This window comes from Drosophila ficusphila, unplaced genomic scaffold, assembly GCF_018152265.1.
Source record: "Drosophila ficusphila isolate 14025-0441.05 unplaced genomic scaffold, ASM1815226v1 contig_414, whole genome shotgun sequence".
Lineage (NCBI taxonomy): Eukaryota > Metazoa > Arthropoda > Insecta > Diptera > Drosophilidae > Drosophila > Drosophila ficusphila.
This window is the reverse complement of record NW_025064328.1, coordinates 8110340-8374990: the sequence shown is the minus strand read 5'-3', so window position 1 is coordinate 8374990 and position 264651 is coordinate 8110340. Positions and strand designations below refer to the sequence as shown.

Here is a 264651-nt window from a genome sequence, read left to right as displayed (position 1 = left end):
ACGGTTAAACAGAACCGCGACGACTATCAGATGCCCTTGAAGATTCTGTCCTACGAGGAGCTCTACGGCTGGACTATGGACCGCATTGTCGGGCAAATCGGTCGTTCCAACAACTGCACCTTTTGCGGGGTCTTCCGTCGACAGGCCTTGGATCGTGGGGCCAAATTGCTAGGCGTGGACAGCATAGCCACTGGCCACAATGCCGATGATATTGCGGAGACGGTACTAATGAACGTGCTCCGAGGAGACACGGCTCGTCTGCGTCGCTGCACAGATATCCGGACTGGCGGGGGTGAAGACTCTATCCCACGTGTGAAACCCCTAAAATACAGCTACGAGAAGGAGATCGTCATGTATGCGCACTACAAAAAGCTTGTTTACTTCTCCACGGAGTGCGTATTCGCTCCCAATGCATATCGCGGACATGCCCGAGCCTTTCTTAAGGATCTGGAGAAGGTGCGGCCCTCAGTTATCATGGACATCATCTACTCTGGCGAGCAGCTACGTTTCAAGGACACCGTAAAGAAACCTGTGCGCGGCATATGCACTCGCTGCGGCTTCGTCTCCTCACAACAACCCTGCAAGGCATGCGTCCTCCTTGAAGGATTGAATAGAGGATTGCCTAAGCTGGGGATAGGCAAAAAGTCCAAGGGCGAACGAATGATTGCCAAGCAAGACCAGGAACTGGCCCTTCGGGAGCGTGCAAATTTAGTAAAAAACGATTTTTAACATTTCAAAAGGCTCTTTTTATTCATTGTAAGGCTTTACAAATATTTTATCGGGTTTCCGCAGAGGCTGCATGCTGCAACGATAAGAAGAGTCAACATTAGTTATAGCTCGTAGGTGGCACTGACAAATTTTAAAAAAATTGTAAAATTCAGTGCCAATTTTTTAACCAGGGCCCATAACCAGCCAAGCAAGACTCCCTATCTCCAAAAAAATATTGGAAAAGCTTGTCACCGCCCGACCTTTATATGTTGTCTGTGAATGGTTTAAGTGATCATCATCTAAGTCCTAATATTATTTAAAGTGGCTCTCAACTAACCTTAGATGGCTTTTCAAAAATTTGGTGCTTCCATTGGAGTAAGCGTCTCTGTTTGGTATCCTGTAAAATAAATCAGAAAATAGTTTAGTAAAAAAAAAAATCGCATGCAAATAATGCACATGTTTGAAAACTATCAGTAATTAAAAAAAAAATTTTGAATCACAATGGTTCATTAGAGATGTCAGAAAATGTAAAAGCATCATATAATTTTATTTGGGTTTTATAAGATAATTTAAGTTTACCTTAAAGCATCAATTTTTTGTTAGTCATCACGTCAGAAGTCCAGTGCCTTTCTGCAATGCAAAATAAAAGAAAAGGAATAGATTTATAATAGAAGCTGGAATCTTTTTTTTGTTTAAAAAAATGTTATTTTAATATGAAATCAGTGATAACTTGTATAGCATCAATACATTTTCAGTCGAAAGATGGTGTAAGTTTCATTCATCACAATATTAAATGTTATTACAGACTATTTTATAACTCGAAGACTCTATGAGCCAAACTAGTTTTCTTATTGTAAGATAAAGTTAAAGCCAATAATAAATACATATACATATATCAAATTAATTACGACAGGAAATGGTGACTCGATTTTTTAAAGCTTGTCTGAGATTATGAAGAATACCCATTTAGATTTTGGATTGTTCAATATAAATTACCTTTTCCAAAATTTTTTTGACATTAATATGTTTTTTATCACACGCCTAAGTCCATGATATAAACCTTCTGCAAGTAAACAATAAAAATAATATTAATAAAAAAACCTCATTTTACAAATATTAAAATTTTTAATGAGTGCGAAAGTCAGTGAAAACTTGTATAGCATCAATACGTTTTTCAGTCGAAAGATGGTGTAAGTTTCATTCATCAGGAATTTATGTGAATGATAAAAAATCAAAATGAAAGTTCATAATTACCATTTCAGCATGTGAACATAGGACCCCAAGATGACGGCTGTCAAAATCAACCTGAAGATTACTGCAGAAATCTGTAAAAAAAAAAGGAAACTCTTTCAATAACTGTGGCTTTATGACAATAAATAAAATTTTTATCAAAAACTTCAGAGTAAGTTATAACTGATTTGAATCACAACGGTTCATAAGAGATGTCAGAAAATAAAATAATAAATCATCATAGACATTCGATTATTTAAGAGTTACATATTTTACATATGTATAATTACCTGCCATTTTGATTTTTTCACCAGAAAACACGTGTTGATGGAAAAATGTATTGTTTCTGAAAAAAAAAAACAAATCACACAATTAGTAACATGGAACATACACTACAGATGAAGAGTCAAAATATAGGTAATTTAGGGGGAGGGAAGTGTCGGCTTTACGAAAAAAATATGCACCGCAAATTCAGGTAACACAAATTTGGGTTATGCTTGGGCAAAGCAGTTTTATTCTACGAACAAGTAAAAAGCACTAGCTAAAGTTGAAATTCTTTACACCAGCGACTCATGTTCGCAATAAAGTGTTTGAGGAAAACTGTTAAAGGTACATTTTAACTTACCAATTTAATTAGCCAGCGTTAAAACGCAGCTATCCAAAGTTGGTTGATCACCTGGAATCAAACAAAATCCGGGTTATAATTCAGTTTCTTTTTGTTTTAATGTTTGTTGAGACTGCAAAGAATCCTTGACCACGTGACTGCATTTTGACAAGCAATCGGAAAAGTGCATTTCCCTGCATATCCCAAAATAATCTTGCAACATTGAGTTCTGCAAACAAGTCAGTCAAACTCTATCCGCAGTTATATTCGCTGCAATCTCAGGTTATTTAATTTATCTTTATTACTCACATTTTAATAGGTGTTGCTCCTTCCACGTTCTTTGAAAAAGTGAAGTGGTTGAAGTTGGCTGCGATAGAACTGCAAAATCATCGGGCCTGAGAACGATAGTATCAATGCTTCGATATTTTCCAGCTTAAATTTTTCAATTTTGAAATCGATGTTTGGCCGGTGGGCCAAATTGGTGCTTAATAAATATTTGGCGCCACACACAATTACTTTAAAAATGATTATCGATATATAAATATTTGATATGTGTTAACAACCCTAGCTTCTAACTGTTTTATTTGCAGACCGACGCGGCGCTAAACGTTTCGTGCTAATATTTTTCTACGTATTTTTCAGATTCAATCTGGGGTTAAAAAAACCAAAATGACGAGCTTCAATGCGTCCTCGGCCTTGTTACCTTTGGGTGGGTATAAATTGTTACCCATACCCCTTTTTCTTTTTAAAAACTTTTATTTTTGATTCTACAGATGAGTACTACGAACAGTGCGTAGTGCCGAAGCCTGTTGTACCTGCCCGGTACTCAAGCAACCCGATCCCGTATAAGGCCAAACGTCAGGCAGGGCGCTTGCGATCCTACAAGGAGCAGGGTCAAGAGGATGACGATAATAATGATGATGAGGATGAGGACTTTAAGGGTATTGAGGAGAAGAGGTTTTGCCAGGAAAAATCAACAGAGGGGTTCGACACCACTTTAAGCTTTGAGCTGAACGACTTCAACCAGATATACGGGGAGGAGGAGGCTTCTTCAAACTCGGAACTTCCTCGCACTTCTGCCCAGTGGCGAATCTACGGCAACAACATGAACCGACCCCCGGGAGCAGCTCCATTTGTGCCCAATACTTCGACACGTGGAAATGTCAAGTCGCGTCTTGACCTCAGAAGCGGCTCTCGTTTCCAAAATAACAAGAATCAAAGGCAATATAACAACAATTTTGAAAACCGAAACAATTTCTATCGCGGCCAACAGCACGCACAGAATGCCATCGAGCAGCGCATGCGCACCTCTTATAATGCGTTTGGCAACCAAGCAAGCCAAGGGAACCAATCAACAGATGTACTAATGAACCTAAACAATAATTTCCAGTATTCTCACCAGGATCCCAGTGACCTGCTTAGCAACACCAACGTGATGGGAATCGATCAACAGGACTTTGCTAGCTCCAGTACTATCACCTCTTTAATCAATTCAGTGTCCAATATTCCGGAGAATCGGGTTAAGAACCGTTTTCCATGTGAAACCGTATTACATACGCCGACCTCCTCAGTGAATGATACATTCGCTAGAAGAGCCCATGATTTCCCTTTTCCGGTGCCGGACCTGGATGACGCGAATACTCCCGAGAGTGTAAAAGTCAGTAAAATTGCAAAAAATGTGCTGCTGTTGCTAATGGGTGTCGCGCAGAAGAATGGCCAAGGACCATCCTCCGACTTAAGTCAGGTAGTGGCCAAATTCCTAATCATTTAATATTAGCAAGGGGAAACAAGCATCACTGAGCTGTTAATAACTTCTTTTTGGGTAAAGCATGTGTGTATTTAAATTGCTATTCAAAACAATACAGTTTTAAATTGACAAATGGGAGCTTAAGAAAAATTGTAGAATTATCTTATTATTAAAATTAAAACTTTCTTAGCTAAATAGTATATAAAGGATTGTACAAAAGATGATATCAAACTTATTCAATTCATACTTTTAGTTAATAACCCATTTTATTAATGTTTGATTTCTTGTTCTAGAACATCGACTGGATGAACGGATTAGCAGAGAAGCCACAAAGTGACGCCATGCCAGGGCTGGACGGACACTTTTAGCAGTTTAACTAGACAACAGACAGCAAGTTAGACAGAGAAGGCCAAGCTATACTAAGTTAAATTTAAGACCGAACACTTGATGTTAAGTTTAAATTAATAGGATTGGCGGGCCTTTTCCGTGTGAATTGTGACCAGAGCAGATTAAGAAGAAGACTAAGTGAGGGCCTGTGAATGGCAGGGAGTGAATAGTCGCCGACGAGATTTTTTTTATATACAATACATATTTTGGCTGATAAGAACAGGCTGGGCCGCTTATCAGCAATGCACAACAAGAAGTACACACGGACGGGCGAGATGTGAGAAGCGAAAGCAGACGAAAATAGAAACAAACGGCGATAAATTTACAGCGAAGGCGAATTTTCATACATAAGCGATGTGCCGAGGAGGAATAGAGTAATAATCAATCAGTTAATCTACCAAACAGCCGGAAAGTGGACGTGAAAATGATCAGCGGGAACGGATAGCGGGATAGTGAGCAGTGATCGTTACTCCGGATAGTGTTAAACGTTAACCTCAACATATGTATTGTGTTTTGCCGAATGAAAAACGGCACCTTAGTTATATTGTGTTTTGGTCAAATGGTGCCAGACTCAGCGCATGGAACAAAGAGCGCTAATTTTTTTCATTTAAAATTTGGTAGAGCGTAGTTTTTGCAGCATTACTGAAGTCGGCTACACCATATTTTCCCAAGAATTTGAAATAAAGTTAAATCAGTACCCTAAATGTTCGTTGTTCGTTCTCTTCAAAGCCCAGTATGTTGAAATCGAAGCAGTTGCTCCAGCAGTTTTCCAAAGGTAAGGATCACCCCGAATTTGGAGCTAAAATGGCGCAATTTTACTTATAATATTACACACATCAGCTACTTATCTGTATTTTCGTTGCTGCTTTTATTATCAGCGTTCGGCATGTGCTGAAATAAACATAATACTATATTATCGACTCGTAGGCTCGCCTTGACAGGCATTAATCGCATATAACTTTGACCAAGCCGAAGATTATCAGTAAACACCTTATTGCTAAATTCATTGCCATGGCAAACTTTCCCTTCGTAAACTGATGGGCGGATTATTTAAATTAAATTATTTGGATTAACTCTAAATATTCGTACTCAAAAACCTTCCTGTTTTATCAAATAATAAAAATGTATATTATTAACACGATTCTTTACAATTCCTATATTGGTAGTTATAATCCGGAACTAAAGATACATATCACAAATATAAAATGAATGAACTTTTTTATGATAAGCAATGGTACTCCATATACCCTTCAAATATAAAATGAATAAATATTTTTATGATAATCTTGATCAACATACATACTTACGTACATACACAAATTAAACATTTTTTGTTACAAATCTAAAGTAGAACATAAATACACTTTCGCAACCCACTGTCCGTTGGGCTAATCAGCTGTTCTGAGACATTCCAATCGAAATCGAATTTTTGGATTTTGGGTTGTGGGCTTGCGATGCTCGCGGGTGCCAAGAAGATTGTACCAGAGGGGTTGAGTAAATTATCAATTACCGACCAATGATAAAAAAGGAATTACAAGTCACCATTTTGCTGCTGCCCACTTTTCAGAGTACGCCAAGTTCACGCCGGCTAACTTTAAGCTGAAACGGGCCCTGGTGGTCACGAAGCTATCGCGTTATGAGTTTGAGCAACTACGTCACCCGGAACTCTCACCGGATCAGCTGCAGCAGAAGCTCCGGGACCGGGGAACCGACGTGGAGATGGTTCTTTATTTGCATAAGGTACACAAGGATTTCGAACGCAAGGTCGTGCAGAGCTTCCAGGATGTGGGTTGCGAGGTGAAGCTGTCCAGCAGGTGCGTACATCCAGTCCCACTTTGTCCTTCTAATAAGTGATTGGAATGTTTTTTTTTGGGTAAAGTGCCAGATACATGTCAACCCATGTTAAAATATATATATTTTTTTCATATATGTACATCAGGGGTGCTCAAGATCGTCTTATGGCAGTGCGTTTACTAACACATCCACAAGAAAACGTGTACATATGTAGCGGCGCGTTTGTGTTGGGGCGCAGCTGTGCACTGAGAGAAAAAAAAAGTTTTAAATATTTATTTTTGGCTTTTTTTTATTTATTACGCATTGTATTTCGCATTTAAAGTTTATGTTAAAAAAACTGCTCTCTAATTCATCACTCATTTTGATCCGCCAAAAAATTTAACATAACACATACGATGGTCCACCACGAAATAAATCAAAAGCCAACGCAGACAGAAAAATAAGTTTCAGTGCATGTGCTCGAGGAAAAAACAAAAACAAAATACATTGCGATCAGATAAGCGTGACGACGGATAGAGATGTAATGAAGAAACAAGCAAAATTGTTTTTGTTTCGCATGCAAATCGAAGCCCATATGCACGGTGCTTATGGGCGCACTATCCATAAGCACAGAGCTCTACAAAAACAAAAGTGCACTCGGTGCATAGGCGTTGAGCACCCCTGATGTACATAATGCATACTTTTGTTTTTGTTTAGAGATTGGTCCTTAACACAATTTTGAATTAATTTATGGGTAATTTTTAATTGCCGATAAACAAAGTTATTATAGATTATTGAATATCTACCTACATTTTTTAACTTTTCTTTTTGGTAGACTGTAAAATGTTCAGTCCCCGGTATAATTGATATGTACCTAAAGTATATTTGCCTCCAATCACTGCTCCCAATGTTGTCCTATGTGTCTCGTCACCTCGTCATACTCTACTTTATATGTATCTTTGATTCGTGACTACTATCCACTACAATTGATCTCCATCCACACACTTCGTGTCTCCCATGCGGCCCCTCGACTTGTGTGTTGACTTTACTAAACGAGCAGACTTGAATTTAGAAGCTCGTTGAGCAAGGATGTCATGAGCTGGGCAGACGTCATCGTGCCGGTGGGTGGCGATGGAACCTTCCTTCTCTCCGCTGGCCGCGCCAGTCCACTTTTCGCACTCAGCCAGCAGAAGACTCCCATCGTGGGCTTTAACTCGGATCCGCTCCGCTCGGAGGGTCGACTTATGCTGCCCAAGCATTACTCGGACAATCCAGCCGATGCCGTTGGTCGCATCAAAAGCGTAAGTCTTGGAATAAGCAGGATCGTTTGCCTATCTTAAAAAGTATTCTTATTCTTAAAAGGGCGACTTCAAGTGGATGCATCGCTCGAGGGTTAGAACCACGCTGCTGGGCAGCAACGGTAAGATCCCGGAGTCGACGGACCTCTTCCGGCACACAGAGGTCAAGATGGAGCAGGTGACGACGGCACCCGAATTGCTTGACAAGGATATGGCTTGCAAGTATAAGGCCAAAATGAAACGCATTCTTCCTTATTTGGCTCTCAATGAGGTGTGGAAAATGATATTTTAGTTAGTGACATAGAATTCCATTTAAAAATGTTGTTCCGCTACAGGTATTTATCGGCGAACACCTCTCAGCCCGAGTGTCCCACTTGCAGCTGGTGCTGGACCATCAGGATGTGGTGAACAAGACGAAGTGCTCAGGACTGTGTGTCAGCACGGGCACCGGCTCAACATCTTGGCACACCAGCATTAATCGCATCACCAGCCGGGATGTCGATGACCTGTTGCGCTCGTTACCAAATAGCAGTTCAAAGGAGGTAATGGTGTTGCGCCAGAATGCGGAAGAGATCGCCCAAAGGTACAACCAGGGATTACTCTTTGCCCCAGATGACCCGCGTCTTTGCTACTCCATCCGTGAGCAGATCTGCGTGGGCGTGTGGCCCTCGCCAAAAACCTTCAAGGAGCGGGACTTTGTGCAGACTGTGTTTGTGAAGTCCCATTGCATCGATGCCAGTAAGTAGTTAGAAGTCCAGATACGAAAAAAGTCACAAGCTTATAATGATAATTTACTCCCTACAGACTTGGTTATAGACGGAAGCATTTCGTTCCCGTTTAACGATGGGGCCAAGGCTTTGCTGGAGGTCCATCCCGAGGATGCTCTCCTGACAATAGCTTTAGACTGAACCCAGTGATGCGACCCAAGTGCCTGGTTATCTAGCCGTAGCATGTCTGAATTTTGAAATTATTTAAGTATGCATTTTGCAACTACTTAGCAGTGTAAGCTCAAAAGTTATTTGTTATTGAATAAACATATATTTAAACATCACTATTTAGCCTTCTTTTGAATTTTTTGATTCTTTGTTTTTCCCTTTTGATGAGCAGCCGGCTTGGCATTTTTAAGCCTTTTTAAAGGTTTTTGGCTGGTGCCCTCTTTGGGACCCTGAAGACGTCCTTTTCCTTTTTTTTCAAATCGAGCACTGTCTACAGATTTGAAGCGTTCATCATGAAGAAGAGCTTTGCCCTCTTCGCTAGCAGCCGATTCTTCCTGCTGTAGTTTCCTCTTACGACGTATTTCCTTTAATTTATCCTTTTGCTTTTTGCGATAGCTGCATTTGGAAGTAAAAAAATCTGGTATACTTTGTGCCATAAAATATGTTTATAGCTTACAGCGCTTCCATTTGATCTGGATCCTTGCCCTCCATTATCCATGTTTTACGCCTGTAATTTTGGGCTCTTTCATCAAAATCGTTGTTATCCAATTGCATCTCTGATTCCCGGCGGGTAACATTAACTTGCATGAAAATGCGTTCCACCATGCGCTCTGAAATGATGGTTATATCAAAAGTTGGCTTAATAACTAAATTCAATTAATAGCATACGATCGATGGGATGCTCGGTCATTTTGGTGTTGATCTCTTCTTCTATGGCGCCCAACAGCTCCAAGTCGCGGGGAAAACGGAATATGGAGATAGACATGCCTTTGCGTCCCGCTCTCGCTGTTCTGCCCACTCGATGTATGTACTCCTTCGGTGTCCGGGGAAGCATATGATTCATGACCAACTGGACACTGGGTATGTCCAGACCTCTGGCAGCGACATCTGTAGCAATTAGTGTGCGAATGTGGTTGGATTTAAAGCGACTAAGGGCAGCTACCCGCTCCTTTTGCCGCATGAATCCATGTAGGCAAACATTGTCGATATCCATATTTTTTAGGGTCATCGAGAGAAGCTGGCAGTACCTGAAATTAATCTATTTAATAGCTCAATGTTTTGAACTTATTTTTTCTTACTTTTTCGTATTAGTAAAAATCATGACATTGGCGTTTTCGTTCTCCTCGCGGTACTTCCTCAGTGCCTCGATTAAAACCATGTCTCGATCGTAGTCGGCGCACAGCAGATACCTCTGGTCTAGAGTGTCCACAGTGGCAACGTCAGAGTCTTGCGACCACTCGAAGCACTAAAAAAAAGAACAAAGCCATATAACAAAACGACTCCACCGTATTATTAACAAACTCACATTGCTGGAAATAGGAAATATGCTAGACTCCTTCATGAAATCCTTCATGGTGGCAGAGAAAAAGAGGTTCTGCCTGGTCTTCGGTAGGCACCTTTCGATGATGGCCAGGCTCTCGTCAAAATCACCGTTTAACATGCGATCCGCCTCGTCCACTACCAGGTACTTAAGATTGTCGAAGGAGAAGGTATCACAGCCGGTGAGGTGATCTGCCAAGCGACCGGGCATGGCAACCACGATGTGCGGCCGCTGCATCAGCTTTTGGCTCTCGATCATTTGGTCGGTGCCGCCGGACACGACGCATACGCGAACGCCCATCGCTTGACCGGCCACCAGGAACTGCTCGGATATCTGGTAGGCCAGCTCGTGGGTGGGTGTCAGTACCAGGGCAAAATGGCTCACTGGCTCTTCGCTCAGCCGCTCTAGGATAGGCAAAGCAAAGGCGAAGGTCTTGCCTGATCCCGTCTTAGCTGCACCGATGCAATCCTGCCCCGACAATATCGCCGGAATGCAGTTTTGTTGGATGGGTGTTGCTCCTTTGAGACCTAAAAATCTTCAAGGCTTAATTACTAGTTTAAAGCCTTGACGGTTTTGACATTACCCAATTTGGTTAGTTGCTTTACCAACCAAGGACGAAGGCCCAGCACCTGGAAGGGATTCGCCTCCTTCCGTTGCATTTTGGTAAATAAAAGTACAACGAAATGAAAAACGAAAACAACGTGCGCGAGTATTAGTGATGGAAAAAGGCTTACAATCGTCTCGAAAACTATCGGTGGATGTGAATTTTGGGACATGGTTTTCGGACTTGTCCTTTTAAAATAATAAAAATAATTGTTGTGTGTAAAAGAAGCAATGCTTTGATAACTACTGACGATTGGCATTAAAAGTCAAATTTTTGGTAGCAAAATCTGATCTGCAGAGATATTGCAAAAAATATTTGACTAAATAAATACAAGCTATCGATAAGTTTATATTCACATCTCTATTACTCTTTTGTATTGGCGCGAGCGTTTTGTAAACATACAGATATTTGGATTTGGGTTCTACCTCAACACAAAATGTCCGGGGAATCTGAGAATTTGGTTATAACTCCAACATATAGCGAACTGCAAGCAATAGACCAGGAAGATATCATATTGTTAATCGACGTGGAGTCGGCAGTAAATGTATGTAATGAGTGTATCACAGAGAAATCCGCGAATCCTTCAGATGTCTTGACATTGTGGTTCAGTAAATTATTGAGGGCATACATAAGTGAATCGGTTGACTGCGTCAAGGCAGTGAAGGAAATGTGCAAATGGTTCCAACTTGTAAGTTATCTAATATATTTTTCTGGTTCAGTAAAGTCAGTTTTATTCATAGGAATGTGACTCTTGCAAGGAAATCTGCAGCGCTCATATTAAACTTTTCAAAGAGGCCCTAGCTTTTATAACCGCATACAGGGATAATTTGCTAAAAGCAGGCGAGCGTCTGGTTCAAATCTTTACCTATCTTCAATTATCATTGATTGATTTATTTGTGAAAACAAGGTAATACCTTTACAGGGTTATTTCTTTAAATAATTTAACATCGTTTATCCAGCAACAGAACAGAAGATCATCAGCTTCTTAAAGATCTTCAGTTTTCTGTGCTTTTCCTGCTGAAAGAGATTACCTCTAAATCAAAAAAAGTTCACCCTCGAAACATTCTCTGTAAGTTAGAACAGCTTAACAAATAAAGTTGAAAATTTGCTTAACCTTGTTTAATTATTCTTTAATTTTAGTGATGCAAAAGGTAATGGAAATTGCAGATCACGAAAGAGAAAAATTTAGGGATTTCGAGTTACCTGCAAAGACAAGCGAGACCATTACTCAAATGTGCGTGCATTACATGTCATGCGTTGATCTCAATGAAGAACCAATACCTGAATGGCTTAAGGAAACGGTATCTCATCTTTGCGAAATGGTACTCAGTTATTTGGAGGATCTTAACAAAAGGCTTAATTTCACCGCAAATGAATTAGAAGAGCTCTTTAAGGTTTTGCCAAGTTACTTGTTAATGTTGAAACAGATTTTTAAAAATGGTGTAATAAAAATTGATCAAGAAGTAGCTGCTTACCTTATGGATTTAATCATGTGTCAAGAAACGTAAGTTGTATAAAATCTATTAATATTGTTGTAAACCATTTTTTCTTTTAGGAGGCCATCACATTATTCTATCAAAAATCTTCAAAATCTCATTACTACATATGTAAGACCAAATATAATGAAACTTTTTCAGTTGGCTTACTGTTTCTGCGAATGTCAAAAGGCAAGATAAAGCAGACATATATAATAATTTTTGTTAAAGAAGTTTTTATTTCAGTATTTTTTAACTTGCGTTTTGGTTCAACAAGAAGGAGATTATTTTGACGCCTGTATTGATTTTGTAAGTGTTGTGTCTACAGACGATTCGGATATCCTTCCTTTTACCTGTCGAACTCTGCAAAAAGTATTTGAATATTTTTTTAAAGGTAATCCATAATCCATAACAAGATTAATTTAATTGCTAATTGTTTGAAGCGCAGATGTCAACATATTTGTGAATGATGAGCGCTATGAGCAAGTAATAGATGCCTTTGGTTCTCTATTGTACATGGTGGCTAAGAAGGAACTACATAGCTATTTCCTTGCTGGTTTATTTCAAAAGGATATTATAAAATCTCAAGTGTGTGCTGACATACTTATGCTGTGCTTTCGGTATGAACTTGGATTACGTAAACCTTTTAAATTAATAAACTAATTTATATTTTAGTCTTAAAGAGGTTAATAATTTTTGGACACCCAACACTGTAGAACAGGCTATTAATTTTTGGCAAAGGTGCAACAATCTATATGCCATGTTCTCACAAAATCCTAGTCAATTGCATGTGCAGCGTTTTCTAAAGTATTTTCAAAGTTTGGGAAGACAAGGAATCCCTGCCTTGAGCATTCAAAACTTCCGTCAACTCTCGACCGTATTAACTGCTGATGCTCAAATCGGAATTAAACTATTGAAACGCTTAGATGAAATCACATCTGCGTTGCCCACACAAGTTAATGTGTACTACGAGATAGTAAGTTAAATTTATTTATTTACAAATTTTACGTTGTTATCACATGTTCACTTTCAGGCTAGTCTTCTAGAATTATTGGTGAGTCAAGACACAGATTGTTCTCAGTGGTTTCAGCGAACATCCGAAATGTCCAAGGATTTGATGAGCATTGCAAGTTGTAATTCTTTTACAAGTGCCTATTTCAAGTTGCTAGTTCGTGCCAATAAGGCCACACAGTTGCTGGTATTACGAGGACTGGCCCCAACCAATGGATGCACAAACTGGCACCAACAAAAATTCATCGAGGCTTGCAAGATCAGCGATGATGCCCAACTCAGAGCCTTTAGTGTCCACCACACTATACCGTCAGATTTTCAGCAACTTTTACAGGTTTTGCGACAGAAACCCGAAGATCTGGATTCATCAGTAGATGTTTCGCTTGATGATTTCAGCATGATCAGTCAATGGGTCTACACACGTGACTCGGAACACAAGTGCCAAGGTTCTAGTTTGAAGCGAAAGCGCGAGGAAGTTTCACACAAGCAGATCCTTCACGACATCTATGAGGGAACGCTTCAGTTGAGCAAGCTCAGTGGGAACTTTGATGCCGCCGATTGGGATCTGCATAAAAGAGTGCTGACACATTTAGGTAGTATTTTACCAGGACTCTGATTTTGTCTCACATCGCCGAAATGGTAAATATTATAATGAAATTTGGGTTCAAACTGGCTTAAATATTCAACATAACGTGATCTACATGTTGCTCAACATCCTGTAACATTAGAAGTTTTTCGATATCAGGCCGGCCCATATAGTGGTCCTGTATAAGAATACCTAGTAAAGTCCAAATTTTTTTTTTAAATCGTAGTCAGACACATATATGTAAATATACAAACTTACCCGCAAGAGAAGCAGATGTGAAACTAACAAAACTGCCAGCAAAAAAGGCCCGAGAAGCCACTCCGGTGATGTCTTGTCTTCGGGATGGGGCCATTGCACTTAACGCTGCGATCATGATGCCAAGAGATCCTGGGTTGGCAAATCCACAGAGCGCAAACGTGGCAATGGCACTACTCCGAGCCTATAAATATGCAAGTAATAAAAACTTTAAAATTTGCTGAAGCTACCAACTTTTTTTTACCCGAATTAAAGAAAAACAAGTGTATTTTGTTTCTATGCTCTATCTTATAAAAAGTGTATTTAAAGGAAAGATTCTTACCGTTTGCGCCTAATTATTAACTTAAAAAAATGTGTGGATAAAAAAGTTAATGTAAAAAGCTTTTGAGAAGCTTTAACTTTATCTCACAAAATAGTAAATGTATTTATACGTACGTCGATCTTGTCCTCTTTCACTAACGTGCCCAGATGCTTATAGGCTACAAACTCGTTAATAATCGTCTTTTCGGCTACAACTAGTCCAACCTCTTGACAGTCATACCACGGAACTCCCATCACAAACACCACCGGGACAAAAGCCTGAGAGAGCAGGAAGGTCAGTGTGATATTATTCAGTCCAATTAGCTCGAAAAGCCACTCGGTCACGGCGTTAAGAAAGAACACAATGGCCAGAAAGGCAATAATGTTGGCCACGATTCCAAGTACAATCAACATTGCCGCTGCGGCTCCATTGGCTGCTGCATCCAAAATCGATGTGTCCGGCCTGTAACAGGTAGTTTTTTTTTATAGATGAAATGGGAAAAGCTACGTAAAGGATACATACGATTTTTCCAACTCAATGTTGTCGGATCGGGTGAGCGATTCTTCGGTCTCTGGGTAGAACAGCTTGGAGAAGGCCAAGGCGCCTGGTGCAGCCATCACGCTGGCCGTGATCAGGAAGGCGGGAGAGGCACCAAAGGACACGTAAGCCCCCAGCACGGTTCCCGCCACCGTTGCGTAGCCAGAGGTGCAGATTGTGTGCAACTCGCTGGAGGTCAAGATCTCGATGTAGGGCCGTATGAGCAGAGGACTCTCGGACATGCCCAGAAAAATGTTGCCCGCCGCGTTCACGCTTTCGCAGACCGTGGTGCCCACCGTGGCCTGGAGCAGAAACCCCAAGCCCTGCAGGATGAACTGCATCCAGCCCAGGTAGTACATAATGCTAGTGACTACGCTAAAGAAGAACACCGTTGCCAGAATGGCAAAGGCGAAGACAAACTCGTCGCAGATGCGATCTCCGTAGACGAAGCGTGCTCCGTACTGAGCGTAGCCCAGGAACATGGTCACCTTCTCCCCGAGACAGTCGAAGATGGAGCGGCCCAAGGGTATGCGCAGGCAGATGATGGCCATTAGCAACTGGCCAAGGAGGCCGTGCGTTACGATCCGCCACGGAACTCTTTTGTGGTGCTTGGACATGGCAAACCCCAGCAGGATGAAGCTTAAGGGTCCCAGCAGTCCGATCGCCTTGTTCATATCCGATCGGCACTCGTATCCGAGGTAGGCCACCACCACTGCGAGCACAATCGCCAGCATTATTCCGGACACTATCCTAATTTAGGGAAAACCTTGTCAATTACTTATTATTTGAAACAAGATGGTGTTAGAATTATGTTTTGCTTCCATAACTAATTAAATACTATTTGCTCTTAATCATTGATTTATATTGCATAGTTAACATACTACCTCAGCAACCCATCACAAGAAAACATAAAAATAATAATTGAATTCCTTAAAATTACCAAACTACATATATAACATCATATAACACTTAAATAAAAAAAAATTGTAAAATGTAAAATAACGATGTAAACAATAATGTAAATGTAATTGTAATTGTAAATTGTAAACCATTATATCACATAATATAAGTACAGACAGTCGATGGCCTCAGCAGCTAGTACTGCAACTTTCATTAGTTAGTTTTAGTTTTTATAAGCTATTCTAACTACAATATAAATAAAAAAACAAAATATTGCATAGTTGTGAAATAAAAACCTGATAATTTTTCACAATAAAAACATATTGAAATCGGATTTTGATCATCTGGAATTGATTTAGAGCAACAGCGCAATGCAAAATTTATTATACCCTTGCAGAGCAAAGGGTATTATAATTTCAGTCAGAAGTTTGCAACGCAGTGAAGGAGACACCTCAGACCCCATAAAGTATATATATTCTTGATCAGCATCACGATCTGAATCGAAATCCGTCTGTACGTCTGTCCGTCTGTCCGTCTGTCCGTCTGTCCGTCTGTCTGTCTGTCCGTCTGTCCTCCTGTCGGTTTCTATGTAAACTAGTCTCTCAGTTTTAAAGCTATCCCGCTGAAACTTTCCCAAAAGTTGTGTAGTTGTTGCACGCAGTATATATGTCGGAACGAGCCGGATCGGGCGACTATATCGGATAGCTCCCATACAAGAGAATAAAATACAAAATTTTTACACCGTTGTTTTTGATCGGATCGACTTGATTCCTTCCAGATGGCGTTTTCTAACTGCTTTTGAATTTCGGATTAAATTTTATCAAAATCGGATAACTCTATCATATAGCTGCCATAGGAGAGATCAAAATATATATACATAAATAATGGAAAAAAAATTATAATGTCGTTGTTTTTAATGCCACGAGCATGATTTTTGGAACATAAAGTTTTTTAAATACTCTTAAGTTGAGAAAAAAATTTCATAAAAATCGGAGTACTTTATCATTTAGCTGCCATAGGAAAGATCGAAAAATCTATATAGAAATAACGGAAATATAATTATAACCTCGTTGTTTTTCATCAGACAATAATGATTTTTGGAATATAGAGTTTTCTAATGAGTCTTGAGTTACAAATTAAATTTCATTAAAATCGGACGACTATATCATATAGCTGTCATATGAACAATATGGAAAATGAATAGAAAAATCGTCATAGCTTCGATGCTTTTTAGCTTTTATGTATTTTGTTCGACATATTTAGTAACTGCAAGGGTATATAAGCTTCGGCTTGCCGAAGCTAGCTTCCTTTCTTGTTTTTAGATTATTTTAGCAAAAAAAGAAACCAAATCTTTTTCTTAGACTACGATGGTTTAAGGGTAAATAATTTAAATTCGGGAATCAACAAAATAGACTGCATAATGAAATAAACGAAGATTTCTTTCTTCCAAGTTTTCACTCACAACTTGCGACTGAATTCCATCCATTTGTCGATTGCAGGCTCAAGGTAATTGTTATAGAGCTTGATTCCAAGAAATGGTTTGAACACCCAGTAGTACAGCCAAAATATATAAAATATGACAAACAAGATGATAAGAAAGCCGTATCCATGGCACCAGTTGATGCTGCATAGAATAAATGGCTTAACCTCCGACTCCTTTTTCCCAGGAGTACTTTCGGTGGTGGCTTCACTAGTGGTTGTGTTTGTAAGGTTTCCTATCGGTTCCGCTATTTCTTCGGCTTCGTTACGCGGAAAACATTTAGCCGAATTTTTGTCTAAATTCGTTTTTAGCTCATTTTATTTGATTTTTTATTCAGACGTTGAATACTTACCATAAAGTATGTAACTGACGGTTGCTGCAACGAAGTACAATATAAACAAAAAGTGAAACAGTACGTGGAGGATTAAGTAGACTATTCGCCTCGCCTTCGATCGAGGAGGCTTTTCCTCAGGATTTTGTTGTTCTGGCGCCAGATTGTCCATCATCAAAAGTTTACGAGTGTTTTGACAAATAAACTTAAAAAAATAAAAATTTGATTCACATTCCAAAGCCTTCTTATACTTGGTTACACTCTTAGCAACAACATTTATTTAATAAATAAGAACTATGTTTATTTTTCTTAATTTGATCAGCTAATTATCACGATCGAAAACGGGAAGGAACTAAAACTGTGTGGCATTTCTCCGTCCCAATTTCTGGAATATCCTGCTGTAGTTGGCCCTCTCGTCGGCCTCTTGTATAAGGATGCCTGGAAAAATAAATAAATAATTGTCAATATTTCGATTAGATTGGAATAAGGATAAGGCACGAACCTGCAAAGCTGGCTGAAATGAAGCAGACGATGCTGCCCACCACAAAGGCTCGGAAAGCCACCGCTGTGATGGTGGAGCGGCGATGGGGAGCCATGGCACTGAGGGATCCGATGAGGATGCCCAGAGAACTGGGATTGGCGAAGCCGCAGATCGCAAAAGTGGCAATTCCTGCACTTCGGGCCTGTGGTAATTCAATGGGTTTACTTTCCAGATATTAGGTTCTATCTAAACCAAAGCAGAACTTACAGTGATATCGTCATTTTCAATATATTGACCCAGACGCTCGTAGGCCACAAACTCGTTGATAATGGTTTTGGTGGCCACCACCTTGGCAATGATGTCGCAGTCCTCCCACGGCACTCCCATCGCCCAGACCAGTGGGATGAACAGCTTGGAAAAGATCCACTCAAAGTCGATTTGGTCCAGACCCACTAAAAATCCAAACCAGTTAACGACGCCGTTCAGGAAGGTGATGAAGGCCACAAAGGCCACTATGTTGGCAATTATTCCGAGGACAATCGGCACGGCGTTGGTGGCTCCACTAGCCGCTGCATCCAGAATGGAAGAGTCCTGCCTATAAGAAGAAAAATTAAGGCATATTTTACTTTTTCTTGATATTTTTAATTTGTTTTTTAACTGAAGCCAATATACAATTGTTCTATGTCAAAGTAAAATGTACTAAAGAAATTCCTACCTTATGGAGGGAAAAATTTCTAAAACCATTCATCTCAAAACTATAAAAATACAAAAAAAAAATGTGTTTAAATTTCATTCGGAATATGGAAATGTCATTAGGTCCTTCGGTACATTTGTACCTTCTTGAAGTATTCAAACTACGTTGAATTTTTACGATGGTTTTGATAGTTTTAATCTTTAAGTACTGACGCTATCACTCGCGATAATAAACTTCAAACGTCTTTTTTAACCATAAATCTGGGCAATACTTTACCGCAAATTATTTAAAGGTATTTAAAAGTTTAATGATTTAGCTTAAAAAATAGTGCAATGATTTTTGTTAAAAAAAAAACATTTTTAAAACTGATTTTGCATATGAATTGCTGAAAGTTTTGTTAATATTATTCCTTGGCTTAAGGTAATTAATGCATAAATAAATGTTTGTTCTTCTGTAAGACTTACGATTTCTCCAGCGCGATGGAGTCCGAGGAGGTCTGGCTCACCTCGGTCTCCGGCATGTAGAGCTTCGAGATGGCCAGCGTGGCGGGGGCTGCCATCACCGAGGAGCTGATCAAGTGGGCGGCGGAGGCACCAAAGGAGAGGTAGGCCGCCAGGACCGATCCGGATACCGTTGCAAAGCCTGAGACCATGATGCTGTGGATCTCGCTCTTGGTCAGCTTGTTGATGTACGGCCGGATGAGCAGCGGGCTCTCGGACATGCCGAGGAATATGTTGGCCGCCGCCGTCACGCTCTCGCAGACCGTGGTGCCCAGGAGCGACTGCAGGATCCAGCCCAGCTTGATCACCACCCACTGCATCGTGCCCATGTAGTACAGGATAGAGATGAAGAAGCTGAAGAAGAAGATCACCGGCAGGACAGCGAAGGCGAACACATTGTTCTCCACTAGGAAGTCGCCGAACACGAAGACGGCTCCGTCGGTGGCGTAGCCCAGGAAGGTGGCCACCTTGTTGCCCAAGCACTCGAAGATTTTCCGGCCCACCTCCCAGCGGATGCAGAAGATGCCGAGCAGGAACTGGCACGTGATCCCGGTGATCACGATCCTCCACTTGATGGCACTGCGCTTCGTGGAGAACACGTAGCCGCACAGGATGAAGAAGCACGGAGCCACCAGGGAAGCCAGCTTTTGCGGATCGTCCCGCGTCTCGAAGTACACGAAGATGGCCAAAAGGGCCAGCAGCACTGCGATGGTCGACAGCGACACAATCCTTAATTTAAAAAATAATAAATGAGAATTACAAGAAATGTTATATTTGACTAAATAATAGAAAAATTATCGGTGCCCTTACGGATATTCATAATATATATTTATATGATATATGTACATATATTCATAAATAAAAAAATGATCTTTGATTTATACCCTGAATAGCATCGCTTTCCATTAAATATTTTCCTGATAAGTAATTATAATAAATAATTTTTGAAGTGGTTGGGAACATACAATTTGGGAAAAATATTGTGTTTTTTTCTGGCATAGAAACTGAAGTAAATGTTTAATGACTCACAATTTTCTTGATAAAAAGTAAAGTAATTTCGTGCAATTTTCAGTTAAGTTTGAATTATGAATATATAACAAGAATATATATAAACAAAAGTCTTACTTTGTTCTGGTGATTCTGTGCCATTTCTTGGACCAGGGCCTTATGAAGTTCCTGTGCAGGCTGTGTCCTACGAATGGCTTGAAAATGTAGAAGTAAAATAGACCAATATAGATGAAGCCCAAGAGCAGCAGAAGCATTCCATAGCCGGTGCAGAAGTTGATTCCACACAGCTTGTTTGTGCTTGACCAGGTGCACTCATAATTGGCTAAAAGTAGGTTCAAATTATCTTCTGAATAGATATTCTTCAGTTGAATACTCACAAATATCGTGATAGTGGTAGGTGGCATATGAAAAGTAGCCCACAACAACGAGATGCAGGAGAATATAAAGCGAGATCCTCACTAAACGAGCAACTTTCGGATTGTCATCGAAATATCCCCCTTTCTTTGACACCTCCTTAATGTTTTCCAGCGGAAGTTCCTTGAATTCCTCAGAATCGTGAATTTCCAGCTGTTTCTGAAAAATGTGTCATGTTGGAATCCCTTTTCATCATGATTAGTGTTTTTTAAACTCACATGATCCAGTTCGTAGCCATTGTTAATAGCTCCCTTTGAAGAGTCCTCTGACATCTACAACGAAAAATTCCAATCGATAAGCAAATGGCAATCTGGCATAATCTGTATCAAATTATTTGAGCCATCGAGTGGGCAGATTGCCAAGTGTCCGTTGACAGAAGATAAGTTTCTTTTGGCCATCTAAATCAAGACCCGACAAGTTGGAGGACTCATGCCCACTCAAAAGAAAGCGATAACTCCTACAAAGCCGATTTCTAAAGTCGCTCGTGGGCAGAAACTCTTTCAATTCCCTCGGCACTTGCTTTCCCAAAGTCAATGGCTTTACTGCAGCACGTGGATCGGCACTCATATAACTTCCGCTGATTAATAGCAAAAGCACGAGGGCGGGAATTGTTAGTACACACAGCTCAGGTTCTAAATAAGCCACTTTAACTTGTATTCGTGATATATGCCGGTTGTAAATCCCATTCAATATAGTATATATACCCGTTAGGAGGTCTTTCGTTACGATTTTCCGTTGAAACTAATCGCGTTGATAGCATTATCTGAGTGGAATTTGGCAAACTCGTAAAGTTAATACACCACTCAATTATAATCACGCCTATGAAAACATGACAATTTATCCTATGTTTTATGCACTTTGATAACTTGCCACCATTGCACACTTGATTGCGTCGAATAATGTTTTATTTAAACAAAAGTAAATTATACTGATATACACTTGTGTAAATACCACAATTATTCACTTTATTTATAAATTCTAAAAAATTGCAACGCCTTCATTTCGTGCAACGCCAGTTAATTCACCTTTAGTACTATTTGTTTTCGTTTTGTATCTAGTGAGTGATATCGGTTTGTTGTTCCCAAAACGGGTTTTCAATGTCGTTACTCTCGAAGCGTGCTGGCCGAATACTAATGACTGATTAGTTCATCTGCTTAGCGGCACTAAAACCTCTGGCTAACTGCCATCGTTGCTCGTTGAAACTCGCGGCAAGACTAAATTCGAATAACTCCGTCAGGGCGACTTTAATACGATCGCCAGTACACGGTATTTGATAAGGGAATATATGGTTCGGCTAAGTGAGGTTTTTACTTTCGTATCAACTGATTTATAATATCTCGGTGGCATTCGGCCTTGCCAATAAAAAAATATACAACTTGAAAGGCCTGCCTTAGGCTTAAATTTAAAAAAGAAAAATATTTATTCTGCCTCGTAATAATTTTAAAAAGGTTTTCTCAATTATAAGTTTCAATGGGAACTATATAGCCTAATTTACTTTTGCTAATTTTTGAAGTCCAACACACTTTTTGGTAGGCTCTAATTCGTTTTAAATACACAGAGAAATTATCAAACAAATATCAGTTTGATTGTGCCAACTAGTTTTCACAAATTAAGTTTTAAATTTAGGAAAGGAATAGAAGGTGTGTGAATTTAATTGAAAGATTAATTTAGATATATGTATATAAAATAAATGATTCTCAATTTGACTCATTCATATTAATTTCTTACCAAGCAGTATAAAAATTTGTTTCCACCTCACCTCATTTAGGGGAAATATAATTATTTCAGTTATTTTCTTACCATGCATCTTACAATTTTGTTTCCACCTCACCTCAGTTAAACGGAATACACCTGCAAAGCAGTGCTGTAGCAAATAGCCAATTGGGATGACATGTTTACTGTTTTATCAGCTGGTTGTTAAAATCGAGAGGTGCCCGGTGAGCGTTCTGTGCTGATATTGCGAGATAACTTCCAGGGGGCCATAAACTTCCCCGTAGATTGCCGGTGATAGCGATGACGTTTGAGGAATCTGATTGCGATAGAGGGGGTTTCAACCTAGTATGAGCCGCACTCCCGCCCATTGATAGAGGTCTGGGGCATCGTTACTGGTGGTCAAGTCAAACGCGATTAAATAAAAGGCACAATTGATTGGCCAATCGGTGGTTATCGTAAATAAGTGCCAAGTGCAAAGTTGAAGCGATTTCTAATCGTAAACCCGGTGGTTTTTATTAGGAAAAATAAACATATCTTATCGCCGAGCCCCTCGTGTGACAATCTGATCAAAATACGGATAACCCAAGAAATCGGTAGTCAACTGGCTTCTTACTTGATTCGCAACTTGACACGCTTGCGATTTATGTTTATTAATATAATCATTTTCCATATGTTATTCATACTTGCAATCGACTTACAAATTCACTTAGTTAGGATGGAGGTGAGGGGTTAAGCATCGATAGCTGTTTGAATTAATGAAAATGTGGTTGTTATAAAATCTTAAAAACAAAACAGAACATTGGGCCACAAACTGGGGAATTTCGAGATTAAGGGATGCACTTGGTGCTCTCTTTCTAGCAGGCAGAAAGACACTTTAACCTAGTGACTTACTTATATAACAAAACTGTGTTCCGGGACAGTAATCGCTTATCAATTAAATCGAAAATGCTTGATTTGGTTCGTCCTTGGCTTGCTGGTTTTCGAGTGGATTGTGCAGAAGTCTGGGATTGTAATGCTCGATAAGGCATTGATTAATTTAGTTTACCACCTAAAATATATTACTTAAATTCGTATTAAATGTTTTCCGCGTTGGCTTTCCTTCGTGAGGTTCTTACAAATTTAGTTAGCAAAAAGAGTGCGAATTCGACCACATCTAAATCACAGGCTTCTAATATAAGAGAGATTTTAAAATTAAAATCGAAATTTGACCAAAAACTGGCTCAGCTTACAACGAAATTTAAAGTATAATTTAAATAAAGTATGCGGTAGAGGACACCGATCAACTAAAAACTAATTAAGTCAACTGGCCCTAAAGTTACAAATACAAAACAAGAAATAATCGTAAGACCAGCATGAGTGGTGGTGAGAGAGGATGGTGGTTGGATGGGCGGTTGGGTGGTTTGGTGGTGTGGTGGTCGCGACGCCTACTCCTGCTTATGGGTCGAAATCCTATGGTGCTTGGGGTGGTGGCGCTGGTGGTGGTGGTGCTGGTGCAGCTGGTGCGGATGGTGGTGTCCAGTCCTATGTCGATGGTGGTTCGAGACGGGCTCCACCTGCTGTTCGCTGTTGCTGTTGCTGGCTGAGGACAGCAGCTCCTCCGCCTCGATTTCTGCCTCGACCTGGGCGGACTCCGAGTCCAATTGGTGGCTGTGGTGGTGGCGAAGGTGGTGCAGGTGGCTCTTTTCCCGCTGCTGGCTCTCGTAATCGCCGCTATCGTCCAGCTGGTTGTCGATCGTGGGTGAGTTGGATGTGGTGGATTCGATGTAAGCTTTGCTCTTGGGTGTGTTGTAGATGTCCTTCATGGAGTTAGCGCCGTTGAAGAGAATGTCTAACCTTGGTTTTCTGCGGAAATGGAAAATAGAAATATAAATAAATTAACTTGAAAATACACCTGAAACACAGAAAAAAAAGATTCTTTTGTTTTTTATGTTTACAGCATCATAAACATTTTCTTAAAACATTTAGTTTCATTATTATTTTAGATTCTTTTTTTGTAAACAACATATTTATAATCGCTTACAAATATAATCAAAGTATCTTATAAAATAAATTATAAAGTAGTATAAAATTTATGAACCCGAAGAAGTTCATGTCTTTGATAAGTATTAAAGCTTTTAAGCAGTCAACAAGCAGTGCTCACTTCCAAAGTTGATCAGGTTTTTAAAGCAGTGCTCGAAACGATTTCAAAGGTTCGAAAGAAAAACAAAAATATAAAGTTTAATACGACTGTCGACACTTACCTTGGCAATGTCCAACTCGCCAGATGAGACTTAAACGGTTCTGTTCGGTAAACGCTCCATGGGACAGCAATCTCTGCAAAATACACGCAGCCAAAGAAACCATTAAAACCTGCATAAAACATATCGTAGGTCATGCAGTGCGAATTGGAAATGGCGCAAATGAAGGGCATGCAAAATAACAACAGCAACAAGAACAACGACAAACACTTCGCGCAGCAAAAAGCGCTTAAACTGAACAACAAACAAAGCCGAGCAATGCGCACAACGGTGCGTATGAGCAACATCGGTTAGTAGCACCTTGAGCTGAATTCGCGTCTGCGGTTTTGTATCTTACCAATCCAGGGCGGTAACTTTCAATGAATGAATTCCAAACGAATCTCTAGACTTTCGTTACTTCCGCTCCACTTTGGGCAACCATCCCAACCTCATGAATTTTTAAAAAATACGGACGGAAGCATTTTTGTGAGGGAAAACGTGCTGGGTACAAATTGTAAATTGAGCCTTAGAATCTGCTGACTTGGCTTTACAATCAGACGACTAGGAATTCTTTTTTTCGAATTACGTCTACCGCTATTCGAATTCGGTCTGGAATTAATTATTTCAGTTTTTTTCGTCTTTTTTTTCTTCGGTTGGCTCAATTTACGCTGTCGTGTCTGGTCTGCCTGCTGTCCGGCCCCCGAAATTGCCTGAGTAATGACCTTTTCGGCAATGTAAATACATTCGAGTCCCCGCGATGGTGGGAAAGGGGCCTGTCGCTACCGAGATGAATGGTATATGTACTTGGGGGGAGTGAGAGATGGAGATAGAGAGTGACTGGTGGGAGGACTGAGGCGTCTCCGCTCCGTTCCGCGGGGCAGTTAGTTAGCCATGGCAAACAACACGCTTACCTGCCTGATCGCAAGTGGGCGGCCCGAAAAAGAGCCCAGGCTTCAGCGGGTTCTCCTCGTCGTCGTGCACCTCGATCATCAGGATCCCCACCACGCTGGAGGTCAGCTGCGGCTGCAGTGGCTGCTGCTGGCGGAGCTGCTGGCGGTGCTGCTGCTCCCAGTAGGCCAAAGCGCACTTCACGTCGATCTCCACCCAGCCGGTGGCGGAGCTGCTCAGCATGGCAGTGTTGCAGGTGCGCTTCTTGCGCTCTGTAAACGGAAAATTGTTTTGCACGGTTAGTCTCCCCATTTACTGTCTATTTCTTATTATCGGAGAATTGTATTTAGGGCGAAAAACAACAAAAAGCTGACTGTCACTTTTAATATTTTATGTAATATATGTATTCATATTTGTAACTGAAAAATAATTGCTTATGGAGCGTAAAGTTGTTATTTTAGTACGAAATAAACATTTAGTACGAATTCAAACATAACAACAAAATAAAACTACGAAAATAATATATCATTATATTGTAATAAATTTAATTATTATAAAAAATAAAATTTTAAAGTAAACTGCAATATTGTTAAAATATGTATTATAAAAATAAACTAAATAACAGTCCCTCTTTTTATATTCTGCGTTCATCAAATTATTTTTGGATATTAAATTTCTTTTCATCTGTGTATTTATAAAACTGTCTTGAGGTGTATTTAAATAATTTAAAGAAACGCTTATATTTCCACTTCATCCTACCTAACTTACGTTTCTTCCTCTGCTGGTGGACGATGGAGACGGTGACCCGAATCTGGGGACCCACTGGCGGCTGCTCTGCGCAGTTTGGAGACGTGTTGCCCGGGGTCTCGGTGCTCACCGGTTGAGCGGTTATTTGGCCGGGATTTTGCTCGCGATTCTGGCCGGGATTGATCTTATAGAGGCGGAGCAGGGCGCTGCTCAAACGGTCGTCGCTGTTGGACATGAAAACGCTGCTGGCAAACTGGAGAGTCACGTTGTCGCCCTGCTGCCAATCTTCCGGACTTGTAGTCTCCGCATTGCAGATGGGAAATCCGGCCTTTTCCTTGGAAACACCGCCATTGGGCTCGTTTGAAATGGCCTTTTGGAGATGCTTGAAAATGTCGTTGAGACTGAAAAAAATATATATCAAAATATTTGATTAGACTATAATATACCCCATAAAAGCAACATTATTTCAATTATTGTAAAAATAATCAATTTAATATGTTAAAAGTTAACTTTAAATACTTTGTTTTAAAGTAAAGTAAAGTAACTAACATACAATAATTCAATTCATTTATTTTTTTAACCTACAAAATATTCCAATATACCCTGGTAGCTCCTGGTTGCTGGGAACTGAAAACTGCCATCATTTCTTGGCTCATCTCACAACTATTTGTATGCCCAAGTCGTCCCACCCAGCAAATTTAGTTCAAGTGTTTATGTAAGGCTCACTTAATTGACATTAGAGCGCGGTCGTGGTTACAGACACTCACAATAGAAAAGTCAGGAGATGGGCCGCGTGGAAATCGTGCTCGCATCCATTTGGCGAGATTTTATAAGTTTGATTCAATTTAGGCGGACAACAGTCGCAGCAAATAAACTAGTTCTTATCGCCGGACTGGTAAAACAGTCGTCTAACGGAGGGCAAAGTATTTGGGAAGCACTCAGAATGAAGATAACTATTTTTATTGCGTAATAGTCAGAGTTCAGTGCACTGCTTTGCCATAAAACTAATCCCCGATACCGATTATGATTTATTTTAGGCTTTAATCTATTGATAGGGAGCAAGTAAAGATTTGAGATTGCAGGAGCTCTTGAAATAGTTAGTTTTTCGCTTTCGAGGGCAATTATGCTTGTTAAGTGAACTTAGGTTCTTGCTATTAAAAAACAACTTGAAAAACGAGTTGGTCACGCAGATTAGTGGCCAGCTAACTACCAGCGGCAGATAGTTGCAATCACTAAACTATTTTTCTTCCTTATAGTAAACAGACTGGCCAAACTGACTTGCGCTGATTAAATGCCTTCACATGATTTTCGTTCGAGACATTTCCAAAACTTTATTATGAGCTAAGTGCGCATAGTAGTGGAGCGAGTGACAGACCCGTGTCACTTAAAAACCCATTCAGATCGAGACAGATCTTTGTGTGTAAGTGTGTCAGTACACAGAGAAAAATGACTGGCATTCAGAATTGTATTTTAATACGGATTATTAGCTTATTACCAAAATATTTCAGATATTAGTAATTGACAATATAGGACTGATTATAATCGAAGATGTTAATAGAACCACTTCAGATAGCCCTAAGTATTTAAATTTGAGAAGTGATTTGATTGAAGGGTTTAATAAGTGGTAATCAGTTATTAAGCAACTCAATAAAAACTGTTTAAAGAAATGTACATGTTTAAAGTATAATACATTTTTATTTACATGAATTAAGAGATTTACTTAAAAAAACGTCCATAACTAAATATGGAAACGATCGATTCGCATGACATTTCTCCAAGTGCACTATCATCGGGAGCCGGACAGACAACAATAGTTAGTTAGCTATGATCTAATCTGGACACACTCACTCGCTACAAAATTGGACAATTGTATGCGTCTGGATCGGTAATTGAGACATGCTTGACGTCTCGTCTTATTTCCCCTCGCACGAAATGCACAAAAAGATCAAGAAAATAACTGATTAATTGTTTTGGCTTTTGGTGTGGCCCGCGGCGCAGTTTGTCTAGCCAAAAAATAATTATGAAACACGGTCGTCGGCTGTCTGTCTGTTAGTCAGTAAGTCCTCCAGACTCTGGGTATTTTGGTCTGTTTGGTCTCTGTTCCGAAAGTGAGACAACTCGAGTCGCGAATCGAGACGAACTGAATCGCCCGTGGCTGAATATCGGCTCTTGTTTATGTTTATGTTTACGTTGTGATCGCATCGAATCGAATCGAATCTGTCTGGCTAGCTGGCTGAATGGCTAAATGGCTGAATGGCTAAATAGCTAAACGGCTAACTGGCCAACTGGCTAGCTGGGCCGGCCAAGGAATGCCAGAATGCGGAGTCGTCTGGAGTTGGCTGATGGCTGATGGCTGTTGGCTGTTGGCTGTGCGGCATGAACTTGAAAACTCGTTGAGTCGGGCCGTCTGTCTGGCCACCGTCTAGACGGATTGGATTGTCAGTCTGTCAGACAGACGGTCTTTCCGTCCGCGCCTTGTTTGCTCGCTCTGCTCGCTCTGCTCGTTCTCTGCCTGGTCTGTCTGCCGGCCTAGATGCTGCACCGAAAAAAATCACACGGAATCGAGGTCAATCGGCTCTGATCTGCTACGCATTCGAGCTGGACGAACCTAAAGGGCTGCCGTTGTAATTTAAATTCATTTTCATCCGGTTTTGTTTTATAAACATACCATACCTACGTATGTATGCGTTATAATTAAAAAGTTGCCTTTAAGTTCCTTTTTTTGATTGCTGTAGGGCTTAAGACTGTTTTTGTTTAGCGTTCGTGCATCTGAATATTAACTTTTAGAATTCCCTCCTTTTTCGAGCTTTAGGCTATGTTTTGGTAATGCTACATCAGAATCAGTTAGTTAGAATTTATTCTTCTAATATTAAAAACCATGTATGCTTTAAATGATATGGTGTTTAGTTTTCCCAAAGACTGAAAGAGGAAAAGACTTGCTGTTTTAGTTAAATAAAGACCTCTAACTGACGGAGAAAGGCAATCCTAATATTAATTTTGAAAGAATTTTGGTACAGGCAACCAGCCTAGTACAAGTGTTTTTTTCTCGGTGCGTTGTGGATGCTACCGGACACATTCTGTTCGCTGCAAATAGTATTTCTCGTCATGCGTGAGTCACGCATGCGCAGAGGAGCACATGCGACCCTTTTTGGGGGCAGGTGCCTTGGGGGCTGGCGGAAATTTGCATTGGCCTCCATTTGCTCGGGGCAGACATCTCTGAATGCATCGCCTCAGTGTCTGCGTCTGCGGTTTCGCCGACCCGTCCTTTGCCTCTGGCCACAGCAGCAGCAGCAGCAACACCGACAGCAACGGCAACACTAGTAGCAACAGCAACAGCAACAGTGGCAACAACAGCAACAGTGGCAACAACGGCTAGACAGTGTCTCGCCGGTTGCACTTCATTATCATGCAACCAACAGCAACAGCAACACCGACAGCAACACCGACAGCAACAGCAACAGCAAAAGCAACAGCAAACTGCAGTCGGTGGAAATGCACACGCCTACAACTGTTTGCATTGCACCATTGCGCCAGTTGCTGGGGGCAGACATGTCTGGCGTCCCGATATTACTCATACGTCATAAGTTTTGCCTTTTCGCCTTTTTGTGTGTTTTGTTTTTTGTTTCATCTTGTTTTTTTTTTTTTTTTTTTGCACAGTCTGTGCGGAACTCTGCCAAAGCAATCAAATAAGATGAAACAATTTAGATATCAGCTGTTGGCCCCCACGAGTGCCCGCCGACTCGCATAGCAACGACCTACAAAAAGTTCATTACCGGAGAGCCGGAGTCGGAGTCGGAGCCGGATAGCTAGACGTGGCCCAGACTGTTCCCAGACATTTGCCAGACATCCGCGGGCACACCGACGGACACACTGAGATACAAAGCTTCAAAGCTACCAAGATACAGAGGTCGCCGCCGCCGCTGCCGCCAATGGAATTCGATGCAGCCTGCAGTTCAGTTCTGTGCGAGTGTGTCTGCCGCATTGTGCAGCGCGTCGCGACAGTTGCAGCACAGTACGTATATCTGATGGATACAACAGACTCCATTGACGGATCTGGGCTGCCGGGCCCTTGTCTCTTTGATCCATCTGATGTTGTGCGGTCGAAAGTTGGTTAAAAGGCTCTTTAAGTCTTCATTTGGGATCACTGCATTTTTGAATAAATCTCAATGCAATCAAGTAAGTCAGATTGACTTCTGGCCCATATCCCTATGAGCCGATTCATTTCGTGCAGTCATAGGATTGATTTAAAGGTTTTTGATCTGGGATCTAGTAAATTTATAAGTTATTTGGTAGGTATAATAATAAGAGAGCATCTGCTACCAAGGTAGGCTAAAGTATTAGAGAAAGTAATTATCTGGTAAAAAGTAGAATCAATTTTTTTTATAAAATTAGAACATTATTTAGCGCAAGGGATCACAACAAATTAAAAATAATTTGTATTGGCTTTAAAAAAACAATGGAATATTTACTTATTGAAAGGCAAGTTAAAGAAAGTTATTAATAAACGTTTCTTATCTATGCTTTATTAAAAATAGTTATATCCGTACTCAACATTTTTAAACTGTGCCTCTAATCATTCTAGTTTCTCCATAATCACAAACAAAAGACGCAATTTGTAGGCACGCTTTTCATGTATCGCTAAAATAATTTATTGGCCACAAGTTTCGGTCTGCTGAGCGAGGCCATTACATTTATGACTTTTTGTAAGAACGTCATGCATTTAGCGAAGCATTCAATCAATAAATAAATAATAATCGTGTGCACATGTGGAAAATCTCTTGGGAACATATTAATTTCCATAACTTATTTTTATTAATTCGCCGAATCGGTTTGCATGGGAGGAACTCGTGTTGAAGATTAACCAAAGCAAAGCATGTACAATGTACTTTTGAAAATAAACCCAAATAAGTACGGCGCTATAGATTTTTTTTCGGGGTGCTTGGCCACAATTGCGAGTTGCACAAATGTGTTTAGCCTTGAGTGGAATTGGCCGTGTTTGGACAAATCTCTCACTCAGCAAAAGTCGAATATTTTAAAAATTTGGCAGCGGTAATTTGTGTTTATATACAAAGTATTCTCGAAACTGATTGAGCGTTTTATTGCAGGGAGCACAGTTTAAAATGTATATAAACAATCAAGCAACTTTTTATTCTTTCTGGTTAAACATTTTCTTAGTCGGTCATTTGCACGCGTAGAATTCTTTTGTTTCTAATTATATTTCAGGAACGAGAAATCTATTCTAGTATTCTGGTGAACGACAGTGATTGACAGAAATTGTTGTGACAATTTGAACATGCTTGACACTTACCGGTGAGTAGCAACTTGCTGAAGGTATTGTTGATTGGAAGACTGGGCGGTGGTGTTCCTCATATTCGGATTGCTCCGGTTCTGGATGCTTATGATTTGCTCCTCGGTCAGATTGAAGCGGTTCAGGATGGTGCGGTTGAATGGGTTCACCACCTCCGATTGCACGCCCTCCATGAAGAAGGAAGGATCAAAAGGAGCGGCCCTCGACTCATCGGCCATGATGACCAATAAAAGGATCAGAATTAGCTCCCTGATGCGACTCCTCCCGCACTTCTCACTACGCACAGCACTTGCCATAATTCTGTTCTGTTTTTCTTGGCTAAAACCAAACTAAATGTTTTCACTGGGAAATATGTGTCTTTTCTTATTTAGCGCGCTCAGTAGATCGTTGGAGAAAGCGTTTGTGTTTATTTTGTGCACATTGTTCACTGCATCTCTGCCGCCACTTAAAATGTTTTTTTTTCCCACTTCAGCTGGAGACCGGCAGGCGAATTTGTATATATTTTTATAGCTGATTTGACTTTTGTTTCTGGCCTCAGTCTGTTTTTCAGCTTCTCGATGTGTTCGCTCTAAGAACCAAGTATGAAGTGATTTGCGCCAGTCGGTTTTTTAGTCTTAAATAAGAAAAAATTTGGTTGTGCCGGGCATATCTACTTTGTTATGGTCGTAAACGCTGCGTTGCTGCTGGCACTGCAAGAAAATGTAAACATCGAAGTCCCCCACGAATGCCTTTGCGTTCTTGTTTTCCCTTTTTAATATCATCATAAAATCATCATACTATTTTTTTTATTTGTATCTTGTTCTTAATTCGATTATATCTATTAAGTTTTAATATAAAATGAACTTATTTTTGACACTTTTATTAAATATTATTAGCCACTATTTTGAAATATGTAATACACTATGTATAATTATCACGACTTTAGAACAAATCATTTTTTGGGGTTTAAAAAATTCCAAATAAATAAAACAAATAAAAAAACAAATAGATTTTATTTTATAAATTTATAATTTTTGATAATTACAAGACTTTGACTTATTATAATAAAAAATATATACAACAAAAAATAAAAGATTTGATCAACTTAAGTTAATTTAATTGTTTATCTTTAATAAATTTATTAAATTAAATTGCGTTGACTAATAAAACATATTTATTATACAGCAAAGGCGAAAAAGTGCTGTATACTATTGGTATTTGTTTTGTATTTTAAATAATGAGTAACTTTATTCCCAACTTAATTTTGGTGCATAACCACTTTACGCTCGACCCAATTTCGCAGTGTAGCGTTCGGGCAATCGGATGGCGGTTCGGCTGGCGCTCGGCTCCGTCGCAGCCGACCAATCACCGCCGCCTGAGGATCTGCCGGCGCAGCTGACGTCGGCATAGGCATAGTGGCTGTGCGTGAAGTGCGGAATGCACTTGTGGCTGTGTGTTTGTGTGTCTGTGTGGGCGACGCGTGTGTGGGTGCATCTACGTCTGCGGCTGTGTGTGTGTGACTGCTTGCCCGAGATAGAGCTTATCTTACTGTCGCTTTGGGCCCGAAACCGACTCCTCTGTTCGAAACCCATGTTTGTTTGGGGACTCCTTCGAGCAAACGGCCATCCGATACAACTATCCGGTTGAAACGTGCTTATCTATCTATATATCTATCTATCCATCTCCGCACTTCAAACACTCCTCGAGTTGGGCAAACAGCCCGAGTTTCTGTCAATCTTTTGAATGACTTTGCACCCATCGAAGCCTGCGAGTGTCCGCAAACAGTAGTACTCGTAATTCCTATTAATACGTGCGTGGGCGATTAGATTTATTTGAAGTGAATTTCTCCATGTGACCGCACAATTAGCGTGACTTAATAGGATTGTTTTGATAGAGCAGTTCTGCCTGCTATCAGTTGGGGTTTTTCTGTTTTTTTTTTTTTTTGGCCCGAGATTCCAGATGCCTGCGCTCTTGACTTTCAGTTGTCGCCGGGATTTGTGCGTGTGAATTAATCAAATGACAACGAGATAGGCCCGAAAGTGCGTAGTCCGTCAATTGAAAGGTGAATTGGGCGGATATATCCTATTAGAGGTGCGTGCGGTGCCTGGTACGGAATTAACCCCAGAAAGCCCATCCTTTTGCCTGTTTTATCTCCGCATTTTACGCTCGACGAATACCAAACAGCTTTGGCGTTATCCCGTATTATTCATTCCATCCGCATACGGAAATCCAAACAGCCAGACTCCAAGGACGTTCTTGATTTATTTATTTATTTTCAGCATCTAAGCATCTTTCCCAGCATTTCGTCTGGACCAAAATTGAATTTCAAAACGATTGTATAATTCGCAGCACTTTATAAAGTCTGGATTCGACTAGGACCCGCTGTCCATTCATGCGATGATATGTCTACACACCGTTTAAGTTTTGAATAGAGTGACGGCGAGCGGGGGGAGCTGTCCAGACGTCGAGTGTTATGTAAAATTGCAATCGCATCAAATAATCATAATGCCAGTCGTGGATAAGGGGGAAAAATGAAAACAAGATATATGTAGAGCGCAATCAGCGCCTCTTGTCCCGAAGTTTATATAATAATGTTTGTTTATTTGAGCGCTCGCATAGAATTTGTCCCACTTTGTGGACAATGGGATGTCAGCAAGAATAACAACAACAAAAACAAGAGTAGAAAACGAGCCAGACATGTAGATATATCTAGACAATTGGAATGCCAAATGAGTCAAGTCAAGTCTCAGTTTTTGATTTTTCATTAACTTTTCAAGGCTGCTCAGTCGCGTGGACCTAAAATTGGCTAAGTTCTAAATACAATATCTAGATACTTCTGGGTTTCTTTTGATCTTGCGGGAAGTATTTGTTGTGCGGCATTTCAGCGCGGTTATTTTTGAAAGCAATTTTCTGACAAATCCGTATATGCCTCACGCTCGTGCCAATTTGTGCGGCTTAATTTTAAACGGTAGCCGGCAATTGCCGCCAATGAGCAACAATTCCGCAAAGTTGGGCATGGGCACGTATGTAAGAGCTTCTAAAGACCAGTAGCACCACCGGCACCACTATCACCACTTTATGGCCCGATGTAGTGCCACCTGGCTAAAAACATCTGGGCCCCTTTAGTGATTGGCCATTGCCTTTGAAGTGATTTTCTAGATGGTTACAAGTGCCAAACTCTGTTCTACATTTATTTGATTAAACCAGTCCGAAAAATAATTGGGCACAATAAACTGATATGGCCACGTTGTAGGTCCCAAAAACTTATCGTTTCAGCTTCAAAAACTATAATCTATAGATTAAATATGATCTAAAAACAGACTAGTAAAGCACAAACTAAAGAATCATATACCAATTTGATTCTGTTGTTGGAATAAAAACAATTGGCTTATCGAATTGATATGACGTTTTGAGAATTTACGAGTATAGTTCTCAGTGGTAATTTCCTATCGTACATCTGCTTTGGCGGTTGTAAGACTCCAACATAAACTTTATTGAGCAGTCTTTGCTAAACTAATCAGACTCTAAATACTTTCAGGGTGGTGCGTGATTTGACCTTCGAAACACGAAGACACTAAATGGATCGATAATTTCCTTCAGTATACTTAGATCGAAAATGTTAACATTATGGTACAATGATTGATTAGGCTTTTATGTGAATTTCCAGGCATATTAAATATGCAGGTACCGAGACGAAATTATTTAACCATCAACACGTAATTAACATAATTACCCCTTGCTCCAACATTAAGCGATGCAAGAGGAGGAGGCAATCTCCAAAGCGAAGAAGGCACTGAGCGAAATAGTATTACTTCTTATTACAAATTATATTTTGGCGAACAAACTAACATTTTAAATTAATTTTTGGTAAAGCGAAATCTTATATTACAAATAAATCCTTTTTGGCAATAAAAATGTTTTTGTTCGTTGAGTCAAAACAAAATCCTTGTTATATTAAAGTATTCCATTTCAAATTGTGCATATGTCATTATAATACACTTAATCCTAATACCTCTCGCTGATCAAACAATTTTTTTCAGTTTGAGCATATGCTAATGAGAAGAGCACTCAGTGGACGCGGGGCGGGAACAGCCTGCGGTGAGGTCCGGTGGGCTGGTGCAAGTCTATTAAAAATGCCCGATGTTCGTCAGCCGGCGAACCAGACGTGTCAAGTCACCACGGAGTGAGTCCGTCCAGTCCAGTCGCCGATCAAGAAGAAGCGTTTCCAGGCCCAGACTTGTGGCAAGGGTGCCAGTTAGTTGGCCGGGAGCTGGATGGTTGGACGGGCAGGCACCGAGGGTGTTACCATCTCTGGCTGACTGGCCGACTGGCTGACTGTCGATCTCGGCCAGCGGCTTTTGGCCACGGCCAGTGATGGCGACTCGAGACTGGCGACTGGCGACTGGTGCCGGTTGTCGAGTGCCGAGTGCTGAGTGCTGAGTGCAGGGTACAGATTGCCGGGTTGCCGGTGCAACCGCCGAATGCAGTTGTCGTGATTGCTGTCTCAGATTGCATGTGGAATGCAAAGACCAGAAGCCAATTTGTTATTGTGTTGTTTTCTGCCCTGCAGGCCGCTGCTACCGTTTATTTCCAGCCGCTTCTTGTGCTTCTGTTTCGGAAATACCCTTTTCTTAAGGTTTGGCTAACACTCATACGCCATGTATTTCAATCACTTCTTCTTATGGTAATTATTATTTTATTTTGGCTATATTGATAGTGCAAATGAATAGGAAAATTAATAACAATAATCTGCCTTTATAATCTATTTAATTTGAATGTTATTTACCTTAGTCTCATAAGTTTTTAGAAACAAGCTGAAATCTTGATCAATAGTTTTTGGAAGTGTCAACGAACTCTTTTCTCGTATTTATTAAAAATAAAGTGTATTTCGTGCTCACTATGAAGTCTTTACCTCCGGGCCTGATTGTTATTAATTTTTGCGCATTTTCATTTTCGGTTTTTAGGACTTTCGCGTGCCGTCGTTTGGCTTCTGTTGGTGTTTTGTATTTTGTTTGGGCCCAGCCCCTTCCAGCCATATCCAGATCTCGGCAGACGAAGATGCCGACCGAGACCGAGACCCCGAAAGCCAGACAGCCCGTCGCAGAGACGACTACTGGAAGTGATACACCGCAAAAAAAGCAAGTTCTACAAACGGTCGTATGGTTCGGAATTATATATGCAAGAACGTTTCAGTTATTTAAAGCTTAACGAGGTTAAATGTATAACATTTGAATATATTTGAGTCTTTGAAACTCACTTTAATTTTCTTAAGGCTTGTATTATTTCGATATTTTTGGGTTCTCTATAAATATCAGTTTTAATGCAACGAAATGTTTTCATTTTAAGAGTGTTTAAAATGGATTTTATTATATTAACAAAGATTCTTTTTGCTTCAAACGGAAGTAGCTACAATTTAAATTATTCGACTGTGTTGCTACTTGTAAGCAACATTTAATACGTTTGTATTAAAATAATGTATTTATTTGGAACAAGAAGCAAATCTAAGTTAAACTATATAATTAAATAACTATAAGAAACCCTAAAATAATATTATGTACTCCTCGAGCTGAAGGCCCATGTCGCCATTGCTCAACACCATTGCTAGCTCATAATTTAAATTATCTGCTAGCTCCTTAAAAATAAATAAATAAATAAGAAGCAAATTTTTTTTGCCTAGTGTACCAATGCTGTTGATGCAGGGGCATTTAGGCAGGCGTGTGTGTAGCCGCGTCTTGTTGATTGTCAAAATTGACAATGAATGCGTTCCCCGGAGGACGGTGCGAGGTGCTTGGGGGATGGGGAAGAGGAACGGGGATCGGGGTCGCAGAGGAACGAGGGGGAGGTGGAGTTGGAGGCTGACCCAGCCAGCCGGAGACAAGTGCATGTGTCTCGCGTCTGCAGTTTGTCTGGAGGCCGTAGCAGACACTCGCTGCTGCTGCTGCTGCTGCTTCTGTTACTTCTGTTGCTGCTGCTGCTGCTGCTGCTGCTGCTGCTGCTGCTGTCGAATGCTGTCCTTAAGTGATGCAGATGCGTCGCCGTTGTTGCATCCAAATATGGACCATGAGCTGGACTGGCAGATGCATGGACGGACGGCTGGACCGACTGATGGAGATGGTCGGCTCTGTTTCTCTGGAGCTCTGGAGCTCCTCGACGGCGGAGCAGGTGAGCCGGCGGCGGATAGTGGCTGCAGTTTCACACTTGTGCTACGCAGCGGAAAGTTATTTAAATGATATGCACATTGCAGTGCTCCTCCGTCGCGTCGCGTTGTCTGGTAGCTGTAAACTGAGACTTCGACTGATTCTCCGTCGTCTGCGATTTTGCCTGGGCCTCTGCTTCTGCCTCTGCCTCTGCCTCTGCCTCTGCCTCTGGTTTTCCCTCCACTTTTGCCACTGCCTTTGCCTTCGCCACTGCCAGCAATTATGAGCGTCTGGCCGTCTGGCATTTTACAATATTTTTAATTATCGCGTTTTTTCTAAGCAGAGATAAGCATCTGAGTGCTTGGAGCTGCTCTTCTTCCACTTTTCCACTGCTGCCACTACTGCCACTCTTCGAATTTCAATTTGAGGCCCCGATGGCGATGGCAGGCCGAATTGTCGCCGCTGTTAATTGCCTTTCCTTTGGTCAGCAGCATTGGCAGCCATCTTGATGACTAAGCGAGGGGCCCGTCTTGGACTCCCTGCTCTTGGACTCCCAACTCTTGGGCTCCCGGCTGTCTGCTGTCTTCTGTCTTCTGTCTGGTGTCTTCTGTCTGCTGTCTGCTGTCTTCTGTCTACTGTCTTCTGTCTTCTGTCTGCTTGCTGGCCGTCTGACCATCGCAGGCCGTAAATTAATGCAGATGCGAGCAGCTCCATGGCCAAAAGCGGAATCGGCAATCTTGGGGCCATGGCCAGGTAGTAAAAGTGAAAAATAACTCCCAGCCATTGGCTGTCGGTCGTCATTTGGTCTATTGATTGGGCACCTGTCGTCGCCCTTAGATGAGCAGCCCATTCAGACGCAGACGAAGCCATTGGGTTCGCTTTTGGCAGTGATGTTAAGAATAACTCATTTTGAAGCAGTTTGACATACCATCTCTTACCAACTTTCCCTATACATTAATCTCAATAATCATATTAATATTTTTTTTATTAATTTTAATACTGATACAAACTGTTTTTACTTTAACCCACTTTTTTTACTTCTTTCTTAAAATTTGTATTTGTAATACTCTTATAATAAATGACAAGTTAATTTATTCCAAAATAAATTAGAATAGTGTTTTAATTTATAGTATTTTAATAAAAACTTTTATATATTGTGTCAGTCTTAGATTAATTTATCAACAATTAAAACCAATAAATTAATAATGATTAATGAATACATTGTTTGGCAAACACCATTTTTTAAAGGGGAAAAGATAAGGTGTTGTATTTTTAAATTACCTTTAGATTATGGCTATTTTAACAGTTCACTAAGATTTCTGAATTTCTTACTACAAAATAGCTAAGTCGGCAACACTGTCCTTGAGTGATGCGTTCTTCAGTGCTAAAACTCGGCAAGGCAATCAAATAAATGAAGATGCAACCTGACCATAAATGACGCAAATACCACTCATACTCCTGCATTCCCCACTGGCTACGTGCAGCTCCTGTCCGATGTCAATATACAGAGATATGTCTACGAGTATATAGCTATATCGGTTTTGGGTTGCAGCTTATTTATAGGACAGGGACGACGCGTGCCGGCACGCCAGGATGCCAGTTCTTGGAGACCACGTGGTCGACAATGAGTTCCCATTGTGGAATAGGATACATAAATGAATGAAATGGCGTTTATGGTAATTCGCCTCGGCCAAGTTTGTGCCGTCAGTTCCCCACAAACTATGCTAATGAGACCGTGGATGCCTGCTGCTCCAAAAGTGGATTTCTTGCCAAGCTGCTCGCAGGAATATGACGAAAATGAGGAAGCATTCCGCTCTATTTAAGGTGGCCACACTTTAGACGTTCCCAAGAACTGCAAACAGACTTTTGATTATTTTTAATCGTGACCAAAAGTCTATAATGGCTATTTATAAAACTTATCAGAATTTACAACAACGTTTTTTATGAACTATTTTGGTTTCGGGACTCCATTGTGCCGTGCCAATAAAACTTTTTACCACGGTCTTTGATTACGACATTGTTAATTTAGTTATTGGCAGACGTTGGAAGCAGGCTTTAGTGTTCTCCAAGTCTTTGTCTGGGAATATAGGTTAGCGAAATAAATTACCAGAATATTCGTATATATATACTTCAAAACCTAGTAAAAACATATGTTTAAGTTCAATTTAAATCGAATAAAAATTATGTTGGCTTTGACCACATATGTATTAATATATTTTTACACAACCATAATAATAATTTTTAAAGCATATTTTTACACAACCCTAACAGTAATGTTTTAAAACTGTCAAATGTGTGTTTTATGTGTTTTGCTAAAAGATAACCTTTATTTTTAAAGTTTTAAGTTTTTTACACAAAAGCAATATAATATATAGGTAATATAAATATAATTCACAATAATATATTATATTTTAGCAAGAAAGTCAAACAAAAGCATCAATGCCGATTTTAGGTATACTCGTATACCTCATATTCCGGTTCAAAACATAAGTTTGACTATAGGCAATTAATATATATGAAATCAAAAAATTACTCTTTTGTTGTAACTTTGAAAATTTACTTTAAAGTAAATTACCAAGTGAAATACCATTCATTCCTAATGTAGTAATGAAGCTCGGTTTTTTACACGCTCCTTTTGTGCTCTCTGCTAAAAAGTATGCAGTAATTAGTTCCTAAAGGCAATTGATTCGTTCGCAATTTGCATCGACTAACCTGTCAAAAATTAACAATATTATTATAAATTACTTAACATTCAATTATTCTTACACTTACCATTTCAGGATGGACGACGAGGTCTTCCCATGCGAATACGATCCGAAGGCGTGTCCGAGTCCTCCGCCGCAGAAGAGCCGCCTGTTCACGATCCTGCTCCTTTACTGCTGGCAGCGGGAGTACGACAAGCGACCCTACAGGGCGTTCCAGTTCAGCCGGCTGAAGTTCGAGGAGCGGATGGGTCGGAAGTTCCACTGCATCCGCGACTTCCGGATCATCGTCAACTACCTCCTGCGACGCCCCCAGCTGTCGGTGAGCATTACTGGTGTGGTGGTCAGCAACTGGGATCCCGGCTTGCTGAAGGACTTTGTCCGCGCCCTAATTCCCGTGTGGTACGTCGAGCTGAAACTGATGCGTTTCCCCAATGAGTTCTTCGTGATGCTTTGTCTTAATGCGGCCAAAATGAATGTCAGCCATCTGAGCCTTGAAGGTAAGAATGTTTTTGGATTTAATCAATTTCAACTCAATTTAGGTGTTAAAATGGGGTAATAACATGATTTGCCATTGAAAAAACTAAAAGAACTAGTACGCATCGAGTGAAATAGATTTGTTGATAGATTCCTTTTCATTGAATCAACAATGTTCCTTGCTGTGGTAAATAATTCAGCAAAATCATACAGAAACGGCTAGAAATTAAAAGCAAATCTTAATGCACTCAACCAAGTTTACATACTGGCTGATTGCAGAATTGGAAGTCAAATGAATACTAGTAATTTAAATAGAGTAGTTTCAAAATTCGAAGTGAAAATCAAATAAAATAAAATTTATAAGCTTGTCTATATAGTTAGTAAATCAAATATAAACAAAACGTTCTAAATATAAATAAATAAAATATAGAGTAAATAGAGTTCAATTATGTTTAAAGGGACTATCTCCTCCTCGTTTTTTTTTAGGAACACCATTAACCGACGAGGATGTGCGGATCTTGCGGGAGTTCCTGCTGGTCAGCAAGACGCTCCGCCGGCTAAACGTGTCCAGCTGCAGCGTGACCCAGTACAACTTTGCCCTGATCGCCGACGGGGTCCACAAGTCGGCGGGAGTGCGGCGCCTATGCGCCTCCCGTTTGCTGGGAGGAGGTCTGACCTTGGACACGGAGAAGATCACCTCGGTGCTGGGATCGCTGCTGATGCAGAACTCGCTCTGGGGCCTGGCGCTAGAGCAATGCGAGCTGACCGCCCAGGACATGATTCCCATTGCCGACCACCTGGCCCTGACCAATTCGAATTTGAAACGTCTGCGGATCGCCTGCAACAAGATCGGTCCAGATGGAGCCTTTTTCCTGCTGCGCGGAATGTCCATTGGCGGTCGTCTGGAGCTGCTGGACATCAGCTGCAACTCCATCGGCACCCATGGTGGCGAGTGGGTGGCCAAGTTCCTAACCTCGTGCCGCAAACTGCAAAAACTCCATCTCAACTACAATGAAATGCAGCCGGAGGCGGTGAACCTCATCCTGCTGGCCATGAAAAAGCAGTGCAAGCTGGAGCGACTGACTTTGTATGGCAACACGTTCGACTCGCGAACCGCGATGATTGTGCGCCGCTTGCTGGACGCCCAGGTGGTCCTCCACTCCGAGATGGACATCAGTTACACCTACGACGAGCACCTGCAGGATTACCGGGTGGTGCCATGGAGATAGCATTGGGCTCTTAAATTGTTAGTTCTGTTTACGAGTGAATAAATAAACTTCCGTCATTATGAAATCAACATCTTATATGCATTCCATTTGTTCTAGCCTTGTTATTATTTAATTTAGTATTTTAAACTCTGTTTACTGTCTAGAAAATCTTCAGTTCTTAATTCAAGACCTGTATTGAGATAAGTACTTCATTTCATAGTATATCAAATAGTTTCACAAATCAGTTTTGTTAGTTCCTAGTCCTATCTACGCTTCAAAGTAGGCAACATATTTTTTCTTTATATTTAAATTCTGATAAAAACCAATTGACTTGGCCCACTGTGCAGTGGGAGCTTTGCAACCACGTGCTCGCTCTCCATTTCTTTCTCCCACTTTTCCGATGAATGAAGAGCCAGTGCTGCCAGACGGTCAGTGAGTGGGAGGCGAAGCTCGGCTTGAGAGCGAGCTTTCAGGGCCAAACAGCTGACCCGACAGTGTGGCAACTTTCGCTTTCGTTTCCGGCTTCTGTTTTGTTATTGTGAGAGCCCTGTTCGTGTGTGAGTGTGTGGGTGTGCTGGCGTATGTGTGGCGATTTCAAAGTCAGACAGCAACAACAACGAGAGCATAATGAGGGAAAGAGAAAACAGCTGCGACGCGCGGAGAGAGAGCACAGCGGGAGCAGAACTTCGGCAGCGAGGCGACGCGACAGGACAGCGCTAACGGTATCCTTGTTGAGAGTTTCGCAATATATTTTTATTGCAGCAGTCTCATCGAAAGCGTCGAAGCAACCAAATCGCATCGAACACCCGATAAATCGGTTAGACAATGCAAAACTCCATTGAAAAACACACAGCCCCCAAAACAACCTTCATAAATTCTAACAGCAAATACTGAAAAAGAAATCACGCAAAATAAGATAACAAGTTTGTTTATTGTTCGGTGACAGTGCTGAGATTTGTGCGCCAGTTCTTGTATAACTCTTCATAATTAACAAGAAAACTAAAACTGTGTTGAGCCTGCGGCCAAGTTGTGTTCTCCCCGTTGTTTTATCTTATTTCAGTTGAAAATTTGTTTGTTTGCTTGCAGGCGGCTGCTCGAAAAAATATATCCAGCTACTTCATATAGGCCAGCCAACTACCCACCTTAAACTAAACCGAAACTAAACTAAAGCTAAACTCGACTAAGTAAACGAAATAACTGAAACTGAGGCCAGAGGCTGTTACAACTTTTACTATTAGCCAAGTTAGACCAACAAAAATAGAGGGGCAAACCCAACCAGACCAAGCAAAATGAACGACAGTCGACGCAACACGGCCACGGAATTCAGCTACATACTGCAGCGCCAGGTGAGTCGCTTCGTAATTACATGCACTTAGTTCAGTTTGAGACGCGCCTGTTTTTCGAGTACCACCCCTAGCCTCCACCCCCCACCTACACCCCCTCCACTGCCCCCTGAAATCACTGAAAGCACCCGCCACTCGAGCACTTCCTCCGCGGAAACCTAATTGCACCCATCTCAGCCGCAGAACTCCGACTAATTGCACCCACGCCAACTGACTGATTGGCCAACTGGCCAACTGCAGAGTGCATAATGGCCGAGCATATGGCAAAAGTCGGGCTTCTCGGCACTAGCATTGTTGCCCCACAGCGAAGTAGTTCCGTTCTGAAGAATGCAGTAGCGCACCTGTTTCCGACTACCAAAATTACACTTCTGGCAAATGGCCCACTTTAGCATCACTTTCAATAATTGAAACTCATGGTAATGGTTAAACCTTTCCCAGCTTAGGTTGTATTTATCATAGAAAATAAGTTTTCGATTAACTATTTACCAATCCGATCATTGAATATCATACTGTATATTCTCATAAAAAAATCACAATTTTGGAACTTACTTTGTAATTGCGCCACATTTAAATTAAAAAAAGTTGTATTGCCTGATGAAAAGTCTTTATATTCATAATAGTCTCTGGCAAAAAAAAAAACAAAATGTCACAGTCAATTTGACATAATTCTGTAAAGTTTCCTCTTGTTGAATATAAAAAAGAGACTTTTATGCACCTTCGTTGATTAAAAGTTTTTCCTTCACTTCGCGTAGCTATTTCAAGGATTTCAAAAAATCCTTGTTAAATAATACCCACTGCAGATAGCCATTCACAAAAATAGTTTTAGGAATGTGATTCTTCTTGTTCGTTTTTTATTTCGTTTTGTACTTTACCTTATTGCAATTTTGAAATTTACATTTTTATAAATCCTCTGCTTTCCGTCAAAGAATATGCAATTATGCACTCTTCTCTCCCCTTCAATAAAACATTTTCACAATCACAATTTTTGTGTGCTAACATTTTTTGATTTTTGAAATTATTCTGCTAAGAGAAACACGTACCCGTCAAAAATGCTCTGGGAAATAATCAATTTCGAGCTTTGTCAACTTTGCTGGTAAAACAAATTAAATTTGCGAGCGGAAAGTCACAATAGATAAACGCATCCTGGGCTGCCCAATGAATTGTTAATAAACAAAATGCCCGTCGATCAATCATGGCTTAATAAATGCCCCGTCGACATTTGCATATGAATCTGGCCAAGGGGATTTGGCCTGGGATTTCGGTGGCCGGAGCTGCCGACGGGTTATGCCCGATAATCCCTTAAGCTCGTTATGAATTCCATTTCGCTCGACTGCTGGAATTGGCTTGCGTGTCTTGCTGCTCAGTCCGCACAAACGCAGGCACACACACTCGAAATCCATTGCCAACAGCCAACAGCCAACAGCCAGCAGCGAACAACCCACAACTCACAACCCGTAACCCGTAACTCGTACTGTGGGAAAAGACTGTTAAATCAATTTGTTTTCAGCACCCCGTGGCACTGAGGTTCCCGGGAATTTCCCAGCCCCAAAAACGAGAGCGAGACAATGACACATTAGAAGCATCGAATCGTGTCCTGATTGAGTGATTATCCAAAACACAATTCTCAACATGCTATGATTGATGACGGGCAATCGAATCAATCGAGTTTGGTGGGAAGGGGAAGGGGAAGGGGATGCCCCCAAGGATTCAGCTATTTATTGTCTAACCGATGACCTTTGACGGGCGTGAAAATTTGTCCGAGATCCTTCAAGATTTAATTAAGCTCTCCCAAGGGGGCGGTCGCCGAAAGTGCTTGAGATAACAAAATCAATAAGCGGCCGCTTCGACCTTTAATTACACAACACCAACGCAAGGATTTATGGGACCTGCTCCAAGTCTCTACATCTATATCTATTGTGTGTATATATCTGCCACATAGCCACAGCCACATCCACTTAATCGTCGCTTAGTATGCATGGCATGCGGTGGCATCGCCGCGCATCTGCTGTCTGGCCTTGGTCCTGCGGCTCCTCCTCCCGGTCCTTGGGCTCCCCCAGCGCCATTCCCCCCTGCCACCAAGTTGCAGCTGTGCCAGCTGAGGCATCAAATGGGAATGTCGACGGCAGCAGAACAGCCCCCCTCTGAGATAACAGAAATCAATGTCAACTGCAGCCTGAGCTCTTGGCCCTGGGGAAAGTAGTTCTCCGACACTCCGTGCCGACAATTAAGTTCGCATCGGAATTTCAAATGGCCCGCAAGCCAGTCTCTTCAATTGACCCAATTAAATCAAACATTGTTCGGGGGAAATGGCAAGTCGTAGACCGGAAAACCCAATTTAAATATAGAGTATTTCCAAAGGCACTCACTATCGATGGTGTTCAACAGAGTCCTGGAACAGCAGACGGAGTCCGTTCCACGTGGCGTATGGGTAACGGGCATCACGCATACGCCACCGCTAGCGTTATGCAATAACTGTTGCACGGCCCAGTGCTGCTCAGCCATTCCGATTCCGATTCCGACTCGCAGGCAATCAAGGTGAATCGCCAAATCCCTTTCGGCAGCCGGCTAAGTCCTTCCACTCCTGGTCCTCCAGTCGGAGGGTTCCTCCAGTTGGTAAGGGGAGGTGTCTGAAATCGTTTCGATTTCGGCGCCTCACGGATTCCGCCGCCGCCACTTCCCACTTTTCCCGCTTTTCCCACTTTTGTGGCAGCAGAACAATAAAGCCAAACACTGTTCGCGTCCGTATCTCGGAAATTGACGGCCAAAGCGATAAAAAAAGAAGGAAAACACAGAGAAGCACTGAACTCGCGAGCGCATTTCCCACAGCGAAATATAAAAACACGTGTTCCATAAAGATATGTGCACACCCCACTATATATATATATATATATATATATTTATATATATTATACGTATACCATGTACAGATAGAGCTCATGTATTCGGCATGCGAATAAATTGGAATTTTTTGCGGAATGATTCGCATGTGCATGCGATTTTGATTTGATATGTACTTTACGTTTATGTTTTAAGCGAATCATTCAACGCGCACTCGATTGTTGTGGAGTGAACTCGATTTAATGGCTTACCATTTGATTTTCATCAGGGCAGCGATGTGTCGGTCGCCGAGGCTTATGCATTCGATGACTTCAACAACATAATGAAGGTAAACTTTGACCCACATTCCCCTGCACCACATTCACTTGCACTGCGAACCGTGGTCGTCGTGTTCACATTCTAGTCCCCTTCACATTCATTAAATTCCGGCTAACGCCTACACTTCATGTAAGGTGGTTGGGGGGGTGAAAAACATGGCCAAAATGGAAGGATAATGGCGAGGAGGGGAGGGCGGGACATATCTGGCATTCTGGCCGCGACCTTCTCCGGGCCCTTTCGGGCGGTACAAATTGCTTTTGGTCTCTGGACATCAAAGGAATTTTCTTATTAAGAAATACTTCCTTGCCTACTTCGCGAGCGCCTTATTAAATATTGCATCGAGCAAAGTCATGTGCGAGTTGATAATGAAGATATATTACATCTGAAATTGTTTACTTTTATTGCATACTTTTCGACAGACTTGGTGGGGGAAAGATGGGGAACTTAATGATAAGTTATTGTGCGGAGCATGGGAATGAAAAAAGAACAGGAGCAGTGAAAAATTTTATAACTAGTTTTCCTTTTTATCCTTAAGCTTAATAGTTAAAATTTAAGTTGTCGCTTAAACAGGAGAGTAAACACAAGACTTAAGTATTTTTTTATAGCTACTGCACTTGCAATAAACTCTTTAGGAATATTTAAAATTCTTAGTTGACAAGTTATATTAAAGTGAGAATTATAGCTTCGTGTTTGTTCAAACATTCACGGAGATAATGAGATTACGCTAAGTGTAAAGTCATGTTGAGGAAGGCGGCTCGTCCGATGGCGAATAAGTCATCCATCTAGCTTACTGCTTATTAAATGCCACCAAAAGACGAACCAAGACCAGTGCAAGCTGGATTGGCTTTAAGCCGAACCTAATCCGGACAACTAATACCAGAGAACGCCTGTCGCAAAAAGCAGGAAAGGCTTTTCCCTACACACGCCCGAACATAGTTGGCTTTTCCGGGGAGGAAGGAGGAGGGAAAGAGGGGGAAAAGCGGGGGAAATACGACCCAGAACTTGAAGGGAACATTGTGTAATATTTGATGCATTACCATGCATAAGTAAGGAATGGCAGTGAGTGAGTGTGCCGGCCCTTTGTTGTTTTCTAAGGCCTCGCACCGAAACTTTTGCTGTTGGCGAAGCCATTAGGCAGCCAAGGCTGGCCAAAAAAATGCCAGCATTAACGAGTGGGAGAGGGTGCGAATAAAAGAAGCCAAAAAGCCCTGATTGTTTGCACAACTAATGGCCGCGCCGGCTCAAAGGCAAATTGCCAATAGTTGAGACACTCAGCCGGCTGTTTCTCAATTAGGTTAGTTCCAGCAAAAACTGGAACAGATGTTGGACTTGGACGGCCACAAAGACTGCTCATTAATTGCAACGAAAGGGAGCTGAAAAAATTGAATTAAACACTTAAATTGCAGAGCACAATGTGGCTGAAAAATGTGGGAAAACTATGCATTTCTTTACATTCCAGTTATAAAAGCAATTATGAAATGCTAGTTAGTTTATTTAGTGCATACTGCTTTAATGCAAATGCTGAAAAAAAAATACGAAATTCATGTTCGCTTTTCTAGTTGAGCATAATTCAATTAAATCGCTTGGGAACACTTTAAAAAGTTATTTAACTTTGAAACTCGTTGATTGCGAATTGAGCCGAGCATTATTGAATTAAAGCGAAACTTTCCGGCTCGCTGAAATTCGAACAAAACTCGACTGTGTCACCATTTTCCTATTATTTTTCTGTGCTGTGCAGCGGCGAAAGGTCAAACCCTTTTCCATTTCCCCGGGAAAACGCCGCCCAAACCAGAGACAAAACTTAAACCGAGGACCATTTGGCTGCCGTGCATGTTTGTGTTTACTTTTGCACTATATAGTGAGCGGAGATCGGGGTATCCGGGGGGATATAGACGGCAGTAGGCTCTGTTTGTCTATTGCAAGGGGGAAGGGAAAGGGGGAAGGGAAAGGGGTGGGGAAAGGGGGAGGGGCAGTGTGGAAAACCCGGGCAACGGCTGAAACTGAAAGGACAACAATGCCGACACGGCTGTGTCAATAGTTCAGCGGGACACGAATTGCAGTGCAAAAACGGTGCATTTTTAGTGCCAGCCGGCAGGTTTTACTAGCATTGTGCCGTTTTGGCATGTGCATAATTTCAGCTCTCTGGTTAATTGTTTGGCCAGTCCCAGAGGACCACCAACTGGCCCGAACCCTCCAAATCTGGGCGGTGAACGTGTGTTTGCCGTCGACTGGAACGCTTTCATTAAAGTGCAAATTGTTGCTCCCATTGTGCCGACGTCGTTCTCTAATTTCATTAGGCCAGCCAAATATGTGTCCAAAGTTTTGGCCAAACAGCATGTTTGTTCATTTGTATTGGGTCCGGCGAATGTTTGCCTGCCAGCAGTATTTGTCACACAAGTATTGCTGTCACCTTGCCAACTTAAATCTCGAACAAATTAGTTTTAAACTTTCGTGGGGAATTTATAATTGTGTTCAAAAGTGATTATGAGAAGGATATTTAAATGGTAACTCAAAAAATTCAAGTGTCCAATTAATTTGTCTGCAACTTGTTTAAATGAATTTACCTTTAGCAAGCTAAACATAAAAAAAAACCTTGAGTTACAGAATACAGAATTTGAACTACAAAGTGGAAAGTTTCTTTTTTATTGCAATGCAAAGTTCTGTTGAAAATTATTGAGCTCCCTGCAAGAACAAAATAATTTTGAAATTTTAATTTAGTTTGAAACAAAAGTCTGTAGTCGGTTTCATATTTGTTTTTTTCGACTTAAATAAATGAGTTTTCTTTTTCCTTTTCAAACGTTGCGAAAAGTCGACATGTGTTTGGTACTTGTTTTTGTGGCTTGCAAAGGTTATTTTACGTTTTGCCACATTATTTATGTATTATTATTATGTGCTTCTATCATCCCCTGCAATTAATTAAAATTTCAATTACTTTTCCATTTTCTTCTTTGAAAGCCTTCCTTTGCTTGAATAGGAAAAGGGTATTTTTAATTCCATTATCCAGGAACATGGGTTCAACTTTATTCAGCTGGTGAACAGGAAATGTTCGTTGGAAGTGAGAAAGTGGGAAATTGTTACAGGTCCAAAGACATGAGTGTTATTAATTAAAATCGTGCAGTGCATAAAATGGTTTGTTTGCCATTAGGACGGAGAGCCCAGAACATTTTCAGAATATTTCCAGGACCCACCAGGTGAATCCCCATTCCAAAATCCAGATTCCAGATTGGCTTTCGGCATTCGTGTGCGGCGTTGCTACCATATTTGTGTTTGAGTTTGTATTTGCCTTCGACAATGTTTGTCTTTTATTAGAATCGTTCTGTCGGACAGGTTTTTCTCTCAGGTGGAAAGGTGGAAAGCGTGTGAGCACGTGCGTGTATGGGTGAGCACCTGTACCCGAGTACGCGAGGATCCAGCAAACAGTTTTCATCTCTTGTTTCCTTTTTTTTTTGCCAGCTTTCCCCGGTTCACACGCTTTTGACTCAATTGAGTTTCGACTACGATTTTTGTTACCGCTTCGCTTTCCTTTTTCCCCTGCTAAATTAATTGGATTGTAAGGTTTAATTGCTGACAGGGGAACGCAGGGAAATTATTTATGAGAATTCAGCCGAATGTTAATGCTGGCATTTGGAGACCCAACTTCGGATTTGACCCGAAAATTCGCTCGATCGAACAGCGGAAACAGATTTATTCATTCATTGATATTATTTATTCAGGCAATTATTTATGATTCCTGATGCGCCTCGTTTGCTTCGGTGATGGAACTTTCACCCGCCCAAGGACAAGTGGCCATAACAATTTAATGGCGGGGTAATGTTCTATATGATAAACTAATCAGGCCAGCTGGCTATAAATTATCCTGTTGAGAGTGTCTGCTTCTCCTCCCAGCCTCCCAGCCTTCGAGGTTTCGAGTTTTTCCTCCGCCGGCTCAAGATTAACGTTGGCCCATTCGCCTTCGACGGCGCAATTTGTTTTCCTTTTTTGTTGTTGCTTGTTTGTTTTCCCATGCTTTTCCCTTGTTTTTGAAGGACGAAGGACTGCGGGCCACTGACAACGGACACTCTGTAATTTCATTGGGCCTCGGCTGCTGGGCGGGCAACCTTGTCCTGTTGGCCCAGCCTTGGCACTGAGACCGTTAGTTTGACTTTGGCCGGGTTTCCCGTGCCTCGTAATTAGCCATTTTCTTTGATACTCGACGGCACTTTCAGCGGTGGCTCAACACCAACCTTCAACCTTCAACCCCAACTCACAACCCCCAACTCCCAGCCCCAAAAAACACCTCGTTGCGACCTTTGACGGCACTTAATTGAATTGAAAAGTCGACTCAACAGGCGCGTAATTTGCCTTTGGAAATGTTCATTAGCCGAACACCTCCAGAAACCATTTTAAAGTAGTTCTGGAAAATGTTTACTCTACCCTCGCTCCACACTCTACTCGCTTTTAAAATGGGGCGTTGGGGGCAAGGCTGCCGAAGTGTAAACTTTTCCGTTGTTTGTTTGCCGTTTTCCCCCCCGAAGTTCAGTTGCGAGAACTTCTTTAATTGCCAGCTGGCCAAAGTTTTTCTCCAATTTGGCCTTATCCCTTCGGCTTTTATTATTCTGCTGCTGCTGTTTTATTTTTTAGTTGCCATGCTGTAAATGTGCGCTCCAACATTGGCCCGCTCTTCGTGACTTTATGACGTGGCTGAGGAATTTTATTTATGTTTATGCGGGAGCTCTTGATATAAAATTGTCTTTTATGGCAGGCGGCTGGAGCCGGGGATCTGCGAAACTCGTTCTAGCGAAACACGTACATAAACAGGTAGCAAAAAAATGGGGTATCAGATTTCAACTTAAATTGTTTACTATTAAAACATATTTTAAAAGTTAAAGTTGATATTTAATACACTAAAATAGAATTGAAACCTATTAAAACAGTTTTATTTCTAACCGAAAACCAATTAATTGATACAACATATATTTTATGAAATATATTTGTTATTAAAGTAGCTGAAATTGTGTTTAAATATTTTATGCTTTTATTATTCTTACATTCAAAAACTATTTAAAATCAAAAAATTAATCCTTCACCCAATATTATGTTTCACTTCATTTTGTATTTGATGATTTATAATTTGTCAATTTTTAGTTTAATTATGTAATCGTATCCCTACAAGTTGAAGTTTCTTTTGCAAGACTTCCCCTTTATTAAGTGGTTTTTTCTCAGTGCACTCATAGCAGATGGGGGAAGGGTTTTGGCACAACCGCAATTTACGATACGGATACGAGCTGCCTTTGTCTTTAGCTCCACCTGAACGTTGCGTATACGCAACATTGGCCAGCGGGGGGTGATTGGGAAGGGGGTTGGAGTGACACGGGGGTGGTAAGAGTGGGTCCTGTTGGTTTTGCTTTTGATGTAAAGAGCCACTCGAGGCAATTTTGCGCTCTTATCCCAATCAACGTGCAGTAATGGAGGACACGAGGGAGACCGCTTGCTAACCTTTGTTGTACGTTACGTTACGTCCTCCTAGAACAACCATCAGACACATCAGCAACAGGGCCAGCCGCAACAGCAACAGCAGCAACAGCTACAGCAACATCAGCAGCAGCAGCAGCAACAGCAACAGCAGCAGCAGCAACAACAACAACAGCAAGCACAGCAGGATGCCGGACTGGGGGACACGCTGTCCTCGCTGCCACAGGCATCGTTCAACTACATCAACTCCATCGTGGGCAGCGGAGTCATCGGCATACCCTACGCCCTCCACAGGGCCGGGTTCGGACTTGGCCTCGCCCTGCTCATCCTGGTGGCCTACATCACCGACTACTCGCTCATCCTGATGGTGAGTGGCAAGCCCTAAATCGACGCCTTCTTTAGATCGACTTAGAGCGCCAATCAGCCGAATCAGGCGAATCCAACTTGCATTTCCGCTTAACGTTGGGCCCATGTGCCATTTTCTGGATAATTAACGAGTGCACTTTGCATTTGCGAGGGCGTGTGTGCAGCCGTTCAAGCCTCATTTCATTTGCAGGTCAGATGCGGCCACATCTGCGGCAGGTTCAGCTACCCGGGCATCATGGAGGCGGCCTACGGCAAGTACGGCTACTACTTGCTCTCCCTCCTGCAGTTCATGTATCCCTTCCTGGGTGAGTCCATCGGTCAGCCCCTCTTTTTCGGGGGGATAAATATAACGCTGCATGGGGAACCTTACACTACCTTACACTATATATAGCTATTTGTTTCATTACGTGATCGATTAACAAAACAAAATTGTTTTTGCCTGCTATTTATTATTGTACTGCATCGTTTTATTTGTATGATTGCTTCAGGGGAAAGCTTTTGCTTTTTAAAAAAGAACGTGGTTTTCAGTTATAACTTGTAAAACAATATTTATACGTTTTATAATTATTTTATTGTTTTTTTAAGGGCATTATACGTTTTGTGCTTGGTATGAAACTTCTAATTCTTATTTCAGAAATTCAAATTCAGTGACCAATTCTTTTAAAGTAACTTATATTAAATATATTAAAGGCCTAATGATTAGTATTTAAGGTTGAAGCTCGACTGTATACTATATAACTCAAACAGAATAAGAGGAAGAATTAAAGGAAAGAGTTCATAAATAATTCTACTTTAATCAGGCTGACTTATATTTTTGCTCATTCATAAATAAGGAATTTCCAACTTAGAAGCATGTTTCTGTTATTACGCTATATTAATTATAAACTTTTTTATCTTGTACATAAAAAAACCTATATTTAATTTATTATCATGTTTCCTGAAAATCGAAGCTAAGCCTTGAATTGATAATATTTTCCAATTATCCCAGGATTAGACATGAACTTTTTCATTATGAGCATAAAAAATCTGTTTTCTTGTTAAATTTTAATTTGGTATTCTACGTTTGGCACTCAGACATTTTTTATGGGGCAGTATAAATTTGATGAGCCATTTTTTGTGATCGAAATTCTGTGATATGATAACCCTCCCCTTCTTTTTTCAGCCATGATATCCTACAATGTGGTGGTGGGGGATACGCTGTCGAAAGTGCTGGTCCGCTTCTTTCCCTCCTGGGGCGGTTCGATGGGGGCGGTGCGGCTGGGCGTGGTCTTCTTCGTCAACGTGGGCGTGGTGATGCCCCTTTGCCTCTATAAAAACGTCTCCCGACTCGCCAGAGCCAGCTTCATTAGCCTGGCCTGCGTGGTCTTCATCCTGTTTGCGGTCATCATCAAGCTCATGTCGGGCGATTATAAAGTGTAAGTATGTCAGCACTTTCCTTCATTATGTCTCCCCAAGAAATTCGCACATAAAAAGGGTTAAATCTCAGTTCGATTAAAATACAACCCTTTACTCTGTGTTACATTTAATGTGGCTTACCTTTTTCCAAAGCCTTTTTCCAGTTGAATTCATCAAATCAATTATCCCTAAATGCAGTCGACTTTCGCACGTTTCTAACCCAAATGCTTGGCGTGTGAATTTAATTGAATACTGTTTTGCTGAAATGCCAACGCCTATTGATTGAGCCAATTAACGCTTGAATTCAGCTTACAAATTACGATTGTGCTACTAACTGACGGCTGACCTGCATAATTGATTCAGTAGCAAAGTTCAATCAGCGGGGAAATATTACAAATGGAATTTTGAAAATTAGTCCGTGTTCATAGGAGCCTCACGATTTCAATTACTGATAATTATAAAATTAGATTAAATAATCGTATGCAAAAGCGTTGAAATTTTGGTGGTTTTAACAAAAGATGCTAATTTCCATTTCATAGTGATTTTCCTTCCTTTTATTAAACGTAGATTTCTTGCCTTTTTTTTGCCAAAGCAATTTATAAAAGTTATAAAAGAAGCTATAATTTATTTGCAATTTATGGCACAATTTGTTTTAATAAATTTGTAAAAGAAAGCAATATTTTTTCTTGGTTTTGTTTAGACCTTAAAGTAAAAGCGTTTTAACATTTAAGATGGCAAACCAATTTATATAAATTACCATAAATATTATAAGTATTAAAAATTGTACTTTTTCTGTTATTAAAGTTATTAGCGATTGGATATGATTTCAAAAAGGTGTTTGCTTCTAATCCTTTTTAAAACTTTCACTTTTTAAAGTTATTCCAAAAAAACCTTGAACATTGAGGTTGGCTAAAGCACTTTAACTTGGCCCTTAACTTTCTGGCTGCCAAAGCAATTTATAAAAATTAGCACAAAAAAAAAAAAAACGTAAATAGCGTCGGTTAAACGCGTAAAGATTTATTTACATTTTAATTACAAATTGTGTACTTTTGCTCGATTTTGCCCTAACCGCCGACAAAGTTGCAACCAGTTGGACCTTAGCTGGGGAATAGGGCTTTGGCTGCGGGTGGTTGGATGCCCCTCCCCCCATTTGTGGGTGCTGGTGGTTTGGGCGGGTGCACAAGTGGTGGTGCTGGGGTGGTGCTAGGGTGGCTCTGGGCTTTAGTGCTAAGTGGCGCTTTAGTGTTTTCAAATCTGTGGCAACTGCCCGGGGCGGTGGTGCTCCTCCTCCTGCTCCTGCTCCTCCTGCTGCTCCTCATCCCGCTCCACCAATAGCTGCCCCGCCCACTCCTTGTCCCGCTGGTGGTGCAGAAGCTGCTGGGGGAGCGCAGAGCAGAGCTCATAAAATTTAGTGTGCCACTTGTTTGCCTTTTATGGCTTTTCATTAGGCGAGTCGAGTTGAGTCTGTTGCAGTGGCAACTAAGTTGTATGCATACATACGTCTATGCACTGCAAAGCCAGAGGACGCGCAACACTTTCTCCCCTGCACTTTCAAGGTCACTTGGGAGGGGAGGGGGAGGAATTGGGGGGTTGAAGCTCCCCTTTCGGTTGAGGCAAACCTTGGCGAACCTTGAATGCTGCGTCTGCGTCTGCGGTGGGCATAAAATTTAAATAAATTTCCAATTTGCGGCTGGCTGGCTTTCACCCTTCTTATCTTTCGGTGCGCACCTTTTGTTTTCCCACTCATTTTTTATGCGAATAATTCACATTTCCGGGGGCCGTGAAATGTTAATTTGGTGTTAACTTTTGTGTAATGTAATGTTTCCTGGGAAAAACCTTTTTCCCTTGTCCTTTTCCTTTTCTTCTCTTTAGAACGGACACGGCGGAGTCGTGGCGCTTTGCCAACTCGGATCTTATCCCGGCCACGGGCATCATGGTCTTCGGTGAGTTACGGCCTGGTTTGCCACTCGAGCGTCTGTCTAACCATCCATCCATCCATCCATCTATCGAACGGACAGCCTTCATGTGCCACCACAACACCTTCCTCGTCTACCAATCGATGCGCGACGCGACCCTGGAGCGCTGGGAGAAGGTCACCCACATTTCGATCGGATTCGCCTGGACGGTGGCGGCCCTCTTCGGCATCGCCGGCTACTCCACCTTCCGCGCCCTGTCCCAAGGTGAGGGATTGGCCCAAATTGCATTTAATTGACGGGACAGCTAATTTGGTAATCCACTGCCTGCTTGTCTGTCTGCCGACGGGATTTGTTTCACTTTCGCAGGCGATTTGCTGGAGAACTACTGCTGGGATGACGACCTGATGAACTTCTCGCGTGTCCTCTTCTCCATTTCGATACTGCTGACCTTCCCCATCGAGTGCTTCGTCTCCCGCGAGGTTTGTCCCAAGAATACTCCAATAAAGTATCGATGTCTCTGAAACTCACGTGTTCATTTCTCTGTAAATTCCCAACAGATTGTGCGCGCCCTAGTCCATCGGTTCGTGCTGAAGGAGCCCATCAGCGAGTTCACCCAGGACAAGGACCCCAGCCTGGAGAAGGGGGCCATCATCGATGAGTACTCGAAAGCCATTACCATGGCCATCGTGTTCAGCGCCTTCGTCATCTCGCCCATGACCGACTGCCTCGGCTCGGTGCTGGAGCTCAATGTGAGTGCGATTCTCCCGTGTCCTCAATCCTTGATTTTCCCTCCATATCTGCTGCTCCAAGAACATACAAAATGGGCGGGTTACCCTTGACCAGAAGAAGTGCTTAAGGGGGGAAGAAGAGAAAACGTATCTAAGTTTAAAACTAGCGTACATTAATCCAATTAAATCAGCAGATTTCTCAGACTCTCAAGATCCTGCAAGACTGAAAAATATTAGGTTTTTAAGTGTATGTTCCTATCTTTATTTATATTTCCATCTAAGCTAAAATCTATACATTTTTGTTGGGTCATTAATAACTGCAAACTTTCGTAAGAAACTATTTTAACTTTGTGCAGAGATAAAAGCAGCTTTCTTATCACATTTTATGTTTATTCCGGGTTATGTTTTTCTGTGGTAATATTCACGATAAAAAAAGCCAGCTGCTTAACCGCAAAAAGTGAGAGTTTCGCTTAAATTAATCTATGGTTCTTTTAAAAACTGACTCAGATAAGAGGACCTACCAAATGCAAAACCCAAAAACCTAAACTACCTTCAATCGATATTCTGTTTTGTATGAATTATTTAACAAACATTTATATTTTCAACTTGCTTATCATATTCAACTCAATATCTGGCTCTCATAAGTATTGAAGCTGTTTGAATTTAAAGCTTATTTATGACTTTTTGGTTTTCTGCATAAATGCAAGCTGAGCCCATTTTATATTCCTTTTTAAGTTTTCAAAAGACGAGGCAGCCAATATTTTAACGTGGCCTGTTCAACAAAGAATCTGTATATTGCCCCGGCTTCATCAAATACATCTGAGACTAATTCGAACATCAGCATTCACATTGGGGCAGCAGCAGCCTCATGGCCAAGTTTATTATCATCAGTAGGTCGTTTGGCCCCTGCATTCTGGTCACGGGTATTGGCCACATTGCCGATCCCAAATGGCGCTCACAAATTGTGGCCCGAACCGGGTTCTTGTATTTGCCATGCAAATTTATGCCCCGACTGGTGCTTTTCTCTTTTTCTCCTTCTCCTTCCTTTCAGGGTCTCCTGGCGGCCATTCCCTTGGCCTACATCCTGCCCGGGCTGGCCTACATCCAGATGGAGCCGCACGCCCTCCTCAGCCGCGAGAAGCTGCCCGCTCTGGGCCTGGTCGTCTTCGGAGCACTGGTGACCATCCTGGGGGCGGCCGTCCTCCTGCCGGGACTGATGGGCGGCGACTGCCGGTCGGATATTGTGATGGGCTACTGCCGGCAGGAGTTCCAGAACGCCACCGCCTCGAATTAAGTGGAATGAGTACGGGAAGGGAACGGAACAAAAGCGGAAACGGAAGTCAACTCACGAGTTTACGGGGTGCGGGTTGGGATCGTATTTATTGGGTTTAGTTTTCGATTTCGGTTTGAAACCCCTGAGTTCCCCTGAGTTCGGATAACACAGCTGCACCAGTCGCATCGAAAGAAACTTGTACCTGAGTCCCCCAGACGTTCAAAGTATCTGCGTAAGTAGAGTAAAGTAGGCAAAGAGTTGAGTTGTAATGGCCACTTGGCCAACGGATTGGTGATACGGGCGAACCTCAGTACAAAGGCCAGGCATTCTCTGCGATCGAGCAAACCCTGCATAGTTGCACCGGATATACATACATATATAAATTTACTGTGTACATTTCGTTGGATCCCCGTTGTTGATGTCGATATTGTTGAAAGTAGCGAAAGTTCCTCGATATATATGAGCGTGTATTTTGAAGCCACAAGGCTGGGAAGGCAAAGAATTGAGAGAGCGAAAGTGAAGCAAACTAAACCAAACTAGAACTAGATGTTATCCGTAGCTTTAGCGTAGTCTGAAACTATTTGGGCACCAATATACACATGCAATCCTTAACGACAACCGACTCCCCAGTTGAGAAGCAAATCAAAATCGAACAAGTATTATACCGACAACTATTTGTAACTATGTATGTAAACTATATACTATATCTATGCCCCGACGTTACTACGTTTTATATATGTATATGTGTACAAGGAGTAGACAACAGCGCTTTAAACCAAAACCAAATCAAAATCAAAAACAAATCAAACTATACTCTTTCCATTAAAAACACATCGATTCGAACAACAGTTTTGAGTTGTTAACGGCACTGAATTCTGTTTTGAATTGCGTATATACATACACACACAACAAACACGATCGAAGATTATATATACACATAGATATATTTTTCTACAACTCTTGGTTTATACTGCACGATATTTTGTAAATACATGTGTATGCATTTTGGATGTGATTAAAGTCAGTTTACACCGACACAAGCCAACACACCTTACTTACTTTCTCTTCGGGCTGAGAGATCGGAACCAAGCTGAAGACCCATCCACTCTGTATTCTGTACTCTAAGAGCTTAACACTACATATCATGGCCAAGGGACACGGGCTTTTCGAGGATACTTTTTACAAGACCTAACCAACTGAAACTAAAGCTATCGCCTAAACACAACGAAAATGGAAACTGAAAACCGGAAGCCGGAAACTGAAAACCGGAAACTGATAACTGAAAAACGGACGACAGCAGGAGACAATTTCCACAGACCTCTTGTATATACACGCTATATAGATCCGCTTGTATCGTATATAGCAGTACGATATTCCACATGTTCTCATTCGCCAAATATCTCGTTGTATCTCTCTTTAGCGCAACGCTACTCAAAAATGTATATCAAAGTTGTAGTTGGGAATTAGGGAGGTGTTCAGCGATTATAGCCGAGTTGTAATTATTATTGCCGCATTATGCATGTAGCGACATATATATACATATAACTAATTGTTTAGATGGGATGCGAGCCGGGAGTCTTGATTTACAACGCAGGCATAACCCAGAGATAACCAAATCCGATTTCATTCCAATAGAACATATGTTTAGATAAGCTACAGCAAACCAAAAAACCAACTTGAAATATTCTTAAAATAATAAAAAATGCATTTTAGAAATATGCTAAACACTGCGGTTTCCTTATCTCCGCAGACCGAGCTAATTTTCTCAGGCCCTCTGCGGTTTTACTGGTGATAATGTAGTTCCGTATCTTCAGAATTTCGTATAAAAGGGGAAGCTATTTCTCTGGATAGTCACAGTTGTGAAGTGCCAGCGCTTCCAGTGACATTCGTTCTCCTAGTTTCCTTTTGGGTTTCAGCAGTAACACTCCAATTCTTCCATCAACAATGGCTGACAAGAAGAATCTCCTCCTGCTCTTCGACCATCCCACCGAGCCTGTGTTCATGGACAAGGGCAAGCAGGTGACGGTCTTCGATGTGCCGGACTCCTTCCTCACCGATCGCTATCGCCCGATCAGCAACGAGGTGCAGAGCCGCGTCGGCGAGAAGGTGGAGCAGCGCATCCCAGTGAGGGATATCTCCATTCCGGATCTCAGGATCCCCATGTCCCTGGGCCGCGATGAGTCGTTCTCGCTCTTCCTGCCGAAGCACCGCAGGATCGCCGGTCGCCTGATCGACATCTTCATGAACATGCGCTCCGTGGACGATCTCCAGAGTGTGGCTGTCTACGCCAGGGACCGCCTCAATCCGGTGCTCTTCAACTACGCCTTGTCGGTTGCCCTTCTCCATCGACCGGACACGCAGGGCTTGGATCTGCCCTCCTTCTCGCAGACCTTCCCCGATCGCTTCATCGACTCGCAGGTGATCCGCCAGATGCGGGAGGAGTCCTTTGTGGTGCAGCCCGGCTCCCGGATGCCCATCACCATTCCGCGGGACTACACCGCCTCCGACTTGGATCCCGAGCACAGGCTGTGGTACTTCCGCGAGGACTTGGGCGTCAACCTGCACCACTGGCACTGGCATCTGGTCTATCCCTTCGAGGCCACCGACCGCAGCATCGTGAACAAGGACCGACGAGGAGAGCTCTTCTACTACATGCACCAGCAGGTGATCGCCCGCTACAACGCCGAGCGGTTCAGCAACAACCTGGCCAGGGTGCTGCCCTTCAACAACCTCAGGGAGCCCATCGCCGAGGGCTACTTCCCCAAGATGGACTCCCTGGTGGCCAGCCGTGCCTGGCCGCCGCGCTTCGAGAACACCAAGTTGAACGATCTCAACCGGGAGGCCGACCAGCTGAACGTGGAGATCGGCGACCTGGAGCGCTGGCGCGATCGCATCTACGAGGCCATCCACCAGGGATTCGTCCTGGATGTGAGTATTGGATGGGTTTTTTTTCAATGTATATGTGGTATTATATGGTATTTTAATTGGCAGGAGCGTGGCAACCGAGTGCCTTTGGATGAAGCAACTGGTATCGATACTCTGGGCAACATGATCGAGTCCTCTATTCTGTCGCCCAACCGAACTCTGGTAAGATTACAAACAATATGTATAACTATTTATGCGGAAAAAAAAAAAATTAGATTTGAACAGAAAGATAAAAGAAAGAAAATTTTGTATTTTAAAATCCTTGTTTCAGTTATCTCCATATTTCTTATTTTGTATTCCTTTGCCAGGCAATTAAACATTTATTCCTTCTCTAATTGATTGAAAAGTTTTTAAGTTTAAAAAGATTGAACAGTATCACGATTATATTTTAATAATTTTTAGAGCTTTTTGATCAGTTCAACGTTGATGTAAATCTTAAAGGTACTATTTGAAGTGTTAGAATAGTTTGACAAACGATTAATCAGATAACCATTTTTATGAAGACAGTTTTCGAAACATATTAAGCCTGAGGAATACCAACAGATCATTCTTTACCTCATTTTGCTTATGTTCCTTGTTCAAAAACCTAATAATTTCCTCTCTTGCAGTACGGTGACCTGCACAACAACGGGCACACGTTCATCTCGTACGCCCACGACCCGACTGGCAAGCACCTCGAGTCCTTCGGAGTGATGGGCGATGTGTCCACCGCGATGCGCGACCCGGTGTTCTACAAGTGGCACTCGTACATCGACCGCATCTTCCAGGAGCACAAGTCCCGCCTGCCGGCCTACTCGGACACCCAGCTGAACTACTCGGGCATCTCGATCTCGGGCATCGAGGTGGCGGTCAACGGCAGTCAGCCCAACCAGCTGACCACCTTCTGGCAGCAGTCGGACGTGGACATGTCCCGCGGCTTCGACTTCCTGCCCCGCGGCAACGTCTTCGCCCGGTTCACCCATCTGCAGCACCTGCCCTTCACCTACACCATCAATGTGAACAACGACAGCGGAGCCCAGCGGTTCGGCTACGTGAGGATCTTCCTGGCCCCCAAGAACGACGAGCGCGGCCAGCCCATGTTGATGCGGGAGCAGCGCCTCATGATGATCGAGCTGGACAAGTTCGTGGCGGCCCTGAACCCGGGACCCAACACCATTCGTCGCCGATCCACGGAGTCCAGCGTCACCATTCCCTTCGAGCGAACCTACCGCAATCTGGATGCCAATCGTCCGGCTGCTGGATCTGCGGAGGAGCTGGAGTTCAACTTCTGCGGCTGCGGCTGGCCCAACAACATGCTGATCCCCAAGGGTCTGCCCGAGGGTCTGCCCTGCCAGCTGTTCATCATGGTTTCTAACTACGAGAATGATAGGGTGGGTATTACAAACAATAGATAACCATTACTCCTTCTTAATTTAAAATGATTTCTTTCTCCCAGGTTGACCAGCAATTGGTGGGTCTGTGCAGCGATGCTGCATCCTATTGCGGAGTCCGCGATCGCCTCTATCCCGATCGCCAGTCCATGGGCTATCCCTTCGACAGGTTGCCACGCAGCGGAGTCGACCGCCTGGTGAACTTCCTCACGCCGAACATGAGCATCGTGGACGTGACCATTCGCCACGACAACCGCACCGTTCAGCGCCAGAACTAGGAATGATGATCCGCTCCTGACCAGATGATGACCACCTGATCCCAACGATCCCAACGCCCTGACCCGATTCGATGGCCTCGCCCCTTCTAGATACACAACTCTTAGCAATCTACTGCATCTTTATTGAGCCGCTTAATAAACAAGACATCATGGCATTCCACGCAGCCACTTTTGTGCTCAATTATTGGGGGTCGGCCTCCGACGAGAATCGACGGGAATCTCTCGCCGATTATCAGCGCTTATCAGTCGCCTCTGGGAGGCTTTAAATGCCCGCTCCTCGGCGGAGGAGCTCAGTTCGAGAAGATCCGGTGTCGAGTGCGAAAGTGAAACCGCTTCCCGAGGAGATGGGCCCCCTTCTACTGCTGCTGCTGATAGCGGGCACTGCCGTAAGCAATATTAAGATTGAATAATCTATGGGATCCCACCAAAAATAATAGATTCAGTACATTCGAACTCACCTAATTGCGTAAAGAATTGAATTTCGTTGTGTGAAAAAGTGGGTAAAGAAGTCATAAGTCTTAGTTTTCTTACTGATTTTGTAGATGCCACCAGTTAATAACAATAAAAATTAAAAATGTGAAAAATAATGTATAACAATTACAAACGGCAGAGCAACAAAGTTCAGATTATTTAGTTTTAAAGGAGCTTAAACATGACTTCGAATTTACCTTATCAACGGTCTTGAAAATGATGGGGATTTGCACAAAGTATGTCATTCTAGTCTTCTATTAATTAATTTATGCACATTTTTTTAATAACGAATTTGCTATCAAAGGTTAAGTTCCTTTTTCCGAATTGTAGTTCTAAAATAAAACAAGCTAAATTTGAAAACAAAAAAGTAATAATAATATGACAAGAACAACTCGAAACCATTTTGGTGAATTTAATCAAATATGACTGCTAATTTAAAAGTACCTTATCAATCATTCTTAGTTTCTAGTGATTTATTTGCCCACACTTTTTTTTGATAACGATTCGACGAAGCGTGGACCTTCTATTATTGGTTTAATGGCTTTTCCCAAATTGTAGTGGTTGAATATAAATAAAAAACAAATTTTGCAAACAGAAGTAGTATTATAAATAGGTCAAGAAAATATGAAACCACATTGGTTTCCTTATCAACCAACGGCCTTAAACATCATATTGAATAAAAGATCTTCTAACTTTTGAAAGACTTATTTGCACACACTGTTTTTGATAACGATCCGACGAAGCGTGGACCTTCCTTAATTGGTTTAATGGCTTTTCCCGAATTGTAGTGCGCAAATGCAGCTGCCAACGCTGACCTGGAGGCCAGGACGTTTGCGAATCAGTCGAGTGAGCGGTACTACAGGTTCTACAACCAGATTGCCGCCGAAACCTACTCGGCCAACAACGAGGAGGACTTCGATGCGCTCTTCTCCAAGCTGAACAACGTGAAGCGCATTGCCGAGGAGCTGGTGAGCATCTCCCGCCAGGCAGCTGGATTCGATCTGGACAGGATTCGGGATCCGAAGACCAAACACGCCCTGCAGGAACTTCGCACTGCGGGAGATTTGTTCGTTTTAGGAGATGACTACTTTTCCGCGGTGCAGATGAACCTGGCCGCCCTGCAAACGCTCTCCACGGATAAGGACATTGAACCGTATTTAGGAGGAGCTAATATGCCCAACGAGGACGACAGTCCCCTGGCCTACTTCCCGGACATCCAGAAGATCGTGCAGAGCAGCCGGGATGCCGACGAACTGAAGTACTACTGGGAGGCTTGGAGGGAAAAGAACCAGCTGTGGGCCTCCCTCAACTTCTACACGATTGTGCAGTCGTACCAGCGGGCGGCCAAGATCCTGGAGGTGCCGGTGCACAAGCTGTGGTACCGCTACGACAGCCAGGAGATGCTCCAGCAAATGGAGCAGGCGATGGTGGAGCTGCGACCCGCCTACCAGCAACTCCACGCCTTTGTTCGCCAGGAGCTGCACCAGAAGTACGGTGGCGAGGTGGTCTCCTTGGACGGTCCCATTCCGGATCACCTGTTCCAGCAGGTCCTGGAGCAGGCTTGGGCTGGTGGCAGCATCCTGGAGCAGTACTACCCGCGTGCCCAGTTGCCCGAGTTCGATGAGTTCGTGAAGCACTTGAGTGCCAAGGCCATGGTGAACGAATCGGAGAGATTCTACACCTCGCTGGGATTCGAGCCTCTCTCTGAGGAGTTCCACAAGAACCAGCTGAAGGAGCCCAACCAGGACAGTCCCAATGACGACTGCAGGCCCTCCATCTTCGACCTGACACCCCATGTGTACCTCATGTACTGCGAGAAGGTAAGCTTCCGTAAGCTGATGCAGTATCACAGCCACATGGCCAGGGTCTACTACGCCCGGCAGAAGAGCCACCTGCCCTCCTACTTCTTCAAGGCCTACAACCTGGAGTTCGCCGTGGGAGAGGCGGTGGTCCTCTCCGCCTCCTCACCCGCCCACCTCACTGGACGCCGCCTGGCCAAGGAAGCCCTCGGCGAAACGGCCCTCATGAGCCGCCTATTCCGAATGGTAAGTAGTCTGTTTTTAAGAAAAATAACCATTGCATATAACCATTACAAAACTTACGGATAAACAAATCACAACTTAGCAACTTACAATATTTAAAGTTTAATATAATTATGATATTCGGCGAAATAAATATTTTTATTAACACATTCTTCGAAACATTTAGAAAAATTAGCAAAAACCAACATATTGGATTTTGCCCAAAGGTTGTAATGCTGTTCTTTCGGATTCATCTTCGGAAAATTTAAATAGAATATAAATTTCGTTCTATACTTTACCATTATTTAATTTTAATAAAATATAGTGTTTGGGTTCTTTTTTTCTACGTTTTCACAAATTTTTTTTTTATTTATTTAAGATATATCTCCTAATTATTATTTTTTTCAGGCAATCCACACGATCCTTACCATCCCACTGTACTACGTGCACACCAAGGTGATGCATGACCTTCTGAACGATACTGTGGATATGGATACAGTGAACAAGCACTACTGGCGACTGATGGAGCAGCATGCAGGAATCGAACCGCCTTCAGATCGATCTGAGGGAGCCATTGATTTTCCCTACAAGTTCTACGTCAACATTGACCAGAGTTTCCAGACTCAGTGAGTTTAATGTTCAGAACAAGCTTTTATAAAAGAGTTTACAAATATTGCAAATATTATATTCTAGGAAATTTATTTCCGAAATTCTGGGCTACCAGTTCTACCGCGAGTTCTGCAAGAAGAGTTTCAACAGAGGACCACTGCACAACTGCGATTTCTTTGGAAGTATGGCAGTGGGCAACAGTTTAAAGTGAGTTGCTCAAATTCTCCCCAAGACCTAATTACTTAAAAATTTAATTTAGGTCCATGATGTCCTTGGGTTCGACCAAACCCTGGAAAGAAGTCGTTTCCAGAATTCTGCCCAATAACACTGGACTTAGTAGCTTGGCTTTGCTGGAATACTATCAACCTGTTTTGGGTTGGCTAAACAAATATAATAAGGATGCTAATTCCAAAATTGGATGGACTGCCACAAAGAAAAGTGAGTTTAACTACCACAATATATTTATAATTTACTAATTGCGTTTATTATTGCAGAAATTGTTTAAGACTTCATAGTGTAGCTTTCAAAGAGCCCAATTCTGTTTGTTTACAAATATAAATAAAGTTATTTCTCTACTCTGAGAAACTTTTCCATTTTCAAATGACGTTTTTATCTTTCAAATTTTGATTTGAACTTGTAACCGCTTTATAACAGGCACTAAGCAACACTGATGGGAACCGGGTATATGACTGAAACGGTTCACTCTAACTAGTTATTTCACTCGCACCTACTTGCACATAGCTGAAGATGTTAAATTGACATACAGTGTGTGCTAGAGCGAGATGGGATTAGTACTTTTTGGGCGCGAATAAAAATACGATTTAAAATTCAAACACAAGTACTTCGAATTAAGTAATTCAGAACAAAGGTTAAGACATTTTAAGCTAAATTTTAACGCATAGTTTTAACACAAAATTAAAAATAAATATTACTACGAGGTTTCCTAAAAATAACTGTGTTTCGGTAAATGACAATAAATTTTCTTTAATGATTTGTTGTTAAAGAGGTCTTCCCCAAACTATGTAAGTTAAGTTTTGCTTAGAGTTTAAGTGTCCGAAAACAGAATTAGATGGATATAGCTAAATCGGAAGCATAATAATCGAGTGTAGATAAATACAGTTATATTCAATAACAAATTCCTCTTTACATATTCGACATATTTTATTGTTAACTAGATGTCTTGAATGTAGGCTTAAGGATAAGAAGGTATGCTGAAGCTGTGTGCTGTTGACCTCGGTGCTCTGAAACTGACCGGTTTCCGACAAACCAAATCTCACCCTATTGCAAGGTGCAGCAGCTTATTATAAAGCCACGGCTGACAGCGGTACGCCTCTAGAAACTCGGTGAGTGTCACTTGAGTGAAAATGCTATGGTAGCGTGTGTTTGCCAGTGACCTATAAACCTTCCTTTGGAGGTGCTCTATCACACACAAAAAAATACCGCATTAAAATCGGTTAGTGCGTTCTGAAGTTATAGCTTTATAGCGGAAGGAAAACCTGACTTTTAGAAAACGTTTTGTATGGGAAAAAATAGAAATATCTGTTTTTAGGGCCCTCCCGGAAATTATTCGATTTTTTCTCGCCTTTTAAACCTTCCCTAGACCTCCACGAACATTTCAAGACTAGGATAAGATAAATCCGTTCAGCTGTTCTCGAGTTTTAGAGAGACTAACGAACAGCAACTCATTTTCATATAATGTTTTTCTTGCTAAATGAATCTACTCTTACACAATATATTCCTAAGATTGTTAAAGAATTTCCCAACTGTCCATCAGTCAGCCGGAAAATCGGTTCCGGCTGTGGGCAGGTTGACTTTTCCTTTTAGTTTCCACCGTGTCTGACCACAAATAGCCGGTGACGACTGCGTTGCAACCTCCAAGAGTCGAAGAGCCCTCGAAATGTGGCTTTGGCTGCGTTAAAGTGTCGCAATCCGATGTCGAGAGTCTGTCCTCCGGTTTGAAGTCCATCCAAGCGCACCGCAGCTCGTTGTGCGTTCGCCGCTTGATTGCATCCACCAGCCACATCCACATCCACATCCACATCGAAGACCATGTCCACGTCCACATCCGACCGAGACACTCTTGCGGTGGTTGTCACCAGACATGATGACGATCTGCCTGTTGCCCACGTCACAGATACACTCACCCTACACTCTGTTGGTTATAGTGATGGAATATGTAACTTGGTTTTGTTTAACAATATATAATAAAAAACATTAAAAATTTTCGTTATTAAAAATGAAAACAACTTATCGTATTTACAAGGAATCAAAGAAATTAACATTTAATAACCTAGGAACTCTTTTTTTTGGGCGGTATACAAATTTTATTAGTAAAATAGTATAAACTAATTTAGTAAATTATTAATCTACTTAAAAATTTTTGAGAATTTTCAATTTTGTTTGATATAGTATTAACAAGTTAGGTTATAGTTGATTTTGTTAAAATATCACAATTTTAATTTATTAATCAATGTTTAATAAACATGGTCTTATTTCTGTTATTAGTTTATGTACTATACAATGTAATTATTCAGATTAAACATTAGCAAACAATTTTAGCCTACTTATTACTTTACATAATTTTGTTTTTATAGGCCTAACTTAACACATGGGGTACTTTAAAGGGTTTCTTCGTTTTAAGTGGTATTAGGGTAACACCAATTCGGTTGCAGACTGAAGTGCCGGACTTGGCGACTTGCAGCTGCCACGCTTCACTTGCTCGGCGACTGGCGAAAGGTCAGCGGTTCTGCCTGCGTCCGTTCGCTGTTCGGTCATTAGCCAAGACAAAGTCCAAGCCCGTCAAATTGTGGAGCAGTTGCGGGCGGCAAGGTCGGTGGAATGCCATTCCCCCTCCCCCTGGGAACTCCTCCCTGGACAAATGGACAACCCGTCAGCGGGCGTTCCCCATTTAGCTGGACGACTGCTTTTCCCCAACTGGATTTCCTTTTCGCTTTTCAGCGCGGGGGCGTTCGCGGCAAATGGGCGAGTGCTCTGCGTGCCGCCTTCTTCGTGGTTATGTGGCAGCTGCAGTTGCAGTTGAAGTTGCAGTTGCAGTTGAAGTTGGCGATCTGCAACTCTGCCTGCTGCTAATTGCGCCAAATTGCGGTGGCCGCGGAATGAATGGCCGTGAAATTGAATCATTTCCAGCTGCAGCAGAAGCAGGCACTCTACACTCCACACTGCACACTCGACTCGAATCCAACTTTGACATGGCCCGCCGTCTGTCCATCCGGACTTCGGTCCGTCCCGAAATGGAGTTGAGTGAAAGGCACCCACGCCGTCATCCAGGTATTTCTCCTGCCTTTATGCAAGCTTTTAACCGAATCAAAAAGAACGAACATTCCAAACTCTATATGCTCTGCAAAAAAATATTTAACTGTGTGCAGCATAATTAGTATAATTTGTACAATATTACATGACTTGCAATCGTTTACTATTTCGGAATGACCAACTACAATCACAGAAGTCTTTGATATGCAAATAAACTAAACTTGCTTAACTGAAAATACCTTTAATAAAGGTAATTAAACTGCCGTAATTGAAAGTATTATCGAAGTTCGTGCACGAAATTATTAAGAAATAGGATAAAAATGTAATAACACATTTTTGGTCGAAAAAAGTTTTTCATTTTCATTTCACAGTTCATTTCGGTGAGGTAAAAATACAAACTTCAATATTTATGACCAAAGTCAAACGAAACTACATTTGTAAAAGAAATTTATAATGATTCCTCGCCTTAAAAAATGTAAGCTCATTTAATTACAGCATCTTGCCATTTTGCGTTGCAAATTACTCGCCGAAATTGGCACAGCCCCTCTGGGAGAGTATAAAGACTTAAGTGTCCAAATTATGCATAGATATACGGGTATGGGAATGCTGTGTGGTTGGAGAAAAGATTCGACTTGACTCGACTCGACTCGACTCGAACTCGAAACGGAAACCGCAAAGGGAAAACAAGTTAAATGAAATTTGCATGTCGATGTCAGACAATTTGGTGAACTTTTTTAAATTGCCCATCAGCAGATGCATTCGCATCCACATTAACCCAGAAAGTAAATCCCCATATATGAGCACTCGTTAACAAGTTGGGAACATGTGTGGGGGTACGAGAGTGTTATATGCGAATTTTGTTTACATACTCATCAGGCACGTTGGCGGCAAATATTTGAACAAACGAACGAGTGAGCAAACACAGGCGAATTTCGGCTTAAGTCCAGCACAATGGGGCGGAATCGGAGGTGAATAGTTTAGGGGGATTGGGAATAGGAGAGCAGGGAATAAGACCCCAAATGGCTTTGTTACGTGAGACCATTGTCAAGTTCACATTTGCAAAAGACAAAACAATAGAGAGCTTAAGTGAGTTGATGAAAAGATTTGGAGAAATCGCTCGGGTCAAGGAAGGTTTGGGTTTCAACTTAATTTACAAATATAACAATATAACTAATATGTTAACTAAAAGTTTGAGCTTAGAAATTTAGTTATTATAAACTTACAATTTACATTAAAAAATCAATATTTAAGAGAGTGCTTTCTGTATGTATATAAATATTAAGTATTTGTGTTTATTGTTTCTTTTAGCCAAATGACCTTCGAAAACTTTAACTTTCCCATAAAAAAACAACAGATTAAAACTACTTTTTGTGCTTAATAGTTGATTTAGGCAGTCATAAATGCTAATAAAAAACATATTTTAAAATTGCCATTTACGTCTCAAAAGAAATTTCTACAAAAATGGATTAATGTTTTTAAGCCAAAATTGTCCAAAAACTCGTTAACTTAGTCTGCTATAAGGCTTTGCTCATCGGTTACTTGTGTCCTGCTGCATGGTAATTATAATTCGGCTCCAACTTTCATAACGATTGCGGCGAACGATGAGTTGAAATAGCAGGCTGTTGCAGAAAGATCAGCTCGGTAGAAACTGCAGATCATCGTAAACGTCACGCGCTCGCGCAAAAATTATGATTATTTGACGAAATCCCATGCTGGGTCGCCATTGGGATACCGCTGCCGCAGCGTGGCGCCCCAAAAAGATGGAAAACGAAGGAAAGAAAAGGGGGAAAACAGAAAATCATAAAAACAGAAGAAGCAATCAGCCATAACACAGCGAGCGAACATCCATCCATCTATCCATCCATACCATATATCCATCCATCTACCCAAGAGCTGACCCCAAGCAATTAAGAAATTATGTATATTATGACGCGCGCTGTGATGATGGCAGCGCAGTCGAATAAAAAGCAATAAAATGTTACAGCAACAAATGCGAATGTCGGCTGAGCATTATGTATACGCACCGCTGGACGGGGGGCCCTGCAGGCGGTTCGCTTTGCCCTTTTCACCGCCTTAACCTTTCTTCGGTGCGACTACAATACTAAATACTAATACCAATACCAAAACCAAAACCAAAATGATATGGCGCGCCATAATTATCATTTGTTGCATCTCTTTTTTTAGGGTTGGGGGATCATTATCCGCGCCGCGCGCCGAATATTGTTCAGAATGTACGAGTATTTATCATGGAAATGAGGGAGCTGCGCTTCCTGCAAAAACAAAAGACTGAAGACACGAACTCGATGCCGGGGTCGTTTCGGCCGGGTTTTCTCTTACGTAAGCGCGTGCTCGCCTTAAATTAAAGTCCACAATCACGCAGCGACGACAGGGGTCAAAAAGAAAGAGAAAGAGTGAAAGAGAGATCAAGAGAAGGAGGGAGAAAGAAAGAGAGAGTGCGATGGAAGGCCTGCTGTGTAGGTGGAGAAATTATGTTGACATCATCGCCAAAAAATTGCCAAGAAGCGAGAGGCGATCAGGCAGCGGGTGCCTCTTGAAAAGCCGAAGAAAAAAATTAATTTTACTTTCATTTTCGATGAGGCGAGCGCTGGCCTCTCTTACTTTTTAATGAATATTTTTTTTTATTTTTTTGGCCAACATCTCCGCTGCTATTTTGGTGTTTCGTCTTTTGGCTTGTGCCACTTCAACGAGCTGATTGCACTTTGATGGCACGCAGATGGATGGGTTCCGTTTGGCCTCCGGCCGGATTAATTTTCCAATTGCAACCTGCAACTGGAGTTGGCCGTTAAGTGGAGGCATTAGCGGGCTAACTGATCGATTGATCGATCGAAGTGAGTGGCAGTTGCAATAAGGAAACCCCTGTTTATGAAAAGCTCGTCGAATGAAAGTCACCAGCGCTTGCCGCTTTGAATTGTATTTTAATAGGCCAAAAGTCAATTTCCTGGCCCGCTGCCAAAAACGGTTGTTCGCTCCACGATTGCCGTAAACGGTGCAATCTTATTGCCAATTTTGGCTGCGCCTTATGAAATGTCGCGCACTGTCAGCGGCAATGGGCCAATTTTCTAGGTCGCGTATGTGGATAAATGCAGGCTTACGAAACATCGAATCTCTCCCACGCACTAATGTGCAAATTAAACGCATTTCCAAATGGCTTTGCATACATCATCTGCCGGGCAATTACATTTACCCAACATAATTTCTTGCACTTAACTTTTATGGGCCTTTTAGCCTGCTCAGCCAGTATGGAGAGTGTGGAAGGGGATTTGGTTGTGGATGTGGATGTGGTTGTGGATGGTCCCGCATTCGTCACGAGGTATTTCTTGTCATATTTCAAAAGGAAAATACAGCGAAACACCCTCGGTTACGCATGCTCCCCATCGAAGTCTGCGTGTTGGTTGTATAAGCCTCGCTCTTCCCGCATATGACACAAAAATGTGAAAAAGCTCGGCCGAGACAATTGTGTAATTAGCGAAAAGAAAGAAACCAGAAAGCCAGAAAGAAAAAAAGAAGTCGGGAAGCGGAGAGCCACCAGGTGGCAGACAAAAAGATCTAAGCGCCTATTCATAACATGGCACATTTTGAACTCTGCGATCTCGTTCAATTGTCTCCAGATTCGGTATTCGGTAATCCCAATCGAGGAAAGCCGCAGATGTCGATCTTCTTCTGCTTCCTCCACAATTTTTTGTAGCCAGCTACAGCTAAAATTGATTTATGGCATTTAGGCGCTTAAAAATCTGACTGCTCTTCAGAAAGAGGTGTTATTCAACTGGGGGATTTGTTGAAAGCATATTGTGCCGTTGGTAATACCTTTTGTTTAACAGTCTTAAAAGATTAAAGTATACATTTTATTTATTTAGACTTCCCGTTTTTTATATGTTATATATTTTGTATGGTTTATCACTTGATGGTATTAGGGAGCGTTTGGTGGATATCAATTTACTGGTATTTCAATCTCTCAACTTTGACTTTCCCAAAAAAAGGGCATAAATAATAGCACAATTTTTCGGGGTTAGAATATAAGTAAGTTTATAAAGATTAATGGTTGTGTCCCTAGTTTTTATGGTAAAGAGTATCCCACATTCGATAATTTCTATGTTGAATTAATTTCCTTTCTGGCTTTTTACACCGCAGCCCACTAATTGCCGCGAATTTCGCGATCAAGTTTGGCTCGTGGCACAGACCCTACAACCATTGACTTTATGGCTGCCTGACACTGGGGTTCACACACGAGTGTGTGTATATAAGATTGACGGATCGGATCTGTTTTCGACAGATCGAGACGGGCATGGAAAGTTTTTAGCATCCTAGCCACGCGTCCCTGGTCTTCTCCCTCTTAGCTGCATTCAATTCGATTCGGTTGCTCGGCGGTTCTTATATTTATTATTTGTCTCAACTGAACCGCCATCTGCTAATTGGCTAACTAAATATTGGCAATTTATCACGCCCTGCTAATCGAATTAGAAGGTGCTACTGATAATCGTTAGCAACGATCGAGTTCTAGTGCTAAATTCGCATAAACAAAAGACAAATTAGATCAGCCAGGGCTCAATTGTTCTTGGGAACGGGATGATATGGTATCAGTTTGGAGGTGCTAAACTTGATCACGTGGTTTGGGAAAACCAAAAAACAAACGAAAAAAAAAAAACTAGTATATAAAAAGAATTTAATTTGGTTATTTATGCCAATTTTCTTTACTTTACTAAGCCTTTTTTAAATGCTTTTGATTAAATTAGTCCCTTTAAAAAATATTCCTGCAAATAAATTGATTAATCAAAGTACATACTAAGTACTTAGTTGTCAATGAAAAATATTGATTGGACAAAGCTTTTATACCCGTACATTTACCATTTCGTAATGCAAAATGTTTTGATCATCTTTAAATCATATTTGTATTTCCTATTTTAAGAAAAAAAGTAATGTCTTGCCTAATTAGTTATGTAAATTGGTAAGCCCGTTTAAGTTGATCTTTAACCAACAAAACTCCGCGTGGATTGATTTAACAGTTTTAAAGCTCGAGTGGCTCGATGGCAATCAAATGACTTTGTTACCCGTGCAACCGTTGGCTGCAGTAAAAATTTGTTTTCCGCACAACAGCTCTTTCAATTTGACATTAACGACGTTCGACGATTGGGAGTTGAAGGAAGAGCCGCAGATTAGTGGCCGTATCTCAGTTAATGTCTCAGGAAGAGGTACTGTGTGCCTCTGTGCATCTGTGGCACTGGTGACGTAGTCGGGCACCGCTGGGCTGCGTCCATTATATCACCTCTGGGTGAAAGTGATGATGGCATACGGCGAGATGTGGATACCCGTTTGCGGATATTTTCCTGTATGTGGCACACAGGGTGTGCTCGCACCTCGCACCTCGCGGGTACGCCCCGTCGACACCCTGTTGGGGCAAATGTATGCTAATGCCGCCGCCTTGCATTTTGCATCTTGCCTGCAAATATTTCTTTTCAATTATCGATTTTCGTTTGCCTTTTTCTCCAGAGGTGTGTGGAAAAGCGCTCCGACTTCCTCGTTGCCGTCGCCGTTGCCTGTTTTCTGTTTTCTGTTGTTTTTTTTTGCGATGCCTCAGTTGCCGCTGATTTTTGCCAGGCACTGTGGGTAGAGAAATCGCAACGGCAAATTCCAAGCGCCAAACAGCAAACTCCGAACCAAATGCCTGTCATCGATTAATGAATATTCATAATTGCGGACAGGCCAGAAATTCGAGAGCAGCAGCTGCCCCTTGGAAATTGTGCCACACGAAATTAAGAGCAACTGCTACTCGAATTTGCGGTTGCCTTTTTTCTCGCCACAAGCAGCAGCCGCAACTGCGGAGGTGACGGAGTGTATGCAAATATTTGCCCTGGCCGCAAAAAATTAAAGCGCGAATGGAAAAGGCAAGCCGGCAAACACTTTCCAACTGTCGCAAGCATCCGCCAGCCACCAGCTGCCGTTGGATTTGGAGTTCAAGCTATAGCTGAAGCTAAAGCTGAAGTTGAGGCGTTCACGCGGGGCAGCAGCACCCGCACCAATCCAAAAACAAATCCAAGTCCCAATCCCAGGCCCCAACTTCAGCCCAATCCCAATCCCAATGCCATTGCCGATGCCGATGCCGATGCCTCGCAGCAAATTCACACAGCAAACTTTATTGGCATTTGTAATATTTCACATTTGCTATTTCATTGCAAAGCTACAAATATTTATTTCAAAATTAATTGTTATTAAATGGTATAAAATATAAAATTATTTAGTTTTGTTTAGTTTTAAATTTATATTTTCACTTTAAGTACTCACATGGCTTTAAAATACTTCCTAAACATTTTTATTAACGCTTGGAATCTGCCATTAAAAAACATATTATTATACATTAAATGTGTATCTGAAGTAACACATTTAATTTAAATCCCCAAGATTGTTCAACCTTTTTGAAAACATGAAAGAAAACAGACTTAGATATACATATATTAAAATGCATTGATATGCATTTCCATTGAGCTCTTGAGTACTTCCTTTCATAAAATTATTTTTTTTTTTTACACATCGTAGTAAATTTTTAATGATCGAATTTACGTTTATTGATTTTGATGTTGTACTGCGCAATCTTATTTTTTTCTGTGCTTCAGACTCATGAAGCTAAAAGCAACTGCAGATACAGATGAAGAAATGCTGCCGCTGCTCCTTTCACTTTCAATTCGTGTGCGAATCGAGAGCAAAACGGACTTTTAGCTTCGCCAAATAGCAAGGGGCAGCCATCAAAAGTAAATAGAAGAAATCCACATAGTAAAAAGCTGATGCCGGATGAATCATCCGAAAGCAACAGCGGATGTTGTGTTGACCGCCTCGCGGTTTTCCAAAGGCCATTCCGCCACCATGGGCGACACAGAAGTCATCAAATGCCATCCGCCGATGTTTTTCGGTGCCGGGTAAAACCCGTACCACCCCGTTTTAAGATCAAGGCTTCCCATTTCTAGCCTTGACGTTGAATTGTTAAGTATTCACTGTAAGACTTGAACGTTCGAGAGGTCCAAACAGATAACAGATGAGCCATTGTGGATAGCGATACGCTCGGGTCTTAAATAAGTTGTCACAAGTTTGCTATTGAACTCAGGTCGGGTAATTGTGGGCAGCTGGAGAAGGTCTGGGTTATTGGAATTGGATTAGCAGTAAAGATTCATTAATAGTTAGGAATAGCTTATACACTCATTCAGTTTCTCTGGTTTACCAGATTACCTACGCAATTTAATATATTTTTACTCAATAAAATTGAACATATGAGTTTTAACATAAGAGTTTCATTTCCTTTTCCTTTTTACATTTCAGCGATATTTCTACTATTCTAACCCAATCTTTCCAGTAAACCAAGGCCTTCGCCTACCCCCTTGCGTTACGGTTAACCCCAAATTTGATCTGCTCTTTATTGGAAGTAAGTCGGTGTCAGTTGGACAAGGCGCACACGCTGCTTTATGTACATTTCAATCAAATCAACTGCAATTAGCTGTCACAGCCGAGTCACAGCCTGTCGCAGTCTGTCAAAAGGCATTAAATGTTGCGACGCTTTCGTGAATTGCGGGTTCTGTTTTTCTGTTTTCAGTTTTCTGTTTTCTGGTTATCTGGCCAAAGGCATTGGGAAAATATGAACTGAAAATGTTTAATTGGCGGCTGTCATGTTTGGCCGGCAACAAAAACTGAAATAAAACGATGGTGCTTACTATTGGCCATGGCGGCCAATGATGCTTTACGACTTCATATCATAATTGCAGCTTACGAAAAGGTGACTAGGGGAGAGTCGATGGCTGGCAGACGAGGGTATGATTACACCGAAAGAAATGATAGTTAATCAGGGTCAATTGTATCATTTGTGTAAATCGATAGAAATCAAAGTTCCTTGCAATTTAAAATCGCATTTAAAATAGCTCCAAAAAGAAAGAGCTGATGAAAGAAATTGAAAAGAAGTTGACAATAAAAAGTGCTTGAAAATATATTACTTTGTGTAATGTGTTATTACAAAAGAGGATATAGAAATGTATTACACATTTATTAAACAATCTATCTTTCAAAAATATTTTAATTTTGTGCATTGTATTTAACCCAAGAGGCACTCGGTATATAAAAAGTATTATCCAAAAAACGATAAGTCCAATTGAGTAGTAGAGAGTTAAAACTAACTCATTGCATTTTAACTTTATGAGTTACAAACTGAAACGCAGCTTTTAATATTTTGTTTTTGTTTTTTTTTTTAATATTATGTACTCTATTGCAAAGTTTAAATATGTTCGAACAGTCTTCATAGATTTAAGGTCACCTAATATTAATTTTCATAACTTTAGTTTCGGTGTACGTTCGTCTGCCGGCATTAAGCAATAATTTGTATTATTTGTACAATGCGGTGGCTGTTACAGTGCTCCAGCTCCCCCCTCCCCCCTCCCCTTTCCTCTCTCCCCGCTCCCCGCTCGATTGGCCCCCGCTCGCCCAACCCCTTCGTATATATCTTTTACGCTTGTCTGTGCATTTATTGTTGCCTAATCGACGCAGGGTGAGGGGAGAGGGGAAGGGGGAGCGGCGGCGGGATGGCGGACAGCTGATTTTCCGAGTACCGCTTTGGCGCTGCTTCGTAGGAAGAGCAGCGGCGTCGCTGCGACTGCGCAGCCGGTCGAAAAGCTCGCGCTCAGCTTCGCTCAGCTTTTGCGCCTGCGCAGACCGTTCAGACTTCTTTGAGACTCCGCTCAAGAAGGTCGTGTTCGCGCTTCGCTTAACTTCACTTCGCCTCGCCAAAAAATAGTTCGTGGAACCTCGGCTCGCGTTGAACACTATACTACTATAGTATATAGTCTCGTGATCGCGATCGCTGTAAGTGCCACTGTGTGAGTGCAGGATTAAGATAAAGATAAAGCCCAGGACTCGAGGCGAAATATGGCCAGAAACTGCAATTAAAGTGGCACCCAATGATAGCTTGAAATTCGAAAGAGAGAGAGAAGCAGTGAGTGAGTGCTACGGATTGGATTTGGCTGCAGTCGCCTGCAATTTGAGGCAACCCCCCGCCAAGCCCCCCGGCACCTCCTCCCCCTCTCGCCCAACAATCTCCGGCTGACAGTGAAAGTGATTTGATTTTGCAATTGGAGTCGCAATCGCCGCTGTTGTTGCGAGCGACTTTGAACAATATTTCAGCTTGTTTGCTGATCCGATCAGCCGCCAGCAGCAAAAAGCAAAATAAAGGCATTTCTGTTTTTATTATTACTCTCGCTCCGGCCAAACCAAACCAAACGAAACAAAACACGGCAAAACAATAAAGAAAAGTGCAAAGAAAACAGCCACATAAATTGCAAGCAATTTGTAATCGGGACCCTAATACAATTTCTTTCTCTCGTTTCGTCCAGTACTGCCACTGTGCCCCTAAATCAACACACAAAATTGGATTAATTCTCGGGAGACTAACTCCAAAAAGCGCCCAAGGTAAGATAACTAAATTAGGTAGTTAACTCGGTTTAATTCGGTATGTAAATGAGTCTTAATCGATTCCTTACTCTGCCGGCGATTAAATCATTTGAACGTTGCAACATTCGCACGGCTCACGAACCGCAAAAAAGAAACTCCTCAGTTATTGTGCAAAAATAAAGCGTCATTATCTAATAAATCTTACCATATATATGTGCCCACTCTGCGAAATGCATAAAACGCAAACCTCATGGCGTGGTCGTGGTCTCTTGCAAAATGTGGAAAGTATTTACACTCAAGTGCTTGCAAAATGCCTGGACACATAATCCACCGCAGCCGATCCATCAGGGTGTCCCGTTAGGGGAGTGGTTGTGGTTTGGGTATAACACCTGCGATTGGTATATATATCACTTGCTCGGGTTTGGTAGAATCCGGCGGACCACTGCCATTAATTGCCGTTCGTGCAGACACATCTTAAATGGGGCACAGCTGGATTCCAAAAACCAGAAATTATATTTGAGTTATTAAAAGTCAGTTAGCACCAACGCTTTCGCAAATATTTTTTACCATCGTCAAGATGAATATGGGTAAACAAATGACAAATAAACATTAGTCTCTAGTTAATTCCATTTAAAAATATTTTTAATAAATAAATTCTCTCCTTATTTTATAATCAGTCGAATAGAAGTCAAATAGAAAATGTTTGAAAATTAAGGATTTTAAAGGTGAATTCTCACCATCTTCAATCTTCACTTAACTCAGTAGTGGCTTTAAATATAAGTTGTTATAAATTATACAACCAATTAGCCAGTGAACTTCAAAAGCCATCAGCTGGTGACCCAATAGTATGTCAAAGCAATAAAACAATGCCAAAATTCGGTCGATTATTCAATGTGTTTCCACATTAACAGCTTGATAATTATTATATAACTGGCACAGACTCGGAATAATAAATAGGTTGGCCCGAAAGGGCTGAAACAAAAAACCATGTCAAGTCGCCAATAAAACAAATAAGAGCCAGCGACGAAATGCAAAAAGGAAAGAAAAGAAAAGAAACAACAAACCGGAAAACATAAATACTGAGCCACACACAAAAGTGCGTAAAAGAAGGGCAGTCGAAATGTGAAATGAGTCAAAGCCAAAAGCCACAAAGTGGCAAGTGGGAAGTGGGAAAGAGAGGCGCATCGCGGCGGCGTCTTAGCCTCAATTTGGTTAACTGCAGCTTGAGCCACAAATTATTTGGCAACGTTTTTATGGCTCCGTCGATGTCTTGTGTCGACTACACAATATACTTTCGTGCGAGTAGCTGTGTGTATAAGTATGACATGAACTTCATTATCGGCAAGACGCCGACGCCGTCTTTTTATTTTGTTTTTTTTTTTTTTCTTTTCGGTTTTTGGTAACATCTCTTTACTTTTTTTCCGTTTTCCTGAAGTGGTTTTATTTTATTTTGCTTTTTCAATTTAGGGCTGGCTTATTGCATAAGCGGAGAAACTCGTATTGCTCGCCCTGCTCTCTGGAGCATGCTATATATACGATATATACGAGTATACCTTTAGGTGCCATATTTATATACACATATGTATATACTTTACTGGTTGCGGCTGAGAACTTTCTTTCCAGCAGCCCCGACACAAATTACTTAATTTTAGGAGCTGCTGCTACTGCAGCTGTTGTGTGTTGTGGCCTTAAATCCGGTTCGGGATTTGGGACCCTTTTTCATCGAGCAATAAAATCCGAAAAATACGAGGCGAGCGTTGGAAAACAAGTTCCGCCAAATTGTGACCGTGGCCATGGATTTGTTGGCTCCATTCGCCTTGCTTTTATTTTCTTTTTGATGCTTTATGTAAATATTTTCCTCTCTTTTACCTTCTTTGTGCATTGCGGTGCTGTGCTGCGCTGTGCTTACATAAGCCAATCGAAATGCTCGAAAATGGTTGTTTTGGTTGGCTTTATGCAAATGATTTCTCAATTTTTGTTTTCATCATTTTTCTTTCTTCGCTTCGAGTCCAATTGATTATGCATTCGGGTTGTTTGCTTATCGGCTTGTTGTTGTTAATTGGTCGCTCCGCTTCTTTTTTTGTTGAGGGGGAGTTGACCGCAGTAGCTACTGGCTTTGGGTCGGCTAATTATTCCTATTTGACTGAGCTTCACCTTATATTTTGTTTTTGGTGTGGGTGGGTGCCCTAAGACATTGGTTTTTCGTTTTCAGGGGAATTTCCCTTACTGTTTCCGGGTTTGAAACCTCTTGCTGCACCTTTGAACTCAGCTGGATTTTGGGTTTTCCCCTTTGGTGCTCTTATCTGTGCAAGTTCGTTGCCTAAGTCTTTTGTTTTGGTTCAAGGTGAGAGGGGGGTATTTTCCCCCAAAAAGGTATTGACTTACAGCACGCCACGAGTCATTAGCACGAGATTCTTCAGGAGTTTATTGCTCTTATCTAATCGAACGGACTAAGGCTCACACAATCTATCGGCTAATATTACCCATACGCCGTGTGTTCCTGCCGCTGTGTGAGTGGCGCTAATTGCATAATCATCGCCATCGCTATAACCTGTGCGATTTGCATGCAATGCTACACACACACACACACACTTATCAGTTTTCATTGTTGCTGTTGCCATGTTCCACTCTTGGCCACTTCTTAACACTCCGTTTGCTGCCGGTGTTGACTTAACACATTCGTAACAATTGCGCAGCAGCCGCGCGTATTGAATATTAATTAACACCTCCTACTCTAGATGTGTGTTAGTGTGCGTGTGTGTGTGTGTGTGACGTCACAGGTGTCATCAGTTGGCTTAAGCCATCGATTGATTGGGCGTGTTGAAACGCTCTTGGCTGCGGTTTACAACGGCACTTACCTTACCCAACTCTCGTGGCTCTAAAATGTATGGTAGATTTCGTCTGTTTTTGGCTGGACAAAATGTGCCAATGGCATGACACCGATTTCCACTTTATTTCGCTTTTGGCCGGGCCAAGACGAGCGCAGCTGTTGACCCACTTGAGCGTTGGGTGGTGGTTTTGGTGGTGCTGGCGGTGGGAAAGTCAAATGGGTTTAACCTTTCGGCTTGTGCAAACAATTCGTAATTGCAAATGGTAGCAATTCAAAATAATTGGGCAAATCTATTTTAATTCCACTTCGCCAAGACGACAACCACCGAAAGTGGGTGTGGGAGCGGTGGATCGGTGGTTTGGTGGATTGCTGCTTCGCCGGTCAGATGGGGCCATCAATTTTGTGGTTGCCGAGATTGTCTTTTGATTGCCTGCTTAAATAAATGTAAGTGGTTAGGAAAAGCTGGAAAAACAAGACAATTATCTTTGAGATCTTTCAATGAAAACACAGTAAATAATTGATGCAACATTTAACTAAAATATTTAATATTTAAGTAATGAAATAGATAATGGAGGTAAAAATGCAAGCTTTTATCTAACATTTTTTTAAGAAAGCACTCAAATCAGAAAAAATTAATTTAGGAAGGGAGTCAAACTATTTACTGGAAATGCATTATTTTAATGTACAAGAATACATTTGAGTTGAATAATGAGTGGAATATATTTTCAAGGTGCATAAATAAATAATTTAGTTAACTGTTTTAATAATTGGACTGTCTGAAAACCTAAAAAATTAGATACAATTAATTGCTTCAAAATCTGTGCCAAAAGAAGAAGAAATTCTAAAACAAATGTTCACTCATCTATTCGAAACATCTTTATTTATAAGACTTCTCTTTTAAGTAGTCATTAATTATGCGTAATAATTTCTTGTAAGGTAACAGCCATAAAGCTTTGTTTACAATTTGTTCAAAGGCATTGTTAGCAGTTGGTTTTCACAGCTTGTTTTTTAAGGAGCCGCTAACTTGGATCTCTCGCATGAAAGCTGCATTTTCAGCCGTCTTCTTTGGGTTTTCCTAATTTATTAGCCAAGCGGTGCTCTCCCTCCTCCATAATTTAGGCATTTTCCACCAATTCAACAAAATGCATAAAATTTCCTTGCTTGTCTTGCATTTATTTTATGCGCAACTCATCAGCCGGCGACAAACGGCGGACAACTAAAATGACAACTTTTGGCTGAGCTCTTGTGTTGCTGCCATTGTTGCAGTTGCAGATGTTGCTCGTAGCTATTGCCATTGTCATGCGGCGCATTAGCCATTGTGTTCGTCGGCGGCGGGGAGAATTCATTTGTCGTGAATTATGCGTGGCCAGATGGAAGAAAAGTCTTCGGGATTTGTGACGCACAATCGGATCCCCAAATGCATCTGCATACGCAACTGTTGCAACCAGTTGCTGATTGCTGTTGCAGTTGCTGTTGCAGTTGCTGCTGCAGCTGCTGCTGCGGTGGCGCATTTAAAATGCATTTATCTCAATTACGAGCAGAAAAGCAACAAAATCGCTTGTTTACAACGAAATGGAAACGAAACGAAATGTACGACGCATTGTTTGCGGCAGAAAAAAACTTTCACTGCCAGCGCAAAACTAAAACAAAAGTAATGAGGTTGCGGGCGGGGGATCTCAATGGGAATCCGGGGAGGGGGAGATCTGCATCGCATCGAAAACCCTTACAGAAAATCCCCATAAAGTATTGTTAATTAAAACAAATAAACCGAAAGCGGGCAGAGCAACAAAGCGATTGTGAGTTGTTGTGCGTAAGAGCCGGAGAAAAAGAAAGAGAAAGAGTAGGAGAAAGAGAAAGAGAAAGAGCCGCAGAAAGCCAGTTTCCGGCGTCCTTCACTCAAGGCCGTTTCCATATGGCAACTTGCGGCACGCATGCGCATTGTTGCTGTCCAATAATGATTACTATAATAACGATGATGACGAGGGGGCAGCTGTCAGTGGAGTGCAGGCTTACGTAACATGATCCAGGGAGCGGCTTGGATTAGCCCGGACTTAGCCTGCACTGGCTGATAATGTAAATTGTGTTTTGCATCGTGGTTGCATCACGGTGCGTCAGCAGGGAAAAAGCCGAAAACCGAAAACAAAAAACACCAGCTGGAAAACCAGTTGAGTCGCCAAAAATATATTTCATAACCACAGCTACACAAAGTGTCCGCCAAATGTGTTAACCATTATGCAAAGCTGTCGATGCTCAAAGTCACGTTTTCGGAACGCCAGCTTCCCAGGTTTCCTTTCTTTCCAGGCTTCTCTGGCTTTCCTGGCTTCCCGCTTCCTGGTGCATTGGCAAATCGCTGGCCGGCACACCGCAAATCAAGTTCAAAGTGTCAAGTTTGGCCAAGTTAAAGGAAGCGCTCGCCAGAGCGGCAAACAAGCAAACGAGCAAAAACAATCCACAGAGCGAGCAGCTGCTCTCCTCGTGGTGCTTGAACTCGAAATGAAAGTGAAAAGACGCCGACTTTGACTTCGAGCAGAGCGAAAAAGCTGGCGAACTCTTACTTTCAAGCCAATCCAATGAAGCTCGGCTAACCAGGCAGTAAAGCCAATGCCAGCAATTAGTTCTGGGTACTGAGCGTACTCAGATTAATTAAATTAACCAGAACACAACCCCATCAATATTTGACAATAAATCAGAATAAATTAAAAACTTAAACTTTAATGCAATTTTGATTGCATTAGTTTGGGACCCTAAATAGACTAGAATAATTTAAAGTTTTAGCTGATTGGCATGTGGCATAATAATTATGTTCATTAAAATTATGAAATTGAGAAAATTCTTTTCTTTAAAACAAATTCAGAATATATTTGTAATATATTTGTAATAAGCTTAAATTCACTTATTACCCATCCTGTGCAAATGATTTTGTGTTTCTAATCCTCACATCATAAAATCCGATCGTGCATGTTTATTAAATATATATTTAACAAGAAAGGAAGCTAGCTTCAGCAAGCCGAAGCTTATATACCCTTGCAGTCATCAAATATGTCGAACAAAACTCATAAAGGCTAGACAACATCGAAGCTAAGACGATTTTTCTATTCATTTTCCATATTTTTGACTATAGATCATATGGGAGCTATACGATATAGTTGTCCGATTTCGATCAAATTTAATTCCTAATTCAAGAGTCGTAAGAAAACTCTATATTCCAAAAATCATACTTGTCTGATGAAAAACAACGATGTTATAATTTTATTTCCATTATTTCTATATAGATTTTTCGATCTTTCCTATGGCAGCTAAAAGATATAGATGACCGATTTTTATGAAACTTTTTTCTCAATATAAACGTTGTTAAAAAACTTTATATTCAAAAAATCATGCTCGTGGGATAAAAAACAACGATGTTATCAATTTATTTCCATTAATTCTATATATAATTTTCGATCTCTCCTATGGCAGCTATATGATAGAGTTATTCGATTTTGATCAAATTTAATCCGAAATTCAATAACAGTTAGAAAACGCCATCTTGAAGAATTCAAGTCGATCTGATCAAAAACAACGGAGTAAGAATTTTTTACTTCATTCTCTCGTATGGGAGCTATCCGATATAGTCGGCCGATCCGGCCCGTTCCGACTTATATACTGCGTGCAATAACTACACACATTTTGGGAAAGTTTCAGCGAGATAGCTTTAAAACTGAGAGACTAGTTTAGGCAGAAACGGACAGACGGACAGACGGACAGACGGACAGACGGACAGACGGACAGACGTACAGACGTATTCCGATTCTACTCGTGATGCTGATCAAGAATATATATACTTTATGGGGTCTGAGGTGTCTCCTTCACTGCGTTGCAAACTTCTGGCCAAAATTATAATACCCTTTGCTCTGCAAGGGTATAAAAATAAAATAAATAGTATTTTTCTGGCACTTTAAAGTCACAATTTACCCACGTGAAGCTAATCTCAATCATTAATGGGCAATCCTAATTGAACGATTAGGAGCGATGGCTAATTAATCCATCCCTAATTAAGTTGTTCCGTAAGACTGAATTCACACAACTAATATGCCTCTTTCAGGCCTCCATTCCACAGGGTAGTGAACTACACCTCGTATGTGCTTTTATTGCGCTTTTCATTACGCTCATTCATTTCCTTCTATCGTTAAGCGTAAAATGTAAAAACAAGGCAGGTGAAAAAAGCAAAAAATTAAACAAAAAGTGCGCAAAAAGTAGAAAAGTAAAAAGTAAAAAGTAAAAAGTAAAAAAGGGAAATTAAATAAAAACAGTGAGCGCTGCCAGCTGCCGACGATGGTTTTTCCAGTTTTCCCAGATGCTTTTATCGCGGCGACAGGTTTCCAAAAACTCAGCTGTGGCTTGTGACCGAGGAAACGCGTGTGGCAGTGGCAACTAGCAAGTGGCAAGCGGCAAGTGCAGCTCTGCTCTGCCACAACGGGTTCCCGGCGCAAATTGATGATTTAAAATTAATTTGCCACGGGATTAATGGGAATTTAATGCGCAAAGCGTAGATTATGCCAGTGCATTTGGGCATTTATGAGTCTTTCAATCCGCAAACACACACCCACTCTATCCATCGAAAATGCCGAACCACAAAAACCGGTCGTTCGCTAATTTCTGTTTATCCGTTGCAGGCAATTAAGGAAGTGATTCGTGGCCACATCGAGAAAGATACTCCTCGTGGACGTCGTCGCGATGCGGTGCAGCATGCAACATATCGAAGAAACCGCCTGAAACGCCGCTGTTAAAGCGTCAACAGCAATTGCCATAATTGCCATTGGAGCACCGCTCGGCGCAGACCAATAACCGCTGGACCCGCCATCCCATCAACCCACCATCGCACCACCATTGCAGCACCAATCGGACCAATTCAGCCGTCGAAACTGGCAACGAAACTTGCCACACGAGCTGAGCGATCGGCGGCAGGCACACAGATTGCCGCGTATCCCACTGAATTGTAACAGAGCCGCCGCAGTGCGCCGGAAAAATCGGAAAATCCCCAAGAGCCAATACAGCACACCGATACCGCGATACCGAGATACCGAGATACCGAGAGCAGGCCGAAAAACCAGTGGCGACGAGGGATCAATGAACGCGGCACGCAGCTGACGCCATTCGGTATCCAATTTTTCCAGCAGCCAGCGGAGCGTACGAAAAAAAAAAAAATAGAAGAAAAACTAACAAAATATAAAAACGTAAAGCTGAGAAAAGCGAAACGGACTTGGGCGTTCAAGTTCAGGCGGCGCTAAGCAGGAAGTTGTGCGGCTGCACCTTAATTGGAGCCAGTGTCATTACCACCAGGCAACCACACAACCAAACAACCACACAACCAAACAACCAAACAACCGAACAACCAAGCAGCTAGACAACCACACACAGCCACTCATCCTGCTCGATGTAAGATGTTACTGGCCGGCGGCAAAAGCATTAGCATTAGCACACGGAGCACATGGAGCACATGCAATCTCGCCTGGACGAGATGGAGCCGACTGGCGTTGGCCGTTAGTCTCGTTGCCTACTGCTGCTGCTCCTCCTCCCTGGCGGTGGCCACGCCCACCACGGCGGTGACCACGGCCGCCCTCCTAACGGGTCATCAACTGCTGCCCTGGCAGACGGCGGCTGCAACGTCATCCTTGGCCACCACGCCATCCACCGCCCGGAATCTGTACGCTCCCTACCAGAGGTTTAGTCGGCAGGACGACATCAGCTTCAAGGATGTGCGGCAGCGCAGCGATGGCACGGTGGTGCAGTCCTTCGGCTCCTACCGCACCGCTCGCCAAATGGGAGCTCCGGTGGCCCAGCGTCGCTCCGATTCGGCGGCGGTGGAGATCATTCCCGCTCCTTCGGTCGAGTTGCCGCAGAGCGAGTTGATCACGGTGCCCAAGCAGCTGGTGCCCACGATGCCGGAGAATGTGACCCGCCAAGGTCGTCGGAGGAACTACATGTACATCCCACTCCAGGGGGAGGGGGAGAATGGAGGTGGCGCCAGTCTCCTGCAACTGCGACCCAGCAGGAATGCCACTCTATCCGCATTGGGACCTCCGGCCGATGGAGTGGCTGCGGTGGCCCACGAATTCGGAGCCGAACTGGCCACCCAGGGAAGTCCGGAGCAGCAACCCCTGGAACTGGAACTCGGACCGGAGAGAACTGAGAGAAGTGATCTCCTGGCCGCCGCCAGTTCCACGGACAAGCTGGAGTACGCCGAGCCGGAGAACACCAGTCGGCGAGTGGGCTTCCAGTTCCCCAGCTACAGTTTGAAGCCCGCCAGTCCCTTCCATCCGCAGGCCTATCGGGAGGATAACCCCATCTTCGGGGAGACCAGCGGCTACGAACCGCAGCCCTTCAGCGAGGATGGGGCACCTGCTCCTCCGCCCACGCAATATGAGCAGCACGAGACGCGCCACACCCGCCAGCTCTACTTCGACTCGGATGCCGCCTCCTCCAGCTTTGAGTTTCCCGGCCTGGTCAGCAACTCCAAGCCACATGGCCTCAAGCTCTACCGCGATGATGTGACCAAGTTCGGGGACATCAATGGACCGATCACCGCCTTGCCGCAGCAGCGACCACAAAGGGGCTTCTACTTCGGCGACACCGAGTTCAGGACAGGACCGCCTGCTCCAGTTCGCCAGTTTGGGCCGCAGAAGAACTTCCAGGAGTACGTGGGACCCAGCGAGTACCAGGGGTCGCGGAAGAGCCGCTACTACCCCTTCAAGTCGTCGAGGAGTCCGCGGGTGGTCTTCCCCACCAACGACAACGTGGGCACCACCGGACCCAGCGGCCCCGCCGGCAGCAGCGGACCCTCCGGCAACGGAGTCTACTTCAGCGACAACATTGCTTTCAGGTGAGTGGTTTGGGGAAGGGTAAGAAAACTTAGGAAGGGTATCTATAGTTTCAGGAACATTTATTTGGTTAGAAAGGGAAAACTCATTGAGGAACATTGTAATTAATTGATAAAAGAGTATGTTTGCCTTTTACAAATTCTGAATTTCATGAAAAAGAATTTACACTTTTCATTGCCGAACATATTATTTTAAAATGGTAAAGCAATTAATTAAATAGATGTTCACTACTACTAAATTTAACGATTATTAATAACATTAATAACATTGTGGAGATGGTGACACAATGCAAATTCATTTATAATATATAAATACATACAAATAATATTTGTAAATATCAGCTCTTAATGGTTGTGCATACAACTTAATGATTTGTTGAAACTGAATAAATTAGTTCAAGGAAAGGTTCAGTTAAAATGCTTTGAAATTAGTTTTATATTTGGTACTACATTCTGACATTACTGTCGTGGTCTTCATTTTTTAGTTACTTCTGGTAAAGAATCTAAATCGTACCCTACCCTTTATGAACTGCTTATGCTTGAATATATTGGCTTTTTATTTCTAACTAAACTTCTATCCAATCTCAACCTTTTAGGGACCAGAACTTCGGCATCAACGAGCTGGCCGCCGTGCAGGACGTGCGTAACGACTACAGCCTGCAGGAGCTGGACAGCGCCTCGGAGGCGACCAGCAGTCCGCAGTCGGCGAGCACGTTCAAGGAGAAAGGTAAGTGCCCGTCCATCCGCTCCACCTCGTCCTCGATCCCGCCCTGCTCCCCCGCATTCGGTAGGGCTTAGGAAGAAGGGGCTTTGGCTTAAGCTTCGGCTGCAGCCAGTTAGCTGCTGGGAAACTGCTTGCACTGGGCGAAACCCACGCCACGTAACCCCAAAACCAAAACCAGTAAAGAGCGTAAAGAGAGCACACAACCAATCCCCGAAAGAACCCCACACAGCAAGAAACACTAGAACATAGCATACCATAGCATACCATAGCAAAGCATAGCATACCGATTGCAACTCCGATGTATATCCCCCTTCGACAGTCGACATCACAACGGACGAGGAGTGCCAGCACCGGGGCGGCACGTGCGAGTTCTTCCTGGGCTGCTGGCTCTCCGGCGGCCTCATTCAGGGCACCTGCGACGGACTGCTGCGCGGCTGTTGCCACCGCACGGCCAAGTCGGCCAACCTGGGCAGCTCGGACTTCGTCGGCAATGCCGTAGACCTGACCGATCTGCCGCAAAAGAACTTCGGACCGGTCAACAACGAACCCAGTGAGTGTGCTCACCATCCAGCCATCCAGCTCGAATGCAATCCAATCAAAAACAAAAACAAAACCTAAATCCAAAACAAAACCAATACAACTCCAAGCACGTGCACACTAAACCCAAACCAAACCCAAATAGCAACGAAATGTTGAGAAATAATTTGCATGCCACCTCTAACAATTTACGTATGTTTTGTAGTTCGTTTTGTTATGTAGTTATGCACTCGTAATTCGCATTTGTTATTTGTTATTTGTTATTGTTACACTCTTGGGTAGTTTTCAGTGCCTAATTAAGCCGCAATCCGCGCAACTATTTGGCTTTATTGGATGTTTCAGAGGCACATACACGTATATATCTAAGCCTATAACACACGCCACTAAAACCGAAAAGCCACCCGCGAAGGAGTCGCAACCAGCAAGCAGCAACCAGCAACTTGGGAGAAACAAAACAAAAATAAAACAAAATATATAAGTTTAATTGCCCGGCATGAGCATGTTAATTACCACAGCACGCTAATGATAATTAAGCCATATATTACACATAGCTTAACGGCATTACGCTCCATGTCCAGACCCCGATAAACCCGAAACGAAAACCAAGACCCCGAATCTCATCAAGACGACTCGACTCGCGACTCTAGAAAGCTGATTTGAACCCGGCAGCTGCTCCTCGCAAATGCCCGCTTGTTTGCCTAATTGCTTGTTTTTTGGTGGTCGCCCCGTTGGTAAACGCTTCACTAATCCAATCCCGAGAATCCCTTTAGCCTAAGAGCTCCTGGTACGCGGTTCCACCTGATTTCACCTCACCTTCTTCTTGGCTTTCAGGCTGCGGCATTTCGCTGGCCAAACAGACCGCCCAGCGGAGGATCGTGGGTGGCGATGATGCCGGCTTCGGATCCTTTCCCTGGCAGGCCTACATTCGCATCGGTTCCTCCAGGTGAGCGTCTCAAGGGGTTACCTACTCCTTCATAAACTTATGGGCTCTTCATCTTAACCCTCTAGATGTGGAGGTTCGTTGATCTCGAGGAGACACGTGGTCACGGCTGGACATTGTGTGGCGAGGGCTACTCCTCGCCAGGTGCACGTCACCCTGGGCGACTACGTGATCAACTCGGCCGTGGAGCCCCTGCCTGCCTACACATTCGGAGTCCGCCGGATCGACGTGCATCCGTACTTCAAGTTCACTCCGCAGGCGGATCGATTCGACATCTCCGTTCTGACGCTGGAACGCACCGTGCACTTCATGCCACATATAGGTGAGTTTGCCAAGAGTTATTGGGGAGCAAGAATATGTTTTATAAATAATAAACTTAATGGAGTCCTTAGTACACGATTTCAAGGATTAAGGATTAAGGATTTAAGGAATCCGTTTTTAACCTTTTCATAGCCTGAGCTCAGAAGTCAGAGTGTGTAACCTGAGATGCACGGTCTCTATGAAATTAAATCTCTATAAATTAAAATTAACTTAGTATAACATCATGTTGATAAATCTAGACTAACAGCTTAATATGTTAAGCCAAAAAATATTTTTTTTTTTAAATAAATATAAATTATAGTCAAATTTGTATTATATGCGCTCCAGATTCAAACAGGTTCCTTAATTTCTTTACTAAATTGATATTTACAATATTCAATGATTTGTTTATTTTTAATTTTGACTTGTGGAAAAATAGTTTTAAGTGTATGCAAATTTGCGCTCAAGGTAAAACAATTTGACAACCAATTATTTAAAGTCACCTTTGTTTCAAGGCTTATACTTGAAGATGGAAAAATAAAGCGTGATAATTGAATTGACGTTATTAATTGACGTAATTTTATTAAAGGAGTAAATAAGAGAAGCGCTCAAAAGTTATTTATAAACTTCAAAGTACTGACGTCCTTCCACCATATTATTTTTAGCTCCCATTTGCCTGCCGGAGAAGAACGAAGATTTCCTGGGCAAGTTCGGCTGGGCCGCCGGATGGGGAGCGCTCAATCCGGGCTCTCGATTGCGACCGAAGACCCTCCAGGCGGTGGACGTTCCGGTGATCGAGAACCGGATCTGCGAACGCTGGCACCGGCAGAACGGGATCAACGTGGTCATCTACCAGGAGATGCTGTGCGCAGGATACAGGAACGGGGGCAAGGACTCGTGCCAAGGTGATTCGGGAGGACCCCTGATGCACGACAAGAACGGGCGATGGTACTTGATAGGTGGGTTTCAAATAAGAGTTTTATCCACATATACTTTATAACCAATCTCTGTTGGCTTTCTATAGGTGTGGTATCCGCTGGCTACTCCTGCGCATCCCGTGGCCAGCCAGGAATCTATCACAGTGTCAGCAAAACGGTGGACTGGGTATCCTACGTCGTCGGACTCACGATGAACATCTAACTTATTCTCATCGCAATCACAATCGCAATCGCAATCGCATTCGGATTCGGATTCGCATTCGCACCTGCCTGCTAAGTGGGCCACAGATTGTTTTGTACATAACTCACTTCATTCTGCTCCTGACTCCGCTCCGGCTCCAAGGCGCCCTAATTTATGGTTACACAAGAGAATATATATAAATAATAATTTAACGAACAAATTAGCGCAGTACAATTTAGCAGTTAGGATAAGGCTGTGTGTATCTGCAAGATACACACGTGTGCGATATATAATATTATTTTGTATATTTGCAAGCGCCCTAAAACCTTTAAATTAATTATAACTGATAATTACGGTTTAATTTACTTAGTCATATGCGCTGTTATGTAATTTTAAAACTATTTATGAACTTCATTTCGTGTGTAAATAAATTATACAGATGTTGATATGAATTCGCACCCGTGAACCATTTATTAATCGTACAAACGAAGTCCAAAAGCAATTTAGATGTTTTTTCTCTTTTCGTTGCTGTTGATGTTGAAGTCGAGATGTTGCTACAGTGGATGTTACTTTTGGATTGGCATGCGGGGCAGGTAGAACTGCTGATAGGGAGCCCCGGCCGAGGTCCATCCGTGCTCGGCATCCTGGTAGTAGAATCCCCCACTCATCCCGCCCATCCCCTCCTTCGACTGCTGCTCCATCACGCGGAATAGGGTGAAGACCTCGTGGTAGATCTTGTAAAAAATAACTTGAGAGGAATACATATTAGGAGCGAACTGAATGGTATCAGAATGCTACTCACCCAGCACAAGGGTGAATACTAGAAGACACATTAGAAAGCTCGACAGGTCAATGAACAGACCTGCCGTCGCATAGAAAACCCCCAAATAAAGACCAAAGCCGAATATAACGCCATTATAGATTAACCAGGGATACATTAGGCAACTTGAGTCCTGTGGAAGATCAGTAAAATTATGCAATTTTCATAAAAGAAAATTTGTTCAAGCAAATAACCAAATTCCTCGAATGTTCTTCACAAAATGTGATACATTTCTTTTGTTATCAACTAAGCAAGCTCTTGATAAACAAAACTCTAAAACTTTAATGCAAAAATAAATAAACCTTAAAGAGGGGATTTAAAAATCTAAGTGCCAAACATACTACGTAATATTTTACATTTCCACACTCTGAAGGAAAAGATATCTACAAAATGAAGTTATACTATTTCCTTCTTAACTCCTTATTTTAATGATGTTTCAAAAACGGAATTTATATTTGATATGTAACATTCTTTATATTTTACTTACCCGGGCGATACCTATCAGCAACAGCAAACTGACTCCCAAGTTGATCAACGACAGTCCGTATGCAATGGTACTAAAGATGGTCAACACTAAACCAAAAATGTTGGGATTATTATAAAATATTTTGTGTTTTATTTAAGAAACCACCATACAACTTTCATTTAAGAATCTAAGTGGTGCAACTTGAGATTGTTTTAATGCCCTTTGTATAAATACTTTGTAAAGAGCTTACACTCACGCACTACTTGAAAAAACAAGGCAGTGTACTTTTGGGTACCTAAATACACAAGGCAGGATATTTTGAAAAGAGAACCAGGAAGTACTCACAATTGATCAGTAGCTGCTGATCTGCGACCGGGACCAAGTTGAAGGGCCACTGCTTGAGGAGCAGCTCGATGTCCTGCTGCAGGTGAATGGTGAGCACGGAGCTGCCCAGGATGACGGTGGAGATGATCACGCCCAGCCAGCCGAGGATGAGGACGTTGTACTTGAGGTTCTGGCACTGCACATACGAGATGGAGTGGTTGGCGGTGACCACCGCCACGGCGGAGGACTTGCTGCCAGGATGCGATGGATCATTGGGGGCCATTGTCACCGTTTGTTGGGAGCCAACTCAACGTACTTTTTGCCGGATTCTGAGGACTTTGGGATCCGTCGTGGGGATTGGTTGTGTTGCTGTTTATGTGTTGGCGACCGAACAAACAACGATGAACTGAGAACCAGGAAACCTGCTGAAAGGTGACAGGAAAGCTGGAGATCATGGCCTACTCACCAATTTATATTATTACCAAACTTCTTTCATATCAGAACTGGTAAAAACTATGTATTCTAACACCACATTTTATTAATTAAATATACAAATCTTTATTATTGATAAAGCGAAAGTGATAAATGCCTGTCAATTAGTCAAAAGCAACAGCTTTTATTTTCAGGGAACCAATTTAAATAAAACCAACAAAGATTGGAAAGGCATAACAATGGTGTTCCTCTTTTGTTTCGTAAGTCTTAAGTCTTCAGTCTCACTTTTCTCACCCGAGAACCTATTTAATATGCCCATTCCCTCCCAGCTGGCGACAAATTAGAAAGTTACATAAATAGACGTGTGGCCCCCATTTCCAGTTAGTGGTTCTCCTTTGTCTAGATGGCCTAACCCAAAAAGACTCCGATTGCCGCCAGAGAATCGTTCCCATTCCGCGGAGAGATGCCAGCGGTTGTTGCAATTATGTCGCATAAAATAATTATAACAGACGGGGAGAACATTTCCTGCGCCTCTGGCCTCGTCATCAGCATTTCGTAATAATTAGCGGAGATGAAGAAGATCACTGGCAGCAGCAACTGAAGCGGCAGCAACTCCACGCAGCAGCAGCAACATCAAATGGCGACAGCAGCAACAACAACAACAACAACAACAACAACAAATACAAAAACAAAAACAAAAAACAAGAACCAAGATCAACCTGTTGCTGCCTCTTTGTTAATGGCGTGAAGTTAGTTTGCGTTTGGCCAGCGGCGCGTGCGGTTGTGGCTTATAAAACTCCATATTTTTCAAAACGAAGAACAGTTTTCAGAATCGAAATCGGAAAATGTGTGAGACTCGGGTGCGTGGCTGCTGGGAAAAGGAAATCTGACGGAAAACTGTGCCATCAAGTTAGTCACTTAGCGAATTGGCACAGGTACCATTATGATTGTTATATAAAAGTCCATTTGCCACAATCGGAACCGACCCATTTGCAAGCGACCCCGAAACTCGTTCGCCTATCAAGGACACCGATCTCTTTCACTCGAGAAGCTCTTTGGTCTTCGGTTGTGAGTCACCCAGACTGAGACAAGCCCATAAAAAGCGGCGTCTTCTAGTAAAAGTGGAGCAGCAATAATAGGAAGCGCAAGAAGAAAACGGCAGAAGCCAGCTTAAAAGTGAATAGGAAATTGTCATGCTTTCATTGCCAACAAAAGTGTCATCGAGTGCTTAAAAGTCTGGAGTGAAGTGCGAATTGGGAACTCATAAGATAACTTTTAAGATGCAACTGGTGCTGTGTTTGTGCCTGCTCCTCCTGCTCCTCTGCCACCTGAGCTCCAGCCAGGCTAGTGAGTATTTAATTGGATATTATTGCAGAGGATATAACCCCGATCCCCTACAGATATCCTGAACACTCTGCTGGGTGTTCCCGCGGAGTGTGTCCACCAGAGCGGCGTGTTCCCCTGCAAGCTGAGCTTCTCCTGCTGGCTGCAAGGCGGCAAGCACGCCAAGGGCTGTGGCAGCAACAAGTGGCTCTTCAGCTGCTGCATCGCCGAGCCGCAGCACCACCACCAGCAGCACCACCCGCCCACCTCCCCGCTGGCGAACCTCGTGGACTACGGCAAGCTGAAGCTGGGACTCACCAGCCTGCCCAAGCGCATCATGCTGCGCAGGCGCGACGACAACGAGCTCCTCAACCTCAAGGTGGGTAAGCAGCCTTAATTGAGCCGTGGCCAGAGCGCCTGCTTGGAGAGGTCTAATTGAGCCATTCCACTTGACAGACAACCAACTGACAGGCGGGATTCTCCTAATTAGAGGTAGAATAGGAACGGGGGTACAGCAATTTGAGCATTCTTTTAGCAGCAGCTACTATTAGGTACATCTTCTAAAACATAAGTAAATAGAGAAAAGGCTTGCCAAAGCATTCTTTCAAAACGTTTCCGGAAATAAATAAAGAGACAACACAACTAAAAATGGGAACAAATGACGAGTTCCCTAACAAATTATGAAAGGGAGTACATTGTAAATTAAATTATAATATAATATAGTATATTACACAGCATACGCAGGCTGTCTAGTTCAAAGGAAAGTTATGAATGAATAGATAGATAGATAGTTGAAGGTTTTGATTTAAGTGCTCATACGAATACTTTGACGTTTTTCCATAAAATGAATGTGCATTGACGCCACTTCACATATTCGATAACAATCTAACGCCAGAAGAATTGAGTTAAATGGTGGATAACAAAGAACTTTTTTGTTTATCATTTCAACGTAAACGTTTTACCGCTCTTTAAACATAATTTCATGAATTCGTGGTTCGTTCGCATAAGCAGTAACTAATTAAATTTAACGCTTTCAAATATATGGTTACCTTAAATCAGTATATTTTCCGTATAATATTATTCCTCAATAACTTGCAGCCCGAATGTGGGTTACCTCGGACGGCGCAGAACACTCTGCAGAAGCGGATAATCGGCGGTCGACCGGCGCAGTTCGCGGAGTATCCGTGGCAGGCGCACATCCGCATCGCGGAGTACCAGTGCGGCGGGGTGCTGATCTCGGCGAACATGGTGGCCACCGCGGCGCACTGCATCCAGCAGGCGCAGCTGGCGGACATCACCGTGTACCTGGGCGAACTGGACACCCAGGATCTGGGGCACATCCACGAACCGCTGCCCGTGGAGAAGCACAGCGTGCTGCAGAAGATCATCCATCCGCGCTTCAACTTCCGCATGACCCAGCCGGATAGGTACGACCTGGCCCTGCTCAAGTTGGCCCAGCCCACCGCCTTCACGGAGCACATCCTGCCCATCTGCCTGCCGCAGTACCCCATTCGCCTGATTGGCAGGAAGGGACTCATCGCCGGTTGGGGCAAGACGGAGGCGCACATGGGCCACGCGGGCACCAACATGCTCCAGGTGGCCAGTGTTCCCATCATAAGTGAGTATCGCTTCGATACCATTGGGTGCTCTGAATTGCCAATACCCGTTTTAGCCACCTTGGACTGCGTTCGCTGGCACGAGAGCAAGCAGATCAACGTGGAGATCAAGGCGGAGATGTTCTGCGCCGGCCACTCCGATGGCCACATGGATGCCTGTTTGGGTGAGTGCAGCTGATAAAACCGTTTTGGAAAGGAAGTCATAGGTTAGATAGTCAAGTTATTTGACAAAATAATTCATTTAAATAATATATAACAAGTAATATAAATAATAAATAATATAATTATTCAGAACATAAAGCAAACAAAATTTTACTTTTTTAGAAACATACATTTAACACAATCGAAACTTCGTATTCGTGTTTAAGACTAAAAGGAATAACGATTAAAGTCATCTTAATAAATAACAAAAGATGACACAGCATACTTTTGGGCTTAGCGATATAATTTTTTTAAAATAATGAGAGTAAGTTGCAAGTTACATAAAAGAGTTTATGCTAATAAAATTGCGATTTCTTCAACAGTATTAAAATAATTAAGCCATTTAGTGTGTTCTTTAAGTATTACCATCTTAATTAAAAGTCCATTGAAGAACATTATTTAAACTATTTTTATAACTATTGTTCGTAGGGCAATAGCGTATACTTTATTGTATACAAAGTATGTAACAGGTTCAAGGTAGCACTTTTGAGGCCATTAAGAATATATACTTTATCAGGATTTTTACTACTCTTATTGTAAATATTATTATTCCACTCGTAAGACTTTTGGAATTTATTTGAAACCCCTATTTCGCTTTATCGTATGCGTATCATTTGGCGTCATTTAAAAAATAAAGAATAAAATTAAAATGAACAAAAAAACTAGTTAAAAAATAAGACCAGTTTGTTTTCTTTTCTTTTTCTTTTGAAATAAGCGGCTGCAATCTGTCTAACAAATACATGATAATTTGATTTGTTGTCAACCATTACCTTATCCTTAATTGAATTAGTGTTTACCTAAAATTGTATTATTATTTTCCAGGAGATTCAGGAGGTCCGCTGGTGATAAAGGAGCGCGGACGCTTTGTGCTCGTGGGAATAACCAGTGCAGGATTTGGCTGCGGAGTGGATCATCAGCCAGGTGGGATGTGAATAAAGTGCATCATGAACCAATAGTTATAAAGTGAATATCCTACAGGCATCTACCACAACGTTCAGAAGACTGTGAGGTGGATCCAGGAGGTGGTGACGCGCAACGAGTTGTAGGTGCAGGAGGCCCTTGACCCGGCAACATGGACCCTGAAAATCCCCTCCGAACCTTTGGCAATGCAATGCAACCCATCTCATTAGTTTACGGCCCGTAGCATTAGGCAATGGAAACGTGCAATCCGCCGCCAGAGACGCAATATTTATTAGATTTAATAAACAATACAATTAGCTAATTGTAATTGCGCCTTTGCTTGCCATTTTGCGATGGGGGAAGTGGGTTGCACAGCGACCTTGAACGAAGTGAAAACCCGGTGGCCCAAACAAACGAGCCGCTTGTTCGGTTATGTCACTGGTTTCTGGCCTATTTGGTGGAGTGCCACAAATGGCACAATCCCTAACTGCCTGGCGGTAATTTGTACATTAGGCACATTAAGCCCAGCCAGCCTGCGTTGCCCAATTGCTGTTGCTGTTGCTGTTGCTGTTGCTGCAATTGCTGTTACTGTTGCTGTTGCTGCTGTTCGAATTGCTGCACCGCAGCAACATCTGTCGGTGGGCGGTGGCAATGAAATTGAAAATGTGTGTCATTGAATGGTCAATAATTATCAGTAAGTAATCATTAATCTCCAGTTGCAAGCTTCTCTGTCCCGAAATGTCACGCATGAAAGAAAACGCCTTTCTGCTGAGTGGGATTTTCCGGCTGCAATTTGTTCGGCAATTGTTGGTTTTGCTAAAGCACCAATTTGTGTGTTTGGGGGAAAACGCGACTTCCTCTTCGAAATGGTGAAGGTAGAGAGGTAAAGAAATTGGAGATTAGTCATGGTGACAACGACAACGACAACGACAACAGCAGCGGCAACTGGCAACTGGCAACATGCAATTGCCAGTTGAGCGGCAAAACTCGTTGCCTTGGCCACTTTCGTTTTCAACGCAAGTCTCTCGACGACTCGTCTTATATTGTATTGTATATTGTATTGACTTGGCTTTTCTCTCCGCTGCGCTCTTTGGTGACTATTACTCAATAGTCGCAGCTCGGATCGCGCTGCGTACCGCTCGCAAGTCGGTCGGTCGGCGGTGTTGATGGCATTTTGATTTTGAATTTGTCAGCCAACTGTTTATTAAGTGTTTCGACGCGACGGCAAACTGTTCGCGAACTGCGGCTGCATTTGGGCGACGCGAGACCGCAGAAAGCCGCTTAAAAAAACGGAGTGTAAAATATTAAAGATTCGCTCTGACTTATTGCCCAATCCGCGAAGAAGCCGATCCGAGTGCGGGGTGGAGAAAATTGAATTGAGTGAACTTAATTCCGATTACTGGGCGAGCACCACTCCATTTCGGACTGCTATGCAAACGAGGCGCGATTATTCAATCGAAAACTCGCGCCGCTACGTGAATTAAGTGAAACACAATTGCAGAAATCAGTGACAGCGGCGGCAACAAAAACCGAAACAACAACAAAAAAGTGTAAACAACAACGAAAGTATTGCAAAATGCGCTCGCCGCAGCCGCTGCTGATGTTGCTGCTTGCAACAGTTGCTGCTGCTGCTGCTGTTGCTGCTAATGTTGCTGCTGTTGCTGCTGCCGCTGGCCAAAGCAATTACAATTCGGTTTACAACGAGGTGATTCCGAAGGAGCTCAAGCAGGCCATCGACAAGGAGCTGCCCAAGGAGGCCAAGTTCTTCGATGAGTTGGACTGTGAGTATTACACCCGGAGTTCCCCTTCCCCTGCAGTTGAGGCAATCGAGTTCGTTGCCTAAGTCTTTCGTTTCGCCTTACACAATTTGCATATTAGTTAACACGCCATGCTTAACCTTGATCTTCGCTGCTCCCCATGTCAAGTTCGAAACACGATTCCCGATCGGTCGGGCAATTGGGAAATACAGTGAGTTACCATCGCCGAAAATTGGACTTGGGCCTCCGGCGAAAGTTGAACATTCCGTTCTTGGGCAGCCGATTCATCTTGCTTAATTGGACTTTCCAAGAGAAAGACACGAAAGCCAATTAAGCCCGCGCTCAAGGTGATTACACATTAACATAAAGGCCCAAACAGCAACACTAAACACCAAACAGCAAACAGCAAACACCAGCGATGTAGATCCACGAAGAAAGCCCGCGTTTTGGGCAGCTGTGAATGACTATTAAAACGGCGGCCAGCCGGGCGAAATATGATAAATCAAATGCCACTATGTGGCGGCTGCACAAGTTCAATGGCAGCTGCTCCGCCGCGGATATATGTAATACGAGTATGAGTATCAGTATGAGTATGAGAAAAGCAAAAGTGTTTCCAGATACCAAATACGAAATACCGAACCCCAAACACCGATACTCAGACGGGAAAATCAACTGCAATTAACTTCAATTGCACACTGGCAGCATTCGAAAGTGTTAACAGCAATACCGCTGTGATTCGGCCATTTTCCCAAAGATTATAGATTATTTGCTTTGGCCTTTTATGTAAGCAGAAACCTTGGCCAAAAAACAACGAGCCACACAAAAAAAAAAAAACAAAGCAAAACAAAAACAAAAGTCCAATTGAAGTCGAGCAAATTGATGGTTCGGCAACATGTTGCTGGTTTACTGGCAACATCACCGACTTGCTCTGTTTCGGCAAAGTTGCTCTGCAAGTGAAATGGCCAAAAGCGGAATGTCTTCGGCTCCTCGACGGCTCTTCGGACCGCTCAGCTCGGCTCTTGGCTCGGCGGCCACAAAAGCTTGGCTTAGTTCTGAGCCGATTTTCCCGACGCGCGGTCGCCTTTTTCCGTTCGCTCTCGCCTTTCGCCGACTGCCGACTACCAACTACCAACTATCAACTGTGTGCGCATGCGTAAAGAAAGATAATTCCAGGCGGAGATCTCAATTTTCTTTTTCGCCCGAATCCAAAGCGCGTTGAAGCCGCGCATGCGTGAACCGCCCAAGAAAGCGCCTTAATGAAAACAAAAGTGAAATCCTTGGTGCACTAGTGGCAGGACTACTCAGATCGCCGCGATCCACTTGCAGTGACGGCTGGCGCATAATAAAATCAATCATAAGCCAGAAAGCGAAAGTGCAACTACCCCATCGAAAGTGAAAGTCCGCGTGCAACGCCTCCTTCTTTCAGCTCGCTTGCCATGTTGCCATTGCCCAGGCACTCCAAGGATACTTGGCTGCGGCTGGCCATCCTGATTCCCACCTGTTTGGCGATTATAGAGGGAGCAGATGGGTTGGGATACCCCAGTGCCCAGCAGGAGCACGACATGCTCATCCTGGATGCTCTTTCCCGCAGAAGTGGAACCGGATACTACGGCGAGAACAGCGTGATGGAGATGCTTTCCCGAAGTACTTAGCTCGACCAATTTGACTTGACTCAGAATCCCCCAATCACCCAATCCCTCCCCCGAACTCTTTATAATTTGGTTCCCCTCCAACCCCTCTCTCTTGTTCTTACAGTGATCCCTCAGTCGTGCCGCTTTCGTGGCCACAAGTTCGAGTGCGGCCTGTCCATCTCATGTGTCTTGGGCGGCGGCAAGCCATTGGATCTCTGCTCCGGCGGAATGATCTGGTCGTGTTGCGTGGACAAAGATCTCGACGCCGAGGAGAGTCCACATGCCGCCCCAGTGAACAACACGAGTGAGTATCCATCCCTCCCCCCGTCAGTCAAACGCCTTACCCCCATTCCCCTCGCCTACCATCGAAATGGTTCCCGAAAACCCGACAAAAACAGTTCGTTCTGAAAGACATTTCGCCGCCCGCTTTCCCCACTGCATTGCTGCATTCCCTCTAACAGCAAATTGCTGCGCTTCGAGTTATGCAACTCGGTCTCGTATAATAGAGCAATAAATTAGCTCGCATTTCGAAAATGACAACAAATTGCCCTGCACACAAGCAAACAGCAAAAGAGCCTTTGGGCCCAGTCTGGGCAAACACAGCTAAGTGGTTAATCCAGTCGGAATGTTTCTCCTCTTGATATGTAGAGTAAAAGATATAAACAGACATATTGGTTTAGTTTTGCTATAGATTATTGCCTCCTTCAGTTGAAATTGATTGTATCGTTCTGGTACTATTAGTATTTTAATTGATTTTTTTTTAAAAAGGAACATGTTCTAAATACAAATCTAATAAAAAAAAATACATAAGTTACTTAGGCATTTCTTGAAATTCTTAAGATGCCGTGAAAACGAGTTTAAATTAGACCAATCTTGGGAAAACTTCTATATAAAAATCTAAAAGTCTGGAGTTAATTCAATTTAAAGAAACACTGTTTTATGGCCTTTCGTATTCTCACAATTAAAACTATCTCATCCAATGCGAAGTTAATGTTTCCGTTAAGATATATTAAATGGAGTGAAAGTACTAAATATTATTTTGTTCTTTTGACCCAAAAAAAGTTAGAAAATTATGAGGAAAAACATATTATAATTGTAAAAGTGTAAGGGAATATTTGTATAAACCTTAAAGATACATTTATTGTAAGTAAATAGAGTGACATGGATGTTTTGTATTTTCACAAAACAAAATGTGTGTTTAATAGAAATTATTTTAAATTAAATAGAACGGAAGTACTTAAAATTATTTTCCATCTATCACCCTAGAGAAGTTTTTAAAGAGGCCAACTGGACATTGTTCTTAATTTTTTTTGCTTTTGGTCAGATCACCCAACAAAGTAATCTTCCGGAAAATGAGACAGTTCTTTTTGTATGAGAAAGTCTTAAGATAAGAATCCAGCTGTGGGAAAAACCATTTAAAACACAATTAAGAAAAATTTGAGAAAAATTTATGCACAAACAAATATTCTTTTATTCTCATTTTATTAGGCAGAAACTTACTTAGCAACGTTTGTAACTACTTTTGGTTTTCGATTTTATGTGTTTCCTTCATACGTTCACATTCCAAAAGCCAGCTTCGCTAGTTTATGGATCAATTGGCTTGCCATCAAGTGCATTGGCGATATCGTAATCGCAGTGGCTGCAATTACCAATTCGGCAATAGCTGCATGTAGAAGAATACCCAAGAGAATAGATAAAGCCACTTATATTATGCCACACACGCATAAGTGTGGCCAACAAAACTTAGTTTGAGTTGCTGTTTTCCTTCTTCAGCTATTTTGTTGTGCTCTGTTTAGTTTTCTAGATGTCTGCCTTCTTTTTCGAATGCTCACGTTGCAAACGCAAAGGCAACCTGAACAATAACAAAGCATTACAACATGTTATGAATAATTCTTAGTGGAAAATTTTGTTTTCCATCGCCTCTCTTTCTTTTTCAAGCTCTTCTTTGGCGGCACATCAATCTTGGCTGCAGCCTTTTCTTTTGCCGCAATTTAACTTAATTTTGAGAGTTTCTTCCCCTCCGAGTTTCGAGTTAAACATTTCCTCGAAGACCGTAAAGAAGCGGGTTCTGCGTGCTTTCTTTGGTAGTTCATGTGTAAAGTTTTCCCAGACGTCTCTGGCGACAATGATAAAGCCGAAAAACACAGAGGCAACCCGAAAAATGGGCAAAACTCACTTGCGGAAATAAACGAAGGTGAACGTTTTCGCATTTAAAAGTGAAATTTTCGGTTTTCTTCTTTGTTTCACTGGGGCTTCGAGTAGAGCAGCCTGCTCTTCGACTTCGGAGGGTTTTATTATTTTGTTTGCTTTCAAATGTGGGAAAAATCACATCAGCGAAGTTACGGCATAGCCGCGCTCCTCGTCCAAACTCGAAAGTGTTAATCAAGTCATGACACAGAATGTCTTTCGGATTGGTTTGAATTACGTGCGAATCACCCAGTCTTTGTCTTAGTGGCCCCGACTGACCACTCTTCGCTGACATAATCGCAGTAGTTTGGAGTAGTTTTTATTATGATTACTTGCCAGTTTTTTTGGGGGAAAGTCTGACACCAACTCCACTGGTTTCGGTGACCTGTGGAGCTGGTGGTCACATAGTTGTCATCCCGTATCACGATTCTTACACACAGGCGACATAATACACTTGCATGACATTTACCCCGATTTGTCGACGAACGCCAACAAGCCGCAGCACCACCACCTGCACCACCACCACCAAAGTGGCAACGGCCTGTCAGCGGCCCCGTCCACCTCATCCACGGCCTCCTCCTCATCCTCGGCCAGACCGGCTTACCCCAGCAGCTATTACGGCACCAAGCGACCCACTCTGTACAGCGGTGCCAATCCCTACAAGCCGAACTCCAGTGGAGGCTCCAGCAGACCACCCTCCTCCTCCTCCTCCTCCTCATCCAGTTTGAATAGCTGGGAGCACGAAACCGGTGGCCACCTGGGCTCCGTCAACGGGATCACCAACCACCTGGACAGCTTCTTCGATGCAGAGTCACCTGCGTTGGATTCTTCCGGGGCACCGCCATCGCTACATGAACCGCTTCCGAATGCCCAGGCCTTTGCGGTGGGCAATGTCCTGGATTTGAACGCCGGCGAGGCGGCGGATGAGTACCAGAGTGGAGGAGGCGGTGGCTACCACGATGCCAACTATCGTCCAGTGCCGGGTACAATCAATCAACCAATCTCACACACTCTCTCTCCTTTTCTCTGTTTTCTGGCACCTCTGCAATTGGGTTTCCTTTAAGCTGCACCACACAATCACTCAGTTACTCTGTCACCAAACACACTCTTGTTCTCTTAGATTCTGTAGATCTTTACCTTACTTGCTCTGGTGTTGTTCTATATAATTCTTTATTCAATTTTATATTAATATTTGTACTTCTTTGTTCACAGGCTGCGGAGAAGTCTACACCCGATCCAATCGCATTGTGGGTGGCCATTCCACGGGTTTCGGTTCCCATCCTTGGCAGGTGGCGCTGATCAAGAGCGGTTTCCTCACCAGAAAACTCAGCTGCGGTGGTGCCCTGATCTCCAATCGATGGGTGGTCACTGCCGCTCATTGTGTGGCTACGTAAGTGGTTGATATAGGAATAGAAAGTATCAGAGGTATCACAGAAAACCTTTACAATTACATCTGAAAATTAAAAGATAAAAAATTTAAGAATATCCTTGAACCTTACCTTTTAAAATACTTTCCCAAAATTTGAACATTATTTGTAATTTTAAAGAAGCTTTATAGTTTCTGTGACACCAAATAATTTTTTTTAGACTTCAAACCTCACATTTTGAATAATATTTTATTAGCACTTGAATAAATAAAAACCCTTCTGATAAAACCTTTTCTTCCAATTCAGCACCACCAACTCGAACATGAAGATCCGCTTGGGGGAATGGGATGTTCGTGGCCAGGAGGAGCGCCTCAACCACGAGGAGTACGGCATCGAGCGAAAGGAGGTGCATCCCCACTACAATCCCGCTGATTTCAAGAACGACGTGGCCCTAATCCGTTTGGATAGAAATGTGGTCTACAAGCAGCACATCATTCCCGTCTGTCTGCCGCCTTCATCCACGAAACTGACTGGCAAGATGGCCACTGTGGCTGGATGGGGACGAACCCGACATGGTCAGAGTACAGTGCCTTCGGTTTTGCAGGAGGTGGACGTCGAGGTGATCTCCAATGATCGCTGCCAGCGATGGTTCCGTGCAGCAGGTCGCCGAGAGGCCATCCATGATGTAAGTTTTTTAATGGAATGGCAAAAACGTGATATCAAAGAACAACTGGAGTAAATTTTAATGATTTTAAGAAACACTTATTTAAAGTATGGAAGATTCCTAGGTTTTTTTGAGTTTGTTATATTGAAAGCCTTTTCATTACCTTTCCAAAATGTACCTTACCTAAAATGATTCAAAAATCTTGAAAAGCTTTAAAATAATGAACATCTACTTCTTTGCGCATATTTCTAGTACAGTTGTAAACAATGCTTTCCTTAATCAAAAATTACAATTGAATATAAATATTAACACAGATTGAATTGGTTAAGACATAACGAGATCAAATTTTCTATTCAACTTATAATAATAACAAATTTGAAAGCAATTGGATCAAAATAATGTCTTAAATTCTCTTTTCCGATTCTCTTTATCCGATTTTTTCCGTGTTCTAGGACATAATATACGTATACTTTTTTTAGAATTATATTTATTCCCGTCTATCTCTTCCAGGTCTTTTTGTGCGCCGGCTACAAGGACGGAGGTCGGGATTCGTGCCAGGGCGACAGCGGCGGGCCGCTCACGCTGACGATGGACGGCAGGAAAACGCTGATCGGACTCGTTTCCTGGGGCATCGGCTGTGGGAGGGAGCACCTGCCCGGCGTGTACACAAACATCCAGCGCTTCGTGCCCTGGATTAACAAGGTCATGGCCAACGACAACGCGTAGGAGCCACTGCACCATCGATTTTTAACCGGAAGACTGCAGTCGCCGCTCGAGGAGTCCTGCAGTCGGTGCGTCCGTTAGCCAGGCCATGTGATTCCTCTTCGACTCGGGGTTGCTAGTGTGTAAGATCAAGGTCTTTGAGCCTTGTATTTATTTTACCTTCCATTTGTTTTAACTTCCGAGGGATCCCTGTACTCAATCAACCTCACTTCGGTCGATCCTTTCGCCTCCATTCGTTCTCCATTGCATTCCACGCATTAGAATAAGGTTTTCGATATTTATTGTACACTGCTCGACGAAAGATTCCTACATTTGAGATCCACTTTCACCTATATTTATGTTTATTATTTTAATTATGTGTTAATATACAAATAAAGAGTATTAAAATTTTTACAGATTTTTTGGTTTCGCTGTATATAACTTTTTTTATTTTTGTTTTTGTTGGAGAGGTAAAAGAACTCGAACATTTAAACAAAAAGCCTGAAAAATACATTTTCAAATATATAATATTTTTTTTATAGAAGGAGAAAAAACAATTTTCAGTTTAGGGTAGCAATCAATATAAAAGGTTTGGAACCTTTTCAGAAGCAAGTTCTGATCTGCGTGTTTAGAAGCCATTTTGACATCACTGGCATGCAAGCAGTTTGGTTGGTGTCTTGACTAAAGTAATAGATTATTATTGCATGCTTTTCAGCTGAATCTCAGTTATGCCAAGAAGATTCATAAAGGAAATGATTTCGAAATGAATTGGAATCTGTATTTATCTTGTTGGGCAAACAAAAAACAGGGCCAGCAAACATTAGCCAGAAAAATTCAGAAACACACCAGAGACATAAATAGTAAACAGAGATATCTTTCAAGAGCCGAGATAAGCCGAAAAGGTCCAAACTCTTTGCGTTGAGTGCAACTAAAACTGGGTCCATGCAACAGGTGCCGGTGCCACATGCGGCGCATGATCTGAATTTCTAATGAGCCCAACTTCCGCTGGCCAGTATAACCAGTGGCCAATATCATGACCAGGCATCGTGTGGATTGCGGGCCCATCAAAATTCAATAACATAATCAGGGGGAAGAGGCCGAATCGAAGTGGTTGGCCAAGGAGCTTATCAGCTGCGCTCTCTCTCAGGCCGGGAATGCCTCTGCCGCTCTTAGCATCCACATCGGCATCCACTTCTTCGTCGGCGATTGACCAAAGCATCGGGGATCGCTGGGGATCCGCTCCCCAGGTGCTCGGCTGCTCAGTTGCTGTGGAGCAGCCCCAGTGTCAAGGTCTCTCGAGTTCAAGGAACGGCCAAAGACACGCGTCATCGCCAAGTCAGTCAGTCAGTGGATAGCTAATAGCTAATTGTGCGTTTTCTTCTGCTTTTCTGTGTTTTGTTGTGTTTTGTTTGCTTCATTAAACAAAGATGTTGCGAGACGCGGTTGTGTGATTTATAATTGGGTTTCTTTGGCAGTTAAATGGCTTTTTCACGATCCCTAATGATGTGTGAACGAGTGTTTACGGCGGTCTTGGCATAATTCACAGTGCAAACCAATAATCACTTAAGAGTGCAGTTTGTAAATATAAACAGTGATATATATTTAACAGAAGTTAACGATCAGGAAGTGTTATGTCTTAAAAGAAAAGTTATTACTCAGATGTAACCGATACCAACATTAAAATATTCAAGAACAAGAAAAGAGTTCACCATGCAATTCTTATCAGCCAACTGGTTTGCCTGTTAACTCCAACAGCACAATAAAGATTGACTTTCTTAACCTGACGACGTGCATAAATTAAGGCACAAACAAACGGCAACCAACACACTCACACAGGTGACAAAGAATGGCAAGCGGCAGCAAAAACAAACTCATTTGCACCACAAAATATTAAAAGAAAAAGCCAGGCTAACACATACACACAAGTGACTATGTGTGTGTTGGCCGCTCTGTTGTCCTCTGCTTCTTGCTGTTTTAATGTGAAAGCGCTGTTAACCCCAAACTCCCCAAAAGCCCCCTCTTCCCCCCGCCAAACACCTTTTGCCGCCAATCAGCTGTGAGCCGCCTCAAAAAAAAAAAATAAGGAAAAACAACAACAACAACGAAAAGAGAGAGGTGGTGAGAAGAGAGAGAGGCTCATTTGAATAAGAAACAGAAACAGAAACGGAAAAAAGCGCCTAGCTTTTCGGCCGTTCTCGCTGTTTGGCCTTAATGGAAACCGTTATGCGCGTAGCGCAGTCAGCGTCGACTGCACGCATGCGCACATGTTTTGTTGGTGGCGATGCTCTTGGTAATTCCACCAAGTGGGAGTGAGAAGGCGCACTCGGCACTTACCAATTTCGCCTTACCAAGTTCTTCGGCTCTGCCGGCGTGGCCAAATCTCAGTCGACGCAGGCCGAGGCAGCGGCAGCGACTGTGGCCGCGACTGAGGCAGCAGCAGAGGCTTCACCTGGCTCACCTGGTTTGTGGATCTTTTGTGTGAGCTCCACTCCGCAGACGTGCGCAACTTGTCGCGCTCTTAACTTGGTCTTCTGCTCGTCTTCCGTCTTCCGCGAGTGTGTGTCTGTGTGCTTTGCGGGCCCAAAACGATTCTCAGTGTGTGCCTGCGTGTGTGTGTGTGAGTGTGTGTGTGCGTGTGCGTTTTGTGTGTAATAATTGGCCTGACCCAAAGTCCCGAGGCAAGTTCAAGTGCAAGAATACAAGAATACAAACCGAAAGGAAGCACAGCATTTCGGGAAACACATTTTTCCCAGCCGGCTAACAGTGCTTTGTGTGATTTTTTTGGCTTAAAACAAAGGCTGGATTCCGGAAAAAAGGCCAAGAGCCAGTGTCAAAAGTGAAGAAACTCATAAAACAAACAATTTACGAAGTTAAGAAGTTAGGCGGAGTTATAATAGCACTCATATGGTAACAGCAAATTAAAGAAATGACCCAAAATAGCTGGCCGCAGTGAACCGAAGCTCGACGTCAACTGGCAGCCAACGCAAGTAAATGCAAAAGATCCGAGTCTCAGATACGCATCCGCCAGATACGCCGGCTTTTCCTCGAGTACGTGTGCCCAAAGTGGCCGTGCACTTTCTACCGCGTACAAGTCAATTAAGCGCCAACTCACTATGGCCACAAAAAAACACAAACAGAAACAGAAACAGACATACAGATACAAATGCAGATACAGATACAAGCTCAGATCCAGATACAGATGCAGATACGTATACAGATGCATCCGATAGATGCGCATAACTGCAACTAACTGCAACTAACAGAGGCCACAAAACAAGAGCAACAAGTTCAAGCGCCGCAAACACGGCCAAAGCTCGAAAACGAGTCCAAAGCAAAAGTCGCTCTGCTCCTGCTGCAAATTTATTGAAATTCCTGCAAGTGCAGGCGAGCCGAAGCCAAAGCCAAAGCCAAGGCTTCTTGCCACGAGAGTTGGCAACAGCCAACAGCCAACAGCCAACAGCAAACAGCAACAGCAGCCGCTTAGTACAAGTGTTTCAATTGCGCTGCGACTGCCGACTGCTTCTGATTCTCATTCTGATTCTGATTCTGATTCTGAATCTGATTCTGGCTCAGACTCCGCGGAGAAAAGGAAAGAGCCAAAGCAGAAGGCAGAGCGCCTTCCCCAGCTTCCCCTGGAAACGCTCCTGCCTCTCAGCCTGCTCTGCTCTGCCCCTCGGCAAACGATTTTTGCTTTTCGGTTTAAAGAACTGGTCTGATAGTGGTTATGCCAATGCCCAGTCGAGGGTGTGCAGGGTTATTTCGACAGATAGTCTCCTACAAGGGGATTATTATTAACAGTTGAAAACTGTTAAACTAAATTAAAAACATATTTAAAGAGTTAATAATTTCGTTGAGGAAAATATCTAATCTGAGGATGGCTATAAATTGTCAATGTGATCTAGCAATACCTTTTAGGAAAATGCCATCTGAGTTAGGCTTCAACTGTTTAACGTTAATCTCTGTTTTAAGACTACTTAAAGTTTACTATCTTCTTTCAAAGAAATAGTTTTTGGAGAGTGGACTTAAATAGTAGATCAAAATATTCATACAAAAGAGATGAAGTAAAATAATCTTAAGTGGTTATTATTTCAACTATTTCTTTTTCTTGCCAGACCACCAAGCATTGAAAATACGTATGTTCTTCAACGTTTGAAAAAATTGAAACATTACAAACCTTTGGTTTTAATGATCTTATCAAAATTTAACTTAAAATATTTGTCTCGCAAGTCTGACCTATTGATTCCAAGATTTATGCATGTTGTATTAAGCAGCCAGTGGAATACCCTTTCTGAGTCATCAATCGTGCTGCATTTGTTAGTCAATGAGATGAATCAGCAACGGAAACACTCATAAGATTAATCTCTCCAATATTAACCTAAATTGGTTGACATTAAGTGTTTTAAAGTGAGTAACACTAGGTCGACTCTGATCAACAACCACACACGACTCTTCCTTATTGTTGGCGGCCTGCCAGTCCGCTTGTCTTTGGTCTAAAACGCACTCTCCATGGGAGGGCGAGAGAGGCGGGGAAAATGGGGGGAAGAGGCACGTTTGTCTTGCGGCCACAGATGATCTGGCAGGCAGTAGGATGCCTGTGTTGCGTTATTTGCATTTCACGTTCCCAGTCCGCTCTGGTTTATACAGGTTTGCCGGGGAAGATCTCCTGCCACGCAAAGATGATGATGATGATGATGATGACGGGCTGATAGGATGAGATAGGATAAGAGGATGGGGCTGCGTAGGGTAGCATAAAATGCTGCCTCGTAATTATTGTAATTTGCATTCGGCATTTGCAATTGAGAAATTGCCGTTGATGGTTGCATTGGGAACTGAGGCAACTGCGGCTGCCGAAACAATTAGCTTGGATCGGCCCTCAGTGACAGGCGATGCGCACGCCTGCCCATCAAGTTTGTGCCCTGAGTCTTTCGATGTTGGTCTCAACTAATGAACTTTGGCTGCCAGTTGGGAATAGGTAGCCCAGAGATACCGAACCGCTGAGCCATGGCAGCCCGCAGCTGAGTGGACACAATACCAAAAAAAACAGAAAAAAAAAAACAAGAAAAAACTAAGCAGAGACATACAAACAAAATTTCTCCGAGCTCCGTTTTTGGTAAGCAGAAATGAAAGCAGCGCCATGCGAGATGCACTTCTTATTTGATTACACTAGAAACGAAGTCGAAGTCGAAGTCGAAGTCGAAGTCGAAGTGTATGTGGTTTTCTTTTGACGACCTAGCCGTTCCGCGGCAAATGGCATAATTCTTTTGTTCACCATTTGAAATTACAAGCTGCTGGCACTGCTGCCATTTCACTTTTCTTTTAAGTAAATACTAAAAAGAGCCAGAAAGAAATTCGTTGGCTTTCGCTTTTACGCAGAGCAAGCTCGCCTGCAAAATGTATTTTTAATAACAAACAAAACAAATTGTAATTTCACTTTTAACGAGCAAACGGAATTGTCACTTGTATCGGGTCGCAAATGGAAATTACTTAATTGCCCATTAAGCGAAATGGAGTTTCGAGGTGGAGCTGGATTTTAGGGGACAGCCCCGGCGATTCGATGGCGATCGGATGAAAATCATGCAAATCATCCGACGCTTCTGACGCTTCTGACCCAGATCCCAGATCCCCAATCCCCGGCCACAACTCGCTCTTGCCAGGCATTCTGGTTATCGCTCAGAAATTCATGTTAATTTGCACACAGAGCCAACGCCAACACAATTATACAGATACGCATACCGATATGGCCTGAACGTGACCCAAATACACAAATAGCTGGCCAACATTTTTGAGGCTGCGAAAAGCCAAACAATCGTACTACTATACAAAACTGGACTTGAGATCGGCGCGTAGTGAATTGTTTGATTTGAGTATTTGTCTAATTGAGGCAATCCGGCAATCCGGCTGCATATTGTATGTTTTATGGCTTCCGTTCTCGATGGGGAACTCTCGATAGGGATTTAGCATTCGGGCTTAATTAAAGCTACTTGCTGAGCTGCGGTCCAAGTTCCTCTGAGCCAGGTTCAACGACCGTATTACGCAACTCACAGAACAGCCGCTAACAATGAGAGTTTCCCCCTCCACCCCTCTTCTCCCCTTTTTCCCCCTGCGAACGCAGCTAATTTCTCAACGCTGCAGAATCGTGACTGAAAGAAAAAGACCAGACCAAACAGAACAGAACAGAACAGAACCGAACTGAACGGAGCTAAAAGAACAGAATGGTCGATCAATGGGATGTGTTGTCACCGCAAGATGCCTCCGGGCATGGGCATAAGTATGCGATATACCAATAGACATAAAGACATGTAGACATATGGACTTCAGCATAGCGCCCTGTCATCGGATCCCGGAGCAGGTCCAGTTATCGCCAGCCAACTCATCATCACTCATCATCGTCGCCAGTTATTGGTTCGCTTTCTTTGATTGCTCCGGTTTATGTCATCATTTCTGTACATTTTCCAATGCGCCAGCGATGAACTTTCTTTGCCGGATCGAACTGCGGCTCAATTAGGCGTGTGTTGAACCTGAGACTAAAGCTGAAGTCGATGAGAACCAGTTGGCATTTGGTCTGGGTCTGGGTCTGGGAAATGGATTTGGAAGTGGGAAGCCGCGGTCAAATGGATTTCCGTACGGTTATATAAACGTGGGACAGATTATACAATCAGCTAAGCGATTCCCGCTTTCTATGCACACACACACTTTTGCTTTTCACTCGGAGCATTTTAGGCATGACTAAACCAGCAGTCCGGCATATTACACATACGCCCCGTTTGCCTCGGCAATTTTGGTTTCTGTTTCTGTTTCTGTATTTTGTTTCGTTTTTCCCCCGTTTTTGCATATGCAAGTCACCGGAGACAGACTTTCACCTACTTGACTCAGCGGCAGTGGATTGTGGATTGGATTGCTTCTACGCACTTGTTGCTTCCTCCGATTCGCCCGCTTCTTTATTTGCTTCCCCATTTTACTTTTGTTGTTGGTGGGCCAAGCCCAAAAATAAAAAATATGGATAGGTTTAGCGATCAATTTGAATAGGGGGGGTCGTAAACGCGTTTCACATTTCACATGACTCACCAGCGTTTGTGCTCTCTTGCAGATGGGTGCACAACACACGGATACAGACACCTACTCGTTAATAGCAGCCAGGGATCTCAACGCCGAGAAGAGCAGAGCATTTGCGATATCCCCAGCCAAGATGCCACGCCCCAGCCTCCTCCTCAGCCTCCTCACACTGGGCAGTCTGCTCCTCCTGACGATAGACGCCAGTCCCGTCTTCGTGGATAATCCCAGCTTAGCTCAGTGTAAGTAGTAAGCCCCACACTCTATACCATATACCCCATTCCCTGTATCCCCACTCTCACTCTCCCTAATTGAATCATCGGAACCATCGAGATAATGCGTGTCAAGCTCTCACTTAGCCGGAATTACTCAGCGGGAAAGGAGATTCGGCTGCAGATTCAGATACCGATCCCAGCTGGGCCTTTCTTCCTCCACTTTGTTTCCCAAGAACCCCAGCACTTTCTCTCACGTAGACAATTAAACTTTTTTTTCGGGGAGCATCCGAAGTGATTACAATGGAGCTAAACCCAGATCCCAAGTAGCCACACCTTCGACCAGAAGCTGAAAGAAACTTAAGAAAATATAATAAGCACGTTCCGCAAGATGAAATAAGTGCGCCAAGAAGCGAGCTGGATAACCCAAATAAATTACAAAATGTTTTAACATAATGAAAAAGGTTGATGCCATCTTAAAAAATAAGAAAAATACAAACTTTTTGGTTTTAAATGCAAGAGAAATGTGTACATCCGAAACATATTTGCTTAGTGAATACAACAAAAAATTTCTTAACTATTCTGTAATACTTTTGTATGAAAAGGCGAATAATAGTAATTAATTAACTAAGGCCAACCTGGATTTTAATCATTCTAAATGACTTTATTATTTTTCAAATGATAATCAAAATGGTTTAATTGTGTTTTAATCAACCATATTTAAAAAATATATGACAAAACTGTAAATTGGTAAACCTTCTATAGATGTGTCCATATGGACATTAAAAAAGAGGATTAACTTCTGAAACGCTTAACTTTACGATTAGAAAAGTATAGTAAAAGTTAAATTTTCAGTTAGAGAACCATATCGCGATGACAGCAGCTGCCGGCAAACAAACTTTATTGCCAAAAAGACCCGAACTCAACAGCAGAAACAAAAGACTTAAGCGACGAACTTGTACGCTGCGAGACCAAATCGGGAACAGAAACAGAAAGAGCAAAAGAGCAACAGAGTGAGGGCATTTCTAATGAAAGTAATCAAAATTAATGACAATAGAGACAGGCGTTGCCGGGAACGAAGATTAATTGGGTCACAGCCATTAAGAATCAAATTTATACGCTATTAGCACTTCCTCTTCGGCACCGCGCAGCTGCCAATTTGTCTGCCGGACGACAACAAAGCGCAGCCTTTGAGCGGAGATGAAAATAAAACTACGAAACTTTCATATAAACCGGGGCTGGCCAGCAAGCCAGCAAGCCAAAGAGCCGCAGAGCCACAGAGCCAAAGTGGCGAACGTCAGCGGGCAAAAGCAATTGAGGTCAGCCATCAAAGAATGTTGCCATAAAATAAGCAACCGCCGCCGAGAGTCGGGCCAGTCCGCCTTGGACCGGGAATCGGAATTGGAATCGGAATCATACTCGCATACTCGAATACTCGTACTCGGACTTGGACTCTGGGCAAGAAAGCGTGTGCCGGCGAGCATTTCATGTTTACGACTGGACCGCAGCGGCAACAAAGAAAATATAAATAATATGGATAGCTATCGACATCGACATCGGCAGACGGGAAGACGGGAAGACGGGCGGCTGCAGAAAGCGGAAAGTAAATTTGATGGCAAGTGAAAGGGAAATAAGACAAACAAACCCGGAGATCGAACTGAAGCGAAGTGAGGCGAACCGAACCGAACCGAACCGGGCACTCCGTTCTTGGCTGGCGATGATGACCCACTTCGGTTGTGGCTGCGCCACTCACCCACAATCGGGCCACGAAAATGTGGTGCCGCATTCGCATGCCAAAAACGAATTTCCTACATTGCAATGCGGGCCAGTCTGTTGTATCCCCCCCTTTTGGCTTCAGTTCCCTCGATTCTGGCTGCTTGGTAGGCCAAGCGAGTGGCTAGCGAAACATATGCTAAGCTGTTGACCCAAAAAGCCACAAAACGAAATGCAAACAGAAACAGAAACAGAACCGCTGCCGGCTCAACCACGATCTACGGAACGTGACAATGTCTCTGGCCGAATCCACTTTTCGATGGATTGACTTTGGTTCTGGCTTCGGTTTTCGGCTCTGCTGCCCGCAAGTTCGTGTCTTGAGTCATCCGTTTTTGGGCCGCCTTTCAGGCATGGAAACCCAAATGCCCAGGAGAACTCGCTGCTGAATGTCGTGTTAAATGCGCGACACTTTGCGGCTAAAGTTCAATAAACGCAAAACACCAAGCAGCCAGTTGGCAATATTTATTGCAATACCCTTTACAAGGGTGGGAATATCAATGCGTTGGGTTGCTTTATATGCAAAGAATGTAGCACGTTTTCTTTTTAAACTGTATTCCAAATCTAGTTTATGACTAGCAATATATTGTAATGTGTAAGGAGAATAATTTACATTTTAGGAATTAATCAAGCTAATCAAGCTAAAAGAACATTTCAAAATGAAATACTGTTTCGGATATATACATTTGCTTGAAATCGCATTGAATTTAAATATTTACGTGTATACTTCTGAAATGTGTTAAATATTTTAAGAACTTTGTTCGCCTTAAATGTTATGGTAATTATCATTTATGATATATTGCTTAAAAGCAGTTTTTTGTTTAAAATGTATAAATGCTATAGTTTTTATTTGCTATATTATGCTTTTGTACATTTTTATTAGGCTACTATTTATATTTTGAATAGTTTGTTTACAGCCTCTTCACCATAGTTTGTTATCTTATTTAAACTGGAATGTTAGTAGCTTCTAAAAACAACAATGAAAGTAATATCCGTAGTTCTCACCTTCCGTAATGCTTTCTAAAAAGGTATTTAAGCCATCGCCCTGGCCAAACGATGTCCGATTTGTTTTCCTTACTTTTAGCAGCAAAATCAGGCAAAGTGGCTTATTTATGTGCGAGTATTTAAAGCGCAAAGCCTGAAATGCCACGAGAAGCTTGTTAAGTGAATTTATGAAGGAGGGCGAGAATCAGGACCGCCAGCTGGGCTTTCTTCGCGGACTCTGGTCGCTTTTAAAGGCCCTCGTCCCTGGCCGCGATTTGTCAGAGCCCCGAAACACTAATAACTCTTGGCCCCGTGCTGCTGCTGCTGCTGCTGCCTGTAATTATATAAGTTCAAAGCTCGGGCTCTCGGATAATTCTCGGCTCGATTACACAATGACTTCGCGATGATGATGGTGGCGATGGTGGTGGAGATGATGATGGTTCTTGGGGAAGCGGCAGCCGCAGAAGAGCACAAATCATAAATAAATAACAATAATGCGGATGGGCTACTGTTGCCTCATCGGGCGGTCTTGTGTGTACGAGTATGTTTTGGCCAAGTGATGATGACGCCCTTCAGCGATCCGGCTGCTTTTATGGGTTCTCATTTGGCTCTGGGCTCATGTTCGTGCTCGTGTTAGTGTTTGTGTTCGTGTTCGTGTTCGTCTTCGTTTGTTGCCACTTCATTTTCACTTGTGTTAACTGTTTGCCTAACGGTAAAGGCCTGGCTCAAATTGGCGTACAAATTCGAAGGCGTTAATCGCCGCGGCAAACGGAAATGGTGTGGAGAGCAGTCGATTCGAGTCGCTGTAACCAGAATAGGAATCACATTTGCTTTGTCCCCCCATTACCATCACCACTACTATCATTATAATTATGATTGCTGTTCTGTGGTGGCATTATACTTATTGTTCCCTGTTGTTATTATCTTGCCATCGACAGTCCAATCTGGTCGAAATATCCGTCATCTGCCCTGCATCGTTCGCAAATCTGGACGCTCGGGAGTCTGCATGTTCGCCATCGATTGCATCAAGCAGAATGGCACGCACCTGGGCACCTGCATCGATCGCTTCTACTTCGGATCGTGCTGTGCGATGAAGGTGGGTAATTATCAACTATCAGTGTACCAATATCCCCTAACTGTTGGTTCTCTTTCCCAGGAGGAGGCCTCGCTCTTCGCGCCCGAGATCAACGACAACAGCATCGACCAGAACACCATTTCCCACTTTGCCCACGAGTCCACCACGCTGCCCACCAGCGCCCTCTTCAAGCTAACCACCGAGAGCAGCTTCTCGAGCAGCAGCAGCAGTGGCAGCAGCAGCAGCGGAGGTGGCAGTAGTAGTGGCAGCACCACCCACCAGCACACCACCAACGAGCTGCTGAAGAACGTCACTCAGTCGTACCTGAGCACCGCTAAGCCAGCACCTGTTCGCACCACCAGTAACGGCAATAGCACACTCGCCACCACTCGTCGCCCACCGCTGGCCCACACCACCCACAAGAACTCGCACTTTGTGGTGCGCACCACTCTGAAGCCCAATGTGGTGCAGACGACAACGCTCACACCCACCGTTAAACCACCGCGACGTCGCACCACCACCGCCAAACCGGTGCTAACCACGGCTCCCATTCTGGTGGAGCAGCGCATTGAAACCACATCGGTACCTACGAAATTCGTGACTTTCCAAATTGTGGAGACTACGACGCCGGCGGTGACGGAACCCACCCACTTGCAGGAGACGACAACCACCAACAGGCGGCACACAAGGCCAACTGGAAGTAGTTCGGTGGCCAGCAGGACAACCAGTAGAACAACAACCACTATCAGCACAACGACAACCACGGCAGCACCACCCACCACAGCAACTAGCACAAAAGCAGCGGTAACCACCCAACGTCCGACACCACCGCTGCGCACCACCACCCAAAAGCCCCACAAACCACATTCCAGTCGGAGGCCAGCGCCAGCGAAAAAGCCAGCGAATGCGACAACAACCACAGTGAGTGGGTCGCAATCAACAAGGAAGCCAGTGGATAGTTTGGCTAGTAGTAGCACCACTGCAAATGGCACCACAACCAGCACCACATTGCCAGCCCGCAGGCCAGTCATTCAGACGACCAGCAGTGTTAGCAGCAGCAGTAGCAGCACCACCAGCTCAACATCAACAACCACCGGACTCAAGGACGAGCCGACGAAGAACCGCACCACAACAAGACTGCCGGAGCGCACCACCCAAGCTCCGCGACCCAAGCCAAAACCCACTGGGGAAATTGTCAAGGTGCCCGTTCTACTGGCTGACCAAACAACAACCACCGTAACAACGGACTCAACCAGCAGCAGCAGTCCCTCCGAGACACCACCAAGTAGCACCACTTTATTGGTAACCAAAAAGAAGCCAACAACCACCACTGCGGCACCAACAACAAGTACTACAACAACCACAACGCCAAAACCCACTCGGAGAACCACAACGAAAGCTCCAACAACAACCACTACAAGAGCTACAACAACCACAACTAAGGCTCCCACAACAACCACCACCACAACAACAACCACACGCAAGCCCCTGGTCACCACTGAGGCACCCACTTTTGCACCCCTAACAACAACCACCAAAAAGACCGGCCTGATCACCTGGACAGATGTGGAGGCTGAGCCACCGACCAATGCCAGCATTTCAAGCGATTGGATCCCACTGGCCTCCCAAACAACAGAGGTGGCGAACAAGACTTCCGACACCACAGGTGAGTCCAACAACACTCAGAGAAATTAACTAACGGAACAAAAACTATTTTATTACTTTGCTTGTTGTACAAAAACAGCTAAATAATAAGTATAGTAGATTCACTTTTATTTTAAATATTTTAAATATTTTAAATATTGGTTCACTAAATTTCTTTTAAGTATGTTTTGATTAAATGCATTTTATTAAGAGACAATCAAATTTTGCATAGTATAAAACTGCATCTTCACCAGATTTTTCTAAGCAGAATATTCTCTCAATGTAATGTAATGGCGAAACTAATGCATGTCTTTTACTCCTTTCGCAGCACCACCCAGTGCCACCGACAAAGTGGTCATCTCGGTGGCCACCAGCGTCAGTGAGGTGGAGAGCCAAGTCCCGCAAAAGACCACGAAGCCGCCGAAAGCCACCAGCACAGCCAAGCCCACAACAACAACAACAACAACAGCATCGACGACAACAACCACTGCAGCGACAACCACAGTGAAAACCACAGAGGCACCAGCGAGCAGCATAGAATTAGCCTCATCTACATCATCTTACACGGATCTTAGTAGCGAGGTGGCAGCCAGCAGCAGTTCCAGCACCACCAGACCCACCAGCCCCACCAGCCCCAGCAGCACCACCAGCAGCCCGACAACCACAGCTGAAACCACCGATTATAGCGGCGAAGAGCCGAACACAACGACCATCGAGGCTACAGGCAGCACCACCGTGGCACCCGCCAATGCATTGGAGGGCGTCGATTACAAGGAAGGTGAGTGCAGCGAAGAGGCAAACGGGTTTCTCCTGCGGGGAGAATTCTATTAATACCTCTCCGCCGACTTTGGCCATAAGACAAAGCCAACGTGCGTGGCCATTAAATTCAATTTGAAGGCTAAACGCTGGCCTTGAGCCACCATCGGGCTGAAGACCACGGCCAAGAAGCGGAGACATCTTCCGAGAGGCTGTCCTCCGCCAGCTCATAAATGGTTACACTCGGAGAAAGCGAAGCCAAATGTGTGGCACAAGTCACGGGGGTTCTCCATACCTGCGATCATTATCAGTTGTAGGGTTTAATATAAACAGGAAAGAGGTTTTGTTTATGCTTTCTTAAAGGCTTTCCAGCCAAATAATCAGAATCATTATTTATCAAACATTTTTTGAAATATTATTTTGAAAGCATTATACAGAAAATCTTTCATTGTTACACGCCAGAAAGCTTTTATACACAACAAGTTTCTAAAATTTCTCTCCGTGCAAGAACACTCCTAAGCTGGACTTTTGCTAGACGCAGTCCGCAACAATTTTTACAGCAATCATTTACAATAATGACTGCATCGGGTATATGGGATCGCGTCGGTCATTGTGCCGCATGGGTCACGTTGCCGGTCGTCTGCCGAAGCCAAAGTCGAAGACCAAGTCGAAGTCGAAGTCGAAGCCAAAGCTAAAGCCCACCGAAAAAAAGAACCGATCTGCAATCCGCACTCCTTTCCCCGTCAGCCTGTTGACCGATTTGCGACTTCAAAAGCAATCTTGATGCACGAATCGAAACGAGTCGCGCTGAGGAGCTGAAGAGCGGAGCGGAGTGGATCAGTTCGGTTCGTTTAGGCTCGGTTTCGTTTGGCTCTGCGGCCAAGACGAGTTGCTGGCCATAAAGTAGGCCGTTGACTGCCTGCCTCGCGGCTGGCCAAAGTCAAGGACTGGGCTGCTGCGCCTTCCTCTTGGCCAAAGCACATTACATTCGGGGCCGAAATGACTGAGTGCCAGGCGGAGTGATTAAAATGTTTAAGGCCCTGGCGGGCCCATTACCTTAATTGTGACCTGGCGCAGGCCTATTAGCCAAGATCCCACTCTGAACATCCTCTGTTCCTTCCTCGCTCTCTTCCAGTCTGCGGTCGCCGCATGTTCCCCGAGCCCCGGATCGTCGGAGGAGCTAATGCCGCCTTCGGCCGTTGGCCCTGGCAGATTTCCCTGCGACAGTGGCGCACCTCCACTTATTTGCACAAGTGCGGAGCCGCTCTGCTCAACGAGAACTGGGCGATCACGGCGGCCCATTGCGTGGACAAGTGAGTACAGGATGGATAGTAACGATTTCTGGTCCTAACAAGTGTCTCGTTTCAGTGTGCCACCCTCCGATCTTCTGCTGCGTCTGGGTGAGTACGATCTGGCGGAGGAGGAGGAGCCCTACGGCTACCAGGAGCGCCGTGTCCAAATCGTCGCCTCTCATCCGCAATTCGATCCCCGCACTTTCGAGTACGATCTGGCCCTGCTGAGGTGAGTTAAGTCTAGATTAAGTAGTTAGTTAGTTCAAGAAATCTAGGTGCCATGTGTACAAGAAATCTTAAGAAGATACCAGATACGAAAATGAAATAACAGGCACTTTATGGGTGCCAGAAAAGTTATTAATATTATTATATTTAAGGGGCATTTTAAACAGTTTTAATTTCTTTGATGCATTACTTACCACATCCGTTTCCGTTCCAAATCAGGTTCTATGAGCCTGTAGTTTTCCAGCCGAACATCATTCCCGTTTGCGTGCCGGACAACGACGAGAACTTCATTGGCCAGACGGCCTTCGTTACGGGATGGGGTCGCCTCTACGAGGACGGACCTCTGCCCAGTGTCCTGCAGGAGGTGGCGGTGCCCGTGATCAACAACACCATCTGCGAGTCCATGTACCGATCCGCGGGCTACATCGAGCACATACCGCACATATTCATTTGTGCCGGGTGGAAGAAGGGAGGCTACGACTCCTGTGAAGGTAAGTAATAACTGAATGATTATCAGTTGGTATTAGTAATATAAGGATTACCGGTAGATCATATTTTTTAAAGAAATTTATATATATTAATAGTGTAACTGATAAACAACAAAATTATGAGAAATATTAAAGTAATATATATAAAATACGAGCATACACATTTCTTATATGTACGCATGTTCTTAATTTCCCTTTTTATTTTCAGGTGATTCCGGTGGCCCCATGGTGCTGCAGAGGGAGTCGGACAAGCGGTTCCAGCTGGGCGGCGTCATCTCGTGGGGCATCGGCTGCGCGGAGGCCAACCAGCCGGGCGTGTACACCCGCATCTCGGAGTTCCGGGACTGGATCAACCAGATTCTGCAGTTCTAGATCCCGTCCCGACCCGATCCTTAGTGAATGCCTAGCACGTCTTCCCCACAAAACGGCATCGGAAACTGAATCCAACTGAGACTCGGACTCGTGCTCCGGTTATGGAGGGATCAGATCAGATCAGATGGGAGGATCAGATCAGATCAGATCGGCCATAACCCGAGCAACGATTCCAGTTGCCACCATTTACCTCCACCTGCCCGCACAGCAACCACTGAAGAACCAGAAACTGATAGCACTTCCATTGTCATAATCGTAATCTTACTCTTAGCCTACGTTGCCTAGCCTAGCCCTAAAACTAGTTAGTGAATGTGATCCCGATGAGATCACTGTTGCAGTCACGGCTCTCGTAACGTATTAACCGATTGGACCCTAATTTATTCCCATTTGCTGTACATAATTTTCTAAATTATTGCATAACATTTACACGTAGCTTTAGTCCTATACAATATTAATTAAGGGGACTCGGCGGCGGTCGGGTCCTTTGGTAGGGCATATTATCACGTAAGTCGCTTCTCCCCGAACCGAACCATGCGGCAGAAGCTATTGTAATTTTATTTTATAACGTACTGTAATTATTTATTTATAGCAGCTCATGCACGACAAAATTAATTCAATTAAAATGTTTAAAACAAACAAATCTCATTGCGTTTTTATTAATGAGTGGGTTCGAATGATTAGTTGAATGCCTTAAAAAGGCAAACAAATCAAACGAAGAGGTCTGCTTAATAGCCTGCTTGTCAGTCTGTTGGCTTTTAGCGGGAAAAATATCAGAAGCCCACTGAACATAAACCTTTTTTTTAAGTATTACGATATTTCGAACGTTCGAGTGTGTCAAATAAAAATACTTGCTGGCAAATACTTTCTTATTTGAGTCTCATAATTAGAAGAAATTCATATTAAAGAAATTTGTTTAATGAACTTTTAATGAATTTTCTTAAAATAAATTAGTCGAAGGCGTTTTCGGCTTTGTTGATGAGACATCTTATTTGTATGTATTAATAAAACTACATTGATATACTAAGTCATGGTTAATTTTTATTTTATAATTTGAGTCGAGTAAAAGAGTAAGCTGCTTGCGCCCAAGTGCAGGCACCACTTTATGTCATGGATTGAGTATCGGCTATTTTAGCCGGGGAACTCCAATTTTTTTATTTACGGGACTGAACTTGTATGTAGATAGATGTATGTGTAATTAAAGCGACATCTGGCGGTAAAATATATTTAAAAAGTGTGGTGGCTAACTTGGATACTTATTAAGCGGTAGTTTGAACCACTGCTAAAAACATAGAACTTTAAAGAAATGCATAGAACCGCTACACGTCCTTGCAAAAAACAAAAAAAAATGGAATCAGTTTTTACAAGGCGTTAGCAAGTAGTGCAATTTATCAAAGTTCGCGAAACATCGATATTATTCAATGCATATCTGCGCCAAAATAGAGGAATGAAATTTAAAAATTAGAGTTTCGAAACATGAGTGCAAACAGGAAAGCTGGATAAGAAATTTTTTTGACTACAGTGCATTGACAAACTGCTCCGATTGTTCTTAGAATTGGTATATGATGAAATTATATTCTGCCTGGCCATTCCGAAATACATACTTACTTATATAAGTTGCACGTAGCAACACACAGCTTTTAATATAGTTTCTGCTCTAAAACTTTGAAGCTTACGGACTAATGGGATTTAGGGACCAATTGATAGCTGAGGGACAATGTTGATAATCGGAAAAAACAGATATAAGGCAAAGAAAAATCAGGTACATTCCTAGAATCAACTGCCATTTTAAAAATGCATGTATCCGATTATGCGATGGATCGATCCACTGTTTAAATTTGAGTATTATTTTTTTCCAAGTTCCCCATCTCAGCCAGCTTTGAATCACAACTTACCGCCTCCAAATCACAATCTTATATCCCTTACCCCTTCCCCCATATCCAAATGAAATCCATATCCCTGTTCTTATTCTTAAAGAGATAACTATAACTATAACCACGTCCACCGTTCCCAGCCGAGCTAGCTCTCAAAGCGGAATCCCCAACACCGCCAGAACCGAAATATATTGAAGAGACCCAAGCTGAAGAAGCTAAACCTAACACAACACTCGAATTCCAAATGCATGAGGCGACATCGAACTTGGGCACCGATTCAAACATTATTTGGAAGGTGCCACTGATGCCAAACTTAAAACTTTCTTCGCCGGGAGGTCGGGCACACGACTCCAATAAATAGAAAAATTTCCAACATTTGTTTTGCATACGTAAGGTTATTAAATATGCGAAACATGTACGCAGAGTGATTAACACGCAAACCCGGCAAAAATGTAAGATGGTCATATAAAATGCCAGAAACAAAAAATGGGAAATCCGTTTTCTTTAAAAAATGACTAACATTTTACATAAAGTAAATTTGTAACATCCGAAAGTCTTAAAAACTTATATTTACGAGTTAAGATTGTGTACTACACTTATAGTTTGAAAACCACTTAAGCTATTTTTAACATTAAAAATAAGTTATATTATTTATACATTATTATTTTATTTTATTATTTATATTATTTATTGATTTAATAAAAAAGCGATCTATGCTTAATCTCTGTGTTCTTTTTTTATTCAGTAAAGCCAAAAATAATATGGTTGAAGCTTTTTACGAGCTTAGTTTTTGCAGAACATTCAAAATTGAAACTACTATCTGCAACTCAACCCTTACCAATCCAACACTATAAAGTTGAAACAATTGTTGACCGCGGATCGGTATGAATGCCCTGCATTCGCCGGCTCGTCGTGGAACTTTCGCTCTCGCTTGCTGGCTGATAATTGCTGGTCATTTGCATATGCCGACCCACCTGCCGCTCCCCCTCTCCCTCCTCCTCCCTCCTCCTCCCCAGGCTCCCCTCTCCATCCTCCTTCCTCGCATTGTTTATGGCGTGTGGGAGCCAGAGTTCGAGGCTCAAGTGCGTTGCAAGTGCATGTCGTGGCCACAAGTCGAGATCTTCAGCGAGAGGCCTATCACAATTTGTACGGATATCACGTACTCGGACGGGGGTCATGCGTCCGGGAGATTATCAACAGCTCCGATCACGAGCAGAGCGCCGGTCCTTGGCTTTAACTTTCATTCACATGCGATTCGTGGCGGTAATGGGCCTCGGATTTGGGGATTACCTGGCAGGCGTTGATCCTCCGTTGCGATTAGCTAACTGAATCAAAGTAATAGGCGCCTGGCGAAAGTGGAAACCCGAGCGATTTAATCTCCGTTTGGCCAGACTGCTCCATTTGAATTAATTGGTCGACAAATTGGGGATTTATGACATTCGATGGCTTTATTTATGGCGGTCTTTACGCAATGCAGAGTGAAATTCCCACAGCTTGCGCAAGAGATGGTGCCAAATTTCTGATTGTTATTACTATGGCTATTGGCCAAAAAAAGAGAGCAGAAGAGCAGATAGCCAGCTTGAGCGGAATCCAGAGCATTCCCATGGAAAACGAAAGCTATGAAGTAACTGAAGAGTCTTGCATTTAATTTCTAAAGAAACGTTGCACAATTAAAACGCTTCAAGCATCATCAAAAGCCGCACACACACGACCACAACGATTGAGGGGGCGAGTGTCAGGCGGAGATCACGGGGCTTCTGGCCCGGAGATGACCACCAACTACTTGGTTGCTTACCCGAACCGAATGCACAATGACGACTCGGACGACGACTTTCCCAGCGCACAGCGGCACAATGGAAATTTCTTATTTTTCTGGGCAAAAAGATTTATAGGAACTGCCGTCGCTGCCACTTGAGAAGCAGCAAACAAAAAACGAAAGTCCAAGTGCTACAATAATATAAGATCTTTCTCCAGATTTATAGGCCCATCTATGGAAACAATTGAAAAGTACTCATGGACAATATTTTCCCTTCCTTCAATTGGGGGGCGGGGGCTGGGAAATGCCACCGTTCTGTGCTGTGTGTTGGCAGCCCGTAGAAGCAGAGCCATCTCTCACCTCCTCCAATCCGCTGGTATCGCTTAATGAAATCGCCCAGACCCGAACTCAAGACGGTCATTAATTTGAGGGCCCTGCCAGCCCATTTGAAACGAAACCCGTAGGAAATTACTGCTCATCCGGTAATTATTGGTCTCGCATCTCGCAACTCGCAACTCGCATCTTGATAGATCGATCGATAGATGGGTCCCGGTGTGTTCGGATGCAGCCAGCATCTTCACACCGCCACCGGCTCTGATAGATCTTCATTTGGGAGCCGCTCCATGGATCACAGGTGCGTCGGTCGAACGTCTAAATGTGGATGCTCGAGCATCCCCATAAGAATTGCGATTTTAAGTCTCGTCAGCTGCGGGGAAACTTTTCCCCGCCTTCGAGAGACTTCTCCATTTCACCGGCAGTCAAAGTAAATCATTTACCCGTGGCCTCAGGCCATCGAACCAGGGAGCCACGGAGCCACGGAGCCACGGAGCCTTTCCCAAAATGTAAACCTTTTTCTGGCCTTTGCCCTTCGGACATCATCAAAAAAAGTGAAGGCAATTGTAAGAGTGTGTATGTATCTAGTTTTCGTGCCAACATTTATCAAGAAAAATTATGAATTCCCCCTTTACCGCCACTCATCTCGCATAATCTAAATGAATTTTTTAGTTTCGCTTTCTAATTAATTGCATTAACCGCGGTGGACGCCCACACAAAACGTTTTCGATGTAAAATGTTTTCCCTTTTTAATTTTCGCCAATTAAATGCCGCACAGTCAAGCCTTGATTTCCAGCCAAATAAATAACTAAATAAAAAATAAGAAAAGAAAACACACACCAGCGGACTGATGAAAAAGCGGTGACGGAAGTCAAATGGATTCTGTGAAAGGTGCCACATTTTTATGGACAGCCGCCAAACAAACAATGTGCAAAAAACGCACCTAATGCAGACGAAAGTCGTTGCGCAAACGGAATTGAATTAAAATGGCATCAAAGTGAAATAATAGTGCAATTAGCCTGGTGCCCAAGCTGGCCAATCTGGCCACCAACAAAGCCGGTGCCAAATAGTTCGAGAAGCACATAGCTTGCAGCTCAATACTCTCTCTTAAATTGATAAAGGAAAATTAATTTTATTTATTATTTATGTAATATAAATAATATTTATTATTATCTTTCGAGAATATAAAAATTATTCAATTGAACATAAACATTTTTGTAATATTTGAACATCGTCTATGATTTTTATAAATCCAAACTAGTATTTAGCTATTCAATTTTGTCGTTTTCTATATGTTACCGAACTTAAAGACCCCAAGGCAATAAAGTGATGGAAACCAAATAATAAAAATCATTTTTCATAGTGTGATATGTTACCGACCTGTTCGCTAAACCTATAAGCTCTCCGCCTGAATCGCCTTTGTTGCGGCAAAAGTTTCGCCCATTTCCCTAATCACGAGCGGGCCCGACTCGAAACCGAAATTAAATCATAGGTGTACCACCACTGGAGTCGCCCGGGGCGCCACGATCGAGGAGACCCTTTTTTCGGAGGCCATTGACACGCGCTAATTGAAAGCGCAAGTTGTCAACGGTGGCGTATGCGTGATGTGCTGTCGTTTTAGAAAACAAGAGCTGGTTGTTGGTCAGTAGGGGGGATCTGTTTGCCGAGGGGTAGTCCTGCTCACAGCCAACTTGTCATACATTGGCTTAACAATCATTGGCTGTATGTCATTTGTACTAGCTGCTGTTGGCCGCTACTCACTTTCATTTGTTATGCCGAAGTTTCTTTTCTGCCCTGTCTTGTTTGGCTTTAGTGGGCAAACACGGCTCGCAACTTGCTAAAAGTGAAATTATTGCCTTTTCAATTAGTCACAGATCCCCAAATACCGATCCACTGGGCTACTGAACTCCGGGGTTCCGTCCCTTTGAAGCTGCGAAATGGAAAGCCCGAGATGCGCAGTCAGCTTGGTTGTAAATAAGTTTTCGGTTCAATTTGCGGGCCATAAATCAAACACATGTCGACGCCTCATTTTGATTAATTGGGTCCTAATCCAACAACGACTTCCAAGCCAGCCAGACTGATGGGAGACCATTGACCAACTCACAAGAGGCCGGCGGTTTGAACTTGATGGCTTTCGTTTTCAATCGGAGCCGTTGAAAACACAATAAATGGCAGTTAACAAACTGTAAGCCAAGGGGAACACGGCGAATTGGCAATTTGGTAGGCGTCAACATGGCATCATCCCTGTAATGTTGTCCAAAATCAAACCTTCACTTTCTTGACTCGCTGAAATTGGCTTGGTCGGAGTTGGAAATTGAATTTCTCACACTTGTCGCTCACTCACCGATCATTATGTTGATGTTTTCATCGATCGCTCGGCCCCCTGTCGATATTTCTGCTTAGTCTGCAAGTTATTTGGCCAGATGTGAAATGGAAATTTTGACGGCTCATCATTGGGAGATGTCTGTATGCAAATCGAAAGCCAAGTGGCCATTGCAATTAGCATGATCAATCCATGAAATTTTGCATTAAAATATCTTTAAGTTGAAGCGCATAAATTTATGATTTTTAAAAATATATGAATAAGCTAATTTTATTTAACATTTTTTCAAAAACTAAATCGACCTGTTTGTTTATTATTAAGTTTGGTGTACCTCACTCTACCTCACTTTAAGTAAACAAACTTCTAGTTATTTATGTTTTGCATGCTACAACTAATTTTTATTAATTAATCATCTTGTTCAATCAAATGAAAATGCATAATAAAAGTAGTTGGAGTTGGGTAAAATTGGGTTGCAAAATAAAAACAAGTTTAGTTGATCTCATTCTGTTGGCATTAGTTTTGTGAGCTCCATTCACCTGATATATCTTGTTTTCGCAGACCTTCATCTTTCGGTTACATAATCCCAGATTATCTGATCAAATTGGTGGCGGCATCCTAAGCAGATGCGATCGAAGAATGGCTTCGAATATATCATCGTTTGCTGAGCGGATCGTTGTATTCGCGTTCAACCCGTTGCCATTTGTTAAAAGTTCGCTTTGGGTTTGGTTTTGGGATTGGGGGTTTTGTTTTTGCTTTGTTTTGGCACCTTCTTGGGCGAGCTCCATTGTCCGAGGGGCGACTGGCCAATGGAGAGAAAGTCGACGGTCCGCAGGGTCTTTGTCTTAGACACCATACCGTTGATTATGCTAAAATCATTTAAAATCGTTCATAATTCGCCGCATTCGCGGCCCTGGTGTCGTAATACCGCATCAAATGAATCATGGGAAGACGCAGCTCTGCGCGACAACTCAATGAGAAAGCCATCAGCTCCAATCCCAACTGGTTCTGGCCGGGCTTAGGCCATCGCTACTCCACTGACACCCACGTGACCGGCATGCCCAAATCAAAATCAGCCGGAGTCCGCGGCTCTCGCTGCGTTTTCCATTTCGATGGGCTGACCACGAGAAAATACTCGTAAACAAAATAAAGCCGAGAAATGCACAGAAAAAATACACAGAAAAACATTAAACGGACAAAAAACGGCAAACGGCGACAACAATAACGAAAGTGAAATTCTACAAAGAGATCGTGATGGCGGAGCGGAGTGGCGTCCACGCTTGGGCAGCCACCAGTGCCAGTCAGCCAGCCTGGTCAGGCGTTTACCCCCGACATTAGAGTGCCGACCAGGCCAAGACCAGGCAAAGACCAGGCAAAGACCAGGCCAAGCCCAGCCAAGAAAGCCAAACAATAACAAACCGCTAACAAAACGCCGCCAGATTTTTCAGCCGCGTCGCGTTCCATGTGCGCGCAGTGAAATTTGGGTCAAGGAAATGCCAATCGACAGGTTGCGCCTCCTCGCTGCAAGTGGCCACATGGCCAGGTAACCAGATAGCCAGATAGCCAGATAACCGAGAGCGAGATAACCGTTATTAGTCGCCAACTTTTGCCGGTCTTTTGCTCGACACTAATTGCCAGGCTCGCGGGAGGAACAACCTTTCGCGACCCGCAACGTACGCAGGCAATTTAGTGAACATGTAACTTTACAAAAAATTCGCACTTTTAAAACTGAAAATTCCGAAGAGTAGGTAATATACGATACCTCACGAGTAAAGATATAGGAACATACATAGTAAGGGTTTTAATTTCCGTTTAACTTTGCATTCTTTGGAAAGGGGCTTGTCTTGACCTACAGAGCACTGTTCATTTATATAGGTATAGGAAACACTTTAAAGGAAAGCCCATCTACAAAAAAATAGACTATAAATATTATAGACAGTTTTCCAAGATCTGAATGAACTAGCATTGTTAAGCTTAAATTTACTGTGAGAAGAAAATGGTTTGCTGACAATCCCCCATTATTATTTAGTTGGCACTTGGGTGAGTTAGGGAAAAATAATGAGTGGGGAAAAATAAGTTGTTGAATGGCACTTTTATTATAGATTATTAACCAAATTGAATTTAGTTAAGAATGAGAGTCCTGGCCACCATATGATTATAATCAGTTTAACTGACTATATGTCAAACTAGGAAACTTGCACTTTATATTCATTTATTTCTTCAATTAAAAATAAAATTACATCGAGGGAAAGTTTTCAATATTATTAATGTGGAAAAAAACATTTGTAGGTTAAAGGGGTAATGCTTCTAAATAAATACTTCCTCGAACGGAATAATGTACTTCCCTTACTGAGACCTAATGGCTTTCTGTTTAAAAGCATTAAAGTGAGTTCTTTAATGTAAGCCATATAGGTTGAGCAAATGAAGTGGTCAATCTGGATAAGTACCGCATATCGGTCACCTGGATCGCAGCAGCTTTCTTCTTCTTCGGGTGACAGTGATCTTCCTCTTCTTCTTCTTCTTCTTCAGCTTCTACTTCGGTGGAAGCATCCCGGCAACAGCGAGCGGCACTGTTAAGTTGAGACCGCGATCGCGATCGCTCTTAACCGCAAGGCCGCGCTGTAAACCGATTCAGTTGGGTTTCAGGCGCGCACGCGTACGGACGCAAAAGAGCAAGAGTGAGAAAGAGAAGGAGAGAGAGAGAGAGAGAGAGCAGGCGAAAGAAAGCAGGCGGCGAAAACAGGAATCGGAGTTAGGAGATCGCAGATCGGTGGCTAAAAGCAACAGAAGCGGCTGAAGAAGAAGCCGAGCAGGCGCCGAGTGCCGAATTAGAAATGTTTACCATTTAAGCGACGCCTAATAGGAATACTCTCACGTACCGCTCGTGGCTCGCGGCTCGCTCTCCCGAACGCGCTCTCCCGCGTTAAAGTGAAAGTTTTCCCCACAAAAGTGGCGAAGGTCCGTTATCTTGGCCGCTGTTCGGGCCAACTTGCAATCAGACAGTCAGACACACGCGGAGCGTTCAGTCGACCGGACGCGTGGTCGCTGATACAATATACAAGATACAAGATACAAGTTACCAGATACAAGATATCGATAGCCAGATACTATATGTGGTGCAGTGTGTTAGTGTTTTGGTGCGAGCAACTGTAAATTCGCAGCTGACCAAAGAAAGTGCGCTCGCCGCAATTAAATCGAATTGAAATCGGGCATCGGATCCACAGTTACAACTTCCCATTCCCATTCGCGTTCGTCGCCTAAGTCTTTCGTTTAGCGCGCGCAGTTACAACATTGTTTTTCGCATCGCACCGAGCAGCCCGATTCTTGTTGTTTCGTTGGCCATTTCGAAACACGCTGGGCGAATATCGCAGCTAGCCAGCTCCACGAAACCAAAACGCTGCCAGACGGTCTAGGCCAAGAACTCACCGCAAGTGTCCGGCCAGCAGCAAACATGTTTAAGTGGGTTACGCCGGCCTCAACGGCGACGTTGTCCCGCTGCACAACAACCACCGAGGCAGCGACAACGAGAACAGCAGCGACAACAACAAGGAGAAGAACGACGAGACCACAACTACTTTCCATCGCTTTAACAAGTTTAATAATAATAGTCGCATCATTTGTGCCGACGACAAGTGGATTTAGATCAATTGAAACGAATGGCGGTAAGTGACAAACCATTTAGCTCATTGACTTGCCCCAACCGAATCGATTGTCGATGAAAGGCCGACGCGGCGGCGCGAGAAGAAAGTTTAGCACACAATAAAATCTAGAATTATGGCAAAGAAAATCAATTTGCCAAATTGCAAGCTCATGTCGCTGCAAATCGAATCGAATCGTGTCACTGGCTTTTGCTGCCTCACTTTGGCTCACTTAGCCGCCCCTCCCCCTCCCCTTCCCCTTTCCCCAAAGGCTTTCACTCAGTGTCTCTTGGCCCGGCCAAGTTGACAATGCGCATGGCAAAACATAAAACACAACTATGCCTTTGTGTCAATAAATGAATCAGAAAAACTTTGGCACAGAAAACTGCGACTCTGCCTGTATCTGTATCTGTAGCTGAAGCTTTAGCTGTATCTGTGAGTGTATCTGTATCTGTATCTGTAGCTGGTGCTCTTCGAATGACTTTCCACACTCCACGCACTTGGCAATTATTTGGTTCGTTTTATGCTACATTACGGCCACAAAGCAGCCACAAAAGACCTCGAGATGTTCGACACAGACGTCGACTTTCCTTGTGACAGTTTTTACAATTTTACGATTTTACGAGTGGTTAGTGCCGGCTGGCTTTCAGCATCCCATTTCCCATTTCCGTTAATTGTCGAGGTCGTTTGGCCGATTCAAAAAGTGAAACAAATTTCCAGAGTCCCTGGTTATTAGTTCGAGTTGGCACCAACGTGAGCCCATTCTATTCAGATTGAGCCCAAGTGCCGGCCAACAAAAGACTCGAGGTGCAAACTCAATAAAAAGCCAGACACAATCAACTGGGGGAAAACAAACTGTTTGTGATAATCGTACCATTTCTAACACCAAAAAAAAATAGAGTCAAGCTTCTTTGATACGTGAAATTTCACACACCGTTTTCAGTTTTTTAACATCATTAAATTGGTGAAAACACTCATCAGTACGTTGTTAAGATATTATGGCCCTTAAGAGAACCTTTATGACTATAAAGTTATAGACCTATGCAATCAATACTTCTCTTTGGAGATCGAATCTTTTATTTGTACAGCTTACGCTGCAAAAACCACCTGCAGCCCTTAAAAGTCCTTAAGTGAATCCTATTGTAAACAACTTTACAAGAAAGTAAGAGGAGTCATCGAAGATTGTCGTACCCTTGAAAACAAGATGCACCAAGATGAATCAAATGTTAATGTTAATTAGTTAATGTGTCTATTTCCTATGAAATGCAGCTATAATTAAAACTCTGAAAAATGTTTCAAGTTTCATACAAATAATTATTAAACAAAATTATAAATTATTCTTTACTTTAACCACAGAAAACATTTAACCAAAATGAGAAAGTTATCTTTAAATACTTGTAAATTTAAACTGTTACGATCTTCAAATAAAAGTATTTCTGGCATTTAAAAGTCTAATGCATTCTTGTGCAACATTTAAAGTAAGCAAAACCTTTTGTTTGCCAAGCTAAAGTCCCACAATCATTAAGACTTCTTGGGATGCAATCGCTTCTCTTTGAGGTGCTTTTCCCAACGATGCCCTTTGTTCCCCAACTTGGCTTGCCCCTTCCGAAAGGTTTGGGAAAACCCAGGAAAACCCAAGAAGAGAAAATCAATACTTCCGCTCGCCAGCGAACGCAGAACTGTGCTGCGTCAGTGAGGTGGAAGTCGGCAAATGCCAATCATCGGCCACATACACACCTGATCATTAGTATAAAACACGTAAAACAATTTTCAATTTCTATTCAAGTGTTGTTTGAACAGAAAGAAAAGCAGGAAAGCAGTTCAGGAAAAACGCGTGCGAAATGAAAATGTCTTGGCCAGTAGCCAACAACCAACAACTAAAAGGCAACAACAACCACACACTGATTCTGATGGAAGCGTGTGCCAGTTTGCGGCTTTCTGTCGCTGTCAGTCGTGGTTTTAGCCATGGCCAAGACCGCCGCTGCACTTGTCGACGTTGCCTGCAGTTGACTTTGCGGTAATTTGAGACTCGGCCTGCGGGAAGGAAGCTGACTTCGACTTGGAGCTAAAACCCCTGTTGGCTGCTGGTTGCTGGTTGCTGGTGGCTGCCAGCGTTCGATGTTCGACAGCGATGTAATTTCAAGATCACGTTTTTACCGCTGCCCGATCATCGACTTGGTCAATTGTTGCTCCACATAGATCTCGGCATCTCAATCGCTCTCGGCCGAGTCTCGGCTGCTGCCAACTTGGCTACTTAAAAATCAATTCATAACTCTTTTCTGCTCGTTTGGCTAATTGTCGTCCCGTTATGGGCACACTCACTCGGTGTAAAATTCTCGGTTTATGCAAATTACGAATTCCATAACTCCACATATTTTTCGTCTTCCGAATCCGAATCCCCCCATTCCACATGCAATTAATGTGAAAGCGACATTTGACTTTCTTCTGGGCTGGAGAGGGCTGGCTGAAACCATTTTCCCACAGCCATTTTACACTTCATAAACTTAACGCAATCGCATTAAAACTGTGACAGATCTTGAACATCGAGTGCCGGGAGAGCATTTCACCTCGACCAAGTATGGATTGCACTTCCTATCACAGATTACTTGGGTGAAACTACAGTAGAACTTGATTAACTTCCACACACCTCTAGAAATTACAAAATTAAATATCAGTTATAAAGACTACGAACCACTTTGAACTATTTTAGATTTAAGATGTGTTGAGACAGATATTTTAAAATTAACTTAGATTTTTTTTTAAATTTTCTGTTTATATAGATATTGATTTCTGTAAATGGTATAAGTTTGTGGCTAATATTTTTTTTAACTTGAAGTTTACGGTTGATTATAAATTTTGAAAAGCAACAGCGCTTTTATGTTTTACATTTGATGGACTTAATGTTCCCAATTAGTTCGATTCTACCGTAAAAGAAAACCCATTAAATACCTGAGTTCGAGTTACTGAATTCCCACTGTTTGGAGCATGTGAATGAAGTTGGAACAGTAGCTAGTCAATTGGAATGGCTGTCGCGGTACTCACACGCATTTGTTGTCGGTTGGCTTATCTTTCAAGCTCATCGGCGGTTCCAAGTGCCACTGCCTCATATCGATGCCGCGCAGTTACAAATTATCGGGCTGTCAACACCGCCCCGAAGCGAGAGAGCCGTGTTATTTGATGCGCTCGTCTAACAGGAAATACTCGGCAAACTTCGAATTTGTTTTGACATGTTTGGCGGTGAAAGTGAAATTCTCCGCTCTGCCCTGGCTTCCGCTGCATGACAAAAAACATTCTTCGTGGCCGCGGTTTTCGCATGGAAATCAACAAAACGCATTAAAATTTACCTCCGATCTTCGTGCATCCAAAAAAAAAACGCTTTGAGATTCTGCGATGGTTTTTGCAGACACTGTATGCTCATTGCTTTTGGATATCGATGATGGCTTGGATTCGGAATCGGAATCGAGGCTGTTGCCAAAAATGATGTCATTTATTGCGGCCAAGCAACTTTCACTGCTCGTTCACACCGCTTTTTTACAACAGCTCATCGCATTTGATATGATTTTTCGGCAAATTGGTTGGCAAAACGTTTTCATTTTGATTTATGTCCGCCGCAAATCTTTTGTCAACCGCACCGGCGTTCAATAAATTTCCCATTGTGCAGAGTTTTCACCAAATTGAATGTTTCCCGGCCAGCCATTGTTCGGCTGAACAATCAGAGACCCAGAGCGTCATGACCTGGCAAAAAGTGACCACCGAAAGAATAATAATGGTAATGAAAACAATTCAAAGTCGTGCACACATGTAACAGTGCAAATGGAACCGCCTTTAAGCGGTGGCCAAAAGATCCAAGCCGGGCTACCACCCAGAAAAGAGACTCTTCTTGCAAAACGCTGTGGAGCTACTACCACCAGAACCTGTTCCAGGTGAGTCGGACTCCACTGAGGTGAGCTGGACTCGTGGTTGACACCGTGTGATTACCTTTCTTATTACGGGCAGAAAAAGCGAGCCAACAGAGCTGCCCACGTGAGAAGTAGTGGCAAAGTTATGCCACTAACAAATTGCTTGAGTATTTATTATTCACAGAGATAACTTATACAGTGATAAATATTTATGGTCTTGTGGTTTCTAAACTGACCACACTTAACCACTTGGCTCGACAAACAAAATGTTCTGCTTGTAACATCAACCAACATCAAACCGCAAAATCATTAAAGTTACATGCCTGTTAGAAGTTATGTCTAGTCATTTATTTTACTTTAGTTAATTTAATGGGGCACTAAAAATTACACTCTCTTTAAAGATAGACTGCCCAATCAGAAGACTACTTGATTTGTTTAGTTTTGTTACAATTATTTTTAAAATATACTTAACCATTTTATAAATCACTTTGCTAGTAAAAAGTTCTTAGTAAAATTGGTGCGATTGTGGCATTCTTAAAACAAAAATTATTTGTTATGTATATAATACCGACACTTCTAACTGTCTATATTATTTATATGACTTTTGCAGGAGGTAAAGATATATATTAAGGAAGGTAGACTTGATATACAAATACCAAGTTGTAACCCGCTCATCTCTGACGTGGGTTGTCTTGAATTATTTCTGGTTTGGCCAGAAGAAAATTACGGTTTCCATTAGAATTGCATGCGTAAAATTCAAACCTACACCTGTGGCCAGCACTCTAGTCGCAGTCGCAGTTGCTGTTGTGTGTGCGAGTGGAGGCAGACAGACAGCCTGGTGGCACTTGCACATTCACTGTTAGCTTACCGGTCTTTTTGGTCGCTCGTCGCCGCAATTTTATTTGGGTCACTGTCACAATTTACACCGCAGAGGGGGCCGAGACTCAATGGCCATGGAGCGACCAGCGACCACTGGTTACTGGCCACTTGGATTGGCAATGGGAATCGGAATGGGAATCGGAATGGAAATGGGAATAGGAAGACACCAGCACTCACGCTCGGATTCTGTGCCCAATTCGCCACGGCGACACTCGAGCAGATCGGAGGAGCAAATCGATGGAAATTGTAGACGGAGCCAGAGATCGTGGCGGCTTTCAAATCCAATTTTATGTAATTCAAGGTGGCTCCCGAGCTCGGGAGTTCGCGTGCAAATCGGTTATGGCCGGGCCTGGTTATATAGCGCACGCCACAGTCCAATTCGCAGAGAGCGTAGTAGAGCATGCAGCGGGTTATGTTTATGCTGATGCTGATACTTATACCCATACCCATACCATACCCATATCCATACTCATACCCATACCCTAACAATTCAATTACATTGCGATTAATGGGTATGTGTGTTCGGTTGCGGATCGGCTAACATATAGAGTGGGAGTGCGAGTGGGAGTAAGATGCGTGCCGGGCCAAACGACTTCTTCATCTTCATCCTCATCGGATAACCAAATACGATGGTTAGCCGCGAAAGGTCAAGACTCGGATGGAAACTTTCCATTTCTCTCACGCAAAGCGGGAAATCTTCTTGCGTGATGACATCGCGGAACAGAGCGCTTAAGAAAGATGTTTTTTACCGAAGCACAGCCGCACGTAAAGACCATTAAAATTAATAAAAAGACAACATAAAACAACAATAAGGCAAAAAGCTGGCACAAACCTCCGGTAAACTGCACTCGCCACTCTCGCTTCCACTGGCCAAAGTCATAATTAGTAGCCTAAATCAAGCGATTCATGAAAGGTAAACAGTTTTTCTTCGCTTTGTCTTGGAAAAGTGAAATTAACTCGGGATGAATGAAAACATTTTTTATGCTAATTCCATGAAAAGTGACATTGGTTATTTTTTCTCTTCGTCGCTATCGTTCGTTGGTCATTAGATGGTGACTTATCTGAGGCCAATAAATCGTTAGGGCTTTTTCCTGTCGATAGTAAGAGTTTCTCTAATTAATTGTACTAGAAAAACGACCTTTGGTTTGGGAAAGTAATATTTCAAATTTGTAGTTTTATGTGCTTCGTACCTACAAAAATTTGTAACTTAGCAATTGCGTTCGTTTAATAATAGTATTTTATAGTAAATTAATTAATTTCTGGTGTTTATAACAAGTTAATTTTTATCGTTTCACTTCAAATCTATTGCAAATATTCCTCATTCGAAGCACGATTTCTTAATGCTTGTAGCCATTTCTTTACCGGTATCCCAGAGAGCTTACCAAGAAATTTGTTTACGAGTTATCAAACTTAGTTAAGTTTATAACCTGTTTATTTTATTATGTACATCTATTATATTTTCATTTATTTTTAACAAGAAACTTATTTAAGACTTTAAATAAATGTGAAGTTTACTTGATAACCAGTTTCAATCGAACTTATCGATTCTTCGATTTCACTTGGGTGCTAATGGCGCTGATCGGTTAATAACTTGCGCCAATTGAGTGCAAGAACATTGAACACTTTCACAACGCAATTAGAGCAAGATTCGTTAAATGCAAAACTGGCCAAGATCAGTGTGATCTGCGGGCCCGATACACGTGGAGTTGCATGTTGCGGCAAGAAAGTATCTTTTTGCAGTCTTGGGCTAATTGATCGATAATAATTTTCCATTTACCGTTAAAGCGCCTCGTTTGTTTACATTCTTTGGACTCCGGCACGTCGAATGGCTGGAGATCGGGCATGAAAACGAGTTCTACGAAATCTCAGAGCGGAGCAGATCAGAGCAGATCGGTGCAGAGCGGAGTAGAGACGCGTTCCTCTCCCGATCTTGGCCAGCATCATACTCGTGATTTAATTAATTTCCATTCCCTGGCCGTGCGCATAAATTTCACTGCACGGACGGCAGCACAGCCGCGATAACTGTTCCGTTGGCCAAAAGGCATTGTACGGCATTGTACGTATTTATGGCCATATTAAGAGCCCACTGCCCCAAGGGCCAAGTGACACACTGGCCATCGACGGCTGCGGCATGCAACAGAACAGAATTCGGCTATTGGGCCAATTTTCATCGATGATTAATGGCGTTGCCACCGAGCTGCTCCGACTTTTGGTTAAGAAGACAAACTTGTTATCTCATTTTGCAGCTGCTTCCTCCGTTCGTATTTTTTCCGATCTTTTCCCCCTAATAAACACCGAAAAATGTTTAAAGCGCCGCGAAATTATTCAGGCGTTTGACACACTTTCGTTCGGCGCTCAGGTGGCCACAAATATGTGTGTATATATACTCGATTTAGCCGGCTTTTCGTTGCTGTTGCCTTGGCTGTTCCTCAGGTGCGATGCTGTAACCTATTTTGCATGCGTCGCCTGCGATTATGACGATGCAGCCATCGCGCATTGACTCGAATTTCTCGATCCAGCAATTAGGGTCAGAGGATCGCCAGATCGTGATAAGTTATCCGCAGGAAGGCTTTAACACAGAGATGTCTCTTTCTGAAATACATATGACAGGTGAGGGGCCATCTCGCAACGAGGTGTGCCCAAGCATTCTTAACACATTTGATTCGAGGCGTCTGAAAGTGTTGGCTGAACAAGGGTCTAATCACCACATTAAATGTTCAACACGTTTTTCTTAACAGTGGAACCTGCTTTATAACGAACCTATGTAGAAGAAATTGGAAGCAATGAAACATTAGGTAGTTTCGAATGTTGTTATTTTGTGCAATGTGAAGAAGTTAAAATAGTTGCATATTTATTTTAATATTTAAAAAACAAGTATGAGTATCTTGCTAGGCACGCTTAAAATCCTAATCAAAAATAGACTATTTAAAAAACCTCAGGTAAAAATAATATACATTTAATATGTACTATTTTGTATGCTTATTTATTCTAAATTGTTTCTATCTTAATTAAAAGAGCTCCCCTGTGTAGGCGTGCGGTTAAACTAATATTTTTGGTGTAACTTTCAAAATGCATAATCATGTAGTACAACATTCAATTTTCACGGGCTAGATCAAATGAATTATGGTAAATGCATAATTATCGCCGGTTGGTCGTGCTGCCTGCCGAACTTCATTAATTCAGCCCCAGGTCGGTAATTAATTCATTGACTCCGCGGCTCGAGAGCCCAGACTCTTGGGCCTGGGAGCTCGGCGAACTGATGGCACTACCGATTTGTCTCTTTCGGAGACGGTGGCTGGGTTAATCGGCTCTTTCTTGGGGAAACAGGGCTTTTGTTTCGGGGCAACTCCAACAGCCAGCGGCCTTTTCTCACGTCTCTTGGCCAACTCTCTTTCGCACTGTGTTTGCGCCCGCTTTTAACGATTTGCGGAAGAATACTTAAGAGCACTTAAGTGTCTGATCGTAAAAAGGCAAATGTCTGCAAATAATAAAGCCGCAAAAAACATTATTGTTATTTTATTAGTAGACGCCACAAAAAACGAAATCGCTCCGAGAGATGAATGGGCAGCGAGAAAATGGAGAAAAGGCGATGGCGAAACACTATCACTTTTACTCAATTATGTATGTACGATGATATTTTGACTGCTATTCTAATGGGGTTTTCTGCACTACTTTTTCGCTGCTTTTGCCTAATACACTTGAATCCGACTCGAAGTCGGACTCCGTACTGCTCCGCTTTACTTTCACTGGCGCTACGTGTCCGGCATACTTCGGATCGGCCTGAGTCATGATTGCCTTTATTTCGGTCCGTTCCCTGCAATTTCGGTTTCGTTACCTTCTGATTTTCATTTAATTAGCAGCGAACTAATTGCCAGTAAGCCTCCGAATCTAGTTCGCCGGCCGTGTTTGCACTGGGCTCCTATGCTCCAATTTCACGACCAAACATTGACATAGTCCGCGTTGCGGATTGGGGCCACCAGCCGCAAGTGGAGCGACCGCGAGGTGTTAATTTGTCAGCATAAACCCGTCAGAAGTCGAGTCGGCGGCCTCTGCTTTCCCACTTCTGGTTTAATTGCTGCCAAAATCAATTTCGTTTCAAATGTCAGGAGCTGCAAGTGACTGCGGTACTTGGGCACGCATTAAATGGTTTTGTTTTCGAGGATTTTAAAAGCCTGCTTTTGGACTCCACAAACTTAAGCCCGCAATATTACATTGTTGATCTTTTTAGCAAGCTTATAATTTTTATTTAGAATTATATATTAAACATAAATTAAATAATTTATATTATTAAAATATATTGATTTTATGCTTAAAGCTAACAAGCGAAGAAAATTGCTGGTACATAAAATTTAACGATAATTTCATGCTTGTTAAAGTTTTTTTGTATTTACGACCTCTAAATGTTTTAAAAGACTCTACAGATATTGGCATGGCTGAATACTTGTTTTTATGTTATATTTATTAATATCTTTAGTAACTTAGGTAATAGTATAATATCCATTAATTTCTTTTGGTCGTAAAGAGGTGATAAAATATTTTTATGCTAGTGTAAAAAAATACATTTTTTATTATTATAAGAGGCTACCGATAGAGTACATCAACTCCTGTGTTAGCCAGATCTAACCTTTCTCCCAGCCTGTGGTTGCTGTCGTCATTTGGCAAATGAGGTGGAAAAACTCTGAAGTGCATTGCCCACACCTGGGCCGCAGATGAACTTTGACACGGCAAGTGGCTGCTATGCCAGCCAACCAGCGAGCCAGGGCCACTTTCACTTGACGGTTTTTCGAGTGGTCTTCGGTGGGCTGCTCGCCTGGGTTGGCTGCCCACAGAACAGGGAAAATACGGTTGCTGCTAATTGAGTTTATACACTTTTAAGTTTATGCTTGTGTAGCGGCTGCTGGTGATGTTTGCCCAAGGCTGTTTGTCACAATTAGCACTGAAAAGAGCAATTATATAGATGGCATTTGTGCGGCATTGATGTGCTCGTCCGATGTTGTCACTTTCATTTGAGGAATTTCCCACATTTTCACTACCCCCTCCAGGTATAATCCAATCAACTACAGTTGAGCCAAAAAGCCAAAAAGCGATGCTTGAATGACATGTTAATTAAGCTTTGGCCACGGGGAATTTGACGGTTAGATTTAAGATTATTGGCGAAATCAGTTCCGAGATCTGGGTAAATTGAAATTGAAAACTTTAATTTGGCAAATGCAATGTAACAACTTCAAATTAAACTCAATAATAAAGGAGACATCCATTGTACAAAGTTTATTGTTAAACTGGGACATTATTCAGGGACATTATCTAACACAGATTTGTATTAAGACCTCTTAAAAGATATTGTTTTACTTTTTCTTTTAAATTTTTTATTGGAAAAAAATATCTGAGACGAATAATAAAAAATATATTTATGTATTTTTAAGTTTATGACATATCTATAGATATTGATAAAAAAAAATATGTTGTGCCATCAAAAAACAAATAAGTTTACATACTTATTATACAATTATTTGTATTATTTCATATCAAGCCGTCTTATAAATTGACCGTCTTATAAATTGATTGAACTCATTCACTAAATATTAAACCTTTTTTACTCATATACAGGTGGTCGCAAGCTGTTCGGAGGCTACCGCATCACCCCGAAGCACTGTCGGGCCACCAAGACGCTGCCCAGCTCGGATCCGCGGGCCGAGGGACCCACCATCTGCATGTTCAACCACGAGTGCGCCCAGCGGGGCGGCGAGGTGGTGGGCGCCTGCATGGACGGCTTCCTGTTCGGCGCCTGCTGCCAGATCCCGCCCACGCACGAGTTGGCCAGCACGCTGATCAACGAGGCCCAGAACGCCTACTTCCAGCAGCACCAGCAGCAGCAGAAGCTGCACCAGGCGGCGGCCCAGTCCTCGTTCGAGAGCTATGGGGAGCAGCAGCAGCAGTCGCTGAGCGAGGAGCAGGTGGCCCAGCAGCCGGCGCAGAGCATCTACGACCAGCAGAACCTGGACAAGGTGTACCAGCAGCTGGGCAGCAGCAGCAGCATCAGTCCGCCCAGCGGAGCTTATGGCGGCGAGTCCCAGCAGCAGGAGGATCAACCAGAGCCGGAGCAACCGGTGAAGGATGAACCTGCGTACTCCAGCAGCGGTTCCTCCACCGAGGCCACTCAGTCTTCCTCCGTCAGTGTGGAATTCGAACAGGAACCCTCTCACCCAGCAGAGAACCTAAACGAGCAGACCACTCAGAAGGTCACCAAGCCACCCGCCCAGCCCGTCCAACCACCCAACTTCCATGTGCACAAGCACTCCGTGACCATCAACTCACCCTCGTCGCCGCCGCAAAACGATGACTTCGTGATGCAGGTGCTCAGCACTTTGCCACCGGAACATGCCGACAACCACCACATCGTTTTCACCACCGAGGTGCCCACGAAGATAGCCAGTGGCTTGCAGGACCAAACCAGCTCAGAGTCCAACTCTTTCGAAGAGGCTTCCTCCACGCCAGCAGCGACCCAGAAACCCAAGACCAAGCCCACTCAGAAACCCACTCAGAAGACCACGCAGAAGCCCACTCCAAAGCCCACTCAGAAAGCCACTCAGAAACCCAAGCCGAAACCCGTTCCTCAGTTGGCGGAGAGCATGAAGCGACCCATCCAGCAGGTGAAACCCAAGCCAAGTCCGAAACCTGCCCAGTCGACCAACAACCACCACCACAACCACTTGATCCTGGATGGTGGAGAATTCACGCACAGTGACATCACTCACCCAGGGGCAGATGCCGATCTCGTCGAGGATCTGCAGTTCTCCACTGGCTATGGACCTCAGCCCGTTTATGCGGAGCCACCAAAGCAGCAGTTATCTCAACAACCAGTGGAGCAGAGCTACATCTCCTCCAGCACGAGTGCCAAGCGACCAACCAATCAGAATGGTCCCACCACTGTTTCCTCGATCACCACCCATGTGGACTCCATCGAGTCCATCATCCTGCAGCTGAACAACACTAGCCACGGTCCCAGTTACAACGTGGTGAGCCAGCAGACTCCCTCTTACGGATATCCAGCAGCAGCTCACACTGAGCCAGCCACCCAACCACCCACTTTCTACCAGGAGAACGAGGCTGAGAAAGTCCAGGAGCAGGATTCGCAGTCCGATTATGGCTACACCACAACGGTTAACTACGAGCCATCCTATGACAAGGTTTCGGATGAGCAGGATGCCTCGGCAGGAGTCAGTCAGTCTGCTGAGAGCCCCACCGCTCGTCCAGGTTACGGAGAGGATGTGTCCGCTGTGCTGGAGGATCACACATTGCCTGCGAATGGCTACAACGATGCAGCTGCTCCAGTTGCCCCACAGACCTCCGAGTTCAACAAGATGCCCGTGATGGGAATTGCCTACCCAGTGGATGTGTCCTACATGGAAGAGGAGGAGAACCTCCCAGCCACGGCAGCGGGATACGGCCAAGTGAGCAGCGCCTCCTACGAAGCCAGCACAGAGTCCACATACCAAAAGCTCTCCACCGTTCAAACGGAGGAGCCACAGCCAGCGCCAACCTACGTGCGTCCCACCACCAATGCCAATAAGCAGAATCGTCCGGTGGCCTCTTACATCGGAATGGTGACCATGCAGCACTACAGTCCCCAGCCAGGAAGTGGTGAATACCAAGTTCCCGCCGAGGTGTCCGTGTCCTCGCACACCACCAAGGTGGAGGAGCAGTCAGACGAGACCTCGAATGGATATCAGCAGCAGGAGACCACTTCCAGTTATATTGCCCCACCAACTGCAGCTCCTCCTCCGGCAGCTCATCGTCCTCAGTACGACGCTGTGTCGGCAGAAAGCTCGTCGGAAAGACCCGTTTTGGTGACGGCCAGTCCCAGACCCCGACCCAAACCAAGCACCAAGCGACCTGGCGTGAAGAGACCCATCAGCGTGGAGAACACCAAGAGAAAGCCTCAACCTCAGCCAAGTGCAGGTGCCTACAACCAGGAAAAGCTCAGCGAGCAGAGCACCAGGAAACCCGTGTCCACTGGATATGATAGTGTACCAGAGTCCCCGATCACTCACATTCAGATCAAGAAGCCAGTGGCTAGTCATCACAAGGATCATGAGCAGACTGGCTACCCCAGGCCAGCAAATGGAGGTTACGAACAGACCACAGCCGCAGCTCCTGCTCCAGCTGCTCCATCTCTCAACTACGATAAGCCAGATGCTCCACCTAGCCAGTACGATCAACCATCGGCTCCATCTGCCAGCTACGATCAGTTGGCCCCAATGCCATCGCACAACTTCGAGGAGCACGTGGCCAGCTCCCCGGGCAGGAAACCCTCGACATCCAAACCCATCTCTACCAGCTATGTAACCGGACCTAGTACTCCTCGACCTCCAGCCACTGTTGACTATCACTACGACAATGTGCCACCGCTTTTCATGGCCGATGACAAGCTGGATGCCTTCATCCAGAGCACCGCGGAGAACATTGTGGGCTCCACGCCAGGTAACTACCAACCTCCGCTGGTGGCCACTGCTTCCACACCCATCTACGCCCAAAGACCGACCAGCAGTGGAGTCTATGGCCACAAGAAACCCGGTTTCGTGCAGATCAATGGAACTCCCAAGCCCCCGAGGCCCACTGTTTTGATAACGCCCAAGCCCACTGCCATCAATTTGGTGACCTACAGTTCTTTGAGCGACGATAGCAACAAGCTGGCCTCCAGCACGAACGGATATGTGACCGGAAGACCCGGAGTGCAGGGAGTGAGTTCCAACGACTTCGAGGATCCGGGATACTTTGGCAGCAGCCCCGTGCACGTGGCCTTCACCCAGTCCACCACGGAGGCCATCTACGCAGTGCCCTCCGATGACAAGCCCGCTTTCCCCGGTTACTTCGGACCCACGCCCTCGTATCCCGCCTTCTCGGTTCCTGGCGAGAAGGTTGGCCAGAACCTGATGGAGGAGACCTACACGTCGCCCAACGACTTTGTCAACTTCCCGCCGGTGAGGAACCCCAATCTGAACATGTCCGCTGCCTCCAGTGCGGTGACCAGCGATCTGGACCTGTCCACTCCCGCCTTCGTGGAGGATGTGGTGCTGAAGGACAAGATGCACACACTGGTCCACAAGTTGGTGGCCTCGCTGCAGGGCAACTTCGAAGCCCTGGCCGATATGATCGATGAACCCGGAAGTAATAAGACGGCGGCCACCTATCAGGCGGGAGCAGGAGGAGCCACCAAGCCCGTGAGGGTGGCCACCACCCGCAAACCCGTGAGAGTAGCCACCACTGTCAGACCAAAAGTGACCACAAAGAAACCCGTGGTTCGGGTCACCACCAAGGCTCCGAACAAGAAGACCTCCGCCGTGAGCAGCACCACTCGCAAACCCGTAACACGTCGCACCACCGTGGCCGCCAAGGTGACCACCACCACTACCAGGAAGCCGGCGACCAAGAAGCCCACCCGTCGGGTGACCAGCACCATCAAGACCACAACCGAGAGCTCGGCCCGACCGGCGGACGATGAGATCGTGGACGAGGAGGACGAAGAGGACGTGAACCCCAATCCGAGCGACAACGAGATCGACCAGGGATCTACCCTGAGTTCCTACGGCGGAGCCAACGGGCGGAAGATCCGTAAGTGTGGACTGAATGTAGCATGGACTAGCATGGACCCGAAACAACTGTCTTTCTCTCTCTATTTCTTGTTCTCTCACCTGCCCTTCACCTGTTCCTAACCACTCACGCATCTAACCCAACGCTTCCTCAACCTAATCCTAAACCCCATTGCATTTTCGATTGATACACAACTCTAGCGCGTCGCAAGCTCAAGCGGCGGAACCGGAAACCCAATTAGAGAATCTTCCCCAAAATAAAACCCCTCCTAGTTTTAACAACCCCCTCCCAACACCCCTCCAATCCGTGTAATTGTCCCTCCCCAAAGTTCTATGCTTCCCCCGAAACTCTCAGACTCGACTTCTCGAACACTCCCCGCTCCTAACCTCGCATTTCACTCCCCATCAACAGAGTGCGGTGTGCGGCCCCATGTCAAGTCCGGCCGCATCGTCGGCGGCAAGGGCTCCACCTTCGGCGCCTTCCCGTGGCAGGTCCTTGTCAGGGAGTCCACCTGGCTGGGCCTCTTCACCAAGAACAAGTGCGGCGGCGTCCTCATCACCAGCCGCTACGTCATCACTGCCGCCCATTGTCAGCCCGGGTAAGATAACCACTGGGGTAACGCATTGTATGGTCATTAATTGGGTATTGTACTGTGATTTCCACAGCTTCCTGGCCTCATTGGTGGCCGTGATGGGTGAATTCGATATATCCGGCGATCTGGAGAGCAAGCGCTCCGTGACGAAGAATGTGAGGCGCGTCATCGTCCACCGGCAATACGATCCAGCCACCTTTGAGAACGATTTGGCCCTGCTGGAGTTGGACAGTCCCATACAATTCGATACTCATATAGGTAAGTCAAAGTCTTCAGAAATTAATGCGAGGTTGAGCGGAAATTAGATTTTATTTTACTTTCATAAAATGTTATTTCATTTGGAAGTTTAAATTTGCCTTAAGTCCATAGTTTTTTATTTTGGTCAAATACGTTTCTACAAGTTGAACTTGAAGCTATTCTTATCTTAAATCTTATATTATCTCAGAACGGAAAAAAGATATCATCATATTTTATCTATTAGTTAAATATTAATTTTCACTTTTATCTGTACTCCTTCGCAGTGCCCATTTGCATGCCCAACGACGTGGCGGACTTCACTGGTCGCATGGCCACCGTAACTGGCTGGGGACGCCTCAAGTACGGTGGCGGAGTGCCCTCCGTTTTGCAGGAGGTGCAGGTAAGCAACCACCCACAACAATTCTCTTTGAAGAACCAACTAACCCCGGGCCATTTTAAATTAGGTGCCGATTATCGAGAACAGCGTTTGCCAGGAGATGTTCCACACCGCTGGTCACAACAAGAAGATTCTCAACTCCTTCCTGTGCGCCGGTTACGCCAACGGGCAAAAGGACTCCTGCGAGGTGAGTTCCGGGGAAAAAATAAAAGTAAAAATACGTATAGGAATTACAAAAAGTTTTAAATATTGTATCAGCTAATTAAAATTCTGATAAATTCAATGGAAAAGTCTTTTAAAAGACATTTCAACAAATTCATTTTTTCTAAAGACTTAAATTTTCGTTCTATTTTGGGCGATTACATTAGTCGTCTTGAAGCCAAAACAAAATTAAACTTGTATGTCTCAGAGTTTTTTCAATCCCTTAGTGTACACTTTTCCAATGAACCTCGACCTAACCTTTTCCAATTTTTCCGACAGGGTGACAGTGGCGGTCCGCTGGTGCTGCAGCGCCCAGACGGGCGGTACGAGTTGGCCGGAACCGTGTCGCACGGCATCAAGTGTGCGGCGCCGTATCTGCCGGGCGTCTACATGCGGACCACCTTCTACAAGCCCTGGCTGCGCAGCATAACAGGAGTGAAGTAAGCCACAACCGCCGTGGTGCAAACGCCTCCGAGATGGCCAACAAGCTGCCGGGGAAGGAGCAACAAGTGTAAATAGAACGTAGAGTTTAAAGAGTCGTGGACAGAAGCGTGAGAAGAGTTGGCTCAACCTTTTTGCAACGTCACATTTTTCGAACCCTTTCCTCGACCTCCCCCCTCAATGCTACCATCATTTCATTAGCTTAATTGAAAGTCCACTGAAGCAATTTCAAACGAAATACGCTGGGGATGCCAATATTCCGAGACTCCGATATTTTGTTTGATCAGGCTGCAGGTTCCGTTTTTTTAAAGTACGCGTGCCTAACTTTTGTAGAGTCTGAATGAGAATTACGCTAATTGCAAGCCGTATGAGTAAGACATATTTATTCTAGTTCTAAGCCTATTTATTTGACTATTTATTTATTTATGTGACGAAACGAAACGAAATGATTTGTGCGTTTGATTCAACTAAAAAAATTGTTATCTTCATAGGCAAATTGTTGTTATGTTCAAATGAAAGCGAGAGCAAATGTTTTTAGTTCAATTGAATTTACTAATTTATCGATTTATATTATTAATTTTTTATCTAATTACGTTTTATGTTAATTGTTAAGCGAACGAACAAATCGAAAATCAAAAAGAGATCGAAATAAACGACATAATTATTAGTAAAAATTCTTAAAGTTAGTGTTTTTCTCAAAAACTTTTTAGAATTTATCTTTCCTAAAATTAAATACAGGTAAACTTTTAGCCAGATTTTGTATGTTGAAGAGCTCTGAAGCAGAAAGTTTCATCTTAGCATTTTATCATAAAAGGGTGCACATTTTACGACGCTGCCCGTCAGTTCCACAAAAATCAAACTAAAGCAATGGAATTCTAGATATATACTGACGCGGGAACCTTGATGCAATTTCCGCCCCACGAAGCTCACTTTACTACATTCTGAAATTGCCACTGTACTCAGCCCCCTGCATTTCCCGCACTCGGAATACTCAAAGTTGTTGAGTCAGAGAGTGTCTGCCCCAGCTTGCCCAGCTAGAACGCTGCTGGTAAACTGAAAACAAGGTTAACACTTTAAGTCTCAGACAATTTCGTTTTGCATCTGGACTGTCCAGGATTCAACAAAGGGGTTGCTTAAAAAATTATTCTGTTTTTTGTAGCTAAAGTATATTGCAAAACTTGTTGCAATTTAAAGATAAATCTAGTAATTAACGATTCATAATGGTAAGCACAGCCGTAGTTACTCAAAGATCAAATGTTTTAATTATAACTATTTATAATTTTAAATTTAACTTGTTAACCTTTAAATTTATCTTGATTTTCAATGATAATGACCAATGACCTAATTGCATCTTAAACCCGGATGAAATTGTAAAAGCTACACTCCAAAACTGTTAAAGTTTTAAAACCCATAAGTTTATTACCACTAGTGCAGGTGCAACAATATTTTCTTCCCCTCATCGCAAGTGGCTGAGATCATTTGCATATTGAATATTCAACATGAAGGGCGCTCTGCGCAAAGGAGCAGTGAGTGGCATGACCATACAATCCTCATTATACTGATGCATAAAATGTCCTGCAGGGCAGGCTCCTTTCATCTCGATTTGGTAACCAAATTGCGTGCTTTCCGTTTAACAGATTTGCCTGTAGGACAGCCAGTTCTTGCCAAGAATTCCTTGCTGTTAACATGAAAAGCCTCATTAAATTTGCATTGTAGCCACAAATCACAGTGACGTCACGGCCACAATTTAAACATCTACACCACACCATGCCAAAAATATGCGGGTGTGTGCTTCATTAAAATTGATTCCTAGGAGCTTTGGCTGCGCCACAAACACACTTAATTCATAAAAATCCAACCGAAAGCTCGGCTGGCCAAAAAGCTCTGTGGCAACAGCTAGCCGACAGGTGTTGTTTCAGCCAACTCAGACAGTCAGTAGCCGACAGGACGAGCTGCCAGCAGGTATGTGCCACTCAGAACCCATCCTCCAGCCCGCTGGCATTCCGTGAAAGTGAAAGTTGACACGTGTATCGCATTTGGTGTACCTGATTCACTTCTGGGAACAGGAGAAGGGCGCGGCGAGGTGATGCAACTAATGCAACTGCACTTTAATCGCATCTGTGGGCGTGTCGCAATCAAATTCCACCAACGTCGGCCTAATTTCAAATCAGCAGGCTTTGCTACGTTTTTTTGTGCGGCGGAAAATTAAGAGCTGTTCGGCATTTGATCAAATTTCTAATCTTGAGAACGGGATAAGTTTCGGGAAATAGGATATGGTATGAAAGGCATATCGTGAGCGGTAAAGTGTGTAATTTTAATCTTATTTAAGTGCACGACTAACTTTTGGTAATTAAATTTGTACTTTAGCTTTTATAAAATTTATTGCGAGCCTGAAAATGTTAAGAATGGTATTATTTAAACAAAAAAATAATAATAAAAATTAAAAAAAAAAATTCAATCATTAAGTTTCCAACATTTTACATTGATAAACATAACACTTTCCCAAATAACTCAAAAAATCAAAGTCGCACAAGACTATATTAAACTGTTTTAAAATTGCCCAAAGCTAATTTCCTAATACCTGATTCATTAGATTGTAATAACTTATTATGAATGTACATCAAAAAGAAAACATACTTATGCTAAAACCCTAGTGAGAAGACTTTTTAAGTTGGCAAAATTCATAGCAAGCATATTTTCCGCAGAGGTCAACTTTCAGCACAAGCTGATGCTCAATTAGGAAACTTTTATCAACTCATCGCCCTAATGCATCCAAACTCTAGCCACCTTCCAATGATTGGTAAAGTTTGGCCAATTGTGTAAAATATCGCAGAAAAACCGACTAATTGCAAAACTTTCAAGTGCCCCAAAGCAATTAGCCACATTCAGCGGTTGGAATGGACGGAAGCCAAAGTTTTGCAATCGCCAGAAATAGCAGTTTGACACTTTCCACCTGATAAGAAGTCAAACCTGAATGTCTAAACGGCACTTAGTAAATTAAGAAAAAAGAACATGGATACATTTTAATTTTCTTACCTGCCAACCGAAAACCGTCCATATTTAGCTGGAACGCAATTAGTCCAGATTTAATAACCGGCTATGGATGGTTAATTGTGAATATTGTCCACGGCGGAAAAGGGGCGAAATGCCAGGCAACAAACCCGAGAAGTTGGTTGACAAGAGCTTTTGACAAGCCCGTCCGGTTAAAGTAGGGAAAAGTAATTAACAGAACGCCAAAAGAAAACCAAAAAGGACTCTATCTTGCGCGGTCTACTCCATTTGCTTGTGCCACCTCCAAGACCACGAGCATTAACTAAATTGCTTTCCCACGCCGGAAAAACGTTTTCCATTGCCTTTGGCGAGTCAACAGCCTTTCATTCATTTAATTATTTATGCCAGAGTGCTAACAACTGTTGCCAATCGACCAGGTCAAAGCCTGAAACTCAATGTCAGCCATCAAGGTTGCCCATTACGGAAGCAATTCAGCTGGCTAATAATATAAATTGCCGCCCCCATAAGTAGGCAGTTATATTTAACATTTTGTCCAAGTCAGTTTTCCAAACAGATTGATGTTTGTATCGTAAAATAGGGGTATCTAAATGCTATAATTGGCTACTAGGTCCCAGCTACTGGGCGTGGGCAGAACATTAAGTGAGGAACAAAGGGACAGCTCTACAACTTAGTTTGTTTATGGCAAATAATCCACTTTAGGAACTCAGTTAAAAGCTGGGTATGTTAAAACTTGAAATTCATTCGGTAGAAGCTTTTGTATAAATTGTTTTAATTGTTTCTCCTAGGGGAAAACTGAATACAATTAACATGCATTTTTAAAAGGAAAGGAAATTGTACTTTTGAGTTTGTGTATTCCCGCAGGCATGTTAACTTCCATCGTTTCGCTTTGACTTGAGAACATAATTCACTTTTAAAGTTGCTGGGGAAAATAAGTAGCTTCAAATTGTTTTTAAAAATAATAATTTCGACCTTAATTTTTATTATGAGCTTGTGAAGATCTCACAATACAAAGTTCCTGCAAAAATGAAATCAAATTACAATGTCTAAAGTTGCGTTACGTGTGTTGTAAGCTTTCTCGACCTTATTTGGATTCTAACTGACTGTCAAATTTAGCTTACTTACACAAGTAAGTGAAACGGCCATAATTTGATGTATTAACTGCTAACCGCCGACATGTGCTCATTACGATTTATATATGCCACATTCATCCGGCAATAAAAATGGAGCTATGACAGGGAGGCGCAGTCTAAGAATACATAAATTAAGGCACAGCCGGTAATAACACTAAAAGCAAGCCGACAATTTTAATGAGCCGCCTGACAGGGAAATTGCCAGGAGCCGTTAACGGAACCGCCGAGGCGACTCCGGGCTAGGAGGCAGCGATTTATATGCCGCACGCTCCGCTCGAGCGCATGTACACGGAAATTTGCTCATCCCGGAGGGCAGCAATCGACTCCCGGCTAGGCATACGTTTTAATTAAGCGTGTTCTCGGTTTTCGTTGCCACAGCTCACCGGGGAACAGGCAAGAGGCCACAGAAGGTGGCATCAGCAACAGGCATTCCACGGACGACAATGTACTAACGTGGCCGCCATGAGCAACACTCCGAGGTGGGCAGCCGTGCTGCTCCTCCTGGTATTCTCCCATCAGCTGGACACCTCTCTAGCCACGGCCCCCTCCTCGTTTCCATCCGGAAACGCCTGGCAGCGAGCACTCTTCGGTCGCGATTCGCGCAACCTGATGCACCGCAGAGCCCCGTTCCCCATTGCCGGAGATCTGGACTTGAACGACTACCTGGGCGCTTATTCCGCCGTGGAGCAGGAACCACACCAACCTGTTCCGATGCCACAGCAGGTAAGTTGGGTGGGTGGAATAGCGGGTAATTGCAGAGCGGAACCACGGAGCATTTAACCACTAACACAGATAGATGGATAAGCAATGGTTGCTCCCGGCAAACAAACTAATTTTATTTATCGAAACTCTAAGCTAAAAATTAAAATGTTGAGATGCTCCACGGTGAATTACGGTGAAAAAGTTAAGACACTTCTAAACGAGGGTACTCAGTGCAATAAAAAAGGGCTAAGTCTCTCGAGATCATTTAAAATGTCACTCCGACTAAATGTCTTAAGTTTTATTAATATCTTGAAACTCTTTTAGAACAAAATGTATTAAAAACATTGACCTTTTAGCAACCCCACTAACTGAAAATTGTATGGCCTGTGCACACTTAACTGCGTATACGCAATATTGACATGTCGCAAATAGCCGTAGGCATTCACCACAGTGTTTTGCAGCAAATTGAAATTGAAACGACCGTTCTCGTATGGTTTATTTGCCACTTGGCTCACCGATCACAATCAAGGGTAAAGTTCAAAGGGCACAGCGATGCTAAAATTAATTAACGCTCGACAAGTGTCAGCGTTATTGATAACCGACTGCTGCAGCGCAGTGAGGGGGAAATATAACGCATACGTACGCTTTAACAAATGCCACTCTAATTGCCACCTCATTCGACCCTTCCCTATAGCTGCGCCAGCAGACCGAAGTTTACGGAATTGTGGAGCCGCTGATTGAGGACACGCCCTGCGCCGACCGCGCCTGTCTCCTCAACGAGGACTGCTGTCCCTCCGGGGTCTGCGTCAACACATACGGCGGTAAGTTGGCCTAATTGCATTGCTGCACCCTTCCGTTTTATCCTTTACACTGAGAAATGCATTTGTGGAGGTTGAGCACAACCTACTAGAGCTTAAAAACCAGGTGTTTACCTGGTTTACCGGTTTCCTAATTAAAGTTTTATTGTGTGCAAAACCTATATTATTTTAACGGTTTCAGAATAACAAATAAGACTCATCCATTGACTTTTTATTACTTTTAATAACTAAATTTAAAAACTATATATCATTTTGATTGCCTTTAACAAAAATAAAATTGTTAACCCCTTAAATAGCAGTCCGTTTTCCCATATAAGCCTGATTAAAAAACCAAGAATATTTTTCCACGAATAAAGATTTATTTGCTGTAGTGATTTCACGTCTTAAAATTTAAATTAAATAAAAACAATTGGCACCTATTATGTGCTTACATGAAAGTAGACATCGCTATACCTGTCAAATGCGAAATCAACAAAAACAAGTTTTTAAAAACATAATAATTTTCGTTTAGGTTTTAGGCTAATACTAAAAAATAATAAATACCTAATTTTCTTGAGTGTTCGAAATATTTGGCAGAGGGAAAATGCGTTTACGTGTTTGGGCGTCAGCGTGATTTATGCCAGCGGCATGCTGATTGTCCTCAGGGCAGCGCCTGCATGCTGGTCGCCCAGGAGGGCATCTGGAGATGCGAGACGGATGCGGAATCGGGAGGAGCCACGTCGATCCTGGAGGACATATTCGGGTTGAAGCAAAGGCAACCGCTGGGCAGCGAGTGCAGCAGCAGCAGCGACTGCCAGGTGATCAAGTAAGTTCTTGAGAGTCGTTGAAGTAGGCACGGTCAATGGTAACTATTAAATATTTTAGTGGCATGTGTTGCCAGCAACAGCGGTTGCACCACCGAGCAGCCATTAAGCTGAGCTGTGGCTATTTCCGCGATGCCTTCGACTGTGTGGACATGGTCGGAACCGAGGTGAGGAGTCAATGCAGAATTGATAAACCCCTAAATGACTACTAATAATGTATGTTCTTTATTATAAACACTCTTTAAACAGCACCACCGGAATTAAGAAGCACACTCCCTCTGTAAAGAAGCTCAGAAAATCGATAACAGATGATGTACCAGAAAACTTATTGAAGTATATTCCGAAGAATTATTTCAATATTGCAACATACCCAATTATTAAACGAATACATATCAAGTAAAAATTGCTGTAGTTCAAAGCAATTGGATTTAAATAATCTGCTTATGAATATTTATTATTACTCAAACGATCTTAGATATCTAAATGTGTTTTTAGTAGAAACTCCAAATATACTGACTGAGGCATTCAATGTTATTTATCAAAAGAAGGGAATTTCAATGAAACTTCACCATATTCAAGCAAAAGTTAAATCGTTTCACATCTAAATGTAAATCGAATACAATAAAGAATTAGCAAAGATCTGCATTTTAACTCGAAAACACTCTTTAAAATGAGGCTAGAAAGAGGATGGCAGGTGCAATTCCTTACAGAAAGTATTATAATTTGGATCCAGTCGGAGAATCTCCAAACCTACTAAGAAAAAACATTTCCAACAAAATCGTCGTAATATAACCACTAGCGTGTTAACTTTTTCCTTTTTAAATAAACCTATTTTATTAATTCATACTTGTTTCTTAAATCACACCAAATTATCTATGCGATAGGATGCCCACGGCAAGTATGAATTCTAAATAAGATTTTTTTTCAGCTTCACAAAGAATAAGTAATGCATGCACCCACGCTTTTTACCCAAGTACTTTTTAAAAACATTCAAACCCCAAAAACCAAATGCCCAGGAATATTTATAAGGATGAATGGGACAAAACAAACACATAAATTAAATTAAAAATACTTTACAAGCCCACAAAATTTTATATTAATTAAGCAGACGACTGAAATAAGAAAAATAAACAACAAACGTAAAAATGTATTTTACAAATATTTTCGGTTTGGTTTTATTTTTGTATTTTTATTTAAAGTGCCAGTAAAAACGCAGCTTAAAGCTAAAAGTTAGACTCTGTTTACACTTTCAACGCTTTTGTTTTTAACATTACACCCAAGTAAATCATTCCTCCCTTTATCTCTCATTGCCTTTCTATATATCTCTTTTGATCCAATCCATTTATGATTAATACACATTACAAATGCTGTCGCCCTTAACTTTATGGCTGAGACACTTTTCGCTTACTTGAGCCTAACATAATTCGCACAAAGTTCATCGTTTTAGATCTTCAAATCTTTAAAAAATTTGAACCAAAATTATGTTTGCCAGCAAAATAGGATTTATTTTTGTAAAATTAATTTTTATATGTTTTGCGCATTGTTTAAGTCTTTTGTTGATTTTGTGTTCTTCGGTTTTAATTGAATCTTAAACTCAGTTCAATGTAAGTTGTTTTTGGTTTGGATCAGGGACTAAGGTCGTGGGTTTTAGGAAGTGCCCCATTTCGGAGGTTGTTTTGTGGGTTTGTCTTAGAGAACAACTTTCGGCTAAAACTTAGCTTGGAACACAGTCAAACATTAATCAATTACCGCGATATATTGTGTTCGACTCGCACGTACCAACTATTTACAGATTTTATAATTACAGGAATAGAATGGTTTCAAAAACTAAATTTACGTACGCGAATACAGCTAAAAATATTTTGTTTAGATTTTTTTCCCAAAGAAATCGATTGTGTTCGTACAGGAAATGATTAACTTTAGTAGGCTTAAAATAAAATAGGAAAATAAATTTCGCAGGCCGAAAGTATAACAATATGTACTTATAATAATAACCCTAATTACAATCTTGCATGCACTGGTCGTACCAGCTTACTCGCTTACTCTTAGCTTACATCGAAATGATTAAAACGTTAATTAATGTTTACTTTAATCTCTCAGCTGGCGTGTGTAATATGGGTTGAGGAATCATGGGTTGTGTTGAATCTACTATTGCATTCTGGTAGAGGATTGTGTTTACAGGTATATGTTGATAAAGGACTCATTTAGCTTTATGGCATTTAATGTGAGAAATTAATTACTTTATGATAAACATATTGTTTAACCCGGAATAAGCACCCTAAACTGTGTGTGCAGTGACTAAAATTATTGGTTTAGGTTTGTTCACGAAACATTTAGTTCCTTAGAATTTACAATGTAAGCAAATATAGTATACAATTCATTAATAAATATACCATACACTTTTTAGTTATAATATAGTTTTGTTTACTTTGCTTTATTATTTGTGGCTACAATAAAATAGGAAGAACAAGCTTTGGTTATAAGAACAAGAAACAAAATAAGTCGAAGGTCACATGGATGTGCGAAATATGGATATGGATAGATGAAATAACAAAAATAATAGGCATGCGTGAGGATGAACATGCAACCAATGCTGGTTGAATGCCAGGGTCGAGAGTTTCACATAAACAATTTCAAACATTTGTAACTTAAGTTTACAGAAAGATGCTCTTCCATCGATATGGGTGTATACTTATGGGAGAAGGGCTTGGAATATATTAAGCTTAGGAGGCACAGCAGCAGCAATAGCGACGTGGGCATGGCAAGCTGTACGTGAGCAGGCGGCGCACCAAATTGCGATTCTTTTAATTTTATTTTTACGTTACGATTTCCTGAGTTTATCAACGCCTATCTATTAGTTGATGCCTAAAACGTTTAATTCTCTTCTCTGTGAATGATCTGGTTGTGGCGGTTCTTTGAATATTTTCTATATTACAGGCGAAAGGGCCCCGCGACTTGAATCTATTTTCTCACTGCTTTCCACTGCTGCTCAGTCTTGACAAAGTCTTACTGTATTTTTCGTTTTGTATTTATCGGTTTGTTAGCTGGGTTCCCTCGTTCTCGAACAGGATTTATAAAAAATATATATTTTGTGTATATAAGGTGTTTGTTGGTTTGTTGGTACATAACTAGGCCCTAATTGGTAGCTCTAATGGCAGTGCGGCAGATTCCTTTGGGCGCCGCTTTGCTCACGCTGCCAGGAAACAAGCGAATCTCAGCGAAAATGTCGACGAAGGTTATGTACAATAGTTCAGGATGGTATAAACGCAAAATCAATAACGAGCTCGTTCTGTTTGGTAACAAAGCAAAGCATTGGAAACGTTAAGCATGAGTTAGCACTTAATATTTACAATTTTCTTTGTATTTCATTTCTTAACGGGTTTCTGGAACTGCTTCGCAGGCGCTGCCAGGACATTTAAGGTAACACGGGGCCAGGTTACAGGTTGCTAATGTATGTCTTCCCCCGATTCCGTCGATCGGGACTCGGGGCTACTCGTCGAACTAGAGCCACAATCAGTTCTTGACCTTGTCCTCCACACTGATGCTAGCAAGTGTCTTTTTGATGCGCAGCGCTGTCAAGCGGGCCACGGGATTTGGATACCAGCACTCCTTCATTACCTTGGCCATGTTGTGCAGCACATCGGAGGCGTGCCAGCGATTTGGAATGTTTGGGCGGCTCTTCTCAATACAAACGACCTGAAAGAATATTAAAAATAGTTGATCAGCTGCATTTTTTACTTTTAACACATCACAGACTGACCTTCTTCATCTCCTCGATGCTGGGATCTGGCTGCACGGCATCGTAGTATGGCAACTGGTACTCATCGTATATCATGCCCATGTTGCAGCGACGTGCAATCTCCCAGAGGATCAGACCGAAGGCGTAAACATCAGCCCGCTTGTACGAGTCAAAGTGCTGGTCATTCATGCTCTCGTCCAGCACCTCGGGCGCCATGTAGCGCTTGGTGCCGACCCGATGCGTTGAGGGTATGTCAACTGAGTCATTTTTTTCCACGTGGCGCACGGCTAGTCCCAAATCACCGATAGCACAGCTCAGGTTTGACTTGACCAGTATGTTCTTGGACTTGAGATCGCGATGGGCGATGGCGGGCTTGCCGCGAGTGCCCACAATGTCCATGTGCAGATGGGCCAGCCCAGTGGCAATACTCAGCGACATGTTCAACATGGTGTTTGTGTCCACGGTGTGTGTGGTCAAATAATCAAAGAGCGATCCGTTCTCGTGGTAGTCGGTTACCAGCCACAACTGTGTCCAAGTTCCATTATCTGAACGAAAATCGGTTTAAAACAAATGTTAGCATTTGGGATATATTAAAGAGGCTAGGCTGATAGGCTCACCCTTGTTGTCAGCAGCTATGAAGCCCAGAATGTTCTCGTGCCGGAGCATTACCGTCTGGTAGATTTCCGCTTCGCGGAACCATGAGCACTCCTCGCGACTAGAGAAGATTTTAACTGCCACATTCTCACCGCGCCAGCGACCACGCCAGACCTCACCGAAACGTCCCTTTCCGATTACGTGGCACAGCTGCACCTGGCGGGCAATGGATCTCTGCACCAGCAGGGGCAGTCCAGCTAAAAAGCAAGGGGCAGAATTAGTCAAAGCTAAAGATGGTAACTTATCCCCCCATGGAACTCACCCGAACCCGAACCGGAGGTGGTCATCTCGATGATGTCGTGGATGGTGGTGTTGCCGTTCAGTATGGGATCGTACACGGAATCCTCCTTGGCAAAAGGCCTGCCGCTCGCCAACCGCTTGCGACGTTGGCAATAGTACCAAGTACTGGTGCCCGTGAGGCAAATGAAGAGGGTAATTCCCAGGATGATGGCCACAAATTCCCAGCTGGTCAGACGATGGGGCACATAATCTGGACGGGATCCAAGAAGAGTTTCGTTATTTAAAGCAGACAAGATATACTCCATGAAGTTGTGATTGAATTAATGGAAAATAAATACAGAGAATGCAGAATGTTAGTCAATCAATTGAGAGTGGCATGCAGGAAGCCGTTAACAAGTAAATGTGCGTGAAAACAGTAAGAAATCAGGGTGCAATAACGAAACGAAACAAATCCAAACCCGAAAAGCTCATTCCAATCACGGTTAGCGGTTAATAATAGTTAAATGTAATAATTTATTTACATACACAGCACTGACCTGCACATGAATTTTTCTAGTTATTTACAAACCTTTGCATACCAACGGCAACGGGCTTAAAACTACTTCAAAACTACTAAATAATGAAAAACGTATCAACGAGAATAAACGCATTTTTGACTGTTTACAAACACAGAAAACATACCAAGTCCAAACCCGATTATCAACCGAGATATTCCGCAGACGAACTAATACACTCACACACAAACATACCAACCTCCCACTGAACAAACACAAAAGTGCAATGGAAATGAGCGAAAAACTACTGAAAACAATATTAATAAATATGCCGCTCCGACGCTTCAGTACCCTTTCAGAAGTTGTACATTGACTTTAACCAAAGACTATAGAATATCAAGATGTTGCATCCCATACAAAAAATTTTTCGTTTCTGTTTCGAGCTTCATGATGGGGTCGGTCGGGGTAAAAAGGGAAAATCTAAAAATAGAAACACGACGAACTGCTGCTTTCGGCTTTCGTCTTCGTTTTTAATATTCGTCGTGTTCCCAAAGTGGAAATTTGTTCACAGCTGACAATTTTCAGTTTATCAGGCTTTATACACTTTACAGTAGTTGAAGGGTATATCAGACTTGTAAAGCATTATTATTTTATTTTCTTTAATTTTCATTTAAATCATAATTTTTCGTTTATAATAATTAAATTAAAGAATTCATAGGTGCAATATTAATAATGTTCCTTATTCAGATAATTGTGTCGTTAAATTTTCACACATGCGCGTGTACATACGCGTGTTAGGGTATTTTGCTGCTCACCATGATACAATTATACAAGGTAGTCCACTCGGCTTGCCGAAGTCGTTCGGTTTTGGTCCCTTATTTTCAGTGCGTGCCGCTTGTCAAACTGAAGCACAATGTAGCCGTTTCACTCACACTCACTTGACAAAGTTAAATTAGGGGACTATGGATTTTGCCGAGTGGACTACCGTGTATAATTGTATCAGGCTGTTCACCACTTGCATGAACGCAAAAAAAATTATAAAAACAAAAAATTGAAAAAAAAATGTAAAAATAAAATAATTAATTAATTTACACAAAAAAAAAAAAAAAAAAAAAACAATTTATGATATGGCTGGGCTCGGCGGGGATACGAACCCGGGCCTTCATGTACACGAGGCATAGAATCTACCACAACACCACTAGGCTTCATGAAGCGGGGCGAACTAATTGAGTATATGGTCTTAGCTGCCTTTAAAAGTGCAAAGTCATGTGGGTCCCCATATCAAGACCCACCATAGAACGATTTTTTTGAGGTCATGCAACATCTTGATATTCTATAGTCTTTGCTTTAACCCATTCAAACTTGGAGAAATCATTTTCTCACTAGAGCTTAGTCTACAACATAAACATTAAACAAAAGTTTAGAAAAGAAATTCCAGAAATAATAACTTTTTAAAAATGTCCATGTTAATTTGAAGTAAACTTATTTTGGGATTGCTCTTTTTTATAAATTTGTATTTTTATCTAAAAGAAGTCTTAAAATTAAACAGCATGGATCCTCTTAATTAATTGCAGATAAGCTTTTCAGACTGCAATAAATAATAAGTTGTATATTTCAACACTTTATGAGTGGGCTAATGGAACTTCTGCTAGGGTAAGGTATAAAAAAGCGGCAGACGGCGGGTAAAAAATGCGGCCATTAATGAATGAAATGAGAGAACGTTGACTGCAACTTGCAGTTGCAACTGCAGCTTTCAAAGCGGCATTGCACATGAATGAATGGCGAGAAACTGCATAAACAGAAAAAAGGGCAGACACACAAATACACACACACACACACCCTGAACCAAGCACAGAGCACCGAGACACGCCGGCACAGACAGTTGGAGGAGCGGGCGGACAATGGAGGGAGTTAACGAGGGGGCAAACAAGGCCATCGTCTGCAGGGGCTTCTTGAAACTCCACCTTCTTCTCCTGTTTGGTGGTTGGATGGTTGGGTGGTTGAGTGGTTGGGTGCTTGGTGTTGTTGCCAGTAAAGGCCCTTGAGACGGGTTTGTTGTTGCTTTGAATGCCTTGCTTACTTCCTTCTCAAATGCGTTTTTAACAAGTCAATACGATGATGACGCAAAAGGTCAGCAGACAAAATAACTCAGTTGACAGGTGAAAGGTTGCGGCCTAAATAAGGGGTGGAGGTTGCGTGGTGGTGGTGCCGTGGGCCAGCAGACGAGGCCACCGACAAGGTAACATTGTGGTGCGTATGATTCACTTGAGATGTGGCAAAGACGGTCAACGAATAAACAAGGACAAACCATCGAAACAACGAATTGGAACGAGCGAAATAAAACCCAGCTTTCCCATTTTATTCCCAATTGAATTTAATTAAATTTAATAAAGCTACTAATATAAGAATAAGAATTAGATATTAAAATTCGATAGTTCGGTAGAAACGAATGACAATGAATAATTGTATCTTCAAGATCTTCTTTGTAATTGACAATTTGCTGGCTGTTTAATAATTAATTTATAATATAAAACTATAATTTTTAACGAAATAAAATGGGAAAACAGGGTCGGTGGTTTCGTACCTATTCTCCCCTCGAAGGACAAACAAGGACGCAAACTGGGGTGGGATGGGGGTGGTCGCTTAAAGCGTGGTTGTGCGAAGCCGTGTGTGTGTGTGTTAGCCAGGTATGCTTATGCGAGTATGCGTTTCTTGTGTGAATTCGATGCGATACAAATTCGAGTATACCAAAAAAAACTACTCAAATGAGGTGGTGCAATGGCATGGGCGTGGCTACTTCGATGGCTGGTGGGTTGGATTTTTGGGTGGCGGTGGGGGTGGTTGTGTTGGTGTTGGGTGTTGGGTGGCGTTGTTGGCGGTGCATTGCTGATCTCACCTGGTATGACACCACTGTAATTTGCACGCGTATTGCAAAAATCTTCGGTGCAGCACTTTGAGGAGGCTGTCTCCGAATTAAATTTGCACGGGGTCGGATCTTCGGGTGGCAACTGGTTTGTTATGCATCTACATACATAATATTTAGTTGGATTTTGCTTTTATCTACTAGATTGCTTTAGCAGGTGTTTTTTTTTTTTTAGTACTACATCTAAATTAGGTTCTAGTTCTCGGGGTAGTTGGAGATTAGCACTTGTTCTGGTTGTTCTTGTTGTAGTTGTTGCGGTGTGCAGTTGAGAAGAAGCTATTGTTACCACTTACAAGCTAAAATGTAGCAGCAGCTTTTGTTTATTTATTTTTGGTGGTAGCTCAGCCAGGAAGGGGGTTGGGTTGATTGTTGCAGCTGCAGCAGGTGGATTCAGTTGTGTTTTGGGTGCAAAGGCAGTAAGCAGAGACTGTCGACCATCAAAATGCCAGAGAAATGTGGGAGGAACCACTGCCAAATGTGGGGTCGGTTTCTTTTACACCAGGTTGCAAGGCAAGTTCCGCGTTTCACTTTCGGGACATTAAATCCAAATTAGGTTCTGCCAGCGTCAATTTACCATTTATTTATTTAAATAACTCAAAAGTGAAAATCGGAACAAATCTGCTTGTTTCAAACAAGAAGACAAGAAAACATAGTTTAGAAACCACGTTTCTTATTAACCCTAAAACCATTAGGATTGTAAAATAACCCCAAATTCGTATATTGCCAGAGAATTTCGTAAATGGGGAACAATATTCTTGAAAAGCAATAGATTTCCCGTGGAAAGATAGCGAACAAGTAATGCCCCCAGGACACAAAAAGTCGCCCATTCAGTAAAAGTCAAATATCTACAAACTACAAACACGATTCGAATTTGCAAAGATACTTTGGCATGCATAGAGTTACGTGTAATTTATTAGGATAAGGTGTAAGCTGGATTCCGTATAAGATTTATGGTGTGTGTTTGTGCCACGGGGAAAAGCAAAATAAAAGAAAACAGTGTAAACAGAGGAAAATAGAGGTGGGAGCCCGAAAAGCGGAAAAAAGTGCAAATAGTTAAGTTAAATAATAAACTTGAGGGCAACTCTTTGGCATTGAGCCGACCTGAAGAATAAGAGACTATACTAAACCAAAAATATTATTACAAATTATTGCATTGTTATTACTTTAATCATATTGATGCAGTGCATAATTAGAAAGAGTGAATTAGAGAAAGAGTGCAAACTAAAGAGAGAAATTGTATTGTAGTTGGTTGTGTGGTTGTTGTTACTTGAATGTGGCAATACCTGTTTCAAATATCCTCTTCATAATCTCATTTTTATTGCAGAAATCACTCTGACAGCAATCAATCCTAAACGAATTTAATTTTTCGTTACTGGTAAGACATTCAAGGGGAAATTTCCGCTGCATATTGTATTTCACAGTAAGGCACCTACGTCACCGTGAAATAATGCAAACGAGCGGGGATTTATTCGATTTAGTCGATTTAGTCGAGTGGAGGCCGAAGGGAGCGAAGATAATTCGGGAGATATAGAAATATAACAATTAAACGAAATTAGTATTGCTTGGCATTGGTGGTTGGTTTGCTGCTTCTGCTGCTGTGGTTGCTCTGCCTTCGGCTTGTTGCTAATTGAGATTTCAGTCTGGTTAGTAGCAATAAAAGTATTATAATTATATTTAAAACAATGTCTAAAACGCCACTCTGGTTTTCAGAAGGTCATCATTAGTAGTGCTCTGCATTTCGGGTTATGATCATTTCAAAAAACTTCAACTCAACGAGCATAAGTGGTGGGAAAACAGTCCAAAGTATGATCAAAACTGGGCAACTTGTTGTTGAACGGCGTGCGAGTGAACAGAAAAAGAGGGAGCAGTCAGAAGGGAAAGGGTTTAAGGAGCGAAACACGTGCAGAAGCGCACGCACCTTCGACGCCGACCGACGACCCGAGCTGATGCCTCAAAGGATTAGATGGCTGGTCCTTCGTCTTGGGCCGCAGGAAACGGTTGCAGAAGTCACTGTCGTTGCAGCAGGCGTGGGCACCTCTCCGTCCCACCGGCCGAGCCGTGGGTCCGCCGTGCAAACCATCGTTGCACCAAATGAAGCGGCCCGGCGGAAAGCTCTGCGACATATTCAGACATCTGCACCGTAGGTCATTCGGATCAGATATATTCACTCTGGCTGCTCTGGGGGCAAGTGCTAACCTACTCGACGGCCTGTTCCCTTGGCCGCAGGGGACTCACCTGTAACTGAAGAGGATGGTGTCGTCCGCGTTTTTCTCCACCGACGTGAAGCAGTAGCCGTCAGTCTCGCATATGTAGTTCTTTTCCTTGCAAATGTCGCAGTGGCACTTGATCATTCCTGCGAGTTAAAGAAGGAAAACTTGACTATTAGATAAATGTTTTAAAACATGAAGCAATTTTCTAAATTAAATAAATTTAATATGGAGAAAGTTTTGACCAGATAAAAAGTTTTTAATGATGGTTTTTAAGCAATGAAAAAATTATTTCATAAATAAAACAAAATATGGGTTTAACAAGGTATTAATGAATAAAGTCAATGCTAAGGACTTTCAGCTCTTTCTTAAAAATGTCAATGCCTTGTCCGCCTTGAAAACACAGAGATAGTAATTAATATAGTAAGGTTAAAAGTAAAGTATAGTATAGTATAGTATAGTATAGTAAAGTTAAAAGGCCGAAACCTATGCGAATTTTATTAAAACTGCCACTGGTTATGTTTACAAATAACTAAATTATCGTGTTTGAAAAATGCCCACACTCCGACTGAATCAAATCAATCAATTAGGTGCTGCCAGAAATTAACTAATTAGAGAACGAAGATCTATAAATCAACCGTTTGCGGATTGGTATTTCCTTCGACTTCAGCCACAAGTTGGGTTTTGCTATAACCATGCCCCGGGGCACCTGGCTGGGCACACGCTCGCCCAGACAGACATCCACATCCACATCCACCGACACAGCCGAGAGCGTGATGAAACAAAAACAAAACCATTTAGCATTAACAAAGCAGACGCGGAGAAGACAAGTGCAAAGTGGAGGGCCAGACAATGCGACCAGTTTTTCCTTGCCCCGGCTGCGAGAATCCAGTGCTTAGGCCTGCTTTTTTTTTCTATTTTGTTGTACCGACTGCAGTTGCAAGTGCCCGAGTGCAGCGAGGAAATGCATCCAGACGTGGGGGTGTCTGCTGCCAGGCAGCGTTGGAGTGGGCCATGAGAGCTGTCTGGCGCAGCTCATTGACACCACACCGAAAGCTGACGTCACGAGATGGGAACGGAATTGGTATCGGAGCCAGAGACGGAGACGGAGACGGAGACGAAGACGAAGACGGCCGTTTAAAAGAATTCAGAGTCTTTGAGGTGTTACAGTCACGCGATATACACACAGAGAATTGATCACAATGCTATTAAATTCGTGCACTTGAAACTTTCTATTTAAGCTTATAATATCGAAATATAAAACGCTTATAAGGAAGGTTATTAACCTAGCTTAATTCTGCTCACAGTTTCTGCCACTTAAATATTATTCGCTTATCATTAATTATTTTGGATTTATTTAATTTTACTTAAAGTGGCAAACTGTATATATCCACTACAAACCAATACAAAAATCCCGGTACTAAAAAAGGATGTATAAGTATTTGTTTGTTTCGTTTTTTTTTTTCCCACCTTCAAAAAAAATAAACAAAAATATTTAAACTTTCCATTTTATCAAGTGGAGTTAATCCAAATAGAGTTCAAATAAAACGTGCGAAAGTAAAAACGGGGCCGGTCAATTAATCTAATTGTTTCTGTTTATCAAATTATGATTTTCCGAGACTTACTTTATCGCTCAGTGTGCTCTTCGTTTATAAGGCATTCTGGGACTTACTTTCTGGTTTCTTGGCGCTAGGCTGAGCTACGTAGATGGGCAGTTGGGGGGCAGCGGTGACAAGTGCTCCGGATCCGTCACCGTCTTGCGGCAGCAGCATGGTGACAGCCGTGCCATTGTTGCCGTTGTTGTTATTGTTGTCGTGGCTCCTGTTATCAGCGGAAAGCGACAATGATGGCGATTGATAAGCCAAGCCAGCTGTTCCATTCGGCGCCTTTACCGCTGGCGGCACCCTTGTCGTCGGTGACCATTTTCCAGAATGGGATGTTGCAGGATCGGACCGGGAGCCATTCAGACTGGTGTCCATCACATACTCAATGGGGGAGGCTGCTCGGGCGGGGGAAGACATTTTAGGTTAGTTTCGCACCTGATTCGGACTGACAGAGCCCTGGGAACTCACCGCAAACGGAGGCGCCGAGCAGAGCGCCCAGGAAGATTAGCCGGGGTGCAGATAACATATTTTGTTCTCGCATCGATAGTGTGCGACTCGAGTTATTGTTATTGTTTGCTGCCTGTAGGCTTTTCTTTTGTTTTCCGCGATCGCACGCACACGCGCGTCGCAAGTTCAAAGTCTGTGGCCTGCAAACGAGCTTGTTCCGTGCAGGTGAAGGAGTGGCAGGAGCAGGAGGAGCGGCCGAAGGACACCGCAGACAGCCACTAATTGGCCCCGAATTGCGCATTTATCGCGTAGGACCCGCACCCGCGGAAGCTCACATTTTGCGAGGGCATTATATATATTTGGTAAGCCGATTCATACGATTTTCGAATTTCGACTGGGCTCGCACTATCAAACTCAAACTCCACACTCCGCCCAATTTGCTTGGAAAAACTGCTTCACATTTCACGGACGAGGGCGACTTTTCAGGCGGATTTTCATCACGTGATTTCGGGCAGCGGCGCGGGCAAATAACAAAAATTTTTTGTTTCGCGAGATGGCTGGCACTCTTGGGTGTCCAGTCCAACCGTTTGTTTGTATTAATTGCTGTTATTTTGTGTGAAATATACAATTTTGCGCTGCGAAAAAACCGCGCTGGTGTGTGTGGATTTGCAAACAGTGTGACCGCATCTGCGATAGTGCGACCAACTTGGGCTGTCTAAAAAATACAGTCACCCGCCAGTAAATACGATGAAAATACCCAAACAAAAAACTTCTTCGACAATTATGTGTTTTAGTAGGAAGTTCATTGTTTTAAGGATACATGGCAAAATTTTAATTTTTTTGTAACAGAAATTTATTTCCAATAAGTGCAGGTACTGCGCAGGTGCCCAGAAATCCAATCTGAAACAAAATGCAGGGCACGAGACGGGGAAATGTTTGTGTTGAGGTCGGATGGTTTTTTTTTATTGCCACAACAGGCTGAAAACGTTCAACGGCGGCATTCCGGGCTCGGCTCCCTTCATAAAGCCTGCAAAAATACAAAATAGACAAAATCAATACCGGATAACAGCATTTCCAGACTTCTTCTTCTTACCATCCGCGTGTGGATGGGCAGATAAAAACATGAATGAGAACTTACCCAAATACAGAACCAGGGGGACGAATCCCCAATGCAATCCTGTCTGAACGACATCTACCACAACTCCCAGACGCTCCTTGACTCCCTCGGAAAGCTCCATTTCGTGGGGATATTAAATTTAGCTCGTTCTGCGAATTATGAAATAAAATCCAATGCACCGACTGAGAAGCTAGTGTTGTCAAACGGCCCCTTTTTCGACAGGAAAACAGCTGATAGCAACTGGAACGAAACGACAAACTTTTCTTATTTTTTAAGAAAGCTCTTTCACAGGCTGCTGATCCTAAATACGTTATATAAAGCTACTGTTATAAAAATAAAGTCACAGTTTTCAATGAGCACTAACTTAGCAACTCAAAAAGATCCGGGGCTCAAACCAATTCAAAGTTGGAGATGCCAACTTAGGTCAACAACTGGATTTTGAAGAGCAGTTCACCTTCCGGCAACCCTGCTCTGCTGCTCACATGCGTTCTAGATCGTTTTATTTTCTTGGTTTTCATTTGCTCGCCAAATTTTAGCAACGTTGCTGTTTTAATTGGCTGCACTGCCTGAGGAACGTCAGAGAGCGTCGACCCACTCAGTTTTCAGAAGCTAAGCGAAACGTAAGTGATAAGAAACACATTTTTCTCTGGCTGTCGCTCGCAAACAATGAGTAGAGAAACAGAGACTCGGGGGAAAAATCAATTCGGGTTATGTAAGCTCGAATAACCGGATACCGTGTCATTGCTTGCAGGTCCCGATTTGCTGTATTTGAAGCGGACCATGAAAACAACCAATCTCGGGCTGTACGCTTTCCGTTTAACCTTCGGTCAGGTGAGCACTCGCACTTTAATCGAGAAAATCGGGAAGCAGCATGCGCGTTTCGGGGGCAACCTGTGAGTTTTCCGGACATGTAAGCGCCCACCCACAACCGCCGCTCGAAATGGAGAAACTGCAGCCGGGAGACGCGTGCCTTGAATGTCAAAGTCTGGGCAAGGACCACAAGCTGCGTTTCTTCTATATTAATCTAGAGGAGCAGCTCCTGAAATGCGAGTCGCTGAGCTGTTTGTGGCCGCACAACGATGAGATCTCCTCGGATGAGGAGCTGGAAGAGCTAAAAGCTGCTCCACCATCGGATCCCCTTAAAATTCTTAAATCTCCTTCCCGGTTAGTTCATTCACCGGATGTTGTTCCATTGGCTGAACTTGATCCAGACGATGACGACGAATTTATACTGCAATTGCTACAACAACTTACCCCCTCTACAGATGCGGACTCAGTTGACTCCCCTTCTGAATCCAATAAAAATCTGCACTCAATGCCGAATCTGTTAACTGAAGAGCCTCTAGAAATTAAGCCCTGTCCAGAGCTGGAACTACCGGATTTAAGTTTTTTAGAGGAACACATTTCCGAACATAAGGAATCACCAAAAGCTGTGATAGCAGAGAAGGAACTACCCCTACTGCCAGCAAAACTAAGAACTTCACCAAAAATAAAAAATCCACAAAGTCAGAGCTTAACAATTAAGAAGGAGGTAGGGCTGCTGAAGATTCCCCCAGCCTCCATTTCCCTCAGAAAACCCAAATTGTCATCCTTCAAAACTCCTACAAAGTCCATCTGCCAAGGCAAACAGGAAATACCCTTATTGCCCGCTAGTCTAAAGTCGTCTCCCAGCGTTAAACCCCAAGGAGATCCATTCAGCACTCCGCCCAGAATAGCATCAACTCAACCGCAAACACCGCCAGCGGCTGTCAACATCATTATCAGTATTCCGGAGTTAAATCCCGCTATGCCCTTCCTGGACGCCATCAAGCGCCACTGCACAGAGGCAAAGCCGATTACTCGTGGCAGACGTCCAAAGCGCTTGGCCATAGAATCCACCGGCAAAGGCATTCGCGCCCAGACGGTGAGACACCTAATCGAGAACCTGGAAACCACCACGGATGCGAAACTCTCATCACCTCGCTCATAATTAGATGGAATTTTGCCTTACTCAAGTATTTGAAATAAATTTGCAAATGAAATTATACATGCAGCCACCGGACAAGAATTCAAGTTCGTTTATTTATAAACAATTCCGCTTTGTTTTTTTTTTTTTGCGACGCGATTTGCGAATTATTAATGCCTGGCACGCGTCTAGAGCATGTTGAAGTGGCCCAAACAGATAGCGCTGCGAACGAGAGGCCATCCTATCAGTAAATGTGAACTTTGGAAAGGAGGTCGCGGCAACTGCGTCATCCGGAGAGCGTTTTCAAGCTGGGATTGTCAGCGGAGCTGAATGCAAATGATAAGGGAAATGGAGATCATCACAGCCCTATCGCAAAAAAATATCAGCGGGAGGCATACTAACTAATCAGGCATTACATCGACCCTTCATAACCAGTTCATTGAACGTGGGAACGTGTGGGGTAATAGCTTTCGTGCGTCCGGAGCACTTGAACCTGGTTGCCAACGGCCGGCGCAAAATATTTTTGCTGCGCAGTTTGCCTATGTGGGCGGGGGCCGTCGGGCAGTGGGCCAAGTTTATTGTTTGTTTGGCTAGCTATAAATACCCGACACCTAAATCGGTTCTCCTATCTTATCTCCCGCAGGCGCCGTCGTTGTCCACACAGGCCGCGACGCACTGCAGCCATGGGTACACGACTAGCTCTTCGTCGCCCAACCGTGTGGTGACCCGCTCGGCCACCATGCTGGCTGTCTTCGGGATCGCACTCTCGTCGTTCAGCCTGAAACAGCTGCTGGCCAAGAAGCAAAAGCACCAGGGCCTACGCAAGCTCTAAGGTGGAGATCTTGCCAAGGGGTAGAACGAAGATTGAAGCCATGCCAAAAGACCAGCGGCAGGAGGAGCGATGAGGAGCCAGAGCACCATGTCCGCAGATCACACATTCGATTAGTTCAATCATCCGCCATCATCGTGTATATTTGCCTAAGTTAAGTCATCCACTCACCACAAACACAACAGGAAATCGGACATGGAGGCTTGTTTTGCAATGTTCTCGTTAATCTAAACGGAGACTGATGCAGGACGATAAAATTCTATACGCATATATAGATATATTTTCTTGTTTACACATGCACAACAAGCGGGTGCAGCGCCAACTAAAAGGAATAAATTTGTGATAATCGTGTATGATTGTAGCCATTCAGCAAACAATCTGAATGAAGGAATGGTGGAGAAAAAGATTTGCTAAAGTTACGGAAATCCAAAAATTGTCCTATAGCCTTTTGTTGCCCTTTTTAGTTTTATCTATTTTATGTGTAAACAAGTCAATCATATATGTATATTTATTTTAAAGTTGTATGAAACCCAGAGAAACGACTAAGGGATAGAACAAAAATGACTTCGTTGGATAACAGAGCGCTGAGCAGGCTGCGTCAGTATCCAATAAAGAAACTAGTTATAGTTCCGTATTCAAATAAATGCATTATATTCAATTGGAAACTATTTATTTTTTATTTTTGTTTTCCGTTTTAAAGTCAACGTATAGCGTCTGGAGTTATTATCTGTATCTGCTCGAAGAGTTTTATTCCAAGGACCAAATAAACCAATTATTTTTTATTGTCAACTTAAAGAACATGTGTCCACCTGGAATTGTTAATCGCAATCTTAATTTACTGATATCAGCTCGACTAATTCTATTAAACAGATATATTATGATTATAATTATTTGGAAATGATATTGCCAAATATGTGTGATAGAATGATTATAGAATGTGAGTACAGTAATTACTCCAACGGTCTTAAAATAATTTTAATCAATTGTTTCAATTATTTATCTAGGCATTTAAGTTTTCTGTGTGTCATTTATTAATAAATGTGTTACTCTATTTTTTCGCCAGAACCGAAAAACTCCAATAATTTTTGGTTGATTGATCCCACACTAGCTTATATCCTTTTGGGGAACATTTAAATTTAGCGGCAACTTTCGATAGATTAGTGTGGCAGCACTGCCTAGGCGAAGATTTCCGTAGCACCGCGCAAGGGTCACGCTGTCCCCGTGCATTCCTCACCCCCCCGCCCAATGATCAAGTGACGTGCCACCAATATAACCATTGGCCGGCCAACAGCACTCTTTTGGACTGAGGAATGGGCATCAACGTCAGCAGGACGGCCGACCTGGGGTCCAACCAGTGGCTACAGCGCTTCGTTGGACGCCAGCACATCGCCCACGATGACGAGGCCTTCTGGAGCGCGCTGCTCAACTATAACATTGTGCTGCCGGAGAACAGGTGAGCGGAGGAGTGGTGCGGCAACGTCAGCAGGGCTAATGCGAAATCTGGTTGTTGATTGGGATTTTTCAGCCAGGACCAGCTCAACCTGGACAGCCGGCTTGAGGGGCTGTGCCAGTCGTTCATCGGCAACAACCTTAAGACGGGCAACTTTGGCTCTCTAGTGACCGTCTTTTTGGAGAAGACCAGCGAGCTGCTTTCGCTGTCCGACCAGGAAAGCAACATGCACGTCTGGCATACCTTCAACGCGCTCTTCATTATCCGTAGCCTGGTCAAGTACATAAATGAAACGGGCTCAGAGTTTCAGCTGCTGCAGCACTTCGAGGCGATGCCCAGCGCCGAGCTTCTCCAGGCGGCCTTGGAGCAGCAGCAACAGACGCCGGCGGAGAGCGCCACCATTGCCATGGAAGCCACCGAGCAGTCGGCGGCGGCTGCGCTCCCGGTGATTGTGGACGGGTCCAAGTTCGAGACATTTATCGATGCGTTGGTTAATCTGATCGTTGTGATCCCCGTAAAAGAGTTCACCTACCACCTGCACCTGGAGGCCGTGAACATGCTGATTACCCTGCTGTCGGTGCACCTGTTCGCCCAGCAGCCCACTGAAAAGTCGATCGTATTTCGCACAGTCTACAAGTGCCAGCATGCCAACGTGTTGATGTCGGCACTCCTGCACTTTGTAGCGCGAATGGTTGAGGTACCACACACCATGTTCGGCTCCAGCTCGGCCGGATCCTTCGTGTTCGGCATCGCCGAGTCCCTGCTCTCCATCTTCACGTTTCGCAAGCAGCCGGACGTGCTTAAGACTGGACAAGCTGCCGGTAGTGGCGAGCTCTCGCAGCGATTTCGCACGCATTATCCACTGGCCAACCAGAGTCTGCTGCTGATCCTGATCTTGACGAACCACTGCACGGCGCAGGAAAACGCGTACAGAGCCAGTTTGTTTGGCTGCGCCGACTCCAAGGATTCGCCAAAACAGGGCGCTGTCTCCTTCCAGATTGACTTCTCGGCGGTCTACGAGACGCTGTGCCTCATCGTCACCATTGACCAGGCCACTCTGCTGCTATATCTACTGCTCCATCGCAATGAGCGCTTCTATCGCTTCGTCATGCAGCAACAGGATCTGGAGCAACTGGTGATACCTATTCTCCAGACACTGTACAATGCCCCTGACAGCAATTCGCATCACATCTACATGTCGCTGATCGTTCTGCTGATCCTAAGTGAGGACGAGGGCTTCAATAAGAACGTGCACACAATCGTAAGACCATTACGTTCACCTAAAAATTTTTTATCTGACACGTCTTCGATTCCTACAGATGCTGAAAAACATCACCTGGTACACGGAGCGCACCATATCGGAGATATCGCTGGGCGGCATCCTCATCTTAATTGTTATCCGCACTATACAGTACAACATGCTGAAGATGCGCGACAAGTACTTGCACACCAATTGCCTGGCGGCGTTGGCCAACATGTCTGGCCATTTCCGTGCCCTGCATCCCTACGTGGCACAGCGGCTGGTCTCGCTGTTCGAAACGCTGGCTCGAAAGCACACGCGCCTGGATGCGCAGCTTAAAGAGCCGGCCGATAGCGCGGTGTTTGTCAACGTTTCAGCGACGCCAGAGGATATGCTGCAGGATCTGAGCGTTTTGGAGGAGGTGCTGCGCATGGTGCTGGAAATTCTGAATTCCTGCCTAACAAACCAACTGGTTTACTGTCCCAACTTAGTGTACACGCTTCTGTACAAGCGAAGCGTCTTCGAGGGCTTCCGCAGTCATCACGCCTTCCAGGATGTCATTCAGAACATCGATATGGTTGGTCTTGGAGATTTATTTTTGATTTTGAAAGCATTTTGACCCTTTTCTTCGCCAGGTTGTTGGATTTTTTTCTTCGCGGCTACAAAGAGTACAAGAGCAGCGAGGTGAGCTCGGCGTCAACGAAGTGCTTGAGGTTATTTCCAAGGGCGCTAGTCAGTGGTCCAGCGATCGGCTAAGGGTAATTTATAAACTCCCTAGAAAAACAAATCAAGTACTATGCGTATTTATACCGTTTCTCCCTTGCAGAAGTTTCCGGATCTTAAGTTTAAGTACGTCGAGGAGGACGCTCCCGAGGAGTTCTTCATTCCATATGTGTGGACGCTGGTCTGCAAGTACGGCTGCGTGCACTTCAGCTCTGAAAGTATCAAGAGCGTGACCACGGACATTGCCTGCTAATATTTACTACTTGCTCCCTTCCTTACACGCGCACACACTCGGCTCCGCTTTGGTTTCCACCCTTCGATGCTTCTCCGTTTGTGTTCCGTGCCGGGCTATACAATCTTTATGCTACCGTCTAAGCCATATTCCACGCCCCATCCTCTAATTCAAGCCAAAATGTCGAAATGTTATATTAAACACAAAAACAAAGCAAGCGAAATGCTGCGCTAAATAAGAGGCATATGCATCTCGAACGTTGACGATAAAATGAAACAAAGCAAAACGAGAGAACTAACGATAATACTTAGATCTAGTTACGCTAATACTAATTGTATATGTTTACATGGTCATATTTTGCTACGCTAACAACAGAGAGCATAATTAGAGGAAAGTTAAGCTCCGTACGCCTATCAATCGATTGTTCTAATCAACGGAAAGAAACAAATCCAATAAAAAGTATATATACATATTAAAGAATCGGAATATATATTCAAAAATATATTTACATTGTGTATTTTAGTCTATGATAATTATATATTATTGTATTTAGCAATTGGAAAAGTCGATAAATTATATAGTAACTAAAGTTCATCATTTCGTTGTTTCTACTGGCTTGTCAAACTACATCATGGATAAGATAAGTGTTTAACGTCCTAATTGTGGATCTTCTTCGTGTTATCTGTGAGGTTTTTCACTATTTTTGCAAAGTGTTCTACAATTTTAATCAGAAGTTTGCAACGAAATTTGGGAGACATCTCTATAACAGTCGATTTAGACGTCTCAGTCTATAAATTTGTTGCTACACAATCTGCTATCCCCCCAGTTTAAACGCTTTCTGGCTGTAACATTAAACGAACTAGCTGTGTTAAAAATAAGTTATAATAACACAAAAAATTGGTATAACTTTTTTTAAACCTTTCCAATGTATAGAATATTTCCAACAAAAAAATATTTTGGTGACAAAAATTTTAGAAATTTTAGTTTTAACTGCAAACGTACACGATCTTCGGTTTACCGATGCAAGATTATTTTTTTATTTCCTCTGGTTTTGAGGTTTTATCAACACAAAGTTCTGATAAGAAGTTGTTTGAAATTTGTCAGCGTAACATTATTTTTTTTTTAGAATGTATTGCCTTTTATTGTTATCTTGTGAGCCTCGTTAAGGCACAATCCTTTACAGTGCTTAGAGAAGCGGGAGCTATGACTTTTATTCTCTATATACAAACATAGAATTATCACAAAATATTGGGCTAAAATTAAGTGAAAATTATTTGTTATTTAAAGTATCATTACAAGTGATACATTTGTTATTATATTTTCGATTGACAGCAAGAAAAAATAAATAAAAGTTATCTTTTTAGTTCTTAGGTGCCGGCGAAAGAGAATCTATCAAAAATATTTTTTTCAGGAGAAACCAGTATTACGTATACGCCGCTAAAACAAGACTTGCACTCTTTGCTTTTGTTTATCATTTCCATTACGCATAGGGGCTCTGTGTCTACGCTTCATTATGCATATTTGCACTATCAGCGGCTCCAACAACAATAATGGGCTTGCCTTGTTTATTACTATTACTATGTATTTTTCCCACCACCGGCTTCAACGGCAAAAAAAGCGGAGAGGAAAACGAAGAACCGACTTTTACAAGCCGTTTATATTTAGGTTCATCGACTTGAGCGGATGGTGGTTTAGAGGGAAAGGTTTCGGAGGATGGGGCGTTCGATACGCTGAAGGTTTGTTGTTGAGACCTGTGGTCGGCCGACTCTTGACTTGCTGCTGCACAGCTCTGCGTACGTGCCTTCAATAAATAAGCTTGAGTGTCAGGAAAAATACGCACTGCAAACATTTGCGATAAAAATTGCATTTGTTTTATGGCCGCTGAAGCCGGAAAATTTGTTATTGTGAGTTTTTCATGGCGTGCTGCATTTTAATTATTTAAAGCCCACAACAAACGGCGAAAATTTTTTAAATTTCTTTGCCTTCTGTTTTGCCATTATTTTTTCCATGCTGGCTGCTTTTGATGCAATTGCGGCTGTTGTTGCTGCCACTGTGGATATGCAGGTTAAAAAGGTTTATTGACTCCCCGGCTGCATTTTGCTAGCCATTTGTATTGGCATTATTTCCCAATGGGCGAGAGTTAGCCAGAAGCTTAGCCAAGTTCTCAACCCGTATGCAGTCATTGCGAAAATCGAACATCGAAAAGTGGCAAAGAAAACTCAAAAAGCGTTGCGCATGCGCAAACTTGATTGAAGCTCGAGCGCTGCTCCCCTTCACTCTCCTCACAAATTGTAAATTGCTGAGCAAATTTCATTGTAAATTAGTAAAACCAACTTTATTAATTATGACACCGATTGGGTTTGGGCTAGATAGAGTTATGAAAAACAAATGGGGAAGGCCAACATTGAACACTCTTCAATATAAAACTTAAATAATTAGTTACTATATTTCCATAAACTAGTGATTTTAGAAGTTATGTGTGGATTTTGGTTAAACGAGTTATAAATATGTACAGATATGAAAGTTATTTAACGTTTATGTCATATGTATGTATGTACCTTTTATTTATGATATGATAGTATGGTATGATCATGACAAGAAGTATTCAAATTTATTAATCTAATTTCGTTAATTTCGTCACGTTGTTAAATTTCTTGCTAGGTAAGTTTTAACGTATATTTTTAGTTCTATGGTCTATGGGTCGTGGTTCCTTTGCACGATCTAAGAGAGAGTATGTAATTAAGTCTCAAATACAAATCCAATGGGTGGGATTGCCCACTGACCATACTTTGTCTGTAGAAGGGTATCAAACACTTGGATGGAGCTGAAGCAGCCGGTCCATTTGTCGCCGGTCCAACGCTGTGGGGATGTTGCAACTCCACGGTTGGGCCCGCATTTTCGCGTTTTGTTTTGGCAAGCGGCTTCAGGTCATTGATCCAACGGTTTTGTTGATCGCAAACGAACCCATTTACTATTTATTCGATCGAGTGCAGGCCCGCACAATAATCTTGGAAATTTGCCCATTCCCAGATCGAGATCGAGAAACTATTCCGAGCCGAAGTCGAGTTTTTGCCCTCGGCGCTGCTTCGCTCCAGCGACTCTGACTTCGAATTCCATTTATGTTTGCATATTCGATGAATTAAATCTTGTGTTGTTGCTTTCCTTAGTTTGCCGGGATTATTGCCAATCGGCTTAGCATAAATTCGCACCTTTCAATTGTTTATGTTTACTTGATTTGACTTTGGTTCGGATTTGGTTTTTGGAATCGGTTTCCCACCGGTTTGTTTGTCCATCTGTCCAAATTCGAGTAACTTCGTACCGTATCCGTGCGTATTTTTACCGCTGACGTAGTGGTTTGCCTAGACCCAACTACCACCACCCATTGACGCGGTCCACTCATCCGCCTGAATTCGACCTTTGCAGCTTGTGATCTTGTTTGCTATTGCCATTTGTCTAGAGCGATCGATCGATCGATCGATTGATCACCGCTCGAACGCATGAATGGGCCAGTTTTGCATTGTGAGTACGGGCTTGCTTTGGACCATTTCCAAGTGAAATCTATGAAAGTTAAGGCTGATTCGACTGATACTTGCCTCTGGCAATTGCGCCAAGCGATCTCTCACACTTTTTGAGGCCGTTGAAAATTGTTTTCGCTACTTTTGGCTTAGGTAACCCAATCAGTGGTTCAAAACTATGTTTATAAATATTCGCAAAACCTGTTACCTCTTTACCTAAGTTTGAATTCATTGTTGGGTTATCTACAAACATTTCAAGCTGCTAGAATTTTCTAGAAAATACGTTTTTAGGCAAAAATTGACGGGAAGTTAGGTTTAAGGATTGGAATGCACACCTTGGTCAAATACAAAACAAATTTTAACAATTGCATAAATACAACAAATTTAAGCCAAATATAGGTCTATATATTGGTGTAATTTTTTTTGATAAAAACCACTTCAAAGTTGGCGTTATAAAAAAATCTTTATTCAATAAAAATATTTTATCACAACAACTTAAGCTCTAAACGGGTATCAGGTGTTGAACACCCAAAAATAAGTATAAAATAAATGGATCAATGACAGAAACTACATAAATATTAGGTAGAAGAGACTGTTAATCGCATGGATTCTGATGTGCGTGAGTTTTAGAGTATACTATTATTATAAGATTTTGGTTCGCTTTGTTGCTTTGTTGCAGAGCTCGAAGGAAAAGCAGACGCCTTTGGCAACTTATCGGCCGGAGTGGGACCGATTCTCATCCGGATCCAGGAGACACTACATGCCCTCACAGGTAGACATGCATTCCTTGTAGCTGGGGAAGTTGTTCTCGTTGCCGTCACAGCCACCGAACTTGAACTCGACGCACTTTTTCTGCTCCGGATCGTAGCGCCATCGGGGAATTAGAGCACGGCAAACACCTTTGCGCGCCGGCATCAGGCAGAACTGCTCCGGATGGGTATTGCGTCCGGTGTTGGCCACGTCGTCCAGAGAGATGGCGTCAAAGAAGTCGCTCACGTCGTCGTACAGATCCATGGGCTTCGCCTCGATGCTCCTACTCCCCGCCAGAAGGAGGAGCACCACTGCCAGAGCTACGCTTGCCACTCTTAGGGCTTTCAATTGTCCGCACATTTTGTATTTTAAGTTGTTAATTAACTTCACTTGTTCACCTAGCGATTAGCTTTAACCAACTGTTGGCGATGCAGTCCAGCTTTTGGTTTTATACGGACCATGGTAGAATCAGTATAAGGTAGTCTCGACAGATTCGTCAGTCCGCTATTGCGCACTATAATGAGTGCGAGTGAAAGGGTGTTTTCTGGTAAGTGCGAAAGAAACCGAAATAGAGTATTGGGCCTTAGTCAATCACCCCACCATCGGTTGTTATCTTTGAATATTAGACAAACGCGTCCGCTAGAGGCGCTACGTAACAAGTCCTTTACAGAACACAACCGTCCGCAATTCCATTCTTCTGGATCACTTTTAACTGGCAAACATATTTAAGCGCGAATGCTTAGTTAAGATCCGGATCAAGTCGGGTTGATTTTAACCGTAGCTTGTTGCAGGTTTTTAGTCACCCGAAAAAACTGTTAAAAGACTTGTAGGTATTGCATTAAATAGACGTCGATTTATTTCGACTTCCCTTAAACCAAATCTATTTAAGTATTGTTGTTTCAAAATTCCCGCCAATCAACGTGATATCGATATCAATTTATTTAGTCTGAATCTGAAGATTCATCGTGAGTTTGCCATATTAATTCGCGGTAGTTGGAGAAATTCGGCGGGACTTTGTTTAAATCGTAATTTATTTCACAAAACAAGAGCCAAGAATGGCACGAGATTCAATTTTAACGTGGATGCGAAACCTGGGGGAGAAGGGTCGTCAGAATGAACTCGAATTGCTGATCCAAAACACACCAATTAAAGAGGTAAAGTGTTTAAAAATAACAAATCAGAATCATTTAACGAATTTTTTTTTTTAGTTAAAAGACACTCTAAAGGCAACAATGGGCCGCAGCGAGGGCATAACTTTTTGGAACTATCTGCTCCTGGGCTTCAATCCGGATAGCGAGGAGGCAGTTGCAAAGCGATTCGACTGCGTTCGCAGCTTTATGGATGGACTGAGTAGCATGGAACTCAGCTACAAACAGACCTTTGACCTGATCACGCGTCTGTCCCAGGACCTTGTCACCTTTCCTTCCGACCAGCTGGCCTGGATGGTAGAACACTGCATGGACGGGATTCGCCAGGGGGACGCCAAGTGTGTGGGCTGGAAGGACCTGCTGCCAGATGCGCTGTCCCTGCTTTTGGCTAGGCCGCGTTTTCTTTTGCACGGCATCTCAATGGACGGAACTGAGTTCAGGAATACCACTGTAAGAAGTATAGCTACCATGCAATGGCCAGCTACGATCCTTACTCCGATTGCAGACATGTTCAAGTAAGTAACCAAGTGGGAGTTCCAAGCTCTACCTTATCGGTTGTTTTCCCTAGGTCCATGAATCTCAGCAGTGCAGAGATCCTGACGGTGCTCAACAAATTCTCTGGTGCCCTTCAAGAGCTGTCACCCATGGAACTGCCAGCCCTGTGCTACCAGCTATTTTCAATGTGCAGCACTGCATCCCAATTAATTATTCCCTTACTGGCCTTGGAGAAATATTTTCATCGCAATTTTTATAAACGTCTCTTCTCAGACATGTGTAGCAACTCAACTAACTTGGACAGCATTGGTGGGCCTACAATACTTAATAGTTTGTAATCAAGGACCTTGATATATTGTCATATATCTCCCGCTCTTTAGACTCTTATTCGGACAAGGAACTAAGGGAAGCAGAGGAGACTATCCTGCATCATTTAAACTACTGTACCATGTACAAGCTAACTGAAAAACATTTGGCTATAATGCTAAGGGTAAGCATGTTTACCGGCTATTAAAAATTACCTTTCATTATCTGCACCGTGTTTCAGAACTTCCTGCATATGCCGGATGTGATCCTCACCCCCTTTATGCTCAGCGCAATAATTTCCATGACGACCATAAATCGTGATCCAGAGTCTGCCAGGATATCACATTCCATTTTGCTACCCTTTTTGCGTAATGTCATTAAAAATAACGAAGAAGAGCGAACATTGGCAGACTACTCCGTGTGGTATCGTGACTCTTTGCAACGCAAACAAGTAGATTTACAGCAGGTATTCGCAGTGCTTATAGATCAGAACAAAGAAGGCAAGGATGTGATAACACCAGGACTTGTCCACTTGGTATTTTACCTGTTAAAATCCCATTCGCCCAAGCTGCACACATTGGCCATTACATTTCTAACAAAATTTATTCGCAAATGTTTTATTTTTGGCCAAGGCATTATAAAACTAATTTCCGAGTGGATGATAGTATACCAGGATCAGAATCAGTTTTCTGGTAGGAAAAAACTTTGGCTACAAAATATATTTAACTAAAATATTTATTTTTCTAGAATGTCTTACACTTTTAAGTGTGGCTGATACGTATACCGTCTCAGAGTGCATTAAGCCCATTCAAACGGTTATGGAGCATATGCAATGGGTATGTTTAGATAATAGTATAATGCAGCAATAAAATAAAAACTCTGCACCATATGCAGTTGTCTGGTGAGCAATCTATGCGCATGATGAACTTTATTCTGCCCTTATTGAAGATTTCCAATCGCGTTCGCGATGCTCTGATTGATGTGCTTTGCAAGGCTATGAGCTCAAGGTAGATATATTTACTTTGTTTTTTTTTTATTTTGGCTTAAATTCATTACCGAACTATTTTCTAGTGGTATTCAAAAGCGACGAATGGCCATTTATGGGTTCTGTATGATTTTGAAGCAGCTTAACAATAGCAATGCTGTCCGGCAAACATCGAGTGCCACCAGTTTTTGCACACAACACAGCATTTCCGGTTACTCCATAATGACCCAGAACACACTGGGGAGTCGGAGCAATCCACAGAGAAATTTCGACATGCTTACTTTGGAAATTATTGGAATGCTGCGAAACTGCTTGCAGCAACAGTTTGATATACGATGCACCCTCTATGAAAGTAAGTCGAAAATTCTCAAATACAGAAGTAGTGCTTAATTAAACACATTTTATACAGATCTTCAAAGGGCCGTCGAGCTCAATGCTAAACTAGTGCCCCATGTACTTCAAGTAATCGATTGGCACTTTCGTAGCTTTTTTGAGACTCCCGCTGCAGAAGAGTCCGATGACGACGTGGACACGGTTTTTCGCATTCGCTACGATCAGTTAGTTACCTCCAATGATGATCTACATATGGAGATTCAGCTTAAGGACAACCTGGGCAGATTAATACAGTTCGTAGCCAATTGTTTGGCTGTTTTTGAGCGAGCTCCATCTGGCTACGACACTCGTGAAATGAATCGCCTATTGGGTTTTTGTGTGGACCGCATGGTGGCCAATAGGTTAACTTTGGAAGACATCGTACGTTTAAATCTTAAAAATAATAGATAAACTAATAACAATTAACTATTACAAAATGTTTTAGGCTCCCCCAGCCACACATCTGAAATGTGCTCTTGTATTGCAACAACTCAATATTATTGAAGGAATAATAAGTCATTTATTGCTGAGATCCAAGCCACAAAACGATGCTATTTCTCAAATTTTGCCGCTATTTAACCAGCACGGCAAGCTGATGGAAAGTCTTAGGGCATTGGCTGATGCTTCCAAGAAAGCCCATAAGCAATTAAAGCAAACGGCTAAGAACAATAGCACATCTGCGTGTAATCTGACTATGAACGGTGTCCCAGTAAAGAGCATGTGTACGCAACCTGAAAATATTTGGGATCTAGCCGTTTTAGACAAGCTATTGCATTTACTGCTCGAGTAAGTTGTCCATGGCTTTTAAACATTTGAAGTTTTACTAACTTTTAAATAATTTTTAGTGACATTGTCGCATTTGCTGCTCCCGAAAAAACTTTACTTTTACGGTCAAATGAGCCCCTTGTTCGTTATGTTTTATCGGTAACGGCTTGTAGAGTGGAAAGCATTCGCGGGGAGCCTGATTATAAGCAACTTGCTTACAGCAAACGCACTTTTAAGCAGTTGACGGACATAACCAAGATCATCTATGAGCGCTGTATTCAGCGTTTGCCGATGCTGTGGAAAGACTTTGATATGCAGAGATCCGCTTTAGCAACACAGTGCTTTGCGGAGTGCCTTAAAACAGCCCATGAAGTCTATTCCAAGAAGTTTCAAGACTTTGTCAAGTCTTTTGGTGAGCGCGAGAACAATGAATAGTGAATCAATAATAATGTTTATTTTGCTTACATTTTAGATATGGCATCTATCAAGGGGAACAGAAACAAGGAAGTTACTTATGTTGTTCAAGATGTCTTAGACGAGTTTATGACCAAATTTGGCAGTGATGAATCAATTTGCAAAGATGAGTTTATTGCCAAGGTTCCAATTTGTCTTTTGGAATCACTGGAGCTTATTTTGGACCACATCGACTATGGAGAACGTGCCGCCACCGAATCTTACACATGGCTCCTAAACTTTTGCATCAAGAACGAAATTCTCAATAGCGAAATGGGCTTGGTTCACAGAATGCTTTTTGTTCAGCGGCAAAAAACGCATTTAGGTCCGTTCTTTGAAAGTGTTGCCAGGCAGCTGGGTCTCGTTCTTGGCGTCCAAGACGACGACACGCCATCAAACTCCGTGGAGCTAAGTTTAAAATCAATAAGTACAGTGACCGCTGAGAGTTGTTTACAGCATCTCTACTTAGCCATCCAAAAGCAGCTGACCGATGTGGATTATTTTGTGACCAAAGCGAATAATTTAAACTTTAAATGCCAGGTAGTTCCCGAAATCGATCAAATATATTGGCGAGGAAACCTGGATGCGATGGATCGATCCATTTGCACACAAATAATCCACATATCTCGCACTTTGCTTGTACTTACCAACGTTTGCATTCCTCTGGGCTCTTTAATGGATGGCCTTATGAAATTACTAATTCAGCACTACACTTGTATGAAAAACCTGACCAAACACTATATATCAAGCTACGCATCCGAGTCGAGCATAGAAAACATTCGCAGCACTAAGTAAGTTTATTTAAGCGAATCTTCTAAAGATATTAAATCCGTGTTTTAATCCCCAACAGATTTGAACTGCTACTACGCGATGTGGGTAAGCAACTTCCAGCGAATATTTATGACCTTATTACGTACATAGAGGCAAATACTCTTGATGAGGAAGCGCATCAGCATATCAAAAAGCGAAAGGTTGATGCAGAGCGTGCAAAAGTTTTAAGAGAGACCCGTCTGATTCCAAAGGTGATAATGGTTATTGAGGACTTTAACAAACATATTATTCTACTGTCGAAAAAGATTAAAAGCCAGAATAGGCTAACAGATTACCTGCACTTGGGAACTATGCGCGACTTTGATATCAAATCGACAGATCTAAGAGCGGCTATAGAGCGCAGCATCTCCGATGGTCGCAATATTTCGACAGAGGACAGCAATATCGGAGATAACGATTCAGATCGGGATGAAGATGAAGATGTTCAATCTACTACATATCCTGAGGATATTGATGAGGAGGAACCAGAGTCCGTTGTCAAAGAACAGAAAGGCCAACGAAGGAGACGGGCTTCTAGCAGTGAAACAGAAAACTCTCAGCCTAAGCGAAAAAGAGGTCGAAGAGCTGCAGAAAAACCTCAAGACAATGATTCAGAGGAAGAGCGACCTGAAACCCCAACAAAATTACCACAGACCAAAAAAGGTTCGAGAGCCAACAAAACTACTAGGGCTTCAGATGAGAATAAAACGAACAAAAAATCCCAAGCCCAAACTGAAAAGCAAACAACGAAACCGACTAAAGAAGTTCGCCAGCCAGAAGAACCTACGGCAAGAGAAAGAACGCAACCAAGCCGTAGAGTAGGTCTCGGACGATCTTCGAAAAGAAATGTTTAATATTTTTCATGAGTTAAATTAAATGTTTTTCCAAACCTCACGCAAGAAAATTATGTTTCTTGTCATAAAATAAGTAAGCTTTTTGAGTTGTTTTTTATGCTCTTAAAATAAATTGTTTAGTTCTTCCAAGATTTAAGTTCGCTCTTATAATCCACTTTTATAAACATTTTTATTCCTTAGTGCGGTTGGGACTTGGCCACGGGGTTTAAAACGTCGGAAGGTAAGACAGAACAACAAATTCTTTAGCATTTTGAAAACTAATGCAGGACGAAGGACCTTTCAATGAGCACAATAAAAACAAACAATATCCACGGATAAGATATACAATTTTTCTTTTTTCCATTTTTTTGTTTTAAAGATATACAAATACAAAAAGAAATACCTGAAGCTCCAGAGAAAAATGAAACTCACTAAAGCATAATTAAATAGAGAAAAACCAGGATTTTTAGATCGGTATAGTGTTTGTACTGACGATTACTTTGATTATGCGTCGAATTCGTCGAATTGGCAACAGGTTCGAGTAAGTTATTCAGTCCTCCGGCACTTTCCACTGAAGTAGTTTTCCGCGTTCGTAAAGGTTTTTAAGGGCGTTGCTAAACTTCTTTTCTGCCTGCAGCTTCAAGTAGTGTTTGTACAACTGCAGAGTGGTCCGTGCATCTTCGATGGAGTCGTGCGTCTCGGATTGAATCTTTGTACCTACCGCGTATTAAGATGTGATTAGAAAAGTAAACGATGTTAAAATAGAGCAAGTACAAACCTAAGAAATGCCAAGCCAAAAACCTCAAGGACACCATTCGATGATGTGGCAGGTGGAACAGATGCACCGTGTCAATTATTTGCTCGGACGGCACATAAATATTAATGACCCTAAAAAATCAATATTGAATAAATTGTTTCCAAACATCTTTGGAAGTTTTTCTCACCTGAAATCATTTTTAAGTCCATGTCCGACAAATATCACGCCCACATCGACTAAATACTTCAATTTCTGATATGAGTACTTAAGAGCAGTCAATCGCTTTTTGCTGAAATTGGCGTCCAAATCGCCAGGCTTTATGCCCGAGAATTGTGTTAGGTAATCCACTACCTTCTCCTGAGTGGAGATGTAATCATCCATGAACGGAACTCCTTCATTAGGGCCTTGTCTAAAAAAGAATTGGTGTTTAAATCGCAAGATGATTTCTTCATTTTCACAACTAACTTACCCTCGAATGCATGAAATACGGGCCACGCTCATGTGACATGGCTTGATTGTCGCCGTCTTGCCATCTGGCCGTATTTCGTTCTCCTCCGGGTTTAGTGTAACGAATTCAGCATCCATGGCGACCAGGTCACCCGACTGCGGCATCTCATCCATCTGCAGGGCTTTGAGTGTAGCGTCCGTACTCACGTTGCCTGGTATTGGATTTGTAATGTCCTAGTTATGGACACGAAATGTATTCTTTTCATTAAAAGAAAGCAATTAAAGTAATCACCTCCAAAAAGGGGTTGGTTAAGTTTGTAGGCGAGTCGCTGCTGCTCTCCGATGGAACGGTGTCATCACTTTCTGTTACAGTGGAGCTCGTAGTACTGGCAGATTCAGAATCATCCTCGACATTCCTGTAAAACAGTACACATGGCACCTTCCAGTCCAAAGTGAACCAAACTGACTCCTGGGGCAACACGGGCGAAATGCTGGACGAAGTTACAAATGTTTAGGCGAAATTATTTTGTTATAAACAAACCAACTTACCTGAAATCATTGAAGATGTACCATTGATTCTGAGGGTCCTCTGGGGATTCCGCCAGTTTCATAGTGTGATATTGACGCTGCACATTGATAAGCGACACCAAATTCTTTTGGGTGCCATCATCAACTTGGCAGACCACAGCGTGTAGGGCGTACATCCGGTTGTTATCTGCCGTTTTTGTGGTCGGCTTTTCGGCCTCATCGTCCTGCTCCGACTTACCGGCACCTGCATCTGACTGAGTTTGCACCTGTAGCTCGTCTTGTTCGTTGATGCCCATGGTAAACGTTAAAGGAAACCAAGACTTCTGGCGTCCATTAGGAGAACTGCTGACGTTATTTGCTTGGTTAGTGTGCGATGGTGATTTTCTGCAGATTTCAAAAGACGGTAAGACCAAGTAAACTTTAGTTAGCTGTTATAGGACGACTAACCGATCGGGGTGCATGAAATGGCAGTCGCTTCTTGAACAATTGGCTCCGTAGCGACACAGTTTACTAGTGCTTAAAGATGCTGTTGCATCGGCAGACGGCTTTTCGTTGCACCGATTCAATTGGCGCTTCAGAAACGTAATGTCTTTCTCGTTGTTGAGGCCACAATTAATGGATAACATTTGCGGAAGAGATGTAACCTAAATTAAAGTTTGATAATTTCTTTCAATATTTTGGACATTTAAAGTTATGAAGCAAACCTTAACGCTCTGATTTGTTGGCGAAAACTTCTTACAGTTCTCACAAAAAGCTTGAATGCTCTTCTCCGTGCTGAGAGAACGCTTTAAAATGGTACCAAAGCTGAAATACTGCTCACTATCTTTGATATGAGTCGGGTAAGACATGTTGCAGGCGAGTAAGATGTTTTCCTTTGATTTCTCCACTTGACATTTGATGCAGCGGTTAACACAAATTTGCTTTGTTCCGAAGATTTTACTGATCTCTGTTTCTGTGTTAATCTTACTGCGTTCCCGATCGTCCTCTTTGGAATTTCCATCTGCTAAAATTGAGTTAAACGATGTAAATTATATAAATAAATAGAACTTTTTCCACTGCTCACCACATATGGAATCATACAACTCAGGGGCGCCACTTGTTTCGGAAGGGCTTGTGTTTTCTGCTATAAAATAAACATAAAGAGAATATCTTTCTAGCAGCAGATCTAATGTTATTACCGTTTGTTGATGTTTGCACAGATCCGCTTGGGGCGGATGGGTTTCTGCTAGAATCGAAGATTTCGTAATGCATTTGATGCAAAATGAATCGGTTCCAGTTCTGAGGGTGTGCATATATTAAATATCTCGTTTAAAGTCAATGGTATCACTTGCCTGTATAAGAGTTATAAGATTGACATTTGAAGAACGATCTGTCAGAATCAAGCCTAATGCCGAGGCTTCTGGAACAGTGCGAAAAGAGCGCAGAAAATTGCTGGCTTGGCATGGGGATGAAGCTAAAGGCAAAAAGAAAGAATTTTTAACTAAGAGCAGCTTGATAATAAAGGCTTACTAACCGGTGCTTTTATCCAGCATGTTGAACAGGAAGCCCAGTTCGCACGATAAGCAAAACTCCTTGGTACAGGAATGCTCAATCAGTTTAACACGCAGAGCTTCTGTAAAATAGAGTATCTGAAGCATGGCGTTGCAGTAGGAATTGGGCAAGGTTGCCTCTAATCCAGCAAAACAAGTCTGATTATGCTGCTCAAAGTCAAAGTCCTGGGTGCCCAGCTTTGTGTACTTCAACTCGACTTTGCGATACCGTCTTGGAATGATTTTGACGCCGTTCTCTGATTTGGTCACCGCTGCAGCACCGTTCCCATTTGTGCTGCACACGCCCTGCTCAATCACGTACGGAATTTGATTTCGACGGGCGGTGCGCGGATTGGGCGAGTATCCAATGGGTCCCTGCATTTTCATGTTGTTCAGCACTTCGGGATCTATGGTCTTGGGTCTGTGGTAGCGGTAGCAAAGTAGTTCCTCCGGCCAGTCGGAAAACCATTGTGTGCCCGTCGTCAAGTGGGGCAGCATGACCGATGACAGCGGAAAGTTAGTGTCCGTAATGGAAACCATCGGCAGCTGTGGCACCACATCCGCGAACTCTGTATTTCGCGAAAAGGAATTGAACTGCGGCTGGGGCGTCTGCACAGCGGCAATCATGTTGATATGGCCGGACTGGTCGCCAAAAGCCATGGCCTGCGATGAGGAGCTGATGTCGAAGCTAAGGCACTGGCTGTTGTTGGTGTTTATCTGATACATGGAGACTCGCGGCTCGTTGAGCTCCACGGTGTCCACCAGCTGGATCAGGCCGTAACTGGACACCACGGCCAGGCGGGATGTAAGTGATGGCAGGAACTTCAGCATTTGCGGATCAATCATCACTTGGATGGGCGAGATCATGCGCAGCATACGCAGATCGTAGACCATGAGGAAGCGGTCGATGGCCAGGTTATTCTGTCGACCGCTGTAACCGCAGGAGATGAGCAGGTTGCCCTGGACACTAAAGTCTGAGAGCACGTTAGTGTGCGTTTTGATTGTGTGCTGAACACTCAAGCTATTCAGATCGCGCAATGTAACTGTTCCCATCTGATCGCCGGCGAACAAAAAGCGGGAATTCTTGCGAAGCACAGTGCAGCCTGCAGCCCCCACATGCTCGAGTCGAGTTTCTTTGAGCGCGCGCATATCGAAGTCAATAAGCTCCTCCTGCAGCCCGGCCATTACCAGACGGTGAGGCGACAGCTGCAGCATGGTCACCATTTCGGTCATGTTGTTGGATCTACAAGGAGTTTAAACTATGAATGCGAGATATTTGATTTGCAAAGAAGGGTGCACCGTACTTATAGGTGAACTTAGGAAGACCCCTGCGGATTTGGTGACGAAGAGAGGTTTGTGTGAGAACCAGCACTCCGGAGTCCAGGGTGGTGATCTGACGCACAATATCGCTGGCGTGCACCTGAAAGGATGTGTACTTCTGCATAGAGCTGGTGTAGTATGAGGTGACGTGACCCTGAGGGTGGGGAATTGATTAGTAGACATTTTAAGGCGTAGTGCGGCTCGACTCACTCCTTGGTTTCCCATCCAAAGCAGCTCCTCGTAGTCATCGAACGCCACGCTGGAAACCCCAAAATGCTCTCCGCCGTCAGCGAGCACTGGTACCAGTTCCACGTAGTCAGGATCAGTGCTGCCGATGTTGAAGCCATTGAAACTCGGTGAAAAGTGTCCGTTTCCTTGCGCAGATCCCGCGTCATAAACACCTTTGCAAAAAGTAAACAGAAAACAAAGGAGAAAGCTCAGTTTCCTTGAATGTGTGTGTACGTGTGCTTGTGAGAGTTTAGAGCTATAAGCGACCCCCTGACCCACTTAATATGTCGTCGGAGGCACCGATTGAATCGGTGCCGCAGTAAACGTAATCCATCTGCAGCACGGTGATGGCCTCCCGTTTGTTTATTGTTTATTTTTGGACAATTTTTGCTCAAACTCCGCCAGCCGTTTTTGCGTTTGCACCGATCAGTGTGACCGTCTTTAGACTGTATCAAAAAACCCCAAAAAACCAACAGCACAACCTGTCCAATGAGCCGCGAGGCGACTGTCGCTACAAAGAAGAAGAACGGCTATGCTGCGCAAAGGTGCCACGACTGTGGGAGCCGCATGTAAAAAGTACGGCCTGGATTTTATAAAATTCGCGAAAAACAGGAGAAACATGGCCGATCTTCAGCAAATAGCGAACAACAATGAGCGTGCCCAATCGCTGATCAACTCCATAGAAGCGGAGGCAAGTATACACATTGTCTGCCCTTTTTAAATTGTTCGATAACCTTCTGCCCATAAGATTTCTGGCCTCCAGCAACAACTTGTGGAACGCCAGAAGCAGCAGTTGATCAAGGAAAACGCCGAACTGGCCAAAGAAGTGGAGGCCGCCTTGGCTCAACTGGTGCAGCTGGAGCTGAGAAATGGCAAGAAACAGATTCCAGTGCCAGGATCCCGGGGATTCTGCACCAATACGGCTACAGTAGCTCCGTCGGCGAAATCTGAATCGGCTGCCACTGACAAGTCGAAATCTGAACCAGCTCCCGCTGCCAAGTCTTCTAAGGAGCCTAAGGACAAGAAGGTCAAGGAAAAGAAACCGGCCGCCGAGAAGCCAGCGGCCGCTCCAGAGGCGCCTGTGGACGTGGGCCGTCTGGATCTGCGTGTGGGCAAAATTGTAGAAGTGGGTCGCCATCCCGACGCCGACAGCTTGTATCTGGAGAAAATTGACTGCGGCGAGGCGGCCCCTCGCACAGTGGTTTCTGGCCTGGTGAAGTTCGTGCCGCTCGAGGAGATGCAGAACCGTCTGGTAGTGGTCATGTGCAACCTAAAACCGGCCAAAATGCGCGGCGTCACGTCGGAGGCGATGGTCATGTGCGCCTCGACACCTGACAAGGTGGAGGTGCTCAGTCCGCCGGCCGGCGCTGTTCCCGGTGATCTGGTTCACTGCGAGGGCTATCCTCGCCAGCCAGATGCTCAGCTCAATCCGAAGAAGAAGATCTTCGAGGCCTGCGCCCCGGATCTGATGACCAACGGCGATCTGGTGGCCTGCTACAAGAACGCTCCTCTCCATGTTCCCGGCAAGGGCAACGTAGTGGCCCAAACCCTCAAAAACGTCAATGTGAAATGAGTAAATAAGCTAAAAATTACCGCCTGTAAAAGCTGATGCAAACTTACTTTCTGAATAAATCAAAAGTAATCCGATAACTGTTGAGGACTTTCCGGCTCTTTTGTATGAGAATTAATTTTATTTCACAGGACATCAGTACATTAACGACATTAAATTTAGCTTTAACAATAACGTCTATTTTTATATGCATAGGAGAGAGAGCACAGTTCCTAGACGCTTTGGTGCGATGGCTTTGCTTAGCGGTTGCGTTGCGGTGGCACTTGGGTGCGGAATGCGGCATTGGAATTGGTCTCCACGACTATAGTCTTCGTCATGATGTCGTAGCCTGTACGGTTGTTTTTGAAGAATATCATTACGACGCAGATGGGGAACAGCAGGGTCATTACTAGGTTCTTGGCGAGGGCGCGGGCAAAGGAGCGTACTAGCGATGGCGTTTGTGCCGGATAGAGCAAGGCCCTCATTGGCTCCCTCTGCGGCTGAAGCACAAATTGTGGCAAGACGGGCGCCTGGAGCGGCATGACCGCCTCAACGTATTGTATGCGGATCTTCATTAGCGACTTTCCCGGCGTGGCCCCATCGTAAAGGTATGTCCACAATGCCTCGTAACAGCAGACTGTCAGCTTAGTCAGCAGTTCAATTAGCAGCAGGTCGGTGGACATCGATATAAAGTCTAACGAAATGTCGAAAAAATTCACGAACAGGTCGTCCTCGTCCAGCGCGCGTCGCATCACGTCCTTATCGAACTCCATGTCGAACAGGTTGACAACCCCAAATGTTACGATGATCTTCAGGATAAACAGGATGAACACGTCGATGGTCTCGGCCACGGCGCGTTTCCAAAAGGGTGCCACTACGTACTCATAGCCACCGAGTCGCTGTATGGTCTCTAGCTGTTGCGCCTCGTCCATGATTCGCAGGCGGCTAAAGTTTTGCACCGGCGGAGACGGAGGTGCAGCAGGCGAGGCAGGCTGAGCAGCGCCTCCCTGCACTTGACCTGGTTGTGGAGAAGAAACAGAGAGACTGGGCTGACCCAGAGTGGGGGCTTGGACTCCAGCTGAAGGCACCTGACCCTGGAAAAGCTGCGGGTAATTGGCCATCAAGTAGTACGGAAACATCAGCATTGCATTCTGAGCAATTGTCGCCTGTTTTGCCCACTCCGCTAGGCTGGCGAAGTACGCATCTCTGGTAGACTTATCCTGGAGCTTCTGCCCCTTCTCCTCCACTTTGTCACCCATTTTGTGTCACTCTCGATGGCTTAAATCTTTTTATTTCGCTTTGTTTTATTTATTTTTCAAGTTGACGTGTATTGCAAGCGGTGAACACAACTGGCGTTTTGGGGTGAGTGGCCAAATGTAGCCATTTGCCAGCGATTGGCAAATCGTGCGGGAAAAGTTCAAATAATTTATTTGGTTAAGCTGCACGTTTAAATCGAAAATTCACAATTTTTGTATGTACTGTGTACCCTTTTTATTATAAATGTATATATTATTGTTTTTAAAGTGATGCGGATATAAAATATTAAATACCTAAAATACCATTTTGAATCGTTAAATATACCTCAAAAATGTATTACCTGCCCTTTTTGAAAATGTCCAATAATAAAAAGAACTTTCTGTTCTTAAAATAAAAATAGAACATTAAACCTCCCAATAATATACCCGAATCATTACAATGGTCTGAATATTTTATTATTACACAGTTCGAAGTGGTTTGATTTATTCCTTAGACATAGCAACTTAAAAATCGAATACAGTAAATCCGTCGGCTCCCCAGCCATGATATTTAAGATTCACATTGACAAACAGGCGTGAATATGTTCTTACGGATAATCAAGCATTTAAAAAGTACATTGCCAAATCTCTATACTTTACATTCACATCCCGGCGTGGACGATTCTTTAATGCCTGTGTACCAAATACCTAGCTAATGCTCCGAAATAACATGTACATTTGATTGAGAAGTGCATTAAGTTCGTAGTTCAATTTTAATTAGTTGGGTGTTACACGTGTATTTATGTATTATGGTATAATTGGAATAGATTTGAACGAGCAGACGCGATCGTTGGTGAACATGAACATCGGTTAATACAATGGCTTGCTTGACAATGAATTCTTCTATAAATACGTATAGTTTCGCTCCGAATCCTCTCAGGACAACTAACTAAATTGGCAAGTTGTTGTACAAATCGAATGCATATAAACAAGTATCATCGTCTCACACACACATGTTGCAACACTGAGACAAGCACTCGTGTCTTAAAATTAATTAAAGGAATACAACTATATAAATACACTTCGTATTTATTGCCAGACATTACCGATATTAAGGTTTCCGAATTGCTGATTCAGATTTGATGGTACTGAGGAGGTGGTTGAGCCGGCGGCAGCAAATCCGCCCGATGTCTGTGGCTGGCCCATGTTCAGTCCGCTGGGCAGGGGCTGCATCAAGTTCATGGAAAGTCCGCCGAGCTGCGGGTGATGTTGCTGCTGCTGTTGCTGTGGCACCGCACCAAACAATGGCATCCCACTGAGAATGCTCTGGTTCGTCTGCATAAGATTCGTCGCAGCACCCTGCCCTCCGGCGGCAAAAGGACTTCCGCCTGTGCTAGGAAACTGGGCTCCAGCAAAGCCATGGCTGACGCCCATGCTCATGGCAGTCGCACTGCTGATTGGCGCATTGCTAAACGCGTTTGGCGCAGCCATCACTGGCGAGTTGTACATGCTCACAGAGTTCGGGGGCGTCATGAACTGGTGAGGGATCTGCTGTTGCTGCTGCTGATGCATGTATCCGCCCGGCGCCATACCAGTGAAGCCACCAAAGTTCATTTGGGGATTGTGGGCGGCCGGCGCATTGCCGTACAGAGCCAAGATGCTGTCCTTGGACATTTTACCGGACTGGTCCTTTTCGCTGCCGGAGGCGCCAAGCGAACCCTGGTTGAAGAAGTCCTGCTCCTCCTGGGCTAACGAATTCGGCTTCGAGCCCATTAAATTGGCAGTATCACCGTTGCTGCCGTTTGGCTTATCCGGCTGTCCGGCAATCGATTCGGCGCTGAGAAAGCTGGTGAAACTTTCGTTTTGCAGGTCTTGGCTGGCACTAGTCGCGGCAATGGGCTTAGTGGGCGAGGACAGACCCAAAAGGTCGCTTTCACCCGCACTGCTGGCGCCGCTGCTGTTCAGCTGGACGCGCTGCGTGGTCTTGGGGCTACAACCGCCCACCTGGTTGGGCTTCGGCTTGGGCAGCGGAGCGGGCAAGGGCGAATTCTTCAGGGCTGATGAAGAAGCACCGGATAGTCGCTTGTCGCCTCCCCCGCTGGACACACCCCCTAGCCCCAAAGTGGCCTGGGCCTGGGTGGTCTTCTTCTTGCGTTTTTGCCGTTCTAGCTCCTCGTCGATTTCCTTAGCCCAGTCCACCTTTGGTGGCGAGGGCGGCACCCATTCACGAGCCAGGTACTTTTTATGCTCGTACTTGGCCCGGATGAAGTTTTCTAGCGCCGTGTCCGTCTGCGGACGCCGGAAACCATCCGGCAGCTGCGCCTCGTAGACCGCGCGTGCTCGCGAGTTCCCCATCTGCTGCAGCGAGATCACCTGCTCCGGCGTCCAAGTGTCCAGGTTGACAGACTTGACCCGCGATATGTGCACGCCCAGGTTGCGATGAATGCCGGCACAGCGGATGCAGAGAAACATGCCCAGGTTCCAGGAAGCCCAGCGGGGACCTAAAAAACGTTCGTTATTTAAAGGCTAACCGCTAAAATGGTTTTTCTCACAGTGCATTTGCATATGTGGTGTGTATGTATGCACATTCGTGCGTCACCAAGAGGCGTATCTTCCATCCGGAAGATGGGACGAACTTACCCTTGGCATCGCAGTCTACGCAGTATTTGTTGTCCTCGTCGCGGAGCATCTGTGTCAGAAGGGTCTGACATTTCTCCTGGATGAGCTTGGTGCGCTGTCCCGCATTCGAGGAGCTCATATTCCGTGATTCTTTTGGTCTCTTAGGCCTGCTTTCTGATATTTCTAGAGGTGCGCGACTGTGCGACGTGGCGTGGGCGACGGGAGTGTGTTTGGAGCTTATCTCTGCTTCACATGGATATACAACTACCAGCAAATTGACAATTTTCTACAAGTTAAGTTTTTGCTACCGAAAAAGTAATGCGCACAGTGGGACCGTACTAAGATTGTCAGAAATATATGAAAATATACCAAAATCCATTTTATCAAATAAAATAAATACAAATATACACAGGGTGTTCCAATTATGTCTAATAAAAAATTTTGTTTTGAAGATTCAAATTCAAGCGCAGACTATTTAAAACAACAAACTTTTTGATTTCTTGAATTTTATAAACATTTAATTGTTTTAAAATACTTTGCAGCCCTGGCCATCCAAATACCAAAAGGATTTCGGTACTTACTGACAGAAAATATGCCAAACATGTTGCAAGGTTGCCTTTTGGCCAATCACACAAAACTCAAGCCACCTTTTTAAAAAAGTTGTTTACTTTTGCTAGATATAAATAAAACTTCTTATTACAATTAATAATGGAAGTTCTGAGGAAGAAAATAGAAGCTTGCCTACTTATATTAAACAGAAAAAATAAAGGGGATAAAATTTGGTTAAATGTGCGAAAAAAGGGACATTTTTGGGCGAAAAGGATATTCACTTGTTGCTTTGTTATTTTTTACAGGACTTGTGCGCTGCGCTTTTGGAGTTCTCCACGTTGGTGCACAGCTCCATGTGCTCGGAAAAGCAAAACGAGTCCTCAGAGTTGGTTTGTCTTTGTTTAACCCAGATTATGATTTGCATTCGCCAAATGGAAAACACCATTAAACTGGGTTGTGGCTCCTCAGATTCTGTGGGTTTAATGCTTCAATTGATTAAACAATTATATAAAACTTATTTTGTGTTATTAGGCCAGCCATCAATACTTTCTGGATCGCATCTGGTGGTGCCTCAAACGTCTACTGCATTTATACACCGAAGGCTCAAGTAAGGATGCACTTACTCCGGAGCGCTCCTTTCTTAAGTTGGTTGATTCCATACTGGACACTTTGTCCCTGTTTACTTCTCACAACGAAGAGAATACCGAACCCTTAAATTCTCTTAACTCACCCCAGGAAGTCCTTTCAATCAGCCAAAAGTTGCGTACCGACATAGATTTTGTTCTGGGACAATCATTGGGATTCGCCAATGTGGCTTTGTCGCAGGATAAAAAAGCTCTAAGTGCCTTGTGTCAGAAGGTAGCTATCTCGGAGAAGACCCAAGGCCTGAAGATCAACGTTTTAAATTATTTTTCCCAGGTGATCCGCGAGTGCAATGTCTTTCAAGAGGAGTGCAAGGTGCCCAGCGCCTCATACAGCTCAAATCTTAAGCTACGGGCCATAAACCTAGAACAGGCACTCTACCAACTGGAGGACTTTATCAACGATGCCCTTTTGCGTTTAGTTTTCACGTGCTTCATGGACTTTGATAAATTTTCCGTGGAGAAAATAAGAAATCTGCTGAGGAACAGTTCTGAAGATGATGAAATCGCCGATGAATTTATAGCAGACTTTGATGTGAACATCGATCGGGCCACTCAGATAGGAATTTTTGCTATTTCCTTTGCGCCAAACTTAAAAAGTTAGAATGACTGTATGACCATATGGAATAAATCTAATCGTCGAACTTTTTCTTTTTCAGTGAAAACTATGATGCGCAGCTGTTTGGCCTCCTTTGAGTCGCTAGATACCATTCTAATACCTTCTCTTCAGACTCATGGCACTGATTTTCACTCGGAAATCCTAGAACAACATTTCAACGAGGAGGTAGCCAAATTCAAGGCGGCGCTTCAGGAGATAATAGACAGTCGCTGTCTACTTGGTTGCTGCTTAGAAATTCTAACGTCTGGGATTTGTGATACCGAGAAGCTGTATGATAAGCAGCGATTGGAGGACTTGGTAAAAATGTGCTTACTGCTCATTGAGCACTTTCAGCTGGAGGTCAACAGAAAAGTTCTATCCGAAACGAAGAACCAAGTTGGGGAGGAATTCTACCAGCAGTTCATTCGGATACTTCGCGAGTGCAAGGCCATTTTAATGTGCGCATCCCAGGTGGAGCCGCAGCGTATTCTCAAGCGCTTTAAGATCCTGCGCACGATCTTGCGCAAGCTGCACGGCTGCCTAGGAGCTGGTAAGCAAGAAGATGAACTGCCCAATCCGATAGGACCACTTTTATTAAACGAAATAAACGATACAACGGAAAATGAACCTCTTACCCAGTTAACACTCCATCCAGGCAGCATTCTCTACGACACAGAGCGTAGGAGTAGAGTAAATAGAATAAAAGACAACAATCTAGCCACAAATACTTTCGACATAAAATTACAAAAAACGAAGCCTTATGGAAAAGGAAATGTGCTGAGAAGTAAGTATTAATTATAATTATTCACATGAATTATATATTTTAATCAATTTTCAGGGGAAAGTTTGCGAACTGTTTTGTTTAAGCGGCAGAATATTGCAGAAAGTCGAAAGCAATACACCATGATCAGCAACCAATCCGCTGATCTGCAAATCACAGGTACATAACCATGTTTCACGGCATTTAAATAACGATTGTCTATAAAATATTTTTAACTTTAGATATACTCGACCAACTTACTGGGATGTCTAATGGATATTTCGAATTTTGATGCCTTTTTAGTTTGTACATAAATGAATAAATTTTTTAGCGTTTAAGTCCGTATCGTTTAAGAATCGCGATTCAAATTTAACGTATATCACCACCACTTGAATTTCATAGGTCAGGTTTGATATACACACAAACATGCATGGTTCTGATGTGGTGGAGAGAGTTGTTCCCAAAACAGTTTTCACTGTTGTAAAAGTAGAGCAATAAGTTCAATAAAAATACATATAAACAAGGACACCTATTAGTGTATCCACTCCTACCGCTTGACCTTTAAAGCATACCGATTGGCACCCAATATGTGAAGCTGTGAAGCCAATCCCTATCGATTTTCCGCCACAAACGCGAACAGGACTCGCAGTCAACAGATACACACAGTGATTGCTTGGTAAATAATAAACACTGTGCAATGAAACCGCCTAAGGCAGATAAATTCAACTTTCCTGATGAAATCAAGCCACTATCAACTCCAAAGAAACGAAAATCGAGTGGCATTGGCAGGGAAAAGGATTCAAATAACCACCATGTGGTGCCGTTAGGCATCCTGGTGGTGCTCTGTACCGTGTACCTCATGGTGGCCGGAGTGCAACGCAACTACAGATACTATTTCAAGCCGGGTGTGGCAGCTTTTGACCTGAACAAACTCCAATCCCAATCAGAAGTCATGGAGGAGGAGTCGGAAACCCAAGCCCCCGATACGTCTTGTCAGAAGATGGATATTTTTGGCAAGGATTTTGATGGAATTCCTTCTGCAAGCCCAGTATCAAAACGACTCAATGGAAGGCCTTCAAAGCGGACCAAAAATACAACTAGAAATGGGGTCAGCAAGCAACCTCGTTTGGTGAAATCGCAGGAGAGCGCCAAAAAGAAGGATGCATCCAAGAAGAGCAATACGGCGGAGCCCATTATCTATTTATTCGCCTTGGTCTTCATCTATCTGCTTTTGAAGGCTGCCTCAGACATCAATCAACACTACAAATCGGTAAGCTTATAATATAAAGTAAGTGCATAAAGTAAGTTTTCTTTCTTCGACAGCAGAACAAAGGGGACAAACGACTGCGCCGCTGCTCCCTGCAGTCCTATGCACAAATTCACAAGCAAGATCGCCGGTCATCAAAAGGTATTTCACCAAAAACTTTGCCAAAATTTTAACTCGATGGGCCAGGTGCTTAAACACCGTGTTACCGAGGGATCAAGTGAATTGTTATCCTATAAATCTAAATGTATCTACTGCTATGTACTGAGTTAGCCAACTTTCTGTATTGTAAAGCACTGTCCAATCTTGAATGAGAGCTAATTATCCGACTTTTTCGGAAAACGTACTGTATATTGTGTACCTATAGTATGTCCTATTCATTTCTCTACGTCTATATCCTACTACCGCACTCTTTTCGGGTTCGATATTGCGTTTTGCTATCTATCTTTCTGAACGACCTCCACTGTTTACCTCCCCTTCACTTCTCTGTGAAACTGTACTGAATGTAAGGTTGTACATACTCAGTATATATATATATTACTGTCCTATATGTGTGTAAACGTAAATAAATCAATTACTATGTGCTCTCCTGTGATCAACTTACGTAGCCATATTAGATTGCGTTTCATTTACTCTGTTTGAATGGGCTTTCTGAAAACCTGTGCGATCTCTTCACCTCCTTATTTCCTCACCATGTGCATGCAAAAAGTTGAGGAGTCCCCGATCTTCCGGCGCAGGCATATTCTCGGCGAGGTGCGTTCCGTGTCGGTGGATCGCTATAGGTACACGCAAAACGAGGAGGGCGGTTTTACACAGTATGCTCCAAAGGTTCAGGAGTACCAGCACAGGGTCGCATCCCCGCTGGTCACCCGACCAGTCCATCAGCATCCACTTAGGCCAAGTTCCGGAGACATTCGCTTTGGTAAAGTCCGAAAAACTGTTCCACGTCTCATAAGACAAATTATTTTCTTCTCCTAGAACCACGCATGAATCGTCGTTCGTCGGTTCCGATCAGCATTAACTATCAAACGGTTTACATTTCAAGTCCATCATATCCGCCCGAACTGGCAAGACGCGGCTCGGTGATAAGCCTCACTGGCCAGACCCTGGATGCCAGTGCCATGCCGAGTGGAGCTGTCGATCCAAAGCGCCGCGTTCGTATGATCAATCGCCATTAAGCCCGCAATCGCCATTCTGCCAAAAAACCCATCGAAACTGCAAAAAGACTACAGTATTTTAATACAAAAATTTTAAGTAGCACTCCTTGTGTTCCTCTTAATGCGTTTCTTTTAATCAGTTAATTAAGTTATATTATTCAAGTGTTTTTAAAAAAACGTACAAAGAATATTCTTCTCGAAGACACCGAATTTACGCCCACTTTCCGCGAAAAGTGGGACAACGTTTTGCCATTTTGCCATCCTATTGTACATTATTCTACTTAAGGCAAGATTAAAAAAATCTTAGGCTAGCGTAGTGTTTAGTTTGGAATTCAGTACCTATGATGTTACCATTAACTATGAACTAACTACGAACTTGTGATGCTCATTACAAATTACAATGACGATTACATACAGTTATGTATCTAGGTTGAAGGGCCAGCGAAGCGGATGAAAGGGTGCAAGACTTAACTACGGTTAACGCGCTATTGGATTGGTTGCGGAGATATGTGTGGTCGGAGTGGTACCTACGGCTAATACACGTATGCTACAAGGGCTCCCTCTTCATCGAATTTTGCGCTAGTTTCTCCTATTCCATTAAATGTTAAAATAAATTACGTATTTTAATTGCATGTGGTTGGAAGTTGGGGCCTGCGCCGCATTCAGCTTAGTTCGTTGCCCTCGTAGAGGCTCTCGCAGCTCTCCAGCAGGCGCAGCACCGGCGAGATGTCGTAGGGGTAGAGCTGGCGCGACACGAGGCGGGATATCTGCAGCCGCAGCCGGATGAGCACGCCCATCGCCTCGTCCAGCATGGCGCTGCCCATGCCGAAGGTGTTACAGCTGTGCACGAACATTGTCCAGTTCATGCGAATGTATTTGAGCAGTCGCAGCAGGTAGAGCAAGAAGCAGGTCTCGTTGCTCACCAGCAGGTCCAGCAGCAGGTCCGAGCTGTTCGATGTCATCTTGAGGAACTCCAGGAAGGTGTACACCGGGTTCAGCATGGCCACCAGCTCGGGGAAGGCGTTGTTGCGGAACGAGATGCCCGACGTGACGTCCAGCGTGCAGACCATTGCCTCAATCAGGTGATCGTCCTGGTCGTCGAACAGGTGGATCAGGATCTTACTGAAGTGGCACTCCGGATGGAACTCCAGTGTCTGCTTGATGAACGTCTCCAGCTTGCTCAGCACATCGCGGATGGAGCGCTCGATAAGCATCATGTCCTGAAAGGCGTCGTAATCGTTGGAATCGATGGACGAGTCGGAGGAATCGCTGCGGATCTCCTTAACGGTCACCGCTATCGACTTCAGCACCAGCAGCACCATCTTTTGCAGCAGCGTCTTGTCCATTTCGATGAGGTCCAGTGGCGACTCGCCCTCTTCGTCCTGTCCACCTTCTCCTGATTGCGCAGCACGTGCCAAAGTAATGGTGCCGTTCGCATACACCAGCGGCCTGCCATTGTAGCCGATCAGGCTTACCATGTTGTCCGGCTGCCGCCGCGGCAGCGACTCCAGGATACGGAAGCCGCGCACGTGGCAGACGATCTGGTGCGCCAGCTTGCAGGTCTCCTCGGGCAGCATGTCCTGCAGCGCCAGCGTGGAGCCATAGCACAGCGCCTCGTTGAAGAGGCACAGCATCTGCTTGTACACGGTGCAGGAGAGGCTGTGGCTGAGCAGCAGTTCGAACTTGTCCAGCTGTGCGTAGTAGGGCCGCGTCTCGTCGATGGACAGGTTGGCCTTCACCGAGATGATGTTCTCCCACAACTGAAGGAAGTTGAGCACGCAGTGCTCTGCTGTTTCCTGGTGCGCCGGCGTCATCAACTCCGACATGTTCTTCACCAACGTCGGCCACTTGTGCTCCAGCTTTTGGATGGTTATGCACTTTAGGTGCGTCGTGTCGAAGCTCTCCGAGTCGGTGAGCGTCACCACATGGCAGCCGTTGGGCAAGGTTGTGGACTGTGGAGCGGTATGCGCCTCGTAGGCGACGTTCATCTCCTCGCCGAATTGACGCTGCCGATGGCCGTCCCGGTGGTCGGGCGTCTCCCGCTCCGCCTCTCGTTCGCCCTCAGTGTCCTCGCGAAACTGCAGCGCAAAGTAGTTGGTGGCGAGCGATTGCTGCTGCACGGGGAAGTGCATGTAGCTTACAGACGCCTCTGTCGACAGAGGCACCACGGCAGAGGCGGCGCTGGCGCTGTTCGCCGCTCCCATCCAATCGTCGTCCAGCGGATGGATCTCCATGTCCTTCCACTCGACGATACGCTTTATAATATCCAGGCTAAAGTGGATCTTCTGCACGGCCGCCTGGTCGAGCAGCTCGAAGTTAAACAACTGGTCGACGATCTTCTGCAGCCACTCGTCGTTCAGCTCCTGCTTGGCAATTACCAGGAATGCGGCTAGCACACGTCCCGCTAGGAACTGCACGTACGAGTTGTCGTAGCCGGCCAGCACGATGATCTCGTCGATGAGCTTGTGGTCGTTGCGGATCAACGCGTCGCAGACGTCCATTATCCGCGTGCAGATGAAGCCCTTGGCGTTCTGCTTCAGGTAGATGTCGAAGAGGAGCTGTAGGTTGGACAAGAACTGCAGCAGCTTGTTGGTGGGCCACTCGCGCAGATAAGCTATTCGCTTCTGGCCGTTGGTGTCCTGCGAGTAATGCGACTGGAAGGGCTTGCGCAGCGTTCTCTCCGAGACTCCGCAAAGGCACTGGCGGGTTAAGGACTGCTCGAACTCCAACATGTCATCGATGGTTGTGGTTGGTGTCGCCGCTGTCGTCGGAAGGCAGCTGCTCTTGCTGACCAGATGGCCACTATTGCTGTTGGTCGTATTGAGGGTCAACAGGTCGGGCAACTTGGCCGCCCGGTCCACCTCGTCCTGGGCGGACTCCGGCTGGCTGTGCGGCTCGGCGTCTCCGTTTTGTGGCAAGATATTGTGCAGCAGCTGGGCGTAGGACGCCGCCCGAGAGCTGCAGGGCGTGGTGGTGGGTGAGTTGTTGGTGCTGCTTGGCGTGGACAGCGAATGCGAGGAGGCCGAGGAAAGTGAGGAGCACAGGTGGCTGTTGCTGTTCGCGTCCAAGTCGAGTATGTCCGGCGGGGGAGGCGGCAGAACTTTGGAGCCCACCTTGATCTGCTGCTCGATTTTCTGGCGCTTGGTCTGTGGCTGTTCGTTTGAGGCGGCGGAAGCATTTGTAGCTGTGGAGCAGGGACAAACGTCGGCCGTTCCGGCTCCAGATCCAGCTGCCGATGTGGTCTCCATCCTCCTCCTGGTGACGTACCCGACGTCCTGGAAGTGGCCGCGCGACCGTGACCAACCTAAATCCAAGCGAAATGTCCGTGTGAGCAGCGAATCTAAGCGGTGGCTCGCAGCCACATACCTACAAACTCGATTCCGACAAGCAGCTTCCGTGCTACGCGCACACAAGGTTACGTGTGCAGACGCTACTGCCTGGCGTCTCGTGGGAAGTTTCTGCTGTTCCTTTGATCTAGGTTATATTCTTGGGCGAACTTTATCGCTTTAACTGCCCTTAGGCGCACTAACTGCTCTTTCAAACATTTTAAACGGCCACAATTCGATTTTCACACACTTGTTGCTCTCGTTTAGCCAGAGACATGTCAATGTTTGTATTAGTTTCACTCCACTCGCTATTGGTTTTCGGGGTGAGCAACGTGATCTGGCAGGCACTTTTTCTTTGTACTTATATCGACTCTGATTGTTGCTTGTGCGCTGTTTTTATTTTGGTTTAATTGTACTTTATTAAGTGGGAAAAAACAAAAATTAAGTGCGCGTCGCCATCTTTTAGCGAATTTCACCGACCTGGTAACCCTTCTTGCGTAGCGTTGCCGAGCTGTTATCTGCGCAGGCGTTAGTACCAACAGGTTTCAGTCAATGCTAAGATGTCACTTTAAAACTAATCATAATCTTTATTTTGTGTTAAAGTTTATAAAAAGTTTTATCAAATACTCTTAAAACAAAATAGAAAAAGGATCGCATCTCTGAAAATATTTAGACTTTAAATGTTTAAAAGAATAAAAAGAATTATATCTTGATTGCTTATTATTATTATTTAGTTGAATCAGGTAGAGGACAATTAAAACATTGATTTAGTATGTTCACAAAACTAATAATTTAATTTTCCATTTGCTGTAATAAAAACAAGACACTTGAAAGTGATACTCGCCATTTGATGGCGCCTTGACAGCCCTTATGGTAAAGCGTTGCCATATTTGCAGAAATATGTGGTGATAAACGGCGGTTATTTTGTTTCTAAAATTCCAATTCAAGTCCTTTTACAATCTGTGGCTATCATCTAGGAACAGGGAGCCCTTAGTTCAAATTAACTCATTCTACACATTAAACTCGCACCGGCTCCTATACCGATCGGGTTAGCAAAACAAGAGCGCGGCCGACGTGGCAACACTCGCTTGTTTTTCATTTGACATTGAAGGTAGCTCGCGAATTCCAGAAAGGACGTTGGAAAATCGGCAGGGCCGCTCATTACCTATCAATAGCAAACACGGCGAAGTTGTGGCGCGGTACTCTGGAAATTTGCCGGAGTCAGATAAAAGCCTATTCGACGACCCGACGACTAAGCAGCCGGATTCGCGGTTATAAGTGAAGTGTCGCGAGTTTATAAAAACAGTTCCTCCGCGCTCTCTTTTTCGTGCGCTTTAACCAGCCGCTCGAGTGCTAACGAGTCCTTCCCCGCCTTTTACTCCGCATCCTCCTGCTGCCTCTTGACTTTTCTACTTGCAAAAAACAAGTACCATGGCCGGCGCACTTCCTCCGCTTAATCAGGAGCCAGCGTTCCAGAAACTGCAGGAATACTTCGATGCCCAGGGCAAGGACCTGAACATCAAGGACCTTTTTGTTAAGGATCCGAAAAGGTTTTCCAAATACAGGTGGGTTTATTGGGGTCGGTATTTTTCACACCCAGGGTTAAGGTTACGTATGTAGTACCCACATACACGAGCATACTCGTTTGTGTATCCCCCATCGCTTCATCGTTTATTCATCGAGTTTCGCCCACTCTCACTTTCACCATCGGCTCTCGAGTGTCGTCGTCGCCACTCGATTTGTCCTTGCGTAAGGTCACAGCAACGACCTCCGAATCGTACTTGTTCTGAGGTCAAATTTCGTCACTTCTCGTTTGTTTATCAGCCTGCGCCTGCACACCCAGAACGATGGAGAGATACTGCTCGACTACTCGAAAAACCGTATCAACGAGGAGGTCTGGGAGCTGCTCCTCGCACTGGCCAAGGTGCGCCGCGTGGACGCGGCCCGGGACAACATGTTCTCCGGCCAGCACATCAACATCACGGAGAACCGCGCCGTACTGCACACGGCCCTGCGCAACCGGGGAACGGATCCCGTCCTGGTGGACGGCAAGGACGTGATGCCCGACGTGCGGGCAGAGCTGGCCCACATGAAGGAGTTCACCAACATGGTCATCTCGGGCGTATGGCGGGGCTGCACCGGCAAACAGATCACCGACGTGGTCAACATTGGCATTGGAGGATCGGATTTGGGCCCATTGATGGTCACCGAAGCACTTAAGCCCTACGGGAAGGGTCTCCACTCCCACTTCGTGTCCAACATCGACGGTACTCACCTGGCCGAGGTGCTCAAGAAGGTAAACTACGAGACGACTCTGTTTATCGTCGCCTCGAAGACCTTCACCACCCAGGAGACCATCACGAACGCCACCTCTGCCAAGACCTGGCTGCTGGAGCATTCCAAGGAGGTAAGTTGACCAACGGAAAATTTAAATGCATAGCATTTCACACAAATTTTAGAGATATTATTTCTAACATGTTTTTGTTTATATTCACGAATTTCCAATTCTATTATTTGTGATTTTATTGAGAAACTTTTTTATTAAGTTGCAAACATAATGTTTGTTTTAAGATCTATAAAATGGGAATTTGAAACATAAATGCATATTTGCTGACAAAAAGCCTCTTCAGATATCGCATATCGTAATTTCTGGATTGTAAAAATACGAACAACTAATATATTAGAAATACATAAAGAAGTCATAAATTAGAAAATGAGATAAATTGACTTTGATTTGCCCTTTATTCACATTTTGATTTGTCTTTCAGCCTGAGTCCGTTGCCAAGCATTTCGTTGCCCTTTCGACCAACAAGGAAAAGGTCACCGAGTTCGGCATTGACAGCGCCAACATGTTCGGCTTCTGGGATTGGGTGGGCGGACGCTACTCACTGTGGTCGGCCATCGGACTGTCCATCTGCCTGTCCATCGGATTCGAGAACTTTGAGCAGCTCCTGGACGGTGCCCACTACATGGACAACCACTTCAGGTCCACGCCATTCGAGAAAAATGTAACATTACAGCTTATTACTGAATTAAGTCACATTATTTACCGGTCCATTTTATTGTAGGCTCCAGTAATCCTGGCCTTGCTTGGCATTTGGTACTCCAACTTCTTCAAGGCGGAAACGCACGCTCTTTTGCCCTACGACCAGTACTTGCACAGGTTCGCGGCCTATTTCCAGCAGGGTGACATGGAGAGTAACGGCAAGTTCGTGAGCAAGGCGGGTAAACCCGTGAAGTACAGCACCGGCCCAATTGTGTGGGGCGAACCGGGAACGAACGGCCAGCACGCCTTCTACCAGCTCATCCACCAGGGCACCCGCCTGATCCCCTGCGATTTCATCGCCCCCGCCCAAACGCACAACCCCATTGCCGGCGGCAAGCACCACAAGATCCTGCTGTCGAACTTCCTCGCCCAAACGGAGGCCCTTGCCAACGGCAAGACTGTCGACGAGGCTCGGGCCGAGCTCTCTAAGGCCGGACTGTGCGGGAACGAGCTGGATAACTTGCTGCCCCACAAGGTGTTCGTTGGCAACCGGCCGACAAACTCAATTGTGGTCAAGAAGGTCTCGCCTTTCACCCTGGGCGCGTTGATTGGTACGGTTTACTGCTCAAGTTTCAAGTAAACACCTAATAACATCAATCTATTTGTTTTTAGCGCTCTACGAGCACAAGATCTTCGTTCAGGGCATCATCTGGGACATAAACTCGTTCGATCAGTGGGGCGTTGAGCTGGGCAAGCAGCTGGCCAAGGCCATTGAGCCCGAGTTGGACCACTGCAACGAGGTCTCCACGCACGACAGCTCCACAAACGGTTTAATTAACTTCATCAAAGCCAATTGGAAGTAATCATGTCTGGCTGTTTTGTTGCAAATTAAATGAAATGTTCACACAAATGCTCTAATTGTTAGTAGTTTCTGAGCCGTTATTGAGTAGTAGCTTCGTATGTGTACTCAAGCTACAGACCCCTTGTTATTGGCACATTACTCAACTGTATTTATGAACTGGAAATGTTTGTTTGCTTGCGTATCGATAAAATCTCGTGTCAGAATTAGACCAACAATTGGCTCACCATATTCGTTGTTGCATGTAGTTCAAAACCACAAATAAAATTAATAATTTCGGTGTAGAAAAGTGTGTTTGGAAAACAATTGTAGTTTAATTTCTTTTGGTATGACAACCAAGGAATTGCATTAAAAACATAACTTATGGGAAAGCAATCTACTCCTCCATTGATACATCAGAGTCTGAGTTCGCTTCAACATCGTCAGTCGCCAGGTCATCGTCTGCCACCAGCTCATCGTTTGAGTTGCTCTTTATGCTCCCATCCTGCTGGTCCTCCAAGTCGCTCCAATTGTTTTCAGTCAACAAGGCATCCTCCATAGATTCGGCGGGCTCATCTAAAAGGAAAAGGATTACTCGTAAGGATTATGCTCAAAAAAAAAAAAACGTGGCTAACTAGCCTGGGTCCTCTTCCAGAATTAAGGCATTGCTGTCATTCAGATGATTGTCCGCATTTCGCTTCATCTGACTGATTATGAGGTTAACTCGTCCCGTTATTCTGAAAAGAAGGCATGGAAAAGTTGACTTAAAGCTTTAATAATTACACAGAAATCCCAAACAGTATCTTTGACTAATAAACGGATTCCTAAATTTCGTTGTTACCAGTCCCCGAAAATGGACCTTTTGTGCGCCGATGGCTTCAGTTATTATGACATCGCCGCCAGCTCGCACTATATGAAAACACCGGGCACACCCGGTGGCCAGGGCATTGGACCAGGCACTGCGCTGCCCATAACAAACATTCCCAGCGTTTCCAGCTTCACCAATCAGTGCAACAAGCCGGTCTGCGACGATGCGGATATGCAGTGCATCGTTGATCTGATCGAAGGCACCATCTGCGAAGCTCTGGCCATAATAGAGTCCGACCCGCGTGGACTGTTTTGCTACAAGTATCCAAAACGTAGCAAAATGTCCTCCATCAGCTTGGCCTCTTCAGTTTTCAACGAAATCGTAGTGGTCAACGGAGAAGACGACGCCTCGGCCTCGATCACAAACCATGCTAACTACACTGGTATTCTCGGCACTTCGGCAGACTCGGCATCGAGTGGTCTGGCGCGCAAGATGCTGACCATCGGCGATTTTGAATACTCCAACGCTATTGCCGACATTCGGGACTTTGTCAGTCGATGGGAGCTGTCGCCTGACACAAAATGTGTGGTTATCAGCAATCCGATTCGCCACGAAGTTCCCATCAAGGGAACTATTCTTTTTGTAGACGCCCATTTCTCACGGCCGACCCCACGCTGTCCCAATCCACTAGCTGTTGCCAAGGTGCGATTTATCCTGACCGTGTCAAAGCTTCTTTTGCGACACTATCCGGTGATGATCACCTACCGCTTTGAGGGCTACAACACCCTCTACTATGGCCTGGGCGAACGCTGCCTCAACTCGTTCACTTTTCAGCGCTTCTATATCGACACTATCTTGCACACCAAGCTGAGCTTCTTTGCTGCTATTTCTGAGTGCCGCCACGGCACCGTCGAAAAGCCTAAGCATAACGTCAGGTCCAAAAATGTCAAGAAGCCCAACAATTGATTCAGCATCCACCATTAAAGGCTTGTTTTTTTCCCAATAAACTTATGTTTCCCAATGTACTTACTGTAGTGCTTCCGAAAGGCAATGCATCCGCTGCTCCGCCACGCCGAGACAAACGGCCAGTTTTTCGCGCAACGCCTCCTTGTCCTCGGACATGAGAACACTGGTATGGGTTGAGGCCAGCACGTGCAGCCATCGCAGGGCAGAGCTGACACTGAAATAAGTAGTCAGTTGTTAATATATCGTGCATATATATGGAGATAAGGGTTGTGCAAGAATTACTTGGCGTGCTTTCCTTGCAGCAGGATGGAGAGTTCGTTCACCAGAGGACTGACGTATTCGAGCGGAAGACGATCCAATGTCAGCTGTATCGTCTCCGTATCCTGTGTGCTCAATACCGCTTGTATCATCCTAAAAACATACTTGTTAGCAACCATCAAATATTATTTTTTGTTATTCGCTTACGCCTTGTCCTTGCTGTGTAAGGCCTGCATAAGCAGCTGTGTTTTGCTCTGCGTCAGCAATTTGCCGCCACTCAGTTTGGTTCCGTGGATCTTTAGGTGCTGCAGGCGAGCCTCCATAGGCACCTCGTTCTGCACCTTCTTCTGGGAAATGGGCAGGGCACTGTTGTACTCCACGTTCTTTTGGCTCACTATAGGTTTCTGCACCTTGGTGGCGGCCTGGAAACCCAGCTGCTCCTTTCCCTTTTTCTTCGCGTACAGCTTCTTTGGATCAGCACGAACGATTACATTTAATTTCTCGCCATAATTGGGAGTAAAGCGTTCAAACTGCAGTTGCTGGCGGCTACCGTAGCCAAAGAGGACCTCGTGTGAGCGATTTGAGTCGGTCACAAAATGAGCCGCCACGGCGAGTAAGGGTTCCACAGTCTCGGCCTCATCAGACGCGATTTGCAATGACACCTTGGGCTTAACGAACTTATCGGCAGATAGACTGGAAAGATAAAGGTTGTGATTACTGCTTCAAAATTTTAATCACTTGCCTTACCAATTTACGTTAAGGAGGTAAATGTGTATAATGCCATTGCGAGTAACACTGGCCACACGGAGCTGGCCGTCCTCGCGCACTTCGCTGGTCAGACAGTAGGCCAAATCTTCCATAAGCAGCGTGCAAGCGGATGCTTTGTTTTTGCCCTTCTTGTCGATCTTCCAAAAGCAGATAACGCGCTCCATCTTGGCAATAGTGAGCACGAATTCGGAGCCATCTGAGCAGGCAATACTGCTGATGCCATTTATTTCGCCCGAGTGACCGGTGAAGGTCTCCACCAACTCCTTTGTTTTCACATCGTATACCTTTAGCTGGCGGGAGCCAACGGCTAGGGTGCGACTTTTATGTAAGTAGGCTATGTTTTGTGGTTTCTCCGGGCCCACCTGCCATTCGGCGACGCAGCGTTCCTCTGTCAGGGACCAAACGAGCGCTCGACAATCGGCACCCACTGTATACAGGTGGCTGGCGTTGTCGTACACAATCGAAGTGACTGGTCCATCATGGTTGTCGCCACTAAGACTCCGGGCAATCTGAAACAATTTATAAAATGTTTTTATATTTGTTGGTTTCGGGGGCTTTTTGCTCACCTTTCCTTCCGCCAGAGAGTATATAACCACTGCACCCTTTAGCGTTCCCAGAGCAATGTGAAGCTGTTCGTTAACTGCATCCTGCGCCTGAAGGCTCTTTCGTGATTTCTTTGACCGTGGACCGGCCACCGCAACCCACGTGAGCGCCGTGCACGGCCCGGATACTTGAAGATTGGGCGTGAACTCCTGCTTAAGCGTGTTCGTCTCCGTGTCCCATATCCGCAGGATGCCATGCTCGTCCACCGAGGCAAACAATTGGCCACCATTGGGCGAAAACCCCAACACGTGCTTCTTGCCCAGCGACATGGTTTTTTTGTTTTGAATTAGAGATGCGCGCGTGGTAATGTGTTTCTCGTCGCTCACGCAGGGATAACGACATTTGGTTACGCACGACTTTCAATCCAAAAACATCTCCAAACAATTCGATACCCTCGGATGAATCTCTATAATATTTTTTTTAAAGACTTTTACATCTTTAAGTAATAAACACTTCATAATTACTTTTTGTTGTAAATGACTGTTTTATATTTTTTGTAGTTCATTTCGTGAGATATTTATTATGAATGAGGTTTGAAATCGCAAATTGAAACACTTTACTTATTTATAAATATTTATATTTAGATACCGCATATATGTGACTTATGGCGAAAACTTATACGAAATTTTTTTATATATACAAAAAATATTAACACAATAAGTAGCAGTCACAGGTCACATAAATCGATAAGTCATAATGCCCATCCCTATCCCATCCAGAATGTTCGCCGCCACTTTGAGGTTATAACTCTAGCTGAAATTTACCGACTGACTCCGTGTGAAATCGAAATCTGTGTACAAAAATGGCTTTATCCGTTCCCAAAGCTCCCGGAGTGTCGCAGATGCTCAAGGATGGCGCCCGGGTAAGTGAAACAATCAAGAAAATCTCTGGGAAATGCCAGCCGGGAATCGGTTTCATTGAGATTCGACTGAAAATAAATACATGCCTTGTCTGGGAGGCGCGTGATTAGTCATACCCATGAAACGAGGACCCACATATGATTGAAAAATAACTAATTTAATAGTTTCTCCCGAATCCTTAGATGTACAGTGGACTGGAGGAGGCGGTGTACCGAAACATCAGCGCCTGCAAGGAGTTTGCACAGACCATGCGCTCTGCTTACGGTCCCAATGGCATGAACAAGATGATCATTAACCACATTGAGAAGCAGTTTGTGACAAGCGATGCAGGAACCATTATGCGTGAGCTGGATGTGGAGCATCCTGCCGCCAAGCTGATCGTCATGGCCAGCCAGATGCAGGACGCCGAGGTGGGCGATGGTACCAACTTTGTGGTGGTCCTGGCCGGTGCACTGCTGGAGTCCGCGGAGGAGCTGCTGCGTCTGGGCATTACCACCGCCGAGATTTCTGATGGCTATGAAAAGGCCTTGGAGAAGGCCCTCGAGATCCTGCCCACTTTGGTGAGTCACAAAATTGAGGACTACCGAAACGTAGACAAGGTTAAGGAAGTGCTGCGCACATCGATCATGTCGAAGCAGTACGGTCAGGAGGACTTTCTCAATGACCTAGTCAGCAAGGCCTGCGTCTCCATCCTGCCTGACGAGGGCACCTTCAACGTGGACAACATTCGCATTTGCAAGATCTTGGGCAGCGGACTGACCAAGTCGGAGGTTGTTCGAGGAATGGTTTTCAAGCGCTTCGTCGAGGGCGATGTCACCTTCGCCGAGAAGGCAAAGATCGTGATCTTCTCCTGTCCCGTCGACATCATCCAGACGGAGACCAAGGGCACCGTGCTGATCAAGTCTGCCGACGAGCTACTGAGCTTCTCCTCCGGCGAAGAGAGCTTACTGGAGAGCCAGATCAAGGCGATTGCTGACACCGGAGTCAAGGTAATTGTCGCCGGTGGAAAGGTTGGTGATATGGCCCTTCATTTCCTTAACAAGTACGGCTTAATGGCTGTGCGCCTGAACTCCAAATTCGACCTGCGTCGCCTGAGCCGCTCCGTGAACGCTACCGTACTGCCGCGCATCACCACACCCAGTCAGGAGGAGTTGGGCTACTGCGACAAGGTGTGCATCGAGGAACTGGGTGACACCACAATTGTGGCCTTCAGGTGAGTTTGATACAGGTGTTATATAAATGGACGCAATACTATTTTTTTTTTTAATTTCCCTGGTAGAAATGAGGGCAAAGACTCGCGCATTGCCACTGTGGTAATTCGTGGAGCCACCGACAACTTCATGGACGACATTGAGCGCGCTCTGGACGATGGTGTGAACAACTTCAAGTGCCTAACTCGTGATGGCCGTTATCTGCCAGGAGCTGGTGCCACCGAGATCGAGTTGGCTACCCAGCTGTCCGCATATGCTGATACTTTGCCAGGATTGGAGCAGTACGCGGTGCGCAAGTTCGCCAACGCTCTGGAAGTGTTCCCCAAGGCTCTGGCCGAGAACTCCGGAATCAACGGCACTGACATCGTGAACCAGTTGTTCTTGGCTCACAATTCTGAGGCCGGCAAGACCATTGGTTTCGACATTGAGGCCGAGAAGGCCAGCACCATCGACACAACGAAGGCAAAGATCTTCGATCTTTACCAAGCAAAGTTCTGGGGACTTAAGTACGCTGTTGGAGCGGCCACAACAATCTTAAAGGTGGACCAAATCATCATGGCCAAGCGCGCCGGAGGTCCCAAGCCGCGACAGGCTGCCGGCAGCGATGACGAGAGTTAAGCGGTTCCTCTGTGATTCGTACTCCCTACTATAACTAGTTTCTCCTGCTCCCACAAAGAGTGCATTGTATTTTCATAAAACAGTCCCATGGAAATTATAAATTTCATTAACTACTCTCACACTCACCCACATACACAGCCATGCACACAGTTTCTTGTATTAATAAACTAAACTTACAAAACTGAGAAAATGTTTATATCTTTGGGAGTTTTTTAAATAAAACAACAATTTTTTTGCACCGAACCCGGTGCCACCGCTAGATAACAAATCTATGTTAGTTATCTCCTTTTATTTTTGAAATTTAAGCAAACGATTATTCAATTTGTTGAGTACAATACATATTTCAAATGCTTATTCGCAGATACATTTCAATAATATTTGTGAGGACTCGTCCCCGTTTGCGTCGCAAAAGATTTGTATTAATTTTCGAATAAAATACGATCTCGTTGTCGCTTTTCAATTGAAGTGAATAAAATGTGTTAAAGTGTGTTCGATGACCATGAATTGGAGTACGTGTGCTGGTGATGCCTTTTATTTTGTTATATTTTTAACCCTCTGTTTAATATAGTTGTAACAATTTTACACCTGGGAACAGGATAGATCCATCCGTGCTTCAATGAATGGACCGGCTGTTCCCAGGCAAATTTTAGGTGATAACTTAAAAGTCTCCACGAAAAGTGTCCGTTAAATCGAAAACTGTTCTTAAGCGGAATGTTTAAGCGGGAAGGTGAGCTGCCAAACCAACTGCAGTTTCGGTTTGTAGTGCCCCAAAAATTCTGTTTGAATTTGCGGTTTTGGGCCGCATTTTGCTGTTTGCTCACGACAGCAAACTGAAGTTCAAAACCTTTTCTACACGTTTTAAAAAAGAAAAATGCTCCCTGCAAAAATGTGTGATTCTTAGTACACTATGTCTAAATTTTTCAACGTTATGAACTAAAATCACCACCAATTTAAAATTATCTGCTAAATGCATCATTGGAAGAACGGATCAATTAAAATATAAGTTCACTATTCCCATCAACACAGATGTCGTTCCAGCAGGAGTTAGACAGATTGTCCCGATGGAAATAGACATTTTTGAATGCAACATGTATGTACGACTGTGTGTGATGCTATCATCGTGCTTTCCGAACAGGATAATCATTACTTTTCTTTCCAATACCGTACAAATATGCCCTATACCGTGTTAGATAGTACAAAAATAACTTGCTTGAGGTTGTTACTTGTCTCTCATGCCAATAACATTTTAATTCATTGCGCTCAATAAATGTATGTGAATATTTTTATAGAAGGGAAGGGATTTGATTGAGTGTAGGACAGAGAGGGGAAAAATCACACATTCTTTTCGTCATTTTCGCTAAACTGGAGAAACTGACAATTTTCGGATTCATCGGATAACTGTATAGCGTGGTTTTCATAGCGAAAATAATATACTGAAATAATTTATCGGTTTTTAGAAACTATTTTTTCACTAGATACTGGCTTGAATACGCCTTAATGAATTAAAATGGAGAAACTACGCTAGAGAGATAAATATTGATTATACGTTTAGATTTCTTTGGTATTATATGTTTTTGCTGCGTTACTGCAACAGTTTGTAATACATTTTGGCTAAGAAAAATTGGATAATAAACGCACTAAACATTGCGATAAGTTCAACTAGCTTGTTGCTGTGGGTAGCATTTCTGCTTCGTATTAAAGCTTTTAAAGTAATTCAATAAGATATTTGCGTATTTTTGTCTTTAGTGGTTCAATCCACCTCTGGTGGTTAATAAGCCTCAAAATACATACATTTTTAATACAACTTCTTCTCGTTCTTCTTTATCTTGTCTTGTTATCTTTTCAAATCTCAATAAATATAACAGACATATCTCGAAATAAGAAGGCAAAATATATGTATTCCAGTTTTGGTTGAGTTTACGTTTATTGATAAATTTGTATGTCGGATTACGTTGATAGATTTTGTATATATATGTTTTCGGTTTAGGTAGTAGTAGTAGATGCTATAGTCAGCGCTTTAATTGTCGGTATAGTTGGGATATTCGTGTACATTAACAGCTTTACTAATCGGGAAGGAAACAACTCTGATATCTTTGGAACAAATGCTTCGTTTTAAATTTGAATTTGGGTTTCTATTTTCGGACATTACTTGTTAACGTGAATGGTACACATTGATATATCGATATATTATATATATATATTCCTTGCAATTGGAATTCAAACTTCTTGTAACTATATTGCTTATGACAATCGTAGTTATTGCGGCTTTTGCACAAAGATATATGGTTCCAGGTGGCGTTGACTGGTACTGGTATCGTACTCCACACACATTCGCATCTTAATCCATCTTGCTAAACTAAAAATAAACTAAACATCCGCTGGCAATCCTGAACTTCCTCGTTTCAGCGGAACTCCCACTCTCCTGCAAACATCCGCCTCCTTAGAGAACGGTGCAAGATGACTTCTCTCGGAACGGATTCACCTTCTGGCTGGTGAACCCGGTCAGCAGGTAATCCTCCTGCTCGTGCTCCGTGATGTACTTCATCATCTTGGCGCACGACTCCGAGATTGTCTGGCGGTCGATGGCCGCCTCGCGACGCAGTTGCTCCACCACGACGCGCTGCTGCTGCAGGGATGATGACATTACGTCCATGATGGCTGTCTCGGATAGGCCTATGGTTGAAAAGGTTCTCAGTGATACGGATACTGGGAAATGCAATTACAGGATGTTCAGTGTGTGCTTGTGCTTGTGTGGCTTAGCCTTAGGGCTTATCTTATTCTGGGTATACTGGTTTGGATGGATCTTAATGGCTGGCTGGAAATAACAAGTTTGGTTATGGTTTAGATATCTGTTTTTTCCCACACGGTTACAACATTGAACAGGCGACAGCGACACAAGTCTATTATCTATTTGTATAAATTTTATATGCACATGTATGCCCGATTCTAAGATAGAAAGACAGGATTAGCTTAGGTTTTAGTTTTAGTCAGAAAGTTAGGACAGTGAATGAGTCACATATATGTGGACTCGAACTGTAACACATGTAAGAGCAGGCATTAGTTTAATCGATCGCATTGCTGATTAACATTCCAGGCTAACTGGAAACCTTGACACACAGAACAAGTGCAAGGTTATTTACTGGAAAAAGTGGACAACACTTGTCACCTCATATGGAAATCGCGTTATATGTACAAAAAACACTCCGCAACTATTTGGAAACACCCAAATTTTTAGTTTTTTATTGGGGAATAGAGGAAGAGAGACACACAACCGCACGGAACCATATGCGCCGTATGGGTGAAATAGAGGCTATAGTGGAAAGGTAAAGGTTTTGACGGATGCACACACAACACACAACTATATTTGCACACATTTATTTAATTACCAGCTCCGATTTATATGTTTTTTTAGTCTCGAACGCTACAGGCCAAAATCGAGCAAAAGTTGACGAATAAAAAGTGGATACACACCCAAACTAGAGATGTACCTTGCAGCGATACTTGACCCTCGTGAGTAACGCCGAGTTACATCTCTAATATTTGCTTCAGAGAACAATCGAGCCCACTTTTAGTTCCATGCTTTTAACAAAATGATGGCCAAGGACAAGGGCCTGGCTGTAGCCGGGTCGGCGGCTCCATTGCCGGCCACAATCGACCACGAATGGTCCGCCGAGGAGGAGCTGCAGCTGTTCCACGCCATGGAGGGCTTGCGCCCGGTCGGAATCAACAAGCACTTCTACATGTCCTGCATCGCCCAACGTTTGTCCAAGTCCCTGAACCGCGAGATGCCCAGTGAGCTTATTTGGCGCCACCTGGGCACAATGTATAAGCTTAAGGAGTTGGATGACCTTGAATCCCTGCCCTTTCCAAACGAGGAGCGCGAGTTCAGTTTGCCGGAGCAGGAGTTTGGAACGCTACAGACCAAAAAGACGGTGGAGGTAAACGCCTCCGAAGAGGCTGGAGACGTACAAGCGGCGGGCAATAATGCCAACAATGCTACTGATAGCAATGGGAAAGGTTAGTATTGTCGATATTATTAAAGACCGCCATTATTTGTTGGTCTTTTCACAGCACCTGCTACCAAGCCTACAAATTCGAATACTACTAAAGATGTCGACAAAAAGGGCGTCTCCAAGCCCCAGGAGCTGCCAAAGCGTCCGGCCAAACGCACCCGCGGATCCATGTCCAATGAATCCATCAGTCCATCAACAACTCCGCCACCCGTGCAGAGCAACAAGCGCCGTCGCATCTAGGTGCTCCCCTCTCGAAACGGACGATTGTTATGACACTTTTAGTTCACTAGCTTTACTGTACATTAATAAAAGGATTTATTCTTCGAACTCGTTGTCCTCCTCGTTGGAGGCGTTCTCGCTGTCCTGCGCCATGCCTTCGGTGGCCTGCATGTTGTCCAGGAGTGACTTTAGGAGGCGCTTGTTCAGATGATCCGTTTGGGTCAGTTCCCGGACAGTCTGGGGCGGAGCATCCGCGTCTGCCGGAGCCGTGGTATTTCCAGCTGGAGTCGGAGTTTCGGCCATTGCATTGATGTGCTCCGAAATAGGCATATTTTGCATTTATTTTCCGAATACCTGAGAGGTTTTTGTTATTTGTATGACACACACTTAAATCGGAAGTATCGTGAGCATGCGATGTTTTTGCGATTACCTATAACAGAGTTGTCTACACGTTTTGAAAAAAAGAATTATATATTTTGCAAAAATTAACATTTTTAAATTCTTTCGGCTACAAAATCCATACTAGAAATTCAGTTAAAACCTTTCTATAATAAAAACATAAAAAAAAATTTTAACTTAAAGTACTGGTAAATTTTTATGTGATCAAAAAGTAATCGATGTTTTTATTTTTGCGTCATCCCTAGTTTAATCACTAACCCGACCCAGCTCCAATCAGAACGAACTTCCCGCTCGAATTTAATTTAATAAGTAAATAAACAAATCATATTCCAAATGTTTGTGCCCGAAACGGAAGATATGCTGCCCAGACTGGCGCCTAGACCAAGTGCAGCGGTGCCATTGGGACATACTAACGAAATCATAAGGCCCACTGTGCCGGAGGTGTCCATATTGTTTGGACAGCCTCCTCAAGAGCAGCAGATGCAAATTCAACAGCAGCCTATGCAAGAGCCATCACCCCGTGCTGCACCCACTTTTGCATCCTGGAAGAAGCAAATGCTGCCCCGGGTCAACTTCTCACCCATCTTGGCCACGGAATTGGGACCACGATCTGCTCCAAGCAACAACAACAGTCCGCGCTCCCCCAAGGAATACATCCTGATGCCGAGGGACCGTAACTTTACAAACGATGCTCCATCAAGTGCGAGTCACATGTCCGATAACTCTGGCGGGTATACTGCAGAACCTAAGCAGCAGGGATATCAAGGCAGGCGCTTGTCCAGTTCATCTAACGCCGACGTTTTGACGATTTGTGCTGGCACACAAACCGATCCCTTCAGTCCATCTTCCCCGCGAAAATCACTGCCCTCAGTGGTTTACTCGGATGTTGATGTCAGCAACCTGGCTTCTAAGGCTGACCTGGCTTCCCTGGTTTCCCTTCTGGAGACTATGCGTCAGGAACAAGAGCAGCTAAGGAGTCTCTGCGAAATGCTTTTGCAGCAACAGCAGCGGGCGAAGACCGAAGCCACCTCGAAACCCAGCAAGTCGACTGCCAGCCAGTGTGACATTTTGGCTGCCAATAATGGTGGGTAAATTTGAAGTGTATTAAGAGTCCAATAAAAGCACCTTTATTAGTAGGCAGACGAATATCTCCTGTTATACAGGAATACATTGCAGAGGAGGAAGAACCCATGCCTTCGCCTCAAGCTCGAGTTATCCCACAGTATCAGTCACCACGACCCACTCCGCCCATGGCTCAATCAACGGGCTACCGCCCAAATACACCACAAATCAAACGGATTCCTCAACTGGCTAAGCCAAACACCGAGAAGAGCCTGGTGATGAACGAACTTGCCCTAAAGTATTTGCGCCAGCCTGTAGACGAGTTAATGAAGGAGATGCGTCTTGGCACGTCTCCTAAATCCCCAAATCCTGAACCGCTCCGGCAGATTGAGAATCTCGCACATTCCCAAAGTCCAAACGACATTTCAAACGCTTCCTACAAATACCTCAAGAAATATCGCCTGCTGCCCGAGGAGCATATGGAACAAGTGTGTCCCCAAACTCTAAAGGCGGCGTCACCACAAATGCAACTCGACTTGGAGAACATAAGGAACCAGCCGAAACTGTTGTGAAAGCAAAGCCCGAATTTTGTATTGTTGTTTATGCATGTCTTTTTGCTATTTAAGTGGAAATATATTTCAATACACGGAATAACGTTGACGCTCATCTGGCAAAAACATAGCCGTCTACAATTTGAAAGGAAAACACATTTTGTATACAAAACACAAAAGACATTCATATTTGAAGACACAATTAGTATATACGGTTAGTGAGCTTTGCTTGGAGCTGGCAAGACTTTAGCGCAGGACCAACTGCAGCTCGGATGCGGACTGCAGAAGGACCTTTAGTCCCTGCATAAAGCCGGCACATTGCGCAAAGTCGGTGCCGAAGGCAATGCGTGTGTGGATTTCCAGAGCATTGGCGTAGTCCGATATTTGAATGTACTGTATTATTTGATTCAGATATTGCACCGTTGTGGGAGTAAGCTGGAAGATACCATATTGTTATTCAAGTGTAGTAAGGTCATCCTTAGCGGTGACTTACCTTGCCATCTCGTAGGCAATCGTAGAGGTTTTCCAGCCTCTTTACAACATCAACAAACTTGCGTTTGGTGCGCTTAACAAAGAAAAAGAAAAGGTTTAATTTCGTGCGTTTTACTAATTTTGCAATACCATTTATTTCTTACCGGGTCGTTCGTTGCGCTCAGGCAGCGGTTCTTAAGCTCCTCCAATACCGTTTGCAAGTAAATGTACTCCTCGGGAAGTGGCGGCTTCTCCTTCGGAGGCTCCGGTTGACGCTGCTGCTGAATGGGAGCTGGCTGCTCGGTGTAGCCAATGGTCTGCTGCTGTCCCTGCCAGTTCTGCTGTTGTGGTTGTCCTTGACTTGGAATCCCCGATGGCTGCTGCGGTTGAAGGTACGATGGCTGCTGCTGTTGGGGATTGTTGTTGAAGGCTGCCGGATTGTAGTACGTATTGGGCACTCCTCCAGGTGGTGGAGCATTCTGTAAGACATACACACTAATTAAACACATTCCTTGTGAAACTCGTATATGTATTACCTGATATTGAGCGGAATCCACATAACCGTTTTGATTTTGATTGGGATCAACTGGGAACAGGGGATGAAAAATGGCAGCACTCGGTTCTACCACTGGCTTAGGCTTAGGCTAAAAAATAGACAAATTAGATAAAGCTGCTGATGCTTCTGGCTCGAACACTTACAGCTCGGGAGGATTTCAGTGCAGGAGGATCGTTCCAACCAGGCGGTGGTGTTGGATTGCGTTGCACATTTTGGATCACCGGTTGGGCAGCTTGTGGCGGCAACGCCTCAATGGGGTTCACGCCTGGCAAAAATTGGTTCTGCGGAGCTCCCATGAATGGCGATGGGTTGTATGGTTGGGCAGACGCCATCGGATTCGTGTTAAAGGCGTTGCTATTGTAGGTTGGCACGGGGGCAGGCTGGGAAATTGGTCCAGACACTCCGCCGCCGCTGAAGGGAACTGCCGATGGAACGGGAGCAGGCACTGGATTGTACGGCATGCCGTAGGAACTGGTTGGCGCTGCAACAGACGGATCCAGTACGTATTTAGAGCGCCCGGAAAGTCCCGATCCGCCAGAAGCGGCTGCACCTCCCGCTGGTGGGGGACCACCCGAGGAGCTGGCGTTGCTAAGTGGTCGCGGCGGGTGAGCCAAGGGCTCTGGCTTGACGGGCTGCGGATTAAATATCTGTGGCGGCTGTGGGGGTTGGGCTCCTGGATAGGCGGCCTGTACAGGAGGCGCTGGTGCAGGCCAGCTTGGCTGAGCATACTGATTGGTCGGCTGGCCGTAAGGCAACGGTACCGATGGCTGCGGCTGCGAAAACGATCCACGTCCTCTTTGCTGTTGATAGCCAAGTGGTGCTGCAGCAACTGGCCCCTGCGGCTGAGAGTAGTCCAGGTTGACAGCGTTGTTGATCCTGTCTCGAAGGCTCTGGAGGACTTCATTTTCGTTGGCAGCTCCGCCACCCAAAGTAGTTATGTACTGCAGGGCTGCAGTGAGAGCTCCCTGGGAAGCAAGTAAGCCGCCATACTCAGTCAGAAAGCCGGCAAAGCGGCCAGCCAGATCCACGGATATACCCTGCTGCTCCAGGGACTTGCACATCAGCATCACCACCTCGGCCAGGTCCTGCAGTTCTGTGGTGTTGGGCTTGTAGCCGGGATTCTGCTGCTCCAGCCGCTTCAGCTGATACCAAGCGGTCACCAGCTTGTCGATGCTGCCGGCGCAGATGTAACAGAGCATGGCATTACGCGTGAACTCGGCGCTCGACGCGCACTCGCTCAAAAGACGGTCGCCTAGTCGCTCGCAGATGTCCACCACCTTGCGCTCGCTGTGCTTTAGGGCGGCCACCAGGGCCTCCTTCCAAGAGTCCACAGTGCAGCGGTTGACAAAGTCCAGCCAGTCGCGGGACACCAAGGCGGAGATTACGTGCGATAGCTCGCTCCTCTGCTGCAATAGGTAGCGGGTTTGGGTTCGGGTCAGGGTCTCAATGCCAGCTGTCGAGGCAATGATTAGTGCCTCGGGAATGCGTTGGGCCTCCAGGCAAAGTTCCACGGCGGCCTCCACGTTTCCCGTGAGTATGGCCTCCGTAATCAGGCTGTCAGAGTCTGTTAAATGCAGAAAACCGACGAATTAGTAATTGCTAACTTACTATGCAAGAAAAAGCATTCGGTAAATTGGGTTTAGTTATTTCAAAACAATTAAAGTGAGTGTCATGTAGTAAACCTATCTACATGCTCGTATATGCATTCTGTTATTGGCATTATCAATCAAATTTTACTTACGGTCTCCGCTGGGAACCTTAAATTGAGGCCTCGGAGGAGTGGCAAAGTCGTTGTGATTTTGTGAGCCGATTGCGTTCCCATCAAACTTGTTTTCTTGGGTCTGCTGTGTAGTAGAAATACAAGTGTTAGGGAATGCGCTCTAAATAATTTAATCTGAAGATGCTATAAATGTATTACTTGGATCGTGAGTTTTGAATCTTAGCTCTTACCGAATTATCGGTACTATAATTTGTACTCTGATCGCACTCAACCTCCGAAGAGTCGCTCTACAGCAATGGCATAGCATGAATTATGTTTTCGGATTGAAATATACAGAGCATGATGAGCATACGTGGAAATTGATAGTGTACGCAAAGCTGCTTTTTTGGAACTGATAAGACATGCTCTTATGAGTACTTACATGGGTCAGTGTCGAGATGCGGGTAGTGAGCGTATCCACATCCGATTGTGAGTTTCCTTCTGTTTCCTTGATAAACTTGTTGAACTTGTTATCGGTATCGTCCTTGTTGTAGCCTTTCAAAATTAGAAAATTTAAGTTTACGTCACCGGCTTTGCGTATATTTGCCCTACCCAATAGATTCAGCATTTCTTCCTTGGGATTAAGCTCAAAGTTCGCTTTGATAAAGTACCAGATGTAGCGTCCATGCTGGTCGGCTGTCTCGTCTGCCCTCTGCCGGCAATATTCCGAGTAGTTGGCGTCAACCAAAGACCGCTCCAGAGCATTAGCTCGCTCAACCAAAGCCGATTCGGTGGTCAGTTGCTGAACCTTAACTGTTTTTGAGGTTCCATCAAAGCTGACGAGCTTGCCACCAAACTAAAAGGAAAAGGTGGTTATTTATTTATAAAAATAACTATCTAAATACTGACTCACCCCAAAGGCAACGCCACAGGGCCGTTTCATCCACTTGGGAGCGTGGGCCAGGTCATGGTAGACAACTTGCGTGGCTTGCTGGGGAATGGGCTCCTGAGCGAACTGATCCATGCCCGGAAACGAGTCGGCAATCTTGTTTGCTGTCTGCACCAAATGGTGAGTGCCTCCATGGAGGGAGTAAATGGAAACGGCTCCCTCCAAACTGGCGCTGGCAATCAGAGCCGGATTCCGAGGACAGAACTGCACATCTGAGTACCAAGAAGCCGTAGTCGCCACCTCAGAGAGGATTTCTCCCTCTGGAATCTTAGTGTTGGGGTTCCAGCAGTAGATTCGGTTGTCTTTGCCACACGAAACCATTAGATCGTTGTCCTGGAGACACCACGACATACCGAGAACTCCGCGCTCGTGAATTTGGTACGTTTTGGCCGGAGCCGTGGCATATCGCAAATCCCACAGCTGCACCACTGGCGCCTGGTCGTCTTCGGAGGCAAGCCAGACCTGTGTCGCCGCCTCCGGATGCCACTCGATGGCGTGCCACCGCACACGGGACTGCGAGTCCGACAGCTTAATGATCTGTTGGCTTTTGCGCAAATCCCAGATCACGCAGCGCGTGCTAAACACAGAAGCCAGGATATGCTGCACCTGTCGGTTCCAGGCCACGTTCTTTACGTCCTCTAGGGGCTGTGTCTTGGCTCCGGGACTCATGCTCGTGTCGGGGTTATTGAGATCCCAGATTAGTATTTCCGATTCGGAGGCACACGAGGCCAGCAAGTTGTTCTGGAAGGGATTGAAGTCCAGCCCGCTGACGGCTCCCGTGTGCTTGTCTTGCCGCTTTAGGAGCGGCTCCTCCTTGCCGGCGAGCAGCTTGTCGGCTGAGTATATGCTGATCTGTCCTGCCTCGCAGCCTCCGACGATCAGACCACTGGGATGTGGACCCACTGGGCTCCAGATGAGTTTTTGAAACCTTGCGGATGAAAAGCCATTAAATTGGGGAACACTTGGGTTTGGAATCTCTCGAAAACTCACTTGTACTGGCTGGCCACGCTGGCTTTTAACTCCAGATCGTAGGTGGCATCGCTAAAGTTGGGAGAGTACAACTCTAGGGTGGAACTAGCATTGGAGTCGAATTGCTGGGCGGCGGTCCCGGCGGCTAGGAGAATCTGCTGCTGCTGCGCCGGTGACCAGGCGATGTTTACCGTCTTCTGCAGTTCCTTGATCTTCATCTTGTTATCGCCCTTAGTGCTGTTAGGTAAATGTGAGACAAAAATTCAATTATTAGGAGTGCAGCGAAATCAGAACAAAATTGTGTCACGTCCAATTGGAGTGAGCCTCGTCATCACTTTTTGCCATTGGCTTCCCCACTGAATGTTTGGCCTAGTTCCGTCATCCGGCTTATTATTTCATTAAAATATGTTTATTGCCGTACTTACAAACAATGGTGAACGGAATTTGCACTTGCTTGCACTGTAACTTATTCTTATGTGCTTAAGTTTAACTGGAAACTTTAATATTTTTAAGAACCGTAGAACCGACCGGCCAGTGTGACCGTTGTCTGAGCCACGCAATATACCAGCCCGGATAAATATACCTAAACAAAAATACTACTCTAAGCAAATGTAAATAACATCACGGATAAGTGCCCGCTAAAATATTAAGTATTTGTAAAATTCGGGTCGGTCTAATCTAAGAACAACAATAAATTGTGATTTTATAAATGAGATTGTATTTAATTTTTTTTTTATTAGTTTTAATCAAAGCTGTTAAGCAGGAAGCGGAATATGTTTTTCTATAATGATAGTAAAAGGAAGCCAATTGATTGCAAATTTTTGTATATGGAAAAGAACATAAGAACGTTTTTAGCCTTTCTGTTAATTAAATTAGTTCAATCCAATTGTTATCTACTTTTTAAAAAAGTTTTGAATGTAGATCGCTTTATTATACTTTTATAAATATTAGCTATATTTAATGCGCCTGTTGTGCAATCACTTATTTAGCGGAGGAAATGGCAGCGACGCGCTGCTCCACCTTAGCCACCTTGGTGTTGATGGTCTCCAGATTCTGAGCAAACGTTTCCTGCACGGAATGCAACAGCTCCTTGTTGTTAACCAGGCTGGTGGTAATGGTTCCTTGCTTTTGCTCTATTTCAGCTATAATCTTAGCAAAGTTGTTCGCTTCAGGGGATAAAAACAAAATTAATAACGAAAAACAAGTGTTTAAAAAAAACTTACCGTATTTGTGGAGGGCTTCAAGAGCTTGCATGCGTTCAATGACATGCGGCAGTATTTCCACTACAGGCTCAGTGCGCTTGGCGATGTCGTAAAGTTCTGTGATCTTTTGGTCGCGCTTTGCGTCCTGGGCACTGCCACTAGATTTCTCTGCAATGGCGTCCATCTTGCCGGCCAAAGAGGTCAGGCGCTGCTCAATGGTGTCCAATTTGTCCGGCTGCAGCAGCGCCGCCTTGGTGCTGAGATGGCGGACGGCCTCCAGCACGTTGGTGGTGTTGGTAGCGGCAGTAAGCCGGCTCAACTTGTCCGGCTGGGCTCCAACCACCTTTTCCAACTGCGAAAGACGCTGCTCCAGGCTGGCCACTCGTGCGGTGGCCGCCAAATCAGTTCCTGGCGTTGGTATGGCAGTAAGAACTCCGGACTGCTTGAACTCCTCCACCTGGCTGATGAGCGCCTTTACCTGCTTGCTGCCTGGTGCCTGCTCTTTACCCAGCACCTGCTCTAGTTTCAAAGACTCCAAAACTTTTCTGGCCGTACTAATGACCGTGGCCACCGCGTCATACGACTGCTTCTCCTCATCGGCAACTTTGCGATCCACCTGCAGGGCGGCTACCTCGTTCAGCAATTCGTTCATCTCGATCTGCAGACGCTGGCACTTCTGCACAGGGGTCTCCTTCTCGCCCTGGCCCACCAGCTCGTAGTCGCCGGATCCGCGAGCATCGTATCCACGGCATACCCGGCGTCCAATGCGATCCGTGAAATCCACGGTTCCCTCGAGAGTTGCTCCACTGAAGCGTTTGTGGGCAACGCTCGGAGAGATGTGCAGGCGCTCGATGGCCTCGTTCTCCGGCTCCTCCTCGTAGTAGTCGGAGGTATCGGGCTCCGGGTCATCGGGAGTTTCGTAAACATCTGGTTGGTCATAAGCCTATAAAGGATACAACAGGGAAATTGGCAAAAATGAAAGCTTGCACGTCACTTTTTTGATGAGGAGTTTCCACTAACAATTCCCGGCAGGTTCTGGAACTTGGGATCGGCCATTATTGTGGGCACGTCGACGGCGCTGTCCTAAATTCTTGGGCGACGAAATACTTCTTGTTTTTTCCTTGCAAAATAACTTTTTATTTTTGCAAAAAGCAAACTGATGTCATTAAAAATGTGACCGTATGCAGTGGCGAGTTAAATACCGTTGTGAAATATTTTTGGTATGTTATAATTTTAAAATATGGCATAAAATCTAAAAATCAGTTACAGTTAGTAACGGTTCAATTTTTCTTTAAAAATTTGAGTTTGAATTGTTTCAGCAAATGCTTTGTTATTATTTTACTTTTGAAATAATGCTGAGCCTCAAAGACAACAATAAATAAAACTTTATTCATTTTTCTTTCAGGAGGAAACTTATTTAGTAGTTATTTAATTTTATACTACAACACTTATAATAGGACGTATTGCTGGTGATCCCTATTTTTCTAATTGTAAACAACATGTCCATAGTTGTTCTTAAGAATATTAACTTTAAAACGAGTGCTCTTTTACCTCAAACCTTTGTTCTCTCTTATTCATATTGAGGAACAAGACTTCTAAACTTCGGTAAGTACATCTCTGAGACAGCTAATAAGTGGCTTTAACCAAATAACCCATTTATTTTGAGCTCACATAAGAGTATCCTACCTTAATACATTTCACAATTTGCGATCAATCATTTTAAATGAAACTGAAAGCCAGGTAAATGTTTGATTTAGTATTTTATAGACTCTATAGATAGCAAGGTTGCGCGGTCATACTTAATAGTTTCTTGGTTGTTTGCGGGCGCGGTAAGTGGGCGGTTGGGAGCTGCTAGTTGGTTGTACTTAAATAGGAATTTTCACATCGGAGAGCTAAGGAAAAATGTCTTGTTTGGAGTATGGTTCGCACAGGTACGACGACCTGCCGCTTGAGGTGAGTAAATCAAATGGAAATTGCTAACGGTCCCGTGACCAATCCATCATTTCATGCGTGTCTATATCTACATATTCATATACCTGTAGGCAGTCAGCTGATATTGTTTTTTTTCCCTTTCCCACAGATTGTTTTGAAAATTTTCAGCTATCTGGGCTACTCGGACCTGCAGGCGGCAGGATCCACTTGCCAGAGATGGCATGCAGCACTGGACCAGGCGGAGTTTAATATGCGCACGCGCGTGTGTTTCTCCAAGGTGGTGCTATCAGATCAACTCAGTCCCGGGCTGGATCTAATGCGTTGCGAGCGCCGCTTTAGGCATTTCCTGTTCGAGGACGTTACACTGGGCCAGGTGAAGGAGCTGATGCGGTTCATGGGCAGGACCGCTGAATCTTTAGCCCTGGACAATGTGGACCTAAACGACAAACAGTTCTACGGCATGCTAGGCGTCCTTCCACATCTTCGTTCGCTGTCGCTGAAGCGCTGCCTGCCGCTTTTCATGTCCGGCTCCTTCCTGGACTCGTACAACAACTCCTGCCCCGACCTGAACGACCTGGCCAGCAACCTAGCCGGAATCAAGGAGCTAACGTTGTGCGAGAACCAGTACCTCACCGACGCCATACTCATGCGGCTCACCTCGTTTATGCCCAGTCTGGAGGCGATTAACATGTCCGGCTGCCACATAGCCTTTCACAATGCTATTCATAGGAGGTTTTACCCAGCCACCAGCTCTTCAGATCATGTTCTGCCCAGCGAATCTGTTCTGACCTTTAAGTTCATCCTGACCATCTTGAACCTGCAGCGACGCACTCTTCGCGTTCTGGACTTTAGCCACACGCTAATTGGGCAGGCTTTGCTGACCCTCAGCGATCTTAATCTCCAGCTGCAGCGACTCTATTTGTCCGGATGCAGGCAGCTCAATTGCGCGACAATCCGGAACTTTCTGGCCTCACAGCCCCAGTTGAGTGCCCTGGATTTGTCAGGCACACTGTGCGTGAACGATGACAATTTGGCCGCGCTGGTGCAAACGAATCCGCAGTTGGAAACCCTGAAAATCAACGGTTGTCTGAGTGTCACAAACACTGGCGCCATCCACCTCGCCAAGCTGAAGCGCCTTAAGAGCCTGGACGTCTCCAACTGCGACAACCTGACCAGTAGCGGGATCATCGAGGGCGTGGCTAGCGAGGAGAACCAGGTGATGGAGGAGCTGAATGTGTCATATCTGCAAATCTGCGAGGAGTGCATCAAGGCTATTGCGAGTAATATGCGCTCCCTGCGATACCTGCACTTGAATCACTGCGTCAATGGAGCCACTGATGAGGCTATTCAGTCGGTTATCGGTCAGTTGCGTTGGCTGCGTGAGCTTTCCCTTGAGCATTGCAACGGGGTGAGTCCATCGATGATAATACATTGAATTCCTGTTAAATGTTTCCTCCCCTTTCTGTTTAGCTGACGGATGCAGCTCTCACCGGCATTAACATATCCAAGCTGGAGATGAGTCGCAAGCAGTCCGGCTCGCAGGCCTCTATGGACAACTTTTATCCGCCGTATTGCAACACACTGGCGGAACGCGACACTCTGGCGGGATCGCTTCAATCCATCAAAATATCTCTAAGGAGTAAGGCCGAAGATGAGATTGTGCGGGATGCGAGAAGAAAGCAGGCAATGCTGGCCGCCTACGAAATGAACCTAATACGCGACGACGACTTTGAGGGTCACAACATACAGCAATTGCGGGGATTGCGGTCGTTAAACCTGCGCGGTTGCAACAAAATCAGCGATGTATCTTTAAAGTACGGCCTGAAGCACGTTGAACTAAAGAGGCTGTTGCTGTCCAATTGCCAGCAGATCTCGCTGCTGGGCATGGAGGCAATGGCCAGCAGCTGTCCTTCCATTGAAGAACTCGATTTGTCCGACTGCTACAACATCACGGACAAGACCATTCAGGTGGTCACGGCCAAGTTGCCTAGGCTGCGGGCTTTGCACATAAGCGGATGCAGCCAGCTTACTGAACACACGCTGGACGCCATAATCACCAATTGCACCTGCCTGCAGACGCTGTCCATCTACCGCTGCCGCAGCATGTACACGGATTTGGAGGAGCGCCTCTCCGGCGTAAAGACGTTGCGCAATCTCAACATGGACAATCTGACGAGCATCGACAACGCCGAGTTTTTCCGTTTAAAAAAGCGACTCGATTACTGATATTTTGCCGCCATCTTTATTGTCCTGATTTTGTACTACTTTCAGTTGTACAACTTCCGCTAGTCAATCGCCCCAGCCGCCGGATCAGCGCACATATAGTTATTTTTATCGAAAGGCCCCCGCAGCGTGGCTATAGATGTGAAAGCTTTAGTCAAATATACCTACATATATACAGCAGATATAGAGGTATATGCATACACACTTAAACATACACTTACCGCGCACTAAGGTTTGGAAAATTACAAGTCTCGATTGTAATTATATTCAATTGTCATACGTAACGTTTGTCCACATTCAACTGTGATTTTTTGTAGAATATGACTTATATGTTAAATGTACACGATTGAAATGTATGTGATCATTTGGTAAAGTTCGAATGGTTTTTGTTATTGTTGAGCGTTGAAATTGAGTTAACTTGTAAATAGTTGAAAATTAGTTAGTGAAAAAGCCACAAATATAAATGTTTCAAAAATAAACCAACTAATGTTAAATGTCAAATCCCATTTGGCAACTCCCAATGGTTAATCTTATTGGCAAACAGAGTAATAGGTCAATTCGGTTGGCTAATCGTAATGCGCTACTGCCAGTGGCTATTTTCATTAGCCCATCATTTTGACCAATCCCATTGGAGCCTTTCATTAGCCACTCCTTCGGAGTCCAAATCCCATTGGGACACTCCCATCACCCAATGACTCCCTTTGGGCCATTTCTATTTGCCAATCCTATTGCTAAAACCCTCTCATTGGCCAATACCATCTCAATGGGTCAATACCATTGGCCACTTCCATTGGGTCCCTCCTACTGTCCGATCCCTCCCATTGCCCATCCCAATTTCCAATCCTTTTGGGCCACTCCTAAAGGCTAATTATTATTGCCAATCTCTTGGAGCCGCTATAATAGGCCACTCTCATTGGCCAACACCATTGGGCCACTCCCATAGACCCGTCTCCAATCTCAATCACAGTGGACCGATCACTTTCGGCCATTGGCTTTTTACCATTGGGCCCTGAGTCCCTTCATCCCATTGGCTTATTCCGACGCGCAGTCACAGCGGGTCATTCCCATTGGCTACTTCTATTGGCCACTCCCACTGAACCAATCTCATTGGCCGCCGCTGTTGGGTCACTCCCATTAGCTGGATCAAATTGTTGATCATATAAGCGGTCAATCTTATTGTGCCACTCCTTGTGGTGAGTATTAATGGCCAATTACAGTGGGCAAAAGCAATTGGGTCACTCCCACTGACCAGACCATCCCATTGGCCAAACCCAATGGATTTATCGCATTGGGCCACTCCCACTGACCAGTCTTATTAGCTTTCTTCTTGTACAAAATAAAAAAAATAATTTAATAAATGTCTAGAAAGATTGAAAACTAGTAAAATTTAAACTCTGCAAAAAAAAACAAAATATAGGCAATCGACTGTTGAATAAATGATGAATAAATTTAAAAAGATTAAGGACTTTTTGGTAAAAAAAAGTATAGGAAATGTTACTTTCCTTTTGAAAAAAATATAGTATAAATAAATTTTCGATGCCGCTTACAATAATCGTTCAAAATGAATAGATTTATTTTAAAATGAGTTAAGAACATTTGTTGTTATACGTGCTAGAATCGTCATCAATATATCATTTTGGAAACAGGTCGTCGTCCTACGTATTTAAAAACGATGGTGTAGGATATATTGCTTAAAGTACATTGCTAAAGTTGACTAGGTAAAAATTCCAGATGGTGTCAAAGTACCGATACAAAAGTGGATCCCGAGAGTCCTTGGACCTTCCATTGTCAAAGTAATTGTGCCCAGAAAGCGATCGATATGGCGATTAGCCGCCACCTCCTCCGCCGGATAGCTCATCCTCGTACTGTTTGCGGAAGCAGTCGCCCACCGGGAAGAAGTCCCAGCTGCGCTGCTGGTACATGTTCCACACGTACGTCTCCTGGCCGGTGTACTCCGTGTCCGGCTTGTTAATCAAATGCATCAGGAAGAACATGTAGTTGGCCAGGTTGTGCTCCTTTTGGACGTGCGTGTCGAAGCCGTGAGGTACTATGTCGAAGAAGTCCTTGCCCATTCCGCAGATAAAGCAGTTGGACTCCATGTTGTCCTTCACCGACTCGAGCTGATCACGCAGCTCTCCGAAGGCGTCGATGATCAAACCCTGGATGATGGCCAGCAGGATAATGATGACGAAGAAGAAGAACGTGATGTCGAAGATGATGCGGTAGACCTCGTAGTCGTCCCCGTCCGGATCCCCGATCTCGTCACCAATACCTCCGCCCGCCCTCACACCCTTGTACAGATGGAACACGAAGCAGGTGAGCATGTCGTGGCACTTCTTGTCCACCTCCTCGTCCTCCTCCTGGATGTAGAACTTCCTGAAGAAGTTGAACGCGATCACCGTGTAGATGTACACGATGATGGTGAGCAGCATCACGGTCAGCACCAGTTGCTTGCCGTTGTGGGTGACCGACTGCAGGATCGTCCGCAGGGTCTTGAAGCCCACGGCCACATCGAGCAGATGGGCGGCGAAGAAGAAGTTGTTGAAGTTGCCCATCACCGAGAAGCTGAAGTACCACAGTGAATAGAGGAAGGCGTTGTCCGTGAAGGTCACACCGGCCTTCCACACCTGGTAGCGCCAGTCGATGTTCATGATGTACTTGAAGATGCCCGTCTCCTCGCTCTCCTGCGCCGCAAAGGTGCTCTTCTCCATGCCCAGCAGGTTGGAGATGGAGTCGAAGTCGTAGGTCTCGCTGTACTTCTGGCGCACCTTCTTCTTCACGAACTTGTCCCAGTAGTTGACCGGGAAGCTCTTGGCCGAGATCACCAGCTTGTCCCAGTGCGACTTGAAGTCGTCATCCTCCGGCTGCTCGGCAATGAACAGTCCCTCGAATTCCAGTCGACGGGCAATCTCCTTTTCGCGCTTGAAGATGGCCAGTGGCACCTTCAGATGGTAGTAGGCAATCAGCATGGCCAGGGAGACGAGGGAGTGCAGACACGCCGCAATCCGCAGCACGTGCTCCATGTAGAAGAAGTCCTCGTCCACGTGCACAAGTTCCGGTATCTCGTCTTCCATCTCGCCATCGCCCGATCCTCCGTCGCCCGATCCGCCAAATCCAGAGCCCGTGATGTCCGCACCCGCCCCCGAACCGGAGCCCAGGATGAGCTCCTCCTCGCCGGAGCTGTCCGACTCCTCGGTGAACGAGGTGACCTTGTAGAAGAGCAGCATGAAGTTGATGCTGAAGGCCAGCACGAGGGCCACGTACTTGAGGTTGTAGAAGTTCCTGGCCAGGAAGCTGACGGCACGATGGGTGTACTGCGAGAAGTCGATCTGGTGGACGGCGGGCGTCTCCTGCGGGGCCGAAGACGACTTCTTCGCCTCCGCCTCGATGGAGGCCATGGCAGCCTCCTGTGCCTTTTGCGCCTCCTGCCGCTCCTGAGCCGCCTTCTTCGCTGCCTCTCCGCCTAGGAGATCCACGATGGAGATGGGCTCCTGGTGCGGCTCCCCCTCCACCAACTCACCACTGGCAGCTGCTCCGTCCTCGGGACTCGACTCGCCGCCCTCCTCCATCGAGGAATTGGCGGGCGATTCGTGCACCACCACCTTGTACATGCCATTCTCCTCCTTGTTGATGTCCAGGCCAAAGGCTTGCACCGTACCAGGTGGCTCCTCCAGCGGCAGTGGCGGCAGGGCTCTTCCTCCGAACGTCTCCTCCTCCACCACCGGCTCCTCCTCCTGCTCCGGAGCAGGTCCTCGCATAAGGTTCAGCAGGATTCCAAATATGTAGCGCACCACGCAGAAGTGCGCATAGCCGGTGTAGTAGAAGATGTAGAAGATGATCTTGAAGAAGCCCACGATGAGCTCCGGGATGGACTTCGTCTGCATCACCCCAATCTGGTGCTTGATGTTCGACGGACTGAGCATGTGCACCCCGAACTTGAGGCCCTCCTTCACGGCTGTGATGGTTCGCCGGATGGGATCGCGGGCGGCCCGCTCCTCCTCCTCCTCGCTCATGTAGGAACTGTAGGCGGTGTCCCGCTTCACGTTGCCGCCTCCGTCGTCGGTGGCCATCAGGCCCGAGGCGTGGGTCATCTCAAAGATGGCGTCCTCGCAAAAGTTGACGAAGGCCTCCAGCTTCTCCTTGTCACCGCCCTCGGTGACGATCGAGTAGAAGAACGCACGCTTGGACTCGCGGATCTGCGGCTTCTCCCACTGCTCGATGTTCGAGTCCTTGATCTCGAAGTAAACGCGCTCGATGCGCTTGGAGCTGCCGAGGATCTCGATGCGGCCCAGGAAGGGCTCAAAGTAATTCAGCACCGAGCCGGCGGTCTCCAGGAAGCGCGCCAAGCGCGGCTCATTCGGCATGTGTTCGCTGAGGTTGGTCAGCAGCACAGCCAGGTTGAAACCGATCTCCTTTGATGGTTCGTGGAAGTGCTCCACGAAGGCTCGGTAGTCGATCTTGCCCTCGTGGTTGCGCTCGCAACAGGCCAAAAGGAAATCCATTTCTTCCCTGTAAAAGCAAGGAGTTTAGATTGGAAATAACGCAACAGTCGGGTTAACCGACTTCTTCTTATGATAATTTTATATATATCTATAAGTAAAGCTTCATAAGCATTAACATTGTTAAAATTAAGAAAAAAGTGACCACTTTGGGAATCAGATGAGCATGGCTAGATCGATAATACCTTTTAAGTGACTTCTTTTACCTGTGAATTACTTTTCAACAACAAAAAATACTTTTACTCTATAACTAATTGGTAGAACTATCTGAGGTTGGTCTCCTCAATGCTCCACTTACGGCGTGTAGTTCTTGGACTGTTCCATCTTCTCTCTAAAATCTTTGGGTGTCACCCAACCCTCGTTCTTCATGTCCACCTCGTGGAAACTGGGCGATTCAATAAGGTCGGCCAGTTTGAGGAACATGTCGAAGTACTTGAGAATTAGCTCCACATTGCCAGCGGACTCCACCAAGGTGTCCACCATCTGTTTACCAATGGTGCCTGTTAAGAAGATAAGTTATAATAAGTTGTATGTATCAAAAAAGATTGATAGCCAAATCCATTACCATTAACAACGTTTCCTTCCAGCATGGACAGCATCATGGTGATCATGTCCTTTTGCAGGTTGAGCAGCTCCTTGAGCAGATCCACTTGACTGGAGTGCTTTGAGAGCTTGTCTTGCATGTGGGAAAACAGGAAGAGGAAGCCACCGACTGCATCCCACAACCTCGAATGGGCCAAGGCCTGCTGATTGAGGGTGCAAGGACCCTGGATGACCTCAGTGAGGGTGTTGAACACTTGGCTAGCCACTTCGATGGCCTTGAAGAAGTTCGCCTTTCCGGCAGGGTCGATGATCTCCTTGCTCGAATAGTGCCAGTAAAAGTCCATGATGGACTCCTGCAGTCGCAGTAGGTAATCCACGGTGCAGATGACCACGTTCACGGTGGTGGTGTTGCCGGCCTGGGTCCTCAAGTAGTTTTGCCATTCTGAAAGGAATTGGTTTGGTAACGGAGCTTCTCAACATCTATGTATATTCTTGAACTCACCCAAATTGTGGCCCTCACAGGTGAGCTGAATAAACCGGAACAGCGCACAGGTGAACTCCGCGTCGTGCATGTTCTTCTCGCCAGCTGCTCCTTCGGAACCTACACCAAGACCTGCACCCGCACTCGGAATATACTCTTTGTTCGTGTGGCAAATTTGGGTGGATTGGTACAAAGATAGCGGGAATCACGTTCACGGGATTTGGTGGGTTTGTGGTAATGGCATGCGAGGCATGGTGGTGTTGGTTGGGTGGTGGGGAAATCAGTCGGAGGGAAGTAGACACAAATCAATAAAGTAATCGAACTTAGAAGAGTGCGAACCAAAGTTAACTGGGCACGGCAACTGAAAGCTGGAGGAGATCGGCGGGCTTACGGGATTTTGGGGCGGATGGACTTACCCTCTGCTTTGGTGTTGCGCTCGAAGGCGTCCAAGTCCAGGACACTGCAGGAGTTCATCAGTCCGGCGATCGATGTGAAGAAGCCAACGTCTTTCTTCTCCTTCAGGTGATTCAGCATGCCCATCTGGATGTCGATGTTGCCTCCGCGCAAGATGGCGATGCCGAGATTGAGTGTCGTCATTACCATCTCCGAAGGTATACCTTTGGAGGCGGAAATGTGCAACAGCACCATTTCGGCAACGCCACGATTCGAGAGACGTGCCTGATGGAAGAGCAGTTTCTGCTTTTCCATCTCTTGTTCCTGCGAGGGGATAAGGAAAAGCATTAGACAGGATAATTATTGATGGGCTCAGAACTTTTAAAGCTGGGTGGTGGGACGTTAAATTAAAATAATCCCTGCAAGGGTGCAAAACAAAGCGATAGATTAGTAATCTCAGCTAGGCGAATAGTTACCATTAGTTGCCGCATCCGACACTGAGTCAGACATGTCGGATTTTTGGGATGTTAGCTGTTGTTAGTGGGTCTAAGTTAGCTGCGATCGACTTACATGAATGCTGGTGCCTTCGCCCTCTTCGCCTCCCTCACCGCCCTCCTCGTCGCCGCCCTCCTCCTCCTCCTTGCCCGTGGACTTGGCCGCGATTTGGGCGTAGGACATGTAGAGCAGATCCTCCTGGAGGGCTCCACTGCGTTCGGTCATGGCGCCGCGACAGAAGGTGGTCACGAGTTGGGTCAGCGGATCCGGCTTGCTCTCCGTTTCCTCCTCCTCCTTCTTGGACTTCTCGGAGTCCTCGAACGTCTGCGTGAGATCCTCGACCATCACCTCCTGTCCTACATTCTCCTCCTGGAGCCACTGCTCGTAGTAGGAGCGGGCAAAGATGTTGCAGGCACGATGTCTGGACGATATGGGATTCATCAATCAGTTATGTAAAACTCTCTCATTCTTTGCAAGACAATTAAAAACGAATCAATTTGGCATGCCTTTGGTTAATCAAATTAGAGAGAAACAAAAGAGAGAAACAAGAAACAACAAATGCTAAGATCCTCGGGGGGGAAATTAAAGAAACTTGGGAGACGATGAACCAATCGATGTACGAGTACCACCTGCTCATGCGATAAAGATGCTTGGCGCGTAAGCTTGAAATGACTGCCTGGCGACGTGCCACCGATATCTTTGAACCCCAGCGTTTGGTTCTGTTTCTGGAGCTGGCTGCCTAAAGGGTTCGGATTTGCAACAAGTGGCAAGCAAGCGTGCGGCAAGTCCATAAAAATATACAATAATACAAATGGCGTTTAGAACACGGCGGTCACATTAGTGCATTAGCTATTAGTTGGGATACAGTATCAAAAATCAAGGGGATTAGAGTGATGCCATTGAAGATGAGAGGACGGGCTTAGACTAGGATAGATAAACTCATAGCACGCTAGTACGGTTAGTTTGTTCCCAGAGACAGAGGCGATCAATCTGCAATCGGTATTAACCTGGGTAGAGAGTGTAGCGATGTCTGACGGAAGCATGCGATTACGGCACGCTTCCTTTGGATCGACACAACGCTCCTGTAGACATTCTTGCTCTGCTGTTGTGGATGGTCGATCTGTAAATGTTTCGTTCACGGGACGGTCAGCATTTCAGTCAACAATTGTCGGGTTGGATGGGCGATGTGGGTGTTGATCATGTCGTTGATGGTTCGAGATGCGAAATGCGAGATGCGAGAGGAGAAGAAAGATCGAGTGATTAACAGATTAAAGTTGAAAGATTAGAGTCGCCGCAGCATAAGAGTTTCGTATAGAGATGAGTTACTCGAACTGATGGCATCAGAGAGTGGTGCGGTTGAAATTTCGAGAGAGCTAGACAGAGATTGGGGGCGATCCGCCTCGGCGGCGTTGAGCCGGCACTTACCATGTGTAGGCCAAACAGAACCTTGGCCATGGCCACGATGCGGTCCACCGTCTCCTGGGTCTTGTCCTTGCCCTTCTCGTTGGAGTTCACGTTGGCCTTCTCCAGCGCCTGTTCGTCCACGGGTTCCTCCGTCTTTCCGAGCTTCGAGTAGAGGTAGTGCTGCCAGGACATCTCGTCCGAGGGATCCAGCTTGTCGGGCAGCGTCAGCTGGTTGCGGGCAAACTCGATCACATCGTACTCGGGCATCTTCTTCAGATACCGATCCTTGCAGTGCTGCACCAGCTCCTGTTCTCGTCCGGCGAACAGGTTCAATCCCACCGGCAGGAGACGCTTCAGGCAGGCCACCATCAAACTGGCCTGCACCTCCTTGTCTTTGTCGCGCTTCTTATCCCTGTTCTTCTTCTTCTTCTTGACCTTGCCGCCCACGGCAGGAGCTCCTTCCGAAATAGCCGATCTCCTGGTGGCCGTTGGCATGATCAGGGCCATGTTATCGATCTCGTTCGCGGATATGAAGTTCTGCTCCTCCTTGAGGAAGTACTGGCTCTTCGACCAGATGTTAAAGATCTCCGCCACATGGTTGTAGAGTTCCTCGGCCTCGGGGATGTTGTCCTTCAGCCAGTGGTTTCGCTGCAGATCCACGTACTTGATCAGCAGTGGATAGAATGAGTAGATATCCCGCACCAGGAGATTCCAGTCCTCCTGCAGTTGCGTCTCAACCTGCGAAGTGTCGTCCGTGGCGGACTTGATGAATCCCCGCATGCTGTCCTCCTTGTGCAGCATGTTCTCCGTGCGCTTCTTCACCCGCTCCGCCAACGGCAGGAAGGGATCCTTGAGCAGCTCCTCCGAAGTGTTGATGATGATCTGCTGCGTGTAGGCAGCAATTCGGGTCATCCACGGGGCATTGTCGTTGCCAATGTTCTTCTTGATCATCTTGAGCACGTTGCGCAGCAGCGGATTCATGTGATCGGCAGTGACCATGGTCACGTGGTTGCCACTGGTGGGACTCACATTATCCGGACCCTGGGACCACCAGAATGGCAGATAGGCGCAGAGCAGCGGCAGTATCACATCGATGATGTGCGGAGCATCGTTGTACGTCTTATCCGACTCAACGAACTGATCCACCTCGGCGAGAATGGTCTCCAGATTCGGCATACAGCTCTCCATCTTGACCATGATGTCCTGGGCCTCCAGTGAGTGATCCGCAATGCGGTTGAGCAGTGAGTACTGGTTGTGCTTGTTGAGATGCGGCTCTAAGAAGGCCACTGGGAAACAGGAACTGTAGGCTCCCAGACAGGATCCCAAGGCAGGTCTATGCCTCTCAATCTCCGTCTTCAGATACTTTCTATCATGCGTTAGTGTGCCATCGGTGCCCAAGTGATACAGGGCAGCCAGGATCTTATAGGATGCCACCTGAATCTCGTCCAGGAGCAGATCACTGCCATAGTCGCAGGCAGCCAGGTGATCAAACATGGCTGTTAAGACTGGCAACAACACTTGATTCACATAACCCAACGAAGTGGAGGTCTTCAAGTGAGTGCCTCTAAGGTGACTGTACTTTCCATCCTGCAGGTTGAGGATCGTATTACCCAAGTCATCGCATGTCTGGTTGAAGAACGTCAGCATGGAAGTGCGAATAAACTCAGGACAGTTTTTGGTCAGGGTGCGGGCATCGATTCCTTTCACCAAGACCTGAAGACACCTTACGGTGATGCGGACATCCGGTCCAAAGGCACTCAGTCGGTTGCGCAATAGGGCAGCCAATTTGCAGAAGATCGAGGCCACCATTTCCTTCTCCTTCAGCGAGGCGGCTCCAATGTTGTTCGTCGCCGTGGCAATGGCAATAAAGTAATTTCGATGTGTGGAGAAGTACTTCTCCATCAGCGGCAACACAACCTTCGAGAAGAACTTGATGTCCCTGGTGGCCGTTTTGAAGGACGAGCGGCGACTGAAAGTGGTCGATGGCTTCAGCAGCTTCATGTTGATGGTGGCTCTGTCCAGATACTGGATGAGCTTCTCCAAGAGCGAGTACGAGAAGCGCAGCTCAACGGCTGCCTGGGTGGCACCACCTTCCTCCACGGCTCCTCCCTTCGATGGCCTAAATTCATAAGAGCAATGTTAATTCAACACATTTACGGTATAATCATCAATCAAATGAGTTCAGAAAATTTATATTTAAAAAGTAGTTTTTTATGTAGAAACTTGTTTCTTAAAAACATAAGTTTAAAAACGTTTTTGACTCTTTATAAATCTTACTAGAAATGAATGAATTTTTGGAAAATTATATTTTATTTGCCACTCACTTGTGCAGCTTGTAGCCCTGGTACTGCATGTACTTGAGGAACTCCTGCGATCGCTCGCGATCCTTCTTCTTCTCCTTGTCGGTCAGCAGGTCATAAGGCACCAATTGCGGGTGGATAACGCCACCGCAGCCGTTCAGCTCCTCGTTCTTCTTTTTGGCCCAGATGTCGTGGGAGTTCTCCGCCAGACGCTCGGCCATGTTCTGCATTTCCCTGCTCAGAGTCAGGTTGCTCATGTCCACCGGGTGCGGGTTGTAGTTGAACGGGCTGCCCTCGTTCTGGAATTCGTGCTATCGGTGTTAAGGAGGCGGCAGAGTAGAGGGCGTGGGCGTGGCAGAGTAGTGGGCGTGGCAGAGTAGTGGGCGTGGTTGTGATATAATTTCGACAGAAAGGCCAATTCGGAGAGGGATACATAATTTTGAGAGTGTGTTAGAGGGCTTTGAAAATAAGGATTTTTTAGTAAGAAAGGCTTTTGAGTGCTACATACAATTTGGGGCTTCGATTGGCGACGCGTCGATCCGCGATGATTGAGTGGCACCTCCACCTCGGAGTGCTCCACAGTCCATCCAATGGCAAGAAGACCCTTCAGACACTCCCTCACCGGATCCCGGTAACGCTCTCGTTCCTGTCAATAAAATTTAAGTATTATGTTGGTTTTATTATTATAGTACGGGTTTCCAACAGTACTGACAATGTTGATAAAAAGATTTCTGGTTAACTGGTGATTTAAAACATAGATATAAAAGTTAATAAGAAATAGTGAATATTAGAAATCATATTTAATTAGTTTACAATGAATTTCATTGAAGTATCACCGAGATTTAAGCAAGTTATTTTGTAACCATCTTCTTTATCTTAGGATTTTTTTGGCTTTTTGATATTATTTCTTTAAATATAACACTTTAAAAATTTTACTTTTACATATTAAATATTAAAATTATCTTTAATTGTATAACGTTTTTAGGAATTCCAAAATACTTTGCTATATAAAATCTCAATGAAACCGAATGAAGCATAAAAGAATGTATTCAAATATCCTGTTAAAAAAGTAAGATATTTTATAAAAATGTCAATGATTAGAAAACAAATAAAAACATTGAGTTGATTAGTAAATGCTAGAAAGTTCAGATAGGTTAAATTTATAATAATAAATGGATTAAAGAAATAATATTTTATAACAATAAACAATCTACGTACGTATTCACTGAGCATATTGTAGGGCTTCAGGCGGGGATGCTTTCGGTCGTTATCGGATCGGATTTCCCCGTAGGTCCAGCCACCTTCCAACCGCCGACTGGCCCAGGCATCGTGGTAGTGTTCGCTGAACTTCTGCACCAACGAGTTCAAGTCGTTGTCCAGGTGCACGTTGTTGGTGTCAATGGGATTGGGCATGTACTGCGGCTGGTCGGGAGCACCCATCTGACGACCGTAGTAGTCCTCGTCCGTGTTCTTGGACAGACTGTAGTCCGGAGGCAGGGCGCAGCCGATGGCGATCAGGCAGGGCAGTGCTTTACCGAACAGTTCCGGGTCATAGTCCATGTTGCTGAGCGAGTCAAAAATGTTCGAGAACAGCAGCATCGTCAGGCGCTTCTCCTCGTCCGATGAGGCTCCATAGGAGCCCTGGCCTTGAGTTGAGCCATAGTACTTGGCGCAGCGATCGAAGTGCAGGGTGAGGAGCTATTGGAGCGGAGAGTATCTCATTTAGTTTGGGGGACATAAATTGGCTTTCACATCAATGGTTATTTCATTGCAAATGCTTGCTTATGATATTCAAGTGTGTTAATCAATTAACCAGCGAAGTGTTGAACGTTTTTAATAAGTATTTAGCAGATAAAAAAAATATATAAATAATAGGTAATAGCAAAAGAGATCCAAATATGATTAACATTATATAAGGTTTAACTATATGTGCTTTGCAAAAGTTAAACAACATTAATTGAAATTGTCAGTGTTAAAAATCCATATCAAATGAGGCGACATGGAAAATTATTAGTAACATTAGAATACACTTATAGTCCAATAAACAAATTAATGAAAACTCAAGATGTTGAATTTTCGATAAATATAAATGTGAAATATTAGTTATAAATAAAATGAACTATAAACAAAATGAATAGTGGTCATAACAAAAATTCAGCTTTTACATTATCAGTTCAAAAATAAAAAAATATAAATTATATTTTGCTTGCTATTTAAGTTATCATTGCGATTGTAAACCTTTCATGGATTTGTAGACATTTTAAAATCAAATTTTTGTATTTTTATCGCAGATTTGATCAAACTTAATCGGTTACTCACCCGGAGGGCCACGGTGGTGTACTCGGAGAGCTTGGACACATCCACAGTCAACTTGCGCAGCAGCTTGAGCAGCATGGCAGGTTGCATTTGGGATGTGAGGGCCACGAGGAAGTCGGAGACGGCCTCGCGCTGCCCCTTGGTGAGCATACGGTTCTTGGACAGCCGGTAGACCGTGTGCAGAGTGGCATCCAAGAGGCTGGCGTAGTTCTCGGCCTCGTTGTAGAACTTCGAGTGCTTGATGAGCAGCGGCAGGATCGAGTTGCCGATGTAGCGGTTCATGGCCAGGGCCATGTCGCTCTCCGATCCATCGCTCTTGTCCAGGATGGTGGCCGTGCGCAGATCCGGCAGGAAGGCGTCCTCCAGCAGGCGGTAGAAGAGGTCCTGCGCCTCGATGCCATAAACGCGCTCCAGGAAGAGCACGATGCTCTGCTTGTTGTTGGGCAAGAGGCCCGACGGCATGTCCGACTTGGGTTTCTCCTCGCCCGGCGCCGTCTGCGAGAGGGTGAACTTCAGGCTGAGCACCCCCTGCAGATCCTCCAGTGGCACCAGAGATCTCAGAATAGCTCTAGCCCTCAAGGACTCGTTCTTGCCCTGCTCGATGACCGAGGCGTCCGGGGCACAGCGGCCCAGAAGGTCCACCAAGGTGCAGTAGAAGTTCAGGATGGCGGCACCCGTATCGATGTAGTCCTCGTCCTCCTCGCCCTCGGGCAGCGGGTGCGTGAAGTTCAGACCGGCGATGGTGCCCTCGGCCTCGTCCTGCATCTTGCAGCGGTCCGAGATGCGCTCCGACATGCGATTGGCCTCGACGATGGCGCGGAACAGACCTTCCCCCTCGCCTCTTAGAGCCGGTCCCAAGCATTCCGGACGACGGATAAGAAGTCGAATGACAAGGTTCGCATTCTCCTCGACGCTCTCGCCGTTGACCCAAACGCAGTAGCGCAGGAAGTCCAGGTAGCGCTCCCCCTCCACGGGATCCCAGCCGAGGTCCGGATAGCCCTTCTCCACCAGCTCCGAGTTGCTCTGCAGTCCGCAGCGGGACAGGTAGACGGCGATCTTCTCCAGGTAGTGTTCCCTCAGGGCCAGAGCCAATTCTGTGTTCTCCATCAGACTCGAGTATGCCACGTCGAGGGGCGTGGATCCGCGCAGGCTGGGCCTCGCCAGCAGGATGTTCGCGTTGTCCAGCAGGAAGTCGAAGTGGTCGAACATGGCCTTCTGGTTCTGTCGGCCCGTGCGGCAGAAGTAGCAGAGGAACCGGCAGCAGGCCACCACCATCTCGTGCGAGGTGTCCTTCTCCTTCGACGGAGCTCCCTCCGCCCCCTCCGTCTGGGTGGGTGCGTCGCTCTGCGCCTGCGCCCGCCGTCCCAGGGTGTTCATCATCACCGCCATCACATTCTCGTGCACGCGCAGGATGCGGATTAGGTCCGGGTGCTGGAAGAAGGTGGCGTTGTTCACCAGCTTCCACAGGCGCTTGCGCATCAGCTCCTCCTCCTCCTGGCTCATTTGGACGGGCAGCAGGGCGCGTATCTGGCTGAGGCCCACCCACATCTCGGCCACGTCATCGCGGGCCCTCGTATTGATCACGTAGGTCTTCTCCAGGGCACGGACCAGTTCACCCACGGTGTCGTACTGACGCAGCAGCAGGCTGAACATCTCGCGCACCAGCTTGGGATTCTCGATCTGCGACTCCTCCGCCCAGCTGACTATCGTCTTGATGAGCACCTTGCGGAAGACCTCCTCGGGCGTCTTCTTCTCCGGCTCCTCGATCTCCTTGGGGCCCTCCTCCAGCTCCTTGACGGTGTTGATGAAGTTGTAGATCTTGGTGATCGGCCCCGTCTTCACCTCCTCGATCGCCGCGCCCTCGACGCCGTCCGGCTCCTGGAGGGCGTTGAGCGACACCTTCTGCATGAGGCTGTCGTGGAAGTCGCCCAGGCGACCGCGCAACTCAAGGCCACAGGTGCAGTTGTCCTGGTCATCGGCCTCGAGGTTCTTGAAGCAGAGAATCTGGTTCATCTGCTCCCGCGGCGGACAGCGGAACTCTTTAGTCTTTTTGGCCGCAACAGCACTGGGCAGATCGGATTGCTTGATCTCGATATAACGTCGCAACTGATCGGTCTGCAGATCGCCCACGAAGTCGTGCGAGAACGCGATGATGCTCTCCACGCGGTGGCGCAACTGCGTGTCGTACAGGTGGTGCAGCAGGTAGCACATCTGCAGCTTGGCCCCCTCGGCCATCTTCATGGTCAGCAGTCCCTTGCGGTGCTCATCCTTGCCCTCTGCGAAAGGTCAATTGATTCATTTGAATATAATATTCATTGTTTCAGGAGCTTAAGCGCAAAGGTCTTGAGTCAAGACTCTTGATTTATTAGTTCCTTTAAATGCACTTGAAAAGTTTTAAATTACTACTGTTTTTAAAGTTTTTTAAACTGATTAAGTATACTAGGTATGTTCATTATTTTAAGAAAGATTCCATTCTTTAATAAAAACATTTTCTGATGCTTTATTTTTTGAGGTTCAAATTTCGTGCAATTAAACAATGATCCCCTAATTAGTGATCCTCACAATTCAAGGTTTGTTACTATTGAGCTCTAACCAATCAAACCCTCCCCGAACCATTACTCACCCCTCTCGAAGGCTGGGTCCCAGGTCTCCGGGTCGATCATGACCAACAGCCGCTGCACGTCTTCGTCGGTCAGGACGCCGACCAAGAGCAGTCGGTCTGTGAGCTTGATAAGAGGGCTACAAGGCAGACGGGGATGGGGATGTCACTAAAGGACCTTCTAAGGATGTAATGTACAGATCACAGGGGGATCACTCACAGGAAGAGGTTCTCGTTGGTCCAGCCGATGGGGTCGCGGTTGTGGACCTGGTTGATCTCGACGGCGTCCTTCAGCGCCTCCATCACGAACTGCCTGACTACTTCTAGGGGGAACTTCGGGGAGTACAACTGGTCGATGTCGGGGATCGGTTCGCTGGAAACACTTGGCATACTAGATGTTGCAATCACAGGGGGTCTGGACGGGTGTAGTTTCGGTGTTCGGTGGATCAGGTGTTTTGTTGGATCAGATGCAGGAACGGGAGATTCGAAACAGAATGAGGTGAGAATAACAGAAGTCGAGCGAAAGAGATTAGAATGCCCATGTGCCCATCCAGCGCAGTGATCGGGGGAAACCTGTGCATTGTGGTTGGAGCGAAGGGCCGGCAACTAAAGGTCAACTCACGTGATCTCGGTCATCCGCAGCTGCGGACGCACTGACTCCGTGACCAGGGAGCGCAGCGAGTGCTGCATCTCGTCGTCGGAGTAGAGCTCCTTCAGCTCCGCACCCAGCGGTGTGATGTACTCGTTCTTGCACACCTCCATCGTGGTGGCGTGCGACTCCAGATGCAGGGCGATCAGCAGGTCGTAGAATCCCTGGCGCAGCGGCCCGCTCATGTACTCCGACCGGATGGCGTAGAGAAGCTGCTTCTGGTCCACGTGCTGGCACAATGCGTGGGCCGCCCTGTAATTGGATTGGTAGCAAAGCGCCGCGTAGAGCGTTAAGCTGTGCGCGTGGAAGGAGAGCAGCTTGTCCATCTCGATCAGCTCCAGGATGTCGATGCACCGGTCCTCCTCGGGGATGTGCAGGGCCAGCATGGACACGGGGTCCTCGCACAGCATAGACCAACCCCTCACATCGGAGAGCTTCAGGGCGTGCACCTGGAGAGCGGTGTTGGGCACCCTGGCCCATTGGTGCGGTCGCAGGCACTGGACCTTCAGACGCGGCGGTGACTGCGGATTGATGTGCTTATCGCTGGTGGGCAGCACCGCTGCGGAAAGCGGCAGGGTAGTGGGTGTCCTGCCAAGCTCGATCTGCAGGATCTCCTTGCTGGTGGCCTCCACGAAGATGGCCGGGAAGAGCTTGGTGTCCGGCTCCATCATCCAGCGGTGCGAGGTGTCCTTGCCCTCGCAGGTGAAGCGGATTATTCCCGTGGCCGTGTCCACGAAGCAGCCGACGAACATGCCCTGCGAGGCTCCCTTGCCGGAGGCATCCTGGGTCACCTCGTTGAAGAGCTCATCTGCCCGCACCACGTAGCAACTCTGCCGGTCGATCCGCTCGATGGCCATCTCGTAGTCGTCCTCGATGTAGACCGATCCTCTCCGAACTTTGTTCTTGTTGAACTCCTTGCTGTGCAGGTGGTACTGGGTGGTGACCCAACCCACGTACACGTGCGTGGGATCCTGACCCGGGAAGATCCTCACTCCGTAGAAGTACTCGTTGATCAGCTTGAGGCACTCGGCATCAAACATCTCGTCCCCGGAGGTTTCCACCGGCTGTTGTCCCAGGTTGGAGGAACTTAACTGCTTGGGTCCCTGGGCCACGGGACTAGGAGGGATTTCGGCCTGGAAAAGGGTTTTAGTGTCGGGTTAGATAGACATTGTGAATACAAAACTACAAATAGGTAGAAAGGAGTTAATACTTTTGAATCAGATAAAACAGCTTAGTATCTTCTTAATAAAATGCTGTATAATACTAACTAAGAATATATTGTACTTCTAAGGATACTCTATATTCTGAATTTTCTTATTCAGAGTATAGTATATTTTTATAGTAATCCTTTCTTATCAATGGTTCCTATTAAACTCACATTGTTTAGCCGCAGAGTAGGAGCCCTCGTGGTCATCTGCTGGTTAACCACATTCCTGCCATGTGCCACCGTGTTTCGGCGTTCCAGCGAAGTGTCCTGGGTGCGGGCACCCATTTTCTCGCGACTCTGATCTCTTGACTTCTTCGAGAAGAACTTGAAAGGGCTGCGACCACGCTTCTTCTTATCGTCCAACTCCTCGCCCAACCCGTTCATATCCAGCACGGATGAAGATCGCTGCATCTCGTCCAGAGCAGCGGACATGTCAGTTTCAAAGGTGATGTTACGGGTGAGGGATCCCTTGCGTGGTGGACGATGGGGTCCTCGCATCATGTGATCGGCCTCGGCATCCGCATGCTCATCGAAGTTCCGGGTCAGACCCTTGATGTCGTTCATGTTGAAGCCTCCCTTGAGCATGTGGTCCATGTGGGCGGCCTGGGTTTGCACTTGCATCTGGGCAGCAGCCTCCGCCTCTCGCATCAGTCTATATTGCCGGTTCTTGATCTCGTCCCAGCGACGGGCCTTCTCCTGCTCGCTGATGAACTCACCCATGCAGGTGACGGGCAGGGAGAGTCGCAGGAACTCCCAGTTGGCCTTCTCCATGGTCTCGAAGGTGTTGTGCGAGATCTTCAAGTGCGGTGGGGTGTCCGCGCCACCGGGAATTCGAGTTACATCGATGCGGCAGTCGGGCATCTCCTCGGTGTTCTCGAAAATGGGCTGATCCTTGGTGTACCAGTGGGTCACTGGTCGTCGCATGTTCCTGCAGAAAAGTTATTGAAGATAAAATGTAGATTAAAATAAGTACCAAAAAGTTAAACTTAAGTTGTACTTAAGACAATTTTACACACTTTTCAAAAAATAATATTTTTGAGAAATTTTTCTTAAAACGAAGAAGCTATACAATAATTGTGAAGCTGATAATCTTAATCTGTACAAGCGGTTCTAGTTCTAAAATTAAGATGATAATGTTGTGGAATTATCAAACTGGACCTTATAATTAATAATTATAATAGGTAGTAGCTACCCAGTTATAGCACTAAACTTATTTATAAGTACATATTTACAAATTGATTTTAATTGCTTACTCATTGAAAAATGAAGTATCAAATAAATAGTACATTTTGAAAATCTTCAGTTTTATTTAAGCTTTATGCTATCACAGTTTTCTTTGCATAGTTGTTATACTCACACGCAGAAGGGCTCGTATCCCTCTTGCAGGCCGCAGGTGGTGAAGAACTTGAGGGAGTCCACATCCTGGCCGTAGATGAGCCGGGCCTTCTGGCCAACTCCCAGGGTGCAGGCGGGCACAAAGCCCACCCCCTCGGCGGTGACGTCGGCAAAGGTCGTCTCGCCGCCCAGGGCGTCCATCAGGAGTTCTCCGTTCAGCGAGAAGCCTGCACGACGATTGATTTCAGTTAATGGGGTTGGGGCTTTGGGGCAAAGGGCTTTAGCTAATGATGAGTATATTTAAACCAAGAACCAAGCAGCTGCTCAATGAATTCCGAACGGGCCTGGGCCTCGGAACCGTATTCGTATCCGTATCCGTATGCGATTTGTTTCGTTCGTCCGGAATTCATTAAGTAATTAAAATTCCTCTAGGATATGCGTGCGTATTAATTGGCATTTGGGTTCGCCTTGCAGCTTACTTGCATTCGATTGTTATAATGTCTGGGCTAAGTAGTGTTTAACTGGTTGGTTTCGATTTAGTTTGGCAAAGCTAGGATTATAAAATCAAGCAAGCTATTAAGTACTTTGTGTTAGCTCTCATGCTAAGTATTGTACAATTGGAATCGAATTGATATTGGATAAGTACGTGTCGTTAGTAATTACAGGCAGTTACGAGAGAGTAAAAAGCTTGGGATGAGCTGATGTGTCACCTGCTCCTCAGGCACCCGGGTGGCTAATCAGGCTAATCAGCCTCGCTCCTTGTTAGGCGTTCAAGGTGGTCAAAGTAACAATAGTTTTGGAAATTAGAGCACGGGAATTGGATGGTGTGGGTCGAGAGTGAGACTCTGCGAGAAGCTGGCGTTAATGAGACTTATGCGTTATGTCGGACGATTCTATGAATGGACTCTGTTCACTGTTCGTCGGGTCTGAAATGGCTGATCTATTCGTTTCGACTGCTGGATTATCAGTCCGGGTTTCCCAGTTCAAATTAGGCCGGTTTCGCTGAAGTTCGAATTGACAAGAAATTACTCTTCTAATAAGAAGACAGAAAATTTTAAATCAACGATTTTGATCGACATTTTAGAAATTAGATTAAGAGTTTTTAACTTTTGAAACTTTTAAAAGATTAGGAAAACTGTACACAAGGTATATAAAGGATAGCCAATTTAATCTTTATATTTTTTCGAATAAAAGATAATATTTTAGAAACAAAAATGAAAATAAGAATACTAAAACTAAATTTTTAAAACGATGTAGTTACACTTCAGATTCCTTATAGTATTGCTGGCGTAACCTGATATTATTATATTATGTTGTTATCACATACATTTTTTTGCATTTATCAGAATTTAAACTTTTTTTTTGTTAAAAAAGTAAATTTCTTATCAATTTAATGCAACCTAAACATCGTCTAATGCGAACTGGGAACCCAGCTACTTCTAGGAATTGGTTTTGCAGGGTATCTATTGAAAGGTGAATGCGTGGGTACCGCGTGTCCTTCGCTCCGCTGGACCTGCGGCACTCGGCTCTCCGATGGCCCTGGATCACATTTAGTAGATATCAAAAGCACGGAGGTGGACATTCCTTGAGGGGTGCTTATGGGAGTTCACATTACAACAAGGAGACGAGCAATTCTTACTAATTGTGTGGTCGGCGAGGTCTAGAAAGACGCCGACTATGTCCCCGGGTCCGCACTGTTTACCGAAGGATTCACTGACGCCACCGTAGACTTTCTCTTCCTAAAAAGTTGAATGGCAAGTGATAGGATTTAGTCGCTTAGTTCGATCGATCAGTATCGCCCTACTCGAATGCTCTGTGACACCTTACACTTATTGGTTTGTTTGCTTGTTAATGATTTCGGATATGAGAGAGTGTCGCTAAATTAACAAATCAAAAGAGAACGAAATCTTCGATTAAGTTGAAAAGTTGAGTTAAACAAAATGCGTTCGATCAAATAAATAAAATCAACGTTGATGCACGCTGCTAGGGCGTCTAAATCCTTACTGATCGTTAGCTCCTTGACATCGATGAAACAACCAATGACATCGCCAGCCTCATACCGCACTCCGAAGTGCTCGATGGATCCGGCGTGCATTTTGGTCACCTATAATCACGGGGTTGTGGATTGGTTTGCTTTGAGTCGATCTTGCATTAAGGCGCTGCCTCCAGACCCTTCTTTTTCAGCCCCAGCTCCCCTAGCCTACATCGAATGGATGACCCTTCGGATTGGAGCCCCTCCCTTGCAATACTCACATTGTGCCCGTCGAAGGCCCAGCTGGTGTCCTCGCTGCCCAACATCGCTCCTGGATAGCAATCGGCCCGCGCCCAGCCCACTCGCATGGGTCCTGCGGTGAGGACCTCGAATTCGAAGTACCACTTGCCCGAAGTCACGGCGTAGTTCCTCTCCACTCGGTACGTCCGGAATCCCGCAAACTTGAGGCGTTGTGCCTCCGCCAGGAGGGCCTCGGTTCCCTCTCCCGTTGGTGGATCCAAAACGTATCCGTAAACCAGGAGGGTTCTCACTGTCTCCGAGGCCGTGTCTCTGTTGGCCTTCTTGATGGCCTCATCCACCTTGGCGTAAGGAACCAAGTGCGGACTTCTATGGTTTTCGCTATCCTCATTCAGGCCGTAGGTCCAACCCTGCTGGATGCGCTCTCGTGCCCACAGGTTGTGCGTGTTCTCCGCCAGCTGGTCCACCAGCTCCTCCAACTTGGGGGTGAGGGTCACGGCACTCAGGTCAAGCGGAGCCGGCTTGTAGCCATTGCCCTGCATGAAGATCTCGTTGGGCAGGCGCACTGGTCGGATGCGGGCTGGTGGCTTGTCCATCGTTATGTAGTAGCCCAGCGATATGATTGTCCTGGGGAATGAATCGGATTATTAATGGATCAATAAATACTGCCAAACGTCTATAACTCAGAATTCTCTTACTTCTAATTAAAATTATTCAATGATTATTACTTAAAAAATGTTGTCGACAATAATCAACGTGTGATTAATTTAAATTCGGTAATGCTTGCATTTTTGTTGATAAATCGAGATTTAAAGTTGAAGTTCCATTTAAGAAGTCGACTTACTTGAGCGTTTGTACAGCTAATTGATTGTCGTATCTTTTCTCCGCCGCTGGCAGCTTTTCGAACTGCGTGAGGCAGGGATGAATGCGGTGGTAGTCATCGCGGTGCTCGCCCCACGACCAACCCGCCTCTATTTTGTTGAGAGCCCACATCTCGTGAATGTTCTCCGCCAGCTTCTCCTTGATTTGGTCCACAGAACTCGGCAGTGTGACACCCGTGGTGTCCACGGGCTTCGGAACAAAGGCGTTGTCATCCTCGATGAGCCACGGTCCGGCTAAAACATTCTTGCTCAGGTTGCCGAAGTAAAAGCAGGGATCCAGGCTGAGGATCTGCTGAGGCATGAGGCACTGCACCAGGGCAGAGAATCCCATGGGTGGAGCGAACTTCAGACGACCATGATCTCCACCGAAGAGGAAGCGACAGCTCAGTTTCGAGGAGCAACTCATCACGGGGAAGAACATTCCGTCCAGGTTGAAATCCCGGAAGCTTCCCCGCACTTTTATTCCATTGAAGGTGAAAGTGATGATCGGTACCGAAAGATCGATGGCCACGCCAATGACATCTCCCTTGCGGATGAAGGGCTCCTCGGGAAGAGCATCCACCACTAGGGTTTTGCGACCTCCAGTCCACAGATAGGCGCCATCAAATCCAAAGGAGTACAGGTCATCTCCCACTCCGTTGCCACCCCACTTCTTGCCACCGCCAGGATACGGAACATAGCCGGAAGTGTTGGCCCAGCCGATGCGCAAGTGGGGCATCATGTGAGTGGTTTGTTCGATGTGATCCATGGTGACCTCGAAGTACCACTTCTGGTACATGGAAGATCCTTCCACGCGACCCACAAAGATATTCGGTCGGATACTGGCCACATGATCAACGAGGAGCGTTTGCAGCAGCAGGTTCTTTCCGGGTAGCAAAAAGTCGCAGATGTTGTTTTGGGAGGAGCGCACGGCAACTCCATTACCCACGCAAAGGGAACACAGAACGTCCAGAACTTTCGGGTCACGACCGTGCTTCTCCAGCAGCGAGATGATCACCTTGATGTGCTCATCCCGCATCATGTTCAGAGCTTCGGGAGAATCGATCAGCACGCAGTGGAGTACATCCAGCATTCCGGAGCCTTCACTGGAGGCCTGGGATCCCAAGCGAGAAAAAAGCCAGTTGAGGCGATTGCTGTTCGCAAATTGGGCACAATTCGTGTGGTTTCCCTTGATAATGGCAGCCAACAGTTGGTACAAATAGGTGGAGATGAGGTCCCAGCTCTGGCCAGTCTCGTCGCCGGCCAAAAAGCTGGCAAGGAAGCCCTGCGAGGTGATTATGTTGATCTTGTCAATGGCCTCCAGGATCAGGTTGAGCACGCCCTCCTCCTGGAACAAATCCTGTCGGTTGCGCAACGCACGGAAACGATTCTGCTTTTCCTCATGTTCTAATTTCAAGAAAGGGATTTCAGAGACGTTTGTTAAAACTGTATTAGATCTGCCTTACCCATATCATCTTCGGGTTGCGAAAAGTAGTTGATCAAGTCCTCCAGGCACATGACCATCTCGTTGAGGTTGACCTTTTGGAAGAAAATGGAGTGTCGGCGATTGGACTGCAGTGTCTCCAGAGCCCTGGAACATGAATGGGATGGTATAAACATTTTTATTTTAATTATTAACAAAAAAATGTATTTAAAAAGTGATAAGCAATTAGAGAAGCCAATACATTAAAAGCTGATGATAGTACTTATTACCAGCTGTACTTCTTAAAAGGGATATTAACTTATATATAAAAAACATTATTATACGAAAACAAATTTTAGGATACAATTAAGCCTGTAGAACGTATTAAAAATAATAAATTCGTAAATCAAATATGTTTTCAGAGCGTCAACAATTATTCGGAACACCTACGTGATAAACTGGGTGAAGAGACTGCTGCACTTGCGGATGACCCGCGCCGTCTTGGACTCCTCCTCCTGAGAGCGCGAGAAGTCGAGGCAATCGTCCATCTTGCCCTCCTCGTGCAGGATGGCCTGCTTCTCCTCCACTTTGCCCACGCCCTTCTTCTTCGTCTCGTAGCTCTTGTAGCTGAGCCACAGGCTCGTCTCGCAGTGCTGGACAATGACGGTGGTGTCGCCGTACTTGATGATCGGCGAGCCGATCACCTCCAGATCCTTGTCCTCCAGCACTTTCTTCTCGTCGTCCTTTTCCTGCCGCAGGCAGAAAGTCGTGGTGGCAATCGAGGCCTCCTCCTTCTTCACCAGAATCAGTTCATTGCTGTCGTTGACGCCCAAATAGCGTCCAGTGGTTATGTGTCGGATGCGCATCGGGTGGTACCAGTTGATGAAGCCACCCGTCCACTTGGTTCGGGCGAGTTCCAGGCGCCACAAGGATCGCGCCTGGGCCATGACCACGCCGCCCTCGTAAATAACAATACTAATTGAAGATAGGAAAGGGGTTTCAGTTGATTCAGTAAGAGATTTTCTAGGGTTTCACTCACTTCTGACCCGCCTCACGACCCCATGTGCTGGGTATGGTCAGGCACTCGTCGCCGCCGTGGAAAAAGCGCAGCACATCGCCGCCAAAAAACATAGCCCACGTACTTCATCCTGGAGATTCCAGTGCCGTAGGGCTGCACGGACCAGTGGGTCACATGGAAGCTGGCGTTCACAATCGACTGCTCGTTCTCCTTGGTGGTGTGCAGATAACGCTCGGTGGCCACCGACACCAGGATCAGATCGTCTCCGACTCGCACCTTCTCGCCCTCGGAACGCTGCTTGCTCGCCGGATGAACAGTCCACCAGCAGGCTTCTCCTTGGCTGTGCTCCTGCAGACCCACATCGAAGGACAGCTTGTCGTTCGACGAGGAGGTGGACAGGCAGGCCAAGTACTGGAATTATTCAAATTCATTAGAGTTGTCTGAGATAATATAATAAACAGATTACAGCACTCACCATATCACTGTTGTGATGTCGGAGCAAAATGGCATTGCCGTAGAGCAATGTCCTATGTCCCGATCCGGTGCCTTTGCCCTAGGAATTGTCGGGAAGCCATTAGAATTTGTTAGCCCTGTCTGCAGACAGATTGTTCTAGGGGTTGGTAAGACTACAATCTACTAACTACTGCATAACAACGGGAAGAGTTACGTATTCACAAAGTTAGGATGCAAAATGTTTGTCGTTGCTGATGGTTAGATCTATAGAGTACAGCCAGACAGAGAAGAAATACAAACTACACAATAATTGTACTTAGTAGATCCTTTATGCAGATCTAAAGCTTGAAGGTTTTCTTTACTTTATAGGTTACTTTACTTTATAGGTTAATCGCTGAAGATGTTTGATAGAAAAATGTGCAAAAAATCTTTATCGCAAGTTCAATAAAGAAATATCAAGTTTTATATATCACGTTAAATATAGTATTATTTCTAAATAATATAGTATAGTTATGCATATGCAAAAACACAAACTCAAGATTTTAGATTAAGTCATGCTGCCAAAATGCTTTTAATTTCTTCTCTGAATTGGAAAGGGATATGGATGTATCCGTAAATCCCTAGTCAAAGGGTACTCAAGTTTTTTTACTGCCGAGTTAAGAGCTTCAAGAACCAAACTTTTTTATCTGGTTTTACGCAATCCGGATCTCTGCTGGGGATTTTACTGAGCTGAAAGCTCTACTTTGGGGGACGATCCCCACAGAGATGTGATAAAGAAAGCAATAGCAGAGCGAGAAAGAACGAGCGTTACTTTACACAGACAGAGTGAGACAGATAGAGAGTAAGAGAGAGAGAAAGAAGAGAAGCGCGATACTAGTAAAGAAGAAGAATTGAACGTTATACTTACAAGTCGACTATCCTGTTTTGTGGGTATTTAGAAAAATTTTGAAAAATAACGAAAAATTGATAGGTTACAAATGTGTAGAAGAGAAGAGAAATGGGAAGGGCATAGAGTATGGCATGCAGAGACCTATTTAATCGGGGGACTTATATATCATTGCATTACTCATGGGACACCGAAGCAACAAGGATCACAACATGAAAGGGGCGGGGCACATTTCTATATAGTACGAATGCTCGGGTTTCCCTTGGCTCGAAATGATAAGGACATATATCCGAAATGCTGGGATTCGAGTGGCTATACTTACAGTCTCGGATCCTGCCGCCGTCACCAATTCCTGCAGAGCTCGCACGGACAACGCCTGTTCGATGACGAAGACACACTGCGACAAATCAGGCGGCACGTTCTTGTCGGCAATGTTCTCGAGGAAACAGTGTCGGTTGCCAAACCCCTCGGCGGCCAAACAGACACGCTCCCCCGTCGCCGTGCAGGAGAGCGTGACCATGTCCTCCTACAATGGCACATGGAATACATCGATATTAGATCCAAGTCAATATGATCTCAGTTAATGTGTTTTCTGATAAATTTATTTTCTAAATTTAGATAAAAATATTTGTAGCACAAAAACTATTTAATGGGAATATTATAATGTGATTAAAATAACAGTGATTTCCTAGGAATAGAAACCTTGTTTAACTCTATGTTTAAATTTTGAAAGGGCTTATCAAATTACAATTTACAATTTTAATATCTTTTTTGTAAATTATAAATATAAATTTAGAAAAATTTAATTTTTGAAGCTGGGTCCAATTTTAAAAGCCGCATATACATACTTATTAACGACATCTCGTTTAGTGTATTTCGTGCCAGAGATCCCACCAGGAAAATATGTTATTTCAAATTGACACAGTTGGTAATGACTGTCATCTGATCTTTTGTTATTTATCCTGGTTTTACAAGAGTTGTTTGCTAATAAAAAAGTTGTGCCATCTAAAATTTAATGGTCTTGATATGCTTTATAAACCGAAGTTGAAGACAATTGGTTTAAATACTATATGAGCTAAATGTTGTTAATAGCCAGAATTCATAATTAATTGTAAAGCCCTCGGAACTTATACCTATTAATCTTTGATTATATTTCTTTCTGTGCATCGAGTGTAAGCAGTGAATTGGGGAATGGGGAAAGTCTTTGGGCAACAATTAAGTCGTTAAGAGGCCCAAAGTTGTGCTGCAATTTTAATGAGACTTTGGCAACAATTCCGACCGGCAAGCCACCGCAATACCAATTGGCATTTGCCGACACATTCGACTCCCCAGTTCCATCTGCATCCTTTTGGACCTGGAGCGTCAAGCAGGGCGTTGCACACGCAAATTGAGGGAATTGTTACAAGGCACTAAATGTGCAAATGAATGGTCGGTGGGCGGTTGGTGGTGGGTGGTGGCTTTCGGGTTGGTTGTGCACACCCACTTTTTCCCTCTCTTTCCCATGCCCTTTCCCCTTTCACTGGACAGTAGGTTGTGATTTTGGGCCGGTGATGTTGTGTGTAGTCAAAGTTAAATGAACGGTAATGGATTTCGAATCGAGCAATTTGCATAATTTAAATGCGAATGAAGTGCCGAATCCTGACGCAGCAGCACCATTGTCCTGTACCCATCTATTTAAAATTTAAATCCGACCACATCCCGGGTTTTGCTGTCCAAAAACTGCACTGCTCAATGACTCAATTTGCATTTGACTTCATTTCGATAAATGTTTTTGCAAACTTGCACTTTTCGGCTCACTCGCTTGTGAACTGTAAAGTTTTTGGGAAGCGAGATAAAGAGCGAGGAGTGGGAGCAAATAAGCGTAATTTGACATCAGTTCAAGGACGACAAAGGGACTTCCCCGGGGACCTGGAGTCCAGTGTCTCCGCCGGGTCTTCGATATTTATTGAATTTCTGTTGCGGTGCTTGGGAAAACGGGCCTGCGGGTCCACAAAGTGATACAGGATGCCCGTGTGGGTGCGATTGGCAAACTCAACTTTTGCCCTCGAGCGTATTTATTTATTGCGGCAAGGTGTCGCTGCTGCTAACCTCGCTGACCCCCAAAGGGGGCGGACCCTCGGCGGCGGGGGGAGGTGTGGCACGTGGGCGTGAGGAAAAGGAAGCAACACTATTTACTTATACCCCATAATGGCTGTCATTTGGCGCACCAGCTGTGGGCATTGATATATGGCGGCATTTGTCAGCTGACGATGTGTTCATCGAGGAGTCCCACTTTCCCGGCTCCCCTTCCCCCAAAAAGCTGGCTATGTAAAGTGGAATCAGACGAAAAGCTAAAGCCCCTGGTGGCCGTGATTGAATTTGTGACTCGAGTTTTGTATTTATTGTGTGCCATAAACAAAAGTTAGGGGCGCCTATAAATATGCATTACATATACAGGGAGGAGGGCGGTGCGCAGGAAATCTTTTATGGATTGCCGGATATTTTATGACACCAATTGTGAAAAATCCCCCATGGATTTTATTGAGTGGACGTAATTGATTTTAGATGATCTGGCGTTGTCAGTGGATGCAGTGTACAGTCATATTTAAATTGTCCTCTACACTTGAAATTTTTTTTGCTAAACATCTTATTTATATGTCTGAAAACCTAATTTTCCAATTAACATATGGTATCTTTGGCTTCACAATCAAACAAACAACTTTAAAAAAAAATGATTTTAATGTTTTATATGTTATTTTTTAATTATCCTTGTTTTTTATACTCTCTTTCGAACCCTATCACATTTTTTGGAAACATTTTAGGAACTCTTCGAGTTTTTCTAACTGGTTTACGAGGTGTAAGCTGACAATATTCTATTTGTTTTAATTTCTGGGTAATATTATTTTTAAGTGGTGGGCCCTGATGGCCCGTTTTACTTACCGTCCTCAGGAATGAAACATCATCCTGCTCGGAGCCTCCCTCCGCCTCAGCCATTTCGTTTGGTTAACGCAACGACCGCAGCGCCTCCAAATCGGAATTTATATCGCAGCAGCGCTTGGATTTCAATTGTTCTGGGATTTCCCTCGGTCACCCGAATCGGTTTATTTTCCTTCGAAAGATTGGGAATATGTTTACGGTTAGAATTGGATTGTTTACACTCGTCACGAATGGAAATGTTTCGCGGCGAGGGTTTTTTAATGGGCGGGCAGAATTTGAGTGGCACGAACTTTTGTTTATGGGTGATTCCATATCAGATTTACAGTCGATATCGGGAAATTCGATGAGATATTTTTTTCATGCTCTTTATTGAAAATAAATCGACACGTATTTTTATTTGGCTCAGAAAATTTTTTTGACAAAGTTATGATTTTTTGAATTTTTGATGAACTGCCCTTTTTTTGATGACAGTCGCGTTTTCCAGCCCCAATAACTCGAAAACCGTACGTCGCAGAAAAAAATGAATAGGAAGTAAAAATTTCATCCTTCCTTCTTCTTTGCAAAACTTTCTTGAAAAAATTTTTTAAACAATTTTTCACCACAAAAAGTTCAAATGTTTATAACAAATTCATTTTTCTCCAACTTGGACATTTTTGATTTTTTTTTTTTTTTAATAAATCCTTCAATTTCTTCTGATGAACATACTAAAATTTCAGAATGGGATCAAAATTAGTTTTTGAGTTATAGAATTTTAAAGATTATCATGCACGGTCCGCGCGTCAATTCGCTTCGCGCGCGCATAGTAAGGGTCAATAAAATGAATTTTTAATGCTATTTAATTCTATAACTCAAAAACTAATTTTGATCCCATTCTGAAATTTTAGTATGTTCATCAGAAGAAATTGAAGGATTTATTGTAAAAAAAAAAAAAATAAAAAATGTCCAAGTTGGAGAAAAATGAATTTGTTATAAACATTTGAACTTTTTGTGGTGAAAATTGTTTAAAAAATTTTTTCACGAAAGTTTTGCAAAGAAGAAGGAAGGATGAAATTTTTACTTCCTATTCATTTTTTTTCTGCGACGTACGGTTTTCGAGTTATTGGGGCTGAAAAACGCGACTGTCATCAAAAAAAGGGCAGTTCATCAAAAATTCAAAAAATCATAACTTTGTCAAAAAAATTTTCTGAGCCAAATAAAAAAATACGTGTCGATTTATTTTCGATAAAGAGCATGAAAAAAATATCTCACCGAATTTCCCAATATCGACTGTAAATCTGATATGGAATCACCCTTATGTTTCGGTATTCCCCCGCCCGCTCGTTCTTAACGACACAAACACAGCCACACACACACATAGGCCAACGGAGAGAGCACACTCTCTCATTTACTCGCTCGGCTTTTTGTTTTGCTTTCTCTGTACGAACAGCTGATTTACTCGGTTCTGCGGTTATATTCGCCTTGCTTTGCTCGTCCGAATTTTTTTGTGTCACTTGCCAATTTCGCCGCGATTTCTCTCTTGTTTTTTACACTTGTAATTATTGAGGAATTCATGTAGATATGTGGCTGCAAATATATTACTGCCGGGCAAAAGGCCAAGAAAATTGTCGAACTAAATAAAAGTCCTCATCAAAGGGTACGAAGTAATAGAAACTGCATTCATGTGGGTATCCACAGGGGTTTGACAGTATAGAATCGATGTCTCATCAGTGGGTAGAATTGTTTCGAAAATGTAATGTTGAAAAGGTTGATTTTATTTAATGTTCTAAAACTAACTTATTGTAAATTGATATTTTGGACTGAAAATGGTAACAACTTCACAAAAAGCTATGTTAAAATTCAAATTTCGTTTATATATCTATAACTGTTTGCTGTCACTTACAATAAAAATTAGTTGACCTTCTCATAATTATAATAGGGTCTACTGTCATTTAAATGTTTTTATTTACGGAATTACCATATTTTCTTAAAAACTTAAAATTTTAACATTTTAACCGTTGAAGTTTTTATACAAGTTTATGAATATTGTTAATGAATTAAGTAAATGTTATAGGTAACTTTCTAAATAGGTAAGAAATCTAAATGTAGTAACTTTCCTGTACTTTTGATTTGTTAAACTCTCAAGTGTTTTTATCAATTAAGTACTATTTTGAAATAAAGCAGGCCAATTAAGAATACCAAAAATAGCTCTAAATATCAATTAAAAGTAAACAATCTCAAAGCTTAAAACAACTTTCACAAAGTGATTACCAAATACTGGGATGTTTGATGAAAGCAAATAAAAGGGTCTTCCAAATGATATTCGACCTCATTAAACAAAGAAATTAAGATAGCCTAAGATAAAACAAATGCTAAATCGTGTGAAAAATGTATCACCCGTTTTCACGGTCAATATAGCTAATAAAGTGTTTCGGATTCGGCTAATCAAACGTATCCCTAATTTCCGCTTTTTAGCGAGGTGTTTTCTGTGCCTGTCTAGTATGTTTCTGGACAAGTGCCAACGTTACTTTGTCGATATGGCGTGCTCGACAAACTGGCAAACACACGCTATCTATACGTTTAGTGCCGCACTTATATTTAGTCGGTGTATTTGCGGATTTATGTGCAACATGTTGCCATTCGGATTTAGCGATTTCCCGAGAGTCCCGACGACGAGTTCTAATTAATTGCTCGGTGGTGCGTGGGATGCGTTTCTCCTTGGGCAAGGACTTTTCCCATTTCTCACTAAATTCACTGGCGGCAGTCTGTCTGCGAGGCTGGAGATTTACGGATAAGGCGCGTCATCGGTAATCCAGGGTCCGATGGCACGCAATCCCATTATTCTCCCTTCGCCTTTCGCCATTTTAGTATTTTGTATTTTTTTTTGTGCCGGCAGCACCCGCACAAAAACGCACACACATACTCGAATGTGTAGTATAAGTAGCACACCCGGCACACCACAGGGGATTGTTCATTAGGTAGGTGATTTTCTTCTTTTTCCCAAAACCGAACGGAAGATCTTAGATTTTGAAAGCCCCCCAACAATTCGTTGGCTTTCAGCGGTGCCGTGTGTTTATTTTTGGTCTCCACCGCGGCACGAAGACGACCCGAAGACAAGCCGAAGACGCGGAGCGACTGCCGAAGGCGCACACATGTCCAAAAATATCACACGCAAAGGCCTGGGCAGCGCACAAAACTAGAGCACTTTCCGAATTTTTCATCAAATTTTCATATTTTACTTATTCGAATCGTCGGAATTATAATTGCAAATCTTATGCAACGAGCACACACTGCGATTTTTGCCCTGGAGCCAAACTTCGCCACGTGCTCGATGGTTAGGGCGCGTGGAAATGCGGACTTTGCGATGGATTTTCCACGTTTTCCACCCGTTTCACAGGCCAGGCGCACATATAGATTCTATACTCGATGCTGGTGGGCCAGCAGAAGCACGGCGAACTTACTTTTCGTGTCGATATTACTCTCTAGACTGACGACGAGCCCGTCGGCGGCGACTACGGGTGCAGAATGATGAGCGATGTGCGCTGGGCGCTCTGAAATGGGCGGCGAGCAGCGAGAATTGACGCTCGGCGAGCACAAAAAGCACTGCGGCACGCATTTCGCAGCAGCCGGCACAGTGGGTCGGAAAAGTGAGGAAAATCGATTTCATTTCGGGGGCAGAAATACGAATGTGTTTCTGAGGGGCAACGAATTAAGAATGAGCTATTTACGGCGCTTGAAAATTTGAGTAGAACTTTTTTATAGCTAGATAATTTTTCTAATACTATCGAAGATTATCATTTATGTATATCTTGCTTTATGAAAATTTATGTTTTATTTGAAAAGTCGTACAAATTTTACTAAAACATTTTTAGTAAAACTAAAACTTACTTGTTATTAGTAAACAAATTGATAGCATACTTTAGTGGATTTGGAAGCCGTTCTTTGTGTAGACTTTTTTGTCGTGGAACAGAATTCTATTTGTGTGTTTTGGGACACTGTGCGGCGATTCTTGCCCGAGGCGATTTCTCGCCGGCTTGCCGTGTTCGCCTACATTTTTCGCTTCGCCGCTTGTTGCTTGTTTTGTCGACATCCTTTTCCTTCTCGCTCTGATTGCTGTTCTCTTGGCCTGGCTATTTAAATCAGCTGTTTGGCAATTTGGTTCGGTGAAGTGCCGAGAACATGAGTCTGGGGCATACGGGGAAAAACAAATAAAAACATTCCGTGCGCGAATTTTAAAAGGTTTGCGATATATTTTTGTATAATTGCCAACGCTTGTACGTCGGCATGCATTTTATTTGTTGACTTTTTGAGTGGCTGCCAAGAAGCCGGGCCGCTCGTTCATAATGATGCTGTAATAGGCGGGATAAAAATATATCATTTGTGGCCACCGACAGTCGGCCAAATATATCTAGTCATTCAACTTGAACTTGTCAGGTTTTTAATGAATGAAATCATATTTTGCAGTCGCATTCGTTGGCGCTTTTCATTGGGATCTTTCGTGCTAACTGACTCAGCGCCATTGGCTTGGATGCGATGCGTTCAGGCGGAACAACTTGAGATAGTTTCTATTTAGACGATTTGTGAATGGGCCAAAGGATGAATTGCAACGGAAGGGTGGCGGTGTCGAGGGCTTTCCCATCCGTACCATGTGGCGTATGCGTAATTTGAATTATTGCCCATTTCATTGCGATTCCCCTTACGAGTGAGCTGACTGCAGAACAATCAGGCAGTACACAGGAACACGAAATCATAGGCTTTTAATAGCCGACAGTGACACATTGTTGGCCAAATTAAAACCATTAAAATGTTGCGAAATATTTAAATTCTACAGTAAATTTGTTCAGCTTTTCAATAAAATAGATTTTTCAGATGTTTGACCCTCTATTTTAATTGAAATTAAAATGGTTTAGTTGAACGCGCATTAAAAATATTAAATGAATGGAAGCTAATTAAGTTTGAATTAAACTTGAACAGGCCATAACGCCCTAAATCAACATTATAATGTGAATTGACATTTTTGGGCCCCGGGTCATACTTTATTAGGGCAAATTTATTGAGATACATTTTATGGAAGTTATGAAAAATGTTTGTTTAATAAACAGCGATATGTCCGTGCCCGGAGAACAAAGGACGAAAATTTAATGTGATAAAACCGCATACATAAAATGGAGTGTTTTTAGTTTTCGCACATTATCACTGGTACTAAAACAAACTACCTTGTTAAAAGTTTATTGTATTTAATTAAACTTGTAACAACTTTAACCAGTTTGTTTTAAAAACATGTATTTGCTCTCAAAATGTGGAATGCATTTATGTGCATTATTTTATTTATTTAGTTACAATTAAAGTAGCAAACCCGCGAGTACCAAATGGGTAGTAAATGTTGCTTATATTTTTTTCTGTGTAAGAGCAGCCAGTTAATATGGGCATTATTTTGCCGCACAAATTAGCCAAGTGTGAGGGAGGCTGCATTGTGGGGCTGCAGGGCGGCGATAAACTTCATTGCTTCGAAATGAATTTTGCTCAAAGCAATGAGTGCCGACAAAGAAATCGGTTATTCTGCCCGCCTGAACTCGGTGTCGCTGCAGCAAAAGGGATGTTCTTGCCTCCGGAATGTTGCATATGCGTGCCAGGACCTCTCGGCCGAGATCCACAAGGATCCACAAGATTGTGCAGGCAGGCGGAAAAGAAGGAGTGGGCAAACTTATAATCGGCTCGTTCTGTATCCGTTTGTGTTTTGGGTCGGTTGGCCACAATTCATTACCGGGGAGGGTCTGCGGTTCCCGAGGAAAAGGCATTGCGGTGGCTACGAGCCCGGCTTGTTTATGCGTGCGGCCCCTTTGATTGTCAGCCAGCAATTTCGCCAAAGGCATAATTGCTATCTATGGCCGTTATTGCGGTCCCGACAGCTGTCCCCGTCGGTTCCCTATTTCCCATTTCCCTTTTCCCATTTCCCATTTTCCACTCCCCATTTCCCATTTCCGCTTGTGGAAAATACCAAATTTAATGATGGAATTTCACAGTCGCCTCCGTTGGAGAGGCTCGTGTTGCACACGGGACCCGGTCAAGTTTCGTCCCTGATAATTTGCAAATCCTTGCGTCAATGGCCATGACAATGATTATGCCAACGAGAAACTTTTCGGCCGTCATTGTTTCCTTAGTGACTTTGTACCTCGGTCCCAACTCCGCACTTGCAGCACTCGGCCCGCCTCGGCGCTTTCTTTTCAGCCCAAAAAGTTTACCAAACAAAACTTTTCCATTTACTCGGCCAGATGAACTGTGCGAGTACTTGTGACGTGCATTTCCACGCTGTCGCCACTGAGGTTTGTTCCTTTTGACGGCTCCAAAAACGGTAGACAAAAAAAAAACGTGGCCCAAATAGAAGGACGGGATGCGGGGCGGCTTTGTCACCTGCATTACAATGAAAATGGCCAGCAGAAGAGATCTGACTGCGAAATTGGAGCTGGAATACCCTCCCTTCAGAAATTCCTTACTTAAGAATAATTTGCCTTTTTTTTTAGTTCGCAGTAATTTTAATTATGGTTACTTCTAAAACAAAAGTTTATAAAAATAAATCTGGGCAGGAAAAACTCAAAAAACAGAGTTATGCCATTAACATTGCGTAACAAACTAAAATCAACAAATGCTTTTTTGAAAAATTGTAGAAACTTAGGGATTTTTTTTGGTAAAGGAGCCAAAGGTTGCATGTAACAGCAATCAACTAATTACGTTGCCTTTTATTATTTCAATTAACTATACCGAAAAGTAATAAAAATTTTAATATGTCAGGGTATTAGAGAAGATTATAATTTCTATCCTTTTTTGGGAATTGGCTATTTCTCATGATAACAATAAACAGACATATCTTTTGTGCGTCGCGGACAGTTTGCGATTCGAATTCGAATTAAAGTTTAACCTTCAGCTCTCCTCTGCGGAGATATTCGTTGGGCAGCTTTATTCAGGGAATTCTTTCATTATTTTAGAACCATCCTTTACCTCCGGCTCGTTAGGGAAAATCGAGTATTCCGCCGGCTGACAGTTGCCGAGTTACGGTGCGAGAAAGTTTCGTGTCCTGGCAGCTCCGCCCTAACTTACTTGCCCCATCCGGCTATTAATTGAAGGCGCATCATGGCCAGGCTTCACTTGTTTGCCGTTTGTTGAATCAATTTGCGGCAACAACTGATGAAGCCGAAGTGGATGTCGAAGCCAAAGAAAGAAAGTAGAGGAGCATTGGGAGGGCTGGTGGAGGAAGTACGAGTATTGTGGACTGGGAACGGGAATAAATCAATCAATTGCAGCAAGGAATGCTTTTGGCCACGCCCACTTCTGGGCGAAATTTTATTTGCCCTTTATTTGCGCCGCTCGCATTGTTTTTCCTCGCTGTGCGGATGGATATACCGTCGCTTTGTTTTTTGGCGGAACTAATTAACTTCCATTTAAATGAAAAACGAGCTGCGATTTGTGCCCATCGAATGAGCGTCATAAAGTCAGTCAGGGGAGAATAATGGCCCAGCCCGGACCGAGCCGGAGTGTACGCACACATGTCCGTGCCCGGCGAAGCGTTCAATGGGCCGT

General features: G+C 44.0%; 46 protein-coding genes, 2 long non-coding RNA genes and 4 other non-coding genes across 87 annotated transcripts in view; 28 read left to right on the top strand and 24 right to left on the bottom strand.

Annotated features, from left to right (window-relative positions):
• Positions 1-739, top strand: part of LOC108090397 (cytoplasmic tRNA 2-thiolation protein 1) — a 1221-nt gene extending 482 nt beyond the window's left edge. The window contains exon 3 of the mRNA XM_017189045.1: positions 1-739. This exon is cut by the window's left edge and continues 97 nt beyond it. Within this exon, the coding sequence (XP_017044534.1) occupies positions 1-729 (729 nt within the window). The 3' untranslated portion in view covers positions 730-739.
• LOC108090398 lies at positions 723-2925 on the bottom strand. Of its 2 annotated transcripts, none has more exons than XR_001771345.2 (8): positions 2852-2925; positions 2564-2614; positions 2229-2284; positions 1963-2033; positions 1705-1771; positions 1288-1338; positions 1046-1105; positions 723-981 (listed from the first exon to the last, which is right to left on the bottom strand). It is a non-coding gene; the product is annotated as an uncharacterized LOC108090398 (long non-coding RNA). The 2 variants fall into 2 exon arrangements; XR_001771344.1 differs by having other exon boundaries at positions 723-802.
• LOC122320192 lies at positions 1175-1254 on the bottom strand. The gene has a single exon (XR_006245539.1). It is a non-coding gene; the product is annotated as a small nucleolar RNA Me28S-Gm3255 (small nucleolar RNA).
• On the bottom strand, positions 1420-1498 carry LOC122320202. Its single transcript, XR_006245549.1, has one exon. It is a non-coding gene; the product is annotated as a small nucleolar RNA Me28S-Am982 (small nucleolar RNA).
• Positions 1842-1921, bottom strand: LOC122320203. The gene has a single exon (XR_006245550.1). It is a non-coding gene; the product is annotated as a small nucleolar RNA Me28S-Am982 (small nucleolar RNA).
• Positions 2102-2184, bottom strand: LOC122320193. Its single transcript, XR_006245540.1, has one exon. It is a non-coding gene; the product is annotated as a small nucleolar RNA Me28S-Gm3255 (small nucleolar RNA).
• Positions 2926-3140: 215 nt separating the features above from the next.
• On the top strand, positions 3141-5380 carry LOC108090488. Its single transcript, XM_017189199.1, has 3 exons — positions 3141-3251; positions 3316-4286; positions 4583-5380. The coding sequence occupies exons 1-3, from the start codon at positions 3212-3214 to the stop codon at positions 4655-4657; spliced, it is 1086 nt and encodes a 361-aa protein (XP_017044688.1). The 5' UTR covers positions 3141-3211; the 3' UTR covers positions 4658-5380.
• On the top strand, positions 5341-8801 carry LOC108090486 (NAD kinase 2, mitochondrial). 4 transcript variants are annotated; one of them, XM_017189197.2, is made up of 6 exons: positions 5341-5451; positions 6244-6490; positions 7522-7750; positions 7812-8018; positions 8083-8485; positions 8552-8801. In XM_017189197.2, exons 1-6 carry the CDS (start codon positions 5412-5414, stop codon positions 8653-8655), a joined length of 1230 nt encoding a protein of 409 aa, XP_017044686.1. In that variant the 5' UTR covers positions 5341-5411; the 3' UTR covers positions 8656-8801. The 4 variants fall into 4 exon arrangements, with proteins under 4 accessions (XP_017044686.1, XP_017044684.1, XP_017044687.1 ...); XM_017189195.2 differs by having other exon boundaries at positions 7510-7750; XM_017189198.2 differs by lacking the exon at positions 5341-5451 and adding an exon at positions 6004-6170.
• Positions 8735-10717, bottom strand: LOC108090485 (probable ATP-dependent RNA helicase Dbp45A). Its single transcript, XM_017189194.1, has 6 exons — positions 10587-10717; positions 9989-10530; positions 9762-9928; positions 9352-9710; positions 9140-9293; positions 8735-9078 (listed from the first exon to the last, which is right to left on the bottom strand). Exons 1-6 carry the CDS (start codon positions 10660-10662, stop codon positions 8799-8801), a joined length of 1578 nt encoding a protein of 525 aa, XP_017044683.1. The 5' UTR covers positions 10663-10717; the 3' UTR covers positions 8735-8798.
• A 283-nt stretch (positions 10718-11000) lies between these two features.
• LOC108090566 lies at positions 11001-13910 on the top strand. Of its 2 annotated transcripts, none has more exons than XM_017189310.2 (9): positions 11001-11295; positions 11348-11514; positions 11573-11676; positions 11748-12111; positions 12163-12274; positions 12329-12476; positions 12531-12702; positions 12758-13058; positions 13116-13910. In XM_017189310.2, the coding sequence occupies exons 1-9, from the start codon at positions 11044-11046 to the stop codon at positions 13707-13709; spliced, it is 2214 nt and encodes a 737-aa protein (XP_017044799.1). In that variant the 5' UTR covers positions 11001-11043; the 3' UTR covers positions 13710-13910. The 2 variants fall into 2 exon arrangements, with proteins under 2 accessions (XP_017044799.1, XP_017044797.1); XM_017189308.2 differs by having other exon boundaries at positions 11567-11676.
• On the bottom strand, positions 13691-17655 carry LOC108090255 (uncharacterized transporter YutK). Its single transcript, XM_017188851.1, has 6 exons — positions 17505-17655; positions 17135-17447; positions 14758-15522; positions 14370-14697; positions 13938-14118; positions 13691-13871 (listed from the first exon to the last, which is right to left on the bottom strand). Exons 1-6 carry the CDS (start codon positions 17653-17655, stop codon positions 13768-13770), a joined length of 1842 nt encoding a protein of 613 aa, XP_017044340.1. The 3' UTR covers positions 13691-13767.
• A 76-nt stretch (positions 17656-17731) lies between these two features.
• LOC108090575 (solute carrier family 28 member 3) lies at positions 17732-21781 on the bottom strand. Of its 2 annotated transcripts, none has more exons than XM_017189320.1 (8): positions 21606-21781; positions 20799-20852; positions 20544-20739; positions 20284-20488; positions 19123-19887; positions 18232-18559; positions 17986-18166; positions 17732-17921 (listed from the first exon to the last, which is right to left on the bottom strand). In XM_017189320.1, exons 2-8 carry the CDS (start codon positions 20850-20852, stop codon positions 17836-17838), a joined length of 1815 nt encoding a protein of 604 aa, XP_017044809.1. In that variant the 5' UTR covers positions 21606-21781; the 3' UTR covers positions 17732-17835. The 2 variants fall into 2 exon arrangements, with proteins under 2 accessions (XP_017044809.1, XP_017044810.1); XM_017189321.1 differs by having other exon boundaries at positions 20544-20733.
• Positions 21782-22899: 1118 nt separating this feature from the next.
• Positions 22900-32026, bottom strand: LOC108090578 (protein anachronism). Of its 3 annotated transcripts, none has more exons than XM_017189325.1 (5): positions 31453-32026; positions 26157-26545; positions 25421-25669; positions 24534-24606; positions 22900-24135 (listed from the first exon to the last, which is right to left on the bottom strand). In XM_017189325.1, exons 1-5 carry the CDS (start codon positions 31746-31748, stop codon positions 23718-23720), a joined length of 1425 nt encoding a protein of 474 aa, XP_017044814.1. In that variant the 5' UTR covers positions 31749-32026; the 3' UTR covers positions 22900-23717. The 3 variants fall into 3 exon arrangements, with proteins under 3 accessions (XP_017044814.1, XP_017044815.1, XP_017044816.1); XM_017189326.1 differs by having other exon boundaries at positions 26166-26545; XM_017189327.2 differs by having other exon boundaries at positions 24004-24135; positions 25425-25669.
• Positions 32027-40267: 8241 nt separating this feature from the next.
• Positions 40268-42044, top strand: LOC108090279 (leucine-rich repeat-containing protein 34). The gene is made up of 2 exons (XM_017188890.1): positions 40268-40770; positions 41234-42044. The coding sequence occupies exons 1-2, from the start codon at positions 40350-40352 to the stop codon at positions 41974-41976; spliced, it is 1164 nt and encodes a 387-aa protein (XP_017044379.1). The 5' UTR covers positions 40268-40349; the 3' UTR covers positions 41977-42044.
• Positions 42045-42721: 677 nt separating this feature from the next.
• On the top strand, positions 42722-59387 carry LOC108090479 (putative sodium-coupled neutral amino acid transporter 11). 2 transcript variants are annotated; one of them, XM_017189177.1, is made up of 11 exons: positions 42722-42772; positions 43042-43301; positions 46405-46464; positions 51961-52272; positions 52462-52576; positions 53434-53686; positions 55539-55609; positions 55685-55846; positions 55949-56061; positions 56140-56331; positions 57362-59387. In XM_017189177.1, the coding sequence occupies exons 2-11, from the start codon at positions 43245-43247 to the stop codon at positions 57602-57604; spliced, it is 1578 nt and encodes a 525-aa protein (XP_017044666.1). In that variant the 5' UTR covers positions 42722-42772; positions 43042-43244; the 3' UTR covers positions 57605-59387. The 2 variants fall into 2 exon arrangements, with proteins under 2 accessions (XP_017044666.1, XP_017044667.1); XM_017189178.1 differs by lacking the exon at positions 46405-46464.
• Positions 59388-59428: 41 nt separating this feature from the next.
• On the top strand, positions 59429-62320 carry LOC108090478 (phenoloxidase 2). Its single transcript, XM_017189176.2, has 4 exons — positions 59429-60511; positions 60575-60670; positions 61117-61878; positions 61944-62320. Exons 1-4 carry the CDS (start codon positions 59528-59530, stop codon positions 62154-62156), a joined length of 2055 nt encoding a protein of 684 aa, XP_017044665.1. The 5' UTR covers positions 59429-59527; the 3' UTR covers positions 62157-62320.
• A 129-nt stretch (positions 62321-62449) lies between these two features.
• Positions 62450-65858, top strand: LOC108090564 (angiotensin-converting enzyme). Its single transcript, XM_017189305.1, has 6 exons — positions 62450-62542; positions 63416-64672; positions 65057-65274; positions 65342-65464; positions 65517-65695; positions 65752-65858. Exons 1-6 carry the CDS (start codon positions 62501-62503, stop codon positions 65760-65762), a joined length of 1830 nt encoding a protein of 609 aa, XP_017044794.1. The 5' UTR covers positions 62450-62500; the 3' UTR covers positions 65763-65858.
• An 11389-nt stretch (positions 65859-77247) lies between these two features.
• LOC108090494 lies at positions 77248-91723 on the top strand. 3 transcript variants are annotated; one of them, XM_017189206.2, is made up of 9 exons: positions 77248-77377; positions 77905-77980; positions 85448-87654; positions 88248-88378; positions 88695-88925; positions 89744-89855; positions 89921-90174; positions 90818-91111; positions 91177-91723. In XM_017189206.2, exons 3-9 carry the CDS (start codon positions 86216-86218, stop codon positions 91290-91292), a joined length of 2577 nt encoding a protein of 858 aa, XP_017044695.1. In that variant the 5' UTR covers positions 77248-77377; positions 77905-77980; positions 85448-86215; the 3' UTR covers positions 91293-91723. The 3 variants fall into 3 exon arrangements, with proteins under 3 accessions (XP_017044695.1, XP_017044696.1, XP_017044697.1); XM_017189207.2 differs by having other exon boundaries at positions 77248-77391; XM_017189208.2 differs by lacking the exons at positions 77248-77377; positions 88695-88925 and having other exon boundaries at positions 77410-77980.
• Positions 91720-93286, bottom strand: LOC108090496. Its single transcript, XM_017189209.2, has 4 exons — positions 92903-93286; positions 92579-92664; positions 92074-92224; positions 91720-92019 (listed from the first exon to the last, which is right to left on the bottom strand). The coding sequence occupies exons 1-4, from the start codon at positions 93162-93164 to the stop codon at positions 91838-91840; spliced, it is 681 nt and encodes a 226-aa protein (XP_017044698.1). The 5' UTR covers positions 93165-93286; the 3' UTR covers positions 91720-91837.
• Positions 93287-94087: 801 nt separating this feature from the next.
• On the top strand, positions 94088-97625 carry LOC108090298 (plasminogen). Its single transcript, XM_017188907.1, has 6 exons — positions 94088-94660; positions 94714-95015; positions 95735-96254; positions 96309-96416; positions 97276-97374; positions 97432-97625. The coding sequence occupies exons 1-6, from the start codon at positions 94594-94596 to the stop codon at positions 97497-97499; spliced, it is 1164 nt and encodes a 387-aa protein (XP_017044396.1). The 5' UTR covers positions 94088-94593; the 3' UTR covers positions 97500-97625.
• A 932-nt stretch (positions 97626-98557) lies between these two features.
• On the top strand, positions 98558-106079 carry LOC108090551 (serine proteinase stubble). Of its 5 annotated transcripts, none has more exons than XM_017189290.1 (6): positions 98558-99134; positions 100866-101045; positions 103369-103911; positions 104141-104318; positions 104602-104980; positions 105470-106079. In XM_017189290.1, the coding sequence occupies exons 1-6, from the start codon at positions 98930-98932 to the stop codon at positions 105683-105685; spliced, it is 1701 nt and encodes a 566-aa protein (XP_017044779.1). In that variant the 5' UTR covers positions 98558-98929; the 3' UTR covers positions 105686-106079. The 5 variants fall into 5 exon arrangements, with proteins under 5 accessions (XP_017044779.1, XP_017044781.1, XP_017044782.1 ...); XM_017189289.1 differs by lacking the exon at positions 98558-99134 and adding an exon at positions 100150-100754; XM_017189292.1 differs by lacking the exon at positions 103369-103911.
• Positions 106080-106929: 850 nt separating this feature from the next.
• Positions 106930-122127, top strand: LOC108090535 (mucin-5AC). 7 transcript variants are annotated; one of them, XM_017189264.1, is made up of 9 exons: positions 106930-107029; positions 112749-112953; positions 116616-116773; positions 116834-118418; positions 118725-119174; positions 120288-120465; positions 120521-120673; positions 120889-121160; positions 121366-122127. In XM_017189264.1, the coding sequence occupies exons 2-9, from the start codon at positions 112749-112751 to the stop codon at positions 121527-121529; spliced, it is 3165 nt and encodes a 1054-aa protein (XP_017044753.1). In that variant the 5' UTR covers positions 106930-107029; the 3' UTR covers positions 121530-122127. The 7 variants fall into 7 exon arrangements, with proteins under 7 accessions (XP_017044753.1, XP_017044757.1, XP_017044755.1 ...); XM_017189268.2 differs by having other exon boundaries at positions 106958-106996; XM_017189266.1 differs by having other exon boundaries at positions 106983-107004.
• Positions 122128-130451: 8324 nt separating this feature from the next.
• Positions 130452-148358, top strand: LOC108090530 (serine protease filzig). Of its 2 annotated transcripts, XM_017189253.2 has the most exons (7): positions 130452-131471; positions 141833-145837; positions 146228-146414; positions 146482-146666; positions 146930-147045; positions 147110-147229; positions 147523-148358. In XM_017189253.2, the coding sequence occupies exons 1-7, from the start codon at positions 131261-131263 to the stop codon at positions 147685-147687; spliced, it is 4989 nt and encodes a 1662-aa protein (XP_017044742.1). In that variant the 5' UTR covers positions 130452-131260; the 3' UTR covers positions 147688-148358. The 2 variants fall into 2 exon arrangements, with proteins under 2 accessions (XP_017044742.1, XP_017044743.1); XM_017189254.2 differs by lacking the exons at positions 146228-146414; positions 146482-146666; positions 146930-147045; positions 147110-147229; positions 147523-148358 and adding an exon at positions 146017-146204.
• A 1273-nt stretch (positions 148359-149631) lies between these two features.
• LOC108090265 (prohormone-3) lies at positions 149632-154808 on the top strand. The gene is made up of 6 exons (XM_017188873.2): positions 149632-149646; positions 152205-152549; positions 153223-153349; positions 153923-154151; positions 154211-154316; positions 154399-154808. Exons 2-6 carry the CDS (start codon positions 152289-152291, stop codon positions 154411-154413), a joined length of 738 nt encoding a protein of 245 aa, XP_017044362.1. The 5' UTR covers positions 149632-149646; positions 152205-152288; the 3' UTR covers positions 154414-154808.
• A 489-nt stretch (positions 154809-155297) lies between these two features.
• On the bottom strand, positions 155298-167144 carry LOC108090449 (TGF-beta receptor type-1). 3 transcript variants are annotated; one of them, XM_017189132.2, is made up of 8 exons: positions 166479-167144; positions 166079-166405; positions 164435-164552; positions 164118-164332; positions 158805-159032; positions 158506-158739; positions 157910-158433; positions 155298-157845 (listed from the first exon to the last, which is right to left on the bottom strand). In XM_017189132.2, the coding sequence occupies exons 1-8, from the start codon at positions 166756-166758 to the stop codon at positions 157663-157665; spliced, it is 2109 nt and encodes a 702-aa protein (XP_017044621.1). In that variant the 5' UTR covers positions 166759-167144; the 3' UTR covers positions 155298-157662. The 3 variants fall into 3 exon arrangements, with proteins under 3 accessions (XP_017044621.1, XP_017044622.1, XP_017044623.1); XM_017189133.2 differs by lacking the exon at positions 164118-164332 and adding an exon at positions 163483-163628; XM_017189134.2 differs by lacking the exon at positions 164118-164332 and adding an exon at positions 162173-162300.
• A 94-nt stretch (positions 167145-167238) lies between these two features.
• LOC108090520 (mitochondrial import receptor subunit TOM7 homolog) lies at positions 167239-167851 on the bottom strand. The gene is made up of 2 exons (XM_017189239.2): positions 167596-167851; positions 167239-167484 (listed from the first exon to the last, which is right to left on the bottom strand). The coding sequence occupies exons 1-2, from the start codon at positions 167693-167695 to the stop codon at positions 167420-167422; spliced, it is 165 nt and encodes a 54-aa protein (XP_017044728.1). The 5' UTR covers positions 167696-167851; the 3' UTR covers positions 167239-167419.
• A 163-nt stretch (positions 167852-168014) lies between these two features.
• LOC108090519 lies at positions 168015-171013 on the top strand. The gene is made up of 3 exons (XM_017189238.2): positions 168015-168194; positions 168326-168405; positions 170163-171013. Exons 2-3 carry the CDS (start codon positions 168355-168357, stop codon positions 170349-170351), a joined length of 240 nt encoding a protein of 79 aa, XP_017044727.1. The 5' UTR covers positions 168015-168194; positions 168326-168354; the 3' UTR covers positions 170352-171013.
• Positions 168412-170156, top strand: LOC108090518. The gene has a single exon (XM_017189237.2). It carries the CDS (start codon positions 168446-168448, stop codon positions 169541-169543), a length of 1098 nt encoding a protein of 365 aa, XP_017044726.1. The 5' UTR covers positions 168412-168445; the 3' UTR covers positions 169544-170156.
• A 559-nt stretch (positions 171014-171572) lies between the features above and the next one.
• LOC108090537 (dymeclin) lies at positions 171573-174587 on the top strand. The gene is made up of 5 exons (XM_017189270.2): positions 171573-171801; positions 171874-173059; positions 173118-173615; positions 173674-173796; positions 173865-174587. The coding sequence occupies exons 1-5, from the start codon at positions 171659-171661 to the stop codon at positions 174012-174014; spliced, it is 2100 nt and encodes a 699-aa protein (XP_017044759.1). The 5' UTR covers positions 171573-171658; the 3' UTR covers positions 174015-174587.
• Positions 174588-177951: 3364 nt separating this feature from the next.
• LOC108090286 (kunitz-type serine protease inhibitor bitisilin-1) lies at positions 177952-178822 on the bottom strand. The gene has a single exon (XM_017188896.2). The coding sequence runs from the start codon at positions 178616-178618 to the stop codon at positions 178265-178267; it is 354 nt and encodes a 117-aa protein (XP_017044385.1). The 5' UTR covers positions 178619-178822; the 3' UTR covers positions 177952-178264.
• A 421-nt stretch (positions 178823-179243) lies between these two features.
• On the top strand, positions 179244-184560 carry LOC108090351 (Fanconi anemia group I protein homolog). The gene is made up of 13 exons (XM_017188972.2): positions 179244-179412; positions 179467-179921; positions 179975-180210; positions 180282-180391; positions 180449-180899; positions 180955-181043; positions 181102-181214; positions 181279-181544; positions 181602-181945; positions 182010-182350; positions 182410-182741; positions 182802-183573; positions 183633-184560. Exons 1-13 carry the CDS (start codon positions 179314-179316, stop codon positions 184444-184446), a joined length of 4422 nt encoding a protein of 1473 aa, XP_017044461.1. The 5' UTR covers positions 179244-179313; the 3' UTR covers positions 184447-184560.
• Positions 184561-184761: 201 nt separating this feature from the next.
• On the bottom strand, positions 184762-189647 carry LOC108090352 (PAN2-PAN3 deadenylation complex catalytic subunit PAN2). 4 transcript variants are annotated; one of them, XM_017188973.2, is made up of 15 exons: positions 189514-189647; positions 189217-189407; positions 188991-189160; positions 187671-188929; positions 187489-187610; positions 187336-187435; positions 187221-187280; positions 186862-187160; positions 186605-186801; positions 186179-186541; positions 185922-186120; positions 185652-185863; positions 185370-185591; positions 185204-185313; positions 184762-185142 (listed from the first exon to the last, which is right to left on the bottom strand). In XM_017188973.2, exons 1-15 carry the CDS (start codon positions 189566-189568, stop codon positions 184976-184978), a joined length of 3726 nt encoding a protein of 1241 aa, XP_017044462.1. In that variant the 5' UTR covers positions 189569-189647; the 3' UTR covers positions 184762-184975. The 4 variants fall into 4 exon arrangements, with proteins under 4 accessions (XP_017044462.1, XP_017044464.1, XP_017044463.1 ...); XM_017188975.2 differs by having other exon boundaries at positions 186862-187157; XM_017188974.2 differs by having other exon boundaries at positions 187221-187277.
• Positions 189648-189729: 82 nt separating this feature from the next.
• On the top strand, positions 189730-190884 carry LOC108090358 (aminoacyl tRNA synthase complex-interacting multifunctional protein 1). The gene is made up of 2 exons (XM_017188983.1): positions 189730-189925; positions 189983-190884. The coding sequence occupies exons 1-2, from the start codon at positions 189767-189769 to the stop codon at positions 190805-190807; spliced, it is 984 nt and encodes a 327-aa protein (XP_017044472.1). The 5' UTR covers positions 189730-189766; the 3' UTR covers positions 190808-190884.
• Positions 190885-190903: 19 nt separating this feature from the next.
• LOC108090357 (protein FAM8A1) lies at positions 190904-192159 on the bottom strand. The gene has a single exon (XM_017188982.1). It carries the CDS (start codon positions 192040-192042, stop codon positions 191044-191046), a length of 999 nt encoding a protein of 332 aa, XP_017044471.1. The 5' UTR covers positions 192043-192159; the 3' UTR covers positions 190904-191043.
• Positions 192160-192473: 314 nt separating this feature from the next.
• LOC108090356 (stromal membrane-associated protein 2) lies at positions 192474-194975 on the bottom strand. Its single transcript, XM_017188981.1, has 2 exons — positions 194659-194975; positions 192474-194519 (listed from the first exon to the last, which is right to left on the bottom strand). Exons 1-2 carry the CDS (start codon positions 194774-194776, stop codon positions 193108-193110), a joined length of 1530 nt encoding a protein of 509 aa, XP_017044470.1. The 5' UTR covers positions 194777-194975; the 3' UTR covers positions 192474-193107.
• A 271-nt stretch (positions 194976-195246) lies between these two features.
• LOC108090355 (serendipity locus protein alpha) lies at positions 195247-197709 on the top strand. Its single transcript, XM_017188980.2, has 7 exons — positions 195247-195426; positions 195492-195659; positions 195718-196044; positions 196105-196426; positions 196487-197209; positions 197264-197365; positions 197428-197709. Exons 1-7 carry the CDS (start codon positions 195346-195348, stop codon positions 197475-197477), a joined length of 1773 nt encoding a protein of 590 aa, XP_017044469.1. The 5' UTR covers positions 195247-195345; the 3' UTR covers positions 197478-197709.
• Positions 197710-197817: 108 nt separating this feature from the next.
• Positions 197818-199102, top strand: LOC108090359. Of its 2 annotated transcripts, none has more exons than XM_017188985.2 (2): positions 197818-198455; positions 198512-199102. In XM_017188985.2, the coding sequence occupies exons 1-2, from the start codon at positions 197883-197885 to the stop codon at positions 198623-198625; spliced, it is 687 nt and encodes a 228-aa protein (XP_017044474.1). In that variant the 5' UTR covers positions 197818-197882; the 3' UTR covers positions 198626-199102. The 2 variants fall into 2 exon arrangements, with proteins under 2 accessions (XP_017044474.1, XP_017044473.1); XM_017188984.2 differs by having other exon boundaries at positions 198509-199101.
• Positions 199103-199148: 46 nt separating this feature from the next.
• On the top strand, positions 199149-199630 carry LOC108090360. Its single transcript, XM_017188986.1, has 2 exons — positions 199149-199371; positions 199428-199630. Exons 1-2 carry the CDS (start codon positions 199149-199151, stop codon positions 199625-199627), a joined length of 423 nt encoding a protein of 140 aa, XP_017044475.1. The 3' UTR covers positions 199628-199630.
• An 88-nt stretch (positions 199631-199718) lies between these two features.
• On the bottom strand, positions 199719-203419 carry LOC108090354 (protein lines). 2 transcript variants are annotated; one of them, XM_017188977.1, is made up of 2 exons: positions 202973-203419; positions 199719-202910 (listed from the first exon to the last, which is right to left on the bottom strand). In XM_017188977.1, exon 2 carries the CDS (start codon positions 202852-202854, stop codon positions 200269-200271), a length of 2586 nt encoding a protein of 861 aa, XP_017044466.1. In that variant the 5' UTR covers positions 202855-202910; positions 202973-203419; the 3' UTR covers positions 199719-200268. The 2 variants fall into 2 exon arrangements, with proteins under 2 accessions (XP_017044466.1, XP_017044467.1); XM_017188978.1 differs by having other exon boundaries at positions 202977-203419.
• A 545-nt stretch (positions 203420-203964) lies between these two features.
• Positions 203965-207080, top strand: LOC108090391 (glucose-6-phosphate isomerase). Its single transcript, XM_017189040.2, has 5 exons — positions 203965-204497; positions 204757-205339; positions 205701-205940; positions 206001-206529; positions 206591-207080. Exons 1-5 carry the CDS (start codon positions 204364-204366, stop codon positions 206779-206781), a joined length of 1677 nt encoding a protein of 558 aa, XP_017044529.1. The 5' UTR covers positions 203965-204363; the 3' UTR covers positions 206782-207080.
• Positions 207068-210458, bottom strand: LOC108090390 (WD repeat-containing protein 43). Its single transcript, XM_017189039.2, has 7 exons — positions 210123-210458; positions 209536-210065; positions 208996-209481; positions 208813-208941; positions 208595-208744; positions 207396-207493; positions 207068-207332 (listed from the first exon to the last, which is right to left on the bottom strand). The coding sequence occupies exons 1-7, from the start codon at positions 210426-210428 to the stop codon at positions 207154-207156; spliced, it is 1878 nt and encodes a 625-aa protein (XP_017044528.1). The 5' UTR covers positions 210429-210458; the 3' UTR covers positions 207068-207153.
• On the top strand, positions 207502-208610 carry LOC108090392. The gene has a single exon (XM_017189041.2). The coding sequence runs from the start codon at positions 207610-207612 to the stop codon at positions 208528-208530; it is 921 nt and encodes a 306-aa protein (XP_017044530.1). The 5' UTR covers positions 207502-207609; the 3' UTR covers positions 208531-208610.
• Positions 210459-210876: 418 nt separating the features above from the next.
• LOC108090435 (T-complex protein 1 subunit theta) lies at positions 210877-213033 on the top strand. The gene is made up of 3 exons (XM_017189112.1): positions 210877-211021; positions 211202-212232; positions 212299-213033. The coding sequence occupies exons 1-3, from the start codon at positions 210962-210964 to the stop codon at positions 212846-212848; spliced, it is 1641 nt and encodes a 546-aa protein (XP_017044601.1). The 5' UTR covers positions 210877-210961; the 3' UTR covers positions 212849-213033.
• Positions 213034-214743: 1710 nt separating this feature from the next.
• LOC108090438 (guanine nucleotide-binding protein subunit gamma-1) lies at positions 214744-216355 on the bottom strand. Of its 2 annotated transcripts, none has more exons than XM_017189115.2 (2): positions 216235-216355; positions 214744-215521 (listed from the first exon to the last, which is right to left on the bottom strand). In XM_017189115.2, the coding sequence occupies exon 2, from the start codon at positions 215499-215501 to the stop codon at positions 215289-215291; it is 213 nt and encodes a 70-aa protein (XP_017044604.1). In that variant the 5' UTR covers positions 215502-215521; positions 216235-216355; the 3' UTR covers positions 214744-215288. The 2 variants fall into 2 exon arrangements, with proteins under 2 accessions (XP_017044604.1, XP_017044605.1); XM_017189116.2 differs by having other exon boundaries at positions 214744-215663; positions 216235-216354.
• A 22-nt stretch (positions 216356-216377) lies between these two features.
• LOC108090436 (MRG/MORF4L-binding protein) lies at positions 216378-217188 on the top strand. The gene is made up of 2 exons (XM_017189113.2): positions 216378-216865; positions 216920-217188. The coding sequence occupies exons 1-2, from the start codon at positions 216439-216441 to the stop codon at positions 217099-217101; spliced, it is 609 nt and encodes a 202-aa protein (XP_017044602.1). The 5' UTR covers positions 216378-216438; the 3' UTR covers positions 217102-217188.
• LOC108090437 lies at positions 217138-217497 on the bottom strand. The gene has a single exon (XM_017189114.2). It carries the CDS (start codon positions 217417-217419, stop codon positions 217177-217179), a length of 243 nt encoding a protein of 80 aa, XP_017044603.1. The 5' UTR covers positions 217420-217497; the 3' UTR covers positions 217138-217176.
• Positions 217498-217730: 233 nt separating this feature from the next.
• Positions 217731-219134, top strand: LOC108090441. Of its 2 annotated transcripts, none has more exons than XM_017189123.2 (2): positions 217731-218563; positions 218617-219134. In XM_017189123.2, exons 1-2 carry the CDS (start codon positions 217813-217815, stop codon positions 219111-219113), a joined length of 1248 nt encoding a protein of 415 aa, XP_017044612.1. In that variant the 5' UTR covers positions 217731-217812; the 3' UTR covers positions 219114-219134. The 2 variants fall into 2 exon arrangements, with proteins under 2 accessions (XP_017044612.1, XP_017044611.1); XM_017189122.2 differs by having other exon boundaries at positions 218614-219134.
• Positions 219135-219233: 99 nt separating this feature from the next.
• Positions 219234-224304, bottom strand: LOC108090440 (protein transport protein Sec31A). 4 transcript variants are annotated; one of them, XM_017189118.2, is made up of 12 exons: positions 224162-224304; positions 223758-223973; positions 222732-223695; positions 222431-222674; positions 222261-222373; positions 222070-222126; positions 221861-221963; positions 220263-221683; positions 220100-220207; positions 219728-220042; positions 219586-219657; positions 219234-219527 (listed from the first exon to the last, which is right to left on the bottom strand). In XM_017189118.2, the coding sequence occupies exons 2-12, from the start codon at positions 223952-223954 to the stop codon at positions 219339-219341; spliced, it is 3783 nt and encodes a 1260-aa protein (XP_017044607.1). In that variant the 5' UTR covers positions 223955-223973; positions 224162-224304; the 3' UTR covers positions 219234-219338. The 4 variants fall into 4 exon arrangements, with proteins under 4 accessions (XP_017044607.1, XP_017044608.1, XP_017044609.1 ...); XM_017189119.2 differs by having other exon boundaries at positions 221861-221960; XM_017189120.2 differs by lacking the exon at positions 222070-222126.
• A 341-nt stretch (positions 224305-224645) lies between these two features.
• Positions 224646-226138, bottom strand: LOC108090443 (dynactin subunit 2). Its single transcript, XM_017189124.2, has 3 exons — positions 225959-226138; positions 224960-225881; positions 224646-224902 (listed from the first exon to the last, which is right to left on the bottom strand). The coding sequence occupies exons 1-3, from the start codon at positions 225992-225994 to the stop codon at positions 224718-224720; spliced, it is 1143 nt and encodes a 380-aa protein (XP_017044613.1). The 5' UTR covers positions 225995-226138; the 3' UTR covers positions 224646-224717.
• A 604-nt stretch (positions 226139-226742) lies between these two features.
• On the top strand, positions 226743-229599 carry LOC108090260 (F-box/LRR-repeat protein 2). The gene is made up of 3 exons (XM_017188868.2): positions 226743-226891; positions 227019-228278; positions 228341-229599. Exons 1-3 carry the CDS (start codon positions 226841-226843, stop codon positions 229094-229096), a joined length of 2067 nt encoding a protein of 688 aa, XP_017044357.1. The 5' UTR covers positions 226743-226840; the 3' UTR covers positions 229097-229599.
• Positions 229090-230629, bottom strand: LOC122320113. Of its 2 annotated transcripts, none has more exons than XR_006245482.1 (2): positions 229315-230629; positions 229090-229257 (listed from the first exon to the last, which is right to left on the bottom strand). It is a non-coding gene; the product is annotated as an uncharacterized LOC122320113 (long non-coding RNA). The 2 variants fall into 2 exon arrangements; XR_006245481.1 differs by having other exon boundaries at positions 229090-229226.
• A 173-nt stretch (positions 230630-230802) lies between these two features.
• On the bottom strand, positions 230803-260718 carry LOC108090257 (ryanodine receptor). Its single transcript, XM_017188854.2, is given in 29 exon segments — positions 230803-233602; positions 233891-234092; positions 234158-234577; positions 234638-234748; positions 235033-235333; positions 235580-235925; positions 236512-236624; positions 236930-239027; positions 239233-239519; positions 239717-239854; positions 240427-240906; positions 241528-243800; positions 244148-244263; positions 244344-244538; positions 244746-245905; positions 246151-246907; positions 247337-247541; positions 249319-249418; positions 249568-250171; positions 250389-251811; positions 251871-251995; positions 252278-252802; positions 252867-252952; positions 252954-253256; positions 253321-253398; positions 254206-254217; positions 254507-254710; positions 257104-257272; positions 260538-260718. Coding segments are annotated over 28 exon segments (15399 nt in total). The 5' UTR covers positions 257158-257272; positions 260538-260718; the 3' UTR covers positions 230803-230919.
• Positions 260719-264651: the final 3933 nt, after the last annotated feature.

Coding starts and splice junctions, on each gene's coding strand:
- LOC108090488 (XM_017189199.1), top strand. CDS start 3,212: ATGACGAGCTTCAATGCGTCCTCGGCCTTGTTACCTTTGG. Junction 3,252..3,315: donor CTCGGCCTTGTTACCTTTGG/GTGGGTATAAAT, acceptor TTGATTCTACAG/ATGAGTACTACGAACAGTGC. Junction 4,287..4,582: donor CATCCTCCGACTTAAGTCAG/GTAGTGGCCAAA, acceptor TTCTTGTTCTAG/AACATCGACTGGATGAACGG.
- LOC108090486 (XM_017189195.2), top strand. CDS start 5,412: ATGTTGAAATCGAAGCAGTTGCTCCAGCAGTTTTCCAAAG. Junction 6,491..7,509: donor GAGGTGAAGCTGTCCAGCAG/GTGCGTACATCC, acceptor CTAAACGAGCAG/ACTTGAATTTAGAAGCTCGT. Junction 8,486..8,551: donor GTCCCATTGCATCGATGCCA/GTAAGTAGTTAG, acceptor TACTCCCTACAG/ACTTGGTTATAGACGGAAGC.
- LOC108090485 (XM_017189194.1), bottom strand. CDS start 10,662: ATGCAACGGAAGGAGGCGAATCCCTTCCAGGTGCTGGGCCTTCGTCCT. Junction 10,531..10,586: donor AAAGCAACTAACCAAATTGG/GTAATGTCAAAA, acceptor GAAGATTTTTAG/GTCTCAAAGGAGCAACACCC. Junction 9,294..9,351: donor GACCGAGCATCCCATCGATC/GTATGCTATTAA, acceptor CCATCATTTCAG/AGCGCATGGTGGAACGCATT.
- LOC108090566 (XM_017189308.2), top strand. CDS start 11,044: ATGTCCGGGGAATCTGAGAATTTGGTTATAACTCCAACATATAGCGAA. Junction 12,112..12,162: donor TTAATCATGTGTCAAGAAAC/GTAAGTTGTATA, acceptor TTTTTCTTTTAG/GAGGCCATCACATTATTCTA. Junction 12,703..12,757: donor ATACTTATGCTGTGCTTTCG/GTATGAACTTGG, acceptor TTTATATTTTAG/TCTTAAAGAGGTTAATAATT.
- LOC108090255 (XM_017188851.1), bottom strand. CDS start 17,655: ATGGACAATCTGGCGCCAGAACAACAAAATCCTGAGGAAAAGCCTCCT. Junction 14,119..14,369: donor TGAAAGAGGACAAGATCGAC/GTACGTATAAAT, acceptor GCATATTTATAG/GCTCGGAGTAGTGCCATTGC. Junction 13,872..13,937: donor CACATCTGCTTCTCTTGCGG/GTAAGTTTGTAT, acceptor GGACTTTACTAG/GTATTCTTATACAGGACCAC.
- LOC108090575 (XM_017189320.1), bottom strand. CDS start 20,852: ATGTCAGAGGACTCTTCAAAGGGAGCTATTAACAATGGCTACGAACTG. Junction 20,740..20,798: donor ATGGCTACGAACTGGATCAT/GTGAGTTTAAAA, acceptor CACATTTTTCAG/AAACAGCTGGAAATTCACGA. Junction 17,922..17,985: donor CATTTCAGCCAGCTTTGCAG/GTTCGTGCCTTA, acceptor TTATTTTTCCAG/GCATCCTTATACAAGAGGCC.
- LOC108090578 (XM_017189325.1), bottom strand. CDS start 31,748: ATGGCAAGTGCTGTGCGTAGTGAGAAGTGCGGGAGGAGTCGCATCAGG. Junction 25,670..26,156: donor GAGGAAGAAACGTAAGTTAG/GTAGGATGAAGT, acceptor TTCCGTTTACAG/AGCGCAAGAAGCGCACCTGC. Junction 24,136..24,533: donor GCGAGTTGGACATTGCCAAG/GTAAGTGTCGAC, acceptor CCATTTCCGCAG/AAAACCAAGGTTAGACATTC.
- LOC108090279 (XM_017188890.1), top strand. CDS start 40,350: ATGGACGACGAGGTCTTCCCATGCGAATACGATCCGAAGGCGTGTCCG. Junction 40,771..41,233: donor CAGCCATCTGAGCCTTGAAG/GTAAGAATGTTT, acceptor GTTTTTTTTTAG/GAACACCATTAACCGACGAG.
- LOC108090479 (XM_017189177.1), top strand. CDS start 43,245: ATGAACGACAGTCGACGCAACACGGCCACGGAATTCAGCTACATACTG. Junction 55,847..55,948: donor CTTCCGCGCCCTGTCCCAAG/GTGAGGGATTGG, acceptor TCACTTTCGCAG/GCGATTTGCTGGAGAACTAC. Junction 56,062..56,139: donor AGTGCTTCGTCTCCCGCGAG/GTTTGTCCCAAG, acceptor AATTCCCAACAG/ATTGTGCGCGCCCTAGTCCA.
- LOC108090478 (XM_017189176.2), top strand. CDS start 59,528: ATGGCTGACAAGAAGAATCTCCTCCTGCTCTTCGACCATCCCACCGAG. Junction 60,512..60,574: donor ACCAGGGATTCGTCCTGGAT/GTGAGTATTGGA, acceptor TTTAATTGGCAG/GAGCGTGGCAACCGAGTGCC. Junction 60,671..61,116: donor TGTCGCCCAACCGAACTCTG/GTAAGATTACAA, acceptor CCTCTCTTGCAG/TACGGTGACCTGCACAACAA.
- LOC108090564 (XM_017189305.1), top strand. CDS start 62,501: ATGGGCCCCCTTCTACTGCTGCTGCTGATAGCGGGCACTGCC. Junction 62,543..63,415: donor TGCTGATAGCGGGCACTGCC/GTAAGCAATATT, acceptor CCCGAATTGTAG/TGCGCAAATGCAGCTGCCAA. Junction 65,465..65,516: donor GCAGTGGGCAACAGTTTAAA/GTGAGTTGCTCA, acceptor AATTTAATTTAG/GTCCATGATGTCCTTGGGTT.
- LOC108090494 (XM_017189206.2), top strand. CDS start 86,216: ATGTTACTGGCCGGCGGCAAAAGCATTAGCATTAGCACACGGAGCACA. Junction 88,379..88,694: donor GAGCACGTTCAAGGAGAAAG/GTAAGTGCCCGT, acceptor CCCCTTCGACAG/TCGACATCACAACGGACGAG. Junction 89,856..89,920: donor ATTCGCATCGGTTCCTCCAG/GTGAGCGTCTCA, acceptor TTAACCCTCTAG/ATGTGGAGGTTCGTTGATCT.
- LOC108090496 (XM_017189209.2), bottom strand. CDS start 93,164: ATGGCCCCCAATGATCCATCGCATCCTGGCAGCAAGTCCTCCGCCGTG. Junction 92,665..92,902: donor TCAGCAGCTACTGATCAATT/GTGAGTACTTCC, acceptor TTTTTGGTTTAG/TGTTGACCATCTTTAGTACC. Junction 92,020..92,073: donor AGTATTCACCCTTGTGCTGG/GTGAGTAGCATT, acceptor ATTCCTCTCAAG/TTATTTTTTACAAGATCTAC.
- LOC108090298 (XM_017188907.1), top strand. CDS start 94,594: ATGCAACTGGTGCTGTGTTTGTGCCTGCTCCTCCTGCTCCTCTGCCAC. Junction 96,417..97,275: donor CCACATGGATGCCTGTTTGG/GTGAGTGCAGCT, acceptor ATTATTTTCCAG/GAGATTCAGGAGGTCCGCTG. Junction 97,375..97,431: donor CGGAGTGGATCATCAGCCAG/GTGGGATGTGAA, acceptor AATATCCTACAG/GCATCTACCACAACGTTCAG.
- LOC108090551 (XM_017189289.1), top strand. CDS start 100,547: ATGTTGCCATTGCCCAGGCACTCCAAGGATACTTGGCTGCGGCTGGCC. Junction 103,912..104,140: donor CAACTATCGTCCAGTGCCGG/GTACAATCAATC, acceptor CTTTGTTCACAG/GCTGCGGAGAAGTCTACACC. Junction 104,981..105,469: donor GCCGAGAGGCCATCCATGAT/GTAAGTTTTTTA, acceptor TATCTCTTCCAG/GTCTTTTTGTGCGCCGGCTA.
- LOC108090535 (XM_017189263.2), top strand. CDS start 108,653: ATGCAAAAGATCCGAGTCTCAGATACGCATCCGCCAGATACGCCGGCT. Junction 108,710..112,748: donor ATACGCCGGCTTTTCCTCGA/GTACGTGTGCCC, acceptor GCTCTCTTGCAG/ATGGGTGCACAACACACGGA. Junction 119,175..120,287: donor GGGCGTCGATTACAAGGAAG/GTGAGTGCAGCG, acceptor GCTCTCTTCCAG/TCTGCGGTCGCCGCATGTTC.
- LOC108090530 (XM_017189253.2), top strand. CDS start 131,261: ATGTTTAAGTGGGTTACGCCGGCCTCAACGGCGACGTTGTCCCGCTGC. Junction 131,472..141,832: donor ATCAATTGAAACGAATGGCG/GTAAGTGACAAA, acceptor ACTCATATACAG/GTGGTCGCAAGCTGTTCGGA. Junction 146,415..146,481: donor GCCGCCCATTGTCAGCCCGG/GTAAGATAACCA, acceptor TGATTTCCACAG/CTTCCTGGCCTCATTGGTGG.
- LOC108090265 (XM_017188873.2), top strand. CDS start 152,289: ATGAGCAACACTCCGAGGTGGGCAGCCGTGCTGCTCCTCCTGGTATTC. Junction 153,350..153,922: donor CTGCGTCAACACATACGGCG/GTAAGTTGGCCT, acceptor AATATTTGGCAG/AGGGAAAATGCGTTTACGTG. Junction 154,152..154,210: donor AGCGACTGCCAGGTGATCAA/GTAAGTTCTTGA, acceptor TAAATATTTTAG/TGGCATGTGTTGCCAGCAAC.
- LOC108090449 (XM_017189132.2), bottom strand. CDS start 166,758: ATGCGCAATTCGGGGCCAATTAGTGGCTGTCTGCGGTGTCCTTCGGCC. Junction 164,553..166,078: donor TAGCGCCAAGAAACCAGAAA/GTAAGTCCCAGA, acceptor TTTAACTCGCAG/GAATGATCAAGTGCCACTGC. Junction 164,333..164,434: donor ACCATCCTCTTCAGTTACAG/GTGAGTCCCCTG, acceptor CCTACGGTGCAG/ATGTCTGAATATGTCGCAGA.
- LOC108090520 (XM_017189239.2), bottom strand. CDS start 167,695: ATGGAGCTTTCCGAGGGAGTCAAGGAGCGTCTGGGAGTTGTGGTAGAT. Junction 167,485..167,595: donor CCCCCTGGTTCTGTATTTGG/GTAAGTTCTCAT, acceptor GTATTTTTGCAG/GCTTTATGAAGGGAGCCGAG.
- LOC108090519 (XM_017189238.2), top strand. CDS start 168,355: ATGAAAACAACCAATCTCGGGCTGTACGCTTTCCGTTTAACCTTCGGT. Junction 168,406..170,162: donor TCCGTTTAACCTTCGGTCAG/GTGAGCACTCGC, acceptor TATCTCCCGCAG/GCGCCGTCGTTGTCCACACA.
- LOC108090518 (XM_017189237.2), top strand. CDS start 168,446: ATGCGCGTTTCGGGGGCAACCTGTGAGTTTTCCGGACATGTAAGCGCC.
- LOC108090537 (XM_017189270.2), top strand. CDS start 171,659: ATGGGCATCAACGTCAGCAGGACGGCCGACCTGGGGTCCAACCAGTGG. Junction 171,802..171,873: donor ATTGTGCTGCCGGAGAACAG/GTGAGCGGAGGA, acceptor GGGATTTTTCAG/CCAGGACCAGCTCAACCTGG. Junction 173,616..173,673: donor TCATTCAGAACATCGATATG/GTTGGTCTTGGA, acceptor TTTCTTCGCCAG/GTTGTTGGATTTTTTTCTTC.
- LOC108090286 (XM_017188896.2), bottom strand. CDS start 178,618: ATGTGCGGACAATTGAAAGCCCTAAGAGTGGCAAGCGTAGCTCTGGCA.
- LOC108090351 (XM_017188972.2), top strand. CDS start 179,314: ATGGCACGAGATTCAATTTTAACGTGGATGCGAAACCTGGGGGAGAAG. Junction 181,044..181,101: donor TTATGGAGCATATGCAATGG/GTATGTTTAGAT, acceptor CACCATATGCAG/TTGTCTGGTGAGCAATCTAT. Junction 182,742..182,801: donor AGACTTTGTCAAGTCTTTTG/GTGAGCGCGAGA, acceptor CTTACATTTTAG/ATATGGCATCTATCAAGGGG.
- LOC108090352 (XM_017188973.2), bottom strand. CDS start 189,568: ATGGATTACGTTTACTGCGGCACCGATTCAATCGGTGCCTCCGACGAC. Junction 189,408..189,513: donor TGCCTCCGACGACATATTAA/GTGGGTCAGGGG, acceptor CTTTTTGCAAAG/GTGTTTATGACGCGGGATCT. Junction 188,930..188,990: donor CTTCCTAAGTTCACCTATAA/GTACGGTGCACC, acceptor AACTCCTTGTAG/ATCCAACAACATGACCGAAA.
- LOC108090358 (XM_017188983.1), top strand. CDS start 189,767: ATGCTGCGCAAAGGTGCCACGACTGTGGGAGCCGCATGTAAAAAGTAC. Junction 189,926..189,982: donor TCAACTCCATAGAAGCGGAG/GCAAGTATACAC, acceptor TCTGCCCATAAG/ATTTCTGGCCTCCAGCAACA.
- LOC108090357 (XM_017188982.1), bottom strand. CDS start 192,042: ATGGGTGACAAAGTGGAGGAGAAGGGGCAGAAGCTCCAGGATAAGTCT.
- LOC108090356 (XM_017188981.1), bottom strand. CDS start 194,776: ATGAGCTCCTCGAATGCGGGACAGCGCACCAAGCTCATCCAGGAGAAA. Junction 194,520..194,658: donor CGTAGACTGCGATGCCAAGG/GTAAGTTCGTCC, acceptor AACGTTTTTTAG/GTCCCCGCTGGGCTTCCTGG.
- LOC108090355 (XM_017188980.2), top strand. CDS start 195,346: ATGGAAGTTCTGAGGAAGAAAATAGAAGCTTGCCTACTTATATTAAAC. Junction 196,427..196,486: donor CTTTGCGCCAAACTTAAAAA/GTTAGAATGACT, acceptor TTTCTTTTTCAG/TGAAAACTATGATGCGCAGC. Junction 197,366..197,427: donor CGCTGATCTGCAAATCACAG/GTACATAACCAT, acceptor TTTTAACTTTAG/ATATACTCGACCAACTTACT.
- LOC108090359 (XM_017188984.2), top strand. CDS start 197,883: ATGAAACCGCCTAAGGCAGATAAATTCAACTTTCCTGATGAAATCAAG. Junction 198,456..198,508: donor TCAATCAACACTACAAATCG/GTAAGCTTATAA, acceptor TTTCTTCGACAG/CAGAACAAAGGGGACAAACG.
- LOC108090360 (XM_017188986.1), top strand. CDS start 199,149: ATGCAAAAAGTTGAGGAGTCCCCGATCTTCCGGCGCAGGCATATTCTC. Junction 199,372..199,427: donor TTCCGGAGACATTCGCTTTG/GTAAAGTCCGAA, acceptor TTCTTCTCCTAG/AACCACGCATGAATCGTCGT.
- LOC108090354 (XM_017188977.1), bottom strand. CDS start 202,854: ATGGAGACCACATCGGCAGCTGGATCTGGAGCCGGAACGGCCGACGTT.
- LOC108090391 (XM_017189040.2), top strand. CDS start 204,364: ATGGCCGGCGCACTTCCTCCGCTTAATCAGGAGCCAGCGTTCCAGAAA. Junction 205,340..205,700: donor TGCTGGAGCATTCCAAGGAG/GTAAGTTGACCA, acceptor TTTGTCTTTCAG/CCTGAGTCCGTTGCCAAGCA. Junction 205,941..206,000: donor CCACGCCATTCGAGAAAAAT/GTAACATTACAG, acceptor ATTTTATTGTAG/GCTCCAGTAATCCTGGCCTT.
- LOC108090392 (XM_017189041.2), top strand. CDS start 207,610: ATGGACCTTTTGTGCGCCGATGGCTTCAGTTATTATGACATCGCCGCC.
- LOC108090390 (XM_017189039.2), bottom strand. CDS start 210,428: ATGTCGCTGGGCAAGAAGCACGTGTTGGGGTTTTCGCCCAATGGTGGC. Junction 208,745..208,812: donor CTGCAAGGAAAGCACGCCAA/GTAATTCTTGCA, acceptor TACTTATTTCAG/TGTCAGCTCTGCCCTGCGAT. Junction 207,494..208,594: donor TGCCTTTCGGAAGCACTACA/GTAAGTACATTG, acceptor CCTTCTTTTCAG/AATAACGGGACGAGTTAACC.
- LOC108090435 (XM_017189112.1), top strand. CDS start 210,962: ATGGCTTTATCCGTTCCCAAAGCTCCCGGAGTGTCGCAGATGCTCAAG. Junction 211,022..211,201: donor TGCTCAAGGATGGCGCCCGG/GTAAGTGAAACA, acceptor CCGAATCCTTAG/ATGTACAGTGGACTGGAGGA. Junction 212,233..212,298: donor ACCACAATTGTGGCCTTCAG/GTGAGTTTGATA, acceptor TTTCCCTGGTAG/AAATGAGGGCAAAGACTCGC.
- LOC108090438 (XM_017189115.2), bottom strand. CDS start 215,501: ATGGACGTAATGTCATCATCCCTGCAGCAGCAGCGCGTCGTGGTGGAG.
- LOC108090436 (XM_017189113.2), top strand. CDS start 216,439: ATGATGGCCAAGGACAAGGGCCTGGCTGTAGCCGGGTCGGCGGCTCCA. Junction 216,866..216,919: donor TACTGATAGCAATGGGAAAG/GTTAGTATTGTC, acceptor GTCTTTTCACAG/CACCTGCTACCAAGCCTACA.
- LOC108090437 (XM_017189114.2), bottom strand. CDS start 217,419: ATGCAAAATATGCCTATTTCGGAGCACATCAATGCAATGGCCGAAACT.
- LOC108090441 (XM_017189122.2), top strand. CDS start 217,813: ATGTTTGTGCCCGAAACGGAAGATATGCTGCCCAGACTGGCGCCTAGA. Junction 218,564..218,613: donor CATTTTGGCTGCCAATAATG/GTGGGTAAATTT, acceptor CACCTTTATTAG/TAGGCAGACGAATATCTCCT.
- LOC108090440 (XM_017189118.2), bottom strand. CDS start 223,954: ATGAAGATCAAGGAACTGCAGAAGACGGTAAACATCGCCTGGTCACCG. Junction 222,127..222,260: donor GCATCTCGACACTGACCCAT/GTAAGTACTCAT, acceptor CCATTGCTGTAG/AGCGACTCTTCGGAGGTTGA. Junction 221,684..221,860: donor TAAGGTTCCCAGCGGAGACC/GTAAGTAAAATT, acceptor TGCATTTAACAG/ACTCTGACAGCCTGATTACG.
- LOC108090443 (XM_017189124.2), bottom strand. CDS start 225,994: ATGGCCGATCCCAAGTTCCAGAACCTGCCGGGAATT. Junction 225,882..225,958: donor TCCAGAACCTGCCGGGAATT/GTTAGTGGAAAC, acceptor TATCCTTTATAG/GCTTATGACCAACCAGATGT. Junction 224,903..224,959: donor TGAAGCCCTCCACAAATACG/GTAAGTTTTTTT, acceptor TATCCCCTGAAG/CGAACAACTTTGCTAAGATT.
- LOC108090260 (XM_017188868.2), top strand. CDS start 226,841: ATGTCTTGTTTGGAGTATGGTTCGCACAGGTACGACGACCTGCCGCTT. Junction 226,892..227,018: donor ACGACGACCTGCCGCTTGAG/GTGAGTAAATCA, acceptor CCTTTCCCACAG/ATTGTTTTGAAAATTTTCAG. Junction 228,279..228,340: donor CCCTTGAGCATTGCAACGGG/GTGAGTCCATCG, acceptor CTTTCTGTTTAG/CTGACGGATGCAGCTCTCAC.